This window comes from Bubalus kerabau, chromosome 6 (genome assembly GCF_029407905.1).
Source record: "Bubalus kerabau isolate K-KA32 ecotype Philippines breed swamp buffalo chromosome 6, PCC_UOA_SB_1v2, whole genome shotgun sequence".
Taxonomy (NCBI): Eukaryota; Metazoa; Chordata; class Mammalia; order Artiodactyla; family Bovidae; genus Bubalus; species Bubalus kerabau.
Window position 1 is genome coordinate 92,322,143 of NC_073629.1, and position 282,068 is coordinate 92,604,210.

General features: G+C 51.2%; 5 protein-coding genes across 9 annotated transcripts; 3 read left to right on the forward strand and 2 right to left on the reverse strand.

Moving 5' to 3' along the window:
- Nucleotides 1–12,377: 12,377 nt before the first annotated feature.
- Nucleotides 12,378–179,077, forward strand: SSBP3 (single stranded DNA binding protein 3). Of its 2 annotated transcripts, XM_055585790.1 has the most exons (18): nucleotides 12,378–12,539; nucleotides 13,540–13,612; nucleotides 13,836–13,897; nucleotides 16,664–16,748; nucleotides 129,651–129,740; nucleotides 151,787–151,867; nucleotides 152,746–152,805; nucleotides 156,874–156,940; nucleotides 157,057–157,133; nucleotides 165,854–165,918; nucleotides 166,578–166,626; nucleotides 167,240–167,275; nucleotides 167,794–167,848; nucleotides 169,172–169,242; nucleotides 175,930–176,008; nucleotides 176,226–176,254; nucleotides 176,374–176,475; nucleotides 177,321–179,077. In XM_055585790.1, the coding sequence occupies exons 1-18, from the start codon at nucleotides 12,484–12,486 to the stop codon at nucleotides 177,348–177,350; spliced, it is 1,167 nt and encodes a 388-aa protein (XP_055441765.1). In that variant the 5' UTR covers nucleotides 12,378–12,483; the 3' UTR covers nucleotides 177,351–179,077. The 2 variants fall into 2 exon arrangements, with proteins under 2 accessions (XP_055441765.1, XP_055441767.1); XM_055585792.1 differs by lacking the exon at nucleotides 151,787–151,867 and having other exon boundaries at nucleotides 12,379–12,539.
- An 8,495-nt stretch (nucleotides 179,078–187,572) lies between these two features.
- On the reverse strand, nucleotides 187,573–205,565 carry MRPL37 (mitochondrial ribosomal protein L37). Its single transcript, XM_055585789.1, has 7 exons — nucleotides 205,139–205,565; nucleotides 201,425–201,608; nucleotides 201,222–201,337; nucleotides 195,243–195,428; nucleotides 193,017–193,174; nucleotides 189,534–189,737; nucleotides 187,573–187,785 (listed from the first exon to the last, which is right to left on the reverse strand). The coding sequence occupies exons 1-7, from the start codon at nucleotides 205,482–205,484 to the stop codon at nucleotides 187,708–187,710; spliced, it is 1,272 nt and encodes a 423-aa protein (XP_055441764.1). The 5' UTR covers nucleotides 205,485–205,565; the 3' UTR covers nucleotides 187,573–187,707.
- A 115-nt stretch (nucleotides 205,566–205,680) lies between these two features.
- Nucleotides 205,681–231,763, forward strand: LOC129655420 (NADH-cytochrome b5 reductase-like). 4 transcript variants are annotated; one of them, XM_055585794.1, is made up of 7 exons: nucleotides 205,681–205,740; nucleotides 210,965–211,219; nucleotides 212,138–212,286; nucleotides 215,281–215,368; nucleotides 221,904–222,008; nucleotides 225,836–226,039; nucleotides 229,700–231,763. In XM_055585794.1, exons 2-7 carry the CDS (start codon nucleotides 211,025–211,027, stop codon nucleotides 229,901–229,903), a joined length of 945 nt encoding a protein of 314 aa, XP_055441769.1. In that variant the 5' UTR covers nucleotides 205,681–205,740; nucleotides 210,965–211,024; the 3' UTR covers nucleotides 229,904–231,763. The 4 variants fall into 4 exon arrangements, with proteins under 4 accessions (XP_055441769.1, XP_055441770.1, XP_055441768.1 ...); XM_055585795.1 differs by having other exon boundaries at nucleotides 205,683–205,736; XM_055585793.1 differs by lacking the exon at nucleotides 205,681–205,740 and adding an exon at nucleotides 208,533–208,639.
- A 5,921-nt stretch (nucleotides 231,764–237,684) lies between these two features.
- Nucleotides 237,685–243,626, reverse strand: LOC129656479 (dynein light chain Tctex-type 4-like). Its single transcript, XM_055587116.1, has 4 exons — nucleotides 243,559–243,626; nucleotides 241,757–241,872; nucleotides 240,037–240,191; nucleotides 237,685–238,032 (listed from the first exon to the last, which is right to left on the reverse strand). Exons 1-4 carry the CDS (start codon nucleotides 243,624–243,626, stop codon nucleotides 237,685–237,687), a joined length of 687 nt encoding a protein of 228 aa, XP_055443091.1.
- A 4,572-nt stretch (nucleotides 243,627–248,198) lies between these two features.
- Nucleotides 248,199–268,316, forward strand: CDCP2 (CUB domain containing protein 2). Its single transcript, XM_055586951.1, has 6 exons — nucleotides 248,199–248,277; nucleotides 256,360–256,707; nucleotides 259,266–259,601; nucleotides 261,022–261,375; nucleotides 264,294–264,472; nucleotides 267,990–268,316. Exons 1-6 carry the CDS (start codon nucleotides 248,199–248,201, stop codon nucleotides 268,314–268,316), a joined length of 1,623 nt encoding a protein of 540 aa, XP_055442926.1.
- Nucleotides 268,317–282,068: the final 13,752 nt, after the last annotated feature.

The following is a 282,068-nucleotide window of genomic DNA, read 5'->3' on the forward strand; positions in this document are numbered from 1 at the left end:
TTGTCCCTGCTGGGTTGCCTAGCAAACTCCTGCTCAACCTGCAAAGCCCCAGCTCCAGGCTTATCTCCTTGGCAAAGGTCCCCGCCCCCCGCTCACCCCTGTAGACAGTGAGTACCTCGAGGGCGCAGACCCAGTCTCCTTGTCTTATTCCCAAAGAGGTTCTCATTGGTGTTGGCTCCTACCTTCTCACCTTCTTAGGCACTTTGCTGTTACATCGTGTTGCACATCTACTTAGGACCTCCAGCCTCTTCCTCACTACTCCCTCCTTCTAATGAGCATTTACACAGATCTAGTCTCTCCTGTCTTCAACCCAAACAAAGCAAAGTTCCTTACCCCAGGGGGCTGGTCTGTCTCTTACTTGCTCACAGCCAAACTTCTTTTTATTTTACTTTTTTTAACACCAAAGATATTTATTTCAAATCCTGAAAGATGATGCTGTGAAAGTGCTGCACTCAAGATGCCAGCAAATCTGGAAAACTCAGCAGTGGCCACAGGACTGGAAAAGGTCAATTTTCATTCCAATCCCAAAGAAAGACAATGCCAAAGAATGCTCAAACTACTGCACAATTGCACTCATCTCACGTGCTAGTAAAGTAATGCTCAAAATTCTCCAAGCCAGGCTTCAGCAATATGTGAACTGTGAACTTCCTGATGTTCAAGCTGGTTTTAGAAAAAGGCAGAGGAACTACAGATCAAATTGCCAACATCCGCTGGATCTTGGAAAAAGCAAGAGCGTTCCAGAAAAACATCTATTTCTGCTTTATTGACTATGCCAAAGCCTTTGACTGTGTGGATCACAATAAACTGTGGAAAATTCTGAAAGAGATGGGAATACCAGACCACCTGACCTGCCTCTTGAGAAACCTTTATGCTGGTCAGGAAGCAACAGTTAGAACTGGACATGGAACAACAGACGGGTTCCAAATAGGAAAAGGAGTACGTCAAGGCTGTATATTGTCACCCTGCTTATTTAACTTATATGCAGAGTACATCATGAGAAATGCTGGACTGGAAGAAACACAAGCTGGAATCAAGATTGCCGGGAGAAATATCAATCACCTCAGATATGCAGATGACACCACCCTTATGGCAGAAAGTGAAGAGGAACTCAAAAGCCTCTTGATGAAAATGAAAGTGGAGAGTGAAAAAGTTGGCTTAAAGCTCAACATTCAGAAAACTAAGATCATGACATCCGGTCCCATCACTTCATGGCAGATAGATGGGGAAACAGTGGAAACAGTGTCAGACTTTATTTTGGGGGGCTCCAAAATCACTGCAGATGGTGACTGCAGCCATGAAATTAAAAAGATGCTTACTCCTTGGAAGGAAAGTTATGACCGACCTAGATAGCATATTCAAAAGCAGAGACATTACTTTGCCAACAAAGGTTCATCTAGTCAAGGCTATGGTTTTTCCTGTAGTCATGTATGGATGTGAGAGTTGGACTGTGAAGAAGGCTGAGCGCCGAAGAATTGATGCTTTTGAACTGTGGTGTTGGAGAAGACTCTTGAGAGTCCCTTGGACTGCAAGGAGATCCAACCAGTCCATTCTGAAGGAGATCAGCCCTGGGATTTCTTTGGAAGGAATGATGCTAAAGCTGAAACTCCAGTACTTTGGCCACCTCATGTGAAGAGCTGACTCATTGGAAAAGACTCTGATGCTGGGAGGGATTGGGGGCAGGAGGAGAAGTGGATGACAGAAGATGAAATGGCTGGATGGCATCACTGACTTGATGGACGTGAGTCTGAGTGAACTCCGGGAGTTGGTGATGGACAGGGAGGCCTGGCATGCTGCGATTCATGGAGTCGCAAAGAGTCGGACACGACTGAGCAGCTGAACTGAACTGATAGCCGATTAACAATGTTGGGACAGTTTCACGTGAACATGGAAGGGACTCAGCCATACATATACATGTAACCATTCTCCCCCACAACCCCTCCTGTCCAGGCTTCAGCCAAACTTCTACTTTTTTTTTTTTTTTTTCAAACTTCTACTTTTTAAAAAAATTTTACCTATTTATTGTTGGCTGTGCTGAGTCTTAGTTGCTGTGTGGGCGTTTCTCTACTAGCGGAGAATGCAACTCTAAAGTTGCAATGCACAGGCTTCTCATTGCAGTGGCTTCTCTAGCTGTGGAGCACTGGAGCTAAGGCACAGGCTTCAGTTGCAGTTCCCCGGCTCTAGAGCGCAGGTTCAATAGTTGTGGTGCACAGGCTTCCTTACTGCACAGCATGTGGGATCTTCCCGGATCAGGGATCAATTCCATGTCTCCTGTGTTGGCAGGCGGATTCTTGACCTCTGAGCCACCAGGAAAGCCCCTCAGCCAAACTTCTTGAAAGAGTAGGCTTCACGGACTGTCTCCATATGGCTCTCCTACCACATGTCCAAGCCACCAGGAAAGCCCCTCAGCCAAACTTCTTGAAAGAGTAGGCTTCACGGACTGTCTCTATATGGCTCCCCTACCACATGTCCATCACCACAATCAGCCTCCGTCCCCATCACTCCCCTAAAACTGCTCTCACCAGCTATCTGAAGGCCTTGTTTGTGCACGCTGCTGCTCAGCCACCACTGGGCATTCAGCATCCTCCTTGCAGCCCTGTCTTCCCTGGCACCCCTCCCCAGGTTCCTCCCCACTGGCCCCTCTGGACAGTCCTCCTCGGTCTCCTTCTCTAGCTTCTCTTCCAACAGACCTGCTGGTGCTCCTCAGAGCTCCATCTTCACCTTCTTTCTGAGAAGGCCTGTCCACTCGCATTATGGTCCAAGGAAGACCACCTTCTCCAGGCCACCTTCCCTGACCTCCTGCACCAGCTTAGCACCACTGCAATATGTAAAACACCTTTATACTCCAACATGACACTTGTCACATGTATCATAAGTACCGGTGGAGTTGTCTGCTTCCTCTGTGGACTGCAAAGTCCTGGGCATCATCACATCCACCCCTGCTGCTCAGGACACTGGGGAGCAACGGGCTGCAGAGAGAGACAGAAGCCAGACTGTGAAGGACCTTGAACTTTTTTGCTGAGGACCATGAGATGCAGAGTTTTAAGAGAACCAGTTTTAAGCATTGAAGCAGGAGCATGCCATGGTCACATCTGTGCCTTAATGCATCCCTCTATCTGGCAAGGGATAGTGGGGGAGAGGCTGAAGGCAGGGAGATCCATTAGGGGTTGGAATCTAGGACTGGAATGCAGCGATGACGGTGCAGAGAGAGACTGTGGGGAATTTACTAGATCCAACTGATCAACCCTGGTGCTGGCTGGAGGTGAGGAAGAAAAGGAATGGAGATCTCTGCTCAGGTTTCTGGCCCAAGTAACTGGCTAGATGCTGATGTGGTATATAGAAATAGGGACTGAATAGGAATCAGATAGGGAGAAAGGAAGAGTGCAGTTCTGGACACTTGAGCTCTGACGTGCTCGAGGAATATCCAGATGGGACTGCCTTGTAATGACACAGATATAATGCTGAGAGAAAACTCTGGGTCAGTGGGATAGATTCAAATCATCACGAAGGTCAGGTGTGGTCTATGCCAAGTGCATGGCTTAACTTGCCCAATAAGAAAGAGAAGGTCACACACACAGCCTGAGAGATGCTCATCTGTGGTAGACTGTGTTACTGTTCAGCAAATATCCACCCCCTTCCTGTGAGAGGCATAGTCTTCTCTGCCCCACTGAGGCTGAGGTTGACTGTGTGACTTGTGAGCAGATGCAACGCTTGCATGGCTGGCTTGGCCCCTGGTGCTCTTTTCTCCCACTCTAAAAAAAACATGCCAGAGGAAAAAAAATTAAAAACATGCCAGACAGCTTCTGCCTCTCAGCCTGAGCCCCGGCAGGGGAGACCCACAGAGCAGGTTCAAACTACACTCTGAAGCAGAACTGTCCAGTTGACTGTGGACATGTGAGTGAGAAAGAAACAGCTTTTATTATAAACCACTGAAACATGGGGGCTCTTTGTTATGTAACATTGAATCAGCAATAGCCTGACTAATACAATTTTAAGAGGAGGCTGGAGAAAAAGGAATCTTCAAAAGATAACAGAAGAGTCAGAGGGAAAGGAAGGAAATCAGGCGAGAGCTGGGGTCCTGAAACTGTGGTAGGAGCGGGTTTCAGGAGCATTAGCATCGCTGATGCCCTGAGGTCCACACTGCGGGCACCAAGCCCTCATGTCTTCTTCCTCACAGGCTATGCTTGGGGCACCTAAGCTACCCTTTCTGCTTGAATCTAAATTCTAGATGTTGATGGTTCTCCAGGCTGCATCTTTGGGGCAGACTGGTCTCCTGGACTCCAGACTCATTATCTACCCGTCTCCTGGATATCTCCATCTGAACAGACGATAGGCTTTTCAAACTTATCACATGACCTCTTCACACTCCCCACCCACAGACCTGCTCCACCTCAGGGGGCTCCCAGACTGGCAGACCCGTCACCCACACCAGAAGCTGGGGAGTCCTCTTAGCGTCCTTACATCCTTTCAGCTACCGAGCCCCGGAAATTCTCACCCTTCAGCTTCTCCCCACCTAGCCAGCTCTAGCACCCTTCACTGCAGCTGCTGCTGGCCCATCACTGAACTCCACCCTTGGTTTTTCCACAATGGCCCCCTGAGTGCTCTTTCTGAAGCACCAATAGGTCATCCCCTGGTTAAAACTCCTACCGGCAGACAAAGACCAAACTTCTTATCATGACACCCAAGGCCCTGAAGGGTCCAGCCTCAGTGGAGTGAATTAATTAATTATGCTGTCCCTTCTGTCGGAAACACGTCCCACACCTGCCCCTCACCGCCTAACTCCTACTTAAACTTGGCCTCCTCCGGACAGCTTTCCCTGACCACCTCCCACTCCATTCCATCCCACCACCACTGGGTTAGTTTAAAACCTTCCCCCTTTTTCAGTGCCTCTCTGAAGCCTCATGATATCCTGCATTGTACCCCTCTTGTGACTCATCAGTCTCACCCTAGTTTTTTTTTCCTCTTTTTTTTTTATTGTGGCAAATATACATAATTTTCGGAGAAGGCAATGGCACCCCACTCCAGTACTCTTGCCTGGAAAATCCCATGCACGGAGGAGCCTGGTGGGCTGCAGTCCATGGGGTCATTAAGAGTTGGACATGACTGAGCGACTTCACTTTCATTTTTCACTTTCATGCATTGGAGAAGGAAATGACAACCCACTCCAGTGTTCTTGCCTGGAGAATCCCAGGGACGGCGGAGCCTGGTGGCCTGCCGTCTCTGGGGTCGCACAGAGTCGGACACGACTGAAGCGACTTAGCAGCAGCAGCAGCAGCATACATAATTTTTACCAATTTTAAGCGTACAGTTTAGTGGCATTAAGTGTATTCATATTGTAGTGTAACCATCAGCACCAAAACTTTTTCATCTTCCCCAAACAAAACGCTGTACCCATTAGACACTAACTCCCCATCTCTCCTCCATCAACTCTGGCAACCACTGTTCTAATTTCCATCTCTCTGAATTTGACTATTCCAGGTACCTCATATGAGCGGATTCATATGACATTTTGTGTCCTTTTGTGTTTGCTTATTTCACATAGCATAGCATAATGTCTTTAAGGTTCATCCATGTTGCAGACATGTCAGATTTTTGCATTCCTTTTTCAAGGCTGAATAATATTCCATTGGTTGGATATATCATAGTTTGTTTTTCCATTCATCTGTTGATGGACATTTGAGTTGTTTCCATCTTTTAGCTATTCGGAATAATGCTGCTATGATCATCAGTATACAAATATCTGTTTGAATCCAACTTTCAGTTTTTTGGGGTCTATACCTAGAGATGGAATTGGTGGGTTACATGGTAATTCTAGGTGCAACTTTTTGAGTAATCACCATCCTGTTTTCCATAGTGGCTGCACAGCTTTACATTCCCACCAATGGTGCCCAGGAGTTCCAATTTCTCTGTATGCTTGCCAATACTTGCTCTTTTCTTTCTTTCTTTCTTATTCCATAGCTGCCATCATGATGAGTGTGAACGTGGTCAGCCCATTTTCACTCCAGCCATTGCTACAGGCATGGCAACCCACTCCAGTTTTCTAGCCTGGAGAATCCCATGGACAGAGAAGCCTGGCGGGCTACAGTCCATAGGGTCGCAAAGAATCAGATGATGACCTAAGTGAGTTAGCTCAGACGCATTGCTATGGTAACACCCTATCTGAAGCATTACCCTGCAGTACCTCTCCTTAGCTGTGGGAAAGAGCTCTTGTTTTCTGCTCTGGGGATTCTCTGATATCATGGCAAGGGACACCTGCAGAATGGCTAGGCATTCTGCTCCTGCCATGAGGACCAGCTAGCAATAACTCCACCTGGTAGCTTCCGCCCTGCTGAAGAGACTTGCCTTCCCAGCCTGGAACATTCTCCCTTTAGGAGTTCACTCTCACACATCCTTTAGAATTCAAACATCACCTCCACAGAGAAGGCCTCCTTGACCACCACACCTTCCCCTATGGGGTCATCCTCTCCTTGGCCCAGTTCATCAGAACATGTTTACCTGTGTGCCTACAGAATTAACCTCAGCTTTCCTGCTGGGCTGTAAACTTCACACAGAAGGAGATTATCTATATTCTTAGCAACTACTGTGATGCCCAGTCCATGCCAGATGTTCAGGAAGCCTTTGCTAAGTGAATTATTTTATTCAACATTTAACACATTTTTATTGAGTACCAGCTCTAAAAGTGAGGATAAAACTCCCACCCACAGTGCTTAAATTCTAATGAGGGAAATAGGTAAGAAAAAAATAAACAAACATATGTCAGGTGGTAATGGTTGCTATGGAGAAAAATAGAACAGGATAAGGGGGGAGCAGGTGCCATTCCATAGAGGTCCATTAGGGAGGGTTCTGGTGATGTCTGATCAGAGACCTGGGGGGAGTGAAGCAATAAGGGGAAGCCTTTATTTGGAATAAAGTGTTTCAGGCAAAGGGAATAGCAGGAGCAAAGATGTGGCAGGTGAATGAAAACAGAGGCATGTTGGCCCAAGGCAGGATGGAGGAGGCAAGAGGGGAACACTCTCCTGGGACTGGACACAGCAGAAAGCTTTATGGAGCCTTCGCCTTGAGTTCACGGGACTGAACTCCAGGCCAGGCACTCTGGACAGGAGGTGGGGTAGGTGCAGCAGGAACTGAGGAAGGACCAGAATGTCACCATCCTGGCCCCAGCCCGCCCTGGCATGACCTTGCTTTGTATATTCTTGTACTTCCAAGTGTCCCTGGCTAAAGGCTCAAGGCTCAGCACATAGTAGGTACTTTCCAGACAGAACTAAACCTATCCAAAAAATTGCCTAAAACCCATTTTGCTACAGGTTGACTCAGGACAAGTTTATGTCCTTCAGAAGATGTTGTAAAAACACATTTGATTTTTAAACTTAAATCCTTTTCCTTCTTCCTGAGCACCTCTTTGTTTGCTGGCTCTGCTAGGCTAATAACATCAGGAGTAATCATCATTTTCCATTTACAAAATGTTTCCCCAATTACTGTCTCTGAGGAGCCTCCACACAACCATCAGAGTAGTGGCTCTCCATTGTCCAAAGGTGTCAGAACTGTGGGCTCTGCCAATGTTGACTGACAGCCCAGCAAGTGACTCCCCATCAGTTCCCTCATTTAACATCCTCATTTCACATACAGATTCAGAGAGGGGACAATCACCTGCCCAAAGTCTATCAGCAAAGCCCTGAGCCAGGTCCCTTGGACCTGGAGTTTGCACTGCTCCAATGGAGGCCCCCAAAGCCCTTGGGGAAACTTCTGCTAAAAACTTGGGGTGGATCAGTCTGGGCAGCAGCCTCACTGGGCAGAGTAGTCCAAGGAATAGACCAGAGGTGCCTCCTCGAAATTCCAGGACCCAGTGAGCAGGAGGGGGATGGGCTGCATGCCCAGCATCCGTTTAAACATCCCTGAGTAGCGGGGGTTGGAGGAACAGCGGGGCAGCCCCCAGCCTCTCAGCAGTTGTGGGGAACACAGATATAGAGCTGCAAACCTCTGGCATCTTTGGCAAGCACAACCACCAGGGTTGAGCCCACGGGCCTGAAGTCTCTTTCCTTTAAGTGCCAACTTCTGGAGGCCTGGCTCCCACCAACCTGATCCTAGAGCCCAGAATTTCTGCCCTCTAGTTTCTGGCAGCTGAGTAAAGGAGTGGCCATCCTAGCCTAAGCTGGGAATCCACCTCTCCTTCCCCTCTTCCACCCCACCTGCTTGTTCTTCCACATTCTGGTCACTCAGCTACTCACTTGTCCCATTCTTTTCACCACTGTGGCTGGGTACTGGAGGTCCACAGGGGAATGAAGATCATTCTCTGACCGTGAGGAGAGGTAATCACTTTCCTGTGGGGCCAATGCACATTGACCACACTCATGCACAGTGGCCAACCAAAGGTCATGGTCAGAGAGAAGCAGAGGGGCGGCCAACCAAAGGTCATGGTTAAGGAGAGGCAGAGGGGCTTCCAGGGGACCTCTGGCCCAGACCAGGAGCTCCTAGAGGGCATCCTGGGAAGGCTTTCCAAGGCGGAATTTTAGAATATTAGGAGTCTGTAACAGGAAGATGCTTGGGGGCAGAGGATTTCACAGCACTGTAAGCTCCATGGAATTTTGCCTGGTTTATTACCCACTGCCTAGAACAGTGCTCAGTACATAGTAGATGCTCAATAAATATGTCCTAAATGAAAAGAAAGAAGGGAAAGAAAGAGGGAAGAAAGGAGGGAGGGAGGAATAGAGAGCGAGGAAGAAAGAACAAGCCTAGGGTGAATGTGTAAAATAGCTCAGTGTATTCTGGGAACCGAAAGTACAGTACTTCCAAGCTGTTGTAGTTTAGGTGGTGGGGCGAAGCTGGAGGTGTGGTCCTATCTAATCTTACCGTTGGTGGCGTCCATTTCTTACTTCCTTACCTACCCCGGAGTGACTTTGGGGAATGGGATCACTTTTTCATCTCTTGCTCCCTGTAGCCCCTGGTGTGTGCACGGAGTGTTAACTGCACACAGGTATGCACCTGGGCTGGGTGCTGGAGCCACAGATGACTCAGAGTTGGTTCCTTCCCACTCCCCCACCACCACCTCCGGCTGGGGAGACAGACAGCAAACAAAAGGCTACAACAATGGGCAGAATGAACAGAGAGCTACTGGAGGTTAAGCAAAAAACTAGACCAAGCAGAGGGTTAAAGGGATGGGTTTTACTCTGGGAGTGAAAAACAGGGAAGTTTTCATGGAGGAGGCACTGGAGGGGATGTAAGCCTTAAAGAATGATCAAAGAAGAGGGGTGGGGTCGGAGACACTCCAGGCAGAGAGACCAGGCCAGAGGAGGTGGTGGAAGATGGTGGTGGGGAAGGTCCATTGGGAGATATTAGGAGATCCAACAGAGAAAAGTAGCCTGGGGGAATGGGATGGAGGACCTAAGTGAAGAGAGCCATTGCTTCCAAATTTCCAAGTTCTGCCCACCTGTCATGTTAGTCCCTCAGCTGCTCTACAGAGACAGTGCCATTCCTGGGTAGAGTGTTTGCTTCTGATCTGACTGCATTCTGGGTCATTGTGCTGGGTCTGCTGAGTGGTCCTGCTTCCTGCAAACCCATCAGTTCCCCTCTCTCCAGCAGGCTGGGAGGCTATGGCACCCGCCTTTCTCTATTTGCCTGGGCCCACCTACTATCTCTTTTAGCTTCACCACCAACCTACCAACATTCTCTGTCAAGTTCCAGGGAAGGGCAGACCACAGGGACAGAGAGCCTGGCACAGGTTCCTCAAACGCATGCCGCACTTGTTCTGGAAGGAGGTACTCGTCCTTTTTTTCAGCGTGGGGTGTGAGGAAAGAAAACTATAGAAAGGAAATTTTAGCGTCATAGAACATCAGACTCTAAAGAGATATTAAAGATCCCCCTTTCCCATTTTTGACAGATGAGGAAAATGATACACAGATATACCTGTGTTGCAACCCTGACTCTGACGAAGCATGGCCAACTTGATAGAGACAGGGCCAAAGAAGGGCAGTATTTTCCTTGAGCCAGGACCTAACCCACACTCATGATACTCATAATTTGTGGGCCTTGCAGACCCAAGATGAGTCAGGCTTCTTGTGAGTCAGTCTGTTGACAAGCCATTCCTGGCCATTCCTAGCCCATCAAAAATAGAAGTTCAGGGGAAGGGTATGAGCAGGACAATTTAATTAGTGTGGGCTCTAAGGTACCTTAAGTTAGCCCTATTAAATTAAACCGCCTGGGGGAAAAATAACTGTAATTATTTCCTTCTCTCCCCTATCGTTGTATTTCAACTCCCTCCCAACCTCCATGCTTCCCTCATTCACAAAACAACCTTTAAACTAGGACCTAGCACGCAAACAACCAGAGACTAGGAGTGTTTCCCTTTTTCTACCTCCTTTTCCTGCAAGCTCTATGTCCCAGCAGAGAACAGAGTGCGTCCAGAGGCATTGGTAGGGCCTGGCTGTATTCTAATTTAAGGAAGCTGTTACACTGAGTAGAACATTATTCCAAAAATGCACCCAGAGTCTCCTTCCTGAACCAATGCCGTCTGTTTGCTGCAGGGGCATTTCTTTTTAAAGCCCCTTCTTCTCTCGTCGACAAATCAAAATAAGCAAACTTTAATGGTAGTGAATTATCCCTTATTTTGTTGAATCTAGTTCTGAGTTTTCCTACTTGAAACGTGTTTTCCCCAGGACACTGACCTATCCTTTAATTGTTTGGTGCGAGGCATGTTAGGGGGAGGGGCGTTACTTGTTTATTGGAACAGCGCAGTTAAAAAAAAAAAAAAATCAACCTAGGCTAACAGTTTCAAGGCTCCCCTAAAGATGTATCCAAACAGGCAGCCAATCAGCGCTTACACAGCTTTTTCTGCTTGACTCTTTTAAAGAGACAGTGTTTTATCACATTTAAAGAGAACCGCGCTCTAAAAACAGTCTGAAAATGGGGGAGTCTTGCCCTGTTTGGTTGGTTTCTCGTCATAAGAGTGTCTAATGAGGGACACTCAGTGTGTCCTCGGGTTCTCGGCGTGGGCAAAAAGGAGTCAGGAGCAAATAGCTGGGTCACTCTGCCAGCCCCCCTCAATTTCCCATTGTACACCTGGGTCACTGACAATGGAAGCTTCCCCTCCCCCCACGCCTGGCTCTCGTACCCGACTCCCCAATTTAGCTCCATTTATTTGAAGTTTGCAGATTTCTGTGGCGCGCATTCCGCGCAGCGGGGCGCCCAGGTGACAACCCCATCTACCCTGGAATGGCACCATCTCTCCCGGAGAAGCCGAGGGGCTAACTTGCTAGGGCGGGCAGACCTTGGAAATTTGGGGGCAATCACTCTCCCTTCTCTTAGCCCAAGTCCTCAGTCCCTTCCCAGGTTCCCCAAAGCAGGACAAGGGCCATTTTCGCGCAACTCCACTTTGGGGTTTTCCAAAGTATTTTAATGATCTAGTAAAGGAGCAGCCGCGCGCCTCGGCGCCGGCTCCAGCCGCCCAGCTCTCAGCGTGGAGCCCCGGGCTCGGCGCTCCGAAGCCAGACTAGGCGAGAGGGAGGACCACGGGCGGGGCGGCCAAGGGTGGGGGCGAGTGGGAGTCTGGGGAGGGGGTAGGGGTCGGAGCCCACGGGAAGGGCAGGCGAGGGGGAGGGGGAGATCAGGGCTGGGCTGGCGCGGGCTGAGGCAGGGGGAGGTGAGGGGCAGATAAGGGAGAGAAACGTGGCGGGAGGGAGCCGGCGGTGCTCGGCTCAGGGGTCCGCGCCCCCTCCCCTCCGACTATGCCGCAGCGCCCCCCGCCCCCCACCCGCTCCCCAGCGGTCCACGCCGCGGAGACCGCGGGTCGGACCCCCTCTTCGCGGGTGCCAGGAGACTAGAGCTCCCCCGTCTCGATTCGCGTCCTCTCCCTACATCTAGAGAAAACAGAGGCTCGCGCCCCCGGACACCCCCAGTTCGCCCGCAGGAGCAGGGACAGCGGCTCCTCGGTGGCGGCCTCAGCGGGGACTGCCGCGGCCGAGCGCTGACAGGGCGTCCCTCCCGGGCCGCCCTGGGCCCGCCTCCGCGCGCAGATTGGCCGAGGCGCCAATCAATCGCGGGACGTTGACGCCCGCCTCGATCCCTCGCCGGGGTAGCCACGTTCGGTTGAGCTCCAAGTAGACCAGCGGCAGCGGCGGCGGCGGCGGCAGCGGTGCAGGAGGCGCAGAGGGCGGCGCAGGCGGAGCCGGGCGGGCGGGCGCGCGAGCGAGCCAGCGGGCAGCCGGGCCGGCGGGCGAGCGGCGGCGGCGGCGGCACCGGCACTCCAGGCCGAGCCGGCGCGGGAGGAGTTCCAGGGCAATGGGGCCGCGGCCGGGGCTGACGCTTTGACAGCTGGAAAGAGCGCGGAGCCAGCGCCTGGGGGGGAGGGAGGGGAGCGCGGCGAGGAGAGCGCGAGCGAGTGTGCGAGCGAGCGCCTGGGAGGGGGCCGGGAGCGAGGGGGCAGCTCGGGAGCAGCCGGAGCGGTAGCGGCGGCGGCGGCGGTGAGGAGGCTCGGCGTCCTCTTCTCTGCAAACCATGTTTGCCAAAGGCAAAGGCTCGGCGGTGCCCTCGGACGGGCAGGCTCGGGAAAAGTAAGCCCTATTTTCCAAGTGGCGGCCGCGCTGCCGCCGGGCTGCGGGCGGGTGGTGGGAGGCAGGTGGGCGGGCGGGGGCTGCTGCGCTCCGGGCCCCGGCGCCGCCAGCCTGGCCCCTTCCCGAGGCCGCGGCGGGCGGCGTGGGAGAGCCCATTGTTGGGAGCCGGCTGAGGTTGGGGCGTCGGGGGGCGCCGCCGGGGAGGGGACACTTGGTGGCCCCGGGGCGTGCCGGGCGCGGGGGCCCGCAGAGAGGGGTGGGCGAGGTCCTGCGAGCCGGCCGGGGCATCCGCCCCGGCCGGGGAGCTCGCGGTGGTGACCGCACTTTGCCCACCGGGCGCGAGCAGGGGGCGCGTGGCTTCTGCAGCCCCGAAGGCTCCTTTTGTCCGCCCGCGGCTTGAGGAGTGCGTGCCGGGGGCTTTGTTCAGCCGGGAGTGCTCTGCCTTCCCTGCCCTCGGCCTCACCGCCGGCCCCGCGCCCTCCGGGGCGCCGGGCTGGGCAGGGACGGCGGCGCCGGCTTGGCCCTAGCTTGGGGGACAGTTGTTTTTGGGGGAGGTGGTGAGGGCGGCCCTTTGGTGCCCTCGCCAGAGGGCGCGGAGCACCCCAGAGTCCAGGACTGAGTCTCCCCGGACCCTCAAAACTGGGGAGAGGGTGAGTCGGTGGCAAGGAGTAGGTCGGGAAAAGAAGCGAGGCTCTGGGGTCGGGCGGTTTGCGAGTTTGAGAGACCTAGGTGGGTTTGGTCCCGACGCTACTTGGAAGTTCAAGTTCGGGGGCTGCTCTGCAGCCCCCGCGGCTTAAAGTAAACGCGTCTCCTGGTACCCACCCCCTAACTGCTCGCACCCTTGGCCCCAGGCAGGACCGAGCTAGCTGCTCACCTCTGGTCGGGGCCACAATGGGACAGCACGGACAGGGTTGGAAGCCGGCTGGCACGGTCCAGGAGCGAGCACCCAGTGTGATCTGACGCCTTCCCTCTCTCTCTGTGCCCCCTGCCCACTTTCCAGGTTAGCTTTATATGTCTACGAATATTTACTGCATGTAGGAGCACAGAAATCTGCACAGACCTTCTTATCGGAGGTGAGTGGAACTCCCCCAATCATCCAGTTTCTTGACACCCCCTCCTCCCCATCGTTCTTAAAGCCTTTGTTTTCTGGAGCAGCCACTGTGGCCACCATTTTGAATTTTTATCACCTTTTGGCATTTATTGTTAGTTGGTCTTCACAGCCTTTTGGCTCCGGGAAGCCCCCAGCCCACCCCTTCCTTCTGCTGCCCTGAGCTGTCTCTGTTCCCTCTATTCTAGATTCGATGGGAAAAAAACATCACGTTGGGAGAACCGCCTGGGTTTTTGCACTCGTGGTGGTGGTAAGTTTGTGGTAGTTTTGTGTGTGTGTTTGTTTTCTTCTGAGCCCCCCGGGGTCCAAGTGAACAAAGACCAGGGGGGTCTGGAACAGGCTCCCTGTGCTTTAGTCCTCAGCATTGTAGAGAGCAGGACGCCTCTGGGCCCTCAGACCAGGACTGGCAAGGAAGGGAAAGGGCAGAAGAGGTCGATGCCTAAAGTTTCTGCCTCCTCTTTTCCCACTGGTGAGAACCTACTAATCATGCCTAGTGTTGCAATAGAACTGCCTTACTTTTACATCTCACTCTGAAGCAGTAAGCATGGACTTGGAAAAAACCTGGAAGGATTTTTGTCAATTCTGCATGCTGCTTTAATTAGAGGGAGTGGGGGTGGGGCAGGACCCGTGGCGGGGATACCAGGTCTGTTTTACAACTGGCCTGTCCCTTCCTTTTTGTCCTATAAGCTCGAAACTTTGAGAGAAAGATCCCTGGGGACCTTTTCCAGGCACCCTGAGAAAGAGCAAGACGAGGCTGCCACTTCCTTTAAAGATACTGATTCAGACTGACTGAATGTTCCCGCCCCCAAACCCCCACCCCTCTAAATAGCCCTAAAACCTCCAGGTTTCATTTTATTGCGACCTGGCAAATGCCTGTCCTTGGTAGTTGGGGGCTGTTTCTGTGACCCTCTCCCAGGCCCCTGGGTCTGCCTGCCTGGGACCACCAGAGATCTGCTCCTGGTTTGCAGTCCCCCAGGAGGGAGGCTTAGGTTTAGCTGGAGCAGTTGCTTTGAGTGTAAGACTTGGGTGTTTTGTGGGACCGATTCGTGGAGTCTTTGACATCTTTTTCAAAAGGAAAAGAGAGCAGAGTGGCTTTTGATATTTTGCTGGAGTTCAGTGCCCCATCTTGGGATCTTAGCACATTTACCTGACCGCCAGCTCGGGTTACTGTTTCAAGTGTCTTTGAGATGCAGGGGGATGAAGTGTCTGTTCTAACTTGCTGCAGAGAAGATGAGTTTTTAATTACTTCTGCCAACCTCGCAACTGCAGAGTTGGAGGCGTTTGGTATGGTGTAAGGATTCTACCTGTAGGAGTAGGTGGCCGGTCTTCTGTGCTTTTGTTTTCCGAGAGGAGTTGTGTGGTTGGGACTGGCCGGTCCGGCCACCACGGACTTTACAGAAACTTAGGCTTATGAATAAAAATTACTCAGAAGGGGCCAGGGAGTTTGTCGTGTTAGAAATGTAGCATGTAGAGGAAGTTAATCAAATGTGTGCAGCCTCAAAGCACAGAAAGGAATGTTCTGCTGTTAGTAGGAGTAGAATGTCCTCCCTCTGCAGTTAGTAAAAGTTCCCGATTATCCTGTTCTGTGCTTAATCACTGCCTCCCCCCCTCAGCCCCCCCCACCCCCACCCCACACACATACACAACTTCTCCAGCCTTATCTCTGCCCTGGGAAGTAGAGTGTGTCGTGCAGGGCTCCGGCAGCGGGGACTCTGTGATTTGACACCGAGCAGATGACCGCGGCCTTTGGAGTGGGAGGAAGCGGTGGAGCGGATCTGAAGAGGGCCAGGCTGCGTTCCTCGCGCACCTGGAGTGAGATGCTTGTCCGCTGACAGACAAAACTGGCAGTTGAGATGGTTTCTTCTGGGCTGGCTGTTTGTGATGACGACAGGAGCGCTGGTCCCGGAGTCAGACCTCTGCTCTGGTGCACACTTTACCCTTCAAGCGGGTTCCCATCCCTGGGCCTCGGGCTCTTGACCTGGGAGGGTTTCTAAGGCTGCTTGTTGATACCACTGACGACCTCATGTTTGTATAGGGTTTTATTGGTTGACAAAGGATTTGTCTGTCTGTTTTCACATAATGCAAAGCGTTGGGGTGACCATACAGAAATCACAGAGGGGAGTTAGGCAGGGAAATCTCCCCCCAACCCTGCTTTTGCTGGACAAGTGGCTGTCTGGGGTGGGGGGTGGGCTTTATATCAATGTGGAAAAACAAGATACTTGGTCATCCATAACCTCACCTTTGGGTGATGGATTTGTGTTCTTTGATGTGCAGGGGAACAATGGTTTTTATATAGGAATGCCTTGGGGGAGGGCCTAGGTGAGAGTGCCGGTGAGCTGGCAGGGGTCCGTGGTGGCCAGACCGGCCAGCCCCAACCACACAACTCCTCTCAGAAAACAAGCTCAGAAGACCCACCACCCACTCCTACAGGTAGAATCCTTACACCACACCAAACGCCTCCAGGGTATGGGCTCTGGGTTAAGAACCTGGAGGTTCTTTTTATTCCCAGAGTCACCCAGGCTTCTGTGTATATGAATCATAGTCGTGACTTTGACAATTTAATCTTTTAATGAAATGCAGCCATTTTGGGTGGAGGTGGGGGTGTTAATAGGAGCACAGATGAGACGGGCATGGATTTTCATCCGGATCCCTCCCTGTCCTCCCTGGGCATCCGTGGGTGTGTTGCACTAATGGGCTTGAGCCTTTGTTGCCCTGTGTATAAAGTGGGAATAAAATCACCCACTTTACAGCTCTTGGGGGTTACAAGCAGTGTCATGGGCATGCACATAGTAGGTGCCTGAAGGGTGAGAACTATTGCTCTTACTACAAATGCCAGGCTGTCAGAAGAGGTTGGGTCCATTTTGTTTTGTAGACTGAGTTTGCCCAATGAAGGCTGAAAAGGTGGGACTGAGCCTTGGGGAGACCTGGTGCTGTTAGTACCATGCATTGAACACTTGCCATTGGGCACCCAAGTAATAATTAGTAACTTGATCTTATTTTATTTTTCGACTTGCAGCGTATTTTGGGACCTTTACTGTGCAGCTCCTGAAAGGCGAGACACTTGTGAACATTCAAGTGAAGCAAAAGCCTTTCATGATTACGTGAGTAACAAATTTTTAATCCTGGCAATAATTACAGGGTTGGATAGCTTGAACTTCTTTAGTACCAAAAGCAAATACACAGCCGGTTGGCAGTGGTCTTTGTTTTCTCCTTGCCTTTCTTTCTGTCCTGCCCACCTCCCTGCTGCCCTCGCCCCGTACCCTCCTCCAGCAGCTGTCTAACTTGGTAAACGGTATTTCATAATGTTGTAATTATGCAAAAGAGCATAGACACCTATCTGGAGCATTAAATGGCCTTGTGCAGGGCTCAGCCCTGTGTGGTTTATGTTCTGATTGAGCAGTCTGCTGGGGGATGGGGGTGACCAACCCTCTTTGGTGCGGGTTTGTGAAAAAGTTGACCACAGTCAAGAAAAATAAAAAGCAGATATGAAACTTGTGTTTTGGAGTAGAAGGTGTGTTTTGAGTGAGATTTTGGTGAAATAGATTCTTAGGTTACTTTCCACAGAGTGATCTTTCAGATTATGTTTTTGGGGGAGTGGTGTGTGTGTGTGTGTACATTCAGAGATGCAATGCAACCCACTCCAGTGTTCTTGCCCAGAGAATCCCAGGGATGGGGGAACCTGGTGGGCTGCTGTCTATGGGGTCGCACAGAGTTGAACACAACTTAGCAGCAGCAGTGTGTGCACGTTGTGTGTGTGTGAGTGGGGGCCTTGTGTTGTGTCCACCAAGACATATACTTTGAGGTCCTTGGCCGGTGCGTAATACTGTGTTCAAAATGTTCTCGTGAAGAAAATTTGATCACATTGTATAGTGCTTTCTACTCTATCAATCCCTCTCCCTGGGTAAGTTTCTTAAGAGTTATGCATATAAGAGAGAGATCTACTGCCTGTCCATTTCCCACTGAGCCCCCCCTTAAAAAAAATTGGACTCCAATTGGGGTGGAGTCAGATTTTCGACTGTTTGAGGTGAAGCAGGTTAGGATCTTCTGGAGGTGGGTGGGATGGAAGGGGAAGGGTCTGAAGATCTTCCCAGCCTCCTTTGCTTCTTGTTGGTCTTGTAGAAAGTTAAGTGTTTGTGTGTGTGTGTGTGTGTCTAATGTGTGTGCACACATGTGCACTCAAGAGGTGGGTTATTTGATTTTCCACTTGTGCTTGAGGTGGGGAGGAATGATCCCTTGAGCTCCAGGACACAGAAGTTGGTTTTTTGAATGTCATCAGGGACCACCCACTTGGCCAGGCCATGTTCATTCCCTGCGTGCAGTTTGAAACTGGCCTGGGAGGCCAGAACCCGTTTGGTTGAGTTTCACAAGTGGTTAAGTCCCATGCCCTGAGTATCTTTGTGGTGAAAATGTCTCCGTGTAGTATGAGGACTTAGAGACGCCGCTGGAGGCTCCCTGATTTTGAGAATATTCAATGTGATGAAATTTTGCTGACTGTGAAGTTAATACTCCTGGGTGTGGGATGTTGAGGAGATTGACCAGTTCTTGTGCCCTCCTCAGGGCTGAAGGAGAGAAGCTGGCAAATGGTACTTATGGCCTGGTGAACCTTTAGTAATAAAAGGTGAGAGGGCTGGTTCACTTGTGATGTGGTTCTTCTGGGAAAATTGGTGGTGGTGATCATAGGGTTTCCTGAGCTGGAGGCTGGAGGATGGGGGCGGAGGCCAAGAGTTACATTAGCCATATAAAAATACTTGGGGAATTTGACCTTTCTACTTAGTAAAAATCGTGTGTGTGTGTGTGTGGTGTGTGTTTAAACCTTTGGACAGCCAGTTTCTCTGTGGCCTGTATTTAACTGCTATGCAGATGGTTCCATCTTAGAGTAGGGATTGGTGGAGATTCCTATTTCAAGTTACTCTCTTGATGTAGGATGTCTGTGCTGTCTTTTAGAGAAGTTAGTGATTTTTAACTAAGTTTAGCTCCCTAGTAAATAACGTAAGATCCTTTAGCAGTTTGTGGTTTGTCTGCTGTCTTAAAACTGTATGGTGGCAGTGAAAGTTTGCATGGGTAATTTGTTGAGGGAGGGCAGCAGAATTGTGTAGAGATTGCTGAAGTTGGTGTAGACCTTTAGAAAATGCTAGCAAGAACTAAAGTCACAGGGGTTGAGGCCCAGCATTCACAGATCTTGGGATCCTTTCTTCTGGATTGGGATCCACTTGGTGTGATGTGACCTGAGAGTCAGGTCATGTGAGAGGAGGGCTGGAGTGATGAATGGGAACGGACGGACCATCTTTATTGTGAAAGAGTTAAGGGAGGGTGGGCATTGAGTTGCAGAGATGGCAGAGAAGCAATGGGAATTTTAAAAAATATTTAAGAAACTGATGAAAAGGAACCCTCCCTCTTTTCTGTGTCCTTCTCAGATCTTCATGTGGTCTCTCCAGTCCCGCAGCTACCATCTTCTTTGCCATAACTCCTTCCAGCTAGAGTTACTGCTGTAAACTCTTCCTGGGCTCCCTTCCTCTTAGCTGGAGTGAGTGCCTCTCTTATCCATCATATCACTTTTTAGCTTCTTTGTGGAGGTCTTCGGTGGTAGTTTGCTGCATGCACACTCTGATCACTTCTTTGTCTCAGTGTCTGTACAAACCACCTGTCCAAAGCCTTTGTTGATGGCTTTCGACATGCTGGCCCCCTGTGCTGAGTGCTCTAGGTTCAAGCTCTCGTTTCAAGCTGCCAGTGGCCCTGGGAGAGAAGGCATGTTGTTAACTCTGTTTTGCAGATAAAGAAACTGAGGCACAGAATGGTTATTATAGCTGTAACAGTTAGGATCCAAACACAGGTCATAAGTGACTCCAGAAGCTGTGTTCCTAATGCTGCCAAGACTTGGCCCCAAAGGTCCACAGCAGATGTATTTGCACCTATTCCGGCCAACTTCCCATTCAGGTTTGTCTTTCTAACCACAGCTTATTAATTTTTTCCATGCTAGAGCCTATTTCTACAGTACTATTCATTTCTATAGCTCCCACAATACCTTGCACATAGTAGGCATGCATACTAAATAGATGAAGGGATTAAGGAACTGGGGGTAAGAAAAAACACCCATTTTGGGGTATTTTGGTAATCTGGGGTCAGTGAGTAACCTGGTTTGGAATAGCTGGTAGAATATTGGAAGATGGTCTTTCAATGACTGGTTTTTGGTGGGTCATCTTGAATTAGGTGATTTTAATGTGTTAATGTGTGTTATCTTAAATCCTTTTTAGAAGATAAAGTAAATAAGAGTGTGTGGTAACTGGCCTTCTTGTTTTCAACCAAGGAAATTCAGAGGTTTTCATGGTTTGTCCGTGAGGCTCAGGTACCTGCCTGGGCCTCAGAGGTAGTGAGTATGTGTGGGGCGCGGGTGAGAAGGGACTCCCATGGGACTGGGAAGGACCTCATCGCGGAAGATCCTGCTCTTGGCTCTCCTAGGGAAGTGAATCTGTGTTCCTGGCAGGTGGTCTCTGCTTCCTGGTGGTGGGTTAGGGTGTGGTGACTTCAAAGGTACATCTCTCTGGTCCAAGCCAGGCTACAGGGCTGGGAATGAACCAGGTGACTCAGTGGAGAGGAGATTGAAATTTTCTTTGAACTGGTGAGTTTTTATTTGAGTCATAGTCTGTTTCCGCCCCTCCACACCTGGCAGCTTCAGTTTGCTTGCCTCATTGTGTATAAGCCAGAGTGCCCTGACGTTGACCACACATAACTCAGAGGGATGCGGGTTCAGTCCCTGGAATGGACTTTTCTGAGATATTGGTTTACCTGAAGTCAGCAGAGCCCTGAGGCCACGGGAGGAGTCTCGCAGGGACCCAGCCTGCGGTTTCTTTGCTGTTCCCCTCTGGCCAGAGCAGAGGTTCTCAGATGCTGATGAAGCCTTTGGGTTCTCTTAGACACCAATGTCTGTCTGGTCCTGGCCTTTCTTGGAGTGGACACTCCCACCCACCAGCTCAGTGTTGTCTGAGTTGAAGGTGTTGGAGAGCAGTGACACTCAGGTTGGTCTACTTTACATAACTCTTTATCATTGTATGGTTGTAGTTTGACTTCATAGCTGCCAGGTGATCAGGTTTTATTATTAAATCTGACCCCCACTTTACAGATGAAGAAACTGAGGCCTGGAGTTGAGATGGCTTGTCTCAGGGCATACAGCCAGGAGGTGGCAGAGCTGGGACCAGTTCCCAGTTTTTCAGATTCTACCTTCTAGCTTTTGACAACCTTCATTTGATACAGAATTCCTACAAAACAGAGGGAAGGTATTTGCATTTGACCCAAAGCGTGCCTGTGTATAGTCACTGAAGAAATAATTCAGGGGAGAATTAAAGTAAAGCCCCTGTGAGGTGAATTGCAGAGTCACTGGCAGAGATGGGACCCAGGCTCTGGGAAGGGAGTTTGTTATGTTGCAGTGGCTGTCTTGGCAGGAAAAATCTGAGAAAAGCTATGGCCTTCCCTTCCAGAAAACGCATGTATCCCCACAGAGGAGACTTTGTGCATGATTTCAGTAGGCTCGTGGTTGCTGTCCCAAGCCCCATCCATCATCCCCAATGAAGAACGTAGGGTTCAGAGTGGATATGGAGTCCATGACCTTGGCAGGTATTGAGCCTCGGTTTCCCTTTTCTGAAGACTTTTGACCCCTTTCAGGTCAGCCTCGGTGGAGCTGGCTCTCCTACCCTTATGCACACCCCAGCAGGACTCAGCTGACCCCCACACCCTGCACCCCCCGCTGTGAGCCTGTCTCTCCAGGTGGGTTGGTTAAAGTCAAAAAGCGCCCCAGAATCCTAGGTGTGGACGGGAGCTAAGGTATTTGTGGCTCTGTGGCAGGGGTCCAGTGTCCTTGGTGGGTTTGAAATAGCAAAGTGATATTTGAGAGGGCTCTCCTTGAATGTGCTGAGCTGAGGTTCCTGCCAGGCGAGGAGTGTCCACGCCTGCCAGAACCCTTTAGGAGCAGGGGCGTGAGAGGGTGGCGTAGTGGCAGGGGCAGCTCCGAGGAGCTGGGGGCGTGCTCTCCCCCGCGATAAGCCAGCCTAGCTATCTGCCCAGAAGTCCTGGCAAGTTCACGGCCTTGCGTTTGGCTCTGACCCTTGGCACCCTTGTGTGGCAGATTATAAAAACAAAACATACACACAGTTGTTTCTCTCCCTGCTCCGCTTGGAGCTCAGACCGTGTTGTGGCCTTTCTTCGGGCTCCCGCCCTGTTTGTTGCAGCTCCTCTTAACCCCAGAGGCTGCCAGACTCCTCCATCGGTAGCTAATTAAACACTAAATGAGTAACTGGAATGCTTTTTGCCAGAATCCGGGCAGTGTGGCCACCTTAATGGGTTTCAAGTGGCAGCAAGACCCCAAATTGCAAATCCTTGCCCTTTATTTCAAGGCGGGAGGTGGGGCGGGGGGAGTGGTGGGGACCCAAACAAAGTTTTTGGCAGTGGTCACTTCATTTGAACTCCAAGACCAGCCATGCGCTCCAGTCTGTGCATAATGCCATCTTTGTTAGCTAAGCCTTTGCAGACTTGGACCAAGAGTTAACTGAGTGCCAGCCACCGCTCCAAGGGAGCTGGGAGACACCCAGCTCTCCCTGCTGCATCCCTTAGGCCATTTAGATTTTCCAAGGGAAGCGGGTTCTCCAGTAGGGACCTCTGGCCAAAGCTGCCTTGCCCCTTCCCTCGACCTTCCCACCTCTGTGGGTGAGTGTGTGTGTGTGTGTGTGAGCGTGAGCTTAAGCCAGAGCGCCAAAGGGGAGGCGTGTGTGTTTGAGGGCCTGTCAGCCAAGATAACAGAAATGTTACACTAGCTGTAGCCTTTAAAATAGTGTCTAGGGTTTAGAGTATTTAGAAAAATTAATCTTTTTTAGCTTGGTAATAATTCTGACCACGGCACAACTGCATTAGACGATTCACATAAACTTCTTTAATACATGTTGCTGGAAGCTTACAGCAAATAGACAATAATGATTGTTTTTGATTTGCCAGGGTAATGGGGTTTTCTGTAGTCTTGCTGAGATGAGTTTTAGCAATGTTTCTCTCCGGTGTTAGGATTCCTGCGCCCCGCCCCCGCCCCCCTGCTCCCCGACCTTGGACCCTGAATCCTCTGGATTTTGAAGGGTTTGGGTTCTGACTGGTGGCTGGGATGGACACCTGAGTTCTCATTCCTACTTTGTCATTTCCTGGCAGGGCGGACTTTTGAAGCCTTGGTGTCCCCATCTGTAGAATGGGGAAATGGTGATTCCTGGATGGGTTCGTTTGAGGGTTCAGTATGATTGTATATGTAAAATGGTTGTCTCTCAGTGGCCAGTGCTTGATGAGTTAGTTTCCTTTCTCTTTAAAGCCCTAAAGTTTTCCCCCAGAACCTTTTAATACGATGGTGATAGCAGCATATTTTTCTGGGAGAGCAAGTTGACGCTAGTGAACTGGACGCTTAAACTACCCGCTGATGCCCTCTGGTGCCCGGGCTCCTCTGGTGTGTCTTGGAGCCCTCCCTTCAATACCAGTGTCTTGTCTTCCCCCAACACCCCTGTCGGGGGCAGAACAGGCGGTCCTGGCATGGGCTGGCACTGATAAATGGTCCCCTGAGGCATCTGTGCCCCTTATCTGTGTTGGACAGAGCGGTCTTGTTCCACTCCCGTGTGTGGCTGCTGAGTTGTTAGATGGGAAAAGCTTGCAACTTGACAGGAACAGAAACCTGAATGGAAATTTGTTTCACACGCCTTGTTAGCTGGAGGGGTCTTTACTTTTCAAAGTCCATTCTCTTGATTGTGAGGTGGGTACATGGGTCATCCTTGCTCAGGCCGCCATGAGGGTGGCTGTGAAAAGGCATGGAAAACCATCCAGAAAAGGTTAACTGCGGGGGTGGTGCTGGTGGTGGTTTTGTCGCTAAGTCGTGTCCGACTCTTGCAACCCCATGGACTGTAGTCTGCCAGGCTCCTCTGTCCATGGGATTTTCCAGGCAAGAATAGTGGATTGGGTTGCCATTTCCTTCTCCAGGGGATCTACCCCACCCAGCGATCAAACCCACATCTCCTGCATTGCAGACAGTCTTTTCTGCTGAGCCACCAGGGACGCCCAGCTGTAAGGGGCCTGCTTGTAAATGCTTGTGAGGGTGACCAGACTCGAAAGCCCAGCAGTCTTTGTCCTCTTTGGTATGTATGTTGCTCTGGCCAGCCTCGGGCCTCACTTGACTTTTGGATTGAGTGAGGAGTCCCTACGAAGGGCCTTAGGGAGAAGGCGAGGAAGGCATGTGTCAGCCTTTGTAGGTCCACCGGAACCTAGTTCTGGGCACGTGGACTGCCATCTCTGTCAACTTCCTGGGAGGAGCCTGAGGTCTTGGTCAGCTGGCCCCCAGACCAGGAGCAGAAGACACATGCCAAGTTTTGAGGTGTTGAGTCAGTCCAATTACTGAGTGCCTGATGTGCTCAGTGTCTAGTGGAAGAGACATGCTGCTCAGGATGCGATAAGTGCTTAAAAAGACTTGCCCTTTGGAGAGAGCAGAGGCAAAGCATCCGGACTGGTAGTGGGAGTAGGAAAACGGTCCCATTTCTGTATGGTGGTCAGGAAGCATACTTCATGTGATGTGTGTAGATAGGAGGGTTGCAGGTGGGAGGACTGGGGGTCCCATCTTACAAGGAGGTATCCTGAGGCCCAGAGAGGAAGGATGCCCCACCTGAAGTCACCAGTAGGACTCAAACCTGTGAACTGTATCAGATTCCGTGACTCTTTGCTCTGCCCTGTGCTGCCTTGCTGCACTTCCAAGCGGTGTGAACCTGGGCACCTTAATTAACCTCTCTGTGCTTCAGTTTCCCAAGTGTGAAACGGGGTTAATAAAGTCGTACCTACCTCATGAAGTTGTTCCGAGGATTGGATGAGCTTGTGCATGCGCACACATTAAACACACACACACGCATACATGATGTGTATAGTGCCTGGCACCGAGTAAGTGCCACACAAGCGTGTACAGTCATTCTTTTTTTAAATTTTGGCCATGCCATGCAGCTTCCGGGGTCTCAGTTCCCGCAGCCGGGACTGAGCCTGGGCCGTGGCCGGTGGAAGCATCAGGCCCTGACCAGGCAGCTCCTGGTGCCGTCACTCTTATTATCTCACTGAGGCCTGGCACGAGTTCTGGCTTTCCGATGGCCTAAAGGGAGGCAGCAGCAGGATGACGCTCGTGTGAGAGGGGTGCTCCTGGCATGCACGAACTACCTGTTGGTTGATTAGCACTCTGGGTCCCTAGGTTGGAATCCACCTTCTTCAAGCAACCACAAGGGACTGGGAGAGGGGGTTCACACATGCAGCCTCCAGACCAGCCCTGCTGCTTGTGTGGATGAACTGCTGACTCGACGCTCCTGGCCAGCACTGGCCTGGGATGTGTAGTCAGTGCCTGTTTCTTCCTCTTGTAGCTGCTTTCCTTGCTAGACCTATCTGGAACTTCCCCTGCCCGCTCTGATCCAGGCCTGGTTTTTCTATTTGGTACCTGAGATGGGATTTTTGCCCCCCCTGCCAACCAGCCCTGCCATAGAGCAGATGCCAGCCTGGAATGTGGCTGCCTTCCCCAGCCTGCCAAGACCACCCCCAGGGGAACACTTACCTCCCCCACCCCCTGGAATTCTGTGAGTTTTACTCATTTGCTATTTGTTGTCTGGAAATAGAGTGACGGGGTCCCTATTTTAGATGGAAAGCTCCTGAGGCCAGGAGCCCTTATCTTCATCCCCTTTCTGCTGCCCCTGCTCTTGGGGCCTATGGCAGTTTTGAGTAAATCCTGAGGGTGGTGAGCTAGGTTCCAGGCCTTGAGAAGAGAGAAGGGTTTATCCCTTTCGTAGGGATCAAGCGTGTTAAATAAATATGCACTTTAATGGAGATGGACAAGTAGTGAATGTTAACTGTGAGTCGTGACCCATTAGTGCCTGGTGAAATCAACTTAGTAGGTCATGAACCTGCAATTAAAAGAAAAGACACTGGAGCTTCCCTGGCAGTCTGGTGGTTAAGACTCCGTGCTTCTGCTGCAGGGGGCAGAGGGGGAACAGGCTTGATCCCTCGTTGGGGAACTAAGATCCTGCACGCTGCAGCAGTGCAGAAAAACAAAACACTGAAACAAAAAATGAAACTCCATGTCGCGAAGAGTTACCATAAGCATTGTTTCAGGAAGCTTCTCTTTTTCAGCAGTTTATGGATGCCTGTAAATAAACAGGTGCCCTGGATTTTCCATGTAAAATTTGCCTTATTGTGAGTCTCAGTCTAAACTTTGAAAAGTTGAACCTTGGGTGCTGTAGGTTGTGTGACTTTGGCCAAGTGGCAAGTGATGGCCGACCTCAGTGTCCTGATGGGTGATAAAGAGAGTCATTCCCGCCTCCGAGGGTCCCTGGGCAAACTGATTGCCTGCCTTGCTTCTCCCTGCCAGGAGAGGTGCCTGGTGGTTCCTGGGGACCTCTGCCTTTGGTATCTGCTGCTGTGTTCTTAGTGCCTGGAGCCTGTGAGAGGTGACCAGCAGATACCTGCAGAGTGCTGAATAAGCAGTGATTCCTACTTGAAGTCTGTCACTTGTCCCTGCCGAGTGGCAGCTCCTCCTGCCTGTCTGCGGTTGAGGTGGGGGGGGGGGCTGATGGTCCCTGGCCCCCTGTGGAGGGTGTTGTCTGAACATCTGCGGGGCTCAGGCTCTGGTCGCAGCAAGAATCTGGAGAATAGGTCTCAGGGCATCCTGTCTGACCCAGGTTGGCCCAGCCTTCCAAATTCCCCGTCCCCTCCCGGTGACAGCTGTTTGCACAGCTCCGAGGCGGGCTTTGTGTCCCCTGTTCTTTGTGTATTTGGGTGAATCGCCTGACATTTCACTTCTGTTTTACAGTCCTCTGACCTTAAGAAGCGCAGCTGCTCCCTGAGGCCCCTGTCTGAGGCTTTCCTCTGATCCTTCTCTCCCAGTCACAAAAGGCTGTTTGGAGAGCAGACTCTGGTGTGGCAAACCTCTCCCCAGCCCAGGATGCTGGCTTCAGCTTCATGAGTTCTTGGAATGGACAGAGTGTGGCTTTAGCCACGCTGGCCGAGGGTCGCAGTTGGCTGGTGGGCGATTATTCCTGTATGCCTGCTGCATGCCTGGCCCCGTGCTGGTTGGTGATGGGACTAAAGCAGTGTCATGATAGCACACAGGATTTGGACTTCGGTAACCAGGGATCAGTTTCTGATCAGGTTCTTTCAGGTGGCCTTGGCTAAGTCATTTGGCCTCTGTGAGCCTTGGTTTATTTGTGATAAGAAATGATGTGAAATGAGGCTTGTCTTTTTTTCTGCCTCTCAAGGTTTTTCTTTTTTTTGAAGCCATGTGAGAGTGAAAGTCACTCATTCGTGTCCAGCTCTTTGTGGTCCCATGGACTGTATAGTCCGTGGAGTTCTCTAGGCCAGAATACTGGAGTGGGTAGCCTTTCCCTTCTCCAGAGGATCTTCTCAACCCAGGGATCAATCCCAGGTCTCCCGCATTGCAGGCGGATTCTTTATCAGCTGAGCCGCAAGGGAAGCCCAGGAATACTGGAGTGGGTAGCCCATCCCTTCTCCAGCAGATCTTCCTGACCCAGGAATCGAACCAGATTCTCCTGCATTGCAGGCGGATTCTTTATCAACTGAGCTATCAGGGAAGCTCGGAAGCCAGGTGAGACTATATATTAATAAAAATAGTTTCTAAATTGTGGTCTATTTTAGATGTAAACAAATCATCAAATCATAGAATGTATGTCAAGAAAGAACCTCTCAATTTACAGAGAGGGAACTGAGACCTGGGATAAGGTGGTTGGTCAAAAGTCTGTGGCCGGATGAGCCCCTGATTCCCGTGGCTGCCCCTGACTTTAGAAACCTCCACTGGGGAGGTTGGCACCCGCGTCTGCGTCTGTGCCATTCAGTAGGAGTTCACAAGCCGCCTCTGGAAGATGCTGTGGGCTTGCCTTGGCTTTGGCCGTGCGGCCTGTGCTGAGGGGGCAGACAGCCCAGTGGGCAGGCCTGGTGCCGGGCGTGCGCAGGCGGCCGCTCTTTTCTGCTGTCTTTTAGAAGGCTTCCAGGAGAAAATGTTATCCTCTCTCTGGAGGCTCTTCCTTTTGGCAGCGCCCACTGGTGTTAAACGAGGTGGTTCTGGCCACAGCTCTGGGCGCAAGTTTCCCTGCGGGTCTCGGGGCTGCCGAGCCGCTTCAAAAGGGGATTTTACAGCATGACAGGGAATTTCAGCTACCGGGTTATCTCCGAATTGGCCAATTGATGGTTTCAGCAGAGCATTTCAGCGTCGGGGAAGCCAATACAATTTGAGTTAGTCGTGATGGCTGCCACTTTAAATACCGCGGTGAGTGTCCGTCAGCGACTAATGTGCCGCACAGGGCCTCGCAGAAAACCTGATCACCCCAGCGCTTCAGTCGATTCTGACCCCGAGCTACGGAAAATAAACTTAAATCTAGTGGGCTGTCGCCATGTACTTTCTTTGGCATTATTTTGCTAGCAGCATCTTTGTCAGAGGGAACTGGAAGAGAAGAGAGCCGGCACAGGTCACAGTGTGTGGCTGTGCACCTCCCCCGCCCACATTTCTTGGGGGTAGGGGTCTTCCATGGGGAGTGAGCTGCTGGGGCCTGGGGTTCTTGGTGAGGGATGTGCTACTGATCTGTAGCGTTGTAGTTTAATAATGACGACTCTCTAACGAAGGAAACTAGTGTTTATTGAGCACTTACTATGTGCCCCCCCCCCTTTTTTTTAAATGTTCTTATTCAGTTCCCACCTTGTTCAGGCTGGGTAAGGGGCAGGATATTCTTCCCATTTCATGAAGGAGGAACTCATAACAGCAAGCAATGATTGCGTGCTAACTGTGTGGTCAGGCACCTTTCTAAGTGCTTTGGGTCTTCCTCAAGGCAGCCCCCCGGGCTAAGTTCTGTTTTTATTCCTCTTTTGTAGAAGAGGAAACTGAGGCACTTGGTTTCAGGAATGCTGAAAGTGAAAGTCTCTCAGTCGTGTCCGACTCTTTGTGAGCCCGTGGACTATGCAGTCCATGGACTTCTCCAGGGGCCAGAATACCGGAGTGGGTAGCCTTTCCCTTCTCCAGGGGATCTTCCTAACGCAGGGATCGAACCCAGGTCTCCTGCGTTGCGGGTGGATTCTACCAGCTGAGCCACCAGGTTGGTTTGGTTGAAGGGAGGACTTAAACTGCAGTGCTCTTCACCACTGTACCACAGTGTCGCCCTGAGAATTAACACCAGGTTTGGCTTCTTTGCTGTGTAAGTGGTTAGTGACCCATTGCCTAGCTGTGGTGGGTCCAGGTGGCAGGACTAGGTGGTCCCACAGGGGCAGCCCAGCTGAAGCGCTATTGCTGGGTCGCACAGTTCCTCACCAGTGCTGTGTATCCCAGCGACAAAGGGGCTGGGCTGGTTTTCAGTTTCACCCAGGAAGGAGACATCTTGCTTCAGGCTCATATACCTTACGGAGGAGTTGCCCCATCTCTTCACTTCTGGTCCCCTTTTTATTAATCCCCTACCACCTGATGTGGACTCTATGGTTGAAAATGTCTTATTTACAAATAGGTTGCATACATTGAGTCACCATTAATTTTCCTATGAAGAAATAGGAAAAACGAGAACTGTATAGTTACTGATTAGAGCTTCTCATCAGCTCAGAAAGCATTGGGAATGTGGGGTTTGTTTCAGTTGGGGCAGACCTGATGGTGGTGGTGAGTTAGAAAAAATTAGCAGCAATGCTCTAGAGCCCCTGAAGTTTTCCAGAGACCTGGTGAGAGCCGTTAGGCTCGGGGACCTCTGACTTAACCTCTTTGCTTCCCCCACCTACTTAGCAATGTAGATGGCTTCTTTGAGCTGTGTTCTGGCATGGCCAGAGTTGGGCTCTGGTGGAAGAAAGGCCCTCACGTTCTCCTGGAAGTCAGGAGGGTCAGAGGTCAGAGTTTGCTCTACGTCATCTACCAAAGTTCAGGCAAGGCTTGCTTGTGAGGGAAAATGCTGGCTGGAGAATGGACACCTCAGCTGTAAGTTCCTGGTTGGAGAGCTCCCATCTCTGGAGGATGCTGCAGGGCCCTCATCCCAACACCTGCAAGAACTGTCTTCCCTGTACTCCTGAGCTGACATTCCGGGAAGGAGCTGGATCACTGGACAGAAAGCATCTTTCTCAGAAACCAATCTTCCACACTTACTTGGTATAACCTTCAACTGGCCATTATCTTCTTTCTGGGTCTTGGTTTTCCCATTTGTTGCGTGGGGAAAGTGTTAGTCACTCAGTCATGTCTGACTCTTTGCGACCCTATGGACTGTAGCCTGCCAGGCTATGGTCTAATCCATGGAATTCTCCAGGCAAGAATACTGGAATGGGTAGCCATTCCCTTCTCCAGGGGATCTTCTTGACTCATGGATTGAACCCAGGTCTCCTGCATTGCAGGCTGATTCTCTGTTGTCTGAACCACCAGGTAAGCCAGGGGAGGATACAAAAGTGATTTCTGAAGCAGCCTTTATTGCACGCTTATCCCAAGTACCAGGCAGAGGCTGTTTTTATCTCACTCCTTGGGTGAAGAAACTCAAGGCTTCATGAAGTGAAGTCATTAGCCTTGGTTATGACATCATTAAATAATGGAGCAAGATTTGAACCCAGGGCCCCCCTTCCTAGCCTTTGAACCACATTATTATTTTAGTAAAACTTTAAGCTGACTTTGACAGTGAGGGACCCTGGGAGAGAAAAAAAAAGCTCTTTGAAAGAATTGGATCATTTTCATAGAAACCTGTAAACGTGTGTCTTTAAAAAAAAAAAAAAAAAGATGTTAGTGACAGTTTGCTTCCCAGTGAGATGAATGCAGATAAACCTATTTTGACTGTTAACTTATTTTGTTGCTTAAAAGCCAGTGACATGTAGCATTGAATTTATTTTTCTTCACAGCGTTTAAGTGTTTGCCACTTCTTGAGTGACGTGTGTGAATTTGGGAATTGCCTGTACTTTCGGGATCGAGGCCACTGCTCGCACTTCAGGATTTTGCCTTAAGAGGGGCGACTCCTGGGAGGGTTTGTGCAGGCACAGGATGGAGCCGAGAAATGGCTTGAGAGCTGCGTGTGTACCTGAGCCTCAGGATGCTGTTGGAGCCAGAGCTTGCTCTGAAGTTGGGGTCATGGTGGAGAGCTTGATCACAGGAGTCTCTGTGACTGGAAGCCTAAATATTTATTCTGTTCTGTCCCTAATGAAAACAAATTGTCAACAGTTGTTCAGTAACTGACTAAATTAAAATCTGTAATTAGTCAATTAGATTAAAGAGTTGGCACAACCTGATTGTATCATGCTGGTTAGGTTATTAAGAGAAAGGGTGTGATTTTTAATTACTGAATGCTAATTTTGACAGTTTCAAATAGAAACAGACGTGTTTTTCCCCCCCTTTTCCTAATTCTGAATGGTTTGAAAAGTAAAGACATGCAATGTGTAAATTGTGTTTTTTTGAAGGAAAATAATCCGAGAAAGCCCTTCTGTGGAGTGGAGGGATTTTAGTTAAGAGGCCACACTGGCTTTGGTTGAAAGGGTTGGTTGGAAACCTTTCCTGTCTTGAAGGAAGGATGGCCCAGCGTTTGGCAGCTTTGCTTTTGCTGTAAATGAGAAGTTGGATTTCAAGCAATTCAGTCATTGAGTTAAAGTTCTTTCTAGGGTCTCTCCCAGTCTCTCACCTCCAGGGGGTTTTCTGACCAAGGTGAGATGCAATAGAAGGCAGGATCTGGTGAGGACACGACTGTGTGGTTGCAGCAGGGTGGGACCGCAGAGACACCAGCACTTGTGAATAATGTCAGAGTTTTTATAAAGTGTTTTTTTATATACTGAGCAACCCAATGGGAGGAGACAGGAGGAATGAAAGTTCTTTCTCCTCTACTTTAGAGCCAAGGCCGGAGGTGCCACATGTAGAGGATCCAGCTGAGAATGGGCTGGGGACTGCGAGGAGAAGAGATGCCGGCAGGCAGGAAGGGGACTCTGTTAGGTAGTGGTTGGGGACAGATTGAGGCCAGAGAGGAGAGGGGCTTCTTGCTGGGGAGGAAGGTGGAATTAGAATAGTAGGGCCCGATTGGGGGTCTAGAGGTATGGAAAGCCAGCCAGAGAGTTTGGGACCAGTTGGGTAGGCCAGTTTGAAAACAGAGCAAGTCCTTCCCGGTTTGTTTCTCTGGGGGATGCTGTGTCATTGCCTCCCCTGCAGAGGTTGGATATCGGTTGTAAGCAGCCTCAGAACTGAAAGTGAGATCTGAACTGCTTCCAGCCACAGACCCCAATGGATAGCCTGGATCTCCCTCATCTGCAGAGAGCCCCTCCTCTCTCCCTCTCCCCCTCCAGCTCCTGGGAGTTCATGAAGTGGTCTGCTTTAGGTGCTAAAAGGGGCTAGGCATGTGGGTTGTTTTAATTGGAGAACCCCAAGCCACAGGAAGGATCCAGGGGCCACTTCAGGAAGACCACCCATTGTTTGCTTCTCTTTCCCCAAGTTATGGGGGCAGCGGGAGGTTAACCTCAATCACTAGTGTGCCAGTTCCATGTAGCACCTTGGGCATCCTCCCTGAATGGGGGAAGGCTGCCGCAGACCCTGTGCCTCCAGAACCACGTGGGTGGGATCACTGGTGTTGAAGCACAGGTTCGACTTTGTGCTGGCTGGGTTTTCTATGATCCTTTTTGGAAGCTCCAGTTAAAATGGCCTTTTTCAAGCACTAGTTTTCAACATTTAATATTAGAGCTGCTGGTGATCTAAAATGAGTCATCTTTTCTTTTTGTTTTTAAAGGAAGCAATTTTGCTTTTTGTGTCTGGCTCTAGGGGAGGGATGCTGGGAACCAGGGTGCAGAGAATTGGGTGAAGTAACCTGGGTTTGAATCCCCCACTAGAGCCGTTACCACAGTGTAACCTGTGCCCATTGCTTCACCTCTGAACCTCAGGATCCTCATTGTAAAATGCAGATTGCACTCAACTTGCAGGACTGCTTTGAGGCAGTGGTGCAGAGCGCCCTAGAAGATGCCCACTGAATATTTCTGGAATGCTGGAATGAGAGGTTGAAAGGTAGCTAGGTACCTGTTCTTGAGCAGGTATCCCTGCTTAGGGAACTGGGTACATTTAGACATAGGAGTAAATGAGAAGAAGAGAATAAAAAGCAGGAAGTATTTATAAGTGGTGGATTGGTGTGTGTTCTGAATTTAGAGTTTCAAACTCAGGATCCACAGCCAAGGTTAAAGAGGTGGTGTGTGTGTGTGTGTGTGTGTGTGTGTGTGTGTGGTGGCAAACAGAAGAAAGGAAGTAACAGTGCTGGAAGAGAGTTTATTTTAAAAGCTTCCCCAGTGATAGATTTGTAGCTCTGGGTAAATAGAGAAGCTTGTAAAACTTGATTAATTTTCTTCCTGAAGTCTGTTTTTGGTGGGGACTGGGGGTGAGGACAGAGCTTCCAAATGCTTTTAAGTTAGAAGTCTTTGTGTCCTGGGTTCGATCCCTGGGGTTGGGAAGATCCCCTGGAGAAGGGAAAGGCTACTTACTCCAGTATTCTGGCGTGGAGAATTCCACGGAGTGTATAGTCCATGGGGTCGCAAAGAGTTGTACATGAATGAGTGACTTTCACTTCACATTGTGTCCCCAGCACACACCATGTTCAGGGCCAGGGCCGAGTTCTCACCCCCTCTCCCTGGCCCTGATCATCGCTCCCATCGTTCTCTTCCCGGAACGGAGTGCCTGTTGCTGCGCTGTGCTCTGGTCTCACCTAGGGATGAGCAAGGGCTTTCTGCACTTGCGATGACTTCCTACTTCGTTCCTGGCCTATGCCTCGGTCCAGAGTGGATCCGATTTGCTCTTTCTTTGGATTAGGAAGCCCCCACCCCCACCCCCCAGCCTGCCCCTACCCCTATCCCTATCCCTGCCTAGGTCTGCTCTGGAGACTTGGACGGGCAGCTGGCGTGACCACTGGCCAGTGAGGAGCTAAGGTTTGTCCTGATCTGTAGGTCCATGTGAGCTGTTCGGTAATGAGAGGTTCCTGTTCCCAGGAAGCCACTGCAGAAATGGAAAGGTGGACAGCAGGGAGGGCTGAAGAGATGGTGGACCTTGTATGTTGGGAAAGAAAAAAATTGAGTAAGTTTTGGAATGCTTTTATGTTTGGAAATAAAGTTTATGACTGTGTATTTCTGTCATTAGGGTGGCGTGTGAACCCTGAGACTTAGATACCACATGTTGCCAGGCAGTGCCAGGCTTCGTACCTCAGGGCCTTTGCACAGACATTCTCCCTGCTTGGAGCACCTCCCTTTGTTCTTTCTCTCTATGGGGAATCCCTAATCATTGCTCGTGTCTTGTTTTTGTCTATTTCATGCCCCTGACCGTCATTCCTTTCCCAGAATGGAGTGCCTATTGCTGGGCTGTGCTTCAGTCTCATCTAGGGATGAGCGAGAACTTTGTGCACTTGTGATGACTTCCTCCTTTCTTCCTGGCCTACTGGGCTGGCATTCGGGATCTTAGTTCCTTGACTAGGGATGAAACCCATGACTCCTGCAGTGGAGGTGAGGAGTCTTAACCACTGGACCACCGGGAAAGTCCCATGTCTCAATTTTAGATGTCATCTAATTATAAGAAAAGTCTCACAATCATCTTTGAGGCCATAGGATAGGGCCCATAAACTTGGGGGCTTGACACCTAGTTCAGATCTGTGGACAGAGTGATCAAGGACCCCCACCTCCTAGGGCTCTGTTCTCTGTGAACGGCTCCCTAAAGCCTCAGTGTCCTCAGGACATGTCCACGTGTGGCTACCTGTTTTGAGCCCTGGTTTTGGTGTTTGCCTTTCTTTTGTGAAATAGGTTTCTGATGTTGATGGAGCCTCAGACCTGAAGTGTCCTCAGAGATGTGTACAAAAATGTCCAGTACTCAATTAGTCCAGCTTACGTCTACTGCTGAGGCCTCTAGGCTGGGTGCCCTGTGACTCTTCTCTTGCCAGGTTTTTCTGTTTTGTGACAGGGATTGAGAAGTGGGTGTGCAAGGTCGGGAGTCCTGCAGTGTCACTCAGCTGGAGTCTTGTTTAGTTGCTAAGTTGTGTCTGACTTTTGTGATCCCATGGACTATAGCCCACCAGGCTCCTGTGTCCATGGGATTTCCCATTCAAGAGTACAGGACTGTTGCCATTTCCTTCTCCAGGGGATCTTCCCGAGCCAGGGATTGAACCCGCATCTCCTGCTCAGCAGACGGAATTCTTCACCGCTGAGCCACCTGGGAAGCCCAGGGGATGTTAACCTAGGATGATGGGAAGCAGCTGGTTCTGATTCCTCTAACTCTCCCTGCTTATCCGTGCAGGAATATTTTATGATGTGACCCCCTGTAATTCAGAGTTGGTGGCGATTTTATCAGCTCACACAAATCTACAGTTGACCTTTGCATTATCTGAGAAGACTTGTGTTTGCTTAGCCGCGGAGGATAAACAGGATTCCAGGGGGGTGGTTCAGGACTCTGGGCTGTGGATTTTTGTGCAGCAGCCGTGGCTTCTCATTGTGAGTGGCTCTTATCTGTGCTTCCTGGAAGATCTGGCCACACCTGGCGGCAGTGGTGGGGGGTTTCTTTGGTTCCAAGCTGGCCATTCAGGGTTTTCCTGGGACTTGAAATGCTCACTCCCTTTAAATCACCACTTTCTAGTCAGGCTGTCCTAATGCTATCAGCTCAGGAGAATACTCCAGAATCCGCTGAGGAGTCAGAGCAGATACTTGTTTTTCACCCTGATAGTCAGTCTAGTCTTTTCTTCTTCAAATAGTTGATGCCCCTGAGGTGTGGCTCCTGACAAAAGGACATGGGCAAATGCTTTGTCCTCACAGAACTTACAGACATTCTTTCCCTGTATCGGGGGCTTGTGTGTTTTAAGATGCTAACCGCACATATTTAAATAGAAGGCACATCCTACAGGTTCAGATGGGCTTTTCCTCCAAGAAGTTACCTGAATGTATTATTCTAGGCTCTCCTTGGCTCCCCTTGACCGGAAAATAGCTAGGTCACGCTTGCCTCCGCCTCAGTCCTCTGGCCGTCATGCTGGCTGGGTCTGTGATTTTTGGACTTAGTCACTTGAAGATAACGGAGTGTTTGCTCCTTTGTCTGTAAAGCGATGGTAAAGGATACATCTGTGGTCCCAGCGTCTGGTGTGCAGCTTCACGGAGCCGAGCCATCCCGCACCCTGTCAAGGTATGACTGAGAGTTTGGAGAAAGTGATGATTTGATTGTACCTTGGAGACAAGAGAAGAGTTGGAACAAAAAAGTCCTTGTACAGCTGTTATTCTAGTGAAAAATTTTTAAGAATTGGTTACTGGAAGCACAGATCCACAAGGACAGAAAAGAGTGAGGGGAACGCTGATTTTAAGGAAGCTTTCAGCCAACCTGAGTTAAGTTTCCTAGGCTTTACCAGAAACACAATCCCCCTCCTTGGGGGCCCCCCTTGGGGGCTGGGCATGCAGTCGGGCCCAGGCCACCTCGGAGAGGCGCAGGTGCCCGCCATAACACCACCCTTTCCGGTGAGTCAGCGAGTTTGTCCTGGAATATCCTGCCCCGGGGGTGGGCCAGGGTCACGGGCTGGGGGCCACTCTGGCCCGCTGCTTCTCAGGAAGCCCCATCCAGACATGGCTTTTTTCCTGCTCCCTATTCTTTTCAAAAATGTTTTTAACATAGATGTGTCACCATGGAGTTCTTTTCATGAGGACAAAAGCTGGTTCTGATCCAGAACCCATTGTGGCCTGATCCTTGGTCTTCATTATTTGGTGGGGCAGTTGCTGGGGCCTGACCAGGGCTGGTGGGTGGGGTGAGGTGAGGAGGAACCATGAGGAGGAGCTGCCCTGATAATGAAGGGAAGAGGTGGGGGGGAGGTGTGATTTCACTGTCCCGGCCACAGACAGGACCACGCCCCTCTGAAACAGCAGCATCTGTGCTCTGGGGGAGGGTCTGCCCCTGACCTGGTGCGGGAGCCATGGCCACCACCAGCTTGGCCATCCAGCCCGGCCCAGCCCACACAGGAGGGAGGAGCCTGAAACAGCTCTCCCAGCCTCTCTCTGGCCGATTGGCCCTGATCCCTTCTCCCTCTTTTGAGTGCAGGCTCTCCCCACTCCTCAAACCCGCCTTGTCCCCACTGCCCGGGTATGTGTGAGCCCCCAGTGCCTGCCGCGCTGTTGGTGCTCGTAACAGTCTAGATTTTAAAACTGTGGGCATGAAGGACTTGACGGGCTGTGAGGGATGCTGTTGTGGGAGTGCAGGGGCCATACTGCCCTGTGTCGTGCTTGGCACGTTGTAGGTCTTCTGCCCTTTGGGTGAATGGAGCAGTGCCCAGAGAAGCAGGACTCTGGCATGGGCGGCAGCCCCCAGAGGGAAGGAGCTGAGGTGGTTTTGCGTAGGAGGGCTGTGGTCTATGCAGGAGGGCTACTCCTGTGGCTCCTGCCTTCTCCTGCTGTCCCTCCTGCTTTCCCAGGAGACAGACAGCCTCCTGGCCTTTCCCTTAAACTGCCCCTTGGTTGGTTTGGCCTCCATGGGGACGGCTGGCTTGCCTTTTTAATGCAAGGCATCCTGTCTCTCCCTTACTAAAATCAAAATCAAACCCAAATTGAAGTAAATCACGAGCTGCAATGAAGACAACCCAAAGGTTCCCTTGACTGTGGGACTGAGAGCCAGATATTGAGGGTCTTTTGGGTCTGACCTTGCCCACGTTTCAGATTTTGCCATCTTTATAGCAGACCTCATCCCAGTGTTTGGCATGCTCCACTTCACTGTAGATTAATCATTACAGCCTCCTGCTGAGATAGACAGTGGTCTTAAGGGGAAAACCCCAAAGGGCCACCAGGTCTGTGGGATATTAGAGAGCGGCTGAGGGTGCAGAGGGGACCCGGGGAGGGAGGGGGTAGTGTGTTGCTGGCGAAAGCCCCCGAGGACTAGAAAACCCAGCACCTTGCACCTGCTGCCTCGCTCCTGTAGAGAGGGTGTCATGTCTGTCACTGGCTGACACTTGCAGGGTTTTTCTTTTCTCCAAATAAATAATTCTTTGTCTCTCTTCAGGGTGGCAGATCAGGGCTGGAGAGAGGCAGCCGATCAAAGGCAGCCTCGCTGACTTTGAACAAGTGGGCTGAGGAGGCGTCCTGGACAGGCGTGGGGTGGGGGAAGGAGAGGGGACCGAGGAAAACCAGAGCGCTGCAGAGACAGGCGGGGTGACACCTGAAGCCACCACCTCCTAAAACCGGTGATCCTGCGTTTCTTGCCTGGGAATGTGTGAGTGAAATATTAGGCTCGGTGGAGAGTTCCTTCCTCAGAGGAGAAAGCGGGCTCCCTTTTCCTGTCCCTTTGTCTCTGGTCCCCTTTGTCCCAGCCCTCCAGCTCTGCGGCCTCCCCTCCCCCCACGGTTCCTTCCTTTGTCCCCCGCCACTCACCAGCGAAACTCACCAGCGAAACTTAACTCGAGCCTCCAGCCGCCCGAGGCCCCCGTCTCCTCTGCTCCCCATGAAACAAAAGTAGCTGGTAGGTCCTGGCCTGGCTGTCAGCACACGGACTCAAAGGAGCCAGACAGGGCCCCGGCCCCCAAAGGTGGTGGCTGATTAGTTTTGAAGTTAGGTGCTCGCTGTTGGCAGCCTCCTCAGAGGGAGCTGTGTTAATTGAGGGGACCTGCTGCCCTAGTTACAGAGGTCTGGGGCTGCAAATGTAGCTGGGGGACTCTTTTCTCTGGTGAAGCCCCTCTTTCTCCTGCTCTAAGTGGTCCTGGGTCTTCTTACTCATGAGTTCTGTGTGCAGAACTTATCCCTAAAAATAAGGATGTGCCAAACTCTAAAAGAGCCAAACCCACACTTCTGGGTACTGAAACACCTACTTTTGTTTTAAGATTGTCTTAATCATCTTTAAGCAAGCGTTAGCAGTCACCTGGGGGATTAAGCAAAGATCAGGGGAGAAAAACTGAAAGTTGAAAAAATCTGTCTGTTAACTTAGTTTGTTAAGAGTGTGGGAAAGGATGGACTTGATTCCGTTTTTTCATGGTGAAAATGGGAACTCCAGTGCCTGAGTTCTAACCTGAGGGCTTCCTGGGTGTGTGGCCCAGGGCGCTGGAGAGAGAGAGGGACCTGAGGCCCACAGAGAGGGTCACAGGAGCCTGTGTGCGTCTGTGAGGCAGAGCAGAACTGTGGTTGTTTGGAGAGGCTTCATCATTGCTGGAGTGGGTTTCCCTACTGAAAATGTTTAAGTTCCTAATTTAATTACTTGCGTTTAGAAGATAACATGTAAATTTTGAAATATTGTATTCAAAATGCACAAAAAAATGCTATTATAGGTTTTCCCATGCGTTTTTGGCATCAGTGTTCTAAATGCTGTCGCCAGAGCCACTTTTAATCTTCTGACCCACCTTTCGTACACGTGTCACCCGTACTCCATCTCAGTTGTTTGAGATACGGTTTTTCAAACTTACGTATGATTCTGTCTCTAAGAATGTTATCCGAAGCCACAGGGACCCATGATAACGTTAAGACAGTTGAATACGTAAGATTTGTCTCCTAAGTTTCTCTTGCTAGAAATGCTGCAGCAGATAGCAGACCCCGGTTCTGATGCTAGAGAGTGGGGAGGGCACCCTTCCTGAGTGTCCCTGCATGACCCTGATGTTTCTCTGAGCCTCAGAGTCTTCATCTGTCAAAATCAGAGGATAACAGTGCCTAAGGGTTGCTTCTCAGGGTTAAGTATGTGAGGAACGCAGGACCGTGCCCTGTATACAGCAAGCACTCAGCAAATGCAGCGTTGGAGGTTGGACTGGTTGGAGCACTCTGGCCATTCTGGTTTGTAGAGTGACTTTGAGGGCTTGTCAGATGACACCTGGGGGCAGCCCTTGTGGGGAAAGACAAGACCCTCGTGCGCTTTGGGATTGGGGGAACTTTCCAGAGGAAAAGGAAAGAGGTTGCAGTTTTAGCTGTTGAGAACACAGTAATGGGGTGAGGTGAGGTCTGTGAAACCCCCCCAACCCTCCCAGTAGTCGCTGTGGTCCATCCGCTGGCATTCCCAGAGCGGAATGTTTTAAAAGTCCTTGGTTTAGGGCCCCTGTACCCAGCTGGTAAGGGTAACCAGTCCATAGATAGGACTCAGAAAACATTGAGGTTTTGTCTTTTAATGATCTTTATTTCAAAGCTGGCAAAAGCTTAACTGGAGATGTAGCAGGTGCTGGGTTCTGTGTGTGCCCACAGATGTCTGTTGTCATCGTGGTCATTGTTTGCCATCCCAGAGCTGCGGGTGACAGATGACACTCACATCCCCTGCTTCTTGGTTCGGCTGGAAGCTCCTGGGGTGGACAGTGGCCTTGGTGTATGTGTCATATGTGCACAGGTTTACGGGACAGATTTGCATCGCCGTTTGTCAATAAGTCCTGCTTTGAATATCCACCTCTGGTGTGCCGGTGGTGGGGGAGCTGGGATTCCCAATTTAGACGCTGACGATAATCTGAAACTGAAACAATCAGAAGAGTGTGTCTCATGAAAAAGAGAGCAGGGGGGATAACAGCTCGGCCGGAAGTTCTCACCTGGCTGCAGGGGTCCAGACTGACCTCGTGTGGAGGGCGCCACCTTGAAGCCAGTTTTTCCTCTTCAGATGACTGTAGTCCATTTGGGAGAATTAGCGAAACAAAATGGAAACGGGCGGTGTGTTCAGTTACTTTGTGAGGCTTTGAGTGGTGGATCCCTTCTTGCACTTGTGAACTCTGTCCCAAGTTAGGTGTCCCTGGCCCCAAAGTGAGAAAGTCTGATGGAGAAAGAGGTTGGCGGGGGTAAAACCAGGTAAAATTAATTTCGAAAGACTAAAGGTCTTAACCCGAGTGAGTAGAGGGCAGGGGTCAGGGGCATGTTTCTTTTCTGAATAGGTAAGGCCTCAAAGCTCCCCGCCGCATGCATGCGCACATGTGCGTGTGTGAGTGTGTCAGTCACAGCAGAAACAAAACAGAGAACTGCCCCACCCCCGCCCCCCCCCCCTCCGTGTGTGTGTGTGTGTGTGTGTGTGTGTGTGTGTGTGAGTCACACAGTGGAGGCAAACCTACTCTGTGTGTGTGTGTAACTTGTGTGTGTTTAGAGACCCAGAGGGAGGGGGCAGGGCCTAGGAGCGGTGGAAGGCTCAGGCTGGGGGAGGGGTTACTATTTGCATAACTGATTGTTGCCCTTGGGGATTGTGGTGGAGGATGGGAGGCTAGCACAAAGGCTCTTTCCTCCCCCTCTCCTTCCTGACCCCTCCTCCTTTCTCCTTTCTTCCCCTTCCCTCCCCCTTCCCATGCCAGGGCCCTGAGTCTGGTCCGCACCACCTGTGCCCCCTCTAATGGCCCAGGGGTGGCCTTGCTCTTGGTGCCCTGTGGATGAGGTTTTTACCGCCTGGTCCCCAACTGCAGGCAGGGCCACCGCAGCCGTCTGTCAAGTCAAGATAAAGTCCAAAAGGAAGGGCTGTGTGTCTCTCTTTAAAAGCTGGTACTTAATAAAAAACGGTTTCTGCCTGAGCTCTCAAGTTCTTGCCTTCACCATCTTTTCCGTCTAGAGACTGGAGGTTTCTGGAGGGAGACCATGGCTGGTGTCCCCTCACATAAGCTGGTTTTCCGGGGCCTATTTCCTGTGACCCACAGCTTGACACTTGCTGGAAAGCAGAAGCGACTGGTAGCTGGGCTGTCCCATAACAGTTTCAACCAAGCCTTTGGGAATCCCACAGAGAGAAGGCCGAGGCCCGTGTTCTGGCATGGGCTTGAGACTCACTCTTGCAGACCCTAAACAGTAATACCTGGTGGGTCTACCATGTGTCTTTGCTAAACCAGTAAATGAATGAGTACGTGTGCTGTGACCCCAAACCAAAGTAAATGCCACCCAGAGGTCTGTCATCCACTTCTGGGCTTTTCTGTCTAGCATGTCTGTGTATTGAGTGCCCCCCAGGAGGCCTGTCTCCCTGCCTGAGCCTCAGTTTCCCCATCAGGAAAATGGTGGTAACAGTTCTTGGTCAGGCTGTCGTGAGACTCAAGTGAAGTTCCCCAGAGGGTGCTGCCCATCATTGGGGAACTTGGGGACAGAGCAGGCCTTGAACAAGTGGAGAACCACCTGTCAGAAGGCTCCTGGGCCATGTGAAATGACCTGAAGGGGCAGGCCTGGTCAGCATCGTCTGCCCCTCTGTTTGTTTTGCCACAGAACAAGGTTATCTGTGACGTTAGACTCCTAGGTTGTGCTGAGGAGGTAGGGTACCAAATTGCTATTGACATCTCCCTGGGGGGGGGGGTCCCTCCCCCACCCCACCCTGCATACCCAAGGTTGATCTTTGTATTTAAGATCAGGCTACGGTTCTTTCACAAAATGAAGACTGAAAACGTTTTTAAAGCAAGTTCATGCCCTGGAGGCCAGTTAGCTCCCTGGCACTCTGAATTGGGTTGGGCGGGGTCAGTATTTGAGCCATCAGCTGCAAATCCCTCTGGGTTCCTGAGGGGCTGGAGTTGTGTGCTTGCTATTCCTGGCAGGTCCCCTGCGGGGAGTGTGGGGTTGTTCTGGTAGGCTAGAGGATGGAGGAGAGGGATGCAGAAGCTTGCTTCACTTGGTACAGCTTCACTGACTGCTTGGTTTCTCTGAGCCACGGATTCTTCCCCTGTGAAATGTGGGCATCCATCACACGATGGGTAAGGGTGCTTGGTGACCAGATCTTATTTTGGAAAATGTTAGGTATTGGGCATGGATAAGGGCTTCCCTAGTGGTTCAGCGGTAAAGAATCTGCCTGCAGTGTAGGACATGTGGATTCGATCCCTGGGTTGGGAAGATTCCCTGGAGAAGACAATGGCTACTTACTCCAGTATTCTTGCAGGGAGAATTCCATGGACAGAGGAGCCTGGTGGGCTATAATCCATGGGGTCGCAAAGAGTTGGACAGGATTTAGTGACTAAACAACAACAATCCCGGAAAGGCTTGGACAGTTCAAGAACTGGGGGGTGGGAGGGACCCGACCAGAGGTGCCTGGAAGGATCGATGACTCTGCCCTTTGTGGCTTGCCGAGGGGATTAATAACAAAGGTCAGTGGGATGAGGCAGCTTTCCCAGGGTGTTTGCCCAGAGGGACCATCGTCTTGGAGCCCATGGTTCCTGGTGAGTAGCCATAGGAGTGAGAGCTCAGGCGTGCCAGCCACCTGGCTACTCTGGCCTCGGACTCCAGACACCACTGGACGCCTGCACACATTCCTGTTCCCCTGCCTCTTAGCTGCTTCCAGAAGGCTGCTCGGATGGCCTGGCACCCCCCCAAAGGTGGGCTCACAGCCCCGTGCCCATTGCCTTTTTGAGCCCTTCAGGCAGCTTTTCTTGGAAACTTCCTGAGTGCTCTTAGGGGAGGCATCAGTAGTAGCCTGTCTTTCCTGTTGAGGACGCTTATAGTTGGGCTTCCCTGGTGGCTCAGACAGTAGAGAATATGCTTGCAATACAGGAGACCTGAGTTTGATCCCTGAGTCGGGAAGATCCCCTGGAGAAGGGAATGGCTACCCACTCCAGTATTCTTGCCTGGAGAATTCCATGGACAGAGGAGCCTGGCAGGCTACAGTTCGTGGGGTTGTAAGAGTTGGACGCAACTGAGCAACGTTCACACGCAGGCTTACGGTCTAGTAGAGATGACATCTCTAGTGGAGATGAAAATAATTAGTGGTCACTCCAGCTCCAGTTGGAGAAGGAAATGGCAGCCCACTCCAGTATTCCTGCCTGAAGAATCCCGTGGACAGAGGAGCCGCTTTCCCTGTCTCCAGCTCCAGCGGTCTTCCCTGGAACAGGCTCAGCCCATGGTACTCAGCTTAGACACCTAGATGTGCAGCCTCTGGGTATAAGTAGGCTGGTGGAGGAGGGTCTGCTGTGTTTTTTTTTTTTTTTTTGCTGCACCAGGTCTTAGCTGTGGCATGTGGGATATAATTCTCTGACCAGAGATCAAACCCAGGTCTCCTGCATTGGGAGCACAGGGACTTAGCCAGTGGACCACCAGGGAAGTCCCTCTTGTTTTTTTAAAAACACTTGCTGAAAACAAAAACCCCAAACACTTGCCGGCCCGTCTAAACCATCCAGACCACCCCAGAGGCCTGATTGACTGGATTCCTGTAACCCCCCAGCTCTGTAACCAGAGTCAGGGAGAGTAGCATCTGCTTTTTATAGAAGTGGAAACTGAGGCCCAGGCAGGGAAGAGGCTGCCTTGATTGATGGAAAGGGGCCCCAGAGGCTGTTAAAAATTTCCCTCCAGCCCTTAAAAGTGGGCTGGTAGGTCTCATCTTGCTCCCTAGGCCGTTGCCATTGGCAACCAACTTCCCCTATTGGTTCTGGGGGCCCTTGAGGGGAAGAGGGAAGAAGGTGGAAGCCAGGCTGTCGGTCAGTCAGGTGGCATTTGGGTGTCAGTGTCGGGGGTTAGTGCCGGTGACACTCGGAGGAGGGCCGGGGCCCCTCAGAGTCATCCGGTGCACAGGCCCAGATCTTGCTACGAATTGTTCCCAGTACTGGGGAAATTCTATGCAGGGATGCCTCACTTTGTGCAAAAAGATGCCTTCCTACCCCTCCTCCCTCCACCTTATACACACAAAGGAAATTTGAAGAGAAGCAAAGACCGCGTAGAGACAGACTAGGCTAACGTTAAGGTCTGCTTGGTTCAGGTAGCCTTAGCTCCTGTCCCGGCCCAGCTGTTCTCCAGCCCTGTGGCCTTCTGCTAATTGCTTAGCCCTGCTGAACCTCAGTTTACTCATCTATAAAACAGGGGTCAAGGCCCTGGTGTCCACTGGCAGTGCAGGGGAGCGGTGCTTAGCCTGACACCCCTGAGCCCTCAGTAAGGGGTTGCTGTTGTAAGAAGAATTGGAACGCTGCGGTGGGTTGGTTACTGTTTATTGAGTGTCATCCTCGGTCCTGCCAGAGGCTTGGCACCCAGGGGAGGCAGAGCTGGGTGAGGATCACATTGGTTGTCGTCCAGAAGGGCGGACAGATCAATTGACGATCGAGTGGGCAGGTCACAGTCAGTGCTGGGAGGAGGACACAGGCAGAGTCTGACATCCGGAAAGGGGTGTTGCCTGCTGCGTCAGGGGCTGGGAGGGCTTCCTGGAAAGGGGGTGTGGCAGCGGAGCCTCAAAGAAGACAAGAGAGAGAAAGTGGACGGAGGGCATCCCAGGCAGATGCAGAGTTTCATGCTGGAAGATGTGGACAGTGGATGTTGATGACAATTGACCTTTCTTGGGCTCTTAGTCTGTGCCGGGCCCTGGAGTGCTTTAATTCCCATAACCAACCCTGGGAAGTGGGTATGATCCCATTTTGTAGTTCCAAAACTGGGCCATAGGGAAGTTAGAAAACTTTTCCAGGCTCACACAGCGTGGAAGACGAGTGTTCAGCCTCTGAGACCCAGACTTTGGAGACCACACACACTGGCGGCTGCTTGAGCCGCTGCCTTGCCCGATGGGACCCAGGACTAGTTGTTGGCAGATAGATGCTTGTTAACTAATGGGACGGCCCACTAGTTGGGCAGGTTGAGGAGTCCCCCTGCCCACCTGAGTTTCTTCATCTGTAAAATGAGAATAACCCATGTCCATGAAATAAGATGAGGTCTTTGGGCAGAGTGTGCACTGTGGGTGTATTCAGAGAGTGTCTACCCCAGTTCCTTGACCAGGCCGTGGTTGTTGGGTAGACGATATTCAGTCTTAAGGCAGCCCCCTCCACAGCCCCTGCCAACTGTCCTTGTTCAAGAGTCCGTGGGACTTGAGCTGGATTAGATAGAATGTGGGCAGAGTGCCCAGCACAGCACGGGGAGGCGCATAGCTCCTGTACACAGTAGTCGTTTTCATGATGCTGTCTTATCTCTTGATATTAGTAATTATTACTGATGGTCCTCTCATCAGTCCAGTGGGGGTGATTTTAGCCGCACTTTATAGAAAACGGCTTGGTGGGTGAATAATGCCTCCAAAGTCACAGTGCTTGACGAGACACTGAGATTCTGAATTGGGTATGTTGCACCCCTGACCCTGTGCTACGTCATGGGAAGGCTCTGGCAAAACAGGCCTTCTTGGGATTTCCCTAGTGGTCCAGTGGTTAAGACTCCATGCTTCCAGGGTAAGCGGTGCAGGTTCGATCCCTGGTCGAGGACTAAGATTCCATATGCCCTGTGGTATGGCCAAAAAAAAAAAAAAAACCCAACAAACCCAAGGCTTTCTCAGAGACATCCTTCTAAAGCACACCCATTGTGTAAGGTGCAGCATGCTCGCGGCACATGGTGTGCACACACACTTTCTCTCACTTGGACACTTCAGCTCGTGATAGCTTCTCTGCTCCACCAGCAGGGCATGTACCCTGGGTGCGTGAGCATGCCCTAAACCTAGTCCAGACCCTGGGCTACTCTGTCTTCCAAGAACACAACAGCTCCAGCCCAGAGAAAGCAGTGTTACCCGCAGCTCGACCCAGTGCGGTTATAACAACAACACAGTGGGAGAAATGTCCATAGCTTTGGGGTCGCCTGCTACCCAACCCCGCTCCCTGGGGCACCCCTGCAGGGGTAGTCTTCTGGCAGACACATCACTGCTGTTGTCCCTCTCAGCCCTGCTGAGAGGAGGTGGTTGGCTCCCTCAATTGGTAAACTGGGCCCTGTGGCCTTGAGTGTTTCGGTCTCTGGGCCGTATGTGCCCATGGCCCTGTGCCAAGCACCACTGGGAATAATCAGCGAGGACACAGGGATCCCAGCGGCGCTCTGTCCCCTGGGGCGTGGGAGCAGAGAGCCAGGCCCTGAGCATGTCCCCAGTTGAGATTGGAGGCTCGTCTCCTGGAGGGCTGGCCCCACTTGCAGCCACCACGCTCGTGCTAATTCTTTGTTGATTTAGAAGCCTCTTCAGGATCGTGTAGTGCCTTAGGGCCACTCTTGTGGAGAGGAACTGTAATCCCTTAAATATAATAATCCCCCTCGCTGGACACGTTAAAGAACAGCTTCCTGTACATGAGCCCATTGGCACCCTCCAGCAGTCCTGCGGGGGCGAAGGCCCAGGCTTATCATCCCCGGTTGTTCATGAAAAGCAGGTAGGTGGCTTTTGTGACTTTCCAGAGTCCCATGTCCAGTACCTTATGAAGCTAAGAGTCAGAATCCAACTTGAAGGCTAGTCCTGGTGTCTGGGACAGACGGCAGATGCTTGGCATACATGTGGGTGCTCCCCACTCATGTCAGGCATTACAAGTAGGTCACGGTAACTCTTTCCTCCTGACCCAGGTTCAGAGTTTCTTTTCGATACAGCATTTTAGTCATTGTCAGTCAAACGACATTGGCATGTGAGATGAGTTCCTTGTTATTGGTGTCGCACTTCAGACTGGAAGTCGGCCAGTGATGTTGTGTGAGTTTCCTGGCTCTTTGGATTTCCAGGTAAGTGAAAGTTGGAGCCATGGCGTCACTGTATTCCAGTTGGAAGCCCTGTACCTGTCTGACGGAGCCAAGCGCCAGCTTCCAGGAGGGCCCTGGCACATCTCATCGGGTGTGTGGTGTCTGCCTGAAGAAGAGCCGCTTGAATCGGAGTGCCTACTGGCCAGCCAGAAGGGGATGGACGGCGGGGACCAGCCAACTGCCGAAATGTGATTGAACCCGCCTCGTTGGAAGACGCGCGAGCAGCCTTCTCTTCCAGATGCTGTGAATTCCACTCCACATGTTGATTTCTCTTCGGAGGTCCCCAGGATGACCTTTTGCACCATGCACGACCCTCCTAGGATGTGGGGATGCTGAGCGGTGGAGGGATGAGGAAGTTGGGGGGTGTGTGTGTGTGTGTGGCTGGCATGGCATTGCAGGCACCATCCTTGGAAATCCTGTCTTGGTCAAAATGACACGGTCAGGTACTCAGACTGCTGGGCGAGTCTGAGTTCTAATCCCATCCTGAGCGTCCTCATGTACCAGGTTTGAGCTGAAGGTTGAGTTGGAAGTCCTCGTTCAAGCTGAACCTTGGATTCTGCAGCTGCCCTCATAGAGCTGGACGGTGAGCGCAGGGGACCGCAGAGCCTGTCCTGCTCAGCCCTTCTTCCACGCTGAGCCACAGAATCCGAGCGCCGCAGTCACCTAACGAGGGGCTCTCTTGTTTTGATCGCGTAACTCTTCAAACATCAGCCGATTTCTTGCTGTCAGCCACCACGTGGATGTTCTTGACCTTGGTTTTCAAGATGCCTTTTCATCCGTCCACTTAGTTGCACAGTCCGTCTCATCTCCCCTAGCAGCGTCACCCCTGCCCCCCGCCTTCCTGCCCACAGGCAGGCTCCCTGGTTCATCCCCAACCCTAAACCCGCAGAGCCTTTTTTTCAGTAAGTTCAGCTCAAACCCTCGCCTTTTCCTGACTCTACTCGGCCCCTCCGTTTGAGAGGACTTTTTCCCACATGAAATACAGATTTAAAGAAAGTCAGCTGTAATGGTTAGAGGGACCTTACAGGACATAGACTTCAGTGGGTTTTTTTTAACTTACTTTTTTTTTTTCCCCCTTTTTAGCAGGAGATCCCTTTCTTTAAATGAAGTCTTAGGTGGAAGGCCAAATAGTGTAACAGAAAGACAGAGCCATCTACCAGTTTAAGGGGTGTGGGATGCCCAAGGTCACACCTGCTAAGCTTCCGACCGTTAGGCCTCCTCCTGTGGCCCCCATGGTCACTCTCTGGTTTAGTCCAACTCCCGGATGGAGAGGTTGTGCCCAGGATAAGGAGATGACTTGGCTGAAGATTCTTCAGGAAGTTAGAGGCACGGGGGTCCCCAGGTCCCCCAGCCACATCCTGGGTGCTGTCAAGCGATCAGGCTTCACCAGCTCTTCAGTGAGATGTTTGGACATGTTTCAGTAAAGGATCTGCTGGATCCTTGTGGGAAATGCAGGGTTCAGCAGTTTCTCTAGAGTAGGACTTCTCAAGAGTTTCCAGTGCATTAAGATGCATTGCAGATCTTAGAAGTGGGATAACATATATGAGGTGGATAAACAGTGTGAAATGCAGCGTGTCTGACATTTATTTGACCACGGGACCTCATCTGGTTGAGGAATCCTAAAACTTTAATCAAAAGTACAGGCTAGGAGATGACTGGGTTGTCTGTTGGTCCCCAGTTTTTTTGAGATACGGACAGCTGTGGGTCCAGGTGGCACTCACCGTTTCCTGGGCTGTATCTCCATCCTTTGGAGCCGTCTGTCTTTCTTCACTAAGCATCTGTTTTGTTGCGTAACGGGCTCCTGTAAGCCTCTGCCCTTCCGTGTCATTAGATAGTATCCATCTTTTTCAGTGATCACAAAGTATTCTGCTTCTTGGATGTGACAATTTATCAGTCCCTCGCTGTGGAGCATTAAGATTCTTTCCAGTTTTCTCATACTGTAAACAAACTCTGATGAGCATGTTGTTGTTATTGTTTAGTTGCTAAAAGTTGTGTCCGACTCTGTGATCCCATGGCCTTTAGCCTACCGGGCTCCTCTGCTTATGGGATCTCTCAGGCAAGAATACTGGAGTGGGTTGCTATTTCTTTTTCCAGAGGATCATCCCGACCCAGGGATTGAACCCACGTCTCTTGCATTGCAGGCAGATCCTTTACCACTGAGCCACCAGGCAAACTGTGATGAACATCTTCGTGGCAAAATGTTTGTGCACGTGTACTTGATGATATTCTTAGATGTGGAATGCTTGGGGCGTATGGTATACACAACACTCTAAAAACAAAAGGCTGTCAGAACTGCCAGCACATTGCTTCACAAGCTGGGTGCTGCTTCCCAACTTTGTCCCTGGCACAGCTACTCACGAGTGCCTTTGGAAGGGGCTGACTGTCAAAGCGCCTTAGGCCCTTGAGAAGTCAGAACTGGCCTCGTGTCCTTGGCTGTGCCACCTCTCTGGCCTGTCTGGCCCTGGAGGGCTCCTTGTTCTTTGTGCTCTCACCCTCCTGATGTTCGTCTCCAGGGGAGGGCTCTGTGGGGACCTTCCCCATGTTAATCGATTTAGATGCTTTTCCTTGTGTAAGAGCTTGGTAGTGGAGACGCATTTATCTGGATGCTTTTTACATCCCAGAAACCTTGCGTGAGAGGCACAGATTGGACTACAGAGACAATGGGGCATCGGGGACCTTGCCCACAAGGTTTCTGTCGCCACTTTTATTGCCTGGCTCTTGCCTGACTCCTCAATGATGACTGGTGTTCTCAGAAGGGGAGTCTCAGGGGTGGGGCTTTATAGGCAGAAGTGTTTGGTAGCATTCTTTTGTTTTTTCCTCTTTCTTTTGCCCAGGTAGATCATTTTGGAGAGGGAGTGCCTCATGGATGTAGATTAGGGTAGATTGGGATTAAGGCTTCACAGTCAGGAGGAGGCAGCCATACTCCTGTGTGCCCAGCACCTGATCAGGAGGACTTCAAGTGGAGCCTTGTGGGAACCTCAGGGTGAATTGAATCAGGCTCCCTTCGCCACAAGGGATCAAAGCTCCGAGAGGTTTAGAAACCTGAACAAGGTTTCTCCACCGTAAGGCACGTGTGTGCGCTGAGTCACTTCAGTTGTGTTTGACTCTTTGCGACCCCGTGGACTGTAGCCAGCCAGGCTCCTCTGTCCATGGGGATTCTCCAGGCAAGAATACTGGAGTGGGCTTCTGTGCCGTCCTCCAGGAGAGCTTCCTGACCCAGGGATTGAACCCATGTCTCCTACGTCGCCTGCATTGCCAGGCAGGTTCCTTACCACTCGTGCCACCTGGGAAGCCCTCACTGTAAGGGGAGCCATGGTGTTGGGACTGGAAGCCAAGTTTGTCTGAATCCAAGTTTCTGGTTCTTTTTTTAAATTTTTTTGGAGTGGGGGGTACACTGCGTGGCTTACGGGATCCTAGCTCCCTAATTCCCTGACCAGGGGTCGAACCTGGGCCCTCAGCAGTGAAAGTTCAGAGTCCTCAACACCAGGCCTCTAGGAAATTCCCCAAAGCTGGTTCTTACCTGCTTTCTGTCTGGAAAAACTGAACACCTCTCAAGTTTTCTTAGAGTTTAATGTGAGTGGTTTCAAGGTCTTTTGTGGGAGGTGAGTTTAACATGACTCTTGTTATTTTTAATTACATAAGTAATATCCAAGTACTTCTTGTGTTAATTATTGCTAAATTATAGAGGTCTATGAAATAAGAAGTAAAGAGAACCCCCTACTCTCTTGCCCCTTGCTGTCCTCTTCCTTCTGGTAATCAGGTTTAACCAGTTGGAGGGCCTCCTTCTAGACCTTTTTCTGTGTATTTGCATGCATTAATATCTGTCTTGATGGAGCCCTAAAAACCATTCAGTTCTGACTGGAGGCCCCATTATTTACCTGCTCGATTTCTTTAATTTCAGCAAACCTGAATTGAATAGTAGCCTACTAACTAACTGTAACTTGGGTTAACTCACCCATCCTGGGAGATGAAGCATGAGTTTCATCTGTGTACTTAGGATAACAGCCCGGAGTATCGCAGCATTGTTGGCAGGATTATAAGAAAACCATGTAGCAGTCCAGTGTAAGGTATGAATGAGAAGGTTCCAGAAAGTTACCTGAGTTTGTGCTCCATGTTGCAGGATATGAGAATGGATATAGTTAGTACTCTAACTCAGAGTTGTGTGGACAACAACTATATAAATATCCATGAATACGAAATTAGCTGTAAATAAGCTATACATGCCATCAGAAAGATGTTAGCGACAGTTGGAGCTCCAGGCTCCAGGAAAGAACAGTTAGCCCACAGAGGGATTTAGAGAAGGCCTTTTTGGAGGAAGTACCCTTCAAGAAGTGGGGTGGGGGCATTAGCAGTGTTATTTAACTCTTGCTTTGTTCCATGCAGTGTTCTAAGTTCTCTACGTAAACTAACTCACCTAAACCTATACCATAACTATGAGGTCAGAGTTAGAATTAATTTTATAGATGAGAAAACTGAGGCAGAGAGAGGTTAAGTAACCTGCCCAAGGTTACACAACAGTATATGTCTGAGCCAGGATTTGAGCACTGGCGTTCCATGCTCCTAGACCCTGGCTGGAGCAGTGCAGGAACAGTGGGAACATGGCTGGGGTGGGAGACAGCTGTTGGCAGATCTGGGAAACAGCAGGGTGTGCAGGCGAATGGGGGGTGGTGGTTCATGATGTGGTTGGATGGGGTGATCGCAGGCAGATCAGGGAGCCTAATACCAGAGTCCCTAATACCTGTGATTGATCACTGGGCCTCATCCCACCCTAGCTCTGGCACTTGTGTGGAGGGCGCCTGGCCTCCCTGGCATCCTCCATGAGAGTGGCCGCTCCCGATGCCTGGCTTCCTCCCCCAGGCCACTTGGGGAGCTCGTAGGCAAGCTTTGGGCTGTGCAGTTCCTTAGCTGTTGTTTTCACTCTAAGTTCTCAGATAGAGTAGTTATGATCGGCATTTTGGTTATTGGTTTTTTGAAAGTAATTTAAGAAAATCTTAACTCCAGACCTCACTCCAGACCTCCAGACCTCCAGACCTCCACTCACCATTGTGCGTGCGCACGCATACACACACATGTACAAAAGCATGCCTGCATTCACTTAGGGCACCATGTCGCTGACACGACAGAGCGTGTCCTCACCTCTTGTACCCTGGCTGCCAGGTGCCTCTCGACATGTGTGTGCGATGCCCTTTGATTGCCTCACTGTGCGGCACAATGGAGCCTCTGTTGACATGCCAGCTAATTAATTTTAACTTTGCAATGTTGCTCCGTCTACTTGTGCTGTCCAGGTTGTCCAGTGTTTTCTGGGTGCGGATTCGAAGAAAGGTCTGGAAACGGATGGAGGATATGGATTCTGACCCTCCCTCTGGGCCCCTCCTCCCTCCTGCCCCTTCTGTGAGCTGGAGGGGACCCAGGCGGACCCTTTTCCTCTTTGCCTGATTTTTCCACAGCTGTTCAGGGGGGAAATGCTGGGCTCTCCTTTTGAGAGAGGTCTTAATTACTAGGGTGTTAAAATTGAGCACAAACCTCACTAACACGGTCTCCTCCAGGGCTGAGTTGTGTGAGAACCAGAAAAAACTGAAATTGCAGACAACTGGTTAAAAAAAACAAAACTGTTGGGGTTTGGCACTGCCGAGTTCACTCTGCAGAGAGGAGGGGTGCCTGGACAGGATCTGTAATTAGCACGTGTGCTTTGGATGTGTAGACGGGGTATTTCTAAAAGTCTTAGAATAGTCTGTCCTTTTGGATATTAATTTGCTTAGTGCATCCCATGTCGTCCTCTGCCCCTCCCCATTTTTCACATTTCTGATGTTAAGCTTGGCTCAGGCATTAATATTTGTTTGTAAGGTTTGATTTTCTATTTATATTTTCCCCTGCTGCTGGTGTTGCGTTGTGAGAAGCCTCATCCCTTACTTTGTGTTTGGTGGAGTCTGGTTGAAGGACAGGGGGGACCTCAGTCTTTCCAGCCGTTGGACCCTGGCAAGTACCTCCCTCTCTCCAGGCCTCAGTTTCCCCATCTATAAAGTGGGGATGCTGGATTAGCTGTCTTCATGCTTGGAAGCCTGTCTGTTATCACATCCTTTATAATGGAGTAGGGTTCAGCAAACTGTTTCTATAAACGGCCAGATAGTAGATATTGTTGGCTTTGTAGGTTGTATGGTCTCTGGCACCACTCCTCAGCTCAGCGTTGTAGCACAAAAGTAGGCACAGTCACTGCAGAAGTGAATGGGTTGTGGCTGTGTTCCAGTAAAACTTTATTTACAGATATAGGTGGGGGGCCAGGTTTGGCTCATGGATCTTAACTTGCCTTCCACAGCTCTAACACATTCTCTTCTCACACACCAGGCTAGTCTGAAGGAAAGAAGTATTTGAATTAAGGACCAACTGCCGAGCCTTCCCGAGGGCTTACCTTGCCAGGACCCTGGTCCGTCCCCTGTGTTCCACCTCTGGTAGCTGGGGAGGTTGCCCATCCAGACACCTGTAAAGAGAGGTGTGCCTGCCTCTGTGCAAATCACCATTTCCTGAAAAACTGTAAGATTTGGTAAATCCCGGGTTAAGTCTGATTAAGGGAACTCTACCAAAAAATAATCTGCCTTTTCCTGTGATACACCTTTCCAGTGGGAGAAAAAAAATCAAACTTTGCTTTTTGCTCTTGTCAGTGTAGTGGTTTTATTGACATTAAAAAAAATTCTTGGTATACAAGGTAGTTTCCTGGACAATTGTATTGTGCTTCTCTCACCCCCTGACACAAAACTTCTTGGTTTTTTAAGAGGCTGTTTCTCGGAGAGCCAGAGAAGACTGGCTAGTGGGGGTAAAGTCGTCTGAATAAGGGTTATCCCTCTTCTTTGTAACTGTCCAATGTAATATCACATGGCAGATTTGGTAGCAGAATTTCCTCGCATTTTCTTGAGTTGTGCTAAATACTTTTCTTCCAGGTGAAGACGCATTATTTACATTATTGCTGAAGGCTCTGTGTGTCCTCCTTTGTGCTGGGGAGAAGGAACACTTATCCCCATTTCCCAGATTGGTAAAACAAGGCAGCAGACAGTTCAGAGGTTTGCAGTTCGGGATTGAAAATCTCATTGTGATAAGTCAGGTGTCTTTATCATTCACCCTGTGAAAACAGAATTGTGACTCAGCAAACAGTATCTGGGCATTCAGGGGTGCTGTGCTTTTGGGGGCTTCTTAAGGCCTGGTGCCTCCCTTCCCAGGAATGCCCTCCAGAGAGTGGTGATCCTGAAGGTGGAGGCTGGGAGGGTTATGCCAAGTTCCTCTTTCCAACCCATGTAAATAAGCAGTCTAAGGAGAACAATAGTATGCTCTGCAAACCCACTTTGAGATAATTCCCTCCATCGCACCAACCCCATCCAATAAGATTAAGACCCCTGGGAAGTGCACTGCTTGTAAATGCAGGCTTTGCTGTTATCTAGGGGAGAGAATGAAGGAAAAAAAATTCACCACTAAAAGCAGAACTAACCCTGGGGGCAGCCTAGCTTGTGGCTGAGATGCTCTGACAAATGTTTGGACAGCTTAAGAAGATAAACTAGAACTTAAATAAATAAAACCAACTACCTGGTCTATGAAAAATTAGATTTGAGGCCCTGTTGTTTTCTGAAGCTTTCAAGACCAGGAGCTTATGGGGTAGGAAACATACCATTCCTGATGGAATAACTTCTTCCCCGGGTCTCGGGAACCCTTTGCCTGGGCAGGGGCCTCCTGGAGGAGCAGGGGTGGGGTGGAGCATCCACTTGTTGCATCCTCACTCACCAGTGGACTGCCACTGTGATCGGAGAGGGGGCGGTAAGTCTGAGCCCAGATGCCCCTCTACCACTCATTAGCTAAGTCACTCTTTGCACAGAGCAACCCCTGGTGACCCCCACTCTTTGCCAGATTATTTTGGGGATGTGAGGACTGTTGATGTAGTTGAGTCTGCACTCCCTGGGCTCTTCATCGAGCACCTACTTGGTGCTGGGATTGTTCAGTCTGTGCAGTGCTGGCAGCAAACCCTCAGTGTGCTCCAGGGGCTTCCTGGTGCAGAGTGAGGGAATGAGTGATGAGCGACAGTGGGAGGTTTTTTCCTCGCTAGGGTGTTTTTGTGGCTGTGTGTATTTGTGGTCTCCTCTGCTTGTCCTTACCATGGAGGTGAAGACCTGCATGTGGATGATTAAATAAGATGCCCACCTGTGAATGAAAAGATGTGAAATTCTAAAGTTTGCTTTAAGCCACCCAGGAAACCTTTGCCAGGCCTTGAACCCCTTGCTTTTGTGAACTCTTTAAGGTATTTCCCCCATTTCCCTAAGTCTGTATCCAGGAGAACTTCTGGTTGCACCCTCTTTCAAGTGTGAAAGGCAGGACTGAAGCCACGGGGTGGGGGAAGATGGTAACACCTCCCACTCAGGGAGAGTTAAAAATGAGGCCTTTCGCCTTTTAACGATAACGCACATTGCCCGGCAGCATCACTGCGGCGTGGGGGGCCTGAAGGCATCCGGTGTGTCCAGAAGGGTCACTTATCTTGATTTTGGCTGTCACTTCTGTTGCTCATAGATGCTGTGTTGATATATACCACTGATTAGGGCCTGGCTTGTTTTGCTGGCTGCTGGGCCATGAGGAGGAGGGTGGGGCGGCCCCTGCTCCGTGAGAATAGGTTCTGTGTCTCCTCTCTGAGGCCCTGCTGGGACTAGCTATCCCAGAGGCTCTTCCTAAATGCCGTGCCTCCGGGGAGGGCCCAGCTCTACCAGGGGCAGCCACCAGTCTCTGCTTATGCCTTGTCGGCCACCAGTGTGGGTTGACTTGCAGCTTCAGAAGGTCTCTTGTCTTCTTTTTAGGGGTGTTCAGTTTTCCAAATATTTCCTCTTCTCTGCTTTAAACTTCTTTCCAGTCTTCTGAGAAGGGAGCAGAAAGCTTGAGATGAACTGTTACGTAGAATGTATGTCTTCGTTGTTAGGGCAGGTCAAGTTACAGATCACCAGTCTTTCAGTAATGTTGTTTTGTGGACTGTTTCTGATCATCCTTTGACCCCAATTGGCTTCTCCAATTGAGGGTAGAAGTAATTGTAAAGTTTAGAGCTGGACGTGACATGGGCGCCTCTTTTCAGGAGGGTTTGTAGAGCCTGGCTCTCTGCTAACCTTAAGCCTTGCAAAGTGCTTTTATGAACATTATCATCTTGTAATCCAGGCTGAGCCTCTGTAGAGATAGGTAGGTGTGGCTCTTGTTTCGCAGAGGTGGAAGTTGAGGCTCAGGGAAGTTCATTGGCATCCCTAAGATCCTGCATCCCAGACTGAGCTGGGACTTGAAATGCCTGTGCTGAAAAGCCTGTGCCTTTTCTGTGGCACCACACTGCCTCCTAGCTTCCTCCCTTGTGGAAACACCTGGGGGGACCCAGGCAGGCTTTCTCGGATCCAAGCCATCCCTAGGCCAGCTCACCTGGATCACAGGCTTCCAAGCACATTACACCCGGCTGGGGATCCCCAAACCCCTCCAGTGCTTTTATGGTTGAGAAGAGATGGCCTGGAGAGAAAGTGAGTTGCCAGGATCATACAGTGGATGTATCTGTTGATTCTTTTGGAGACTTGTTGAGCATACCGAGCGCCAGTGTTGTGCCACATCCTTGAGGATAAAACAGTAAACAAAAGGCAAAATTTCCTACTCTTGTGGAGCTCAAGACTGAGGGTCTCATACTCCCACAACTTTTCTCCCTAAGTTTCTAAAGGATAAACCCTTTATCCCACCATGGGCTCGGGGAAGGCAAAGTAATTTTAGTGTAATATTTTGAGCTGAATGCAAGGAGATGGGTGAATCAGCTGGAGAGAAAAAGTTATATAATTGATTTCTCAAGAGAAGAAGAGGCACTGGGATTGCCTCTTCAAGTACAGGGCACAGGTTGTGTGCTGGGCCCTGTTCTGGTTCCTGAGAACTCAGCAAGTGAACAAAACTCTGAAGGAGTTGGCATTTATGATGACATACTTACTTCTCTCGGAAACCTGGTAGTGGCTGGACGTCCCGCTTTGCCCGCGTGGTGATCACTGATTTGTGATCTGAACATTTCCCCAGGGTAGGTGGTGAGTGCCTGCTGTGGTCTGCCGCCCCGTGTCAGCAGGCCGGGCCGGGCTGGGATGAGAGGACTAGAGGGCAGCTCGTCCTTCTAAGATGATGAATGCTGACCCGCGACGTTTCTTACGCAGGGTCCACTCCCCAAACTTGTTTTCTGATCTGATTCTCTGCTCCACAGAAATGCTGTAAACATTGGAGTTTTTACATAATAGAGCTTTTCTTATTTCTCCAGCATGTCCGTCACCACCTGCAGCTTTTGCCACAAGAACACAGTGACCTCTGCAGCCAGGAAGGAGGGTGGGTGGAGTTTGACCAAGGATATCGGGAAACCTTCTGTTTATAAAAAGCCCTCCTGCAGGTTGGTGAGAGGCAGGCAGAACATTCCATATCCCCTTAGGAGTTCTGTACCTTTTTTTTTTTTTTTTAAAGGAAAAGCTACTTTAAAATATGAGGGACTTGAATGATCTCCTTTGTGTTTTTCTCCCATCAGCATTTTATCAGTTGATAACCTCTAGAGTCGCTTTTTCATTTTATCACTTGATAACCTCTAGAGTTCCTTTGGCTCATTTCCTCTACAGTCTTTGCTTCACCTCCAGTGACGGGGAGCTCATTACCTGACAGGACAGCACATTTCAGTTTTAGACAGTTAAGAGTGGTTAGAAGTCTGTGTTCTTGGTATTATCGCCATCAGATGGAAAGACTTCCTCTTCCTTATGACAGCCTTTTTTTTTGGGGGGGGTGGGGGTTAATTTTAGCAACTCATTCATGTTCTCTGTTCTTCTCATAAAACTCCTCCGCCTCCACCAGTGGGTTTCCATTTAAAATAGCTCCTGTTCTGTTTTGGAAGGCATCTCGCTGGCTTCTGCTGTGCCAATGTTCTGAAAGTGTAGCTTCCAAAACTGACCTCGAGCCCCCACGCTTTGGCTCGGCACCCTCCAAGTGTCTGGAGTTGGCAGGAGGGAGACACGTGGAGGGGCCGAAGACGCTCTTGAGTCGGGAACTGGCTGTGATCCGCTTTACTCTGTGGTAGGTATTAAGTACGTTCCAAGGCCTGTTTCCTGCTCCCAAATGCCAACATCCCTGCCTCTTATGTGAGGTTTAGTTTAATCCCCAACCTTACCTAAATGTTACTTCTATTATTATTCCAAGCCGTGGGTAGAATTTCCCCATGTCGTTGAGCGCGTGGGTGGGGACACAGCAACGGGATGCCGGCTCTGCCTGGAACCCTGCTCCTGCATGCTTTGTTCTCAGAGTTTTGTCCAGCTGGGATGGTATTGCTCATCTTAGGATGTCTTTGGAGATCAGACTGGACGAGCTCCTCAGTTTACCGGCAGGGGAAAATGAGACCCAGAGAGGTGAAATCCACCTGTTCCCCTTCTTTCACACAGCAGGTTGGCCTTCGTGGCTGGAAGCCAGGCTTGTATTCTGCCCTGGAGTGAGGCCCCAGCAGGACTCCCTGAAAATGAGAGGTTTTTGTTTAGCAGCTGTGGAACTGCTTAGGAAGCTTCTGGTTGGTTAGCTGCAGTCTTGGGGTTTACACCGAAGCACTAAACCTGCCCTTGCTCTTCTCTCCACCGGTGCTGGGTGTGCTGCCTCTAAGGGGACACACCGGATGAAAATCCAAGAGTTCAGTGTAGCCATTACATACTAAGTGCACGGCAGGCATGGAGGGCTGTCAGAGCACAGCTGTGAGCTGCTGGATGCGAGGGCCGACTGGTGTGTGAGTCTTCATTTTCGAATGCACCGTGCCAGCACATAGTAAGTGCTCAATAAGGATTTATTGAATGAACCAAAGGATTTGGATAAACAAGACCAAACAATGGATAAGCTTGGTGGCAGCCTGTCCATCTGGTGGGTTAAATGGAAAAACCGGATTCCTTTTTATCTTGCAAATATTCTTAGAGCTCCCGGCTCTTCCTTAATGCTATAGCGGGTTATAAAGGTGCTGTCACAGGTTAGGAAAGGAGACCCTAAGATAAGGACACTTGCGTGCACAGATGGTATAGGAGGTCTGCTTTAAGCGCTGGCTGCCCACTTGCCTTGGCCATGGGGTGGTCCTCCTTTGAGGGGTCTCTCCCCATTCGCTTCTATCAATATTGCTCAATGGTGCTCAGGTGCTTGTTAAGTGTGCAGCCTGGTTTCACTCCAGTTGAAGCCGCGCCCTCCTTCTCCCCAGGGGCCGGGCCTGCCCTCACCATCACCCCATGGCCTTGCCTCAGTGCCTCTTTAACCCGGCTGACCCCTCGGCACTCAGAGGGGCTGGGTGACCGGTGAACATGCTAATAAAAGTCATCACCCCTCTGCAGGCGCCGGGCCGTTTGTGGTACGTCTCATTAATTACTTGGCAGAGAGAACATTAGGACTTGTAATTCGCTGGACTGGCCTTCCTCTCAGGTGTCCCCCTACATGGGTGACAGGTGGAGATGGCCAGGCTGGCCGGCAGTGGAGGGCTGAGGTGGTCGGGGGTGGGGGTGGGGGTGGGCAGTGGTATGCAGGGTTGAATTTTCTCCTTTTTCTCTGCTAATAGTGTCAGCAGTCCCCCTGCCCCCCTCCCCCAGCCTAACAGCAGCATTGCCCATCCACATTATACATCCTGCCCTGTGTCCCCAGCCCCACCCTCTGTGAACCGGAGCCTTCTGTTGAGAGGGGGGCTATGGCCTGTGTGCAGTCCTTTAGCCTCATTTATCAAGGGCCTGCTGGGGGTGGGGGGCTGCTGGGCACCCTGGTGAGACGCTGGCAGGCTGCCCCCCTGCCACCATGGCCAGGGCTTTCCTTACAGTCCCCATTGCCTGTGAACCTTCCTGGCTCCCTGGCTGCTGCCTCCCTTTCCTCCTCTCCTGCCCTCTTCTGACTCCTCTTTCCTCTGAGCGGGCTCAGTCCCCTCTCCTCTCCTCTCCTTTCCTCTCCTTCCTTCCCAGGGGTCTTTTCTTGGTCCTCCGCTAGCGGTGCAGACCTCCCGCTGGTCTGTCCCTAGGCCAGTCAGTCAGGAGTCTCTGTTCCCACAGGGAGGCCCATTCACTACCCCCGCCAACACCCCCTGCCCATCACGAAGATGAGATGTGAGGTGGGAGGCTTCACCCCTGTTTTTCCGCCTCTGGGTAGGGTTATCAAGTCTCCTTGTCAAATCCGAGAGGCCGAGGAAAGTCGTTTTAAAGATTTATTCTTGAAAGACCCCAAGAACTCTGAGCACAAAGAGAGCTGAGTGGTTGGGGTGGGAGGAGGAAGACTTCGTGTGAGAAATGGAGAGGGGGCACAGGACAGTTCAGGGGTGGGCCCCGCCGGGAGGTACCAACCAGGGCTTTCAAATGTGGGTCGGCAGATTAGGGTGGGAGAAGCCGGCTCCCCGGAACCCCGGTGTTTGGCCTGGTGTCCCTGTCCATCAGAGCCAGCCCCGCATCCCAGAGCCGTGTGTGGGATTGAGGGGCTGGGGGTTGGGGCTTGTTTGGCAGCAGGCGCCTATCAGACAACTGGAAAGTGCCAGCGCTTGCCCGGCCATCTGTCCCCGTCCGCCTGGCTCCTGGCCGCCTTCTGCCTACCCCAGAAGGCCTGCAGCGTCTGCAGTGAGGCCGCGGAGCCTGGCCAGAAGGGGCAGGCGGAGGCCCGTCTTGCCTTTGTTTATTCCCATCTCATTTTCGGCTCTTGCGCTTTGGACGAGTTGCCAGGTGCATGAAGTTTGCTGTGCAGCCTCGTTGCGGTGGTTTTGTGGTGTGGCGGTGGGCAGGAAAGGTGCATGTGTGTGGCGCTTCCTTTCCACGGTTAGTCTGTTTGCTTCACTGGGGACCTTGGTCCCCCCACCCTCTCCCTTTCCACTCCCACCGCTGTTTTTCTTCCTTTTCTTGCTTTAATTTGTAAAAGCGCCACCAGAGCGAGCCAACTCTCCCGCAGTTTGGGTTCATCCGCGCACCACCTTCTCCAAGCTAGTTAAAGGGTTAAAAATTATGGGGAAGTTCAGCCGGCACTTGCAAGATATGGTTGCCGTAGCAACAGGCCTTCTAATCTGGTAGGTGACCTGAGAGACTGGAGAAGATGTAGGGGTTGGTTTGGCATTTCATTATTTCATGAGGCTGCCTCTCCAGCTGGTTTCTCTACTGAGCTTAAAGCTTGCTGTTCCTGCCGCTAGAATTACTGGCACATTCCAAAACAACAGTGTTGATGGCACGAGCAGTGCGCTAATGGGGGTCTGGCCAGGCAGGGTGGGTAGAGGAGAGGGAGCTGGGCTCCAGGAGCCCTAACGTGGGTCTGTGTCCCTCGCATAAAGAGGGGGGCGCGGGTAGAAGGGTGTGCACTCAGGTTTGCTTTCCGCACACAATAGCTGCCTTCTTAAAACACCACCATGTAAACTGAATCCTGTTTTTTAGTGAACTAAGAGGGACAGACTTTTTAGGCGGATTTAAGGAGAACTTCTTTAGTTTGCCAGGAATCTTCCTTAGATTTGAGTAAGGGGTGGAGAAACTCTGTTGCAGTATCTACACTTGATGCCCTCTTCTTCTATTTACCTTCAGCTGGATGTTGTCCAGAAATTTGCTTTAGTTCAGCACATTAGCTGCATGTCTGCTGTGGACTCAGCTCCATACCTGCAGCAGAAAGGCGCAGGACGAATACCTACTTTCATTCATTCACTTGGCAAACGTTGATCGGATGCTGCACGTGCCAGGCCCTGCAGAGAAGGGGAGGCTCAGATCACTCTCCTGGCCTGAGGGCTCCCCGTGTGTGAGGGCCCATTGCCTACCTCTCCCCTTACTTTTAGAGGCACCTTGTATGGAGGACAGGAAGGGTTTTTTTTGGCTTGGAAAGGCAGAGACAGTCGCATTCCTCAGCCCACCTTTCTCACAGGGGTCCTCTCTGTTTGTCCTTCTTTCCTCTTGGCTGTAATTACCTGGAAATCTATGGGCTCAGTAATTGGAACGTGTAGATGGTGTGTTCAGAAGTCCAAACCTTTCTAAACATGGTTCCCTATGCAGTGTTCTGTGTTAGCTCATGCCCAGGTTCACAGGGATTGGCAGTTGGTGGCTCCCTGGGTGTCTTACTTTTCCGGATTTCTTCCCTCTGGAGAGATTGAGGGTTCCTGGAATTGGTGAGGGAATTTTGTATGGCTCACTCTCTTTCCTTGTCACAGTCGTGGGCTCTCCGAAGAGACGTCTGTGGGTTAAAGGCCCAGTGGGTAGTTTGAAGAACCACTGCTTCTCCTTCATAGATGCAGAAGCAGAGGACCAGAGAGGCAGGAGTGTCTTTCTGCAGGGCTCTGGGGCCCCAGGTGAGGCCTTGCCCCACTGTACCATCCCATTCAGTGGGCTGTCCACTCCAGCGTGTGGCAGGTGCATGGGAAAGGTTGGGCCGGAATGTGGTTCTTGATGGGTGGGAGTGTGGGGAATTAGGAGGTGCATCTTCACTGCAGATGGCAAAGGGACATGCCTCCTTTTCAGACCAGAGTGTCGACGCACAGCAAGACACGCTGACTGCAGGCTTCAGCTTTCTGGGTTCAGAGGATGGGGTTGGGGGCAGTGGGATAGGAGACTTGCCCCTTGCTGGTCAGCTCTTCCTGGTGTTGTGACACATGAGTGTTCTTGGGATGGCACGTGGTCTGCCACCTGCAGCCAAGGGACAGGGTCCAGCCCAGCTCTGGTCCCCTTTGCACCACAGTCTCCCATCTGTAAAACACAGGAATCAACCTCATCATCCTCAGCACCTCAGGTCCCCTGGCCCATGGCCATGGATAGAAGAAGCATCTTGGCCAAGTCTTTCTGCTCTGCTGAGCCTCAGACTGGCTTCTCAGTACAGAATGTGGCTTCTCAGTATAGAATGTGGCTTCAGAGTTTTGCCTAGTCGTTGTCTGTAGTTTTGTGTGATTTCATGCATTTCAGCGAGGGTGTGTTGAGCGCTACCTCCTTTGTCTTTGAACTGCAGCTTTGAGGAGACAGGGGTCCAGCCACACCCTGGGGGCAGCCTTGGGACCCTGCCTGTTTTTGTTGACTTTCATGGAACCTGAGAAAGTGGTTGTAATTGGGTTGTTACTCTGCATGTAATTTACTTGGGTACTCCAAACTCTAATTTTCCTATCGAGAGAGATCCTGACTTAGGGGTGAGTTTGAACATAGTGAGTGCAGAGGGCCTTTGCAAGTGAAAGCATCTCAGAACCAGCTAAAAGGAAAGGTCTTCAAGATCAGAGCTGCTGGGGTTGGGCTAACTGTGTGTGTGTGTGTGTGTAGTGGTGAAGTGAGGAGAGGCGGGTTGAACTGAAGATTTCTGAGACCTTTAGGATGTAAAACAGTAGGGGTGCTCAGTACTTTATGCCAAGCTGATTTTGAGGCCCATAAGATTCTCAGGGAGTCTGGGTATGCTGGGAAAACCAGCCAAATGCCTGTGATCTTGACACCTTTACATTTTGATTGGGACCCACTTCAAAAGTAGCCTTCATGCCAGAGATCTGTGGTTATTCGAACTGTTATTACTAGTGATTTCATGACTGGTGTATCTGCAGCCCCTGGCCATGAGATCCCTGTAGAGGTGATGTTAAAGATGGTGTCTAGGGTTAAGAAGATATCTGGTATTTCTTGATCATGTATGACTTAACATCAAAGCCCCCAGAAACTACTGAGTGGGAATAATAAACTTCTTGTTCTACTTTAAAAAAAAAAAAAAAAAATTAGAGGTGACCATCTTTCCCACTTTGGCTTAGATTTTGGCCCAGAGGTCTTCCTCTCAACAATAGGCCTAAAAAAAAAAACAAACAATAGGCCTGATTTTGATAGAAAGAATGGATCGTCCCTATTCCAATTAGAGAGCCGAGGCCTCATTAGATGCAAAATAGATAAAACAAACTGTGTTCATCTCCAAAGTTGGCCGAGGCCCTCAGAGAACTGCATTTCCCATTGCGGGGGTGTGGAGGGATCCTTAGTGGATTCTTTACAGGTGAAGAAACCCAGGGCTGCACGGGATGGTTGACCACCTGGGGGCACATTACCTGCAGGGCTGCCACCAAAACCTGGAGCTCCTGAGGGTCGGCTCATCCCCCCTCCCCTAAAGTTTCCCCTGCATTCTAGGGTTCACCATTCAAGGAGTACCCCACAGAGCCTGCTTATGTGTTTTGGGGGTGGATGGATTTTCTGTTCTACTGTGGTGCCTCCTGGTTGAGTTTCATGGACCTTGTTGAGGTTCTTCGATTAGTCATCCTCTGTTTTAGAGTAGGAAAAATCAACAAAGAATTTACCACCATACAGCGATTTCAGAGCAGTTGCACTGTCCACACATTTCTGCTCACAATAATAATAATAATAATACAGTGCTGAGTACAGTGCTGATCATGGTAGAGGATCGAATGGTGAAAAAGATGAGTGAGATGCAGCTGCTTCCTGCTGCAGATCCCGGCGCAGGGAGACTCATCAGATGGTAGCCACCCACCCACATTTATGTTTGCCTTGTTGTGTTAACGTTGCCATAGTAAGACACGACACGGGTGACTTTATGCTCTGAAAAGTGGGAGGTGAGGGGAAAGGAGGAAGGGGTTTGGAGATGAGATGAAGCCTCATAGGAAGCTGGGGAGACCTGGTAGAACAGTTTTTGACAAAGGTTCCCTTGGTATGTTTTGTGGAAGTTTGACGTTTTTTCACGATGTCAGTTGAAGAAGCCACCTTACTTACCAGCCAAGAAACTTGGATCCATTTGGGTTTTCTGGAGAAGGTCACTTCCTAGGGTAACACGTTAATTCCTCGCTAGGGGAAGTAGGGCTTGAATCAGTTTCCTTCAGGCTTCCTAAGGTGTCCTGCTCTAGTTCTGAAGCTTTGCTCTGATGAGCAGAGTCAGGTCTGTAGGCCTTCGGTCCTTTTATGTACCTTGAGCCCTGTCTAGCCCAAGGCTGTGTAGACTGAGGCTACTTGATGTGTTTTGTCTTTCCTAATAAGGAAGACTGTTGAATTGCTGAGTTCCTACTGCTTCTTGGCTCACCCAGGAGTTCCTTATGGAGAATAAACTTGATGTTCAGATGGATAGATAGGTTGGGTGGGTGAACAGATGAATGGATGGATGGGTGGGCATCTGGCTGGCTAGGTAGAGGAGAGCGCTCTTTCAGGCTCGGTTGAGTCAGGAGTCCTTCCAAAATGCCTTGTGTTGTTTGAGGACTTTTCTACAGCTGGGTGTACAGGCGGCAAACAGGTCCGGGATCCCGTGATGGTCAAGTGCCATCTTTGATCATTTCTGTAGACTATCTGCTGGAGGCTCCTTCCTAGTACTGCCTTGGCCCATTGAGGAATCCTGTCTTATGGTGAATATCCCACATGCCAAAGGAGTATGGAACGATGAAGGAAGACTGTTTTTAAAGCTTAATTTATATTTAAATTATTACAGCATTACTCTTGAGATCTGTGAATTTCAGCATTTGTAGCTTCAACAATTCACAGGTGACAGGAGTAATTTATAACCTCCCTGAGCATAACTTTGATTTTTGGCCTGAGAGTGGCTGACGGGAAAGCCTGGTGCTCTGTCTGGAGCCCGCAGCTCGTGGGTTCTGGTTGTTTCATTCATGATCTGATTTCATCCTTATAGTAACCCTGGGAATTGGGCATAATTGCCATGGCTTTACACCTGAGAAAACAAGAAATTATGTGTGCCATACATGGTCATTTTGAAAAGGAGAAAGAAGAAAAAGTCACTCCTTCTTTCCACCATGAAGACTAACTCTGTGCTGACTAATGTGGGGGGGGACTACTTCTTTTCAGGGTGTTTTCCTCCTCTTTTACTTTCCATTTTTGCACAATCATGTTCCAGTCAGAAAATTCTCATTACAAACAGTCACATTTCAGAAGCTGTGTAGGCTCTGTTTCTAGTCTCTGAGTTGCTTTCGGTGTTGGTTGCGGTTTTTAGAGGGTCTCTGTGTGTAGGGCTGTCTCCGCACCCCTGGGCTGAGCTAACTGGGAGCTGGAGTGTTTCTTTCAGCTCAGCGTCCTGCGCTCAGGCATTTGAGACCTAAGCAAGGCCCTTGTGTCTACAGTGGTAGTTGATTGGAGTGCTAATGAATCAATTAGAAAATTACTTGCTGCTGAGATCCTTAGCCAAAGGAGGGTTGTGCACAGTCTTAGAAAACCATCCGAAGGCCATACGCTTATAAATCTCTCTTGGCTGTGGCCCTCGTAAATCGCACCCCAGCCTTTCTTGGACCTGTTAATCACTTGAGAAAAACGGGAGCACTTCTGCTTTGCAGGACTGTTTGTGCTTGGCACGGTTTTCTAGCTTGTACTTCTGTCCATTCTTCCACGGGCGAGAAAGAGAAGACTAAGAGTTTCTAGGAATAGCGTTTGTACCACGCTTAAAATAAAAAAAAAAAGAAACCGTTTTGGGGCCGTTCTTGTGTTCTTACCTGGAGTCCCCTACTCCAGCCGCATTGGGAGGTACTGTTGCTATAACATATATGCCCATTTTTAGGAATGGCAGAACCAGAGCTCGGAGAGGCTAAAGCCCCTGATCCCCCAGTCACACACTGGGGAAGGCAGTGGCTCAGCCTGTAAGCTGCCCCTCTGTCACAAAGCCTTTTCACATGGCCGCCCCCTGAGTCCTACATCTGAGTGGGTCTTAATCGTCCCAGGGTAGGAGTGGCAGCTGGGGCACAGCGAGGAGGGATGGAAATGGTAAAGGCCTTCTCAGTGAAGTACCCTGGGTTGGGGTTTGGTGAAGTTTAATCTTGGGCAGAAGAGTTGGCGTGACAGCCAGCAGCTTCGGTGGAAGAGCCCCTGGGGGGATGGGATACTGGGGGGCGGGGCTCCAGACGGCAGCTGATTGTGTTCTGCGGTCCAGGGTGTTCTCCAGGTATGTTTGAACCTGACGCGGAAATGGGTAGAGGAGAGAGAAGTTAAAGTGGGTGACAAATCCTCAGTGAACTGAGAGCCATCTCTTGAAAAGATAGCTGCAAAGTAATGCTGATGTGTTTTTCTGGCCCTTCCACACCTGGTTCCTCGTGCACCTTCTTAGCCCTCATTTTATGAATACGATGAGGACCCCACTGGTCTTTACCTGGTTTCTCTGAGAGGAGCCGGTTTGCTTCTCCAGAAGCAGATCACTGCTCGGCTCCCCTTTGAACTTGGCTTCACTGGGAGGGAACCAGTGGGCACTCGGGCCTTGTATTCCTGGCTGGGCGGGCAGGACTGTTTGTTTATAATCTCGTCTTCTGTCCTTTCATCCCCAGGATGTTTTATGTGTCATGGCAGTTTTGATGCATCCACTGTTGGGTGCCTTGGATATCCAGCAGTTTTTCATTCATATCACAAACATCTGAGCACCTGCCCTGAGCCAGGCACTGTTGTAAATGCCACGAGTACAGGGGGGAGCAGTGCAGACGATAACCCTGCCTGTCCTCATGGGGCTGACATTCTCGTGACTGATGGGGAATCCGCTGTTGACCTTAAGCTGATTTGGAAAATAGGACCATAATAATTCTGATCTCTCCTTTGTAGCGGCTATTTTTAAAAATACCCACTGTTGGCTAAGCATCTTAGGTTTGCCATCATGTCCCTTCCTCTGATGAGCTGTGTTAAGGTAGGTGTGGTCACCCCGTTTTACAGACAAGGGCTCTAGAGCACATTGCAGGTGCTCAGTAAATCTTTGTTGGCCAGCTCAGTGGCATACAGTTTGCAGGGAGTGGAGCTGGGTCTCTGGCCCAGCCCAGGTTCTCAACAAGATACCAGGCTGCCTCTCCAGTGCTGCACTTGTCCCTTGAAGCTGGCTTTATTTTGTGGACTTGCTTTGAGTGTGAGTGTCAGAGCCCAAGAAGATTGTGGTACGAGGGCTTGGTGTGGTCTCTGACCAACTGTAATAGATCAGTATTAACCATCATCGCTGCCACTGCTGGAGGCTGCTTTGTTTCTGATGGTTTTCTGGAAGTGGAGGTGAGATTTAGAGGCCACTTGCTTCCCCAGTGACTGCTGTCAGTCTCCCGGCCTCCCACCATCTGAGCTGTGAGTGTAGTAGGGGAGTGAGGCTGGGATGTGCCCACCCTGATGCCCCAGGACCCCAGGTGACTCTGCCCCTTAAGCTGCCACAGGTGAAGCAGCGTGGGGAACCTCAAGCGGCATCCATCCACCAGCCAGCTTGTTGACCATCTGATGTTGACTCGGCCCCCTCAAGTTCCAGGTAGTGAAAACCCAAAACAAATAAAGTACAGCCTCTGGATGGAAGTGGGTTGGCTTTCTCTTTGCAGAAGCTCAAAGTGCAACAGCTGTGTGGGTAGACTGCTCTCTGGGTGTTAACCTGCTTGGCAGGCTGTTGGAGTAAAAAGTTCCAGCAGGCATCAAGCGAGTGGGGGAGGGAGTGAGAAGTGTGTGGCTGGCCATGGGGGGCAGGGGGACGGGCTGCTTTCTTTGCCTCTTGTCTTTGCCCTTGGCCTTCAGGCTCTGTTCTGAACTTTCTCCTTCTCTCTCCCCCTTTCTGCTGACTCTCCTTATTTCCACCCACTTTCCACTCCCTCCTCACCTCTTCTTTGTATTTTGTAACATCTCGTGCACTGTCTCACACTGTCCTTGGCGGTTAGTTGGTAGGGAAAGGGGCAGAACCCACCACCCAGTAAAGGTCACCTGTGTCGCTGTGACACAGACGGGGAATGGGGACTCTAACGTGTCCCACACGGTATTGGTGGGAGGTCAAGGGTGGCTGCACAAATGTCAAGGTGGGTCACAGAACCCTGAGTTGGGAGCAGTGCAGAGGAGGAGGAGAGGGGTGGGGCAGGGTGTAGGTGGAGGTTGGCGAGTTGGAAATAATTCAGGCTGTATCCGTTTCCTAGGCTGCAGTAACAGGCTGTCACAAATGGGGTGGCTTTAAACAACAAATGTATCCCCTCGCAGGTCTGGAGGCTAGAAGTCAGGAATTAAGGTGTTGGCAGGGCCATGTTGCCTCTCAACAATGGAGTATTACTCAGCCATTAAAAAGAATACATTTGAATCAGTTCTAATGAGGTGGATGAAACTGGAGCCTATTATACCGAGTGAAGTAAGCCAGAAGAAAAAACACCAATACAGTATACTAACACATATATATGGAATTTAGAAAGATGGTAACAATACCCCTGGGTACGAGACAGCAAAAGAGACACTGATGTATAGAACAGTCTTATGGACTCTGTGGGAGAGGGAGAGGGTGGGAAGATTTGGGAGAATGGCATTGAAACATGTAAAATATCATGTATGAAATGAGATGCCAATCCAGGTTCGATGCACGATACTGGATGCTTGGGGCTGGTGCACTGGGATGACCCAGAGGGATGGTATGGGGAGGGAGGAGAGAGGAGGGTTCAGGATGGGGAACACATGTATACCTGTGGTGGATTCATTTTGATATTTGGCAAAACTAATACAATTATGTAAAGTAAAAATAAAAATTAAAAAAATAAATAAAAATAAAAAGCGGGAAAAAAAAAAAAAAAGTCCCCGGGGAGGAGCCTGTTCCATACCTTTCTCTTATTTTTTGGTGTTGCTGGCACTCCTCAGCGTTTCTTGGCTCGCGTCTCTCCAGTCTCTGCCTCTGTCATCCCATGACCTCCCCGTGTGTCTGTGTGCCTAAATTTCCCTTATTTTATAAGGATCCCCGTCATTGGATTAGGGTCCATCCTAACCCAGGATGATCTTGTCCTAACTTGACTACACGTACAAAGGATTTACAGACTTGACAGACTGGTTGCTGGTTTGACTTACAATTTTTTTTTGACTTTACGACTTTGGGAAAGTAATATGAAATAAGTGAAAACCCGTACTTTAGATGTTGAATTTTGAACTTTTCCCCGGACTAGTGACACGAGGTAGATCTTCTCTTGTGATGCTGGGTTAGCGGCAGTGGCTGCAGCCCGCAGCCAGCCTGACAGTCACAAGGGTGAGCAAGGTACACAGACCACCACTGTGTTTTTCGCTTTCAATAGTGTTGACTATGTTACACGAATTAGCTTTTCAACCCTTCATTATAAACTAGGCTTTGTGTGCAATGATTTTGCCCAGCTGTGGGCTCATGTAGGTGTTCTGAACACGTTTAAGATAGATGGGGAGGTTACGCTCTGATGTTCATGAGGTTTGGTGTACTAAGTGTATTTTCTTAATATGATCTTTAATTATATTTTCATAACCCCATCGTAAGTCAGGGAAGATCTGTACTTCCAAATAGGGTCACGTTCATAGATAGAGACTGGGGGTGATGACTTGTACAGATTCTTCATATGGACACAATTTAACCCACAATACAGGGTGACAAAGCCAGCCCCGAATCCAGAGGGCGTGTCCAAATTCCTATTATAAGGGGCCATAAAGATCCTAATCGACTGGGTAATTTCAGCCAGTCTAGTAAACTGTGTAAGGAATCCGCTCTCTGCCAGGTTCCGGTCTTGGCTTTGCACAGAGGTGAGATGCCTCCTGGCTTTTATGGTGAGAAGCTACTCCTGTGGAAACCAAGGTTTTAAAAAGAAAGCTTAAAGGAAACATTCACGCAGGTGCTTCGGGGATGACCTTAGAAGCACCGACAAGCTTTTCCTTCCTGCCCTATTAATTTTGAAGCCAACTTGATCAAGCCAGGACTTACTCTCCCTGTCCTCTGGCAGAAGGAGATGGGGCCAGGTGGCTGGGAACCCCTGGATCTGGAGGCTGTTTTGGTGCTTCTTCCCTGTCAGGGTGGGTGGGACTTACAAGGTCTTTGAAGTGTGCTTCTTGGCGTTGTCTGTGCAGGCAGCCTTGGGAGCTAGAACCGTTTCATTGAAAGGGCAAATCCTGGGTGGGGTCAGTAAGGAAGTTTTTTACTGGGGCTCCTGTGTTTCTGCTCTGGATGCACATGGGTCAGCATCTGATGGCTTGGCCCAGCACCCTGTCTTCCCTCACAGAAGTTTCCCAATCAAGAAGGATCTGACCCTGAGTCTGAGCATTCTTCCCATGACTTTACAGTCTCCCTGGTCTGAGAAGCATTTCCACACGGGGACAGAAGTGGAGCAGAAAGCATTTGTAGCTATTGTGTTGGTAAAAACCAATGTAATATAATTAGGAAGTCTGGATCACACGTATCCCTAAGATGCAGGGACTGAAAACCACATGCCCGAAGGAAATTTACAGACATTCACATTTCAGAGAGCTGTTTACCACTGAGGGCTTCAGTGCTGGGGCACTTCTGTTCTCCATCTCTCTCTTCCTTGTCCTGCCGCCCCCCACAAAAGAGACAAAAATTAATTAGGCATTGCCCTCAATTCTTTCCCTGATGACTTAGACAGTAAAGAATATGTCTGCAGTGCGAGAGACCTGGGTTTGATCCCTGGGTTAGGAAGATCCCCTGGAGAAGGGAATGGCAACCCACTCTAGTATTGTTGCCTGGAGAATTCCATGGATAGAGGAGTCTGATGGGCTACAGTCCATGGGGTCGCAAAGAGCTGGACATGACTGAGTGACTAACTTTCACTCTTTCCAAATTTGGGGGGCTCTTTCCACGACCTTAACTGCTCAGAACATGTGAGGTCAACTGGGTCTGCCATTCTTTCTGTCCATCATCACAGGAGGCAGAGCTCTTTCTGCATCCCACCTCAGAGGACCCAAGGAACTGTCTGAAGTGTGCTTTGGTTTCCTCAGAACGATACCTTCCCTGAGATGGAAGACTTTCCATTCCCAGAAGGGTCCTCCAGGAATCTGCCCTGGGCAACAGCATAAGTATTCATGATATTACGCCAAGTTGATTGTGTGCTTTACCTAGGTAGCTTTGTAAGTAGATTAGTTCCAGGTCTTATTTCCCAAAAACTCCATGGATGTGTTCATTGTGAAGGGAATTAGACAGTAAACATAAAACTCTGGCACTTCTCTTCTGCAAAGATTAAAGTTAATGCCCTGACTTATGTCTTGTTGTTGTGGCTTATTTCCTAAACATGTCCCTGCCCCCAGGAGGTCAAGTCGAGGAGAGTAATATCTGTTCACTTGGCTGACTCAGCCCATCACCTGACCAAAGATACCTACTCCTGAGGTTCTAGATGGTCCATCTTGAGATCTTCGGGCCTGTGTGGCCTGTAGCTTCCCTTCCAGGAGGCTTGTTCACACATCTGCCTGCCTGTGGTTCTCTGACTCTTTCCTCTAGTTGGGAGCTCTTGTAACTGCTTTTGCCAAGAACTACTTTCTTTCCCTTGGGGAGAGGGAAATGGGGTGTAATCCTTACTCCAAATGCTAGAGTCTAGGATGGCACTGCCAGGGGAACCGGGCGTGTGTGGAGCAGACAAGTGTGTGTAGAGCTATGGTTTTTAACCTTTATGGGCCTGTAGAGCCCCCTGAGGCTGATAAAATCTGGTGCCCTTGCCAGCCCTGCACATTCACACGTATGGACAGCTGTGCGTGATAAGCCCAGGGGTTTGCAGACCCTTTGAAGCCCATCCCTGAGGCCCTTCAGAGGCAGGCGTGTGCCCTGCCCTTCCCTCTGCCGCCGCACGCTGCTGCGGCCCTGCCGAGTCCATTTTCCCTTCTGTAGGACAGCCACAGCGGTAGTGACCTGACACTCAGGCTGTCATGACCAGGACCGTGGTGGTTCTAGTTGCCCACGTACGGTTGTTTCCGGAGTCCTCACCCTGACCTAGTGAGGGACGTCCTGCCAGCCCCATTTCAGAGGTGAGAAAACTGAGGCTTAGAGAAGTGAAGCTCGTGCCCAGGGCCATAGAGTGAGGGTCAGCGTTGGAACCCAGGCTCTGTGACTTTAGAACAAGTGCCAAGTGGCTGATTCGCGTCCAGGTACGTAGTAGTAGGTGCTCAATAAATGGTAGTAAGAGTGTTAAAAACAACCGAGGGTAAGGGCACAGGGCATGGCCAACCTGTTGGTTGTGGGGGATTCCCCTCCCTCACAGCCCCCATGTGTCCTGAGTATCCTCTCGGTGCAGGATCCCAAGCTCCGGGGTTTACAGGTGGGCGGGCAGCGGAGGCGAGCGCAGATCCGCCAATCCTGGGAAACGTGTAAAATCCTGTTCCTGAAAACCGGCCGGGTTCTCCGAGTGTCCCGGCTGGCATGTTTTGCTAGTCACGAAACATGATCCATACGCTGTATTTTAGGACTCTCCATCTGTCGGCATTGTGGCGGGGGGGTGGGGGGTTCACTTGAGAGAGCTCAAAGCCTGCCACTCAGCTGGGGTCGAGGGTTGGTGGGGAGAGATGGGCAAGAAGGATCTGTGACAGCAAGTAGATCTGCTCCTCCACAGAGGGTGCTGTCTACTGGGTTGGGGGGCCAGGAGCCCAAGAAATGGGGTAGATGCTGATGTGTTATTGGTCAGCAGCATCACAGATCCCTTTTCTCATCACATCACTCCTTTTTCAGACAGATCTCCACCTGTTACTTAAGCAGACTGGGGTACAGGGAGGTTAAGTCTCTTGTTCAAGCGTTTAAAGCTGCTAAGAGGCTAAGCTGAGATTTGAACTTAAGGCTTTAGGCTCTGTCTGATGCTCTATCTGACCTGAGCCTGTCTTCCTGTGTCCTGGGCTCTCCCGCTGGAGATGGTGCGGGGCGGGTCGGAGATGCTGCCTGGGAGTGGGAGGCGGTGAAAGGAGGGAGGGGGTGAGCCTTGCTCTCAGACCCACTTTGCAGGGCACGCCCCAGGCTGGCCCCGGTGCCCCCACCGCTCTGGTCTGCTGGTGGGAGAGGAAGACCACTAAGAGAGCTATTGATCCACCCTCTCCTCTCAGCGAGGGCCACGGCACATTCAAGCTCTCTTTTTAAAAATGCATTAACCTGACCGTAAGCAGGCCCCAGTTTAAAAATAAATAAAAATCAGACAAGAAGCAAAACAAGTGGGAGTGAAGGCAGGGCTGGGGCAAATCCTTAGAAAAACAAAAAGACTGTTGGAGGGGGTTCCTTTTCCCCATTGGTGCCGGGTCCAGACCAGGATGCCATGCCTGTTTGGAACTCCGTCCGCATTGTCTCGCTTTGCCATGCGGTGGGCCATCTGCATCTCTCCTGGGGCAGTCTGTGCAGAGGAAAGTTACCCAAATCCAGAGGTTCCCCTTGCGGGGGTTTCCCCAGGAAACCCCTTGTGGGGTGGGGGCAGAGGTGGGTTAGAACATGGTAGCAGTCTGCCTTGCCAGCCCCAACCTGGGCAGTCTGGTTTCTGCTTTTGCCCTTGGGCCACACCGGCTTTCCTTTGGTTTCTCAGAAGTGCCTCTGCATGTGCTGTTCCCACTGCCTGCTGCATGGAAGGGGCGTCCATCCCTTCCGTAACCCCTGCCCTCATCTTTCAGATCTCAGCCTAAAGGGCTCTTCCTGACCCTGGTGGGTCAGGGCTCCTGTGATATACCCCTGAGTCTCCCAGTACTTCTTCTTGTAGCTCTTACCCACAAGCATCATAAAAGATTAGCTCTCATTTTACAGCATTTAGTAATGAAGCTTGGGGAAAGCAGGGACTGGTCTATCCTGTTTGCTAAATATTCACTGCCCAGCTTGGCCCCATGAAGGGATAGTAAATCCTCATGGGTTGGGTGGATGGTGGATCAGGGTCTATTCCGTTTGGCCTGTCGATACGGTTTGGGTGAGAGTGTGGGGGATAACCATTGTAATCAGAATTCATTGTGATTTTCTAATGTTCCTCGAGGTGTGGGCCCACTTTGAGGTCAGGATATGGTTTCAGAGAGGGGCCCCCAACCCTCCAAAAGACGGAGACTTCTGCTGATAGAGCAGTAGGTTAGGGTACGGCGTCCCAGAGCTGGTGTCCCTCAAAAGTTGCCCATTGGTGAGTGGAAAGACATAGAGCCAGAGAACAGAAGGCACCTGGCCAGGATCACACAGCAGACAGAGCCTGTGAAGGCTTTTACTTGGGTCCCAGTTTAATTGTTAAACGGTGATTAATTAGGCCCCAGGTACCTACTGGGCGGCATCCTTTTGCTGCCCCGGTGGTGGTGCCAGTTCGTGGAGGAGGAAATGGAGGCTCAATGAACTTTGGTACCTGCTGTAGAACATGGCAGAGGAGGCGCGGGAACTCAGAAATCTCTCATTCCATAGCCCAGTGTGCCTCCGAGTGAGGGGGCGTTGGTGACAGCCTTGGGTCTCGGACTGGCCCTGGTGGGGAGCCCCTGCCTCCTCCTAGCCACGGGAGTTGTTGCCACTTGTAGGAGCCTCTGTTGCTTCCAGCCATCCGGGCTTGGGGGACCCATGACTCCCAGAGAACCCCCTCTGTCCCCCACCCGGCTCACCTCCTTTTTCTGTGTCCTCTTCTCTCTCCTTCCCAATCGCTATTTTCCTGGGGATCCTGGGAAGGTTCTGAGGGTGATGAAGCAGAATTTGCTCCATTCTGGGAGTAACTTTCCATCATCTGTGGCTAAAAATAAAGCGTGTCCTTGCTCCTCACTGCCTGTAGGCTTTCTTTTTGGGGTTTCGGTGGGAGCCCCTTTTCCACTTGGCCCCTCTCCCCATTGACTCTCAGCAGGTGTGGGGATTCCCACAGCTGGGGGACATGGGTGGGCTGGATGCTACTCATCTCCCCCTGAGAGCACAGCTCCCCTGGGGCCTTTCCAAGGAAGTGCTCTGCTTCTCTGTAGCAGCAGACAGCCACGTGGTCGGCCAGCCGCTCTGGCAAGTGGGCTGCCCAGGGAGGCTGACTCCCTTTGCAAATATTACCGTAGCTGAAGAGACAAGCCACCTTTAGAGGACTTTCTTTATGCAGCCTGCTTCTTTTTGATATCTGGAATGCACAGCAGCAGGAGAGATAAATTAATTTGTTCAATTAATTTTGTAAATATTGACCGAGTGGAAGTTTTATGCCAGTCACATGTCAGGGAGCTGAGGGCTTCCCAACAAGCAACATGACACAGTCCTTTACTTGAAGGCACTTACCTTCAGAGTAGGGGGAAGAAAGATGTGAACTTTCAGACAGAACTAGAGCAGGGGGGCCACAGAGTCCTGCTCCCCACACCACCCTTCCTTCTAGAATTCACTGACAATGTCTGTCCAAGCGTGGGGAGCTAAGAGCTGAACCCTACACTGTGCCTTTCCCTTTAAGGCACTTGCAATTCTCTTCTCTCCCGGTAAATATATACATATATGTACAGTGCTTGCTGTGCGCTTGGGCTGAGCATCCTGCTAGAGCTTCACTTGTTTTTATTTCCTGGGACTCAGTGTACCTCTGTAACTGCTGTTCTTGTCCTTATTCTTCAGTTGGTGAAACTAAGGCCCAGAAAGGTTAATTAACTTGCCTAGGATCCCACAGCTAAAATGTTGCGGAGCCCGGATTCAAATGTAAGCAGATTAATTCTAGAGCTCACTCTCTTAACCGCTAACTATATAGACCTGTCCACACTGAGAATATGGATCTGTTAAGCATCCACTATCTGCCCAGCATGAATTACCCTAAAGAGATGCTTTCTCTTTAAAAATCTTCACCATGTCTTCCACTTGGTGTTTAATACTCCTAGTAACCCTGTGGGATTGAAAAAGCCCACCCTCACCCCAATCTGTATTCCCCCCGCCCTCGCCCACCTCCCCGCTTTAATGCAAGGTCTCTGTGGAGGGCAGTGTACTGCAGAGGCTGGAATCCATGTTGTCTTAATCCAGAGCCTCTTGGGGAGAAAGGGATCCTGAAAGCACTCTGCAAACTGTAAAGTGCCCCTGAATCGAAGGGCGCAGGAGATAAAGGGCCCGCGCAGAGCACCAACTTATAGCCCCGAGCTCATGCATCATGCCTGAGGATTTCTTGCACGGGTGTCACAGTCTGGTTTCAGGTACCTGTGAAAAATTATGGTAATTAAAATGTAATTTGGAATCCCCTGTTGGTTCTCAGCAGCTGGCCCAGATGCAGGAGGCTGGGGCTGTCCACGCTGGAACAGGCTGAAGCTTGTTAGGGGTGTCGCTTCGTTCTGCCCTTTGTGTTGCTGGGTGGGGGCACGAGATACAGGAGCTATTTTTACATCATTCACGTCATGTTCAGCATTACTGGATGTTTGTGGTTGGGTCCCTGTTTAGCCTCAGCTGGGAAGCGAGAACTCCCTTGGCTGCCTGAGTCTGTATGGAAACTCAAGCTCATGCCCCTTGGGTGTATATGTGTGTGTGTGTGTGTGTGTGTGTGTCTAAAGGCGGGGGGATCCAGTGGATGTGCCGTCTCCCAGAGTTGTTTAGATTTGTTTTTTTAAGGCCTAGGTTTTCTAGGACTCCTCAGGTTCCTTCCTGGGGTGGAGGGGGCAGCGTAGGTGAGAGGCCGTGGATTCATCCATCCCCTTATTAATTCAACAGATGGTTTTCCAGTTTGAGATATGTGCTAGGTCTGTTCCAGGTACTTGCAAAGTGAAGTCGAATAAAGTATTATCCCTCAAGGGTTTTATAGTCTAGTTGGGGAAACGGAAAATAAACGTTTGCTTTAGCATATGCAAGCCAGGCTTCTGTGCCAGGCTCTGTTGGTGGTATTGGGGATCCAGTACTGTCGTAGTAAGGGGCTTAGGAACATAGTAAGGGGCTGTGGGAACACAGAAGAGGGGCGCCTGGATCACGCGCGTGGCCAGACGAGGCTTCCTGGAGGAGGTAGTGAGTTGCAGGAGTGGACCTAGTGAAATGGGGGATAAGAGGTTTCAAGTATGTACTTTGGGTTTATTTGCTGTTGAGCTTTTTTTTCTTTTTTAAAAGATTTAATTAATTAATTATTTTTTAGCTGTGCTGCATCTCCGCTGCTGCATACAGGCTTTCTCTAGTTGCGGTAAACAGGGGCTAGTCTTTGTCGCAGTGGGTGAGCTTCTCATTGCAGTAGCTTCTCTTGTTTCGAAGCACAGCCTCCAGGCATGGGAGCTTCAGTAATTGTGGCTCTTGCGCCCTAGAGCACGGGCTTAGTAGTGGTGGCACGTGGGCTTAGTTGCTCCACAGCATGTGGATCTTCCCTGACCAGGGATCAGACCTATGTCCCCTGCATTGCCAGGTGAACTCTTAACCACTGGACCACCAGGGACACCCCTGCTGTTGAGCTTTATTTGTACAGTCATCCCTGTGTATCTGCGAGGATAGGTTGCAGGACTCCCCTGTGGATACCAGCATCCACAAATGCTCAAGTTCCTTATATAAAAGGGCCTAGTGCAGTTGGCCTTTCCTTATCCGCAGATTCAGCCAACCTGCGTACTGCAAGGATGAGGATCCTGTGGCTCTGGAGGGCCAAGTATATACATATGTGACATTATGGGTGGTGATAGACATTATACCTTACTCAGTGGAGGTCCTGGGATTTTGTTTTTATACCCAAATGCTCACTGTTTTTGAAAAGTTTGAGAAAAAACACTGTATGTCAGCTAAGCCTTTGTTGCTTCAGAGGTTGGAGACTGGCGGCCAGTCTCGGCCACGCAGAGCCTGCCCTTGAAACCTCTGCCTCCTCTGGCCTCTTGGCACTTCCTGCCCTCTTCCTCTTAAGGCAGGCCAGAGTGAGGATTGCACAGCAGGGGTCAAGGCACCCAGGTCCCCAAACCCGGGGTCATGACCTGGCTGATGTACAGGGCCTTGAGTGTGTGTGCCAGGGATGGGCATGGGGTCCTACCTGCAAATCCTCCTGACGGGTGTGTGGCCCTGGGGGAGGAGGGTGGTTGTCAGAGCCTCTGTTCAGACCAGCTGTGGGGTCTGTTGCGAAGTGGAAGTATAGAGAAGCAGAGTGCTCACCTGAGGCTGCTTCAGAGCAGGGCTCACACCTGGTGTTTGGCAGAATCATCCTGATTCAGTGTGCTTTCCTCTTCGCTCTTTGTAGGCGTTCGTTCATCCAGCATAGGTTCATCCCACCTTGCATCTCTCCTCTGCCACGCCCAGGGTGGGGTGTTGAGGAAGCCAGTGAATTGGGTACAGCCCTGCCCCTAGGGTAGCTCCCAGTTCTGGGTGGTCCTTGCCCAGGTGGCCACGGGCCTAACCTGACATGTGCCTTCTGGGACCTTCTGCAAATAGCCGTTATGTCTGGAGCATCCCCACCATCCTTGTGAGCCACATGCCGACACTGCAGCACGCCAGGCCCTGTCCTTGGCGCGGGATTATTTGCAGTTAGTATTCCAAATGTCAAGTTCCCCTTGACTTGAGCTGAGCAGACGAAACAAAATGGCAGGCAGATTAGAAGGGACTTGAGAAGCCTTTCAGGATTTGAAAACCTTTCTTTGTTGATTTTGAAAAGCTGCTGCACCCGGCTGCTCTTTAGAGGCAGGGGCATCTGTTAGGTGCCCACTGGCTTCCTGGGCCTGGGAGCGCCTAGCCAGTGCTGCAGGTACTTGGGAGCTTAGGGAGTCCACTGAGCTTGCTCAGGAATTGAATCCAGTCCCTTCTCCTGGGGCGCTAGTAGTAAAGAACCTGCCTGCCAATGCAGGAGACATGGGTTTGATCTCTGGGTCGGGAAGATCCCGTAAAGGAGGGCATGGCAAACCACTCCAGTATTCTTGCCTGGAGAATCCCCATGGACAGAGGAGCCTGGCGGGCTACAGTCCATGGGATTGCAAAGAGTTGGACACAACTGAAACGACTTAGCACGCATGCACCCTGCTCCTTGGAGCAGAGGGAAGGTATGTGGGGGCCGAGGAGCTGAAGTCTCTGGGGTTTCAGGAGGGGTTTGAGTGGGTCACCCAAGGTAGGGGAATGCCATGTCAATCAGTATCTGTTTAATCTCAACTCATGTTTGCCTTGCCTGCTGCTAAGACTGGTAGGTAAAAGGAAGGTAGATGGCCTACCATATTATAGTCCCTCTGATTGAATGGTGAGAGGTTTAAAAAGCTAGTCCTCACAGAGGTGTGGAAGTACCTGGCTAGAACCAGGAGTGTCATTGCCTTCTTTCTACCGCATGTGGTAGCTGAAGCTCAGAGAGGTTAAGTGGTCTGTGCAGAGCCACACAGGAAGTGGTAAAGCTGGAATTTGAGTAGTTTCTGTGGCTCCAGTGCCCGTGCTTGTCTCATGACATCACATTGGCTGCTGCTTGGGGTCCTCCCTTCTGGTGAGACTCATTTTGCCTAACCCTTCCCCCAACTGCTTCCTTTTCCTGCCTGCATTCTCCAGGAATCCCTCTGTGGGTGCTGCCTCATCCAGCCTGGGAGAAGAAGTAAGAGCTGAGAGTCTGAGACAGAACCCAGCCCCCATTTGCTTCTCTGTTACTTTCCAGGGGGCAGAGTGCATGTCTCACTGGATCTTACATGCAGACTTGTTTCCTGGAGCAGGCAGAGGTGGGACTAATGCCTCGCTGGGCCGCTCAGGGTCCCAGTTTGTGAGTTGTTGTGTCTGAAATCAGGGGAAATAGACTTTTAAATGGCATGAAGCTCTGCAGTCTGCATGGGCAAAAACTTGGGTGGGCAAGTTTTAAGGCTGGCCTTGAACCCCAATTTTTTTGAACCTGCATTTTAAATTGGCCTCTGTCTCCCACAGCCCCTGCAGGATGATTGCATAAAGGTTCTTGTGTGGCTCACAGTCACCTGGCCCCAGAGTCTGAAAGGTGGTTTTTGCCTTTTGTCTCCTTTCTCTTTGCACACTTATGGGCAAGTGTCTTTTATTCCCGGGGAACGTTGCTTTCTCAGTCCCCATCCTGGAAATATTGCTGGAATGTAATAAATCTGATTGTGTTTATGTTGAAGAAATGAAACACATTACTGTGTGGGGAGGAATGCAGGAGAGGCTTTGCGAGGGGGCTGTGTTTATGACAACAGTTTGCACATGTGGCTTTATTTTTGAAATCATGATCTCCTCCCCGCCCACTTCCTTGATGGAGCTCTGGTAATAAATGCTGTCTCTTGCATCCGGGTGTTAGACAAACAGAGGGCAGAACTGGCCAAAGTCCTCTCAGCTGTGGCCGGCACATTCTTAGTTCTGAGAGCCTGGCTTCTCTGGACTCTGCCATTTCTCAGGGTTTGTAGCTCTTCTGGGGACAGCGCCTCTGTGCTGGTTGAGTCAGAACTGATTAGTGAATCCTTCTGCTCCCATTCAGGTTGGAAACAACAGGATGAAATTTAATAGGCATCAATGTAAAGTCCCATATGTGGGTTCAAAAAAAAAAAAGCCCCAACTTCACAAGCACAGGATGAGGAAGCTTTGTTTGAAACAGTGAGCAAGAAACTGACCCTCAAATGTACCCGACAGTCGGTTCTGTGTGCCAGTGGTTGGCCATCAGTGAAAGAAAGTGATGCAGGCTCGCTGAACGAGGAGTGTGTCCATAAGGAGAGAGGGATGATGTTGTTCTTGTTAATAATTCATAATAACAGCTAGGTGCTTTACATGCATTATCATTCTATCTTTAAGTTCATCCTTTGAGGTAAGTCAGAGGATCTTCTTTTTTTTTTCGAAGAGGAAACCCAGGCGTGAGAGGTTAAGTTACTTGCCCAGCATTTTCACTGCAAGAGGATGGCAGAACCAACTGGAACCCAGAGCACGTGCTGTTTGGAGTGAAGGGAGGGTCAGTAGAGGGTGGAGGTTTCAGTGAAGGAACGTTGAAGGAAATGATGGCATTTATCTTGAAAGCAGTTTTAATAATGTCTGACTTTTATATGATCCTCGCTGTGTGGCAGGCATCATTCTAAGCTGTCATATATATATATTTATATATACACACACACATATATATATATACACATATATATTATATATATGTATCTCAACTTCATTATTATTTCTGCTTTATGGATTAGGAAACTGAGACACGAGAAGTTAAATGAGTTGTCCAAGATGATTCAGCTTCTCAGTGGCTGGGAATCACACCCCAGTAGCATGGCTTAGTGTTCTTACTTTTAGCCCATTGCAGCCTTGGGGAGATGGGTGGGGATAGTGGTAGAGGGGAGAGCTGACTGTGCTCTTTGGGGCAGACTGTCTGCAGGACGCTGGCTGCTGTGTTTGGATCCAGGGCAGAACCTGGGCCTGCGAGTGGGTGTGTGCATGGGAGAGGGTCAGCTCTCCTAAATCTGGACACCAGGTGCCTGTGGAGGAGCCCTTTAAGGGGAGGCAGGGAGCTCCCTGCTGCTGGGTGACAGCTCACCCACCAGGACTGCCTGTAGAGGCGAGGATGCAGGAGACCACCTGTGTGGGGTATGAGAGGACCCCGCCCCCACGAACCACCCGTGTAGCTGGCCGGCTCCCAGCCTTTTGTTGAGGACAAGCCCAGCTTTCCGGGCACATCCCCCACCCCAGGCAGCCGTATGTCCCCGTGGACCGCTGGAGGGGAAGTGACCGAGTGTCCACCAGGTCCAGCCTGCCCTGTTTAGGAAGCCCTGGCTGTCAAGCCCACAGAACTGCTGACGGAAGCACCAGGAGCAATGCTGCGGGGGAGGAGGCGTGTGCATGCGTTTGCTCCCCCCCTGGCCTGAGTGCCAGCAGCAGTACACTTTTATTTTTCTCCTTGGGTCGCCTGCGGGCACCCAGAATCACTTTCTGATCCTTTTGACTACCACTTGGGCCCTTCATCCAGCCGCGCTTTGGCTGCAGGCAGGGGAGTCAGTCAACTGGCTCTGGTCCCTCCTGATGCCAGGGCGAGTTGGGGGCATCCTTGTGGCTTACACGGCCCCCAGAGCACTTGCCATGCATCCCCAGGAGCCTGGCACCTCCTCGTCTCAGGTCAGGAAATTGAGGCACGGAGAGGTGATACGGGACCTACTGCAGGCCACGTAACCAGCGAGTATGGCTGAAGCTGTAATCAGGTCCTGGTGACTTGAAACAGTGATCATCTTGTCCAGCCCTTTGATTTTACTGATGAGGAAATAAGGCCCAGATTTGCAGCTTGACATGGCCAAGGCACTGGCAGAGCAAGAGCTAGAACCCAGCTCTCCTGGCTCCAGATACTGTGTCCTCCCCTCCTCTGCAGCCCGCTCCTCCACTTGGTTTCCTGGCCTCTCATTTCTGCTGCTGCCTCTCTTGCAGGGCTGGTGCAGTGACTGTGCCTGTCACACAGGCTTCCTTTCCCCCTGCTGCTCCCACCAGCCTCCTTGACCACCTGTGTCTGATTATCCCAGTTGTCACTTCCTTTGCCAGGACTGGTAGCCACAGCTGGCTTAAAGGAATTTAGATGAGTGGAAGGAGCGTAGTCTTAACCAGGCAGCTTTGGGATCCAATCCCAACCCTTCTACTTGTGAGCTGTGTGACCTTAGGCAAGTTGCTTAACCTTTCTGAGCCCCCTGGTTTCGCATCTGGGAGATAAGATGATTTGGACAAGATAACCTCCAGTCGCCTTCCAGTCCTGTAGGTCTTTGACTAGTGGTTTTCATGACACTGAGTGTGACCCACATGGATGTGTAGTTAGAAGCTCTTGGGAGGGGCAGGTGACATGGACCAGCAGGATAAGGCCCGTGATGACAGGTGCAGGGCTTGTATCTGTTTAAAGTTTTGGCTTCGCTGAAGGAGGGCTGTTGCCCTTGGCTTTAGGTGCTGATGGGTGATTGAAGCAAGGACCCTGCCAATTTTCACCCCTTCTCTACCACTTCTTCCTCCGCACCCGTGCTGTGGGTGTGGACACTGTTTGTTCTTGGTGGTGACCACTCAGGGTAGAGAGGTTGCTGGAGCTGCTGATTTGCTTGGCCTTGGGTCAGCCAGGCACAGGTGGGTGTCACATAGCCTTTCACCTGGATGGGATGCCACTTGACTTTTGTCATGGGGGGAACTCGGGCCCTGTTATTAGGCCTGAGGGATAGCTCCTCTGCGTTGGCTCACAGGTGTGAGGTGCAGGGGAGGTGTGTCAGAGTAAAACCAGAAGCCTTTGGCTTTTTGTCTCTGTATTCAGTCTTGCAATTGTGTTGGCTGTGTACATGGTTTTCATTCTTTGGTTTTTGCCTTGGCTGTGAAGTTGTACTATTTTCTGAAGTAATCCTGTTTCATGTAACCTGAACCCAAGTATCTGGCCATGAAGGGCAAGCTTTTTTTCTCTTCTTCCTTAACAAAGGATATCCTAGACTGCAGCATCTGGAAATGATTTGGCATCTGGTTTAAGTTTGTGTGCGTGCCTGCACACACTTCTGTAACATAACATGTCCCTACCCAGATGAGATGCCTTTGTCTCTCCGTATACCTGTGTTTCTTTCTATATAGAGGACTTTACATAGGGAGGTTATTATATCGGGACATATGCTTATGGGTGTATAAGCCTTTATTTCCAGTTAGAATGAGGAAGTGTTCAAGGGCTTGATGTATAGAAAAAGCACTTGCATTGATGGATGTATTTTTCTTTGCAAAGTTTAATAAACCATTTAACAGTGCCTTCAGAGACTGTAATGAGCTGTTTCCTCATTATTCCCAGGCTCTGCCTTAACAGGCATTCCAAGACCCCTGTCCCCACCGTAGCTTGGTGGCCCCCCACCCAGAGTTGGGTGCTCTAGAGCAGGGGTCTCCAACCACCGGACTGCAGACCAGTACCTCCTGTCAGGTCAACAGCAGCATTAGTTTAGAAATCAAGTGCACAATGAATGTATTGCACTTGAATCATCCCAAAACCATCCTCCCTGTACCCGGTCCAGGAAAAATTGTCTTCCATGAAACCAGTCCCTGGTGTCAAAAGACTGGGGACCGCTGCTCTCAAGAGATGGCATGGTTCGAGTTGCCCTTTGTTGGCCATCTTTTAATGGTGTCTCTTCTCTGCCTGGTGTTGGTGTGAATGGGGGCCTGTCCTGAGGGATTTCTGGGCCCGTGTTTCCTTCAGATTTGGGCTCTGGGAAGGAATGTTTTGACCGCACAGGGTTGGCACTCTTGGTTGTATTGAGATTGGGCTGCGTCAGCAGGTAGAGTTCGTGTCCTCACCTTGAGGGTGCTAGGCCTGGTGGAGGATGGCCAGTGAAGGTGAGTGAGATGACCCATGATGGTGGGATGGTAGGAAAAGAGGACACCACACATCCCCTCCATGAACCAGGGTTTGCCCTTGCTCCCCTTTGCCCAAGGGACTGCTGGTAGGCTGATTTATAGTAATATCTGAGACTCAGTGCCAGGAAGATTTTGGTAACCACAAGGATGAGTAAAACAAGAACGGGCCTTGGAGAAGCGGCGCGTGGAGCTGAGCAAGGCTGGGCAGAGGACTCCTGGGGCGTGTTATTAACTCCTCTGATCTGCAGGTTAAGGTGGGGATGAAAGGTAAGTGGGGGATGGGTAACATTCCCTCGTGGTCACCTCTAATCCTCACTCACCTGGCACCAGTGCCCCCCTGGGGTAGCTTCCCTCCATGGTGGCAGCAGTTATATTTATTGATTTTTCTTTTTTTCTGTTGACAGTGGAGTTTGGCTCACGTCTTCCTCTGGCTCAGGTCTGATGAGGGCTCTTGAGAGCACTTTCTCATAGTCTTTTCAGCCTGCCCTCTCTGCTTTGGGGACTGCCTGAGAGGGGGATGATTCCGGCCCTCTTCCTCCTCTGGCTCAAGGCTCTGGGGGTGGGGGCTGGGGTGTTAGGGACCAAATGATGATGCTTAAGCCAGGATACTTTTATAACCAGACCGTGCCCTCCATCAGTATGTCAGGGCAGCAGGTGTCAACCCGGGTAGTTTGGGATGTACAGCCCTTTAGTGTATGTCGAAGCCTGTCCCCCCAGTTTGTAGAACATTTGACCAAAATCCACCTGAAAAGCAATCCACGGTTTCTCTCCCCTGCTCACCCCAGCCTGAGCGGCCTAATGGGGACTGCAAGGTGAGGAGGACAGTCCACTAGGGCCATCCTCCCCCAGGTCCCAGGGAGAGGGGCTGCTGTTTTGTGGAGTGTCTGCTCCAGATTCTTAGAAGCAGGGGGCTCTCTGCTTGGGCTTGGGCCTTGGAACAATCAACAGGGGGCTGGGTGCCTGCAGTGGGTTGAGAAAATATCCATTTCTGGTATACTCTCAGAGCTGTGGTTTCCTTGAGGCTTTGTTCAGCTCCCCTGTAGTGTGGGGCCTGGGCTGAGCCTTGGGGCCCCCGGTGAGGTAGAGGCCCTTGACAATGTGGATGTAGGCCCCAGCTTGGCCGGCTGGCCTGCCACCTCCAAAACATAATTCAGTATTGATTGTGCGGGAAGCCCAGCCTCGGTCACATGCAGTGATCCTCACTCCTTTAAGGGAGAAAGAAAACGGATTTGTCCCTGGTACAACATGCCTTGAAAAATGCATCTTGATTTAAGATTCAGCTTTTTGCAGCATATTTTAAAATGTCAGAGAGATAAATATGCAGCCTTCCTAATACATCTGCCTTGAACAGCCTTTAAAAAAAGTCTGTTGTTCATCCTCAGGGTCACAGGTGTGTTCAAACCGCCCCCCGCCCCAACCCTCCTGCCTTTGATGATGTGGTGTATCTGTCTCTCTTCCGCAAGCAGAGTTTTGTTGGAAACTCAAAAGCCCTCTCCTCCAGAAGTCCGGCAGGTACATTTGTTTCCCTAGTTTTGAGGCTGGTAAAGATGTACAGAGAGTTTCCAAACAATTTTTTGGAACTTTCTGTTGGACTTGGGAAGCAGGCACTGGCTTCTAGCTGCTTCGATCAGGGGACCCTTTTCACTTCTCGCCAAAGGAGCAAAAGAGGGAAAACACATGCTCCGGCCACAGCCCTCTGAGACGGGCGTGCATGCGCTCCTGAGGGTGTAGAGCTGAGGAAGCTGGGCCTGGGGTGAGGGGAGCCCTGTTCTTGTGGGGGTGCCTTGGGCCAGCACTTCACTTCCATGATCGGGGTAATGGCGCCTTTCTAAGCTCAGTTCAGGTTTGGAAGGGGGCCAGAACACAGCTGAGGGAGAAGCTTCTGAAGGGTTAAATGGTCTGTGGGGTTTGTAGCCCGCTGTCATTGTGTGGGGCTTTTATCAAATACCCGGGCAACCCAGCTGGTGAAGGGATTGGAAGAACTCTAGGGTTTTTCAAGATGTGACTGAGGATGTCAAGACATTGTTATGCCGGTTGAGAAATTTAGACACCTCAGTGGCCAAAGCAACCGTCTGCCTGGGAGAGAGCTGCCAGGGGAACTTCTGGTTAGATGGGTAGTTGTGCAGGGTTAGGCCTGGAAGGGACCTGGAGGCGTCCCTCTACCCTGGCTTCTGCCATTTTGTAGATGAGGAAATGGAGGCCCAGAGAGGGAAAGTGACTTGGCCAGGGTCACACAGAAGATCAGCGGCCATGCCAGCACTAGAGTCTCCCCCCACCCCCGCCCCCCGCCAACCTGGCCTGATGCATTTCACCGCCTAGATCTGCTGTCTCAGGTGGGCTGTGCTGGTGACTCAGAGGTCCTGACCATGCCCAGTGAGCGGGGCTCTGCCAGACGCTGGGCTTCTGCAGGGCCACCTGCCCTGTTCTGGGCCAGTGGGTTAGAGCTCTGGGGACCGTCCCTTTGGCATTGGGGACCTTGGCTGTGCTCATTGTTCCTCTGCTGGGTCTCCAGCATGTTGCTGTCAGGATGCAGAGAGAGGATGGGAGGGCGGGAGGCCTCTCCCCGCATGGAATCTGCCTGGGTCTGAGGTCTGGGATGTTATGTGCCTGTGGAGCAGAAGGGGGAGACCCCGGGGTGAAAGCCCCCATTCTTCTCTCAGCCCCTCTGGTTGCTCTTCCTCTTCCCCTAAAAACCATTTTGAGGATCACAACATTCATCATGAGCTTTATTATGGGAGACTCTTCTTCATGTTTAAAAATAAATGCTGGCATCCAGAACTATATTTGGTATATGGAAGTCTTTTGCATATAAATGTGCTTAAAGGACAACTGCTTTATTGAAGAAGCAGAGTGAGCCCCAGCTAAAGGGACAAGATGGGGTGGGTTTCGAAGGGACCCTGCGGTCTGCCTTGCTCAGGACAGTTGAGTAGTAGCCTTCAGTCCTGTTGAATTGGCCATCCTTTCCCCGGGGACAATTGTAAAACAAGATAACTGGTACTTAAAAATTCATAGAAAATGTTCTTATCACAACGTCATAATTGTTATGACTCAGAAAAGTAGAATTGCCATTCCTCTGTGCCTGTCTGCCCTCACTTTTGCTGCCTACCGAGTCCCCGGCAGCAGCTGCAGAATCATAAAGAGAGAGGAGAGAGGGAGAGAAAGGAAGAGAGAGAGAAAGGGAGAGAGAGAGAAATCCAGGGCAATGCTTTATTTATGTTAACGGCTACATTTGACTTGAAAATTCTGTCCCCAGAGCCTTGAGGTCAGCACATTACAGAGTGATTGATGGCTGTCAGGGGCGGGCAGGGCGGCAGATTGCGGAGGGGAAGTGGACAGATGATGTCGTAGCTTTCGAGGGCTTAGCAGAACCCGGGCCTTGAAAGGAACTTGGTGGAAAACAAAGCAGATGGAGAACTGCTGGGGCCCCTGCCTTTCTCTTTATTCTCTTCTTCCTTCTCCTTTCCCTTTTCTGCTGAACGTAGGAAGTGGGGATGGGGGACACTCCACTCCCATCAGCATGCCCCAGCAAGTATGGCTTTTGGATGGGACGCTGGGTAAAATCCTAGAGAGGCCAGACTCCAGAGGGTGCCTCCATCACAGGTGTCTGCTTAGAAAACATCATGTCACCTGTTGGTAAAAGCCCCATAGTCACCCCCATCTTCTCCTTGGGCCCTGTCTCCTGAATCTGAAACCAAACAGGGAGGACCAACTCTTGGGGCAAACCATTCCCACCATCCGACCTGGGCTACTTCGGATTACATTTCCAGAGGGCTTCCCAGCTAACTCTTGTGTATTTTCGCTGGTGGGAACAAATGGTATCGGACTCCCAGGCTTGTTTACAGATGGGGAGACACGGGAGTGATGGAGGAGCTTTGAATTTTAAACATTAGCTAATGAAATCGCAGACGGGGGCACTGGGTGGAACGGCCTGGGTATTCCCATGAAACACTTTGCCGTCAGCTGTGAGGGAGAAGCCGGCCGGGCTCACTCATGTGCTCCACAAACATTTATGGAGCCCCATCCCTGTGCCAAGAGCTGCGTGAAGTCAGAGGTCTCGGAGTCCTGCCCCCGGGTGTCCCAGCCCCGTTAAATAGAGAGTTCGACCTCTGTGATGCCAGCTGCGGGAGCACTGACGGAGCCGGATGGCGGGGACATTGTGCAGGGAGCAGGGCTCGGCTGACACTTCACTGAGGAGGGCAGAGAGCCTGACCTGGCTAAAAAAGGGAAGGCGCTGGGGAGGGGGGGCATTCCGGGCAGATCCTGGGGTGGGGCAGGGCGCTGGGAGGCCGGAGGTGGGCCTGGAGCTCTGTGTCTCCCGCTCCAGAGGCTCGAGCAGGATGGCATGGCGGGAGGCTGGAGTTCGTCATTTCCCCTGCCTCTGCCTCCCCCTCTCATGGCTGCTCCTGTGCAGTTGTGTCAGAGACAGGACTGGCTGTTCATTCATCCGCTAATTGTTTTGATAAGAGACTCTAATTATCCACTGCGATCATCAGATTACCCTGAGCTCCAGGAGGGAGATTTGAGTTTGAGCTGCTGTGGCAGCCAGCAGCAGCACTCTCTCCGCCGAAAGGGACCCAGCGGTAGTGCCTGGCCCACTGTACCTGGTTCCCAGTCGGTGCTCACAAAGCCTTCTCATGAAGGAGTCACAGGGGCCCCACCCGAAAGTGCAGCCCCTGATGTCAAGCAGGAATTTCCCTTGGATCATCTTTGCCACTGTGTTGAGTCCACAGATGAGAGGTTTGGTTCGGGGAATTTCAAAGCAAGATGAGGAGTGTGGAGAAAACCAGAGAAGAAGCAGTAAATGTCTCTAATGAATTGACATCAGCAGTCAAGACAAAGTCAAATACCTTTTTGGACCGTTTGATTAAGTTCTACTTATATGTGATTTTGGTGTAAAGAGAGCAATAGGCAAAAAACAACCAGGAAGGCAGATTATAAATTAATCCAATCATCCAATCCTCCAGCAAAGGTAATGGGGGATGATGGCATCATAATTGATCTGATACGGGCTTTTACAGCATTGGGAGCCTCACAGTAAGGGAGCTTTGAGTCTCTCGGGAGGAGTGACTGTGGCCAGCCCGTAGAAAGATTTGATATGTTGTGTGTGACCTTGCCCCGAAGGGCTTGTCAGAGGAGAGGACCCACCCTCAGCTCCTGTGTTCAGGCAATGTCTATAGATCCGATGGAGCAGGAAAGCCTGTGATACTTCATCTAGAAAAACATGTTTCCGTCCTGCCTTCTCTCCATGGGATCAGAAACTCTCCGGGAAAAGGGCAGGCTGGGCTGTGGGGTCTGGCTGGGATTTGGAGGGGTGGGCAGGGTGCCATTGCCCGCATAACATCAGGTCCTGGTCGAGACACTGGCTGCCACGTGTACTGATGTCTGAGGCGCTGTCTTCCCGCTGATTCAGTGGAGACTCAGTAGTGATCTCTCAGTTTCCTTTGGCCCTACACTCTGAAGCTCCTTTATTCTTTTTTTTTTTACTTTATTTTTTAATTGAAATATAATTGCTTTATAATGTTGAGTTAGTTTCTGCTGTACAATAGCGTGAATCAGCTATAAGTATACATATATCCCCTCCCTCTGGTGCCTCCTTCCTGTCACACCCTCCATCCCTGAAGCTCCTTTATTCTTGAACCGTTTCTCCCACCTAAGCAGAAAGCCAAGAGAGCCTCAGCCCAGTTCTGCCTGGTTCCCCAGTGCCGCCTGCTCCACCGTACTCTCCTCCCTCTCTGAGGAGTGGGGCCGACTTCCCGCCTGGCGTGCTCCTTTGTCTTCACATTTGGGGCTCAGCTAGCTGGGAAGTTTGGCAACATGTCAGGCCATATATCTTGAAAACCGCCCTCCAGAAACGACCTCGTTTAGCAGATTTACTGACGTATCGGGCCTGCCTGTTCTCAGGGGCCGCCATCCTAAATCACAGCAGGTCCACTGGACTTGGACGCCTCAACGCAGAACTTTTCAAAAAATTTCAGGCAGGATATATCACTGCCCCATTAACTCCCTACCATTAATCTACTCCTCCTAAAAACCTGGAGTTTTCCCAAAAGGACTGGAACGTGGTGAAAAACGGACCCATTTGGTAAATTCTGTAAATCAGGCCGGTTTTCTCCTCTCCACGCAGAGGGCCTGCCTCCATCGCCGTGGTGATAGGATGCCTGCGTGCCATGTGAGCAGGTGCGGTCTTTCAGGGTTTCTGGGAAGCGTCCTGGGGATGGACAGTACTCTGCAGGGATGGCTGCCTACCCCAACCCGTGGGATCCCTGGGTGAAGTGTTCTCTGGATGAGGGTTGGGGCCCACATCAGGAGCAGTTAGAGACCTTGCAGCAGAAACCTAGCAGGGGAGTAGAGGCTGAGCTGGGCTCCAGTCTTGCTGAGCTGATGGGACCCTGCCAAGGACTGTCTGGGGGGACACATTCCTTCCTTGATTCTTCCCTGATCGCTGAAGAGGCTCTTTGTTGTGATGAGGCTTATCCACAGCCCCAGAGACTAGTGAGAGTCCACCTACACTTCTTTTTTTAAGCCTATACACGTGCTATTCTTTTTCAGGTTCTTTTCCCATTTGGATTATTACAGAATACTGAGCAGAGTTCCCTGTGCTATACAGTAGATCCTTGTTGGTCCAGCCATACTTCTGGTTCCTACGACTAGAGACTTCTTCGTTTTGGAAGAAGATGATATCCATGAGCTGGGGACTTTGGAGCCCATAGACCTGGGTTTGAACTCCAGTTTTCTTGGTTGGTAACCTCAGGAATTCAGGGGCATTTGAAAAAGGAAAGATACATGATTTGGAAGAGAGGGGCCCTGGGTTGAGCAAAAGGAAGACGAGAAGGAACAACAATGGTCCCCAAGTCCCCAGTCTCTCTGTCCTCCACTCTGTATCTGTATGGGGATGAAGATCATTCTGCAGGCATGCTTGAGGATGAAATGAGTTAATTCTTGTAAAATGTTTAAGATAGTCCCTGGTACAACACTGACTTTCTGTGAATGGTGCTCCATAAATCTGGTGGGGACACATTGCATACCTACTGCACCCCACTTGCTTATCCTGCTCGGATGGGCCCATGCCAGCCTGAAGGAGGAGCTCCTCTTTTTCACTGAATCCCCACTGCCCTCCCCCTAGGCTTTGCAGCCTCACTGGTAGAAGCCTCAGAGCTGGAAACTCTGTGTAGGTCAGGGCCTTCCCCTGCTCCTTCCAGAGTCCATCCTTTCCCACTCAAGAACAGGTGAGAATTCTGTTAATTCAGTGCACGTCCCCACTGTCCCTGGAATCCTGGCTTCTGGAATCTAAGATGAGCTTTCCCCGTGCAAGCACCTACCGCCTCTGCAGGCCTTTACCCTTCCCTCTGCTTGCCTGAAGGCAGAAAGCACGGCTGTAAGGCCAGGAGCAGTCCTCTCCTGCCTGTTGGGACAGGGTCTGGAAAGCAGGCCGAGACAGGAGACTGGAGCACCCCCTTCTGCAGGGAAGAGAGGGAGCCTGGTTCCAGCAGCACACCTTGGCATCCCGCCCTGCTGGAGGAACTGGTTTCCAGGGCCTGACTCCCAGCCCCACCTGCTGGAGGGGTTCTGGGGGCTGGGCCCGAGGATCTGGTCTGTGTTTCTTGGAGTAGTTTACTTTTTCCTCCGCCTTTGGCGTAAGTACCTATTATCTGTGCATCTCCTGGCCTTTTACAAAGCTAATTAAGCCCTGGAGGCAGAGTTTTGGGGCCTAGATTTCTTTCCCAACCAAAGAGTTGTTTTTAGGTGCTCTGGGAGCTTAATTGACTTGCTCGAGGGGTGCCCATTGGTTCTGGGGGCTGAGGTGAGGGAGCGTGAAGGACCCTGAACCTCTTCCCTCTTGCAGCTACCCTCCCACCTCCTAAATGTCCTAATAATTCAAAGATCCTTGCCATCTCTTGGTTCTAGAAGCCTGAAATCTCCTCCTGAGTTTCTTGAAATTCATAGGTGAGGGTTCAACGAACAGACTGTGGAGTGTAAGTCCTTATTTATCAGTATTGTCCCAGAAGGCAGAGATGTTATGTTTTTATTCCTAGCGCCCCAGTAGCATATCTGGTATAGTTCTGGAGGAACCCAGTGATTGTATGGGGTGCCTGCCCTTAGGTGCTGTGTTGGACTTTCAGAGCTACGAGATAATGCCAGTTGATCTGGAGGTATAAGTGGATTGTTGGAACTTGGCAGAGTTGATTGGGATGGAGTATGGTTGCTGACTTCCTCCTTGGAGCCTGTCGACTTTAAAAGATAGTCGCAATGAAAAAGTTGAGAGTTATGTTTTATTCAGGGGAAATTTCTAGGACTTAAGCTTGGGAAGCAGCATCTCAAGTAATCCTGAGAGAACTGCTTGAGGAGGTGGGGGGAAGAGGCAGATTATATAGAAGTTTGCAACAGAGGGCAGGTGGTCTGAACATCAAAAGTATTTTTGTGAATTAAAACCAAATATCTCACATTGAAGAATTTAGTGCTTTTCTACCTGTGGGAAGATTCAAGAGTCTGGGCTCACTGAGGTCATTCCTTTCCTGTGCTTCTCAGCTATCTGGGGCGAGTATCCTGAAGAACACATCCCGAGTTCTTTGGGGCTCCCTGTAGGGAGTGGCTGCAACCTGATGGCTGCACAGGTATTCTCCTTCCTGAGTGCCCTGGAGGGCTGGGATTGCTGATGACTGTGGCATCCTTGGTTATTGATATGGCAGGAAATACTCCTTTTCTCAAGTCCAAAGCTTTTTCCTTCTGTCCTTCCTAGGAGAAAGGGCCTTCGTCTTCTGCATCTGTTCAGTGGACACCTAACTTGACTTGGCCTGGCTGTTAGTTTGGTATTAGGTCGGTATCTTACATTTATGTGCCAGATACATTATTAGGTGGTAGTGATAAGACCAAATTACTTTGTGGGCCCTTGAGGGCCCCGCCTCCTGGCCCAGGGAGGTGGGGGCGGGCAGTGCCTTAGTGTAGGCCTGGATCAGAGTGGGGTGTCCCCTGTCTACGCTGGTGAGTGCGTGCACGTCCACCTCAACCCACTGATGCATTCCACTTGCCTCGTGCCACATGAAACCTCAAGTCCACGAGATTCTTTAGTCCTTGTCAGTTCTGTTAACCACCTGTTAGTGTCAGAACTGTATGTTAACTCTTTCTTGCCTGGTCAACCTGTCCTGACAGCCAGGGGCAGGGGTAGAGCAGAGACATGTGACCAGACCAGAGCCTTCCTGTGCAGTGATCTTAAAAACCGCCCCTTGGGAAGGCTGCAGCGAGGACCACACCTATGGATCTGTGCCCTCTCTCTTCCCCACCTGCAGCCTTGGATGTCAGGTAGACCTGCTAAGTTTTGAGTCCCAGGGCTTTGGAAGGGGCACAGTAGAGCAGTTGGCATTCCATTTTTCCAGCCTCTTTCCCAGCCAGCTTTCTGTTTTTATGTCTTAAGCCATCAAGCAATGCAGAAAACTTTATGGTTTTACTCTCTTCCTTGCTTACCTGTCTCCCTCACTGTATAAATCAAAGGACTCAGATTCCCCCCTTCTTCCAGTCCTTTACTGTGAGGGCCAGTCTTTCTATTTGTACCTTGATGGACTCCAGCTCCCTTTAATTTGTCCTCCCCTGACTGATTAGAACAGCGCATCGTGGACACTCAAGGATGTTTGAATGAATGAAGGCATCTTGTCTGCTCTCCTCGTAGGAGCTCATTGTGTGTAAGCACGTCATCTTGCTGAGTGATACACATCCTTCATTTGATGTGCTAAGCACCTCTCGAGGGTCGACATCAATGCCCCTACTTTTCACAGGAGGAAGAGTCTGGGGCCCAGGCACGTGAAGACCCTCGCAGGCCCCTAGCCGTCGGGCTACCCTGCAGCATCTGTGGGATACTTAGGTAATGTGGTGAGAGCTTTCAGGATGGGAGCCCTGGGACAGAAGCCAGGGATGGACACCATCCAGTCACTTGACCTCAGGCAAGAGATTGCCCAACTTGAGTCCTCAGTTTCCTCATCTGGAAACAGGGTATGTGTGTCGGGGGGCGGGGGTGCTGGGATGCATAGAAACTGCCAGGTGCTGCCAGAGTTTCCTCTGAAATGCTCATAGGGCCCTACTGCACCCATGTCTGTGTATCTCAAGGAGTCTGTTTCTTCTCTGCTTCAGGATGAAGCAGACTGTCCTTTGCCCACAGCCTCCTCATCCCTCAGGCATGACCAGAAGGGCTCCTTCTGGTCATGCCACATTCCCTTGTACCACCGTGCCTTTGCACATGCTGTCCCCTCTGCCCAGAATGTGGACGCTCCTTTTGCTTGCTTGGAGGTCAGGTGTCCCTTGACGACTGGGCTTTCAGTTCTTTTCCCAGCATATCTTCCCTGACCCCCTGCAAGGCAGAATAAACTGCTCCTCCTTCCTGCTTTCCCTCCCTCCCCCCACCTCCTCCCTCCCTTTCCCAAATTCACTGGTTGAATGCCTCCTACATGCCAGGCATCCAACAGGTTGCTTTGGTTCCCGAGACAGCCTCTGGAGCTTACCTCTGTGGATTGAAGATATTTATCTGCTTGTCTCCCCCGCCCAGTCTCTGCCCCAGCTTCCTAGCACCTGGATGATGCTCAGGATCCTGACTGACTGCCCAGCAGCTTGGGTATTAACTGTAAAACCTGTTTGGTGTTGTCTTTGACTTCTTTAAAGTTGGGCCTCTCCCCTCCTTGGTTTTTGTGGGGTTTTTTTGGCGGTGTCAGCATTTCTCATCTCAGAAATTGTCTTTTCTTCCACATAACTTTTATTTGGTGCTTTCCAACCCCTCCGGAAGTCACCTATATTTGTGTTGAATCTCCTTTCCCTTGGACTGGAAGCCCCTGGAGAGAGCTTGAAGTCCTATTCTCTCCCACCTGCCTGGAATGAGTCAGGTTCCCGTATGGGAGTGGGTGGCAGGAGGCAGGGGTCGTTGCATTTCAGAGGTCTGGGAACTGACGGAGCCCCTCTTCTATGAAAGCCTGAAAAATAGTGAGGTCTGTCCAGACTGTGAGTTTGAGACTAGTCTCCTCAGCACTAATCTTTGTGGTTGGCTCTTTCCTTGGACGTCCCAGACCACCTGCCTTCTTCAAAGAGAAGGGCCAACAAAAGAACAATAAAAATACCGGAAACACCATGTCTTAGCTGTCCCCGCTTTCTTCAGGACCCTGTTTTACAGCCTAATAAATTGATGCAGAACCTGCTTTGGGCCATTTTTCCTGGAGGTGGTCATTGTCCCTTTGGAAAGCTGGCGCCTGCCTGGAGGATTGATCATTAACAAACTCAGGCATGGTCTGGGAACCCAGGGAGTTAAAGGCAAGTAACCCAAGGAGTGGGCTTGCACTGGGACGTTAAGGGCCTTTCCAGTAGTTGGACTAAGGGTGGGTTCTGTAGCAGGAAGCTGAGCTATGAGGCAGTGCCCTCCTTTCCAGGAGAATTCCTGTTATGGGGGAGTCCTCAAGGGTTCCCCTTCCCTGGTTTTTGTCTCCCTTTCTTTCCAACAAAAGCACGTCTGAGTACCTACATGGTGGCTGGTGCAGCCTGGCTGGGAGCTACACAGGGGTTTACAGTCCCATTCCTGGGATTTAATTTTGACAATTAAACAGTTGCCACTCATGGGGACGTGGGCCTTGGTTCTGATTTAGTCCCATGACCTGGACTCAAGTCCTGCTCATTACTTGAAAGCTGTGTGAGATTTAAGTTGGCTCATCTCTGAGCCTGTGTCCCCTTCCAGAGGTTGGCGATGAGGAGGTAGTCTCTGCTTCTGCTTGTTATAAGGATTAGAAGGAGTGCATATAGAAGCACTTGATACTTACTTGGTGCTTATAGTGGTCGGTCCCCAGCTCTTTCCATTGAGCATGATCTGCAGCAACCAGTGTGGCGCTGAAAACCTAGAATTTGGCCACAGAATTGCCGTGTTTGCGAGCCTCGGTTTGCTCATCTATAAAATGGGCATACTCACTCATCAGGTTGCTGAGTGTAGAAAATGAAATCATAGGAGGGAGGTGCTGGGTATATCCTGGGACAGGATATACTTATTTCCCATCACTCACTCAATAAGCTTTAAGGAGATATTAACTGGTATAGATCAGGTTAGTGCACGTAGTATAATAATCTAGAAATTTTTTACAGTGGGAGAGCAGAGGAGTGGGGAAGATTCCACACTTGGGTTTGGGGATCTGGAGAGGTTTCTGGGAGGCAGTGTCATCTGCTTCATCAGAAGGAGACCTGGGGGGTGGGGGAAGGCTGGAGACGTGGTCCTTCCCCAGCATCCTGTTCCTTTAAGCCTGGGCTTCCAGCTTCTCCACCAGGAGGTGAGACTCTGCAGAGAGCTGCTTGGAAAGCTTCATCTTCCCCCTCCCCCAAACTCTGGGGGTGTGAAGATGAACTGGTGTAACTATAGCTTGGTGTTTTGGTGTCTGTGAGAAAAGCAGAATTGGCTCAAGCTGCTTTCTCAGTTAAGGGGATTTAAGAAGGAAAAAAAAAAATTAATCCAACCCTGGTGATCAATCTGACACCTTCCCTTTGAGCCCCAGATGGCTGATTGGGGTGGAAAGTTGGCCACTGCTGCTGTTGGAGAATGGAATGGTGTCTCTGTCTCTCTCTCTACTGAAAATGATGGCTTTCTGTACACGCATGCACACTATTTATAAAGCCTGCCTGCCTGGTTTGGTTTTTTGGAGGATATTTCAATATTCCCAGAAGGTTCCTGTTGGTTAAATGTCATTCTTGGAGGTGTCGTGTTAACAGGGCTGGAAACCAGGTCTGTCTGCCGTGGTTCCGTCTTCCCTTCCTCTTCTCCCCTTGCTGAAGTCCCTGGCCTGGAGACTTTGAGGTAGACATCTCAAAGCAGGTTGGAGACCCAGGTTTTTGTCTCCGCCTGCCTTGAGTCTGGTGCCCTTTGTCTTTTAAAGACAACTTAAGGGGAAGTTTGGAAAGTGAAAGGAAAACATTCACTCTACCATTATCTTATCACAACTTCTAGACTTGGACAAAATGCTGTCCGGGTCTGAGCATGTGTTTGTGGTCTGCCGCTTTTTCTTTTGATAAGCGTGTTTCCACTTACTCCTAATTATCCTCTAATGGCTGGCTTTATTTAACTATTCTTCTATTACTGGATATTCCTTCCTGCCCTCCCCATCCGCACCCCGCCATCGTATATAACACTGCAGCGAACATCTTTGCATTTCATTTTGGATGGTTTCCTTGGAATAAATTCCCAGAAGTGAAATTACTAGGTCAGAAAGTATGAACCTCTCCTTTCAAGATCCTTGTGTCCCTTTGCCAAATTATTTTCCAAAGGATCATCTTGATGTGTACTGATGCTCGAATAGACATGGCTATTGTAACTGCATTTTAACTTGGACTAGGGATTATAAAACAAGTATGTAAAGGGAGTTCTTTCTTTGCCCTAGATGAAAAATTTTATAACTCAGACTTTCCTACTTTTTGTACTAACTACCAAGTCCAACTGCGATGTGCTTGCTCGCCAAGGGGAGCGTGGTGAGTCCTTTCTGTCCCCTGACTGCCAGGGACTCTCAGCTGCCCAGGAGAGAGGAGAGACCAGGAGAGAGGAGAGACGGGGGCTGGAGGGAACAGAAGTAGAGCGGGCGCACCCTTGTGTTGCTGCCTGAGTTGCCCATGCTCTCGGAGATGGAGGAAGACCAGGAGAGCTGCGACGCCGAGAGTGGGCACAGCCAGTGCTTCCTCTGTACAAGAAGGCTCTGGGAGTGCCCTGGTTCATCTTTCTGTTCAACAGTGTGTATGGGGCCTCCTGGGCACCAGGCTCAGTGGGGATAGGGAGATGGATGGGAGCCAGCAGTCTCTCCAGGCAGACAGAATCACACAGGGAGTTTCTATATGATGTGACAGATGGCTGGAGACGGTGCCATGGATGATCAGGGCTGGAGTGACAAGCTCTGCCGTTCTTTTGTTCTTCGGATTTTCGACTCCCTTCTCCCTTCCCTGTGCGATGGGGGCTTCCCTTACCAAGCAGGAAGGTTGGTCAAATCAACAAGTATCCCTGCCTTGCCCAGTGTTTGTTCTCAGCCGGCTTGTGACTGCATGGAATTTCCATGCTGGGAAGGGATGTTGGAAGCCAGCACCCCAGTCCCTACTGGGATACAGCCAGTGACGGGGTGCTCACTACCTAATGAGGCGCTACTACTCCAGAGTAGCCTCTACTACTCCAGAGACTTTCTCTCTAGAGCCTTTGGAGGTCCTTTTTATGAAGGATCTAAAGAAAAATGTAAGGTTATAGAATATTTGTCCAGGGAAGCAGGCTTAGAGGTTTCAGGCCCCAAGTCCCATCGATTTAACAATCTGCTTAACAAATCTTTTAGTTTTTTGAGGACCTCAGCTCTTGGTCACACTGTGACATATATAGAAGGGTTCTTACACCCGTGGGTCTGCAAAGTGGAAAGTCCTTTTTATTCACTGCTTCTCCTCAGAGTTTGTGCTACATGGTATGTCCTCAGAAAAGCTTTTTTGGGTGTGTCACACACATTGGGTTGGTGTGGTTTGTCATGGTGTGGTCACCTACCCCCACCCCCACCAGAGAACCAAGTGATCCTGTCGCCCCTTGGAGACTGGGTCTAGGGTTACATGTTGGGCTGGGTGCTCTTTCCCTTCTATTTGAGAACTGGGAAGAGCCCTCAAATAGGAGGGGAAATTTGGGTGCTGGCCCTAACTCTGCTCCTTATTAACTGGCTGGCAGGGCCCCTCCCAGCCCCTATATTCCATCTTGGCCCCTCTGGTACCTTCCAGGCCTAGAAAGTGAAAATCCCAGAGTTCATGCTTGCTTGCTGCCCTGAGGTTCAGGGAAACTTAGTTATCTCGACCCTAAGGAGCATCCGCTTAAGACCTCTGCACAGAGGCAGTGGGCAGCCTGCAGCCATTGGGGAAGGGGGCAATCTGGGCCTTCGCACTTTGGCACAGGACCCCAGGGGACTTGACTTTGGCGGTCAGAAACCAGCACACAGCAGGCTTTGGTGTGGTCATCTCCCCCACCCCCAACCTCTTCCTGGCTGTGGAGCAGAGAAGCCCTGAGTCAGGAGAGAACTGTGCAACCTGTAGACCGTGCAGGCAGGAGGGAGGGTCACAGGACCCTGCTCCCAGCTGCCTTCCATTGTCTGATCCGCAGTGACCGCAGCCCCCACCCCCAAGTCGTCTTTTTGAGAATAAACATATCAACAGGATTGATTACCCGATCGGCCCCTGGGCAGCTGGCTCTGGCCTGCATCTGGAGCCGATTTCTCTGCAGTCACACACCCATTGTCTTGGATTGTTCACTTCCACAAATCAGAGGTTGGCTTCACCGCCCTAACCCTACCACGACCCCCAGATGCTTGTTTGTCGGTCGAATGAACACTTCCTGCTCAATGAAGGGAAAAAAAAAAAAGAGCCTGAAGCACACGTGGGCAGCCCTCAGTCCCTACTCTGCTCTGTTGTAGACAGGATGTTCCCATCCCAGCCCCTCCCTGGCCTCCGCCCGCCCTGGGCCTGCCTTTCCAAAGTGGATTCAGAGTGGAGGAGATGTTTCCAGGAAGCTGGACTGTCACCCCCTCTCCTCCCAATGGAAGGGACACCCAGGGGCTTCAGCTGTACACTGTCCCCAAGTGGGACCAGCAGGTTGTGAGCCCTGGCACCCCGGGCATGGGGATTGGTCTGGTCTGAACGCTGGGCTCAGGATCTGTGATGTCCTGATGGGACAGCCTTAGGGGCACAGGGACGGTCGACTCTTGCTTTGCTTGGGGTGGGGGCTGTGAAGGAGTGAATGGAAAGGGTTCTCAGTTTCTGTATGAAATCCTGCCTGTTCTTCCAGGTGCACTGTGAGCTTCACCCTCCTTGGAAAAAGAAGCCCCCTCTGACCACTTGCCCCAGACACTCTCCCTTTCCTTTGAAATACTGCAAAGTTCAGAGCTGGCGGTGTGTGCTGAAGCCCTTTTTCCTGTGGGCTGCCGCTTTGTTGCACAAGAATGAGGAAGGCCGATTGGCCAGTGAGAGCTGGAGAGAAGCAGTTGGGTTTAGGCTAAGACAGATGTGTCCCAGAGCCTCCACCAGCTGCAGGGGGAGGCCTGGCTGCTGTAGGTGTGAGGCTGCAGAACATGGGCTGTGGGAGAATGACACCGGGACTCTGTGCTGTCTTATTGCTTTTTCCTAGTGACAGTAACTTGGCCCGTCCTCTAGCTGCAGACCTGTGTATGCACCAGACATGGGAGTAGGGGTGGAGGTGGCTGGTGGAAGGGTTCAGGGTAGTTGGGCTGCTTTGCATAGCCCACTGATTTGTAGCTCCCTCCCTGAGCAGTTGTGGTGATGGTGGGCATGACACGGCAGTCTTGTCTTACCCTTGTGGCTATGTGTCTGGCTTGTGTGTTCCTGATGAGAGTTCTTCAGAATAGCCTCAATTTGGGGCTCGTGTTGGTACAGTCCTTTTAGTTTTCCAAGCCCTTGGCCTCTCCTGTCCTTCATGAGCCCTACAACAGCCCCACAGATTAGGCAGGGTGCTTATCTTCCTTCACTTGGCCCCTATGCCCTCCAGGTTCTCCACACCACCTTGCTGCTTTCTGGCTTTTGTTCATAAACAGAGCGTGTTCCCAGCTCAGCCCTTCCCACCCCTTCGCGTGAATATTTCCAGCCTCAGAGGACCTTGGTTCTCATTCAGAGCTGTTGGTGGGTTTCTGCCTTGAGGCCGGGCTGCCCAGGGCCAGGCTGTCCCTCTGCTGCCCCCTTCTGGGGTGGCCCGTTCTCTCCCCGTGCCTGTCCCCTCCTTGCTTTCCCGGCAGTCTCGGCCTTGGTGTTGTCACTAGTGGTCGTCGGGGGAAGTAGACCCTAGCACATGTGACTTGGGAGACCTGTGAAGCTGCTCGAGGGCCTGGAGAGATGAGGGTGGGGACCTGGCTCCTTCTAGCTGCCACCAGCCCTCAGTGCAGAGACCCAGTCTCACAGGCAGACAGGCTCACCTTGCCCTGCCTGTCACACGTTATAGGCATTTCAGTTGTCTGGCGGAGCAGCCAGTGAAAATACCGTAAGCGGGGGAATGCTCCTCTTCCCAGGAGTGGAACAGGCAGGACCCGGTACCCGGCCTTCCTTCCGACTCCCATCAGGGATGCTGCCCGCCCCAGCCCCGCTTTTCCACTTAGCTCTTGTTCTCCCCAAGGTCTGGACTAGTACTTTGTAGATGGCATCAGGGAACCACTTACCCCAATTAAAAGAGCCAGAGCGGGGTGGGAGGAAATGGGCTGGGGTGTACTGGGACTGTGTTAGCTAATGCAAGGAGTGCTTTTTAAAAGGCAGGTAGAAAACTTTTTTTTCTCTTTGTAGATTAATTAAAGCCCCTTCTTCAAATGAACCTCTGGAAGGTGTGTCAATGGGCCCTGTTTCCCTGTGGATACCCAACTCTGTGCAAACTAACCCCCCTCCACCAGAAAAAAAACCTCCATACTCTCAATGCCTTTCGAAATTACTGTGAAAGGTGACCAAGTGTTTTTTAAAAGAGCTCCCCCTCTGTGATAAATGCCAGGTAGTGACTGAGCCTGCCTGCAGCCCCCCAGGGAGCGTGAAGAAAGCCGGGCTAAGCATTGAAGAATGGGCGGAGAGAGGGTAGGAGGCTGGCTGTACCTCCCCGAAGTCCCCGCGGCATGCTGGCACAGAGCTGGGCATCTCGTCAGAGCCGGGCAGATGGCGTTCACCTGCTCGGGACGCGCTCCCTCGTGCTGGGGCCCTTGGAGTTGCAGGGATAATAACAGACAGCTGCCAGCTCCGGGCCGAGGTCTGCGGGCATTCAAAGGCTTGGAAGTGTGCGGGGAGAAGAAGCCTCCCTTGCTAGCTCGCTCAGGGCCTCCCCTCTCGCCTCGCCTCGCCTTTTGTTTTGAGATTTGTGCCCCCCTCCCTCACGCACCAACATCCGAGCAACAAGAGCATTTTAATAGAGGACAGTTCTGTTTTGGAAACGACAAGAAAGCGCCTCATCGAGTGTGACCTGGCCTCTCCTTTGTCCGGCCTACCCTGCTTTGTGTGCGCCTGCAATGGGTTTTGTTCCAAGGGGCAAAGGAGTTGGACATGGATTTGGTGTGTTCCTGGGGTTTTCTTTCTTTTTCCTTTTCTTGGCAGCGGCTAAAGCTTTGGGTTATTTCTGAGCACAGGGCATTTGGGGATCTGGGGATTTTCGGGACCACTCCAGGGTCTTTGAGTGACCGTGTGGTGTCAGAAACAGTGAGCAGCAGAGAAGGCAACTTTCCATCTGCCTGGCGTTTTCTCAGCCCATTGTGTACATGTGGAAGGGACAGATAATTTCTCAGAGTGCGATGGGCCTCGCATCGTAGTAGGAACGTTTCCCAAGGTATCAATGAAACTCAAGGCTGACTGTTTTGAGAACCAGCTTCATTTCCTTTCTCTATCTGTAGCAAAAGGGTGCTGGTGCTTCCTTGGTTATCTGGTTACCACATCGTGGCTAAAGTCTGTGCAGGCCAGTGTTGAGTCCCCCTGGCCTGTCTCAGCAGCAGAATCTGCTCTCATTAGGCTACTTGCAAAAAAATGTATCTTGTTTGGAGGCAGCTCAGTTTGATGGGGTCTGGTAGAAATTTTATAACCTCCCTCCATAGAGAACTCATGCCTCACTCGTTCAGGCCAAGCTTGGGAGGCAGGTTTGCCCAGCAAAGTAGAGTGTCAATAAGATGAGGAAGTCTATTTGATGATCTACGCTGCTGGAAGTTGGCATGCTTCATGGGCTCACATGCACTGTGTGTGCCTCGTACAGCCCATCAGAGGGTGGTATAACTTTGTTACAGTGGTAATCAGACTAGCTTTTTATCTCTTATCCCTAATCATTCCAAACCAGTGGGATTTTTCTATACAGCCACCCACAGAGATTGCCTTTTCCTTAGGGGGAATGGCCATTTTTCGGCTGTGCCACACAGCTTGTGGGATCTTAGTTCCTCCACCAGGGATTGAACCTGGGCCCCGTGAATGAAAGCATGGAGTGCAAACCACTGGACTGCCAGGAAATTTGCTTTCTTTGGTATTCTTAATTTTCAGAGCAGACCTAACAGTGAATTCCTGCCCTTCTGATCAGTGACCTGTCCTGCTCTTCTGTTGTTTTAACTACTGATGAGCAGCTCTGGGGAGGGAGATGTGCTTTAAAACATTGCTTAGCTCATTCTATGAACACTAGAGATTCAGAGATAAACGAAGGCAGGGTCTCTGTCCTCGAGGAGCCCACCAAGGAGACAAATGGCCCTGAGCACAGTACAGTGGGGTGGGTCCCAGGCAGGGTCCAGCCAGGCTGCATCAGGCGTGGAGGACGGGGAAGACTGGTTGGTTCCGCAGGGCCGAGGAGATGCAGGGTGAGTATAAAAATTGGTCGAAGAGGTGATGACTTAGGAGTGGAGAGTGGGTATTTGCTGCAAAGCCAGGAGGGTGGGGAAGCGATTATCCTCAAAGGAGGCCGTGTGCCCTCGGGTTCTAGGGCCGAAAAAGCAGAAGGAGAAGGATGTGATGGGGGCGTAGGGTACCCCAAGTTAGCGGGGCCAGTATGGCCTCTTGAAACCTGAATTTCTCTCGTCCTGGGGGCTGTGGGGACAGGGAGCGACTGGAATCCTATCTGAGTCTTTCACCATTAGAGTCCTCAGGTTGAGTGTCAAGGTCAGTAACGGTGGTGGGCCGCAGTGGAAGAGCCTGTGGGTGTCAGGTAGATACCAGCTCTGCCAGCTACTGCTGTGTGACCCTCGGTAAGCTAAGCCTCAGTTTCCCGCACTGTGAAATGGATCTTCTAAAGTATTTACGTCTTGGGGTTGGTGTGAGACGTGATCATAGTAAGTGCTTGGCACGTGGAAGCACCCAATAACAGTGCACCGTGGTTATCATCTATGTAACGATACTCCCAGCAACAGTTCTTAAGCAATGTCAGGGGGCTGGTCTCACTCTGCCCTGCCCCTGTCTTTCCCATTCATCTCAGGGATCACCCAGGTTAGGGGTGAAGCTGGTCAGTGAGGTCTCACTGTGGCCATGGCACTTTCCCTCTGTTACACAGCCTGGTTTCAAATAACCCGATGTTTGCCGATAATGAGCTTGGTGTCTTGGCCTGAAACTCTATGCCTGTTTGGACCTGTAGCTTTCCCCGGGTCCTCCAGTGGATTCGTCTGTGACACACGGCCGGCACCAGGCTAGAGCTTATCACACACCCGGGTGTGCTTTATCGTGTTCCTCCCATTCTCTCCCTGAGCTCTGCCTCCCTGGGGAGGCTCCTGGGGTTCCGTGCAGGCAAGACTTGGTCCAGCCCTGGGAGGGCGTCCCATCCAGAAGAAGGAATAAGAAAGGAACCCAGGAGCTGCCAGCCTGGATAGTAGGGGGCGTCTGGGAAGGGCTCCTGAGGAACATGGCATTTCCGTGGGACCCTGAGGTTAGGGAGTTTGCACACATGAGAAGGATGCAAGGGTGTCTTGGTGGAAGATGAGATATAAATAGATGACAGAGAGGAAACAGCTAGCAGGCAAGAGTGACTGGCCTTGGGACAAAACCGGGAGAGAAGGGTCTTCCTGGGCAGTTCATGGGTTAAGATTTCAGTGCAGGAGGCGCAGGTTCGATCCCTGGTTAGGGAACTAAGGTCTCACATGCCACATGGTGCAGGCCAAAAAGGATAAAGCTGGGAGAGAAAAGTCCGCTGGATGGAAAACCAGATAGTAATGACCCTCTTTGAACCTTGAAACCAAGAGAGAATTTCCTTCTGCCTATGGCCCATCCTTCATAAAAACATCCAAACTTGAGGCCTCTTGCTGCTTCTCTGTGACTCCCAGTTGCCCAGCCTGCAAAGGAAGCCAGTGGCTTCCAGCTTGAAGCTTTTTTTATGTGTCTAGGAACATTCCATGGGCCCGTGACTGCTCACCAAAGTAACTTTCTGCTCTCCTAACTGGATCTAATTTGCCGTTCCTCGGCCGTGACATCTGATAATAGGAAATTTACTATTTATTAAATGCTTATAGTGTGCTGCCTGCCGTGTTAGGCAGGTGCTGTGACCCCATTGACTAGGGAAGGGAGGCACTGGGGGACCAGTGACATTGCCAAGGGGAGGGCTTGGGTCTGCACCGGGTAGTTCACATCTCCTGAATCTCTTGATTCCTTATAAGGACCCTGGGGAGTAAGGTAGCAGTTTCCTTCTTACCCAGTTGACAGCCTGATGTCTTTCAGCGTGCGGATGTAATCAGAACTGGGATTTGTTACCTCTAGCCGTGCGCCCCCTGCTGCACCTCCCGCTAGACGTGGTTGGCCCAGACTTTCTCCTGTCTCTTGTGGCACATGTACTGGCCCGCGAGTGCTCCTCGGAGAGTGGCACCAGGTCCCAGGCATCCTCGCCCCTCCATGGGGGTGGCGGTATGGGTTTTCTGTATCACCTTCTCTGCAGTTATAGCGGATCAAGGCTCACCTCAGCCTTCAGTCCAGGGCCAGGGCTTGTTCTGATGCGTGAGGACCAGTCTTTTCTCTGAGAGCGTCCCCAAAGCTCAGCTTTCAACGTTGTATCAACAGTGTTCTCTGTGTAGAACATCCTGGGGCCTGGCTCCGGCGACCCCTCTGGGACTCTGCTCTTCCGCCTCTGCCTCTGGCTGCCTGCTATTCACATGGCCTCTGCACACACTGGCCTTCCGCGTGGAATGACCTGGCTTTCTGGAGCACCCACCCCCCACCCCCCACACCTGCTGAACCCTTTTCCCACCCTGCTTCCTAAGCCCTCATTCAGCCCTTTTCCTTGGAAAGGCCTCTTCAGCTCCTCTATGTGAGAGTAGCTAGCCCTGGGCCCCTGTGTCTGGTGCCCATTTGGAATGTGTGTTTCCTGCTTCTCAGAGGAAACCTACTCTAGAACTCTCTAATTCCTCAAACTCAGGAAATTGAGGCACTGCTTCTGGTTTCTGGAAGGCAGGTGGGTGGGGGTGACTGGTTCAAGGTCCCTGAAGTCGCCTGGAGTCATTGTTCCTGGCTCCCAGCCCCACACAGCAGTTTTACTGCCTGTTCTTCTTACCAGAAGCTGCAGGTCAGAGCCCTGCCCGCTTTCCATGCCTTCTGTCACCTGGCTCCCGCACACCTGACCACGCCCTCGCCTGGTTATATTCAGATCTCAGCCCTGCCTGGGCATCCTGTACAGGCTCAGGGCTGCCCCCTCCCTCCCTCAGCTGCCCTTTCCGGGCTTCCCCTTGCCTGAGATGCCATCTTCTTTCTCCTTTGCTCTTGTCAACATCGTCATTCATGGAGCAAACGTCTTGGAGGCAGTGCTGTCTGATAGGAATACAATGGGAACCAGACATGTCATCTTAAATGTTCTGATAGGCACATGAAAAAGGTATAAATAAACAGGTGAAATTAATTTTAAGAATATACTTTATTTAGTCATACGAATGTATGTCTGAAATACTGTCATTTTAAGACGTAATCAGCGTAAAAATCATTACAGTTATTTAACGTTCTTACTTCTCATACCAAGTCTGTGAGATCTAGTCCGTATTTTACGCATCTCAGTTTGAATTGCCTGTGCTTCAAGTACTCAGCACCCTTTGCAGCTGGGGCTTCCATGTTAGACCTGTGGGTGTGGGGAGTTAAGAGCATGAGGTCTGTAGAGGGGTGGGCTTGTCTTATGTTGTCTCTTGACTGTGCCATTTTATTAGCATGGGCCTTGGGGAGGGTGATGTCCCCTGTCTGAGCTGGTTATCTGCAAAAGCGTGCATCCTCACTTCATGGGGGTTGTCAGAAGAACTGAATGAAGGGCTCATGTAGGGACTCAGCACAGCATCCAGCACATAGCATCCGTCATTGTTTATATTGAAACAGTGACTCCTTGAGTGACTACCAGGGGCCGGCTTGGTGCCAGGACCTACCCCCCGGCCCCTGGGCTGACCTTCAAGGTAGTCCACCTCGTAGGCCCTGCCTACACAAGGGCTGTGAGGGACAGGGAGATGGGCCCGCTCAGGACAGGGGCTCTGGCAGGAGCACAGAGGAGGGGGTGGTAATCAGGAGAGGCTTCCTGGTGGAGTCACCCCCCCCCCGCCCCACCCACCGCCTCAAGCTCACCTTGGGTCCCTCGGCCTCCAGAGCCCTCTGTGACAACCCTGGCGCCCCTGTGACTCCCGTTTGCTAGCTCTTTGTCCTGTGTAATTAGTGTGGTGTGCCTCCCTCTTTTCTCTAATTGTGTTGTACAGCATGTACTTTATTATATCAGGGTATAATACCGTGAGGCTGGCAGTTATCTTGCTCACTAATTGTTTCGTGTGTCTGTCTCGTCTGCCCCGCCAGATTACCCACTCCTTCTGAGCAGCCAGCGCTGTCTCCGTAGCTTTCTGTTCCCCCAGCCAGGGAGGGCTGGGCATCAGGGCCCCGGTTCGAGTCCTGCATTCCCTACACTGATTTGGTCTGGCTGCAGACAAGTCACTCTCCTTCCTCTTGTGAACAAGCAGAGTGACCCAGGGACATTTAAGCCCCATTCTGCCCTAACATCCTCTGAAGTAGTGGATTTCTCTCCATAGGTTGAGCTTCAGTGTGCCCAAGGGGGTGCACGGTCCTTCTTGGCCTACCAAGTAAACATGGAGCATCCATGAAGTGCCAGCTGTTGGGAAGATCCTGGTGAAGGAGAAGATTTCTACCCTCAGGGTGCTTACAGTTTAGAGAAGGGAACGGATTTAAAGGAGTAAAACTGTCAATATTGTATTTAATCAGACTTGTGATCTGCATTCATTTAGTGGGTCTGAATACGTCGTGTGCAGCCTTGCCTTGTACTGAGCAGTAGAGGGGTGCCCTCACGCTTAGCAGGTGGAGGACACAGACCCACAGACACCCTCACAGGAAGACGTTGTCATGCCCGTGGGGAGGGTTGGGGGCCCTCCAGGGGGGTGTTTTACACCTCCTGCCCAGAGTCCTCTCAGAATCCAGAGAGCAAAGTACAGAGTTGGAACCCCCTTCCCTCCCGCGCTGCCTGGTAAGGCTGGGGTGTTTGTGCTGCTGCCTGGCACATGATTTGGGGGAGGACACTAAACACAAGCCAGATGAAGGCGCTGCCCGCGGGTGCCTGGGAGCAGGGGGCGGCCCTGGGAGCGTGCGGCTGGGGCACCCTTTATAATCACAACACTGCGGCAAAGGCTCCGGATCCCGGGGTGGCGACGGGCGGGGAGGCCGGCTTCCCATCTGCTCGGCCTCCTTTGGCTCTGAATGGATTAGTTCTGTTTGGGTTGGAGCTTACCGTTGTGTGTGTTTTTCATCCCCCTCCCGTTTGTTCTCTCTCCCTGGCCTGAGCGCCCGCTCAGAGCGGCGAGGGTCCCGGCGCAGGCAGGGAGAATTGTGAAGTGGCCATTATTCAAGCAAGAAAGGGAATAATTGGAGTTTGCGTTCTTCTGGGCTTCTATGGAAACTCGGCTGGGCCTGGGGGTGGGTGGGGGTGAGGCCTCGGGAGAGCGAGAAGGTGGGTGTCATTTTAGAAACTGAGGTATAGCGTGGTGTGTGTGTGCGTGACCCCACCTGGTGTGGGGTGCCCCTTAGCTGAGTTGGTGCTGGGAAACCACAGTTGATCTGGTGGTGGTGGTGGCGGTTCTCACAGATGGGGCGTCTGAGCGGCTCCGATTCATACCAGAGGATTCTGGTGAGGCTTCTGTCGCAAGCCACTGTTGGCAGGGAATGGGTATTACGGGCTGTGTGATGTGGGAAAGGACTCCGTGTGGGCCTGCCGCTGACCTCACCAAGGGCCCTCTGTCTGAGCCTGTTTTCCCAGTCTATCAAGTGGGGGTGGTGATTGCTATCATGCAGGCTTGCCGAGGGGGCAGAAGGTACGTGTGTAGGAGAGCTGGTGCCACCCAGCAGACACGGGAAGTGTACAGTAGAGCCTAGGAGGACCCAGGTCTTCATGACACTCTGGGGACTCTGGGTACGTGGGGCGTTGGCAATGCCCGTGGACCCTGCTGGATTTCTTGTTGGGCTCAGGGAGCTTTTGCAGGTAAAGCAGACTTACGGGGACCCAGCACTGGTTTTATACCTCCTCTTTGAAACAGAAGGTCTGTCCCTCCCATCGGTGGTCCCTCAGTCTCCACTGGGAGCCCTGCTGTGGAATGGATGTTTGGGGAGAGAGGGGTCAGGGGAGGCAGGGGAAGCGACCACAGTCTTGGCCTTTCAGAGTCCACATTCTAGCTTAGAATCAGAATTTCACACATGTGGAACAATTAGAGAAAAATAACAGATGGTGTCTGATCAGATGTCAGCGCCCCAGACGGCCCCACCCCCCAGCAGAAATAATCCTCCTTTCTCTGGGATCCCGGAGCCGGGCGCAGACTTGTGTGCTCCCCTGCGTGCATTGGTGTGTAATTGGTCGTTAGTGCCATTAGTTGTGCAATAGCGCATGTGGTTGAGTGCCCCACACGCTGGGTCCTCTCCTCAGTCCGTCCTTCTGTGTTGGTCCAGCCGTCTCCCCTCGGGGCCTCCAGGCTGGCCTGTGCGTCCCCTGCTGCTGCGCTCTGGAGCCCTCGAGCAGCTCTTCTTGTGCTGCCTCTAGACCTCTGTGACTCCCCACTTTCTTGGATGCTTGGTCCTGGTGGCCGTCTCCTGAGTTGGGTCTTGCTGTAGGAGCTTTTGGCTGACCTAGAGGATGAAGATGAAGAGCCTAGCCAGCCACAGGTCCAGTGCTGCTAACCAGTGGTGTGATGTCGACACTCCCCTATCCTTCCTGAGCCTCCCTTTTCTTGACTTTAAAAAGCTGGGATTGGAGTAAGCAGTGTTTCTGGTGTTGGTTCTGAGATTTCAGGTTTCTTTTGGAGGTTGTGTTGGCCTGAAAATGCCTTTGGTTTGCTGGACCTTTAGCTGGGCCTGGAGATGCCTCATAGACCATTTGCCTTCTAGAATCTGACGGTCTAGTGAGAAAAACGGACGTAAGCAGATGCTCATGGTGCTGCAAAGGGTCCCGTCACTGGATGTCCCAAGAGAAGGCCCTCCTGGCTCGACCCAGAGGGCTTCCTGCATGCAGTGGCTTTTTTGTGGTGGTCCCCAAGAGAAAAAAAGAGGCAGAAGATGGTGACTGAAAGGGAAGAGTGTGACAAGAGCATTGCAGGGTAGGGGCTCCCTGGCGATACAGTGGTAAGTCTCCATACTTCCAGTGCAGGGGGCACAGGTTTGAACCTGGTCGAAGAACTAAGATCCCATGTGCTGCGTGACACCACCGCGCCCCCCCGCCCCAACACACACACACACAAAAGAGAGAGAGCATTCCAGGGAAAGGGAAGAGCCTGTATAAACACTTGGAAGCTTAAAAGACTTGCCATGTTCAGGAAGGAGGGCCTATGGGGGTGGAGCTGAGACTGAAGGGCCCAGGGCAGCATGCAGCCTGGAGCAAAGTCCTCTTGGGTTGTGAGTCTGCCCATGAGATCTGCCTGGGGACAGGAAGGAGGACAAGAGGACGAGTAGTCAGATCCATGAACAAAGGAGGCTGGTGCACTGGTCCAGGAGCGAGTCCAGTGGAATGATGGGGAAGACATGGTGTGGGGTGTTGTATGGAAGCTGGGAATCAGCCTGGCCTATGGAGACCTGGCACAATTGGGAGGATTGCCCAGACCCCCTTGACTGTCACACATTTTCCTAGTAATTTGGTGCCCTTGTACCCAAGAGGGTGGGCTTAGGGGTGATTTGCCTCAGCCTGGATTTGCTGAGGACATTGCAGGGGAAAAAAACCAACCTCCATCCAAATTATCCAAAGAGTGAAAGCATGGTGGCATGTGGAGCACCCCGGCCTGGTCCTGGGCGTGTCTGTCTCTTGCTGTGAGCCTGCGTTTCCCTTTGGTGAAGATGGCAGGGGCGGGGGTGGCAGGACTGGTGCCTGCGGTGTGCTAGCCCGCCCCCATGACTGCCGCCTTTGTTTCAGGGGTTGGAGGATCACGCAGGGCAGGGTGGCTCATTCTTGGCAAGTGGAGTGGAAAATGCCAGTGTCTTAAAGCGAGTCCCAGAGGGGTGGGGATGGGTGTGTGTGTACTTGGCTGGGTGTGCCCCCGAGCATCTCCCTTGGACAGGGCATCTGTGCTCGCCCAGCCTGGAAACTGCATGGAGCTCCTTCCCTTCTAAGATCTCATCTCATCTTCCTATTAAACATTAATAATAACTGATGACTAACCCTCAGCAGGACCGAACCCCCAATACACATTGGGCAGATATTGCCTGTGTGTGTGGTCTCCGTGCATGTCCTTGACCCAGCGTGGCACCTACAACAGAGCAAAGTGTGTGTGTGTGTGTGTGTGTGTGTGTGTGTGTGTGTTTTGTTGTTGCTACTTTGGAGCCACTGCAGAATTTCTCATCACTGCCAAGTTACTTCCTCGGGATATATTTAGATAGTGCGAGATGAGCGAGAAGTGGGCGACGTGTATTTGCACAGGGATGTTTGCACACGTTGACCGTGGTGTTTTTGGAGCCGATGTCCAAGAGCTGGCTCCTTGCTCAGCCCTTGTCACACTCTTGTCGGGGAAGGGCTGTGAGTAGCTCCTCTCGGGGATGGGGTGGGTGGGAAAGCATGGTGGCAGGACAAGTCTTCTGCTGCCCTCTGCCTTCTCCCTCCCATTGAGAATGAAGTCAGGGTCGGGGGCTTCAGGAAGAGTTCAAGGAGGCAGCTGGGAAGCCCACACTCTGCCCATAGGGGCTGCTGTCTCCTGCTGTGGGGTGGACACTGTTATTGCACCCTGATAAGATGAATATAATTACTTGGTTGTTTATCTTTATTGGAAGTCATGGAGACTGTGTTGGCTCCCCAGGGTGGGGTAGGCAGGTCTGGCCCTGCACCCCTGCTCTAAGCACTTTCTCCCACTTCCTTCCTTCCTGCCCTCTGTTTTAGTGTGCCCCTCTCCTCTGTTTGAGTGTGTGTCATCCATATGGCAGCGTGGTGTGATAGGGTCCAGAGTGGTCTGACTGCAGCCAGGGGGCCTCGGGTCCAGAGCGGTCTTCTGTGGCCTCCCCAGACCTAATCAGCTTACAGTGGGGCAGGGCAATGCTCTTCTGTTATTAAATTCAGAGCCCTGGTCTGCATGATGGAGGCAGCTTTAATGAGATTAGAAAGCTTAACCGAGAGGCCAATTAAATCTGGGCCCGTACCTGTTTGGGCGGCTGTCTAAGCCCCGACCTGCATCCGGAGGCTTTCTACAGGCCTCCTGGGAGCTTGGCTGGGGAGGGTGAGGGGTAAAAGATGCCTGCCCATCTAACCACCCCTGGACCTGGGGCTGCTCAGGGCAGAGGCAGAACCCAGGAGGAGTTTTCTGGGACATCTGATCCTGGAGTTCCCCAAAACTGGATCCCTAGAGGCTTCCTGCAGCCTGGGGAGGGTGGTGACTGGGTGGCTGGCAGAGCCCCCAGGTGATTCTGATGTGCAGCGAGGTTTGGGAACCAAGAATTGAATCCACCCCTGTTTTTCTTTAATAGACGAGGGAAAGGGACTCATGGGGGGCAGCCTGCCAGGGCCTGGCACCCAGCCCCATGCCTTTATCACTGTAGTGCCCTCCTTCCTTCCCAGCCCCTTGGGTTGTCATGAGACAGGGGATGCAGTTGCTCTTCTGTTCACACCCAGTTTTCTATTTGTTTCTTCAAACTCCTGTGTAAGGTAGGCCAGGCAAAGAATAGTGACTTCCCATTTCACAGATGGGCAAGTTAAGGTTGAAGAGATCTGCCTCACACTGGTACCATCACTGGAAGGCCTGTTTGTAAGATTAAAGTCTTTCCCTTCCATGACTGGAGTCTTCCTTTTGGTTCCCACTGGAGGGGATGCAGTGTGTTGGTGTGTGATGAATGGACCCAGCCAGGAAGAACTGTGACCTTGTAAAGACACTTAACCATCGTGGTCTTCGTTGGCAAGGTAGGTCAGGTACAAAACAAAGGAGCAGGCTATTGAGAGGGCTAAGTGAGATCAGCTTCCTTTCCATGTCTGCATGATGTGTTATTTCTGTTCCTGGAATGCGGAACCAGCCAGCTTTGGGGGACAGTGATGGGAGTGCTGAGAGGCTCTACAGGTGACCGGTGCCCCACCACCCCACCTAGCCCACACAGGGCACGGAACTTCCTTGGTGGATAAAAAGTGGAGAGAAGGGTATAGAAGAAATGTCTATTCAACAAAGTAATTATTGTCCACCTGATGGTAGGCTGAGCACTGTTTCTGGGGGAAGCAGAAACCTTACTTTCATAAACTCTGGGAAGCAAGGCAAATCATTGCCATTTTCTAGATAAGACTGCCAAGGCACGATGTCTTGGAGGACTCGGGTCTCAGACCTTTCCTGCCCTCCCACTAGGATTGTGAGGCTGCGGCTAGGTCTGTTAGCAGAGAAGCTGGGGGACTCCTTCGTGTTCTAAGGTTCTAGGTTCAGGTTTTCTGGAGGCCTGTGGATTAAAAAACTCCTATCTGCAGTGGAGAAAACCAGGCCACAGCCTCAAATGCAATTAGACAAAAATAAAAGAAAACCAGAGTGCTTTAGACCAGATTTGCAGCAGAGTGGGGAGTTTGGTCATCATCCTTCAAGAATGGTCCTGTGATGTCTATGTGGCTTACACGTTTCAAGCTAGGAATAGAACTAAGATTCAAATTCAGGTCTTTTCCAAGGTTTCCATGTTTCTCTTCTCCAATGATTGCTTGAGAAGAGGAACATGGAGACTTTGGGAAGATAAGGCCTCTCTTTGTCCCTTTTGACATTTGGATTTATGAGAGTATGTTCTGTTCTTTAAAGTTACATCTATAAAGAAGAAAAATAAAAGACATTTCCCAGAAGAGCCGGGCCTAGCTTTGTGCAAAAGCTCTCTCACAGCCCCCAGTCATTCAGTGGTTACTGATTTTATTGGACATATTTGGATACTACTATTGAATATTTGGATTCTACTTTTTGGAACCAGTAGTCCTGCAGGGAGATAGCTTTGTCCATATGATAAGGCCAGGTAGAAAGTCTTGTAGGGGTTACAGAGTTTTATGTTGACTTGGAAGAGGAAAAAAATCATCCTGCCCAGTGCCCAGGGCAACCTGAGGAATGGATGGGTAGATGGACTAGAATGGCAAAAGCCAGCAGGGAGGTGGGCATTCTGGGTGGAGGGATGGCATGTGCAGAGGCTGGGGACCAGCATGTGCTTCTCAAGGCTGAAGCTTGATGTCCATGAGAAGAGGGAGGTGAGAATGGGAGGAGGAGAGAGGCTGAGATGAGATCCCAGCCCTCCCGTTATCTCCTTGTTTGCATTAACTCATGCCAGCTCCAGGAACGTGTTGTCTTATATTGGTCGGGGCATGGGGCAGGGGAGCATCTCAAGATAGAGTGAATTGCCTGCCTCTGAATTAGCCAGGGAGCTGGGGAGTCGAAGCTCCTCCCCTCGGTCCAGTGCTCTGTCTGCTTTACCATGGCAGCCCTTGGTTAGGAGTTTATTGGAACTCCTAACGTTCCATCTCAGCCATCTCAGCCCTTGTTGAGAGGGTTACGGGTAGAAGCAGTTATCTTCTAAAATTGAGTTCTAGCTCATGAACCTACTCAGGGCCTTCCATGCTTGTTCTGTGCTGGGAAGCAGGGACATAGAGGTGAGCGTAGGTGGAGGACTAGGAGTTCTATAGGTAGATAAAGGGAAGGTGGCAGGGGAGCTTGTTGAGCAGAGAGAGTAAAAGTAGCATGAACAGTGTCCTGGGGGGCCTGAGACTTGCTTGCTGAAGGGCTGGAGCTGTCCTCGCCACGTGGTAGACAGAACAGGGGTGTGGCCAGAGGTTCCTGCAGGCTCAGAGAGCCTGTTCATTGCCCACCCTCCCCCTTTTCTCAGCATCTTATCTTTCTCTTCTCTCTGCCTCTCTCATGTTCTTTCAAGTCAAGTGAGGAGTTGAATCAGGGAGGAAGAGTAGGATGCATTCTGACTGAGTGAGCTCAAGGCTTGCTCTGTGCCATGTCTCTTGATTCCAAGAACCATGTCTTTTTTTTAATCTATGATTTGGAGGGTCCAGCTGCAAAGGGCAGTTGTCAGATTGGCAGTGGATTCCTCCATCTATGGGGCACATTTTCTGGGGTGCAGGAAGGCATCTTAGGGGGAGACCTCTGCCTTGATGTCTTTGTCAGCTTCTGCCCAGGCTCAGGAGCACCACCCCCCCCCCCACCTCTGCCTGTCCCCAAGCCCTGGAGGTAGTAGGCATGTTCTCTGGCCCCTCTAAAAAGTGTATGGAAAAAGTTGCTCCTTGGGCCAGCGGAGCAGACATCTACCTGCAGGGAGGCTGAGAACCAGAGCATTCAACCTGTCTTGAGAGTGAACAGCAGGCTCTGCTTTGGAAATGGAAGGGAGGCTTGACCACCAGGGCTGGGAGAGGCAGCTAGGTCTTAGCATCTCATAAAGACTCCTCAACTCATACATGATCCTTTCACTGCACCCAGCCCCCTGGCCCTAGGCTTGACTTCCATCCAGTTGGGAGTGAGACACAGTAGCAGTTTAACTCTAGAGACCACCCTACTCCCTTGCATTTTTTTGTCTTTCTTGGAACTAAAGATGCTTTGTCTAGGTGTTAGCTTAAGCTGTCTCCACAGCTGTCTTGGGAAAGGAGGTGTAACCATGATCTCATTTTGCTGACCTGACCATTGACTCCAGAAGAGGCCACCCAAGTCATCTGCCAGGAGGGCGGAGCCGCATCAGTGCCTAGGTTTTCTGAACACCCAAAGCTTGGGTTTCACAGGCAGAGGAAACAGCCTGTTCTAAGACGTGTGTGGGCATAGTGGGGTGTGCGTGCATGTGTGTGTGGCGGAGGTGCTGTTTTTCGAGGGGAGAGGGTAATTGTATGAGTTAGCTAGTCTTGCAATTTGACCTTGTAGACATGGTGACTATTCTTGATAAGCAGAATTTCTGCAAGAACTTTATTCATCCAAAAAATATTTACTGAGCCAGCACCTTCTCTATGCTGTGCACACTATTCCTGCCCCCATCCCTGTGAAGGCAGCTGGCTAATTTAATAAGAAATTAACAGTCAGATGTGACAAGTGCTGTGATGAGGAACACATGGAAGATGAAGAGGTTTTGCCCGGGAGGAGAAAGTGAATGAGAAGTTCCAGAGAGATGGACCAGCCTCCGCAGAAGCGTAGTTGGGCATGTTCATCAAGTAAATTTGGGTGAAAGAAAGGCCTTGTAAGCCAGAGAGTACTGCTGCTGCTGCTAAGTCGCTTCAGTCATGTCTGACTCTCTGCGACCCCATAGACGGCAGCCCACCAGGCTCCCCCGTCCCTGGGATTCTCCAGGCAAGAACACTGGAGTGGGTTGCCATTTCCTTCTCCAATGCATGAAAGTGAAAAGTGAAAGTGAAGTTACTCAGTCGTGTCCGACTCTTGGCGACCCCATGGACTACAGCGCACCAGGCCTTCCATCCATGGGATTTTCCAGGCAAGAGTACTGGAGTGGGGTGCCATTGCCTTCTCCGCAGAGAGTACTAAACAATAATAATAGGTTATTCCTTTTCTGATAGACTTAAAGAATCTAATTTGTTGAACCCTGATGAAGGTCTCTAGAAAAGACCTTCCTTTGTGCTTTCAATACCATATGGATTGATGGGGAGAGTAGGGGTGGACCACTGAGAAGTCCCGTGTATGGGTCAGAAGTCTCAGCAGATAGGTCCTCTGGTCCCTCGGAAGGCTTTGACCAGTCAGGTCATCTCTGGTTCTTCCAGGCTGGGCTCCTGACCCCATCCCCCAGCAAGTTTCTCACTAGGATCCTAAAGGCCGAGTGTGTCCTTGGGTGCTCTGGAACCATTGTGGCAGGATGCTAACAAGAAAGCCCTGCTTGTGTGCCTGGCAGACCCCCAGCAAGCATCTGTGGCCTCCCTGTGATGACCTCCAAAGGGCAGCCCTGCCTCGCCCTGCAGTGGCTCTGGCAAGACCTCAACAGGCTGTGGAACGAGCGTGCAGACTGGGCTGTGTCAAGGACGGAAGCAGCCTGGGTCTTAGTCCATGCCTGACCTACATCTTCAGCCCCTCCGCATCACTCTTGGAGCAAACTGAAGAGCCTGCCACCCTGAGAGGGCCTCCTGCATGCCTGCAGGGTGGGCCCTGTTCTAGAATGGTGCCAGGCAGCGAGGGGTGTGGTGTGTCTTTGAGGGGCTGATTGCTGTGATCACAGAATTTGAGTCAACCAGACTGGCTGGGTTGGGTTCCTTAGGGACCCTGGGTACCAGAGCTGTTATCGTTCCCGCCTCAGAGACATAGATATGTGCGCACACAGACTTGCCCAGAATCTGTGACCTCGTGAATCCTCTTGTCGAGGGTGTTAATGTTTCTTTAAAATGACTGCCCTAGTCCCCTCACGTCAACATCGCTCAGAGTCTGCTCAGCGCCCCAGGGCCTGGGAGCAGGGTGAGGCCTGGGAACTTTTCTACAGTCCCACCGAGTCTGCTCAGCGCCCCAGGGCCTGGGAGCAGGGTGAGACCTGGGAACTTTTCTACAGTCCCACCAAGTCTGCTCAGCGCCCCAGAGCCCGGGAGCAGGGTGAGGCCTGGGAACTTTTCTGCAGTCCCATCCAGCGCAGCAGGCCTTTGTTGTGCACCTACTGGGTGCCTGATCTAGTTCTGGGAAGGCTTCCTGCACCTGCTGCATTTAGGCTTGAAGGACAGGTCGGGCAGCAGGGGAGGCCTCAGGGAGGGCTCGCCCCCAGCAACTGGGGTCTTCCCAAGAGGAAGGATCCCTGGTAGGCAGCATCATCTCAGGGGGTCAGGGCACTGGGTGGGGCAGAAGGGACTGAATTCCGCCCACCCTGGACCCTGCTGTTTTGTAAATGAGGCACCCAGGCAGGGAGGGGATCGTCCTGTTCTCGTCACCTAGTTAGTTTTTTGGAGGTTGTCACCGAGGCTGAGCTGCAGTGCCCCTTCGTGTTACCTGAAGAATTTGGTCGAGGGGAAGGAATGTGGACTGGGAAGTCAGGTAGACCTGGGTTCAGGTCCCAGGGTGCTGCTTCCCGGCCTGTGGAACTGTGGGCAGATCAGCTCTCTGAGCTTCAGTTTTCTGTAATGTAGAGATGCTAATGCCACCCGCCGCCCTGGGGCTTTTTGAGGGGATCAGAGATAAGTAAGAAAGGGCCAGCATTAGGAGGCACCTGTCTTGTCATCTGTTGCTGTCCTGTCATTTCTGTGGGCAGCACAGGCAGAGGGGGAGGTGTGGCCAGAGCGTGCCATCTCCCCTAGCCGGAACCCTCTGCCTGATGTCATGCCTCTTCCCTGTGTCCTGGAGGGCCCAGCCGTGGGCCCAGCCACTGGTGACCTCACCTGGCAGATGCCCAGGAGCCCTCAAGACGAGCTTCTCCACCTTCTGAATGCATCTTGGGCAGCACGACGCGTGCGCTGGAGGCAGGCTGACGCCTGGGCTTCAGGCAGGAGCCAGCGGTGCAGCCCCCCGGCTGGCAGCTGGGCGTGGAGGGCTGTCCGAGTGGACAGCCGTGGATTCTAAGCCCCCGGCTGCTCATGGCGTTGTTTGGTTCAGTTTCCTTTGCGTTGTGACCTACATCATTCCTTATTTGCTAAACCCTCTGAGCAGGCAGCAGTAATAAATCAATTAATGACTCCGATGAATCGTTTAATGGCCGACAAAATAACAGTAAGGCCAACAGCTTGCATCTCTCCAGTGGTACCCAAGGACCCTGGTCGACCAGGGTGGGGGACGAAACAGAGACTGTTAGCTAAATGAGCGCAATTAATATGCGCTTTAAAGGCTTAGGCGGCATCTGTTCGTGCAGCCCATGCGCCTGCATTCCCTGCTTCTTCGTTTGCACCCCCTCCCCAGCCTAGTGTAAACTTCCCCGCTTGGATGTCAGGGGACCCAGATGAGATTTTCAGGCTGTGCACCTCATCCCGTCATGACGGGGGCTGAGCTGAGGGAAGGTGACTCTGTACCCCCTGAATCTGGTGCTGGTAAGCAAAGTGTGTGCCCCCTTTCTTGAAAGGTGTTCTGGGGGCCATCCCTTTAATGATTTCTCTTAAACTTAAAAAAACGGAAGTTTCTAAAGCGGGTGGGTTTTTTGTTCTGTGCACACCTCAGTCCTGGCAGGATTAAGTTGTCATTGGAACTGAGTGTGTGTGCAGGCCCATGCCAGGGAATTTTCCACTTTGCAGAAGCAACTGCCAGTGTTCTTGTTAAGGAACTGTCACTGGCCTACTATGACATGTTTGCGGTTGTAAGAGGCTCCTTTAAGACAGTGGGGGGTGTGTGTGTGTGTGTGTGTGTGTGTGTGTGTGTGTTGCTAATGGTGTAAACCAGGGTCTGAAGCTCATCTCTCTTTAAGAAGAAAATCAGCGTTGTACAAACAGCATGCTGTTGATCCACTCCACACTGTTCATTTGCAGGGGGGACCTCTCGCCTTTAATCTCCCTTGTCTCACGTGTACATGCCTAGGACCCGTGCCCTCTGCTGTGCAGCTCTGCTGGGGAGATGTTTGCACACAGGGAAGGGCACCCTGCCTGGCATCTACAGTATAACCAGGTATTAATTACATGGGGCTCCACCTCTTACCCAGATGATGCCCTTTGATCCAGTTCCCAGAAGAAGCGAGTGCTTCCTGGGTTGGATGGGCAGGGCCTGGTGGGATGGTGGCCGTGACCGTCTCAGCACAGCCAGTTCCTCTTCTTCTTGAAAATGATTTGAGTGGGGTGACTTTCTTTGATTGTTTTTTAAAAATGAGAGAGGCCGCTCCTCAGAAGACTGGGTTCTGCCCCACCAGGGATGCTGTCTTCTGCTGGCCCCCACCCTTCCCACGCCCTGGCCTGCCCTGTGTTCACAGAATCATAGAAAGCAAACGCGCATGTCTTCCACCTGGTGCTGTGTTGCTGGCTCAGGAGTTTGAGTCCCTTATCTGAGGAGTCATATTTGGGTTCCCCATACCCGTGTTGAGGGTAGAGGCCTCCCCGTAATAGACGATGATGAAGGGCTGAGGAAGGTAAAGTGAGGTGCCCTTGTACTCCAGCTGCTGGAGAACAGAGGGGCTGGGCATAGAGCCAGGACCTCTTTACCCTCCGGCAGCATCTTTAAACGTCAGTTTCAAAGCTTTGACCGGAGAAGCCAGAACACAGCCAGAAGGTCTGGGCTTGACTTCCAGTTCTGCCTGTTCTGAGCTGAATGACCTTGGACAAGTCCCTGAGCCCCTGTTTTCTCATCTATAGTCCCTGCCCAGTCATCCAGGAGGATGGGGAGAGAAGCTGGTTGAGCTGCCCTAGGTTAGCTGGTGAGCTGGGTGGGCAGCCTCCTCCCCCTTCTAGGGGAGGGGACGTGGGTAAGCCCCATGCCCACCCCGTCAGTGAGATGGAGTGGCTGGGGAGGGCAGAGGCCTGACAGGATTTATGCTCTGAAGGAGAAGCTGTCAGAAGGCCTGGTTCCAGGGGAGGGCTAAGATGACAGCAGTAATCTCTCACCTCCCTATCACCTCCTGCATCTCCGAGGCTCGCTGTCCTTTAAGGCCCTGGCTTGAGTGCCACCTCTTCCATAAAGCCTCCCTGATCCCTCTAATCCCCACCTCACGGCGCCCGCCTGGAGCACCTTCCCACATCCCTCAGTTCTCCTGTGGAGACTTCATTTCATCCCCTGGACCTCATGGGCAGAGCTGAGCCTCTGTCGTCTCCCACCCCAGTGGGCACAGCACAGCATCCCTGGCGGCCTAGGAGCCAGCATTTGCTGAACACATGGCCGTGTCAAAAGTGCTCCTAACCTTTTTAAGCTCCTCGCCTGCCTTGTTTCTCCTTCTCTTCCCAGGGTAATTTACCAGTTAGATCCAACAGACTCTTTAGTGAGATCTTACATTCCCACACACAGGCACACACAAGCATGCACGCACCCTAAGTGGAGACCAACTCAGTGAAATACTTGCCGGAAGGAGCAGTTAGAAGGCCAGTCTACTCTGGGAAGAGAAAAACATGTGGATGATCTCAGATGTAGAGAATGCCTTGTGCTTACCTTATGTTACTATGAGCTGTTGTTTCTTTTCATAAGCAACAAAAAGCACCCAGAACTCTCTTTTGTAGGGACTGGTGGCAGGATGGAGAGGGGTGCATTATTTAGGTTTCTTGGACCGAAATCAGAGGTGGAGGGACAGAGAGACTGAAGTTAGAACACTTAGGATAATGCACTTCTCTGGGCCTGATTTCTTACCAGTAAACAGCAGTGACACCTTCGCAGGGATGTTGAGAAGTAAATTGTACCCCCTTCCCCAGGGGTTTGGGATCAGGTTGAAAAGGCATTTGCTACTCTCTGCCTGCTCTCTCTGCATTCCTGCATCCATCTCACTTTTCAGGAGATAGAAATGAGACGGGGATGTTAGGGAAGAAGCTCTGGTGTCAAGACAGCCCTCTCCTGGGTCTGACGGCCTGACCGTGCGAGCTGGGGCTTTTGTCACCCTTTCTCAATTTGTGTGGCCGAGAGCTCGGTGTGATGCCCACTTGGTTCACTGTAGCAGCAGGATCTCAGCCACCTCACTTGGAATTGAGCAGAGGCCTGGGGGGCAAGAAGCTCACCCGAGTCATACAGCAGGTGGTTTATAGCCAGACCTGGAACCCTGATCCCAGGACCCTCCATCGGGGTCTCTTCTGTCTCCTAATAATCCTCAGGAAATGCCAGGTGGTGCTGGATAACATAGCTCCGCCCTTTTCAGAGGGGAGACTGAGGCAGTCCCCATGGCTCTGTTGTGGCCAAGCAGAGACGAAACTCACACCCTCTGATCCTGAGTGCGCTCGCACCCTGTCCGCCTGAGCCACCCTGAGGTGACGTGGCCCACCGCTCCCAGAGGCTCTCCACTCTAATGCTCGGATCTGGAGAAGCTTTTGGCGGCTCAGAGCATCTGCCCCTGGACCCAGGGCCATCCCTCAGCAGCGACGAGCGAGCACGTCCTTTCCTCCCCGCACGTGATGGCCCCCTGGCCGTTTGGAGGCAGGGATCCTGTGTTGCTCACTCCCCTGTGTCATCCAAACCTATTTTTAACGCCAGCCAGTTCTGTCTCTTCACGTAGCAACAGCTCTGTGTGTTTTTCCAAGCTGGAGAATTAGAACCTCTGTTCTCCAAATGGATTCTCTTCTGTGGTCTGCACATAAAACCGAGAGGCCTCTTCCAGTACCTTCCACTTTTGCCACCCCGCTTCTCTGTCTTGGCCTTTCTGTTTGGGTGATGAGATTCTCTCCATTCCCTTAGCTATATCTTCAGTCTATTGATGCTGCTAAAATTCCCTCTAGGAAACTTGGGGGGAGAAAGCAGCGACATTACATTGCCAACAAAGGTCCATCTAGGCAAAGCTATGGTTTTTCCAGTGGTTATGCATGGATGTGAGAGTTGGACTATAAAGAAAGCTGAGTGCCAAAAAATTGATGCTTTTGAACTGTGGTGTTGGAGAAGACTCTTGAGAGTCCCTTGGACTGCAAGGAGATCCAACCAGTCCATCCTAAAGGAAATCAGTCCTGAATATTCATTGGAAGGACTGAAGCTGAAGCTGAAACTCCAATACTTTGGCCACCTGATGGGAAGAGCTGACTCATTGGAAAAGACCCTGATGCTGGGAAAGATTGAAGGCAGTAGGAGAAGGGGACGACAGAGGATGAGATGGTTGGATGGCATCACCGACTCAATGGACAGGGAAGCCCGGTGTGCTGCAGTCCATGGGGTCGCAAAGAGTTGGACATGACTGAGCAACTGAACTGAACTGAGGAAGCTTGGCCCAGAGGGTCCCAGGTCACTCCTATATTTTGCAGAGCATGTTGTATTTTGAATTGTGAATTCTGTATTTTGCACAGAATGCTGAACCCTCTGACCTGGTGACACCTGTGTAAACATACCTCCCTCCCTGGAATATGAACTTCTCTCACAGGCCTTCATTTCTCAGAGCTGGAGTGCCCCTGTCTCCCCCTTCCCCAACCCCCCAAGTGTCCTCTGCTGCCGAGCTGTGAGCACACCGCCATACACCACGTACCCCTAGTGTCCTGGGTGCTTGGCCACATGGCCTGTGTTGAGTTTCAGTCAAGGAAGGCTGTACTTGGTGGTTTCACATGTGGGCCCCGTGCTGCTACACGCCTGAGTATTGGGGTGGGGCAAGGAAGGAGGGGATTTGCAGAACAAAGTTCCATTTTGCAGCCTTGTAAATCAGTCAGGAGGGGTTGGGTGACCTGGCAGGAGTCCCGCCGTTCACTCTGAGCGTGTTTTTATTCTGTTTTCCAGGAGCTTCCTGTGCACAGAATAATTTTTTTTAAAGAGAGTAAAAAATGGGTGGGGGATTCCATGCTAGTTTGTGGGTGAGGCTAACTGGGGGTCTCAGGGTAAGGCTGGAAGGTCCTGTCTTGTAGGGAACACATACCCCACCCCGCCCTCACCAGGCTCTGCTTCTTGAAGGAAGCATGAATGTCACCTACCACAGGATATACAAGATGTGAAGTGGCAAGCTCCGGGGAGCTTGTCTCTTGGTCCCTCTTGACTGACCCTGTTCCTTGAGTCGCATGGGACTCCTTGCTATGGATTGAGGAAAGGGCCCAAATCCAGAACTTGCCAAGTCTGTTCATCTGTGGAGCCTTGGGTACTCTGGTGGTGTTGGGTGAGTTTGTCAGGCGTGCACTGGGATGTCTGGCACGGGCTAAGAGGTGTCAGATAGGATTCTCAACTGTCCTGAGCTACTTGCTCTTCTGCTGAGATCTCTTCCCTGTTGCCTTGAGTGGCAAGCCCAGGTTCCCTCACACGGCTTTCAAGGCTTCTCGCTGTGGCTCAGATCCCAAGGCTGCAGGTTTGAACCCTGCATCTCTACCAGGGGTAAGAGTGGGGGGTAGAATGTGCTTACTCTGGGACAGGGGTAGTGTCCCGGTCTCTCCTCGCTGTTGACAGCGGGGTTTGGTGGAGTGGCATCCAGAACACACGAACAGAGCTGAGGGGCTGCAGTGAGCCCCTAAGCCCCGGTGGCTGTGTAGCCATTCTGGGGTCATAAAGAAACCCTACTCTTGAGGGTGAACGTTGTAGAATGAGCCCTCCTTGGAAGGCTCCCTGGCTGTGAACAAAAATAAAATACTTTGCAGGGAGGGAAACTTTTACAGCTTCAGGCAGATGTCTGAAGGCACCTCAGGCTGTCCAAGTGGACTAGATCCCGGAGGCTTGGAGGAGGCAGCTGGCTGCAGTGGGCCACACCACTCAGTGCAAGGCCTGTTTTCTATTTGGAAAAGAATTTTTAGTTAGTTTAAAAAAAAAAAAAAAGCATGAGTTGCCAAACTGCATGCCCAATTTGATTCTGCCTTTTTTAGTCCATGTGTGCATGTATGCGTATATGGATAAAGGTTGCTGAAGAGGGGCTGTTGGGGGTTGCGGTTGGTACAGGGGAGAGCCCAGATGTCATGAGCTAGCTGTTATCTCCAGGCTTTGATAATCAATAGGTTTGTAGGTGGTGGTTAAGTTTTGACCTCTTAAGGGTTCTTTTTTTGATCTGATTCTTTGTTTTTAAATACTTATTTAGTCTTAGGTGGGTCTTCTTCGTCGCGCACAGGCTTTCTCTAGTTGCAGCGAGTGGAGGCTGCTCTCCAGTTGCTTCTCGTTGTGATGGCTTCTCTTGTTGAGGAGCACAGGCTTAGAGCTTGGACTTGGATGCTTGGGGCACAGGCTTCGTTGCCCGCGGCTCGTGGTATCTTCCCAGACCAGGGATGAAACCCGTGCTCCCAGCGTTGGCAGGCGGATGCTTAACCACTGTACCACCACTGCCCTGCAAGCCCTAAGAATTCTGTAATGAATGGGAAAAGGTAAAATCTGGGCTCTGCCTTCCTAAAATTTAGGAGCTGCTGTTTCTAATCCCTGCTCCTGCTAGGTGTATGGACTGGGTTGGGAGAGTACGTTGGAAGAAGAGCTCCAGAAGTCATCTTCTCTTAACTCCATCATTTGACACTTGGCGCAACAGAGGCCCAGGGCAGGCAGGGCCTTACCCAAGCCCATGCGGGAGGTCTCTGGCTCCTGACTCCTTCCTCCCCTACTCCGGTGGAAGAGTTCCTGGGCACCTACTATAGCCCCAACGTGCTGTAGGCCTCTATGAATGTCAGAGGGTTTTGGTTTTGGTTTTGTGTTTTTAGAGAAAACTCACATGAGACACTTTGCTGAGTGCTTTAATGGAGTTCTAACTCCAAGTTGGAAACCACAGGGAGAGGCCGATTCCTAGCAGTCCGGAAAGGCCTGGCTCCAGATGGCCAGATTTGAGCCGGTCTTTGAACAATAAAAGTTGTAATTGTTTACTGAACGCCTGTTGTATGCCTCTCATTGTGCTGGGTCTTAGGGATGGTAAAGGTGCTGTTGAGGTGTGGGGGTGAGGGCAGCGTCACGTCGATAGATGTGGGGTGAGGTCCCTTGGATTGGGTTTCATGTGTAAGAATGATTTCTTAACCCTCTTGTCTCCCTGTGACACTGGTTGCTGCTTTCATTTTATTTTTTGTCCTTTTCTGCCCTTTTGAAAGTTTTGTATTATAAGTTCATGTTTGCCTCAAAATCAAAGAACGGCAGTAACTGTCATACTTTAAGACACAGAGTTAAACACTGCAGAGCTACTTAATGTTGCAGCTGAAAGAGCCTATAAAGGATAAGTTATCACCCCAGCTTCCTGACACCTGAGCCACTACTAACATGGCCTTCCTTTCACTGGAGGGTAGCAAATGTCCATTTCCACCCAGATGTCAAAGAATTATACCATCCCCCTACTAGAACTGTGGATTTTCCATCCCTAACATTCAAAGGACCGTGGATTCCTGATCTTGTAGGAAAAAGAGATTTTGGTGTCAGGGGAGCCTTGTAAGTCATGCACCTGGTTCAAGTTTTCATTTAAAAGTTTTTTTTTTTTTTTTTTTTTTCTTTTAAATGATAAGATATCCATATGTTACATCCTTAATGTTTAAAGAGCTCATGTATATTACTAAGGAAAGACGTCAAATACCTAAATAGCTAACGACATGAATGATTTGTCATTTCTTTTACTAAATGGCCAGTGTAAACCATTTTAAATGGTTAGTGATCCAAAAGATTAAGTTAAAATACCAAAGAAATCAAAGAGATACCATTTTGTAGCTACTAAGTTAGCAAACACTGATGTAATGCCCTGTTAATTAAATTAGTTGAATAATGATATTAGTCTCATTAAAAAACCATGTTTTCTTTGACCATTTAATGAGAGGAGAAGTGCTTGTGATATTATTTAACAAAAAACAGTGACTAATTTTCTTTTTACTCTGCTGTGTCCTATAATAAGAAAGTGTTTTATATTAAATGAATAATGCTAATTTAAAGAACCAAGTTGCTGAAGCTTTCCAGATCTTTCTTTAAAAGCCACGTGTTGTTTCTGAGCTGAAGGCTGAGGAAGAGTAGATCTGGACTCTCTGAGGATAAGTAGGAAAAGGCACCTTCAGTCTGCTCTCCACACAGACACTTGTTTTCTCATCTGTAATGTAAGGGTGCTTGTGTCTGCCTTGGAAGGCCACCTGGGGGTTCAGGGAGAGACGGTGTGAAAGTACCTGGCTGGTTCTGAGCATCAGGCCAGACAGCCCCTGCCCTCCACCCTGCCCAGGGCTGGGCCATCGACTCAGTCTTTCTCACACTGCTGTCAGGAGCGCCATCGTTTCCATCTTAACCCTGAGAACAAGTCAGTGTCACATTTGTTGAATAAAACATTTAATCAGGGCAAGAGAGGGTTTTGGTTTTCCCAAATGTATCACCTGCCCTTGCCCGCCTTTCTGATCAGCATCGTTGACCCACCCTCCTTGCTTGACTGGTGGACTTGAATGAAAATATGAGTAATTTGAGAAAGATCACCTCCTAAGAGGGTACCTCTGTTTTGGAAAGGTGTCAGTTTTCCTCCAAATTATATAAGAATTTTTTTATTTTGGTAGGAAGATGACTTGTATAAACGATAGAAGTTTGGTAGGATAAGCAGATAAAAACAAATAAGAAAACTTCCACTAAAGAATTGAAGATAATAACATTGTAAAACTCTGATCATTAGAATGGACAGAATTAGGACAGAATTTCTTAAAAGCTCAGAAACCATCCGATGCCTTTGTAAGAATTTTTGTCCCTGATTTCAAATGAGTGGAAAACTTGTATCAAGCCGGTCGACCATTTTGAGGAGTAAAATCTATGTTCTTTACCAAAATAAGTTGCTGAACGATTAAAGAGTTAAGTGTAAAACCAGTCTGTGGAAGAACTTGAAGACAGCATAGGAGGGTGTTTACCTCACTCCATTTAAAATTTAAAAAAAAAAAAAAAAAAAAAATTTTTTTTTTTTTCTGCTGCTGCTGCGGAGTAATTGTTGGCTGTAAATCATGAAAAGTTGCATTTTTGCAGAACAACCAACCGCAAACAAAGAGTGCAGCTGATGGATAACCGGGCATATTCCCCCAGGCAGCCCTCATCCTAGATGATACCGGGGCGGGGGGCTCAACCAGGGCTGGCTGCTCCTCCAACCTAAGGAGGTAGAAAGGGGAGAGCCTGGTATTTTGGGGTTTTTTTAACACATTGCAGGATAGTTGGCAGACTCTCTTTACACCGAATCATTGTGGAATGTTGGGCCAGAGAAGCCAGCTCCATCCCATGCTATTCCCTTTTACCTGGGGTCTGTTGAAACAGCTACTGTGGGCCTCCCGAGTCCTCCTTACTTCCAGATTACCAGCTTCCCTGGGTTACAAAACACAGCCCATCCCATTGCTTAATCCTCCCCAACGCTTAGGAGCAGCTAGGCCCACCGCAACCGGAACCTAGTGCAGAAAGCTGAGTGGCTTGCCATGGCCACCCCTCACTAGTCCAGGCAAACAGTGTTTGAACCCCAATGTACTGGTTCCCAGGGCTGTCTGTTTTCTTGCTGCATGTGGTGTGTTTGGGGAATTCATACAGTCCCTCATTCTCTTCCCTGGGAGTTAGGAGTTCTGGGTCCTGTTTTGTGGCTGAGGAAAGGGCAGGAGAAGTGACTTAGAAGTGGTGACATCAGGCTGCAATCGTAACAGAAGAGCGTTCTGTTTCTTGACCCTGAGGGGCTCAGTGTCGTCCCAGAGGACCCATCAGAGCCCCCAGGAGGACAGTTGGCGATTGTGTCTCAGAGGCTCAGTCCTGGTGGGGTTTGGGGACCTTCGAGGTTGGGTCTGGGCTTCCTGCGGGAGCAGCCCTGGGAGCTGTAGAGTGTGGTGGGGAGCAGAGCACCGGCCCAGGTGGGCGGTCAGGCCCGGGGGCTTCTCTCTCAGCTTCACCCGCCCATGTGAGCACGGGGCCAGGCACAGACATGCCGGCCATGTGAACAGGTGGGACACAGATTGTCTGGAAGGAGGCCAGGCTGGGGAAAGCAACGTCTGTTCACCCCTGGGACGCATTTGTTGAGGCAGATGTACCAGGTAAATGCCGGAAGAGCAGCATTGGAAAGAAAAAGTAATGACAATGCAGCCCACCTCCTCTGTGGCCCCCAGGACCCTGACGGGGCCAGCGACATGCCTGCCTGCCTCTCACATTTCCCAGCTGGTCTGTCTGTAGATTCACTAAGCTGTCGACGTTCATTGATCTTCTGCTCTGTACAGCATGCCAGCGTCTTGGCGAGGGCACCCCCATTCATGAGGCACCTCGCCTGCCCTGCGGAGGCTTCTTCAGAACTAAAGCGACTGAGTGGGGAGGCGGGGCTCACTAACGGCTACTGCTGCTTGGAAGGGTGTGTGCATGCCAAGGGTGGGCATTGTCCTCCCGTTCTGGTGGTGGTGGTGGTGGTGGTCGTGGTTTAGTTGCTCAGTCATGTCCGATTCTGCAACCCTATGGACTGTAGCCACGAGGCTCCTCTGTCTGTGGGATTTAGTGATGAGGAAGCATAAGCTCAGAGAGCTCATCTCTTACCCACTGAGTGACAGTTCTGGGAAGGTGCTGGTGTTTTGGGTGGATGGGGGGGTCTTTGGAGGACGTGGGTGGAGAGGGTGGAGGGGGCTGGGAGTGAGAACTCCCGTCTGTCTACATGGGTGCAGCCTCTTACTTTCCACCCTCCTGTCTCCGCAGAGTGCAGCAGCCGCCCCGAGCCCCGTGCTTGGCAACATTCCCCCCAATGATGGCATGCCGGGAGGCCCCATCCCTCCGGGTTTCTTTCAGGTACGTGCTGGGCCCTAGGCCCTGTGCTTCTTTCCCTCCAGGCCAAGCCCCGGGCAGGCGGGAGGGAGGGAGAGAGAGAGAAGTCAGTAGCAGCTCAGTTTGCCATGGTCTAAATACAGTTGCTTCATGCTGGTTCAAACCCTTCCCTTCCCATCCCTCTCGCCACCTCTTCCAAAAACCAAGGAGGGGAGCAGAGAAAGCTGGAGAGCAGACACCTCCGGCGCGTGCCGTCACTTCTGCCGGAGTTTGTTTTCTTCACGCCAGCTTTGCGCTCGCGACACAGCCCGCCCCTGGTCGGGAGGCGGTGGGGCTGCTTCCAAGGCCGGTGCAGGGCTGTCTTTTAACAAAAGGCCTTTTTTTTTTTTTTTTTTTAAACAAAACAAGTAAACTGTTCTTTGTTTCTGTTTTGTTGGTGCTGTCATTGTCACTGTGTACTTTGCCTGTCCAAACTACAAACCTTAGGCGTAATCTAAAAAACCAAAAAACCCCACCATCCTGGCAGGTCTGGGAGTCCTTTCCCTCTGGTTAACCACGTGATTTTTTCCGAGTGTGATCACAGAAGGCATCCCACAAGCATCTGTGCCCATGCTCTGCCCGCCAAAGGCAGGAGCTGCTCGTGGGTTGAGAGCCGGGTCTTCTCCAAAAGACACCTTGTTGGGCTCTCGGGTGTGGGGTGTGGGGTGTTGGGGGACAGCTTTCTGGTTTGCTGGGTGAGTACACTCGCCACGCCCTCTGCACCACCTCTTGCATCTCTGTTATCCCCTCTGGGGACTCATTTGATTGAAACCATATTGAGACTGGAACAGGCCATTGGAGAGGGATTGGCCTGTGGGGGCTGGAAGGAACTTTTATGATGGAGCTCTTGGGGGTGACATGCTTTCAAACCTCTCCTCAGTCGGGTTTGAGAATCTGCCTGAGGTATGCACACTTTTTGAAAGGTTGGCTGTTGTTGTTTAGTCACCATGTCCTGTCCAACTCTTTGTGACCCCAGGGACCGCAGCTCACCAGGCTTCCCCGTCCTTCCCTGTCTCCTGGAGTTCGCTCAAACTCATGTTCATTGAGTCAGTGATGCCAGCCTTTGAAAGGTTAGCTCTTCCAGATTAAGAATCTAGAAAGAGCTGTTATATAGAAAAGAAGGTGGATATTTTTCTGTGAAGCCCAAGAATTCAAAACTGGGGCCAGGGAGACACAGTCTGAAGAGACTGTGGCTTGGTGACAGCCAGAATTTCACACCGCATGCTTCCAGCAGTGGGACAGCGGTCACAGGAAGCTCCCTGGCACTGGAGGAATCTGAGCAAAAACGGGGCAGGTGCCTCTTGGGGTATTAAGGGGTTTTTCTCCCTGGGTGGAAGATGACCTAGAAGACATGTCTGCTTTGCAGTGTTTCACATTATAGTTGATGTTCACTCTTAGGAGAGGAGGGTTAGGACATGCTGCTTACCAGCCAAGAAGGGAAATCAGTGAAATTTGGCTGTTCTTCAACAGAAAACTGCAGGTTGCCCACCAAGGTGGCAGTGAGCAAAGTGATAGGGATTTGGGGATGGAAGCTTAGGGTATTGGATGGCCACACATGTGTCTTGTCTGTGTTCCTAGCATATGGTCCAAACTGGGGCCTTGTCTCAGGAATGGAAGTGGGTGTATAGGCTCCAGGTTAGACCAGACCAAGCACTGCCTGGGGTGAGGCTTGGCACAAGGCCACAGGCACTGGGAAGAGGGGCCAGACTTACGAGAAAGAGTGAGATGTTCAAAACCTTGGAAATCCGTGGACCCAAGAAAGACAGGAGCTTGAAGGACCACTGCCTGACGGGGTCGTCCATGCCAAGGGGCAGCCACCTTCCCAGCCGCCCGTGGTGTTCTCTCCAGTTGGAACTTCTCTCCCAGGCTCATGTCCTCCCCAGAGATACCGTGGCTGCCCTTCCTACAGTGCAGAAATGGCTTTCCCGTCTGGTAGACAGAGACCACCCAGATATACGCTCCATCTGTGTGCATCCCTGTTGAGGTTGCTTGCTGGCATCCGGGTGCCCAGTATAGGCCACGGTGGCAAAGAGAAGGGGACAGTAGCCGGCTGGATTTTTTTAAATAGGCCACTGACTTCTTTTTTGGCCTGAGTCTGGGGCAAGGAGAAGTCTGTTTGATATGTGGGCAGCTCCCAACTTCCTGCTTTGATACAGTGGTCCATGGTTAAGGCCTAATTCCAGACATATATATTTCTTATGCCCTCCCCTGTGACGTTTCAGGGGTGTGTGGTCAGAAAGCCCAGACCTACTCCTGTCCTTATTTAGCCACTGCCAGGTACCATCCAGCAGAGGTAGCTATGGACCCCCTACCCCCTACCCTTGACTTGAGGTCTTCTCTGATCCTTAATCGGGGTGAACCATCAAGAGCTTGCTGGATTGTTGAGCAGGGGGCTGTGTGCCCCGACCTCCTTGCTTCTTTGCTGACTTTGGCTACACCCCCACCCCCACCCTCACCCGAAGGGGCATGCTTTCTCCATCAGTCAGTTGAAGGCTGATGAAGTCCTTCCTGGTCAGGATGCTGAACCACTTGGGCTGAGTCACTGCTGTGGGGAAAAGGTATCTCTCTGTAAGCAGGTAGTGACTGCTCATTTCCAGAATAGGCCAACTCACAGCAGGAGTATTAGCTATTGATTGCTGGCCCTGCCCCTCGCTCATCTTGCAGGCGGTCACTCTGATATTAGAAGGGAAATAGAGATGGTATTGAAGGTTTTATCTGCTGCCAACAATTGAACTTCTTCCCCTACTTGACCACAGCCTGGCAGACAGCTCAGTGGCAGGAGGGTCTTTGCACCGAGGAGCCAGCCTAGTCTGGCTGATCATCTTCGGTCAAACCCTGTCCCACGGTGGCCAGCCCCATTTTTTGGTCAGAATTCCAACCCTAGTTGGTGCTCAGTTTAGTTGGGGCCTCCAGGGTGGATGGAAGAGACCAGCTTTCCACCCCTATCCCTGGCCTCTTAGAAAGCAACATAAGGAACTTTCTTCCTTGGGCCTTTGACTGCTAGGCTGCAAAGCCACTCTTGGGATCAGAAGGTTTAGCCATCATCACATGAGGTCCCATCTGTTTGCTCTCCCTTACTCCGTGTTGGGGTTTCTGAGATGGACAGTTCCTATGGTCCTGGGCATGAGAGGTGTTTGGTACCAAGCTGAGGGCTGACTGGGAGATGTTTGAGACCTGACCTGACCATACCTCACTGTTCCACTACTGGGGAATATTGTGGGGTTCTCTAGGTCATGGGAGAACTTAGCAAGGATATTTTCAGTCATTGTGTTCCTTATAAAAAAAGACCTCCTTCGTCTTGGCATCCCAGCACCTCGCGTGCACTGAGGACCCGGGAAATGTTTAAAGTGAGTTTGTGTCACTCTTATTTCCAGGAGTGGAGCCCAACCAGCCCCCAGCTGTAGATGCAGCAATCTAACCAGACCAGGGGGTGGTCCAGGGATGGTGGTATGGAGTGCGGAGGACACGAAAGACTGGAGTCTTAGGACACCTGTGCTCGCCCCTGCTTGTCCATGTACTTGCTGAGTGACCTCGGCCAAGTTGCTTTCCGTCTCTGGACTGCAGTTTGCTCAGCAGTAGATGAAGCAGGGGGTGGACCAGATGGTCTCTGAGGGCCCTTCTTACTGAATTTTCTGCTTTGAATCCAGATGGATTTTACATAATCAAGCAGTGGCTTTTTTTTTTCCCCCTCCACGCAGCTTAAGTCAGTTGGGCTGCACATCTGGCAAACTCAGCTTGGCTTTGGCCAGGCCCACTGGTTTGGGTGGGTCCCCAGCTCCTTGGCCCTAAGGTGGTTTGAAGGGAGGCACTGTCCAATGAGGGTTTCTAGGTCCAGAGCTGGGGAATTGCAGGAGGGCAGAGGGGTCATGGAGAAGGGAGCATTGGGTACAGACTGTTTTTGTTCTTGTTTTGTTTTAAATTCCAATAATTGTTTTCAGTTATGTAGTGTTTTTGGCCATGAAGCTTACTTTCATTTTAATCACAGTGTTTCTACAGAGGAGGCGTGGCTGGTTGGGAAAGTGAGACTCAGAAAGGTGAATGACCTGCCCAGAGTTAACAACTGAGGGCTGTAACCAGAGCCTGAACTCAGCTTCCTGGTTCCTGATCCTCAAGTTCTTCCATAGCAGTCAGGGTCCTAACGTGGATACAAATCTGATTATCTAGAAGAAAGAATAGAGAACAAGAGAAAAGCGGGGAAAATAATGGAAGGAGTAAGAGAAACTCTAGCCATCTTCTCTCAGAAATAGCCAGTGTCTCCATTCAAATGCCAGCAGAGGCCACAGGCCTAAAAACTGTGCCTTCTCTGAAAAAGACAGCCCTGGCGGACCCTTTACCAAAGTCTCAGCCTGACCTGCTCTGAACACCCCCAGATACTTCCCACCACGATGGGGGGACATGTAGGTACTGAGATGTCCCCTGTTCCAGTGAGGCCTCATTTGTTCCTGCCGAGCCCAACCACCTTGGAAGGAGGTTAAGGTCTGTTCCAGAGAACCTTCCCCATGAGTTACAGGAGGAGAGAGGAGAAGCAGCACTTGATGTGTATAGCTCAGGAACCAGAGACATGATCCAGAAATAAGAGGGAGAGAGGCACACACAGCCTTGGTCCTTTCCTATCGAGAGTATCAGATACACATCTCTGCTTATCTGCCATGGGGGTAGCTGGGGTTTCTCTGGGAAACACACAGCCTCTGGAGGGCTCTGACTTGAAGTACCTGAAGCTCTGCCATGTAGAATATACTCAGCCCCGCCTCTGTGAGGTCAGCCTATAGATCTCAGATCCTCCTCAGAAAAGAAGAGGGAGGCCACTTGATGTCTCTGCAGGAAAGGCATTGCTACCACCTGCTGATTTTACAGTGAGGTAGCGAGTTCCTTGACGTTGGCTGTAACCAAGTAGAGACTAGATACCCAGCAGAGAGCCTGGGAGACTGTGAGCCTTGGGGTGGGGTGGTGTGTTTCCCGGGAAGATCAGCGTCCAGCAGATGAGAACATTGTCGGTGGCAGCAGCCCGAGCGGTTCCCTAGTTTTCAGGCTTCCTTTCCAGCAGGGAGCAGACAGCACAGAGTGAGCCGAGTCTCCTCCTGCTGGAAAGCTGCTGCCACAGGAAGGGCCACTCTGGCGAGTCGGGGACTAGGGGAGACTTGGGGGAAAATTAAACCACCTTGTTTTTAAGGTTTTCAAAGCCCACTGCTAGGGAGGAAGACTTGGTGGCTGGGGGCCCGGATCCCCATTAGACAGCTGGTGAAACTGAGGCTAGGACCACGTGAGCGTTGGTCCGGGCTCGTTGATCAACCCTTAACTCATCGACCAGACGTGGTCCCTCAGGGCACAGCGATCTCCCAGTCATTCAGCCATGAGCACTGCAAACCAAAGAGGGCACGGACCCTGCCCTCAGTGGGCTCACACGGCCTGCCTGGTGCAGGAGGCAGGACTGATTACATGGAGGGGCCAGTGTGCCTGGGCGTGATGTGAAAGGGCAAGTTTGGGATGGCAGGAGGCCTGGATGGACACACGAACTTAGAGACAAAGGGGAGACATGGAAGGTTCCTAAGAAGGGGAGTGAGGTGGTCCGAGGAAGAGCCCCAGTGGCCTGGAGGGGGTGGCCAGGTGGGGTTGGAGCCCAGGCTGTGGTCATCTCAGGAGGTGGCTAGGCCTGAGCTGGAGTGGTGACTAAATGCTGTGGTTGGTGCCCCCTCTCGACCGGGTGGCCCCTCGCTGGGTGTTGGAGCTGGGGGGTTGGAGAGCAGAGCAGGAAGAGGCGGGTGAGGGCCGAGGTCCAACTTTTCGCTGAGTCTCCCATGCCTCCTGCCCTGTGGGAGCCTCCCGTCAACAAGGGAGGGCCCCCGCACGTGGTCCCACGGCTGTCCAGACTGGCCCTGCCTGGCCTCTCCAGCTGTGCTCAGAGACCCTAAAGTGAAACTGGGTGAACCCTTCTCATGGCTGCTGGTAGAACATTCTGCAGGTTAGAGAAGGTTCTCCCTTTATGCTCATGTTTGCCTGTTAGGTAGGCCTGAGAGCTGACAGTGTTCCCACTTCTGGATGAGGAAACTGAGGCTCAGATTGGCCGCATTGTTGCTCAGGGAAGAGAGGCTCTGGACAGGGCGAGGGGGATTCAGAGCTTCTTGATGAGCCCTCTGTCTGCTGGCGGATTCCTCCCCTCCCTGGGCCTGCCCTCCAACCCCAGCCCCTCGCCCCTGTCTGCTCCCTGGTGAGCAGAGGGGGTCGGTGCGGGAGGACAGAGGTGCTGCGTCAGGGCTGGGAGTGCCAGGCCCTCCAGGGGACAGAAGCACTCCTCCTCCCCATCCCTTGCCCGGCTGTCTGCCTCCAGACTGACAGAAGGCAGGGTCACCCCTGCTGAGAAGGATTAGAGAGGAGGCGGGGCATCCCAAATGCTGGGCCCTGGGCCATGCTGGGAGGTGGGGCGCTGCTGCTGTTCCCACCCCCAGCTCCCACCTGTTCCAAGCCTTGGCTCCAACACCAGCAGCATCTCTTGGTTACTGAAATGAAGCCAGGGGTGCCCTTTAAGCCTGAAGAGCCCTGCCCTGGGAGTTGGACACCCTGGTTTGAGTCCAGCCCTACTTCCAAACTGCCATGTGTCCTTGGGGGGCCATCCTCCCCTCTCTGGGCCTTAGTTTGCTCATCAGTCCGGTGAGGGGTGCCCAAGAGGGCACTCTAAAGTGCTGTGGACTGGCCTGTTCCTCCCTTCCCTGCTGTGAACCCACACGCAGGCTCCCCTCACATTCACCTGGCCCATGCAGAAAGGCTAGGACAGGAGAAGTGGTGGGGGAAGACTTCTTTTCAGGCCAGTACCACCTTCTCAAAGGTCGGGCTGCTCTCCCACCCTGCCCGGCAGCCAGCCTGGTGCCTAATGTCTGCCCCGGGGCAGATGACCGACCCGGGGCTCCTAGCAACAGTGGACAGGAGGTTACTCGTGATAAGTCAGGCAGCATTGCCCCCGTCACCTTCTCTTCTATACAGAAAAAAAAAAAAGTTGTGGCCGTGACCATCACGTGTGCCTGTATGCACCCGTGGGCATGTGCGTGCATTTGCACACTCGATCTGCCCCCCTCCCCGCAAATGTGAACTCCACACGGTCACACCGTAAACTCTCTCTGATGAAATGGAAAGTTGAACATAAATCAGTGTCTGCTGCCCTGTTAGCTATGCATCAGTAGTCAGTGCCTGGGTGGTTTGCTCGGTAACAAAGCACCCGGCAGCTCCACAGGCCTCGACCGCCCCCTGTCGTGGAGCCGGCCCCACACCCCAGAGCCCTTGGGCTGCGGCCAGTCCTGCTGCGTGCCCGAGCCGCCCCGAACCCTCCTGGCTTCAATGCCTCTGCAGGGAGAGGCAGGGGAGTGGCTCCGGAAGGACCCTAGGGTGGAGGAGACCAGGCTGTGCTCAGCTACTGTTCCTCCCATCCCAGGAGACCCCAGTGGCCATGACTGCCTCCCCCCGACCTTCTCTTGAGCTCTGAACCAACTGCTTGAATCTCTGACTTTTACAGATCTGATGCTCAAGGATAGGTGTTAGCGCATTCTCACCTCTGGTTTATTAAGACCTTGGGCTGGTTTATCCTTTTTCTCTTTGGACCTGGGTTTCTCTTAAAACTGAGTTTCTCCCCCTGTGCTGGAGAGCTGCTCTGCCATGAGTGTTCTCACAGCACTAGGGCCACATCTGTCCCCCAGATGATGTCCTCACCTCTCGTGGGCCGGGGGCAGGATAGACCCTCCTCCGCTCATGCCCCGTTCTCTACAGATCATGCTGAGCTTTTTTTCCTTTAAAGGAAAAAAAAAAAAGGTCAGATTCCACAGCCTAGTAGCAGAAGAGGTTTGAGGAAGGGAATTCCAGTGGAATCCTGTAATAACATGCCTTGGCATCATGTGGGTTGAGATAGACCCCCTGAGTATGAGCATGTTGCCCTGAAAGGAAGCTGCCTTTTGAGGAGTCTGGGCTGGGCCTGGGGCTCTGGGGGCAGACTAGGTGGTCACAGGGCTTTCTAGCATCTTGCTGAGGTTCTGAGAGCTGGGGAACACAGCAGGAGACAACACAGTGTGGGCTGTGAGTTCATGTTCAGTTTCTGCCTAGATTAACCCTCCAGCTGACCTTTCCCTGACAAGCTCCTTCCTTCAAATGAAGGCCTTGGAATCAATGACATCCCAGGCCCAGGCCCACCCTTGGGTTCCAGAAAGCCCCATCTCTTTCTACGACCAAAAGGGCGGGGTTAGACTTGGTAAGAGCATGAGTGGGGAGGCCACAGCCTCCATGAGGTGTCGGCTCTGTGCTGGGTGCTGGTCTCCCCAGAGTTCTCCCTGACCCGGGAGATGCCACTTCAGCTCTGGGCACAGTGTGGGGGAAGGGGAGCAGAGGGCACCCAGCTGTGGCAGAGGCCTCCAAAGAGGATTGGCACAGCATGCAGTGGCTGTGAGCAGGAGCAGGACAGCCCCCTGCTGCTCCTGGTGACATGTTCTGGGGAGGTTGTCCAAACTCTCTAGGCAAATTGTAATGCTTCCTTTGTGGAGCTCTGTTGAGGATTGACTATACATATACATGTATGATATGGGTTCGATCCCTGGGTCGGGAAGATCCCCTGGAGGAGGCCATGGCAACCTACTCCAGTATTCTTGCCTGGAGAATCCCATGGACAGGGGAGCCTGGGGGGCTATAGTCCATGGGGTTGCAAGGAGTTGGACCTGATTGAAGCAACTTTAACGTGTGTGCGTGCACACACACACACACACACACACACACACACACACACACTCTTGTTCGGTGATGGTTGATTACTGCCTTGGAAATATGACCCGTTCAGGATCCAGGATGAGCAATGGTCAGAAGGCCCAGTGGCTGGGCCCCTGGAGCTCCCGTGAGCCTTTAGCTCACCTGCCCCCAGCGTGTCCCATCCCTCCCACACCCTCTCTAAACGTGCTTCCTGGTGGCCCTGGGTCATGGAGCCTGGGTTGGCACATCGGTTGCCTTGGGAAAGTCCATTCAACTGTCTGAACCTCAGCTGCTTCACCTGACAGTTGGGGGTGAATATACCCCCTGCCTCCTGGGGTGGTGGTGGGGACACCATGAAATAATGCCTGTGAAGCCCTGCCAGGCACCTGGTGTAGGTAAGCACTCTGGGTCCTGTGTTACGGACACAAGCAGGAGTGTTCTGGGCTGTTCTTCAAGCTAGAGGCCAGGGTGGAGGTAGGTCTTCCAGCTCAACCGAGAGCAAGGGCCCCCAGGAGTTTTCTCCTTTTTCCAGAAGTTTGTCTCAGGGGCTTAGCACAGCTGTGGTGGCAGTGATGTGTGGAAGAGATTCAGGGTATTCTCGAGGTGGATTGCCTTTTTAGGATTTAACCCTTTAGTTAGACTGGGGTTTATGGCACCTGCTAGCACTGAGTCTTATTTGGGTCTTTAACGTGTTACCTCACTTAATCCTGCCCACCTGGCTACCCCCTTGGGCCCTGGCATGGTGACTCCTTGTTCTCTTGTCTGCTGACAGGAGCTGGCAGGGGAGCAGGTTGTATGCCCAGTTCCTGCCAGGCTCATCAAGGTGAGCTCGCTGTTGTGAGTTAGCATCTGCTCTCCCGCCCAGGGGTCTGGGTCTTCACCCATACAGTCGTCCCTCGGTGTCCACCGGGGTTGGTTCCAGGACCCCTTGGACACCAGGATCTGCCGATGATGTTCAAGTCCCTTATATAAAATGGCTGAGTGCAGTCTGCCTCCGTGGGTACGGAGGGCTGACTGTACTCCAGAGTTCTGTCACTAGTGACTCACCCGGCTATCATTGGAGTTTCTGTTTCTCCACCTGTAAAATAGGAACAGCTCCACCTGCTTCACCAGCTCTGAGTGTGGGAATGTGTTCAGAATGAAAAGCGGTGGAGGTGTCCGTACAAGGGCTCCTTCCCAGGGGCTGGCGTCCGGCCGTCCGATCCTTCAGTGCACATCCGGGAGGGACACCTCTCTGCCTGGCCCTGCTGGGCTCCCAGGGCTGGGAGGTAGGCAGTCTCTGGCTCCAGGTGTTCCTGGTTCACGGGGTGGACTCCAGCCTGGGCTCCCTGCAGGTCACTGGAGGGGTTCATTCACTCCATCAAGTCGTCGTCTTGCCAGTGGTATCCCTTCGTTAGATACAATACAATACAATCCAAGCTGTTGGTGAGACACTCAGAGCTCTTTGTGGTCTAGCCCCGTTGATGGACCAGCTGTTGATCTTTGGGACAAGGGCCAGAGCTTGTGCTCTCAGACCCAGCCCTGCCCCTCCAGCTTGTCTGCATGGCCTCTTCTACAGACTGCAGAATTCTCCCCTCCCCTTCTTGAAGATTCTTCAGTTTCAGGTCACTTTTATTCAAGAAGACTTTGACAGAGTCTTGTCCTGTCCTTGCCTCCAGGTCAAAAAAGATACACCCAAAATGTGGATCTGATTAAGTGCCTCTTTCTCAGATTAATTATAGTGTCTGACTCCACGAGACTTAACTGTGTTTATGGAAAGGGTCTAAGATTTTGGAGACTTGCAGTCTGTTCTGGGGCAATGCTTTTACCATTCTGCACCTCAGTCTGCTCATCATAAAGATACAACATTAGAAGGAGTGGACATGGGAGATATAGTGGTACATTGAAGAACCTTGTCCTCTGGGGGCATCAGGGGCAGAAGAAGTAAGTAATGGAGCACTTCAAGGGCCAGATGTCTTGTGTGGAGTTGGCTGAAGAGTTCCCCACGTCAGGTGGGGTTGGTGAGAGCCACTTGTCACATTCAGACAGGTTACATGTTAATGGGCAAGGAGTCAGCTCCCTAGGAGTGGGGTAATAGGAAGGCTTAGTCAGGAAAGAGGGGCTTCCTGAAGTATCCCACAAGGCTGGAGGATCTGAGTACAGCTCTGTGTATGGGCAGCCACCCTGTGATGAGGCTGGTCCACAGCCCCAGACAGAGTACTGGAGTCTCAGGATCTGTGACTCTCTTTGGGAAGGTGGCAGCCCTCTTTTCAGGCAAAGCTGGGGAGTTCTGAAGGGGACTGCAGACCATACCCCTGGCCCATGAATCTGGGGCCCTTCCAGCAGCACCCACCACACAGCTGCCCCTCATGTGGCCACTGAGATGTGCCAGCCCACTGTGTGACCATGGGCCAGCCTCCTTCAGCCCATCTTTCCCCTGGTTTCTGGCTCTTTCCCTCACCCCATCCTATTGCTTCTTCTAGGAAGGAAGACAAGAACCTGGTTCATTCCCTAAGCTCAGGGAGACAGAAGCAGAAGAAGCCACCCAGTTATCCAGGAAACCACAAAGCTAATGGGGAAACCTTAGCTAACTCTGCTGTTCCCTCTTCTGCCCAGTGGACAGCTGGGGTTGAATTCTGGTATCTGGATTTATAGCTCCCACAGCCTTGTGTCTCCCTGTCCTGGTCATTATGATGAATCTGTACTTTTTGGATCGTCTGTCGGGGTGTAAAGGGGTAGGGCAAGAAGGCTGTGTGCATGCATGTGCCCAGAGAGCTTAAAGTAGAGCAAGAATTCTCTGGGTGGACCAGGCAGTGCCTTATTAATATGCACCTCGCCTTCACTGTGCTGCCGTGATTAACAGCAGAGCCTGAGCGTTGGCGAGAGGTGGTGTGGAGGCTGGCAGGCAGGAGCGGGATGCGTCTTTGCAGCCCTGTCTGTTTTCAGAGCAAAAGGCAGTCTTTGGGGATGGGGGTGGGGAGGTTTGGTTCTCTAGGCAAGGTGGGCATCCTCCCTGTGTTCTGCGGGATTGGCATGGTTCTGGATCCTGGGTGTGTCTCTGCCTCTCCCACTTACCAGAGAGCCAGTCTCTACCCAGTAGACACTGGGGAGAAGAGGGTGTGCTCTCTGGATGCCTGCCAGAAACCTACATGGCCAGGACTGGGTCTTGGAAACCTTCACCAACATTGATGCGAGCTGGCTGCTCAGGGCTAGAGAGTGGCTTAGTGGGGGAGCAGGCACACACTCCATGTGTAGTCAGCAGGAGATGGGAATTAGCACCCCAGACAGCTGTGAACTCACTGTTTTCCAGGGGCCATAGGTCTTTACTTCTAACTTGAAGGAGGATATAGAAGCATCTTTGGAAAGGAATGGAACAGATGTGTGCTTCCCAAGACAGGTCTGATTGCTACCCCCTTGCACAAGCTCCCAAGGGTTAATGACCCCACTCCTTAGCCCCACTTCCAGCCCCAGGGTCGCCATCTTGTGCATGAGACCCTCCAGCACCAGGCCCTCTCCTGCCCCCGCCAGGTGCCCACCTCAGGCCAGAAGCCTCTTCCATTTCTGCTCTGCCAGGGAACTCCAGACTAGCCTTCCACCTCCTGCCTACTCAGTGTGATTGCTCTGCGATTGCTGCCCCTCATTCCCTAGTGCACCTGGTGCCTGCCTCTGTTTGAAAGCTGTTATGGTCCCAGTTGTGCTTTGGTCTCTCCGCACCACCAGGAACACTTTTGGGGGAAGGCCACAGTTCCTGCTTATTTTTGTGTCTCCAATGCTTAGCACACACTTTGCCCAGGCTGCTGGGACCCACTGGCTGGGTGCACTGCCAGGGTGAACATGGGTTTTGCCCATAAGTTCTGTGTATTAATGCTTTTTCCCGAGTCCCTGGAAAGAGTGCTCAGTTCTGTGGACACAGCACATGCAAAGAATCTTTAGCAGCGAGGCCTCAAGTGTTCAGCAGCAATGGCTGGAGGCAGAGTCGCCTCTCCTAGCCCCTCCACCACTCCACCACAGCATTTGAGGTTAGAGCCCTTTCCTGAAATGACCCTAGAGAACTACTCAGAATTTACTGCACTGGAGATGGTCAAACAGCACAAACCTCCTGAAAGAACTCAGGGTTGGGATCAAGTCTTCAGAATGTTTTGTGCTGGCAAGCCAGGGAGGAGTGTGTTCCCCAGCGTTGCGGCAAGAATGAACATAGGGAAGATCGTTAGCAAGGAGATGCTCTGGAACCAACCAGCTGGACATGAAGGCTGTTTATTGTATTGTATTATAATAATGAAAGATCATTTTGTTTAAGACCAATGGCCCAGAAACCTGGGGCTCAGAGATTGGTCACATGGCATGTTGGTGGGGGAACCAGAACTCAGGTTTGCTGACCCAGGTCTGGGCACAATCTCTTATCCTCAGTGGGATAAATCCTGGCTCTGGTAAATAATACTGTAACGTCGCTGGACTTCATTTTTATCCTTTGTAAAATGGGGTTGATTTTTGCTTCATTTATCTTACTAGAGAGATGGTGAGGTTTAAGTTAGAAGGTATTGATAGATACTAGTACTGTTTTGCTTTTCCTTGAGAATTTAAAAATACCCCAATTTGGGATTTCCCTGGTGATCCAGTGGCTAAGAATCCATGCTCCCAATGCAGGGGTCCCAGGTTCAATCCCTGGTCAAGGAACTAGATCCCACATGCCACAACTAAGTAAGACCCTGCATAGCCAAATAATTTTTTTTTCCTAAAAATTGTAGTGCTGAGTTAAAAAAAAAAATCCAGTTTTTTCCCTCTTAAGTCTTGAAAACCATTACTAAGCTCAAGGATCAGCAAAGTTCTTCTGTGAAGGGCCAGATAATAAATATTTCAGGCTTTGTGGACCATCTGGTCTCTGTCCTGACTGCTCAGATATGTTCAGATGTAACATGAAAGCAGATTCAAACGGTACACAAATGAACATAGCTGTATTCTGATAAAACTTTATTTACAAAAGCAGATGACAGGCCAGCCTTGGCCCCGAGCCATAGCTTGCTGACTTTTCTGGCAGCTCAGTGTTGTGGACGTGCTCTTGGTGTCCTCAAGTGGCAGCTGACCTCCAGCCTCCACTCCAGGTGTGGTGCAGGGCGCCAAGCCTGGGCCTGGGAGCACATCCCTGGGGCTCAGCTTTCCTGTCCGTGCTCAGGGCTGGGGCAGACGGGAGCAGCACGGGGCAGGGGCGGGGGGCTCTGCATTAGGCCTTGGATGCCATGCTGCTGCCTGTACTTTCATTTACCGTGCTTCCTCCCTTTGTTTTGAAAACCGTCTCCTGCTGATTCTGCGTCTCTGTCTCCGTGGGACCTCTGGAGTACATGCTCTGAGCGCCTTCTGCGGGTGTCTGGCAGCCTGTCTCAGGAAGCCAGATTCACAAGAGAGTGGACCTCTCACCCTGGCCACCTGCCTGGCGCTGTCCTGGCTCCTCCGAGAGGCCCAGGGAGGAGGAGAGGGGAGGGGAGCCGGGGCCTTTGCTCAGCTGGAATCAGTGTGTCTGTCACTGACCTTGAACTGAGTGGACCCCGGTGGCTGTGAGGATTCCTGACGTCATGCAGAGGTGACCCGAGGGGGACGCACTGTGTACTGTCTGCCTTTCATTGATGACTTCCCACCCTGTCAGGAAGACGGGCTGCCACCACTTGCCCCCTGCTTTGCCTTGTGCCCATGGAGGATCATGATTGCTGTGGGCTCGTCTCCTAGGCAGCTGACAGCCCCCCGACTGAGCTCCCAGGGCCGAGCCGCCACCTGGTCATGGCTCCATGATTGAGTATGGCCCAGCTCAGCCCCCCGTCCCCTCGAACTGGTAATTTCAGCTCCACCTCTGACCTTTTCTGCCCATGTCCACACACGTGAAGACGTCTCTTCCTCAGAGGGGACACATAGAACCAGGATAGGACGGCAACTGTCCAAAGCCACTGCCGAGTTCGTTCCCGTGGTTTGAAATGAAGAAATAACTTTTCCTGTGATGAGCTGCATGTCAGAGGGAGGGGGCAGTTCAGAGCCCCCTCTGTCACCCCGCCAGGTGGTCAGCCTCCTGCTGCAGGGAGGCTGTGGGCGGAGGTAGACTGTGGTGACGGATGTGGATGTCAGTGGCACACGGGCACACCTTGGCCCTCTCCCCAGAATGGGCTTACGGCATTTTCCATCAGCATTCGTGTCCAAGGAGCAAAATTGGATTGTCTGTTGCACGCCTGTTGCCATGTGTATAATTAATGTAATTTTATATTCACTCAATTACAGTAACACGCCCAATAGGCGGATTACACAAGGCCACCAATAATGTGGGTTGTCTGTCTCCCCCTGCCAGTCAATGAAACCCATCCCTGCAGCCTTGCCTCTCCAGTGGCCAGTGTCCCTGCCCCCCGCCCCCAGGAGTTGGGGAGGGGGACGGGGATGTGGGGAACGTTTTGTCTCTTAGCAACCTAAAATTTCAGGTCCCTTTTCCCCGAAGGCCCTCTGACTAAAGGCAGATCTGGCCAAGGTGGTGATGATGAAGCCCTCAGTGTGTGAGAGCACTCTCAGAGCTTTTCTGCAAGGAGTGTCACCTGGACTCCTTGTGCCCTTAAGGGCCTGGCTGGGGATGCCAGGCAGAACTGCAGCCCGGGTGCCTTGGGCTTTCATGGCCGAGCTCTCCCCACTGGCCAACCTCTGTACCCAGAAAACCTGGGACTCAGTCCTAGTTCTGTTTCTCTGAGAGTCCATGATTCCTAGGCAGGTTGAAGGCAGCTTCGGGGAGTGTGGGGTGGCATTTGGTGAAGGAGCCGTGAATTTGGAAATACTAAACTTAGCACATAGCTTTCATTACCTCTCTCCTTAAAAATTAATACAGATTATTTTTTTAAAAAGCAATTTTTTTAAAGTTTTATTTTTGACTCTGCTGGGGCTTTGTTACTGTGCGAAGCTTCCTGTAGTTAGGATAAGCAGGGGCTCCTCTCTAGTTGTGATGCTTGGTTTTATTGCAGTGGCTTCTCTCGTTGTGGAGCCTGGGTTCTAGGTGCGCGGGCTTCAGTAGTTGTGACCTGCGGCCTTAGTTGTCCCATGGCATTTAGGATCTTAGTTCCTGGATCCGGGATCAAACTCACATCCTCTGCATTGGCGGGTGAGTTCTTAACCACTGTACAACCAGAGAAGTCCCTATCTGGTTTTTAATTTTAAGATGTCATCCTCCCTTACTCCCAGGAGTCTTTAGCTGAAAGGACCAACTTGGTTACCCTGTTGTTACTAATGTTTCCTCCTGGTTCCTTGAACACCAAGTGTTAGATGTGTTCCCCCCAGGGCTGGCTGACTGTGGCTGTGGGGTCTGCCTGCTGGCGGAGGCTCAGCATTCTGCTCGGGCCCTGCCCTGGACATCCACGTGGGGACTGTGTCACTGCCCTGGAGGAGCTCATGTGACATCCAGAGATAAGGCGAGACGTCCATAGAGGATGTGCCATATTTGGAGTGTGCTTGGCTAGGGTAGAGTAGGTCAAGCTTCACAAAGGAGGATGTGTGGCCTTTCAGCAGGCTCAGGAGGGTGCTCCTGCAGAGTATACGTCTAGTTCTTGCCTTCCATGTAGATGGGCTGTGAGTGGCTTTGGAGCGTGAGGCGTGGGGACTGTGGAAGCTTGGGGATCTAGGCCCGTCACTGTCAGCTGAACCACCTCTCTGAGGTATCTGTAGAATGTCCCATGTTCCATGTAAGGAAACTGGACCCACAGTGCGTCCTGAGGAGTTGGGCTGGATGCCAGGAAGTGTTCCCCACCCCCATCGTGCACAAGCACATTTCTCAAGAATGGCTTCGGGGAGATGCAGGGACTTGATCAAAACATGGCAATAGCTAGGCCCTGCTGACAGTTCTTTGGTGCTTTTCTTTTCTTTTTTATAAAGTTATTTATTTGGCCATACCTCGAGGCATGCAGTACTTCCTCAATCAGGGATTGAACCTGTGCCTCCTACAGTGAAAGAGCGGAGTCCTAACCACTGGACCACCGGGGAAGCCCCCTGAGGTGCTTTTCTACCGAGACCTCTGATCCGTTGTGCTCTGCTCCCCACCACATCAATGACGGCAAAGGCTCTTTCACTAAACCGTCTGCATCCAGAGTTGGAGTGGAATGGCCTGGCATTTGCCTCAGTCACACCCATAGCAGAGCCTCCTGAGGCCCTAGATGTTACTGGATGTTAGACCACTCAACGCTGAAGTGGCAGGAAAAGGCATAAGGAAGTGCGGGGCTTACGTGTCATTGGTCGGAGATCTCAGGAACATCTGAGAGGAATGGCAAGTCCATTAACAGGTTCTGGGGCAGATTGAGGTCCAGACAGGATGTGGGCATGTCTCTTTCCTTTTCCCAGATTCAGTGTCAAGTCTCCTTGCTGTCGCCCCGTGGAGGCACTATGGAACAGTGTGAGAGTTCTGACCCCCCAGGGGGCCTTGTTCTCATCCCTGCTCCCGTTGGCCTCCATCTGTGGCCACCCTGGGCCTCAGTTTGCCTGTCCCCTTCCCTTGGAGCCCATGGTAGTTTTAACCCGACACTGCAGCCTGTTTGTCACTGTGTCCTCGTCCTTCTCCCTAGCTAGCCTGGGAGCTTCCTGGGCCAAGACGAGACGAGTCCAGTGCACCTCTGTGACCTTTCCTTACCCCAGACATGTGGGAGGTCAGCACCCAGGCTATGTATGTGGGTGAGTGGCTGGATGTACCCCCAAGTCCTTCAGCCTCTGACTGCTCAAGGGCTTGTAGGAATAGGATGGTGGACTGGCTAGGCTCCTTGGACTCTAGAATCCGCCTGGACCCACCACTAATAGTTTGTAATCCTAGGCAAGTGGCTTTGGCTTGCTGAGCCTGTTCTCCCTTCCTGCAAGGAGTTGAGTGACATGAACTGATCCAGGTGACGCCGCTAGTGCTGTGTGGCAGGTGTGGGTTCATTATTCTTACTACAGTTACTCCCATTTCATCCTGGAGGGAAGTGCAGTCAGTGGCAGAGAGTCAGGGTTTGAATGAACCCAGTTCTTTTCAAACCCTGTTTCTTTGCAATGGATGGGGGGATGATATCATGAAGAGATCTCTTGACTGGAGTGAAGTGATGTGGCTCAGCCACCAGCTTCATCTCTGTGGCCTTGAGCAAGTCACACCTCTGTCCTGCGCCTCTCTTCTCCCCCATAAGTGAAGAACATTGGAAGAATTGATCTGTCAGAGCCACCAACAAGCAGGTGACTGCTGGGCAGGTGAGGTTCTCCCCAAGTTTCTGGTGGGACGACCCCCAGCCTGGTCCAGCCTGATACTCTGTGCACCTCAGATGTCTGCCCCTATCCACCTCCTCTCCCAGTTGACTAGGCAGCACCTGGATGGAAAGCCTCCAAGGTCCAGACCTGGATGCAGAGGCTCATCCTGGCGAAGCAGGCTTCCAGATGTACCTATTTTGGGTTCTTCTAAAGCTTTCAAGTGGAAACCAGGAAGGCCCCACTGGGGAGGGCAGTGGACCTGTGTGGGAACAACACTCACTGTTACCAACTTTAAGGCTCTTGCCCTCTCTCACCTTCTACCTCCATCCTCTCTACCTGCCTGCCAGAGCTGTGCAGGGTTTGGGGAAGAGGAAAGCCAATATCCCAACAAAGGTCAGAATCTTAAAGCAGGGTCTTTTTCTTTTTTGGTCTGCTTCCTACATAGCCTTTTGCTTGAGTGGGTAGCAAGTTGAAAAGACCAAAGGTCTGTCTTCTCTAAACTGACCTGTCAGTCTTTGGTTGAGAATGTAGACAAGAAAGAAAAGAACACTCTTTTGTGATTTAATAAAGCACAGGGCAGCAGATGCCATACAGTCTCGTGAAGATGGGCAACACAACACGTCTGTCGTCATCTACATGAGCAGACCTTTCCCCAACGTGGAGTTCCATTCTGTGCTCCTGAGAACAAGCCAAGTGTACAGTGCTGTTGCATCCAGTCTCTGGGACAGAACCTGGACATGCATGTAGAAATGGGGAGCTTTCAGGCTGAGTGGAGGTAACAGAGATGCAGAGCATGAAGATTTGGGAGGATGTTGGTTACCCATTGGGGAAGGTGGGCATCTGGCTCTGTAAAAGAGAAGCTTCCTGGCCTATAATGCTCCAGGTAGTGCTGGGGACCATGCTGGGAAGTACAGAAGCAGAGCCTGGGCAGCCTGATTGGATCTAGGAAGGTGAATGCTGAGCTGTATCTTTGCCTGTGTCCAGATTGTGGTGGCGTTTCTTTTCAGATGACCAGCTGGCCTGGGCTAGAGTTCCCATGTCCTCAGTATTCCAAACCCTGGCTCCAAGTCAGAGGAGAGACTTCAGAGCTGCTGCCTCCTCTCTGGGCTTATCAGCTGGCTTCTCATGGCTGCCCGCAGATCAGGGAAGTTGCTGGGGCCTCACTGACCAGCCACACTCCCTTACTGCTTGTCACTTGTCTTGAGGCAGCTGCATTGAGGCCAAGTTGTTCCATGTCCACTCACTGGGGTCCAGGCAGCCGAGTCCCAGAGGAAGCTTCTAGGGGGGAGGTGCAGGGGGCAGCTTGGCCCTCTGGACCTCCCAGGGCCCAGGCGGCCGGAATTCAGGGCTGAGAGGTGGCTTAGAAAGACTCGGGTTTGAGTGTTGGCTCTTACCAAAGACTGCCATTGACCAAGGCCCCCCTGGGGGTATCTGGGGAGCTTTACTTACTTTTTCTCTGATCGCTCAGAAAACCAGGCTTTCTTTACCTCCCCTGGCTGCCAGGGTGCACAGGTGTGAGAGCCCTGCCCGAGCCACACTGCTGGCCCTGAGAATTGGGATGTTACTGGAGAGGGCGGCGGAGGCTCGGGAGGGAGGAGGCACTCCTCCTGCCAAGAGCTGAGGACTGACAGAAGGCCTTTTGCTCCCTCTTGGCGACTGGACCTCACCCTTGAACCCTCCTCCTCCCTGCTTTTCATTTTCCTTTTTTGGGGGGGTTGGCTCCAAATTATCTTATTTTGTTTACATTGCACCCAAGTTTCATGGTACAAAAGACTTGCAGGTGCAAATATGTCCCGCCTTCATTAACTTCCCCTCCCTTTTTAATTTATGTGATTTCAATTTTCCTTCCCTGTGCTGTTAATTAGGGGACCCTCTAATCAGTGCCATTATCACAGTGGTATTCATGTTTAGGAAAGCCGCTAAACAAATGCTTGCAAAATTGCTAAATGGCTAATTAATGTCTGTTAATTAAGAAAATTGCTCATGGTAACAAACCATGCCGTTGCTGGCAGCCGCTAGAAAGACACACACTTGTTGAAATTAGTAGTGTGGCAGGTAGGGGAACATCTGCTCCATGGAGCTTTCCGGAAGTGAGCAGCCCCATGCTCAGGCGAGAAGCTCCAGGCCTGTCCCGGGCACAGCCCCCTCGCCCCTCTCTGCACACCTCTCTCTGTCTCCATGCCCACTGGTCTTAGCCCACCCCACGCCCACCCCTCCCCCCCCCACCCCTCCCCCCCCCCACTCCCCCCCCCACAGGCTCCACTCTCTGGGCTGTGCTTGCTGAGCCAGCAACAGGCTGAGCAGCCTGGCCTCCAGGGAGGAGACTGAGGAGAAAACCATGCCCCAAGAGTCATTTTCCTTCTCTTTTTAAATGAAACCATACTCATCCTCTCTGCATATTTTGGATTTTTCTCAACTTCCAAGGGTAGTGATATAGCCCCAAAAGAGTGAATTGGGTTGTGTTTCTCACCAGCAGGCTTTCCTGGTGGCTCAGACAGTAAAGAATCTGCCTGCAGTGCAGGAGACCTGGGTTCGATCCCTGGGTTAGAAGGATCCCCTGGAGAAGGGAATGCCACCCACTCCAGTATCCTTGCCATGGACAGAGGAGCCTGGCGGGCTACAGTCCGTGGGGTCACAAAGAGACACGACAGAAGTGACTTTCACATTCTCCTTGCCAGCACCAGCATCTTGCTCTGAATATCCGAGTTGGCAGCAAGGTGCTTCCCTGACCAGATTTTCATGTTTTTTGACTGGGACCCACAGTAGAAAATACATTTGACACAGTGACCCAGTACATACACACACACACACACACACACACACATATTTATAAATAGAGATTAATGAAGAGTATTTCCTTAAAACACACAAAGCTGTCTGATGTTTTCTACGCTATTTTTTATTCTGTTCCAGGTTTTTAAAAACAATGGTTGCAACCCACTAAATTGATTTCACCACCCACTAATGGGCTGCACCCCATGCTTTGGTCAGCTCTGTGGTTTAAGTGTGAATTCTTCTGCCCATCTCTCCTGTGGGGAGTCAAGGCCAGCATATAGCCCAGAGCTTCAGGGGTCAGCCGGGGACGAGGGTGGCTTCCCGCCAGCTGGAGTGTTTAGCCCCAGCATCTCCTCCTGTCACCCAGCCCTGACCCTGCTCCCCCACACACCCTCTCAGGCCTGGACTGCAGAGGCCAGGGTGAGCCTTGCACCCATCCGGCTTCTCCTCCTGTCCTTGCCATCTTCCGGTTGTGTGGCTGTGGCCAAGTCTCCCTATCCCTTGATACTCATTGTCGTCACTGATAGAAATGAGAAACCCGCTTCCCGGGGCCAATTCCAAGTGAAGGTGTGTTAATGAAGTGCTCTGAGCACTCACTCAGTGACACTCTCTTCCTCTTGTCCCCCATGTATTCAGTCTCTGGCACCACCTCACTCTGTCTATTCCCATCTATCCGTCAGAGCCCCCTCCCCTCAGTAGACTGGTTGCCTCATCCTTGCCTGGCCCTGGCCCAGGAAGTGGCACGTGGGCACCCTGCAGGGTAGGTCAGTTTCTGCAAGCCCTGGGGCTTCCCCGGTGGCTCAGCGGTAAAGAATCCACGTGCAGTGCAGGAGATGCAGGTTTGATCCCTGGGTTGGGAAGATCCTCGGGAGGAGGACATGGCAACCCACTCCAGTATTCTTGCCTGGAGAATCCCCGTGGACAGAGGAGCCTGGTGGGCTACAGTCTGTGGGATTGCAAAGAGTCAGACATGACTGAGCGATTAAGCACGCACACATACTGCGCGCCCTGAGCCTGTCTCAACCAATGTATTTAACATGGCAAACTCCGCTCTAACGGCAGACCATGCCGGCCTACTCCTGCGTGCTTCCACAAAGGAGCTTGATTTCATTTGTCGTGCCTGGAAATCCCCCGTGAGTGCGTTTATCAGCTTCTCTCCCTCCCGCCCGCCCTTTTACACCATTGAGCCGGTGACCCAAGCAGCAGCTCGCACCTCCCCGCCAACCAGAGCCCGCCGCCCGCACGCCGCCCGCCCTTCGTTTTTGGTTTAATTTTTGTTCTTTTAAGCTTCTCCTGCGCTTCTCCATGTGCTGTGATCTATAACCTGCCTCTACTGTCTGGCCTCACAGGGTCCTCCGGGGTCACAGCCCTCGCCGCACGCACAGCCTCCACCTCACAATCCCAGCAGCATGATGGGACCCCACAGTCAGGTAACGCACTGTGGCCCGCCCGCCGGCCAGGGGGCGCGGGGCACCAGGAGGACAGAGCCAGCAGAGGAAAAACAAAAATCAAAACGTGCTCTCGCCATTGCCTTTGAGGATTTCCTGACCAAGGAGATTCCTCCTCCTCCCAAAATACATCTTTTTTCCCCCCTAAAGATAGTCTTCATTCCTTGGACATCACACCCTTCTTGGATATGAAACCAAAAGAAAAGGAGAACTGTTTCTGTGACCTTGTCAGCGGCCTCTGCGTTTTTGTTTTGTCCTCTCTCACTTTTGGTTTGGTTTTTGAGTTTGGTTAACCATTGTTTGTAACCAAAGCTGCATCCCTCGCCTTCTCCGTGTGCACTCTTCGCTGCTGAGAAAGCTTTTCTGCCCATTCCCCTGCATCGAGTTAGGGTGCCCGCTGTCCCCTCCCTGTTGGCCTTGTGTATCTCCTCCCTTCTCCCTGCTCCCCTTCCTTACCCCCTTTGTTGGTGTTGTGTGAGTGTGTGTGAGTGCACATCCAGCTTTGTCTACACACTGGGAAATTTCCTGTACGAGTCCCTTTGGGGTTCTTCCACCTGCCCTTACCTACAGCAGAGGTCTCCGCTTCACCCTGCACTGATGTAACTGCTCCTCCGTGCCCTGTGCCAAGCCCCAGCTGCTGCCCTGGCACCCAGAGTAGAGCTTTCAGCAGATGCACGGTGTGCCTCCGTCACTCCCTCCGCCCAAAGGAAGTTTTGCCCGGAGGGACAAGGCCACCGGGAGGAAGACAGTTTAAAAGATCACTAGTTGTAACAAAACTGGACTTGTGGAGTGGTGCGCGTTTGTGTCTGTCACCGTTCAGTACTGCAGGCTGTCACTGAACTAACGCCCTGTAATTGCAGCCTTTTATGTCACCACGATATGCAGGCGGCCCCCGGCCCCCGATCAGAATGGGAAACCAGGTACTGTACCTTCTCGTGTTCTCTCCTCTCACTCGGCCACCCTTGACCCCAGCTGGACTTGGACTCGGAATCTGCAAGAAGGGTTGGGGGGTGGAGAGACAGTTTTAACTAATGTGGGAGGCAGCTTATAAGCAGGTCCCCGGAGAGGACTGTGTTTTCCATTCAATGCTCCATGCAGCCCCTCCCAGCATCATACCTGCCTCTCCCAGTGGGCTGTGGGCAGCAGGGTGTGAGTGCAGGGTTTCTGCTCTTCTAAAGAAGGTGGTAATGCCTCAGCTCCTCCCTGCCAGCCCTTTCTTGGAAAAGGGTCTTCCTCCTTAATGAAGTTAATTGACAACGTGCATTTTTTTTACCCTGGAAGCTTTTGAGAATTACCAAGGCTGGTGAATATAATCCTGCTATTAAGGGGAGAAATGGCCCGTAGGAATGCTTCGATCAGGAGCCTGGATGCAGCGAGCAGGACATTTGTGAGTTTTTAAGCAATGTCTGCCTGCTTCCCAGTTGCTTCCCAACTCAAAACAAGAAAGGATTTGTTCGTGTACTTAGACCAGTGGTCTACTTGTGGGGAGGGCTTTTCAGCCTGGGGTTATATGCCTTATGCTGCCCCATAGGGTTGGCAGTTCTAAGTGGTCTGGAGAAATTGGTCCCCAGCTGCCTTCCGTGGTTCAGCCCATCCAAGGGCAGGAGGAGAGCTGCCGAAGTGAAGATGGGTATCTTCTTTTGAGGGTGGACAGGCTTCGAAGAAACTTTAAAGAAGCATCAGGGAACTTTGATTACGTGCCCCAGTATTTCTGTATACATAATTCTTAGAGTGACCTGGCAGAAGCCCATCAGGAAGTCTGACAGCAATGCCAGGACCTCCAGCCCTTGTTGCCTTTGGAGCTGGGAGGTAGTCACCAGCTTGATTGACATTACCTGAATGGACTCCTTTCTGTCTCAAGAAAGCCCCCTTAGTGAGATATACGAGGACTTTTGAGAGATGCTCATAACCAGGGGACTCCAGTTTTAAAGTTAAATAGCCTGCCAGTTTCCACCTATTTTTTTTTTCCTCCAAAAATCTTTTCTTTCCTATTTTTTCTGACATGAAGGAGAAAAACTTAGACAAGAATTAGAGGCCCAGCTTTTTGAGCAAAGAGGGAGCCCAGGATATATCACAGATGAGGAAACAGGGTCAGAGTGGAGCAGTGACTTCCTTATGTGTCCCAGTGAGCTGGGCCCGTGTTGGTCTCCAGCTGCCCTGGTTCAGTTAGTTTTCATAGTTGTAAATGTGTTGCCCCGTCTTTGTTTTTAACGGGTCATTAAGTGGATCTTCTCTGGCCTCACATGCCAGGGCCCCAGCAGCAGCTCTTCCTTCTGCCCATCCAAGGCTCTCTTTAGCCCGAACTGTGCCCTCCTGCCCGCAGGAGAGAACAGATGCTTCCTTATCATAATTGTGGTCCTTCCTCCAGCAATTAAGGGACGCGAGAGGAAACATGTTTGTTTCTATTTATCAATTAAGCATGAGCAAGTGCCCGAGAGAGCAAATGGAGAATAAATCCATCATCTGTACCTCGCATTACAGATCAATCAGGCTAACCTCCCCACCACCCTCCATTGGAAATCTATCCAGATTTCCAGTTTCCTGTGGACTCAAGAATTTTTGTTCTCCAGGCAGGGATGTGTCCCTTTCCCAGGAATTGCCCCTGGGCATGGGGCTCCTGGTTCCACAGGAGCCTCTGTGCCCCCTCAGTTAGCTCAGCCTTGAGGAGGAAGAAGCAGCTCAGGCTTGCATGACCTCCTGGGTTAGGGTGATAGAAGGGCCCTTAGGGAGACCAGGAGCTAAGGATCATTGACTTTGGTCTGGTTTGATCCCTGGGTCAGGAAGATCCTCTGGAGAAGGAAATGGCAACTCAACCCACTCCAGTATCCTTGCCTAGGAAATTCCATGGACAGAGAGGAGCCTGGCAGGCCACAGTTCACGAGGTTGCAAAGACCACTGAGTGATTAACACTTTCTTTCTACTTAAAAGTCTTGCAAGGCCATCCTCCACCTGCCTCCCTGGCTAGGGGTTTGGTGCCTTGTACAGAGAGCATTGTTGTGTTTCAAGCAAGGATAGCTGAGTGGATGGCGAACAGTGGGTTTCAGCAGGGTTTAGGAGGAGAGGGATAGAATCGGGGGTTGTCGGGCAGCCCTGACTTCACATCCCAGTGGAGCCCCTGCCCCACCCAGCCCGCTAACTTGGGCACGCAGCCGAGTGACTAGCAGATGCTGCTGGACTTCGTCCGGCCCCTGGGCAGACACTTGCTGCACCCACCCGACTGTGCTGGAGGCGAGGCACGGGCCTATTTCCAGGAGCCCATGGAACAGCCCCAGGGCATCTCTCTGCCCAGCAGGCCTGAGGATGTGTGCACGGCAGGCGTTTGAAGTCCCGTGTACAATGAGCCGTTATTCTTCTCTCTCACACCTTGGGGCTTTGGCTGTTGCAGTGAAGACCCTTTTACCTTGGTCACTACATACCTTACTGCCCTGGTAGAGGAGGCCTAGTGCTCATCTCAGGGTCAGTCCAGTGAGAAAAGTGACTGTGGGTCCCGCCTGGGCCTCTGGGCAGCCCTGCCCTGCTCCTGAGTCCTGACACACAGCAGGGTTAGGGGAGGCCAAGGAAGAGCTTCCAGCCTGAACTGATAGTCAGCACTGGGCTACCTGGACAGGAAGCAGGTTTCTGATCCCCATGGCCACTCCACCAGAGTAGATGGGGGCTTCTCAAGACCTCCCGGCACCTCAGCACCCCAGGAGCCCCCAAACCAGACATCTTCAATGGCAGGCCTTCCTGTGTCCTCTCAGAGTCCTGTAACCAGGCTTCAGAAATATCCCAAACCCCCAAGTGGACAGACACTAGCCAGCCCAGTGATTCAGAGCTTGGGAACTCGGTGGAGGAAGCAGAGCTGGGAGAAAGCAAGAGGTCAGAACAGCTAACACCCAGTGCCAGAGAGAGACCATCCAAAGCCCCAGGCAGATGGGATGGCAGGTATGGAGTGCCACTTCCGAATAGCGAGTACCCCCAGGCTGGCGTGGCCCTCCCACACGCCTCCCTCTCCCCAGACGTGCGCGCACACACCCTATTTATTCTAAAGGTAAACTGTGAGACGTTGTCCCTTTGTTTTCCACCACCTCCTTCCCAAACTGGTTGGGAATTCCCTGTTGGGCCGATACCCCCACCAATCTCGCAACGCAGTTGAGGCTGGGGGACCCTGGGTAGTCCAGGGCCCCTGACACACGTGCCCGGCTTTCACAAAGGCTTTCCTCCCCACCCCAAGGCCTGTAACCAGTCCTAAGGCATGGGGTTCCTCCCCACTTCTTCTGTTCTTGTTTCACATTGCAGTAAAAGAACTTCAGTCTCAAATAAAGATCTTTGACGGTGTTTTCATAGCGAGTGGGCTAAGTGTTAACTCAGGAACCCCCTGGCCCTTCTCATCTCTAGAGATCACACCAGCATCCCCCACGTGCACCAGGCTTTACGGGGGATGGGTTCTCACCCAACACCCTGCTCACCCTCTCCCAGAGGCCTCCTCCACCCCCAGGGTTGGAAGGTGGCCTTTCATGTGCTGGAAGGAGTCGGGAGTCCTGGGTGTTCTTCCTGGCCCTGCCTGCAGGGCTGTCAGACCTCTGGACCTCAGCTCCCCCATCGAAATCTCAAAGGCCACCTTGTTCATCCCCTATTCCCAATTTAGTGTTGGACCTAAATTGCAGAGACTAGAGTTTGGGTGGTAGAAGGGGGGGACGGTGCTGCCTCTGAGGGGTGTGTGGTGGGCGGTAATGCTGGAGTGTCACTCGGCTCCGGCAGATATGCAGACCCGCGAAGACTGTCACAGATGGAGCCCCCGTGCTCAACTGCGCATGCTGCAGTTTTCCATAGCTCAGCTGGAGCTGCCTGCCCCCTGGGGGACCCTCCAGCCGTCGGGCAGCAGGAGTGGTCTCAGGGAGACCCTGAGTGGCCCTAATGGTCAGGTGGGGAGATGGGGCAGGCAGGTGCACCCCCCTGTGCCCCCACTGCAGGGAGCAGCGCTCAGCTGTATCTTACATCTCTTTCAGCCTCCGGGAGGAGTTCCTGGGACACAGCCACTGCTGCCCAATTCCATGGATCCCACGCGACAACAAGGTAGATGGGGCAAGGTGGGCTGCTGGGCAGATGGGGGCTGTTGGGAGAGGCCCCTCCTCCCCCATGGTCTGCCTCTCCTTCCTGCCTCTCAGGCTCACTCCACCTCTGTCACACAGGTCACCCCAACATGGGAGGATCAATGCAGAGAATGAACCCTCCTCGAGGAATGGGGCCCATGGGGCCCGGCCCACAGGTAACCAACTGCCAGTCTGTCTGTCCATCTCCCTAGCCATCTGTATGCACCCGCCTTCTCTCCTCTTTCCTAGTCTGTCTGTCTGTCCACGTTTCATAGCTCGTAAGGATAAGGGGAGAGGGCATGACTAACGCCCCAGCGGCCCTTTCTGCCCGTAGATGGGCAGCCCCCCAGCAGAGTTGAGGGGTACCCCCGTCCCATGGAGCTAGGAGGAGGGGCACCTGGGCCTTCCATGGGAAGGACTTGAGGAATTTGGAAGGCAGGGGTCTATGTGACCAGACAGCATTGTGGGTCCCCAGAGCTTCCTCCCACCCTGGGCGAGTGGACCTGAGCTGGCTCAGTGGTCACCTAAGGCAGGATATTACATTATTCTGTCTGCAGCTCACCATTTGTCTGATATTGGATGAATCACTATGACCTTGGGTGGGCCCAGCAGGCCCCAGTGTCCCCACCTGTCCAGTGTGGGAGGTGTGAGTCTGTGGCCGTGGTTCTCAGTGGTATACCTCTCAGCTGAGAGGAGGCTGGGCCGGCCAGGGCCCCAGAGTGCACTTCTACCCAGAGCTCTTGCCATGTTCATATCCCAGGCTCCTGCCTGAGCTTGCTTTTGCCCAGAGGGGTTCTGTTGCCAAGAAGGACAGTTTAGAAACCTCTGGAAGAAAGTATCTAGTGCCCTGTCTGTCCCTTCACAACACCTCAGTGGTCACTCCTTGGGACCCAGCTCCATATCCTCAGGTCCCCGGGTCCCATAGAACCATCGGGCAGGGGTCTGACAGGCCATTCCTGTTCTAGAACCTTCTCACCATTGGCTCCCACTGAGTATTTAAGTGTGGCTCTGGGTCCTGCGGAAGCTGTGGCAGAGAATTTGCTGTGTTCTGCCCTCCTTGGGAATTCTCTGGAGTCTGCCCCTCGAAAGCCAGAGTCTGAGTAAGGAGACGGGTGTTTCAGAGTGAGAGCAGGAGAGCCTGTGCTGGGGTTTTCCTTCCCTTCTGTTCTGCCCTGCCCAGAGGCCTGCTTGTCTGTCTCCCTTCTGCTCTGGGTGTTTGGATTCTCTGGACCCCTGTACAGGTTTCTGGTTCCCTGGCAGTGGGGTTGCACCCCGCTCATGCATGCCAGCATCTCTTTTGTAGGAAGAGGCTTCTGCCACACCCCACAGTCCTCCACTCTGCCCGGAATTGTATTTACAGCACACCCAGCCTCTGCTTTCTTCCCGGTGATGGCTGTAACATCTGTGGTGTTGAAAGATTTTTAGGGAGGTCCTTGTCTTTCGATGGCCCCATAATCCTGAAAGGAAGCAAGCCCACACCAGTTGCAGCTCCAGTTTTCTTGTTTTCTTTTCTTTCCTCAAATCCCCCAAAGCTTGTGTTTTCACCAGCTCCTTTTAAGCCACCAAAGTGGCCCCTTCCTGCCAGGAGGCCGGCTGGAGCTGACCTCCACAGGAACCCGTGGGACGGCAGCAGGGTCTGAAGCCCAGCATTCTTGTCCTGAGTCAGAAACTTTCAGATTCCTCAGCCGCACACACTAGATCCTCTCGGTGTGCAAATCAGCAGTGGCCTTGGACTTCCAGGATGTCCTGGGGGAGGTCTTGGGGATGCAAGAGGACAGTGTACTCCACCCCTTGCCCCGCTGATTCTTGGAGACTCAGCAGCTGCATCTGTAAAGTGGGACGGAGACCAGGACTGCCTTGTAGGGTTGCTGATAGGAGGAGGCACAAGTTCTTGGTTTGAGGCTTAGCATAGTGTGGCCTCTTAGGAAGTAGCTTGGGTTTTCCAACCAGGGGGCTTAAAACTAATGTTGAGGACTCAGTCTGCTTGGGCTGGGTGATCACTTTGTGTTTCTTTTTTATTTTTTCTGGTAAAGGCCATTAACACTTGTTAAGCCTGTAGTAATATTGAGGTTCCAGAAGCTGGGAATGGATGTTATCAGACGGCCCGAGACCAGAATGTTCCGGAAGTCTAGGACTTCCTCCTGACTCAGCAGGAGTCTCGGTGTCCCTGTCCCTGACCAGGAGTCTGGCACACTCTTGTGGCATGTTTAAAGAGGTGGGGCTCCTGCAGCCTGAGGTCTTGCTAAAAGGGGCCCTCCTGGCCTCACTGGGCAGGATACAGGGATGGAACTCTTGTGGGCTCAGAGACTGGTGCCCAGAGGGGTGGGAGAAGCAAGCTCAGGGGTGAGGCCAGCTGGCCATCGTCACCCCACCAACCTCAGGGTCTTTGAAAACATCTCTCCCGTTTTTCCCCCCCTGGTTTTATGGAGCTATAATTGACATACAGCACTGCATAAGTTCAAGGTGTACAGCATAGTGACTTGACGTACATCACAAAGTGATTACCACGATAAGTTCAGTGAGCATCCATCATCTCAAATAGATACAGAGTTAAGGAGGTTGAAAATTTTTTTTTTCTTGTGATGAGAACTTTCAGGATTTACTCTCTTAACAACACTCGTGTATGACATACAGCAGTGTTAGTCACATTTTTGATGTTGTACATTACATCCCTAGTACTCATGTATTTATCTTGGGAGTTTGTGCCTGTTGACTTTCTTCATCCAGTTCTCCCCCCTCGCAGCCTGCTGCCGCCGGTAGCCACAAGTCTGATCTTTCTTTCTGTGAGTTCATGAAGTGTAATTGACCTACAACACTATGTTAGTTCTTTTACACAACTCAGTGATTCAGTATTTTTAGACATTTCAAAACTGATCAGCACAGTAGGTGTAGATCCTGTGATGTGTCCCCACGCACAGATACTACTCAGCTACGGGCTGCGTTCCTCACCCTGGACATGGCGTTCCCATGACTCAGTTTATTTTGCAACTGGATGTCCCTACCTCTTAATCTCCTTCACCCCCACTCTCCTCGCCTCTGGCAACCACCTGTTTGTTCTCTGTATCTATAACTGTTTTCTGTTTTGTTATTTTTATTCATGTGCTTTAATTTTGAGAGTCTACATATGAGTGAAACCATAAGTATTTTTCTTTATCAGACTTATTTCATTTAGCATATTGCAATCGGTGTCCATCCATATTGTCACAGATGGCAAGGTTTCATCCTTTTTTGTGCCTGAGGGATATTTCTGTGTGTGTGTGTGTGTGTATGTGTGTGTGTGTGTGTGTGTACCACATCTTTATCCATTCATTCGTTGTTGGATACTTATGTTGCTTCCATATCTTGGGTATTGTTTTTTAAAAAATGCTGCAGTGAACATAGGGGTGCATATATCTTTCTTTTTTTAATTTATTTTTATTTTTGACTGAGCTGGGTCTTTGTTGTGGCGAGTGGGGGCTCCTCTCTGGCCGTAGTGCTTGGGCTTCTCATTGCGGTGAATTCTGTGGAGCACAGGTTCTCAGGTGTGCAGGCTTCCGTAGTTGCAGCACACGGGCTTGGAACTTGTGCCTCACTGGCTCTGGAGCTCAGGTGCACAGGCTTAGTTGCTCTGCAGCATGTGGGATCTTCCCAGACCAGGGATCAAACCTATGTCCCCTGCATTGACAGGTGGATTCTTAACTGTTGGACCACAAGGGAAGTCCACATATATCTTTTCTAGTTAGTGTTTCTGTTTCCTTCTTTTCCCATATCAGGCTTCCTTGATAGCTCCGTTGGTAAAGAATCCGCGTGCAATGCAGGAGACCCCGGTTCAATTCCTGGGTTGGGAAGATCCCCTGGAGAAAGGATAGGCTACCCACTATAGTATTCTTGTGCTTCCCTTATGGCTTAGCTGGTAAAGGATCTGCCTACAATGTGGGAGACCTGGGTTTGATCCTTGGGTTGGGAAGATCCCCTGGAGAAGGAGAATGCTACCCACTCCAGTATTCTCACCTGGAGAATTCCATGGACTGTATAGTCCATGGGGTCGCAAAGAGTTGGACACAACTGAGCGACTTTCACTTTCGCTTTTCCCATATCTCTTGTGCCCCACTGGGTAGGGTGCGGTATTAAATTCCAGAACCAAACCTCCCTCAAAGCAACACAGATGTCATCACTGACCCCTCACTGGGGGCAGAAAGGCCTGGCCTTGAGTGAGCCTGGACCTGGGCAAGATTGGGGTATAAAATGGATTGCAGGCTCTGGGGTCAGCCAAGGAGTGAGTATCATAAAGCCTAGAAGTTTTGGACCCCCAGGATGCAGTTGGGCAGAGGACAGCACCCATCTCCCAAGTCCTGTCTCTCTCTGTCCCCTGAGGGTGCTCCCCTGGTCACTCCAGAGGAGTAGACAGGAGAGGGATGAGCTCAGAGCTTAGTGTTGGAAAACATGGTCCTGGCTGCTTCTCAGACTCTTGGGGCCTCTGGTCTCTCATCTGCAAAATGGGCAGCCGGGTGAGGACCTCATGGGACTCATCATGGGGCTGTGAGACCCAGACCACAGCACGAGGCTCCACTAGGCACCCCACAGATCCCATTGCTTCCCTGGACCTGGGTTCAGAGAGGGAGCCCTGTCTTGCCATGCCTGGGCTAAGAAAGGCGACCAAGCCCCTTTAGGCAGTCTTTAGTAAGCCCCACTGCATACACTTGCTGAGACCGGACACAAAGGTGGGAAACCTTCAGCCTGTTGTTCCAAGTGGGGAATAAGATTGCTAATAGTGGAACTGCTCTAGAACTTCCTGAACAAAGAATAGGTACAGTGTGGGCTTGGGGCTACAAAACCGAACGGAGTGACATGGTACTTTTTGAGGTTGTGTTGCATTTTAGCCTAAGTGTTACAAAGGAACCAGTAAACTAGGCATCAGCCTGCCCTTTGCCCTCAGTGTCTTGGGCAGACTTTACTCTGGTTTCCTGAAACAGCCAGTGCCGAAAAGGAGGCAGTGTTTCCACTTAATTGTATTTTCTCTTCAAAGATTTATTCCTATGCCTGTGTCTGGCGAGAACTTCTGGCTGAATTTTTCAAAAGTGAATCCTGTTAGGATGAGGCTGAAACTGCCAGAGCTCTGCAGGCTCCTGCGGCAATGATGTGTGGCACCCAGACCCCACAGGGCCGCTTTCAACGCTACTGGTATTCCTGGTGAGGTGGGGTCAGCATAGCCTGGAATCAGATCGCCGTCCTAGCATTTGAGAACATTCAGATAACCTCTGATAACCCACCGTCTGGAGACAGACATCTTCCACCAGAAGCTGCATCTCCCCTCTGATCCAGGACAGTCCAAACTCAGTGCCTCTGAGCAGAGACCCCAGAAAGAGACAGGATTGTAAACCAGGCTAGAGCACCCTCAGCTGGTGAGGAGAGAGTGGAATCACTTGAGGCCCTTTCTGGGGTGGCCCCTTGGAGGCCTCCCAGTGGGGCTGGCCAGGCTCTGCGTAACTAAAGGGGCTGGAGGGCAGGTCCAAAAGCCCAGGAAATGGCCTGACAGCCTGGAGTCCACCTTGACAGGCCCGTCCTAGAGACTGTTCTCTCAGGCACCAGGCAGCACCAAGAAGAGCCTCTGTGTCGAGGAGCTGGAGGAAGCAGCAACTCCTGCCGGCTGTGGGTGCTTCCAGCGTGGCTGTGCACCCTGCCCAGAGCATGGAACTCAGACCAAAAGGCTGGGGCCTGACCTTTTATAGAGTTCCTGACAGTGGGTCCGACCCCTCTGCCCAGGGTCTGGGGTGACCTAGTTGGAACAAGAAGCCGGGTGGGAAGATAGGCGGGCAGACAGACAGACACATACCCGTGGATGTGGCCATCCCTATGGCTGCACCCCAGACTCTTCCAGGTCTCCGGCTGCCCCATCCCTGCAGAGCGGTGCTGAGGGCAGAGGAAGAGGAGTGTCCAGCGGCGACCACACCTCTGAACCCAGTGCTGAGGGCAGGCGGGCAATGGGAGAAGAGAGATTATTTCTACTGAGTCTGAAGCTATGCTTCTAAGCCTGCCCGTCCTCTGTGAAAAGGCTGGAGTCTCTGATTTGGAAACTTTCCTCCAAAACCTGCCTTTCAGCCCTGACTTACTGTATGGCCTTGGGTGGCGAGTCTTTGGCTTCCCTGGGCCTCTAGCTTGTCATCTGTGAAGTGGGACATGTGAGTGGTCCTCGGGGTCTAGGCCTCTATAGGAAGTAGGAGCTGGTGGCCTGCTCCCTCCTGGGCAGTGGTCGGGCTGGTTGCTGAGGGCTCAGCTGAGCACAGCAGCTAGAGCATCCGGAGCCTCCCCTTAGGGGCTGCGTGTCCAGACGGCTTTCAGGACCGAGTATCCACTCATCCTCTCCTCACCCCACTCTGCTGCTGCGGTGTGGGCTCCTGCCGGCCCCCAGGCCAGCTTTCTGCTCTCACCGCTCCATGCAGCCGCTCTCCTGGGTACGAGTGGGAGCAGGACACAGCTACACCCCGGAGGACGTCTCTGTCTGGGAGGCCTTTCGGATTGGCCGGGCTGGACACGGGAAGAGTGGCTACCTGGGGAGGCCATGAGCTTCCTGCTATGAAACAGCGGGAGCCAGGCTGAGTTGTGGACAGGGGCTTCAGTGATTTTACGTGGGCTAAGAAAGGGCCCTGGAAGACCTGATGCTCAGGGCAGCGTTGAGGGCTCTGGTGTTTTCTCTGCCAGTGTCCCATATCAGCACACATCTCTGAGGGCTGACGGAGCTCTTCAGAGCCATCATTTTACTTGATCTTCTCATGACCCTGTGAGGCTGGGCTCTTTGTCCCCATTTTATGGACGAGGCAGCACAGCAAGGGATTGCACACTGAAGCCATGATGATCTCTGCACAAGGGGCCGTCACTCTGCTTCTGCGCCTGAGTGTCATAATCTTTAAGGCGGGGATGGTAATGAGATGGTTGTGGGTTAAATGTAGGTGATACAAAGCCCGTAGCGCAGCCTGGCTTGGAGGAAGCCTTATTGTTACTTGGGTGCTTTGCCAAGAGTCAGGCTGAGCCGGGACAAGCGCTCCCATGTTCTGCCCTCAGATCCGAGGCTCTGCTCACCACCCGTGGCATCATCAGTAGGGATGGACTGGCCCTGCCATCCGCAGATCCTGCTACGGTGTGCTCCAGGGCAGGCACACGTTTTCTGGCCCCAGGACTCAGCTCTGAGCAGGTGCAGGGGATGCGGGGCCCTACGCGTGCCGGCTGCCTGAGAAGCCCTCCCCTGCTCCCCCATCCATCCACTCTGGGCCTTGCTCCGTGCCAGCCAGCCTGGTGCTTCTGCTGTCATTGTGCACACCCTGTCTGGACACTCACAAGCCCCTCTCTGACCAGGCCAAGGAGGTGGCCCCAAGATGCTTCCTGACTGAAGAACCCGCTACCAGCCTGAAAGCGGCTCTGTTCGTCAGCTCTGGCTCTTGAGCCCCGTGTTGTATCCCCCTCCCTCACAGATGTCTGATGTAGAGAGCAGACCCTGAGACCCCAGATCCAGGATTAAACCCCAGTGGAGGCATTAGCTGACTGTGACCTTGAGCAAATCTTTTTCTCACCAGACCCTCAGTCTTCTCTTCTATAAAATGGGAATAATACAAGCCTCACGGTGTTGTTACAAGGTCCAAACCAGATGTTGTATGTTCCGTGCTCAGTAAAAAAAAAAACAGCTAATGCTGGCTGTTCCTTTGCCATCAAAATTCCACCCAGCCAGATACTTTCAGATTCTTCTATAAAGGCGGAGCTCAGGCTGCAGTCAGCCTCATTGTACTTTCCATTCCTTTGCTTCTCCATTCCTTCACTGATGATTCAGTGCCCAGTCTGCACCAGCTGATGTGTGGAGTGATGAGGGATAGGACGATCATTAAGATAGGGTTCCCACCTTCTAAAGGGGCTCACAGTCCAGTGGGAGAGCTGCACGCGTGACCACAATCATAAGCCAGTGTGCTTCAGGCTGGGCGGGGGGGCGAGGTTACAAGGCACTATGGGAGTGACTAGGATGGAGCAGTTAATCCCATGGGATGAGCAGGGAGGGCCTCACAGAGGAGGTACTGTTTGAGCTGGGTATTGGAGGATGTCTAGGAACCTGCCAGGTAGAGAAGGGAAGCAAGATATTTATTTCCTGCAAAGAAAATAGCTCTGGAAGAGGGGAGTTGGGGAGAGTGGTGTCAGGAGATGAGCCAGGTGACAGGCCTGAGCGCCTGGTCCAGACTCCCTCTGACCCACCCCACTGCCATCATGGGTTGTGCCGAGGTGAGTTGGGACCAAGTTCTGTGCAGATTCTTTTCTTAAATGGAACAGTGATTCTCTTGAGCAGGCAGACCATTTTCTTCTTGCTCTTCCAGTCCTGTGCCTGTTGAGGGCCCCACATGCTGACAGTTGAATCAGGCGACTGCGTCGGGGGGCACCCAAGACCCAGGGCAGGCTGGGGTCTGTCCATACCAAGGCTCGGGAACAGCCACTGGACAGGCCTTGCAGATTGCGTGCCTCCCCTCCACATGCAGCCCCTGGTCTGCTGGCAGTTTGTTCTCCCTGAGTGTCTAAGGCGGCTGGTGGTCACCAGCCGGTCCTCTTGCTGAGTCTGTTCCCCTTTCCTGCCTGAGACCTGCGGGCAGGTGCCAGCCAACATCATGAGCTCCTTGCTGGACGCCCGTATGCTCTCAGGAGACCCATCCTGAAGCCCCTGAAGGTGCGCCTAAAGGCTGTGGCTATCCGCCTGTGCTGGATTGTCATTGTGATCCTGTCAGCTGGTTCCCAGCCCTTTTTTTTTTTTTTTTTTGATGAATGTATTACTTTTTCATCAGATCCTTTCACAGACTAACCCTCTCCCTTATGTTCTGTTTGTTTTTCCCTCTCCTCTCTCCGGTGCCCCTTCTTCTTCTCATAGACTGACCCTTGGTTATCGTTGCAGAATTACGGCAGCGGCATGAGACCACCACCCAACTCCCTCGGCCCCGCCATGCCCGGGATTAACATGTAAGGCCACAGCCCTGCTGGCAGCCCAGAGCCCGTGGGAGTCCCCACCCTCTGTTCCCCCTGAGAAACTCATGATCGCAGTAATCACTGACACCTGTCTGGACCTCAGTCTCCTCATCAGTAGAGCGAGGAGGTTGAGCGTACTGGTGACAAGACATCATAGACCCCCATATAGGGCTCGTCTATGCTAGGCACAGGTCTGACTTGCTTCATGGATTAACTCACCTCATCTTCATAATAACCCTGTGGAGTGCTTAGTATTATGCTCTGTTGTCAGATGGGGTGACTAAGGCACAGAGAGGTGAAGTAACTCGCCCAGGCTCACACAGCTGGAAGTGGCAGGCTCGGGTTTGGAGCCCTGTACCACCCGATGAGTGCCTCAGTGGTGTAGCGCTTTTGTGGTAGTAGATCCCTGTGAATATCTGTGTCCTTAGGAAAATGCACTTGCAGAGGAAATACTATTCTTCACAAATTTTGCATGTAATGTTTAGGGGTCTATAGATTTCTACCCATGGAAGTACATGTTTTTACCCCAGTCCTAGGACTATATAAAGGACTTCCTGTTAGTGATTTTGGCCCTCTTGTTCTGCCCCTGCTGGCACTACCATGTTGGCATTTATAGCATCTTTTTCATTGTTTTCATCTCTCTCTCCTTTCAGGGGCCCGGGAGCTGGCAGACCCTGGCCCAATCCTAACAGTGCTAACTCAGTGAGTACCCAGGTTGGGGGTGGGGGGTTCGGTTTTCTAGGGGTGGGTGAGGTTCCAGGGTGCAGGGTGGTTCCTGTCCCCAGGTTGGAGGTGTCACGGGGAGTGGGATGCAGCAGGATTCCACCTGATGCTTCCAAGGAGAAGCCTATCTGTAAGGAGAGATTTGGGAGTACCATGCTAGACCCATCAGGGGCTCTGCAGAAGCTGGGGTGTGAGCTGGAAGCCGGGCTCAGTCCTGTCCATGCAGGGACTCCTGCCGGCCTCCTCTTTCTTGGCAGGGCAGGCCTTCAGCACTCAGAGGAGGAAGCTGGGAGGGGGCTTGGCGCAGACAGTCCAGGGCAGGAAGCCAGGGGGTGGGGCTAAGCTCTCGCTTTCCTGTCCTTGAACTAGAGGGTCTCCTGTGCCCACAGTTCCCTGCCAAGACTCTGGGACCAGTTCAGTAGAGGAACAGGACTCTGCTCACATCTGTGGCCTTCCTAGAGATACCAGGTGGCTCAGTGTGTTTCCCATCGAGAGTGGGGTTGTGTCCCCAAGAGGATTTGGTAGGCAGAGCACACGTTGCCTGTCGGAGGAGGTGTCTCTGACCCATGGTTCACCCCTTTCTTGTTTCTAGATTCCATACTCCTCCTCATCACCCGGTACCTACGTGGTGAGTGTGTGCAGGTTTGGGGCATTGCATGTCTAGTCCTGTGTGACTGCGTGTGCAAGAGTATCAGGGTCGGGGGGATCCTTGTCTCTTGGTTTTCAAGACATGTTATGAGCACAGATTCCAAACTGTGCTAGAATCTACTGTCAGTATGCAGGTATTTATACCTTCTGGTGTCCCAGAACTCCCCACACAAGACCCAGAGTTGGGACCTCCATCCAGGGGACTGACCAGGAGGCCAGTCAGCTTCCACCACAGGCCTGTGGTTTCACAGGGCTCCATGTGTGCGAGCACACATGCACGCCCGCAGCTGCCCCCTGGTTTAAAGAAGGGAAGGAGGGAGTCCAGTTCCCCCAGGCCTTAAACACCTGGGTTCTGTGTGGACACTGGCAGCTGAGTGAGAGCTAAATGGGCTGGGCCCCGGGTGAGCATGGACTGCTGATGTGGCTGGAGCGCGTGGCCTCTCCCACCAGGTGTCATCACCGTGGGTTTCTGACATCAGTTTTTAATCTTGTCTCCAGGGACCCCCTGGTGGTGGCGGCCCCCCAGGAACACCCATCATGCCTAGTCCTGCAGGTAAGAAGGCTGGGGGACGGGTGCCGCTGGAGAAGTAGGAAGTCCTGGAGGGGCCTGGTACAGAGCCAGGGCTGGCTGGCCACTCTTCCTGAGCAGTGCGCCCCCCACCTGGCATCTTGGCATCAGGGATTTAGTGGGCAGGACACCCTGATGCCACCAGCCCACCCTGTGGCTTCATCTGGGGCACTCCTCACTCCAGTTGAAGGACAGGGCAGAGCAAGGAGATCCAAGAACGAGGTGTCTCACTACTCTTGACTCCCCCTGGTCAAAGAGAATCCTGTCTTGATTGTCGCTTCTCTAGATGACTGGAAAGGGGCTTGGGGGTTCTGGCCTCCTGGGCCCAGGACTCTGCAGAGTGATGCCTCTTGAGTGTCCAGAGCTCTTGGTTTCTGGTCCTCTGTATCAGAGATCCCTTTTTCCCCTTTTCTCCAGTAGAAGAGGGCACGTGTACTCACACACATACAGCATCACAATTGTGTTTCTTTCCCAGCTAAGAATAGCGTACCACCAACTAGAAGGAATTCAGCATGCCATCTTTACCCACCCCCAAAATAAAAAGTGAGAGGTAGTTGGATTTCTGCCCGAGAAGTATGGTGCCTGCTCCTGATATAAATATGTTAGCTGATTTCCTCGGGAGACTTTTCTGGCTAATTGGGGAGACAGAGGGGTCCCTCCCACCCCCTCCTCTGCTCCCCATGGCAGGAAGGCTGCTCGGCAGCAGGGGTGGGGTTGGCGGCGGCCGTGAGGCTCCCACTCCAGCTCCCTCTTTCTGCTGCTGCATTTTTATGAGTTGCATGACCTACATTCAGACTGGGTCACATTAAACCACTCCATATGTTACTGCGTCTCCAGCCCCATCTCTGCCTCTCCCTCCTGCCCCATCAGCTTGGCAGGGTGGCCCCTCGGTCATCTGTGGTGCCGCTCTTTCCCAGTGTGATTAACACTGCCGGCCGGGGGTCGGGGAGGGCACAGGTGGTGGTCGGGCTGCGCCTGGTTGTCCCAGGCAGCATCTGGGGAGCGCGTTTGGTCTGGGGTGGAGTGGAGTGAGGGGGGCGGAGACAATTTTGCTAGTCCACACTGGTCCACACTGCTGTCCAGAACCCTGGAATCCTTCCTTTCAGGGTTGAGTGGCTTTCACAGTTGAATTTTCTGTGATTAAAAACTTTGTGAATCTTCATTAAATACAAATTAGCCAGAAAATGCGGGTACTTAGAGGAAATTTTAGGTGATAAAATACAAAAGAATGAGTTCAAGTGCCATGAGTTTGTTTTAATTAAGCAATGAATTAATCACCCCGACTTGCGGGTTTCCACTGTTCTACAGATTCAACAAATTCCAGTGACAACATCTACACAATGATTAATCCGGTGCCGCCTGGAGGCAGCCGGTCCAACGTAAGTCTGCTTTCTAATAATTTACATATCAGATACCATAACAAATCATAATTAACTTCATCAGCTGAGGGGAAAGCAAGTTTAATTGATTTCAGCCATTTGTTACCAAAAATGAATAAAATAAACCATCAGAAAAGTGATTAACTCTTGGGCAGCTTGGTTCCCATTTCATAGCTGGCAGGGGGTGGCAGAGAAGGGGGTGGAGTGATCCCCACCCCTCTGGTCAGAGCAGGGTGCCCAGCTTCACTGTGGGGACCCCTACTGGTGCCCAGCCTCACTGTGGGGACCCCCACTGGCCTGAATGGGGTGTTGGTGAGGAAGAGCACAGGCTGCGGGGGCTGGGGGGTGGTGTGGGCCAGTCCCTGCTCAGCTGACTGGCTGTGCCCCTGGGTGATGATGGCTCACCCTCTCTGGTCTGTTTCCTTGGCTGTGGAGCTTGCGGCGGAGGCCTCCAGGGACCTGCCTGCCCTGTGCCTCTGGGAGCCCTCTGACTCCCACATCCTATAACCTCTCTGCCTCTCCTCATGCCCTTCCCTCATCTAGAAACCACTCCCTCCCTTCTCGGCCCCTCAGTGTTCCCACCCTGCTGGTGTTGTAGCTCGGAAACCTCCTTTCCTGGTCCCTGCTCACCACTCCCTCTTGTGTTCCCATACTGGACCATGCAGCTGTGGCCTGTCTGCCTCTCCTGGCTGGCAGCTCCCTAAGGACAGGGCTGGTCTGGCAGCTCTTCCTGGCCAGGCAGGAAAGGTGAATCCCACTGGGCTTGCCCTGGGAGAGCTCAGGGTGTGGAAAGGAGGCTGTCATGTGACCACATCAGTAGTTCGGGGACAGAGGAGCCAGAACGTGGGCTTGAGGCTCCAAGGTTGGCTCTGGCCTTTAGGATGCTCTGTCTGGTTCTGCTGGTTCCGTTCCTGGTGTAACTCCAGAATTACCCTGTGTGCTAACAGCCCTGATTGTGGGCTACTCAGTGCTGGACACTGCGTGTGTTGCAGCCTCTGGGTGGGGGTTGTAGCCCTGCCACCTGGGGATGCCAAGACGAACCTTACCTGGATCCCATGATGGAGAACTGTGGGAACCACGCTCCTCACCTGCCACTCCACCACCTTCTCTCCCTGTCTCTCCAAGGCAGCCAGTACCTCCCATACCCCTGCCTCTCCCTAGGGTGGCCAACCATTTGGGTTTTAGCACCAAAAGCCCTGTGTCCCAAGAGATGACTTCCCAGGACACAAAAGTCTTTTGAGGTTTTAGCAATGGATGTAGAAGGTTGGGAAAAAATGTACAAGACCCATTTAGCTGTCCCAAAGACAGGACTGAGCACATGAAAATGGCATAGACTCCCCTCTTCCCATAGTCGCTGTTGCCATATTTTCCCAACCACAGATGCCAACGGTCGTGGTCTGTGGCTCTCAATGATGGATCATCCATGTTGCATCACTCCGAGGGGTACCACTCAAGCGCACAGCATCCAGGCCCTGGCAGAATCCACCTTTGACTCTGCCTGCAGTTTAACTGTTAGGCCTTGTGTCAAGATAGTGCAGATGTCATTTTTCACACTGTGAGTATCGTGGTCATGTTTTCTAAGAGCTCAAATAATGAAAATGAGAACGATGAGACCACCAGCCCCAGCGTGGCCCTGACGTGTCCAAAAAAGAGAGGCTTGAATGAATGTTAACAACAGGTGTGAGGACACACGGGCCTGCATTCAGGAGGCAGATAACCAAGATGGCACGTCCTGGCAGGGCGCGGAAGAGAAGAGAGGTGGGCGGAGGAGGGGTGGGACAGTGCGTGGCCGTCTGGGACGTGACATGCACATCCCTCTAAGTCAATCACAAGTGTTGTATGTCATCCAAAGAAACACCAGTCCTCAGTGTAGAAAGGTGGCTGCCACGCTTGGCGGGGCCCTGAAATGATCACCGTCACCATGTTGGTCCCTTGATGGCTCCATGAACTGAGAAGATTACATTTCCTGATTCACAGGCTGCGACGAAGTCCTACGGGTGAAATGAGGGGGAATTTTGGTGACAAGTGTGTTGGTCCTTCGTGGTGTGTAGCTGATCCTCTTGCATCATCCTGATAGTCGGGGAGCTTTCTTCCTCAGATCAAGTGGTTCATCAGACCGTCTCAACAGAACTGTGTCCCTGGCTTTTAGGCACTTTGACTTGAAAACTGGAGCTTCACCTTGTCATCTTGATTTCTACGAAGAAGACGTTAATGAAGTGTGGAAGAGAAATAAAATATTACTGTTCTCTTGCCCAAATACAAGCCACACTTTGCTCGTTTATCTGCATATTTGGCAGACAGTGCAGTTAATTTGGCAAGTTTCATTTAGTCCATGAACTTCTTACCTGCTAATTTCCCCACCCACCTTGTCCCTAGCAGTGCTGCCAAGGGGCCTGATGTGCTTGCCTGTGATAATCCAGCTTTCATAATGAAAGGTTTGCTCACTTGTCGATTTGCTCAGAACACGCAGAAACAGATTTTTGAGTTTATAAAAAAAGAGAAGGCCTCGGACACGTGCCCACAGATGACTGGCGTTGTTGCTGGCTGTAGAGAAGATGTGAAAACGTCAGCCTGCTCTGATGCTCTTCTCTTAGAAACGCTGTGAGATGAGAATGTGGAAAGGAATTATAATAAAGTAGAAACATAGCTGCTGCTTCTCCAGAACTGTCTCATGATCTTCAGGAGCCCACCAGGAGCCTAGGTGAGGCTGAGTGGACTGCGCTTGAGCTGTTCAGAGTTGTAGAGGGGCTGTGACAAAGCCTTGGACAGCCAGAGTAATGGCTCACCTTTTGGAAGTGAGACTGCTTGAGAACTTATAAAGTGTTATAGGCAAGGGCAGCCAAGTTAGCTAAGACTTTCTCAACATTTTTATTAAAACTGTGACTTACTTAGAATCCAGCTTATATCTCACAAGTTAAAATTACCTTTGTGCTTTAAAAACCATTTTCCCTGAGAAACAGGTTTAATTGATGGTAACATCCAGTGTGCTGGGAATGTTTAGAAATGACACGCCTCGTAGGCAGGCACAGCCCATCTGATGAGCTCCTAGGTGAAAAGGGCCTGACAGATGGCCGACCTTCCAAAACACACCTGGATACAAAGTGAATGGATGTCTTCGGAGAACTAGAAGCAGATCCTACAGATCCAAAACCTGTGTACTTAAGTCCTAAGCACCGCGTACGCGGATGTTCTCGTGGAGCGAAGAGTTTGGTGTTGGTACGCTGGACTGACACCAGTGCTTGATGAGAGCAGAGTGGCAAGTCGGTGCATTTTCTGCTTGACTCTCTTCAGTTTTGTCCTGCGTGAAAGAAAGGTGTCCAAAGCCTGCAGGCAGTTCAGAGAAGCATTAGTGGAAAAGCAAGCCCCATTTGCCTTGTTGGGCGCCTGAAAGCAAGAGGAGTCCCTAGCAGCTCTTGAAGCCCCCTGGGGAAGAATCTGCCGCAGCTCTTGCTCTTGCCACATCTTCTCAACATTTAAATACCCAGTTTAAAGAGTTAAAATAATTTACTGTGTCGAAGACAAATATTATAAAAGTGTTATATTTTCCCTGTACATGTCATTTGTTCAACTAGTCATCCTGCTGTTTGCCACTGTTCACTAGTTCAGCTGTTCTTTCATAGAATTTAGCAGAAAAGTAAATAATACAGAATAAACAACTGGATAGCCACATGCAGATGAATGAAGCTGGACTACTTCCTTATAATATACACAAACAGAAATTAACTCAGAGTGGACCCTAGGCCTAAATGTCAGAGCTAAAACTGTCAAACAATTAGAAGAAAATGTAGGAATAAATCTTTGTGACTTGGGTTAGCAAAGCCTTCTTAGCTACACTAAAAGCACAAGTGACAAAAAGTAGCTGCACTGGGTTCATTAAAATGTAAAATTCATGCTTCAGAGGACACTGTCAGGAAAGTAAAAAGACAGCCCACAGGAAGTATTTGCAAGTCATATGTCTGATAAGGGTCTTGAATTGTAAACGTGTAAAGAATTCTTAGAACCCAATAATAAAAAACAAACCCAACTTTAAAATGGGCCAGGGATCTCCATAGACATTTTTCCAAACTTGTACAGAGAACCAATAAGCACATGAAAAGATAATCAATGTCATTAGTTAATAAGGGAATGCAAAAGGAAACCTCAGTGTGTTACGCTTCACACCCACTAGGATGGCTAGAATCAGAAAGACAAATAATGAGCGGTGTTGGCGAGGATGGGAGGAAATCTGAACCCTCACATGCTGCTCAAGGGAACATAAACTGGTGCAGGTGCTGTGGAGGAGTCGGGCAGTTCTTCAATAGGTTAAGCAGTTACTGTGACCCTGCATTTCCACTCATTGGCATCTACCCCAGAGAAATGAAAACATGTCCACACAACTGTACACAGATGTTCACAGGAGCCTTCGTCAAAATAGCCCCAAAGTAGAGACAACCTCAGTGTCTGCTGACTGATGAAAATGTAGTACATACATAAACTGGAATGTTGTTTGGACATAAGAAGAAATGAAGTACATGATACATGCTTACAACATGGATAAACCTTGGAAACATTTCACCAAGTGAAAGAAGCCAGCCATGGAGGTCATATACAATTTATATAAAATAACTAGAGTTGCTAAATCTATGGAGGAGGAAATGGCAGCCCACTCCAGTATTCTTGCCTGGAGAATCTCAGTGACAGAGGAGCCTGGTGGGCTGCTGTGCGTGCGGTCGCACCGAGTCGGACATGGCTGAAGCGACTTAGCAGCAGCAGCAAGAGCTACGTCTATGACACAGAGAATAAATTAATGGTTGTGTGGGCCTGGGGATTCGAGGGGGAATGGGGAGTGATGGCTCATGTGTACAGTTTCTTTTGGGGATGATGAAAGTGCTCTAAAATTGATTGTGGTGGTGATGGTACAACTTGCTAAGTACACTAACAACCACTGAATTGTATAGTTATTAAATGAGTTGGTCGTATGTGGTTAAAAATAGCATGAAAATACACATAATTTAAGATACCTGTTTTTGAAACATATTTATGCGCCCGTAATACATGTGCATAATTGTGTATATTATCAAATTTGGGGATTTAAAAAAATATGTATTTTATTGATTTGGCTGCATCAGGTCTGTAGCTGTGGCCGTCCAGATCTTGCGTTGCAGCACACGGAATCTCCAGTTGTGGCGCCAGGGCTCAGTACTTGCGGCACGCGGGCTTAGTTGCTCCGTGGCATGTAGGATCTTAGTTCCCCAACCAAGGATCGAACCTGTGTCCCCTGCATTGCAAGGTGGATTCTTAACCACTGGACCGCCAGGGAATTCCCCTGGATGTATTTGGTCTGGTAGAACTGTGTTTGGGTTTGGCTTCCTAAAAAGTAGGTCACCCTCATCTCCTATCACTTGGGTTAATTAACATGAAATGGGTTGCCAGATGGCAAAATGTGCCCCCCGGCCTACCAGCAACCCTGGGAAGCCACTGGGGAGGCGAGGACAATGTGAGTGGGTGTCAGGGTGAGGCAGCAACTGGTACCCTCACAGCAGTCTCTGTGCCAGCTGGTCCTGCTGCCACCTGCTAAGAGGGCTCTCACTTCTGCTCAGGCAGGACCCTTTCAGGAATGAAGCCATGACACATCTCTACCTGCCCAGATCCTGACCCTCAGTTATTTTTTCGCTCTGCCGCCGCCTCCTTGCAGCCTATCGTGATTTCTCTGCCTTTTTCCCAGTGCCTCTCTCTGAAACTGCAGCCATGCTTGGTCTGCAGCCGGCTCTAGATCTCAATATCCTGTGAGGTAGCTGGGTGTCCATGGCTGCGCTCTTCCTCCAGGCTGAGGCCCAGGTGTGACTCAGCGCTCAGCACAGGCCACATGCCAATCAGGCTCTGTTCTGCTACTTCCATCCCCTGTCCACCCTTGCCTCTGGTCGGTACTTAAGGCCTTGGCTCTCCAGACTGGGCTCAGCTATCCCTTGGTGGCCATGCCTTGTGACCTCTGGTCTTTGGTTGCATCTTTTCTGAGAAGGGGGTGATAGTCCCAGACAGGCCTGAGGAAGGGAGGGGAGCAGATGAAACGTCTGGCCTCTGATCTGTCTGCATCTCCAGTTCTGCTCACTAGTGAGCACCCTCACGGAGTCCCAAGGAGAGAACGCCTGCCACCAATGCCCCAGCTCCCCCACATTTCAGAGGAGGAGCCAGGAGGAGGCTCGTGTGATGGCTTCAGGGCCAGGCTGCCCGAGGTCCACTCCTCCATCTCCTACTTGGGAGATATAGGGCCAAAGCATGGTCCACTCTGTGCTTCAGTTTACTCATCTGCAAAATGGGGAGGAAAGGCATTAATAGTTTTATTCCCAGGCCTGGCTCAGTGGGTCACTCTGTCTCTGTGAGCCCCACACACTGCCTTGGGGATAGAAAGAGCCCAGGGTGGGATCCAGGAGGCCTGGTGTGAGAGTTGCCTCTGGTGCCTTGGGCCAACCCCTCCTTCTCTCCTGGTTCGTTTACTCCCGTGGTGCATAGGCCTCTGCCCTGCACAATCCGAAGGCTTGGGGGAGGCGCCACCTCTGGCCTCCTGGCGTTCAGTGCCCGAGTGTGCCTGCGAGCAGCTCCTCCAGGGTGGAAGCTCCCGGCGGCCACGCTTCTGTGCCGCTGGGTGTGGAGCCCCTCGAGGCTTGCGGCGGGCCCACTCAGGCGACACGCTCTGTGCTTCTCCCACAGTTCCCGATGGGTCCAGGCTCGGATGGCCCGATGGGGGGCATGGGCGGCATGGAGCCACACCACATGAACGGCTCGTTAGGTAAGTCAGCACCCTGCCTGACTTCCCGGGAAGCCTTCGCTGCCTCGGCTCCGGGCTCCGCTGAGCCCAGTCCCCACAGGAAGATCCGAAGAGGAAGATGTTGCCTGGGTAGAAGGTCCTCTTTGGCAAAATGTTGGGGTTTGGGTGGAAGCATTTGGAGACCCCTGCACAGAAGAATGGGCGAGACCCTGAACTGGACTTTATTTTTTCCTTCCAGGGTCAGGTGACATAGATGGACTTCCAAAAGTGAGTGTGTGTTCCCTGTCTCCTCCCTGACAGCACCCTCCAGAAAGCCTTTCCCCCATCCCGGGAGGGGTGGCAGGTTGCTGGGGGCCCAGGGCTCACCACCTCTGGTCTCTCCGCAGAATTCTCCTAACAACATAAGTGGCATTAGCAATCCTCCAGGCACCCCTCGGGACGATGGCGAGCTAGGAGGGAACTTCCTCCACTCCTTCCAGAATGACAATGTAAGTGTGCCCACCCCTGCCCTTATCTCACCCTCCGGGTCTTCACTGGGCCCTGGGACTATCGATTGAAGTTTCAGAGTCTCCTGGCCGAGACCTGTCTGCTGGGCCAGTGTCCTGGCAGCTGTGTCATGAGCCTTTCACCTCGGTTATTTTTCCACAAAATGGAGCGCCCTCACATTCCCCCCACCCCCAGCAGCCCCCGGTGCGGTGCTGAGCCCTGTCACCCGAATCCGACCTTGCCCAGGCGTCCGCATGCAGGCGCAGTGCCTCCGGCGCTGGTGAAGCTCACGTGGCTGGACGAGCCCTGGGCCCTGGCCTGCTGGGTCCTTGTCTCAGTCTGCGTCCTCCTCTCCTGGAGGGTGGGTGTGCGTGCATCTAGAGACTTCCTGGGGTCTCAGTGCGGAGGAGCTGGCTGGCTGTTTTTTCATATTAGGCTTCTTGTTTACAGTCTCATCTGAAGAACCAATGTCTTGTTTTTGTAGCTTTTGAGAACCCCAGGCCAGCTCCCACGCCAGGGTGCCCTGGCTGTGCTCCAGCTCATCAGACCCCAGTCCTCTGCAGTCCCTGGCCCTGTGAGGGGAGGGCAGGGGCTGCTGCTGGCTTCCTTAGGAAAGAAGGGGTGATTTGGAGAGGGAAGGGGGGCAGGGCAGGCAAGTGAGGGACACAGGCTGGTGCGGGGGGGATGGTTCCTGAGTCCTGCCTGCTGGCCCCTTGCCCACCCAGTGTCATCATGGGGGTCTCAGCCCAGCCCTGAGACAGGCCCCTGTCCAGCTCTATGCAGTCAGACCTCCACAAGGCTCCCACACCCGGCCCTCACAACCCCCCTTCTCTGCTTCTCCCTTCAGTATTCTCCAAGCATGACGATGAGTGTGTGATTCCCCCCCTTCTCTTCTCCGAGACGCTGAGAGAGCCGACATTGCAGGCGGGAAGATGCCAGAAATTATGCAAGAAGAAGTGAGGTGTCATTACCCAGGAGCTGGGGGAGGGGCGTCTCCTGCTCCCCCCCAACCCCCACCCTCTCCTCCACCCCATCCACCTTTCCCAGTTTTAGTTTCATGCAATAAAAAGGCCGAACTTTTTATTCCATAAAACATGAAGGACAAAACTCAAAATAAAAATATATTTCAAGTCAATGACCAGAAAAATCCCACCCTTGCCCTTTCCCAAAGGACCTTTGATGTCCTTGACACTTTTCTGTTTTTTTTTTTGTTTGTTTGTTTGGGGTTCTGCTGTTGTTGGGATTATTTTTTTTTTTTTAATTTGTTTTCAGGGGGGTTTTTTGGGGGAAACATTTTTAAAAATGGAAGCTTCTAGCAAGCCCCCCCAACCCCAGCCCAATCCACCTCTTTGCTTTCTTCTTTTAAAAAAAAAAAAAGGACAAAAAAAAAAACACCAAGCCCCATTGTCTGTACCCAAGCCCTTCCACCAGGAAAGCTAGTCTAGGTGTGAGATCTCACCTGTCTTTGTAGCCATCTAAAAATAATAATAATAATTATAATAAACTGGGCAGTTTACAATCGGTGGTTTCTTTCAAACGGCCTGTTTTGGAAAGAAAAAACAAGTCACCCTTTTCCACTTGGGGTTTTTGGTTTGTGCTGGCGAGCGAGGGAGGGGCGGGAACCTGTTTTGTTTTTGCTTGGTCTCTCCCGGCGAGGTGGACAGCAGCTGCACAGCCTGGACCCCAGACCCCCTCCCCCATGGCGTGGCCGGAGGGGCCAGGCACCCAAGCTTGCAGGACCCCGCCCCAGCGGAGCCGCGCTGTGACCCGGTTGGCATGCACTGTGTTCCCAGGACTGCTTCCTCTCTCCTGGACCTCGCCTCACCCGGGCTCCCGCCCCCTCCTCAGCCCCCGCCCCAGTCTTCCCAGTGAGGATCCTGCCAGCGGGGTGGTGGCTCGGAGCGGAGTGGGGGAGGCCGCCCCCGACAGGATGGCTATGACCTGGGACGTGGAAACCGTGACCTCTGCGTCCTCCTCCCCCGCATCGTCCATGTCGTGTGTGCGGGCAGCGCAGGGCTGGAGTTGGGTTTTCTTTTTTTTTTTTTTCTCTTGATTCTTCCTTCTTTTTCAAAGATGGGATATTGACCAGAATTGCTCTGTATATGCTTGGAACTGGATGGAAAGACTTTGGAATAGCTGTGGGGGGCGGGGGGGGACACCGACAACCAAACAGATGTGCTGTTTCTGGACCTGTTTTTATTTTCAAAAACCGACAAACGCCACAGTGGAGCCTGTCCCCTCCCAGGAGGAGTGACTCATGGCCTCCCTCACCTCACCACCCTGCATCGAAACCTCTGTGTCTTGCCCTGAGACACCTGAATTCTTTGTACATTTACACCCCTCTCCCCCCTCTCCCCTGTAGCTGGTCTTCGTTTTCTTCCCTCCTTTGATCCATGTATATCATATTATGTGAGATATCATCTGCCTGAAAAAAGACCTTGTGCGGATTATTGGGAACATTGTAGCTGTTTCTGTGTTTTTTCTTACCTTGTAGTCTGGTTCTGAATTAAGAGAGGAAAAAAAAAAAAAGTAATTATGATACATTGTAGTTTGTGTACGATATATGTTGATAACGTTTTATTAAAGGGACATCTTTTTTCCGCAGCCCTTCCTGACATGTTTGGGGGAACGTGGGTTGGAGTTTATTATACTGGTTATAAAATGCCAGGCGACTACTGGGCAGAAATTCTGTTCCTGGTGCACAACAAGATCTTGTTTTGTGTTCCAGGCGTTAGCCGCCTTTTCCTGGGCGTGTTAATTCTGCATTTTCTGTGGAGAGTTGGGGATGATGGGTTGGGAGGGAGGGCATGGTCTCATTTCAAATATTTGGGGGCATTCTGAAAGGCAGTTTCAGTTTCTCATCTTGCTAATGCATTTTGGTTTGCCAGAATGTATTTTTCTGGAAAAGCAGGAAAAGGTTCCCAGTGCGCCGTGTTTTCAGTGGCGAGGCGGTATCGGCTAGGATGGCCGCGTGGGCTGCAACCACGCCTGCTTTCTCCTTTCTGGTGAAATTTGCTTTGCAGGTCCTAGGGTGCTGGGCCACGGGAGCTTATTTTATTTTTTCACCTCCAAGGCAGCAGGGAGCCCTTGAAAGATTTGAAGAGTGGCACAGTTCGACCTGAATTTCAGAAAACAGTGCAGGTTGCATCTTGGAAGATGGTTGGGTGGGGCTAGACAGATGTGGGGAAATCCAGGGCCAGCTGCCGTCTAAGCAAGAGCTGCAGGCCGAGGAGGTCAGCAGCAGTGGACGCTGATTTGATCATTTAGAAAGTAGAACTTTCTGCATCCTTGGAGCTTCGGGGCCAGGCCTGCAGCAGGAAGTGGGCAGGAAACGCACGGTGTGTCTGAGCAAAGCGTGACCTTAGCCCCACCTTTTACCAGGTCTGAAGGGACCAGTTTCAGATCTGCCTTTGCCACTGCTCACTGTGTGGCTCTGGGCCAGTTGGTTCATACTGTCCTCAGTTGCCTCATCTGTAAAATGGGGGTAACGGTCTACCTATCATGTGGTCGTTGTGAGGATAAGTTGACATTTGTAAAGTATCTAGAACGGTGCCTTTTAAGTAGTAAGAGCAGTAGTATTAGCTGTTGGCAGTAGTGTTCCTCACTTGGGGAGTCTAAATGGGTGTGATGAGTAGCTGGGAGGCCCTAGAAAATCCCATTTGTCCGTCCTGCCTTTTCTGAGAACATGGCTTCCAAGGCTCTTCCTCATCACTGTTCGACAGATGAGATCTGGGCTGTTACTGACCTGCATCCACAGTTCTAAAGAGGCGTTTATGCACCAGCTTGAATACCTGCCATGCCCCAGCCCAGCGCTGGGCAGAGAAGGTGGAGGTGACAGCGAGCATGTTCTCAGTATCCTTGCTGCCCCTGTGCTTGAGCAGGACTCAGGCACAGTGGGAACCAGTGACCTGGGGAAGGGAGTGCAGGTCACAGGGGCCCTTGCCAAGAGGAAGGACGGACCCCCCAGCCTGTAATAAGAGCCTGCTGCACCCACATCTGCGGGAGGTGAGAACACTGGGCACCCTAACACCACCCTTCAGCCTGTGACACCTCCCCCCACCCCCCACCGAGCACCTCCAGAGTTGCCTTTGCCACACTCAAAGCTCTGGCAAGGGCTGGTTTGTGGTCTGCTTTGCAGCAGGAGAGGACAGGCTGTTTCCCGGGTTTTTTCACCACTTTGCCTGTCCAGACCTGAGTGAGAGCAGAGCCAGGCAAAGCTAGCTTCTGCAGCCAGCATGAGGGTCCCAAAATGAGAGTCAGGAGGCGGTGGGGGTCACTCCCGTCCTTTCACAGCAGAGGACTTTAGCCCATCACTGAAGCTTAGGCAGGAGTGGACAAGCCAGGTCAGAGGCCCCAGCCTGGCAGCTGCTTTCCTGGTAGTCATACTATCCACAAGGGGCTGGCCAGCCTGGGGGTCCAAGTGAAGGCCAGCCCTGCCTGAGTCAGGAAAAGCTGACCCGGCCAGAGACCCATGCCTTACCCCTCCTGGCTAGGCACCCCTGCTTGGAGCCAGAAAAGGAGAGCCTGGAGGCAAACCAGCTGTCAGCAGGGCCTGCTTGGGGGTGGGGGTGGGTGAGGGGGGATGTGTTCAGCAACTGGGCACAGTCACAGCAGGCTTCCAGCTTGGGCTCAGCTGAGGCCATTCAGCCTGACGCCCTGGGTGACCCTGAGGAATCCCCCACTCCCCACCTCTGCTGTCCCTTGATTCCAGAGGCCTGAGCCCAGAGTACGTCTCAGGCTTCTTTGAGGGCTGTGCTCTGAACTGAATGGAGCTGGGGCTCCCCTGGGCTCATTGGGTGGGAGTGCCAGAAACAAAAGACCAGACCGAGCGAGGGGGTGCTGAAAGGTCCATTCTGCCCTGTGCTGGCACTTTCCACTCCCAGGTGCCTATGGAGCTCCAGTCCTTGATATGATGTTACCTGGGCATTCAGCTACCACCTTGGTTCCCTGCCTCCATCTCAGCCCTTCCAGTACCGCAGAGATCTAACTCACTTCTGAGCATTCTTTAACTCTTGGGTCTGTCCGTTCGTGTCTTTATTGAGCACCTGTTACATGCCAGAGGCTATCCTAACACTAGGGAAACAGAGGTGCAGAAAACAGATGTGGGAGGCCGGCGATGCCCATCACGGAGGTGAGGCAGGCTGTGGGAAGAGCAGGTGGTGGTGATGCTCCAGGAGATGCTTATTAGTCTCCAGGTGAAGATGTCAAGTAGGTAGGTCTGGGCCAGAGACATTACTTAGGGAGTGGTTGGCATTCAGATGTTCTTGAAAGCCACAAGACTGAGACTGTCTGGAGTATGAATGGAGAAGGGCCCCAGGCCTGGGCCCTGGGAAATAGAACCAGTGAAGGAGGCAGAGAAATGAGAGTGAGGTGCCCTGGAGACCAAGGGAAGAAACCTGCAGAGAGGAGGGTGCTGCATGCTGCCCAGGCCCCAGTGCACACACCTCGCCTTGTTCAGGCCCCATGGGCCTCCTGCTCATCCCTGACCCTCAGCACTTCACGCTCCAGTGATGTGGAGTTCCTTTGCCCGCTGACTGCTGACCATTTTGTTCCTGCTGTTCCCTCGTGGTATGCCTTTCCTACTTGCTCTTTAGTGAAAGTCATTCAGTTGTGTCCACACCTCTTTGCGACCCCATGGACTATACAGTCCATGGAATTCTCCAGGGAAGAATACTGGAGTGGATAGCCATTCCCTTCTCCAGGGGATCATCTTAATCCAGGGATCAAACCCAGGTCTCCCGCATTGCGGGCAGATCCTTTACCAGCTGAGCCACCAGGGAAGCCCAAGAATTCTGGAGTGGGTAGCCTATCCCTTCTCCAACGGATCTTCCCGACCCAGGAATCAAACCGGGGTCTCCTGCGTTGCAGGCCGATTATCAGCTGAGCTATCAGGGAAGTCCAATTCAAATTGGCCTTTCATCAAGGTAGAGGCTTTCTCTGGGCCCCCATGGTGTCTATGCTGTAATGGACCAACATGTGCCTCTGCCATCAGACTGGGAGCTCCTCGAAGCCTGGGATCTGGCCTGAGTGTGTGGTCCCCAATCACGCAGCACAAGGCCTGGCACCCAGTAGGTGCTCAGTGAGTACTCGTGAAGTGGGTGTTTGTTGAGTACAGCACCCCTACACCCCGCCCCCCACTACTGCATGCTGTCACCTATGGGTAGGTGCTCAGATGCAGGCAAAGAGGTGGCCTTTATGGCTTTAGCAGACCCAGAGGAGGCTGGCTGCTCTGTCACTGCCCACCCACCAACTGGGAGCTCCTGGAGAAACCACTGTGTCTTCCTGTATCTCTGGCTCTTGGCACAAGCCTAGCACACAGTAGGCCCTTACAAAGGGAACTGAATTGTTGGACCCCCTAGAGATCTGTAGTGGGGAACCTCAGCGCTCAGTCCCTGATCCCATCAGCTCAACTGAAGATGAGACATGTATGTTTCGTGGGGGTAAGTAACAAAGCTAAGTAGAGTTATGCTGCTCTCAACAGGCTAGAACCCTGGCCCTGGGCAACAAGCCTACACCCTGGCTAGTTTGGGGGGATGAGCAAATAGGGCTAGGGTGTCTGGCATGGCAGAGACAGAATCTCAGGTGGCAATAAACAAAGTAGGGGAGAGTGGGCCTCACTGCACCCTGCCATCCTCAGCCCAGCTGAAGTGCTGGGTCCCCAGGCCCTGCTCTGTCACACAGCCTGGAGCAGGCGGCCGAGGTAAGCTGTGGATTGAGCAATGGGTGAGAGTTCAGTGGGAGGCAGACACAGGGCTATTTGGCTTTGAGGCCTATAATTCTTGGCTTCAAATCTCTACAGGGCAGCCCCCTGGCTAAGAGAATGCATAGGATGTGGGGCCCCAGAGGGCAGAGCTGGGGCCCTGGAGTTAAAGCTGCTGGAAGACTTCTGCAGTGTGAACACACAGCAGCCAGAGGTGTCAAAGAATGGAAGAAGCTGCATTGAGAGGTAGTAAGTTCCCCATCACTAGACCAGTGTAAGCCAGCTGGGGGAAGGACAGATGGTGTATGTGTTGGATGAGGGTGTGCTGGTTCCTGGGCTCTCAGGTTGAGGGCAGAGCTGAAGATAAACCCCTTCTCAGGAGCTGAACTCGGGTTAGAACTAGCTCACTCTGACCTCTAAGTCACCTCTAAGAGACCTCTCTGTAGACTGCGGCTCTGTGACTCAACTTCCATCTGCCAAAGACCACGCCAGACCTAGTTCTGTGAACTCTGCAGAGAAGGGCAGGCTGGCAGCTGCAGGCTGGGTGGAGTTCTAGTGATGGAGCCGTCGTTCCAGCAGGGCCTCCCCCGCCTCCTGGCTATTCCACAAACACACCAAGCCCACACCCATCTCAGAGCCATCACACGCACTTTCCCGGGCACCTTCCTGGCCTGCCCCCACGGCTGGTTCAGTCTCATATGCCACCTTCTCAGAGAGGCCACACCCGTCCCCAGCTGCTGGTGGCTCACGTGTCCCTTCCTGGGTGCTGCCTGGGCCCCTGGGAACAGCCACACCCAAGGTTTCACCTCCCAGGCTGTGGCCTGTGGCAAATGGCTGATGTGGGACCTCAAGGTCCCATACCCGGCCGCAATTTGGGACTCTGAAAGGCCACCCAGCACCAAAAGCCCTACAGGACCATGGGGGCCTCATCTACTCTGCCCAGTCGTGCCCCACGCCCTTGCTCACAGGTCTCTGGGGAGTGTGCCCCAAGAAGCCTCCTGCCACAACCTTCCAAGTCTGTTCCAGGAACGCTTTCCTTCAGATCCTCTGACATGCCTTTCTTTCTTTATCATCTCTCCACGTTGGAATGTAAACTTCATGACAGTAGAGACTTTGTTTTGCTCACCGCTCTCGAACTGGGAACTTGCTGCATGCCTGACACATACCAGATGCTCCAGGACACCCTGTGGCTGACAGCTATCACCCGGAGTTGAGGAGTGGGGATGGGGATTCTCTGCAGGTCCCCAGACATGTCTGGGGAGAGGGTCCCTAGAACAGTGTGGGCTTCCAGCAGCCAAGCAGGTAGGCCCCACGAGTCGTGATTTGTGGATTTGTCAGAGGGAAGACAGTATGACACACTCAGGTCACATACACACTTTAAGGGACTTTGTCCTGCCGCAAAAGAGGAAGCAGGGAGATGCTGTCTAAAGCCTGAGGTGACCTTGACCTGCTCTTTCAAAGCCTTGGGCCTACTGCTAAGGACAGCCCAGCCTCTGGTGAGGACCCGCCCTAGGTCCAGCCTGAGCCAGCCTTGGGAGGGGACAAAACAGCCTAAAGGGCTGCCCAAAGCAATCTCACCTTTTCACGGGGCTTCTGAAAACCTCCAGACCCCTCTACTTCATGCATCCTGGTCAAATGTGGCCTGTTAATCCCCGAGGAGGCAAAGCCTGAAAGGGAGGCAGATGCTTTATTCCCACTTTGCAGATGAGGAAACTCAGGATCTGAGAGGAAGCTGGGATATAGGAGACTCTGGGAAATGGCGTTCCCCAGTCCACTGAAGCCTGCTGGAAGTGAACCGAGGAGCTTTCTCATGGATACGCAAGACACTTAAATACATGACAAAATGAGAGTACGTTCACATGTGCTCACAGAGTCATTGACAGAATTTTGGTTCCAAACATCTGTTGCTTAAAAGTCCAAGTCCCTAAAGTGTGATTTTTATACCAATAATAGGATACCCCCATCCACCTTCCTCCTGCTTCCTTCTCCCAGACTGGGTCTGACTGAGTGAGGTGTCTGTTCTCAGGCCTGAGGCCAAACAGGGTCTGAAGATCACCTGTATTCCTCCATCCCAGTGTTGAACGAGGAACGGAAGGTAAGAGGTGGGGAGGCTGAGGCAGGTGGGCATTTGGGATTTGGGGAAGCGGGCACATCTTTGTGGAAGGGGCAGGTGTCGTCACATACGAACTTTCTGGCTCTTCACACTGCACCATGTGGTCTCTGAGCCTCAACTGCATGGGGAGGATAGACATGCCAGTCCTGCCAGCCTCACCTCGCAGACTGGCTTCAAGGGGCCTGAAGGGAGACAGCAGTGGGCACCAGCCTCCACAGCTTAGCTCCAAGGTCTGAGGTGACAGACCAAGGCTAGCCACAGGCTGTCCTCACCCCAGGGGCTGGGATGAGTGCCCAGGCCTGCCCTGCAACCCTGGCCCCTTTCCAGGGCTGTCCTCAAGCCACAAGGTCACCTGCTGACAGCCCGCCTGCTTGCAGCCTCTGTCCCACACGCTCAAGACCCAGGCAGACTTGGCCCTCTCGCTTCCCATTCTACCAGCCACCGGGGGGTGGGGTGGTGGTGGTTCTGCCCCCTCAGCCTGGCTTCAGGCCACCACCGTCACTCACCCAGGAGTGACCGAAATGGCCTCCAGCTGGACTCTGCACAGTCACCCTGCCAACTTGTCCTCCATTTGCCCATAGAATGTTCTTATAAAAAAAAATCCCTTTGACTCAGCAATTCTGCTTCGGAATTTACCCAGTAGCTGCGCTGGCAGAAGTACTCTAAGATGCGTGAACAAGGGTGCTCACTGCAGCATTATCTGTAACGGCTAACGCTAGAAACACCTCGAACGTCCGATAGATATTAATGCCGCTGCTCAGAAGAACAAGGTAGCTCATATGTGCTGATGTGGCAAGATCTGCGATCCCAAGGTATTAGGTGAAGGAAGGAAGGTGTAGAACGGTCTATAGATAGGGTAACACTAAGTACTGCACATAGATGCATCCCCATTCTACACACACTATGCATACCAAGGTGCCACAGTAAATGACCCCAAGCTGTGGCCACCCCAGGGGAGAACCGGGGCTGCCTCGGGTGGGTGACAACTCGTACCTGGGGAAACCTGAGGTGCCAGCACTCCAGGCCCTTGAGAGCTGGCCCTCCAGCCTCACCCCCACCCTCCCCATCTGCAACCACTCCCTGCAGTTTTGGCACACATGCTGCCTTCCCAAGTAACCCCTTCGCGTGCATCCACCTCCAGCCCAATCTGTCCTTTTCCTGGTAAACCCTCCTGCTGCCCCTGTCCCAACCCAGCTGAGCCTAAAAGGTACTTTGTAAAGTGCAAGGAGCACAACCTGGGAGTCAGAGACACACGGGGCTGGAAACAGCACTGTCGTGTACAGAGCCGACGTGGGCCCCAGGACTTCCTCCTGTAGCAGGAAGTGTCCCGGCTGCCTGCTCTCAGCAAAGCCACTCAGGAGTCACACTCGGCCCCAACAAAGCCACCTCACGAGGTCCCTCCTGCGTCGGGAGCAGTGTATCCGCTGACTGGTGACGCGCCACTGGTGTTCATGCAAAGGCGCAGCACCTCAGCTTCACAGGGGTGCCCACGGAGCTCGGAATCAGCCAAGGCCTCAGGTACAAAGCCATCGAGCCCAGTCCCTCTTCCACCTGATGCCACTACTGTCTCTCCCCATGGGGGCCGATCCCCAAGGCCCTCCCACGCTTCCCCCAGGAAATCTCCACCTCAGAGTTTCCTGAGGCAGCGGACCTAAAATATCAGCTGTGTGACCTTCAGTGATTCCTTACGCTACCTGTGCCTCCTCAACGACGGGGCCCAAAAAGGAGCCCAGCACACAGCAGGCACTCTCAACACTTTTCTTGTATGTGGAAATGACACTTACCTTAAAAGGGTTGTGTGAGGGCTGAACAAGATGCTGTGTATAAGCTGCCTGGACCAGCGCAGGGCCTGATGTTATCTGAACAGAGTTCAGCTGAACCAGGGGTGTGCTCAGTCCTTTAACCAAGATACTAGCAGGAAATCTACAATGAATATTCTATTCAGATTTCCTGCAGTCACTGTGGAATGTGTCCACAATTTAAATAATTCCCACAGAACCTAGTGACCATTCCAGAGCACCTAATAGGAAGCAAACGATACATACACGTAATCTATAGTCTATAAAACAATGTAAGTCACATTAGCCACAAGTTTTCAGATGATGAAATTGAAACTCAGAGAGAGGAAGATTCTTATGTAAAGTCACAAGATGGGTCACAGACAAAGCTGGGGCAGGTGAGGCTCCAGGGCTGGCCCTTGCAACAGAGGTAGACTCAGGGGCAGGGCCTGTGCGTAGCTCTGGGTGCTCCACCTGAAAGCTCCCTGACAATAAACACAGGCTCCGGTGCACCAGAAGGGCTCTTTTATTATCGGTGAGACCAGCAGCCAAAGGAGCACTGCAGCTTCAGGCACCATCCAGGCTCCAGGATCCTCAGGAAGAGAGGGGCGCAGGCTGCTCCGGCCTCAGAAGAGTCCTTGGCTTACACAGCACCGTGCAAATACAGAGCTAAAAACTTCCTGAATGTCTCTGGCTGGAAACCAGTCGGCCCAACAGGTTCCTGAAAAGAACACAGCCCATTAGGATCTTGCTACTAGGTTTAATGGCAGCAATTAAAACAAAGGTCGGTTTTATGTAAATCCTAAGCGCCTGGATAATAACTGTTTCTTTCTCCTGCAATCAAGGAGTGCTGGGGAGCTGGTGCCAAGCGATGCCAGGCAGGGGCTGGGCTTGGGAGAAGGACATGAGGCATCTCTGCGCCTCCAGGCCAACTTATCTGCCGACCTTGCCCTGGTCCCTAGTCCCCGTCAACTCAACCACCACGAAAAACTGTTTCATTTGCTCCTCTTAACTCCCAGGGACGAGAATCCCTCTCTCATCCCACACACCCTTATCAGGCGCCTTCTCTGTATGAGAGCTGTGCCCAGCGCTGGAAACCCAATAGTAACTTGAATCTGGCTCCCGCCCTCACGGAGCTTCCAGCCAGGGGTGCAAAGAGTGGTGACGAAGGGTGACAGGCCTCAGCATGAAGCAGGAAAAAGACGCTAAGAAAGCAGGAGAGGAAACGACTCACCGACTTCCATACAAGAAGAGAACATGTATGAAGGAGCGCTAAAGGGCGTCCACAAAGGCCAAGAAGAAAGAGAGAGGGTGAGGCTGGTGGAGGTGGGGTGGTGAGAGGAAGAGATGGGTAAGGAGGAGCCACGTGAGCACACCAGGACAGGCCTGGCACTAAGTCACGCTCATGGAAGGAAAAGGCTGAAAGAAAAGGACCTGAAGCCACGAAGGGGACAGAGAGAGAGGGCAGCTAAGAGCAAAGATGCGCAGAAGACGGCTGATGTGGCCGCACAGGCGAGGGACAGAGAACAGGGCCTGGGGCCAGAGAGAAGGCTCACACCAGCAGGCATTTCAAGGGCACAGCAACATTAACTAACACACAGATGATGCTCAAAGACTCAACAACCCTACATTAAGCAAAGTCTACTCAAGCCCTGCGTGAGACACGGCTGGTGAGCCACAGACCCAGCACTATACCCGCGCTGCTCTCTCTCACCCCCCAGTCCCGTTCTGTCTTTTACAGGCTTTATCACTGCCTGATATTATGAATCCGTTAAGATATTGTCACTGCCCAGCGCACAGAACACAGGCCTGGTCTCAGCCAGCTGAGCACTGGAGGTGCGGCAGTGAGGGATTCCCTATCCGTGGAGTGAAATGAATGAACGCGTCATTCAGACTCGGCCTTCCAGGAGCTCAGGGCGCAGTTTAACGGAGGAGCAGAACAGTGAATAGACAACCGCAGGACAGCAGTGTGACTGCGCCGTGATGGGGGCCCCCAGGCTATATGGCGACCTACCCGAGGAGCTTAAGCAAGGCTGGGACTGGGATGCTGGTCTTAAAGCTAAACCTGGAATGACAAGTAAGGACAACCAGATGCAAGAGAAATGGGGGAGGGCGAGTGGAGGAAGAGGGAATGGGGTGTAAGAAGGAAGGCACCTCCTCTATAAAAAGAGCAGCACTTACTAGGATCCTGAGCTGCTCAGGCAACTGGAGACAGAGCCGAGAGGAGAGGGGCGTGGTGGGGGCGCAGAGGGGAGCGCGAAGAGCTGGGCGGGGCCCAGAGTGGAAGGTGCTATTTTAGCTGGCGGGCTGGGCTGAAGCAGCCCTCCAGGCAGACAGAGGTCCTGAACATGAGGTTCCTGAGCCGGTGCTCCACGCACAAGCACGCCCTCCACCCCAAGCCAGGCTCTCTCTGGGGAGGACGAGCCACGGGCCCGGTCCAGTCACCAAGCCAGAGATGGCTGGACTTACCACAACCACCTTCTTTTTGATCACTGGGAGACACCAGAAGTGCTGATAGAGGAGCTGATCGGAGTCCACCCAGACTAGATTCTTGACGCCCTCCTCGGAGGCCAGATCTGTGGTGTTCAGCTGCAGCACCAGGAACTGGAAGACACGCCCATCGGTGCCCACACTCTGCACGACTACTGGCTGCTCCAAAACCTTAGGGTCGTTCTGAGAGGAAAAGAGGACAAGTAAATGCAATCAGAAATGGCGAGGTATAAGAACAGCACAAACCAGGCAATTTCTAGCTCTGGCCTTTTAAATAACCCCCTACCCCACTGAGTGGTTTTCCTACAATGAAAGATGAAAACAGAAGGTGGAGCTAAGGGCACTGTCCACGGTAGGCCTTCTCGCACATACCCAGCCTGGCTCTCCCTGGGCTCAGACCAATCGTGGCCCCGGCATACCTGCTCTTCAACTTGAGCACACTAAAGTACGAATTCCTGCCACTGAGAGGCGACTGCCAGGCAAGCTGCACAGTGAGGGAAGATGAGCTGGGAGGTTAACAACGGGAAACCCCCCAAACCCACGGTGTAACCTGACGGGGACAATGACGCTTATCAAATGCTGACCTGGAGCGTCCGTGCATCTGATAGACACGATCTCATTCAGTTCTCACTCCATCTGACGGTTGAGGAGACAGACCAGCTGAGGTAGTGACTTGTCTGAGGTCACAATGACATGTGACATCGGCACCCACAGGGGCTAGTCCTCAGTCAGATACACCTTCTCTCTGCCTTTCTTTACCCCTCAGGGCCGGGCTTCTTGGAACGTCCTAAGCCTGCAGGCAGGCATCGCACCTGGGCTTTGGGCTCTCGAAATGCAACTCAGTGCGTCAGATTCCTGAGTGTCCACTCCAGCTGTGTCAGCCCCAGGCTTTCGCCAGTCGACACATCTGCTAATTATCTCTTTCAATCAGTGCCACTGGTAACAGTAACATACTAGCAACCGTTTACTAAGGGCCTCTCATGTCCTGGGCATCACAGCAGTTTTACACAGTCACCTCTAATCTCATAAATCCAGTGGTATATACCCACTTAGGTCTCTTCCCCAGTGGCTCAGCAGTAAAGAATCCGCTGCTCTGCAGGGGCCACAGGAGACGTGTTCGATCTCTGGGTCGGGAAGATCCCCTGGAGGAGAGCACGGCAACCCACTCTAGTACTCTTGCCTGGAAAATTCCATGGACAGAGGAGCCTGGCAGGCTACAGTCCTTGGGGTCACAAAGAGTCAGACACAACTAAAGCGACTTAGCAGGGTACGACACGGCATACACATTTAACAGATGAGGAAACAGATCCAGAGAGGCGGTGTAACTTGCTCAAGGTTATCCAGGACGAGACCCAGGCTGTTAAATCTCTTAAAATCTTACTGTCCTGGTTCACACCTAGTGTCCCACCGTATCTGACAGTAGCACCTGTCCCTCTCAACAGTATTCCAGTTTCGATGACAAGTCATATGTTCACCCTACTGAGTCTGCAGGAATCCAGTCTGATGACTACTACCCACTGGACAAAGCTTCAACAGGCAGGCCCGTGAAGCAAAGCATCCTTGACTCAAAGATACTGCCTACTGCATTCACCGCTCTAGGGCTGAATCCGACACGAGGAATAGCTGATGGCAGACCTCAGTGAGGGCCACCCTGGGACTGCTGGCCTTAGAAATACCTGTTCTTAGCTGCATGAGAAATAAATAAAAAGAAAAGTACCTCTAAGTGTTAGCTGAGAATTCTGTATTGACTCTTATCTCCCTCTACAGATCAATAAAACCGCAGGTAGTACATAAATTTCTCAGCAATTTTACCTTTTACACAGAGGCTCTTCCCATAATTGCTCAACTTCACATCCCCAGGAATAATTTGTACCTGGAGGGGCTGGGGGAGGCCTCCTCTCCTACCCAACTGGGTGGCAATTAGTGAGCATTGCTACCATGTTCTGCTGGCACAGGAGCGACAGTGAGCCTGCAGGCCTGGGGCCCGACATGTGACTCTCTGTGCCTCCCTCTCCTGCCCCACAGTCAGGAGGCAGCATGTCCCCTGAGGCTGGAGAGATCAGCGTTCCAATGCCTGCCTCCCTACTCTTCAGCTGTAGGGTCCTGGGCAAGTTACCTGACCTTCCAGAGCCTTCAAAAAATATGTCCGAGAATAGGAATTAAGATAACCTCCCAAGGACTGGAAAGACACAAAAACGTCACATAAAGATGCAACAGCTGCTAATCTCTTAGCTGTGTTACCCTGGGGAAGTTACTGAGCCTCTCTGAACCTCAGTTTCTTCATCTGTAAAATGAAGCTCCTAGTATCTGCCACAAGGGGGCTGCTGTAAGGATTAAATACTGCGGTAGTTCTCAAATTTTAGTGTTGTGGTTTTCAAACTTGTGCTTGTACCAGCATCACCTGGAGGGCTTGTTGAGACTGCCTGCCAGGCTCCACTCCCAGAGCTTCTGATGCAGGATGTCAGGTGGTCTGAGAATTCACATGTCCAGCAAGTCCCTTGATGGTGTTCATGCTGCTAACAATCCAGGGTTATATTTTGAGAACCACCGCTATAAGGAGCCCTAGTTAAATGTTTGGCATGTAGCAGATGCTCAATACAGAAGGTCCATTCTCTCCCTGTCTCATCAGGCTAACCACACTGTACCAACCCCACCTAGTTCCTAAACCAACGAGGATGAGAAACAGAACATTCCGAGTTCACTGCTCCTCCAGGAGGGCGTTGGGTTCTAATCAAGACCTGGGAGCCTGACAGCAGCTCTCAAAAACATTCTTCCCCTCCCACCTTCCAACACACACACACAACCAGGGGTCTGGCGTCCCAGGCCTATGTGGGGACTTCGATACTGCTATCCCCTGCCTGGAGGCCTTTGCTCCCCGGCCAGGCTTTCCTCCAATCGTGGGACAGCATTGTGTAACAACCACTCAGCTTGCGTTCTATAACATCTAGGTCCCTGAGACCTGCTCTTAGAATCAAGGGGCGACCATCCAGGTGGTATGTTGGGTCTTCAGAACCTGTCCTGAGAGGGCAGGCAGGCCTGGACCATCCCCTGCCTTCCTGATAAAGCCCTGTGCTCGGGCTCCGTTAGTGCAGTTTAAGGCCGTGTGCTGGAGGACATATAACTGAAGCCTCCGGAGTTGAGACCATCTGGTCCCAATCCTCTCTCCACCACTTACTGTGTGTAATGCTGGACAAGCTGCTTATTAGCTTTCCTGGGACTCAGAAGTATAATCTGAAAAATGGGGATCACAATGAAACCTTGTGGGCCATCGTGATGAGGCATCTTATGTAAAGACAGACACACTGTAGGTCCCCAACAGACGGCAGGGTGAGTGGAAGTGCCTCTCCCTGAAACTCTTCAGTCAAGCAAAAGAATTCCTCCACGCTTCCTTTCCTTTGAGCAGGGTAAGGCAGGAAACCGACACAACGTAAGGCAGCTCGGTGGTCTTCCCCACATACATACCCCATACAGGAGCCGGGCCTGAGCCAGCGCATTGCCGAAGGCAAACAGGATCATCTTGGCCCGCAGCTGATCTGGCTGAAAGCGGTGTGCTCGTAAGTTGGCTGACTCCAGCAAATACAAGGTATGGGGACAGGGGTAAGGATAGCCCTCTCGGAATCCTGTAAGACACGTCATCATGTGGAGGGACAGGTTAATTGGCCCACCCAAAGCCTCAGGAAAGTCACCCCACCTTAGCTTAGTGCCAGACACTACATATTTTGGGTTTTGTTTTTTTTTAAGATTTTGTTGTTGTTGTGGACTGTTTTTAAGTCTTCATTGACTTTGTTACAATATTGCTTCTGTTTTAGGTTTTGGTTTTTTGGCTAGAAGGCATATGGGGTCTTAGCTCTCTGACCAGGGAGAGAACCTGCCTCGGAAGCTGAGGTCCTAACCACTGGACCGCCAGGGAGTCCCTAATCTGGCCCGCTTTTGAAAACAAAACTTTTACCAGAGCGCAACCACACCCACTCATTTACAGATCTATTAAATAGCGGTGACAGAGACTATATGTGGCCTACAAAACCTAAAATACCATTTGGTTCTTTATAGAAAATGTTCGCTTACCTGTTCCAGGTAATTCTTGCTGGCTAGCTCTAACCCCACCCCTTTCTCATTCAATCAAGCACACAGATGACAGTGATATTAGAAAGATAACCTGAAACCTATAGTAATTATTTTTTTAAAAAGCAAATCACTTGCCAAATACTTCATTATTAGTAACAAATGGGGTCTCATAGAATCAAAGTTCAGCACTCATTCATCTCAGCCACAACCCTGCCAGGTCACCGTTTCTTCCCTTGCATGGCCATGGGCAAACCCTCAGAGGCTGGAGGCTTCTACAGTGAAGGACTGGGATTGGCAAAAGTGGACAAAATAAAGGAAGAAAGAGGCTGGGAAAGTGTGGGCTCTGAAAATCCCAGGGGAGGGCATCACTTAAGGGAGACCCGACTCTCCTGTCTGCCTCAGTTCCTCCGCACGTGTGAATATGCATCACTCAGCACTCACTCTGTGCCAAGCTCTAAGACAGGTACCAGGGACAGAGCCCACACGGTGCCTGCCACTGCCTTTGAGGAGCTCACCAAGTCTAGAGGGGACACAGACGGGAAAACTGATCACATCCATGCAGAGGGACATGTTAAGACACGAGGGGAGCCAGGGGGCTGGGTGAGGACAGATTAAAGAGCCCTGACCAGACTGCGAGGTTGTAGAGCATTTCTGAGAAGAAGTGAGTCCGAAGGCGAACATGACAGATGAGTAGTTATTTAGCTGAAGAGAAAGAGGGGTGAATGGTCAGAGTGCAGGCACAGAAAGGCAAAAGAAAGTGCCAGAGCACGGTGGTGAGAAAAGGACCGTGGGAATAAAGGGAGCCCGTGGGGGAGGAGACAAAGATGGTGCTGGAGAGAGGGGCAGAAGGCTGATGTGAAGGCCCTTGTGTGATAAGCCAAGGAGTTCAAACTTCGACAGGCAGTGGGGAGATGGGCATGAAGAGTGACGGGATTAAATCTGCATTCTAGAGAGATGACTCTGGAGCCATGAACTAGAGGGACGAGAGAGGAAACAGCCCGGGTCACATTAGCCCATTAAGAGACTGGGGTAACGGGCTGGTGAGACACAGTGGGGACTGACTGAGGCATAGCTGGAAAGGAAGAGAGGCTGAGGGGGAAAACACTGCAGTTCATAATGACTGTGTGGACGGCAGGAGCTGCAGGCCCGTCCAGGCCGACTCCTTAGTTTCTGTCGTGTCTCAGTGGAGAAGTGGTGGTGCTTTGTTCAATGGAGGCGGGATGAATAGCCCGTTTAAAGGACTGTGAGCTTCCTCCATCCTAGCAGAAGGTTGGCCAGAGTTTATAGGGTGCACACAGAGCGGGTATCTTTCAAGAGAACTATAAATAAAGGAAACATTTGATGCCTGGTCAAAAGCCCCTCAAGCCACCCATTAAAACTGATGCAACAAAATGACTTCTTAGGGGTAAAAGTAAAGTCACCCTCTGAATCAATCACAATCAGCAGAGTCTTAGTTTCCTTAGGGTTAACACCACCTATCTCACAGGGCTGCTACACGGCTCTGAGGAGAAAATGCACATGAGATCCTAATACATAGTAAGTACTCGATGTTTCCTTTCTCTCAGAAAAAGCCTGTCCCTCATCTGCATGCTGCCTAAAAGTCAAAGGCTTTTTGATACTTACCCGTGTCGTCATTCACATCATAAATATGGCATTCCTGAAGGCTGATAGTGGGAGATATGGGATAGAAAGTCTCGAGAACATGATTCTTAGTAGCTTCAACTTCCTCTCGGGAGGCAATGGGAGGCAGAGGATCCTTGGCATTCAGCTGGGTTCCACTGGAACCATGGACTTGAATCAGAGTAGACTCTAAATGGGGAGAAAAGCAGTTAGTCTAACCTGGTCTAAAGCCTTAGCTGGGCAAAGTCAAAAGCTTTCATCCTGCTATGCTCCTCAAGCCTTTTACAGCTTCACTATCTGATCTGCCTCATCACAGAAAACACAACTTTGGAGATTCATCCTTGTGCTTATCATATAAGCCTCCTCTTTATGTCTGGGTGCCATCCTCTGCCTCTGCTACACCTTGGAGTAGACAAGTAACATCAGATCCAAAAGACCAAGTGGCCAGGCTGAAGTCACAGAAAAAGCACTTAACAGGACTAGAGTTCAATCTAGTGATCTTCATTCTATAGACTAGAAGAAAAGATGGTGCAGGAAGGACCTGAGCTCACCTCCCCTCACAAAAATCACAAAAACACCGGAACAACTAACTGCAGAACAACTATCATCAAAAAGGACTGGAAGCTACCAAAGAAGATATTCTATTTACCAAGACAAAGACAAGATGGTAGGAGTGTTACATTTGTGACATAATCAAATCCCATACCCGCCAAGTGAGTGAGACACAAACTGGAAAATAATCGTTTTTTTCCTCAAGTTCTGAGCCCTACAAAAGGTTCCTCCAACTGGGGGTCTGGCATCAGGAGGAGGAAGCCCCAGGGCATCTGGCTTTCAAGGCCAGCAGGGCTTGACTGCAGAATCTCAAGAGGGATGGAATAGAAACAAATGCCACTCCTGGAAGGTGGATGCAGGGTCTTCTAAGAGCACCAGGACCCACGGGAAAAAGCACTGAGTTCACAGGATCCTAGGCCAGACCTACTGCTGACCTTAAAGGGTCTCCTGGGGGGGAGGGGGTTGGGGGGCAGGGGCAGCTGTGGTCACACTGGGGTCAAGGAAACCCATGGTGGAGAGGTACTGGGGAGTACTCATTTGGTGTCAGCTGTCCTGGAGGCTGCCATTTTGATGCCAAGTCCCGGCCCCACCCAAAAGCCCATATGGGACCCTCCAGTCAAACAACCACAGAGCAGGAACACAGTCCCACTCATCAGCAGACAGGCTGCTTAAAGTCTCCCTGAGCCCACAGCCACCTCTAAACACACCCCTGGGCACAGCCCTGCCCACCAGAGGACACACCCAGCTCTACCCACCAACGGGCAAGTGCCAGTCCTTCCCACCAGAAAGACTGCACAAGCCTGAAGGCAAGACCAGATACTATAAAACTCAGAGGAAAACATAGGTATTAGGTTGGTCAAAAGGTTTGTTCAGGTTTATTACAGAAAAATCTGAACAAACTTTTTGGCCAACCCAATAGGACACTCTGTCATGAAATGCAATAATACATTTTCCTATCCACTTCCTAATGAAAACAAACCAGAACCTATTCAAATTTAAAAGGTTTTGCAAGGCAAAGGAAACCATAAAAAAAAAAAAAAAAGACAACCCACAAAATGGGAGAAAACATTTGCAAACAATGCAACTGACAAGGGATTAATCTCCAAAATATACAAATAGCTCATGCACCTCAATATAAAAAAAAAAAAAAACAATGAAAAAATGGGCAGAAGATCTAAATAAACGTTTCTCTGCAGAAGACATACAGATGGCCAGAAAGCACACAAAAAGATACTTAATATCAGAGAGCTCAGTAGGTAAAGAATCTGCCTGCAATGCAGGAGACCTGGGTTTGATTCCTGAGTCAGAAAGATCCCCTGGAGAAGAAAATGGCAACCCACTCCAATATTCTTGCCTGGAAAACCCCATGGACAGAGGAGCCTGGCAGAATACAGTCCATGGGGTCCCAAAAAAGTCAGACACGACTTACTGACCAAACAATCACTAATTATTAGAGAAATGCAAATCAAAACTACTATGAGGTATCACCTCACACCAGGCAGAATGGCCATCATCAAAAAGCCCAAAAACAATAAATGCTGGAGAATGTGTGGAGAAAAGGGAACCCGCCTACGTTGTTGATGGAGATGTAAATTGGTATAGCCTCTGTGAAGAATGGTATGCAGGTTCCTTAAAAAATTAAAAATAGAGCTACCATATGATCGAGCAATCCCACTCCTGGGCATATATCCAAAGAAAGCCATACGTTGAAAAGACATATGCACCTGATGTTCACTGCAGCACTATTTACAATAGCCAAGATAAGGGAACAACCTGAATGTCCATCGACCCGGATTCTTTACCACTGAGCCACCAGGGAAGCCCTACAATGGAATGTTACTCGCCATAAAAAAGAATGAAATAATGCCGTTTGCAGCAACACAAATGGACCTAGAGATTATCATACTAGCTGACGTCAGACAGAAAAAGACAAGTATCATACGACATCACTTATATGTGGAATCTAAAAAATGAGCTCATTTACAAAATGGAAACAGACTCACAGAGTTAGAAACAAATGAATGGTTACCGAAGGGGAATGGTGGGGGGAGAGATAATTAGGCAGTTGGGATTAACATATACGCCATGAAATTAAAAGACGCTTACTCCTTGGAAGGAAAGTTATGACCAACCTAGAGAGCATATTCAAAAGCAGAGACATTACTTTGCCAACAAAGGTTCGTCTGGTCAAGGCTATGGTTTTTCCTGTGGTCATGTATGGATGTGAGAGTTGGACTGTGAAGAAGGCTGAGCACTGAAGAATTGATGCATTTGAACTGTGGTGTTGGAGAAGACTCTTGAGAGTCCCTTGGACTGCAAGGAGATCCAACCAGTCCATTCTGAAGGAGATCAGCCCTGGGATTTCTTTGGAAGGAATGATGCTAAAGCTGAAACTCCAGTACTTTGGCCACCTCATGCGAAGAGTTGACTCATTGGAAAAGACTCTGATGCTGGGAGGGATTGGGGGCAGGAGGAGAAGGGGACGACAGAGGATGAGATGGCTGGATGGTATCACTGACTCGATGGACGTGAGTCTCAGTGAACTCCAGGAGTCGGTGATGGACAGGGAGGCCTGGCGTGCTGCAATTCATGGGGTCACAAAGAGTCGGACACGACTGAGCGACTGAACTGATCTGATCTGATCTGATATATGTAAAATAGATAGTCAGCAAGGACTCACTGTAAAAGCATATATGGGGAAAAAATCTGAAAAGAAAATATGTATACATATAACTAAACCATTTTGTTATACACCTGAAACACAATATTTTAAAATTAACTATCCTTCAATAAATAAATTTAAAAAAAAGATTAGTTAAAAATAAAGCTTTTATCCTAAAAAATAGAAAAGAAAAAACCTGAGAACTTTGGTTAAGGTGTTACTCCTGGGTTTCTTGAGAGGGACTGACCAGTGCACTCTTTGACCTGTGTTCTTTCCAATGAACCGAGAGGCCTAGTGATCTCTGTGGGCTCAGAGGCTGCGGGTTCAGATCTTCCCAAGCACCTGCTCTGCACTGGGGACCAGTTTTAACTCCCTTGAACAGAGAGTCCCTCTCAAGGGCTGACGAGGGAGTAAGTGCTCCAACAGTGGGAGACAGCAGAGGTGGGGAAACCGACCTCCTCTGGGAGGCCTGGGAAGCTGCCTGAAACGCCTTCAAACTTGCTTCAGAAAGATGGATAAGAGCAGAGCTTCTCAACTTGGGTGCTGTCCACATTTCGGGTAGGTCTTTGGTGAGGGAGGCTGTGCTATGCACTGTAGGTATCCGGCAGCACCCCTGGCCTCTGCCCACTAGATGCCAACAGAACATTCACTGCCAGCCCCGGCTCTGCTTCAAGTCAGGACAAACAGAAATGTCTTCAGACAAAGCAAAATCTCCCCTAGAGGATTAAACCACCCTTGGTTGACTACTACTGGGTCAGAGTTTGCCAGGCAAAGAAAAGGGAGGAAGGTGTTCTAGTGAGGGAGCAGTCATATGTTCCACGGTACAGAAGCCTGCTGCTGCATGGCAGAGCTCAGGGGAAGTCAGTGCAGATAACTGGAGCACGATACGGTAGGAAGGATGGAGAGAGAAGTACTGAGACTACAGGCTAAGCCGAAAGGCTGCTAAACCCAGGAAAAGGGTTCAACTGACCTCAGTAACTCGGGGTTAAAAAAATGAGCCAGTCAGAAAGCCTCACTTAAGTCAGATGAGCATACTTGCCACAAGGAGACACAGGTGTATGAGGAAGCGAACGCACATCTGCCTAAGCAGCAAGCCTGCCGCTGTGGACGTGAGCAGATCCCCTTCACGGAGGTGCCCACAGGAAGAGGAACGCCATCTAGAAAGCCTCCTGGACAACGGCCTGCTACGGACTCTCCACAGGGGCAAATTTTTCTCTGAAGATCCTTGAGTTTTCAGAAATACAAATTAAATACTACAATCACAATGTGATGGGAATGGACCAAGGCTGATGATGCTATATGTCTAAAAACTGTTCTGACCAACAGCACTGTCATTTAATTAACATGTGTCCTCCCTTACTGGCTGTGCAAAAGGGGATACTACATCTGCGGATGGATAAACTCTGACCCACCTGGTAAAACACCTCATACCCACACTTCAGGAACAGTTTTCTCAAGTACTTCCTGTTTCTTCGCATATAATCTGCAAGGAAGATAAATGTGCCTGGACCTCTCGTAACCTTGGGTTTTAGATTCTCCCCACAGAATACTCTACTGTGGTTTCCAATTCAATTCCCTCCACATCCCTTCTCCAGTGACAGCTCCAAATGGGGCAGTTTAATTAGAGGTAATTCTTGATAATGGGCCAACAAGCACTCCTCTATTAATGAGGTTCACTAATTTCCTTAGTGGTGCCATTACCTCTGCAAAGCTGACTCTTTGCCAGGAAGTCCATACTCACAGGGGCAAACTGGTGAAGCCTAACCAAGTTGATGTCCTAAAAACCCAAACTGTTCCACAGCTGGTTTCCCTGCTCCAGGGTTCCACCCAGGACAACCCTTGTGTTCGGAACATCCCTACCTAAAACATCTGGGACTTGGTATTGATTCGCCCGTCCCTTTAGTCAGCGCTTGTTGTGTGGCACTGTTAGATACTGTGGACAAATAAGACACAGTCTCTATCATCAGAAGTTCACAGTTTAGTGGGGCAGATAGAAAAGATACTAGATAATCACAAAACATAATATAGTATAATGTGTGCTACGACAAAAGTAGGCCTATGGACAAAAGGAGCAGAGAGCTGATCTGTGGATTTGCATGAGATGTGTGCTTGAGCTAAGTCATGCGGACAAGTAGAAATTAGTCAAATGAGGAAAATAGAAAAGAACATTCCCTGCAGAATGTACAGCACGTGCATACGCAAAGCTTGATGCCAAAAAGTGGCAAGTGGGCAAGTGTCAACAGGGGAATGGAGGTGGGGACGGCAGAGCAGAGATAAGACTGGAAAGACCAGCTGGTGGCTAAAGCCCAGAAGACCTGGATACCACCACGAACTGTTCAGCTATTAGGAGACAATAAAAGATTTGACCCAGGGGAGGGACAGAGAGAACCTGCACTTTAGAAAGATCACTCTAGCAGCTCTGCAGAAAGTGGATCTGGAAAAGGAAAAAAGCATGAGAGTAAGAAGGCTCTTGCAGTAGAATATGAGCTTTGTGAGTGCAGACTGTGTTGTAACTTATGGTCAACATTTAGGCACTTGGAGGCACTCAACTGATATGGTGTGAATTAAGTCTTGGAAAGAAATGAATAAAAGAAAAAAAGGCTGGGCAAAAACTAATGACACTGAGGATGTGTCTGAGCCACAAATTGGACCATGAAGGATGGCAGTGAGAGTAAGTATGGCAGCAAGGATGGGAATATAAGCTGGAGGTGGGGCTGAGAGTAGAAAGACAAGGAACAGACAGGGCCTTTCTGGTGTACAGGACTAACCTCGTTTCCAGGTGGTGGATAACATGTTGTTTTGGGCACAGATCCGCCTGGCCAGAGAAGGATGCTTGAGAATCTGGGATTTACACAGCTGGATCAGGCTGTCCACAATGACTGGGCTTGGAGAAAAGAAGAGACAGTTGGAGGTATAAAGCTGGCTCCAAGATTCATCAGTAGGTAATCTTACTGACTTGGGGGAAACTTACCAGTAGGTCTCTCTCTTGGGGATGTCTTCAGTAGAGTGCCAGAGACGAGCATGAGAGATCACATTCAGAACACGTTCATCTTGGTTCTCTATGTGGTTCCTCGGATTGTCAGCAAGGCTAAGCACTTTCTCAGGAAGGCCTTCTATTAACTTGGTCTTGGTAAGCCAGAGGGCCTGCTTTACACCTTTAGGGTCATCAATCATAAAAAACAAACACTAAAAAAAGATGATTCAGGAAAAGATGCTTATGCCTGCCCGGTAGCATTTTGGGGAAAGAGCAGCCTTGAGAGGGAGATGGGATTTGTTCTGACATCTGAGGGGACAGAACTAAAAATAAAGAGCAGAAGCCAGGAGAACCAGATTTCAACTCAGCTCCAGGAATGACCATCTGCTTAAAAACAGTTAACAGTTGAGTGACGTAGAGTACTCGCCACAGGAAGAATTCAAACAGCTATTAAAATGGCTGAGATCATGAGACTGAACCTCGCAGGCAAGGGTCGTTTGTATTCTGTCTGTAGGTATAGAGGATTCAGACCCTAGCATACAAGCCTAGATCAAGAGATGCCAACCTTCCAAAACCTAGATCCCTTCTATTAACCCATACCCTAGCCCCGACTGGAAAAGCTCATGTCTGCCAAATATACTTCATTCAATAGATATGGGCCAAGCATTAAGCACATGCTGCTTTATCAAGGGAAAGAAGCTTTCAGAAATAAAGGAAATATCTTCTGGATCATGAATAACTTGAGGAGTGCTGAGTTTGGGAGCACCAGATAATTTTTCACATCTACCTCTGAGATTCTATAACGAGCCATATTATAAGCAGAATTTTGTATGAAGAGGCCATATGAACTGTACTGCTGTATTTGTCAAAAGAATCCTCAAGATGTTTTTCAATTTATTATACTGGGTCCTCCGAGGCCTTCTGAACTTCTCTTTGGCCTCCATACAAGAAGGGTGGGCTTTACCCGGGTAGAATACTATTTTGTCTTTTGGACACGGTGAACTACGTTAACTCAAAATGTTTCTCTATATCCGGGGCCAAATTTTTTCTTAAAGGGCCAGACAGTAAATATTTTCAGCTTCTGGGCCATATAGTCTCTGTCACAACTACTCAGCTCTGCCACTCTAGCACAAAAGCAGCCAAGTAAACAGGTGTGCTTGGTTTATAGAAAAAAGCAACAGGCCTGGTCAGCTGACCCCATCTCTGTACCATCTGTTGACTGCCAGCAAGCTGACAGCCAATACTGGTGCTCCCCTATATAAGTACAACCTCACAGAATGGATTTTTTGTACTCACCTCACTGTTTCTATGCTCATCTCCTCACCTATTTTTAATTTACTCTGGCTGTACTATAAAATTTCTATAAGATGCCCAAAACGCTTCTCAGGAAAAGGAGTAAGAACAAAGATTTGATCCAGAGTGCTTAGTCTTTAAAAACTAATTTAACCACCCTACTCTTAGCAGGATGGGGCTGCAGTGCCAGGCAAACTCCCTTGCTTCATTTTCCCCAAAACCTACTTCCCTAAAAGAGGAAGAGGCATAGACATAGGGACCTAAATTCTGCACTGGGTCCACATACCAGTCCTCTAACTCTCAAAGTTAACACTGCGTTCTTTTTAACGACTGTGTCCATCAGTTGGCAGAGCTCTGGTGACTTCTGTGATTGGCAGGCTACTCATTCCAGTTGAAAAAACATCACCTGACTCAGGAACACGTCTTCATTTGAAAAACTATGGGATTAAAGCAAACCCAGAACACTTTGAAGGAAAACACCTTCAATTTCTCTTGTGACAAACGAAAGGCATTGAAGCTTCTCACTGTAAGGTTCATAATACATCAGAAACACAAATATTTAGAAATTTAACTTCCTGATTGTGTGGTACAGCAGAAAGAACCCTGGACTGGGGGTCTGGTAACCCAAGTTTTAGTCCCAACCCTGCAACTGTTCCTAGAACTTTAAAATGGATAAAATATTAAGAATTTATGATTCACTAGTATATGAATCAGAGAAGGCAATGGCACCCCACTCCAGTACGCTTGCCTGGAAAATCCCATGGATGGAGGAGCCTGGTGGGCTGCAGTCCATGGGGTCGAGAAGAGTCGGACTGAGCGACTTCACTCTCACTTTTCACTTTCATGCATTGGACAAGGAAATGGTAACCCACTCCAGTGTTCTTGCCTGGAGGATCCCAGGGATGGGGGAGCCTGGTAGGCTGCCGTCTATGGGGTCGCACAGAGTCAGACACGACTGAAGCGACTTAGCAACAGCAGCAGCAGCAGCAGCAGTATATGAATTATACCATCTACTCTGTGCCAGGAGCTTTATCTACAAGTTGGATGGGATTTCATGAAATGGAGGATGAAACTCAAGAGAGATGAAGGGCTTTGTTTCAAGTCTCAAACCTCGTAAGCGATGGGACTGGGAGGGGAACCTTTACATTAAAGCCCAGGATCTCTCCATTACCCCAATCTGCTTCTCTAGCTCTGTATCTTACAGAATTTTATTATAGACTTTACAGAACCTCTCTGCATACGGTGAAAGCATAGGGTATGTTTTCAGCCTAGTCAAACAAGTTATCTTTAACTTGTATAATACATCTAATGCAATTCATCTACATAGTAATGTTACCGGGATCACGCAAGGGTGACAAGTCTTGTGAGGTCCTTCACAGCACCTTGCGAGGACACTGGAAGTGTTTAAAGGCTGAAACAAAACAGCTTTCAGCTATCAGGAATGGGTTTGAGCAGCTTAAGAGGCTGGCCAGTTGACTTCTCCCCAAACCTAGGATTTTTTTCTCTGGCTTAGTCCCCAGATCCTGCCAAGTCTCTTTCTTCCCTAATTACTTATTGGAAAATTCTGTTCCCACTTACCTGGACCATTTTGTGTTTTCAGGACCTGTCCTAACCCCAGCATGATTTAGGGACTAAGGAAGAATGAGTTGGAAACAATGGGTAGGAGAACTCAATAGAGACCACCCTCCATGGGACTCTGGAACATAATTTCTAGTACTGCCCCAGACATACAGATGGTTTTGGCTAAAGTCATTCTGACCTGTCCTTTGTGAGAGTGAAAGGGTGCAGAGGGACGAGATGGTTTTTAGGTCCAGATCTTTTCCCTCAAAACATCTCAGCTCTGACCTCTGACAAAGGTCACTGATCTGGGAAACCAGGGGTGTAGCCCTGGCTTCACTAGATACCCACAGCGCACCTATGAGCAAATCACTGCCAAATCACTCCCCTCCGTCACAGTTACCAATCTTGTGAAAAGACGCAATAGGCCCACAGGTTAAGCACTGTTTCTGCCATCTCTATGCATTATAATCCTCCATCTAATTCTTAAACAGTTACATCTCCAGGGTGCAAGAGTTGGGTCACTGTGAATCACCTGGTCAAAACCACTCCATAGGAGACAGAGGCTCAAGAAGCTTCAGTCACTTACCCCAAATCACACACACAGAGAGAAGCAGGGCTAGGCCTAGAAACCATGTCTCTTTACTTGGCCACGAAAACTCTAAAACTCCCTCACACATGCTAGTCTTTACATCCCACTTAATCCTGACAATTCTCAGAAATGAGACTCAATACCGGGCCCATTTCTCAGACGAAGAAACCGAGACACACAGTTTCAAAATCTTGCCCAACCCCACAGAAGGTCGGGGTTAGTGCTGGGTAGAGGAACAAGGTCCCCTCCCGGCCGTCCTGGGACCTCACCCTCGAGGAGGCGGCAACGCTGGTGGAAGATGTAGCAGACCTCATCCTTGTATAGGGGATGCTCCTGCAGGGGGGGCAAGCGGCGGAACTTCGGGTGCGTCCAGCCGGGGTCCCAGGGCGGGAAGACTGGTCGTGCTAGCCCGGGCATAAAGTGCATCTTCCCCGCGAAGGTGATGGGCTCCAGTCCAGGAATCTCATACACCCTGTCCAGGGGAGGAGGCTCCGGCTTTCTCGTGGATCGCACGCCCCACTCGTACGCCCCGCGTCTCGGGACCCCGCAGCCCTCAAGGCCGAGCCCCCAAGGGCGAGCCAGCACCCGCCTCGCTGGCCCCGACGCCAACGCCATGCCAATCTGCTCTCAAGACCTCCACCTGGACGCCGCCATCTTCCCGCGCGCAAGGCCTGCTGGGAACGAAAGGGGCCGACCGACAAGGCTGTTTATACGAGTGGCAGATCCTTTAACCAATCACCGCCAGGTAACTCTTGCCTTGCCCCACCCCGCAGGCTGTCCACATTTTTTCACAGGTGGAACCCTGCCCACCTCCCCCGGGTGGGAGTGAAACCTGCAAGATCTTTACCTGAGGGAAAGCGCAGGAGGGTAGGTGAGTGGTTGTGGTGAGAGTTGTAACGAGCTAGGAGAGCTTCGGGACTTAAAACTTGAACTCATGACAGCCTTGCGAGCAATTGGAGCTTGGACAGAGTACTTCTTCTGAGCCTTAAAGTCACTCGGTGTAAAAATAGGGATGTGTCTGTGTGCTCAGTCGAGTCTAACTCTTTGCGACCCCATGGACTGTAGCTGGCCAGGTTCCTCTGTCCATGTAATTTTCCAGGCAAGAATGCTGGAGTGGGTTGCTTCCCTCCGCCTGGGGATCTTCCTGACCGAGGGATCTGCCTCCTGCATTGGCAGGGGGATTCTTTACCACTCCGCCAACTTGGAAGCCTCAAAATAGGGATGGAAATGCCTAAACTAGCTCAGTTGCGCAGCGCACAGAACGTGGTGGGTATCCCCTAAGTTTCCTTCCCTCTCCACCACTTCTGACGTGGAGCCTGAGCGTGGCCTTTGCACCACGCTGGGGCCGCTCTGACCTCGCACACTGCATGCCTCCTCCCCAGCGCCCAAAATGAGTTAATTTCCTCTTTCCTCAAAATGTCCCTTTTCGCCTCCTAGGAGCGGGGCCAGAGCGGCAGAGGGGTACCTTGCTCCTTGCTCAGTAGGTATTTATCAAATGCCTACTGTGTGTCAGGCACTGTTCAGTAGCGGGTTTACACTGGTGAATAAAATGGATGTGCGATGTAGAGCTTACAGTTTAAGTGGGAGATACAGACAGAAAGCAAGTAAACCAAATAGCAATTGCAACACACACACTTATATCCCTTTCCCCCAGTTGTTTGCCTCTTTAGTATTTAACACTGAACATAGCCTATTTTTCATTTTGATCTTAATGACATTCCCACTGGAATGTAAGCTCCATGACTGCAAGGAGCTCCATGAATGCAAGAGTTTTTGTTTCTTCATTGTTGTAAAGTCTGCCTCTAGATCAGTGCTGAGCACATAGTAAATATACATTTAAGGACTCAATACATACTAATGTAATGAATAAGCAAATAGGGTACCTGCTAACGCAGGGGTCCTCAACCCCCAGGATAGTCACTCCCCATGAACTTGCATCACTGCCTGAGCTCTGCCTGCTGTCAGTTCAGCAGCTGGCATTAGATTCTCATAGGAACATAAACCCTAACCCTAAAGTAAAGGCGGAATATCCTGATTGCCACAAAATAGAAATAAAGAGCGCAATAAATCTAATGTGCTCAAATCATCCTGAAACCATCCCCTTTCCCACCCCAGTCTGAGGAAAAATTGACCTCCAGGAAACTGGTCCAAGACAGCCGTGCTAGAAAATGAGAAGGGTGTGGTAAGGGGGTGGCTCTGAGAGGAGGTGACCTTGAAGCAGGGTCTGAGGGTGTGGAGAGTCATCCAGGCAGAAGCAGCATGTGTCAAGGTCTGGCTTCTTAGACTCCAAAAGTAGAGGCTGAGAGGAGATGTGAAACTGATCTTTAAAATTCATAACTGACATGGCCAACTTCTCTACTCACTTCCAAAATAGCAGGGAAAATGGGATTAGTAAAATCTAGAAAGCAAATTTAAGGCAAAGATAGATAAATAACTCTCACACTGTACAGGAGTTTATAGTTAATAGAGCTCCTTCTGTTAACTTAGCTCACTTTATTTCTCCCAAACCTCTTGGGAGTAAGAAATCAGCATATAGAGGAAACCAGCTCTCATTCACTTTTAATACAAACCTGGTACATAACATGTAAGAAGAATGGGTTGAACTGATGTGGCACCATTCTTGTCTGGAAGCTCTGTGAAGGTAGAGCCCATGTTTTATTAACCCCTGCTGTATCCCAGCCCCAAGCTGTATGCCTGGCTCCAAGATCTTGGTGAACTGAGCACTCACCACTTGCCTGAGCCTTCCGTCTGCCAGGCTTGTGCTTGGTGGTAGAATGCAGAAAGAATAAGACACCACACTTGCCCTCAAGAGGGTCTTAGCCTGCTGAACCTTCCTGAAATCACTGAACCAGCAGTAGAAGGTTTTCTTTCCTCTAAAGAGAAACCTTTCCTTTACAAGAGAGATTTGTGGCACACACAGGAACTGCCCTTCTAAAATCGATGATAGTAAGTGGTAAGAGAATTGGGGCAAGTTCTGACCAGGAAGAATGTTGGGCACCAGGCAGGAAGGCTGGATTGCATGTAGTAGGCAGTGGGGGGCTGTTGAAGGTCGTGAAGCAGGGGACAGGTGTGGTCAGAGCTGGTGGCAGGTGTGCTGATGGATAGTGTTGGGGGAAACTGGAAGCACATCGTTTGGGCCCATAGAAAACTCTAGTGTAAATGGATGTGGGAAGCAGAAAAAATGGGAAAGATCATAAACGTTAAGACTCCTGGGAAGTGATTGGTAACCAAGAAACAGGATTTCCATGTCCTCTGGCAGGCTTAGTGGTTTGCTCCTCGCTTTTCCACAGACTTGGCCCACACCTTGATTCTAGCATTTTATGCACCCATGAAGCTACTGCCCTAGGGAGGCTCCAGGGGGCCCATAAAATTCAATGGCAGTTTGGCAAGGTGGGTGTGCCAGCCCAGCCCACTGGGAATTGGAAATGAAGACACTCCTCTGCCCTACAGAGGCATGAAATCTAGGGAGAAAGAGTATCCTGGAGTCTTAAGAGACCAGGTATATGCACTAACCTTGCCACTTCTGGCTTCCTGGCCGCAGTTTTCTCCATTGTGAAATAAGGAAGGCATAGCCTCCTTACCTATGGCTGCCGGGAGCAGAGTGAGACAGTGCAAAGTGCTTGGGACAGACTGGCCCAGTAAGTGACCTCTGTTCTTTTCCCAGGTATTATCTGTTTAGTGTCTGACTCCTCCAGGCTAGGAGCTCCTCCAGGACATAGACGAGTGTCACTCATCTCTGTCCCAGCACCTCATTCAGCAGCCCCTGCCCAGTAAGTGTCGAATGAATGGGAGGATAGCAAAAACTGGAGCTTTTAGTCGTAATTGCATTTTAAGTAATGTTCTGTGACATCAGATTTCCCCTAAGTTCTGTTCTCAGACAAGAGGGGGAGAAGACCCCCCCCTTTACTTTGATTTGCCCGTGGGATTTTAAATGAATAGTTTCCTTGCAAGTGAGACGACAGCTCTATTTCTATATGAACTGTTGAGTTCCACATATAAATACAGAAAACCTTGATAAATCCCAAACTGCCCTCACAGAAATATCTCAAAATAAATCATAAACATTTAAATTTTCCTCCCTGGTCTGTCTTTCAAAATTTACCTAATGGCCCTGAAACCAAGTTCCTTTCCTTCCTTTCTTCCTTTCATATAACATGCATATTTTAAAATATACATTGTGCCGCTTCATAAATGAATAAAAAGCAGGTCTCTGCCCTCAAGCAGTTCACAGTCTCAGAAGAGAAAGACATGTAAACTTATAATTTCTGAACAGTGTGAAATGCTATAGGGTGGAGATTCATTCACTGGAAGAGCATTTATTGAGCACCTACCATGACCAGGGCTGGACCAAGTGCTACGAGTGCTGCAGGAAGCCAGGCAGGCCTCCGCAGAGGCTCCAGCCTGCTCTCTTACCAGCCCATCCCCTCCTTGCTGTCCATTGCCCGGAGCTCCATCTCTAGATTCAGGTTCCTAGACCTGCTTAATCCAAATGGAGCTAGATTTTGCCCTTGGGTGCCCCACAGGCATTCAGCGTACCTCTCAGTGAACTTACCATTTCCCTCCCTTCCTCTTTCCTCTAAAACTCAACTCCTTTTGGACCCACTATCCACCCAAGGATCCAAGCCACACACCTGGATGTCCCTTCAGCCTTCTCTCCCCCTCACCTGCTCACCTCACATCCGTCAGTCTCTGTGTTCTGTTAATTCCTGCTTCAGGATTTCCCTAATTGTCCCCTCTCCTCTCATCTTCTCTGAAACTGTCCTGGTCCAGATCAGCTCTCACCTGGACCATCATGACCTCCTTCTCCTGTTTTCCTGTTATTGAAGAACAATATGTTCTGAGACCAGGCAGAGCAGAGTTCAAGTCCCAGTGCCATCATTTATGGGAATTTGTGACACGGGTAGGGCTTCCCAGGTGGCGCTAGTGGTAAAGAACCTGCCTGCCAATGCAGAGGGCGCAAGAGATGCAGGTTCGATCCCTGGGTCAGGATGATCCCCTGGAGGAGGGCACAGCAACCCATTCCAGTATTCTTGCCTGGAGAATCCCATGGACAGAGGAGCCTGGCGGGCTACAGTCCATAGGGTTACAAAGAGTTGGACATGACTGAAGCGACTTAGCACGCTCGTGTGTGACCCTGGGTAAGTTATTAAACCTCTTCAGACTCCAGTTTGCCCATCCATAAAATGGCACCTCCAGGACTGGCCTTGTTGTAAAGATTAAATAAAATGCAGCAATTTGGTAGATGACTCGCCAACAATACTGAGTGAAGGAATCTAGGCACAGAAGAATACATTTCATACGATACTGTTGTTATGGTTTAGTTGCTAAGTCATGACTGACTTTTTTGTGACCCCATGGACTGTAGCCCACCAGGCTCCTCTGTCCCTGGGATTCTCCAGGCAAGAATACTGGAGTGGGTTGCCATTTCTTTTTCTTCTTGATGCAGGGATTCAACCCGAGTCTCCTGCTTGGCAGGCAGATTCTTTACCACTGAGCCACCTGAGAAGCTGTTCATATAAAGGTAAAAACTAAGCAAATCTGATAAATTGTGGATAGAATTGCAAACAAAGGTGGCACAAGTATAGAAAAGCAAGGGAACCGATAGTGGTTATGGGGGACAGAGGTGTGATCAGAAAGGACACAAATGCATGACTTCTGGGATGCCAGCAAGGTTCTTTTTACTTGAGTGAGTGGTGGTTACAAAATGGCTCTTTTATAACAATTATTAAATTGTACATAAATGTTTTACTTCATCATTTAAAATATTTTAAAAGTTCAGTGAAATTTTCTATGTAATCTTTTTTTAACTTTTGCTTTTATGTTGGAGTATAGCTGATGAACAATGTTGCGAGATTTTCTTTGTAATCTTGATCCAGCACTCAGAGCGTGGGAAGAGGTCAAGAAACTGTGGTTGCCTGTTGGGATTGTGGTTGCCTGTTGGGATTATTGTGCCTGTCTGCCTCCCTCCCCGCAGACAGCAGACCCCAGGACTGATTCATCCTTGTGCTCACACGGAGCTTGGCACCTGCCGGCCTCAGGGAGAACCAGTGGAACAGAGGTGCCCAGAGAGTAACCACACGTGTTCCCTCCTCCAGGCTGGCAAGGGAGCAGGGCCTGGGCCTGCTCTGGGAAGAGTATCTGATCAAGCCCCACGGATGATGGGCCAGGGGGAGGAAGATGACGAAGAGGAAGCCTGGCTGCAGCTTCGCCCGGTGGAGCCTTTGCCCTCGCAGTGCTGCGGCAGTGGCTGCTCGCCCTGTGTGTTCGACGTCTACCAGCGAGAGCTGGCAAGGTGGGAGGCTGCCCGAGCCAGCAAGGACAGGAGCCTGCTGAGTAGGGAAGAGACACAGGTAAGGGGAGGTGCTCCTCAGACACGAGGGCCGGGTGTCGGCATCTTCCTGACCTCAGCCCTGTATGGTGTACCTGCTCAAGGGAGCTTCCTCTGACTCTGCAGCAGAGAGAAAAGAGTGGGCCTGATGAAGCAGACTGACCCAGGTTCAAAGCCTGGCCTTGAGTTGGTGAGTGGGGGATGGGGTAGTATAGTGAGGGAAGGTCCCAGGAATGAATTGGGTGGGTGCATTTTCAGGGGAACAGGATCTGTGAGTTGGGGCAGTCAGAGAAGACTTCCTGGAAGAGGTCTGCGGGGTGGATGGAATATTAAGGGCAATGGGCTGAGACTTAGAAGACGTGAATTTGAACCCCTGCTCATGGTGGTGACTTTATACAAACAAGTCACTACCACTTGAGCCTCAGTTTCCCCACATGTAAAATAAGGGTATTGGATTAGGTCATCTTTAAGGTCCCATCAGTTTCTAAATCTGCATACTGGGTTTTATCAGGTTTCAAGGATAGGTGGGTTTTCCGTACATTGGAAATGAGTGTTCTGGATGGAGGACACAGCTTGAGCAAATAAAGACTTACAGGTTGGAATCCACAAGGTGTTCTTGTGGGGAACACAGAAAGGTCTGACACTGGATGCTTGGGAGGTAAAATGAGACTCAGGACCCATCCACAGGCACTAGAGTGTCCAACTAAGGACCTTGTGCTTTATCCTGGGGCTGAGAGGAACCGTGCCAGGCTTCAGAGCAGGGTGCCCTTGACGTAAAGTGCTCTAGCCTTAGAGCCTGAAAGGGAAGGAAGGTGGGACTGCACGATTATACAGAAAACTTGTCAACCACGGTAGCCTCTCCTTGCAGGGAGGATGCTCATGGAGGCTTGCCTGTCTCTTGAGTTTCAGATTCTAGCTGGTGAATCTTTTCCTGTTGCAGAGCTGCCCTTCCAAGCTGAGCCCAGAGACCTTCCTGGCCTTCCTGATCAGTGCTGTGGACAGGCTCACCAAGGACACCTACCTTGTCCGGTTTTCACTACCCGGGAACAGCCAGCTTGGCCTGCGGCCTGGCCAGCACCTCATTCTACGGTACACTCAGGTAGTGGGAGGACCTCATCCTACGGTACGCTCAGGTGGTGGGAGCACCTCATCCTATGGTACACTCAGGTGGTGGGAGCACCTCATCCTACGGTACACACAGGTAGCGGGAGGACCTTATCCCATGGTACACTCAGGTAGTGGGAGGACCTCATCCTACAGTACACTTAGGTAGTGGGAGGACCTCATCCTATGGTACACTCAGGTGGTGGGAGGACCTCATCCTATGGTATACTCAGGTAGTGGGAGCACCTCATCCTACAGTACACTCAGGTGGCGGGAGCACCTCATCCTATGGTACACACAGGTAGTGGGAGGACCTCATCCCATGGTACACTCAGGTGGTGGGAGGACCTCATCTTATGGTATACTCAGGTAGTGGGAGCACCTAATCCTATGGTATACTCAGGTGATGGGAGGACCCCATCCTACAGTACACTTAGGTAGTGGGAGCACCTCATCCTACAGTACACTCAGGTGATGGGAGGACCCCATCCTATGGTACACTCAGGTAGTGAGAGGACCCAGGCTTTGCAGCCCTACTCTGCCATTTGTTAGCAGTGTGGCCCAGGGCAACTTGCTTAACCTTCCTAAAGCCTCCATTTGTCATCTTCAGAGTAAACACTGATACATGACTTAGAGGGCTCTTGGAATTGGCCTAGATAATATATTTTCATGATAAATAATAACAACAAACACTTTTTTCATACAGTTTATGCTCATATATATGAGCTTATTTATTGTTCACAAAATCCTTTGTGGTAGGCACCGTTATCATACCAGAGGGGAAACTGAAGTCAGAGAGGTTTAATAACTTCCCCAAGATCACACAGTTGGCAGATGTTGGAGCTAGGGTTCGAAAGCAAACAGTGTGGCTCCAGAGCTTGTGCGTTAACCTCATGCAATTAGCACCAGTTGATAGAAAGGAGACTGACATTGAAAATAAGAGACTTGCCCAGTATCACACAGCTAATAAGGATTCAAGCCCAGACAGCCTGTCTCCTGAATTACACCCTTCACTCCTCTGCACTTCCTTCTTCCTCCCAGCTTAATTTTGTCCTCTCATCCCACCTCGATCCCCACCTCCACCTACCCAGAGACAAGACTCTTTGGGACCTCCAGGTGGAGGCATCTAGCAGGCAGTCAGCTCTCTAGGCCTGACGCTCAGCAGAGAGATCTGAGCTGCAGGCGTGGATCTGGGAAGCATCCAGGTATATCGTTATATCTGGATGGCATTTGGGAGCATGTGGGACATGGAAAAAAGGAAGGAGTTAGGACTGAACCCTGGCAACTCCACCATTTACAGCGTTGGCAAGAGGAGGTAAAGCCAGCAAAGGAGACAGAAGGTGTAGCCAGAAAGGAAACCAGGAGAGAGCTTATTACTCATCACACTCTGGTCACTTGCCTCACACGGACCCCTGGTGTTTGTATACAGCTCATTCTGGCCTGTGGCCTGGCTGGCCAGTCCTTAAAAGTCACTGTTCCTTTAGGAGCCACAGGACAGGTCAGAGCCCAAGAAACCCTCCATCCATAAGTCAAGGATGCCAGAACTGCCTGCTTCTTGTCTGGTCCCTCTCCACTGTCTCTGTCACTCTCAGGATACCCATGTCCCTCCTCATTCAGACCCCTTCTGGTGCTCCACAGCACCTCCCCAGCAACATGCCAACCCACAGCCCCAGCTCCCTTTCCCACCAAGTTCTCTGCTGCCCACCCCCATGCTTGCCCCTCTTACCAGTTCCTGGCTTGCCCTACATTAACCTACCTCTAAGCTTTTGCCCCTGGAGGAGGGCATGGCAACCCACTCTCATATTCTTGCCTGGAGAATCCCCATGGACAGAGGAGCCTGGCAGGCTACCGTCCATGGGGTGGCAAAGAGTTGGATACGCCTGAGTGCCTAAGCACAGCACAGCACAGCACAGGCTTTTGCCTAGGTTCTTCCCTTTACTTCCTGTCCCCATTTTCATGTGTTAGTGGCTGGCTCATCCTTTAACACCCAGCTCAGGGAGGCCTTCTGAGGCTCCCCAGATGAGAGTGCCTGTGACTTACCTCTGTCATAGCAAATGTCACAGTGCCCTTTGCATCTGAGCCAGACCATATGTTCCTTGTTCTGTAAGCATTTGTTGAATGTTTCTGCCCAACTTTTGATACATTAGGATGAGCTTTTTTAATCTTTGCATACCTTGGAGGAGAAAATTTTGTACATGGTAGGGTTCAAGAAAGGGGAGCTTGGGTGTTCCCGGGAAGCTCTGAGGAGTAGTGGTAAGGAACCTGCCTCTGAGGCAGACGGAGCTACAGTTGATTCTAGCTGTGTGACCTCAGGCAGGTGACATCCCTTCTCTAAGCCTTGGTTTCTTCATTTTGGTTATTGTTTGCAATAAATGAGGTACTGCCTGTAATATACTTGGTGCATCATAGGCATTTAATACAACATGTCTGCTTGATTATCCTTCTGGCCCCCTTGTTGATAATATTGGAGTGGATTCATGCATCAGGTCAAACTTTGGATGAGGGTACCTTTGAGGATCCTTTCTAATTCCAATGCTCCTGGCATGTGGTAGTATTTGCTAAATGTTAAACACTTGTTAAACATAGCTGTTTTTATCTTGATCATGCTATGGTCGGGGAGAGGTCAGGAAAAACCTCAATGATGTCCTAAAACAGCTCCCATCATCAGTGTGCTTTTTGAAGCACCTTTCCATCTGTAATCCCAATGGAACCACATAGCAGGAGCATGGGTGATTGTCCCCACTTTACAGAAGGAGCAACTGAAGGTTTAAGTGACCTGCCCAGGGTCTCACAGCCAGCACGCAGTCGTGGGGGAGCCCAGTACACTTGTCTTCTGCTCCACCATGCCTGCCCCTCAGTGAGGACTGCTGGGATGACTGGGCCCCTAGCTTCACTTTCACCAGCCTGGCACAGGTTAGGTACTCTAAGGATTTGTTGAGTGACTGGCTGACTGCCTGACCAAGTGCATCTCTTTCCCAGAGGGACAGTAGATGACTTAGAAATTCAGAGAGCCTATACGCCCATCAGCCCCGCCAATGCAGAAGGATACTTTGAAGTTTTAATCAAGGTAAGTCAACTCACACGGTTGCTCTTAAGAGCCAAGGACTAGACCTCCATTTGCCAACTTGGTCGGGGCTGGGCACTTCCCTTTGACGTGGGAAAAGCCAGGATTCACATGGGAGGAGGCTGGCTGGAGGGAAGAGCAAGGACAATGAGGGTGGCCTTTTCTCATCTCCTTTCCTAGGGAAAAGGGGCTGCTGCATCACCAACAGAGGGCATGTTCCTGATAGATTTTATGGACAAAAGGCTTGGACTGAGAATAGTAAAGCTCTTCCTCCTCACCTTCTTACTACTGATGGAGCGTGAGCACTGAGCCAGGGAAAGGGGAACAAAGTCATGGGCTCCTTCTGTATGCTGGGCACAGGCATCCAGGGGGAGTCAGACCCAGTGCCCACCCTCAGATGGGGCCAAATTGGGACACTGCAAGGTGGTATATGCAGCAGGCCCCAGCCCAGCTCAGGGCACCTGGGGCCGCAGGGAAAGCGGGCTGCGCTTCCTCGAGGAAGCTGTGTGTGTGAGCTCTGTGTTAAGCTCAGGAGTGGGAAGGAAGCTCTGAGTGATGAGCAGTGTGTATATACAGCAGCCAAGGGGGCATGATTTGGGGAACTTTCAGTCATTTGTCTTGGAACAGAGTGGGTGTGCAGGCAAAAGACGGGACATGGAGTACCTTGGGGACCAAGCTAACTGAAATTACCTTATAGAAGGAGTTGGCAAGGGCCCGGGCATTTGAGTTGGGTCTTGAAGAAGGAGTACAGATTAGAGGTGGCGTTCCAGGGCTGGATAACCAAAGGCGGGGAGAGGTGAAATAGAGCAGGGTCTGGTGGGATCTATACTCAGTCTGAGTGGTGGAGGGAGACGTGCTTGTAGGGGCAGCCAAGGTGGGCTGGGCAGTTGGTAGAGATGAGATGAACAAAATGGGCTGGATGCAAAATGCCCCAGAGACCCAACGAGTAGGCAATAAATGTATAAGAAGTCATGGGCAGGTCATGGTGGAGTGATCTGACAGAATGTGGTCCACTGGAGAAGGGAATGGCAAACCACTTCAGTATTCTTGCCTTGAGAACCCCATGAACAGTATGAAAAGGCAAAATGGTAGGATACTGAAAGAGAAACTCCCCAGGTCAGTAGGTGCCCAATATGCTACTGGAGATCAGTGGAGAAATAACTCCAGAAAGAATGAAGGGATGGAGCCAAAGCAAAAACAATACCCAGCTGTGGATGTGACTGGTGATAGAAGCAAGGTCCGATGCTGTAAAGAGCAATATTGCATAGGAACCTGGAATGTCAGGTCCATGAATCAAGGCAAATTGGAAGTGGTCAAACAAGAGATGGCAAGAGTGAATGTCGACATTCTAGGAATCAGCGAACTGAAATGGACTGGAATGGGTGAATTTAACTCAGATGACCATTATATCTACTACTGCGGGCAGGAATCCCTCAGAAAAAATGGAGTAGCCATCCTGGTCAACAAAAGAGTCTGAAATGCAGTACTTGGATGCAATCTCAAAAATGACAGAATGATCTCTGTTCATTTCCAAGGCAAACCATTCAATATCACAGTAATCCAAGTCTATGCCCCAACCAGTAACGCTGAAGAAGCTGAAGTTGAACAGTTCTATGAAGACCTACAAGACCTTTTAGAACTAACACCCAAAAAAGATGTCCTGTTCATTATAGGGGACTGGAATGCAGAAGTAGGAAGTCAAGAAACATCTGGAGTAACAGGCAAATTTGGCCTTGGAATACGGAATGAAGCAGGGCAAAGACTAATAGAGTTTTGCCAAGAAAATGCACTGATCATAACAAACACCCTCTTCCAACAACACAAGAGAAGACTCTATACATGGACATCACCAGATGGTCAACACCAAAATCAGATTGATTGTATTCTTTGCAGCCAAAGATGGAGAAGCTCTATACAGTCAACAAAAACAAGACCAGGAGCTGACTGTGGCTCAGACCATGAACTCCTTATTGCCAAATTCAGACTGAAATCGAAGAAAGTAGGGAAAACCACTAGACCATTCAGGTATGACCTAAATCAAATCCCTTATGATTATACAGTGGAAGTGAGAAATAGATTTAAGGGCCTAGATCTGATAGATAGAGTGCCTGATGAGCTATGGAATGAGGTTCGTGACATGGTACAGGAGACAGGGATCAAGACCATCCCCATGGAAAAGAAATGCAAAAAAGCAAAATGGCTGTCTGGGGAGGCCTTACAAATAGCTGTGAAAAGAAGAGAAGCGAAAAGCAAAGGAGAAAAGGAAAGATATAAACATCTGAATGCAGAGTTCCGAAGAATACAAGAAGAGATAAGAAAGCCTTCTTCAGCGATCAATGCAAAGAAATAGAGGAAAAAAACAGAATGGGAAAGACTAGAGATCTCTTCAAGAAAATCAGAGATACCAAGGGAACATTTCATGCAAAGATGGGCTCGATAAAGGACAGAATGGTATGGACCTAACAGAAGCAGAAGATATTAAGAAGAGATGGCAAGAATACACAGAAGAACTGTACAAAAAAGATCTTCACGACCCAGATAATCACGATGGTGTGATCACTGACCTAGAGCCGACATCCTGGAATGTGAAGTCAAGTGGGCCTTAGAAAGCATCACTACGAACAAAGCTAGTGGAGGTGATAGAATTCCAGTTGAGCTATTCCAAATCCTGAAAGATGATGCTGTGAAAGTGCTTTACTCAATATGCCAGCAAATTTGGAAAACTCAGCAGTGGCCACAGGACTGGAAAAGGTCAGTTTTCATTCCAATCCCAAAGAAAGGCAATGCCAAAGAATGCTCAAACTACCTCACAATTGCACTCATCTCACACGCTAGTCAAGTAACGCTCAAGGTTCTCCAAGCTAGGCTTCAGCAATATGTGAACCGTGAACTTCCTGATGTTCAAGGTTTTAGAAAAGGCAGAGGAACCAGAGATCAAATTGCCAACATCTGCTGGATCATGGAAAAAGCAAGAGAATTCCAGAAAAACATCTATTTCTGCTTTATTGACTATGCCAAAGCCTTTGACTGTGTGGATCACAATAAACTGTGGAAAATTCTGAAAGAGATGGGAATACCAGACCACCTGACCTGCCTCTTGAGAAACCTATATGCAGGTCAGGAAGCAACAGTTAGAACTGGACATGGAACAACAGACTGGTTCCAAATAGGAAAAGGAGTACATCAAGGCTGTATATTGTCACCCTGTTTATTTAACTTATACGCAGAGTACATCATGAGAAACGCTGGACTGGAAGAAACACAAACTGGAATCAAGATTGCCGGGAGAAATATCAATAACCTCAGATATGCAGATGACACCACCCTTATGGCAGAAAGTGAAGAGGAACTCAAAAGCCTCTTGATGAAAGTGAAAGTGGAGAGTGAAAAAGTTGGCTTAAAGCTCAACATTCAGAAAACAAAGATCATGGCATCCGGTCCCATCACTTCATGGGAAATAGATGGGGAAAGGGTGGAAACAGTGTCAGACTTTATTTTTCTGGGCTCCAAAATCACTACAGATGGTGACTGCAGCCATGAAATTAAAAGACGCTTACTCCTTGGAAGGAAAGTTATGACCAACCTAGATAGCATATTCAAAAGCAGAGACATTACTTTGCCAACAGAGATTCGTCTAGTCAAGGCTATGGTTTTTCCTGTGGTCATGTATGGATGTGAGAATTGGACCGTGAAGAAGGCTGAGCACCGAAGAATTGATGCTTTTGAACTGTGGTGTTGGAGAAAACTCTTGAGAGTCCCTTGGACTGCAAGGAGATCCAACCAGTCCATTCTGAAGGAGATCAGCCCTGGGATTTCTTTGGAAGGAATGATGCTCAAGCTGAAACTCCAGTACTTTGGCCACCTCATGCGAAGAGTTGACTCACTGGAAAAGACTCTGATGCTGGGAGGGATTGGGGGCAGGAGGAGAAGGGGACGACAGAGGATGAGATGGCTGGATGGCATCACTGACTCGATGGATGTGAGTCTGAGTGAACTCCGGGAGTTGGTGATGGACAGGGAGGCCTGGCGTGCTGTGATTCATGGGGTCGCAAAGAGTCGGACACGACTGAGTGACTGATCTGATCTGATCTGATATGAAATTGCTGGCACGCTAACGTTTTTGACTTATGGAACCAGCAGTTTCACATGAGTCGGCGTAATACATAGCTCTAGATCTTTTCCCAAACAGAATCCTAAAGATAGGTGTTCACATCCTTTGTCTCCCTTATAGGACAGAAATTATCCCTCTTTCATTGACAAGTAAACTGAGACCCCAGGAGAGCCTGAGGCTCCCCAGGTAGTAAGAAGTGCAAGTGGTGGGTAAGCCCTGGCCTCCTGATTCCAAGTCCCCAGCACCATCTATGGCTCCCGCCTTCCCCGCCTGCCTTCAGAGCTCGAGTATTTATTCCCTCAAACATAAGCTTGGATGGGATCCCTTCTCCATGCAACTGTTTGTCTGGGAGATTCCACAAATCCTCTCCAAATGGCCCACTTCCCCAGGCTGCTTGTCTGGGTGTGTTTCTATTGAAAGGATAAGCCTAGAGACAGTACTTCAGGGCAGCTGGATCACTCCCAGCTGCAAGGCTGATTTTCTCCTTCGTTTACCGGAAAGCCTCTCTTCAGAGAGATGCTTAATTATCCCTAAGCCGCTGGCTGGGAAGAACTGGAAATGTCTTGGCAAATTGGGAAGGCAGGCGGGTTTTCTAAGGTTTACGCTCCCTTGTAGACAGGAAGGGGGAACTCCCATTTCTCAGGCACCTTCTGGGCTCCAGGTACTGCCTCTAGCTCTTTAATTACCTCATTTCAACCTTGTAACCACCCTGCAGAGTAGATCATATTCTCCCCACTTTGCAGATGAAGAAACTAAAGCTCAGAGAGATGATATTGTCCCAAGGCCCCTTGGGTAATATGATCCCAAATGGAAGAACAAGTCCAGTGTCAGTTCTGTTTAACAAATGTGTTTTGAGAATTTACCCTGTGCCAGGCTCTGTGTGAGTGCCAGAATCACAGAAAAATCCTTCCTTTCTCCTTGAGTTCTCTCTGTGCCATAGGGCTTCTAAGGCCACCCCTGGGGCTGTGCCTCCCTAGGACCGGGGCACAAAACAAGGGATAGGCTGAAATGTATCTTTCAGCAAGTTAGAAAAATTGTAGCCTCCTCCCCAGACCTCTTCCAGGTCAGCCAAGGACGTTCTTTGCTTTATGCATTTGGTGCCCAAGGAAGGCAGCGGTGGTACCAGAAGTGGCTGCGAGTACTTAAAAGCAAGTCTGGTGACCAAAGCCCAGTCTCTCCTTCAGGCCTGGTTATAATTTCTCCAAACACTCTTCCAGTCCTCTCTCCCAGTGCTCCCCGCTGACCCCTACTCTATCATGTCCACTTGCTGTTCCTAGAACATGACCTGGGCTGTCCTACCCCTGAGCATATCACACCTGATGCCCAGAATTCTCTGTGCCCATCTGCTCCCATCTCCAGTGAGTCTGATCCTACCCAGTCTTCAAGGTCCAGCCCCACTGCTTCCTTCTCCAGGAAGCTCTCCTCAGTCCCGCTCCACTGGAAGTGACTGCACCTCCTCAGGCATTAGGTAGTCTCTACCTTGTGTATGTCTGAGACTTAGGTCCCTCTTAGACTGTGAGCTCCTTAAACTTAGGAGGGCCTGATCTGGGTTACTGATTTGTTCATTCAAATGTTAAAGTCCTTTCCATGATTCAGGCACTGGCTGCTTTCATGGAGCTTAAGGTCCAGCTGTCTTCCCTGCAGCCCCAGCATAGTGCCCAGCACAGAGTGGGTGGGCACCCAGCAAGTGCATACTGCCCTTCTCCCGCGGAGGAATCCCCTCCACAACCTTCATTTTTTCCTCCAGCCAGGAGACAGTGTAGGGATATGCAGAGATTGCAAGTGAGTGGCTCACAGACTGCCTCTAGCCTCCAGATATATTTCATTTTGGCCTGTATAGTGTTTTAAAATTTTGAATTAATTGCTAACATTTCAAGAATGGGAAAATTTTCTTAAAAATATGGATTTCCTGCCCCTCGTAGAAAGTCAGAAGATCTGGCCTCACTGGCCCTGTGGACTGTGTACTGGAATTTGCAAAGTGGCTTCTTCCTTTAGAAAGAGTATTCGCTCACCAATTTACCTTAGTCCCCACCACTCACCCTTGTCTGCCTGATGCTGAGACTGTTAGGTGCCATTAATTGTCTCTTCCCTGATTCTTCACTCAGTTGTGTTACCTGTGTGGCCCCTGGTTATTTGGTTTAAGACCTCTGTAGTTAAGGCCGATAGTCATACAGATTCTCATCCTGGTCTTACCATTTACCTTCTGTGTAAGGTTCTGGGCCTCATCTGAAAACGGGGGCTGACAGTACTAACTTCATGGATGATTAGAAGGATTAAATGAGACAACACGTGTAAAGTACTGAGCTTGAGGCTGCCGTGGCGTGTATTGGCGGCGAGGCTGCCGTGGCGTGTATTGGCGGCACGGCTGCTGTGGTTTTATTGGCAGTGTGTGCCCGTCCACTGAGGTCTCCCTTTGTTTGCTTCCAGTGCTACCAGACTGGGCTGATGTCCCGGTATGTCAAGTCCTGGAAAGCAGGAGACACAGCTTTCTGGAGAGGACCCTTTGGAGGCTTCTTCTATAAACCAAACCAGGTCAGTGCCCACACTGTGTCCTCAGGAGACCCCTGCAGCTTAGCCTCCAGGACTGCGGTTCTCATGTTTCAAGCCGTATAATCTCGCTGTGCCATTCTTCTTGAGCCCAGACCTAATGCCAAGAGTATACTTGGGGTTGGACATGGGAGGAGATGGGATAGGTACTAAGAGACAAAACTGCCCATGTCCCAGAACCATCCATGCCTGAACATTGCTTGGAAAAATTCAGACTAAGTTTGGCATGTAGGGCCCGTACGCCAGCTGACTCTCAGATCTCGTTCCAGTTTCACGGGCCGTTTACAAGACTATGGAGACCACTCCCTAAGTACACCTTGTGACTTGCTGCTGGGAAGTCCCCTGCCTCCCAGGCCAAGGGTTCTTCCCCTCATCTTCATGGCATGTTCAAGTCCTCCCCTGACATTCCTAGGAAAAAGCAGTCGTTTCTCATCAATTGGTGCATATAAGAAAACAGTTTGACAGTGTGTGCTGGGGACTTGGGACTTCCTTGTGTCTTAGTTTGCAAAGAATCTGCCTGCAATACAAGAGACCACCTGCAATGCAGGAGACCTGGGTTCGATCCTTGGATCGGGAAGATCCCTTGGAGAAGGAAACAGCAAACCACTCCAGTATTCCTGCCTGGGAAGTCCCATGGACAAAAGAGCCTGGTGGGCCACAGTCCATGGGGTTGCAAAGAGGTGGACTCGACTGAACAACTAAACCACCACTGGGAGTCTTAGGAATCTTCACATCCTTGACCCAGTGCTTCCACTTCTGAAGTCTGTCCTATGGCAAGAATCCAAATGCTGCCTCGTGCACAGGTTCATTGCAGCGTATTTATAATAGTGAGAAATTGGAGACAGCTGAACATCCAACAACAGAGCAATTAGGTACACTGGGTTACAGATACTTGATAGACTACTATCCTGGATTTTAAAATTATGTTTATAAATGATGTTGATGCTTATGCTGTAAGGTCATGACCAATACTAAGTAAAATACTGAATACACGACAAGCTAGGAAACTTAAGTTAGATTATACAGAAAAAGTATTTTTTTTAAAAAAAGCAATAAAATGTTAGCAGCTCTGGGTGGTAGAATTATGGGTGATTTTTATTTTCTTCATTATATTTTCCAAATTACCCACAATGAGTACCTATTACCTTTATAATGAGGAAAACAAAGCAAAACAAATGGAAGAGAATGAATCATTCTTCCTCTCTCTTCTTTTATTTTTAATTGAAGTATAATTGATTTACAATGTTGTGATAGCTTCAGGTATACAGCAGAGTGATTCAGTTATACACACACACACACACACACACATTCTTTTTCAGATTCTTTTCCCTTATAGGTTATTACAAAATATTGAGTGTAGTTTCCTGTGCTATACAGTAGGTCGCTGTTGGTTATCTAGTTTATATATGGCTGCTGCTACATCGCTTCAGTGTCCGACTCTGTGCGACCCCATGGACTGCAGCCTACCAGGCTCCTCCGTCCATGGGATTTTCCAGGCAAGAGTACTGGAGTGGGTTGCCATTGCCTTCTCCTTTATATATGGCAGTGTATATGTTAATTCCAAACTCCTACTTCATCCCTTGTCTCTTTTCCTCCTTGGTAACCATAAGTTTGTTTTCCTTTTTGGCCATGCCATGTGGCATGCGGATCCCAGTTCCCCCACCAGGGATCAAACTTGTGTCCCTGCATTTGAAGTGCAGACTCTTAACCACTGGACCCCCAGGGAAGTCCCCACGGGTTTGTTTGCTATGTCTGTGTGTCCATTCTTTTTGTGTAATTTAAAAATAGCTTTTACTGGTATTCTCCTTATTGCAAATGTAGTATCTGTTCATTACCCCCCAAAATCTGCAGATATAAAGAAGCTAAAAGAAGAAATAAAGAATACCTTCAGGCCATCTTCCCAGACATAACAGTCTTGGCATCCACAGACCCCTCGGGAAAGCCCCACACTTGCTATCTGGGAGGGCACAGGGCCTGGCTGTGAAGGAAAGGACATGGCGTCTCACGCACCAACGTTTGGCCGCTGAGACTGTGGTTGAGACTTCGCTCTGCTCCTGTGCGGGTGCCAGGGTGCAGGCCAGTCTTGCCACTCTGCAGCCAGCTTCATGGCAGGTGGCTCACGTCAGCCCTGAGACGGGCATGTTAACATCTGTCTCGGATTTGTTCCAGAGATTCATAGGGGTTCACCCAGGGCCAGGTCAGTGCTGGACCCTGGAGGCCCGGAGATGGGTCAGATGAGCCCTGTCCTCCAGACGCTCCCAGTCTGATGGGAGACGGGCGCACAGATTGATGATAACAACACAGGGTGAGGAGGGTGTGCAGAAGGCTGTGGGAACACCTGCCCGTGGCTCAGGGGAGGCTCCCCAGAGGAGAGCCTGAGCAGTGAGGGGAGAAAGAGGTGACACACGGCAGCCTCCGTGACTGGAGGCTGGGGGAATCGGAGCACAGGCCAGCATGGCGGGCCAGCAGTAGGGCTCAGTGAGGGGCAGGAATCTAACCGCATTGGGTCCCAGGCTCTGTACCAGGCCCTTGTCATCTCTTTAATCCTCATGCCAGTTCTGAGATAGGTGCTCTTCTGCAGAGGTCTATTTTTTTTTTTTAAACCAGTGAAAAAACCAAGGCTCTAAGAAGTGAAAGAACTTGCCCAGATCATAGGGCTGAGGGTTTACCCTGAGATCTGCATGGCTCCTGGTAATCCAAGAAGCATTCCACGCAGTAGTGTGGTGTGCGGTGCCTGTCGCTAAAGCTAGAGGAAACTCGGACTGCACTCACAGAGACCTACAAAGCATAGAGGTGAACACCTCACCGTGCGGGTCAGGCACTAACCTGCACAGCACTGATCTTAAAGAGACCTAGAGCCAGGAAACAGGTTTGGAGATGGGGAGTTGATGGAACAGGGGCCCCTTGGGAGCTCACTTTTATTGCTGGCTCTCTGGGCCAGCACTGTGCCAGGCACTGAGGTATAGTATCTCATTTAGTCTAGAGAAGAGCAGGCTCAGGGTCCAAGCCAGGGCCCTCAGATCTCTGCAAGGTGGCCCTGGGGCAGAGGAAGCAGCCCAGAGGGCTGGGCTGGGATAGAGGTGGTGGGCAAATCTTTGGTTGCAGCAAGTTTCAGGTCATTGAGATGAGAAGCCCTCCCTGGCAAGGGGAGTCAGCTTGTAATACAGTAGACTTCTTGGGAAGTAGTGGGCTTGTTGCTCAGTCGCCAAGTCGTGTCTGACTTTTTGCGACCCCACGGACTGCAGCCAGGCTTCCCTGAGCCTCACCATCTCCCAGAGTTTGCCAAAATTCATGTCCATTGAATCAGTGATGCCATCCAACCATCTCATCCTTTGTCACCCTCTTCTCCTTCTGCCTTTAATCTTTCCCAGCATCAGGGTCTTTTCCAATGAGTCAGCTCTTCGCATCAGGTGGCTGAAGGATTAGAGCTTCAGCATCCGTCCTTCCAATGAGTATTCAGAGTTGATTTCCTTCAAGATTGATCCAGTGGGCTGCCTATCAGCAGAAGTGTGTAAGCAGAATCCCTTGGGGATGCTTTAGAAGGCAGCCAGCCATTTGTAGGATGGCTGCACCACTGCTTTTCCTTGCAGCCTCCGGATTCCATGATTTCTGTTCCATAGGCCTCACAAGCTGTAGCTCACAGGCACGGAGGGTTCCCTGGAGGGGGTAGAGAGGGAAACTCAGATAGGCAGTACACCCCGGAAGGACAGTACCGTCCAGTTCAAGCACGCCCAGGAAAAGGCCCCATAGTTGGTAGGTGGGGTAAGACCCCTTCCCAACCCAGCCCTGTCATGTACCGTCTTGTTCCCCAGTACGGGGAGCTCCTCATGCTGGCTGCTGGCACCGGCCTGGCCCCCATGGTGCCCATCCTCCAGAGCATCACAGACAATGCAGAGGACGAGACCTTCATCACCCTGGTCGGCTGCTTCAAGACCTTTGAGGGCATCTACCTGAAAACCTTCCTCCAGGAGCAGGCCCGTTTCTGGAATGTCCGCACCTTCTTTGTCCTCAGCCAGGTGAGCCCAGGGGATGACTTCCGCCCCGATGGAGACTCTGCTGCCCCCTTGCACCCCACCCGAGGGCCCGCTGTGGGCTCTCTCACCCGTGCCGTAATAATCATTCTCGCCACTGGTGGCACCCACAGCGTGCGCCTGTGTTATCATGTTCGTCATGCAGATGAGGAAGCTGACGCTCAGAGGTGAAGGCACCAGCTTGTGTCACGCTGCCAGACGGGGTGAGGCCAGGATCTGAGCCCAAGGCTGTCTGCTTCCAGAGCACCAGCTCTCACCCAGCATGCTTTGCTGCCTGCCATCCACCCTCCAGCATCCTGCGTTGTGTGGGCAAGGGGCCTGGTGATGGAAGCAGTGGGCCAGGCACAGACATCCTCTGGCTGTCATAGCTGATTGAGGCAGGGACATATTTCTAGGTTACCAGTCTCTCAGTGCTCCACCCAGTGCCAGGCACGGAGGAGGCACTCACCCTGTCAACAGCTGGTGGAGTAAACTGGATCCGAGTTCATGGCATTTGTTAGGGTCTTTGCCACATCCCTTTTCTGTGCAAGCCCCAGCCACTCTAGCTAGAAATGGCTTTGCTTCCTGAGCCCTCTTCCCTTTGGTTCCCTGTCCCGCCGTTCATTCAAGGCACCCCTCCGGGCCCTCCCTTCAGGGCCACGGCATGGGGGTGGGGGCTGTCTTGCCTCTTACCTCAAGCTAGGCCTTCAGCTGTCTTTGTTCGTGTGCCTTCCACTAGTCTGTAGCTTCGTTTCTTTTTCCCACACACCCTGGGTTGGGGTCCCCTGCTGGTGTCTCCCCTCCGTTCTCTTGCTCAGGGTCAGCCTCGTTGCCCTGTACTTTGGAGCACCCTTCTTATCAGTTAACTCTGGAGGCAGCTTTAGAGTGTCCCTAAAGACTTCCGTGATCCTTGACATTGTGGGTGGGAGGCTGTCAGGAAACCAGAGATCCTGAGGTCCCCAGGAGCCAGAGTCCACAGGCCTGTCTATCAGGAGGAATGCTCAGTGGCCTGATGACCCAGGATGTCATGCTTGGTGAGCGTGAGCAGCAACAGCCATGCCCAAGGTCAGAGATGGAGCAAAGGGCTAGTGGACAGCCAAGGGGAAAGGGGTGAGGGAAGGGCCAGTCCTGCTTAAAAATGAAGATGCCCTGTTCCTGGCCTCCAGGGGCTCACATGTATATGTGGAGGCAAACACAGAGACGGCTGACAAGGGCTTCCCTTCATCGAGCACTTTCTCTGCCTGGCACTGTTATAAGCACTCTATGTGTATTAACTCATATAGCCCCCACCAAAATCTTTGGAGGCTTGTACTGCCATCGTGGCCTTTTAATGAAAGTGAAAACTGAGGCACAGAGAGGTTAAGAACCTTGCCCAAGGTAACACAGCAAGTTGGTGGAGAGGCCGTGGTTTTATTGCTTGCTGGTATAAAACAGCACAGGGATAGGTGCTGTGGAGTGTGTTCAGGGTGCTGGCAGCAAGCAGAGAGGGCTTCACAGAGCAGATGGCATTTGAGCCTGGGCTTGAGGGCAGAGTTAAAGTTCACCAGCAATACGGGACCTCCTACCTTGGGCCAGGGTTTTGATGATGCCGGTGCTCTGGGGTTGGGCAGGCGAGTGGGCTGGCTGTCAATAGCAAGGGCAGGTGGGGGAGGATGGAGTGAGAGACACCTCCTCCCTGTCCGTGCTCCCTCCACTCCAGTTGCTGCCTGGGCCCTAGTGACAGCATCGTCAAGGGTCTCCCTGTTCAGGCCACTTCTTGCCTGTTTGTCCTTCATACTGTCTCTGGAAGGTCAGCTCTGACCACATCGCTGCCCTGCTTCCTGCCCTTCCCTGGCTCCCCACGGCTCTCAGAACTGTGTGCCAGCCCTCTGCAGCCTCGCACCCTGGCCCTCCTCCATCCACTGCACGCTGCATTTGGCGTCACTGGTCTGCCTGTGGTCGCGAGTGCTCCATGCTTTTCTGCCTTTGCTCATGCTGTTCCCCCACAGGGAGCACTTTTTCCCACTTCTTAAGCTAACACCCACTCATCCATCACATCTCTCTGCAGAGGTGTAATTCCATCCTGGGAGCTTCCCTGAGCCTCCCGGCTGGTGTAGGTGTTTCTGCTGTCACGGCCCAGGCTCTCCTTCACCCACCCCACTGCATCCTCATTGTTGAGGGTCCCCCTCCCGACTTGAGCAGCAACCAGACCCCATGCATCTCTTGGTATACAGTCAGGGTGAGCCGCACTGCATGAACTGGTCAGGGAGGAAGGGGGGATTGGGCAGGGGGAAGGAGGGGCAAGGCCAGTGGGCCCTGCTGGTTCCTGCCCTCGAGGGGACCCGTTGGGCAGGTCAGAGCACAAAGGGCACACGAGAAGATGCAGATCCTCAGAGAGGATCTGCTGTGAGCAGCACAGCACTGTCCTCAGAGGCCCTTGGGGTCTGATGGGCTCTGAGTGCACCTGGGATTCTAGGCCTGCTCTCATGGAGCCTCTTTCAGGGTTTCTCAATCACCCCGCGCTCATCACTCATCACGGTAGCTCAGAGAGGTCATGGTCACTCACCAGAAATTGGTGGCAAAGCTTGCATTCCAACCCCAACAGCGCTCTCTCCATCCTGTCTCACAGCTTGGCTCTAGGAATGAGAGGTTCACCTCAATAGCATCTGCAGAGGTGACAGCCCTATTCTGCTGGGGTTTTATCTGTTTTGGATGCTGGTTACATGGCTTCTTCTCTTTTGTCAAAATTCTCCAAACTGTCAATACATATACAATATATGACATATGTATACATATGTTATACTTCAAGAAAATGTTTACTTAAAAGAAATTTTTCCAAGTCAGCTGGTAGTGAAGATTTTCTTTTGTAACCTTGGGGATGAAAGTCACAAGCTAAGGCTAGAGGAGCAGAACGAGAAAGAGCCTGGGGCCTCATACACCCCCAGAATACTTCTCTAGCCTTCCCATGTGAGAGAAATAAACCCCTCTCTTGGTTAAGGCAGCCTGGGATCACTGATACACAGCCAGATGAGGCCAGGAGCCCTGTCTGCCTGGAGCAGCTGTTCTGTCCCCATTGCCTAGCACAGGGCCGGGCACAGTCCACTCAGTCAGTGAATTCAGTTGCTCAGTCGTGTCTGACTCTTTGTGACCCCATGGACTGCAGCACCCCAGGCTTCCCTGTCCATCACCAACCCCCAGAGCTTGCTCAAACTCATGTCCATCGAGTCCACTCAGTAGACATTGCTTAACTCAACAAGTGAATTGAAAACTTAAATGCACAAAAGTTATGCTCTGAGAGTGATGGTGATAAATAACCTTGTAAGGATGCTGGGAGACCCGCAGTCACGGTGAGAAAACATTCCCCCCAGAGTGTCAGGGACAGCAGCCCCTTGGAGGCTGTGGAAATGATGGGACCCACGGTCTGATCCCACCGCTGCCCCACCTCATCATGTGTCCCAGGGACATCCCTCCTCCTCCCTGTGCCTCACCTGTGCCTACTGGCCCACAGGCTTCTGTGAGGGTGACCTGAGTCCCTGTGGAAGGAAGTACCTGGCCTGTGGTGGGACTGAGTGAAGCTTGCTTCCCCCCATCCCCTCTGGCTCAGGTTCCTCATTTGGCAGAGAGGAGCTGACTGTGTAAACTCTGAGGACGCCCAGGAGTCACCCCCACTGTCTCTCATCCACCCAGGAGAACTCCCTGGAGCAGCTTCCCTGGAGTTACCGGGACAGGACCCACTTTGGCCGCCTGGACCGGGACCTGCTTGAAGAGCTGGTCGGCTCCTGTCGGAGAAAACCATTCGCCCTTGTCTGTGGATCAGCTGAGTTTACCAAGGACATGACTAGGTACTTGCTGCACGCAGGCCTGGCCGAGGACTCCTACTTCCTCTTCTAGGCCGGGCCTCGCTTCTAAAGCTCAGGCCTGGGGCCCAGCACTGGGAAGCAGGAAGGAGCACAGTCTGGAATCCGAAGACATGAATGGGAGACTGCTGTTGGTGCTCCAGGTGACCTGGGACAAATATCTTTGCCTCTGCAGACCTCCATTTCTCATCCATCCCACGAGGTCACTGACGCTCCGACAGGCATCCTGCTGGGAGGATAGAGGATGGGGCTGTAGGAGTCCTGAACAGGAAAGTATACAGTGGGCAGTCAGGGAGGACTTCCTGGAAGGAGCCAGGTCCTGGCTGAGTAGGAATTGGCAGGAGGAGGACTGGGAGGGGCTTTCCTGATTCTTCAGCCAAAGCCTGCTTTCCCTGGAGTCTGTGTATCTCTTGTGGCCTCCGGGCCGTCTCAGAGGAGGTGCTCACCAACTGTTTAGGGATTGACCGCAGGGGAGGCTGGAGGAAGAACTTGCTGTCTGGGCCTCTAGTGCTGTGAGCCTGACACAATGAAGGTCGAGGCTTCTTTGACCTGACCACATCTCAGAGCAAGGTGGGGCCCTAGTCTACCTTTCTTTTGGCCCCAGGCCTTTCCTGCTACAAAGGGCTTCCCTCTCAGTCTCCCTTTCCTGGCTCAAGAGCCCAGCCCAGAGTCCTTTCCCTGGCAAAAGAGGTACGGAAGGAAGCTAATGCCCCTCCCTCCTGCAGGCAGCCAGCTCAGGCAGCCAGCTCAGCCCGCGCCTGCAGCTCAGCACCCTGGTGACGGTTGCTATGGAGATCTAAAGATAGAGCAGGAGTCGGGAGACCTGGGTCCCTCTCCCTGCTCTGCCCATTGAGCTGCTGCTGTTCCCACCCCTCCACACGCCACCGGCTCCATCCTGCACAGGGAATGCCCTCCCCAGGGAACCCAGTGCTCCTGGGCAGCACGCTGCAGTTAATGAGTTCTGCTTTTTTGCAGCCTGTGCTCCTGTCTGCTGCACCAGCTCCGGCTGGCTACAGGCAGTCCCAGAACTGGAATATTCAGCCATGGAATCTCGGAATCAAAGGACCATAAAATCGTAGAGTTAGAATTTTGCAGTCATAAAATCACAGTCCTCATCACATGAGTGTGTGCGTGCTAAGTCACTTCAGTCTTGTCTGACTCTTTGCCCGCCAGGCTCCTCTATCCCTGGAATTCTCTGGGCAAGAATAGTAGAATGGGTTGCCATACCCTCCTCCAGGGGATCTTCCCGACCCAGGGCTTGAACCCACCCATGCCACCTACATTGGCAGGCAAATTCTTTACCACTAGCACCACCTCAGAAGCCCAGTCCTCATCATATCAGAGGTTAAAGCTCAGGACTCCACAAAGTATCTCATCTATCAGACTCATTGTATCAATGCAGAAACCAGGGCCCAGAGAGGCCATGTGATCTGCCCAATATAAAACAGTTCACGGCAGGGCCAGTGTCAGAAGCCAGATTTATAATGTCAGCCCTGTCCACAGATTCTGTACCAGTGATTTTTTAGACTAGACTCTTTAGGATAGCATAGTTCCTGGCATGGCAGCCGTGAAGGAATGGCAGCTGGGTGGAATCCCCAGGACCCCCTCCAACCAGAGCAGTTCTGTTTTTATCCCATTTATATCTTGGTGCTTGGAGTCATTTTCATTTGTGAAATAGAGTTTTCCTGCACTGCCCAAAAAGTTGCAACAAAACTCCGTGCTGTGCCATGTTCAATAAATAAGGACAGGCCATCGGGGGGTGGTCCCAAAGGTTTCAAACCCAGTTTCACAGACAGCATTCCATGGTCAAATAGATGTGGGGGATACAGCCTGTGGCCTTTGCCAGCAATTATGTGCATGTAACATGTGATCATAATAAAGGTTCTGAAAAGTCCAGTGGTGAAGAAAGATTTTTCATTTTAACCAGGGTTTCCCAGGCTTCTTAAACTAGAGAACATTTTGAGACCAGCCTTCCATGGACTGAGCTTCAAGGAATCCTGGTCTGTTGCAAAGCCTCTTTTCAGCCTAGGGTAAGGAGAAGGCCCTTCTCTGAACAGCCGAGGTCCCCGACAGGAACTGTGACCTCATTCCGCCTCTGCTGTGCCTCGAGCGAGGCACTTTTCCTTTTTCAGGGTCTCTCAGTCCGGGCATCTTCGTCCACCTTTTCCTTTCCCTCAGTTGGTATGTCCTATTGAGTCTACTCACAAATACTCCTGGAGGGCCAGTTGGGAGCCAGACTCTGAGGCACTGAGGGGAGAGCAGTGAGCAAGGTGAGGGCAGTTCTGGGAAGCTCCATCATGGAGCTTACAGTATGACAAGGAAGACAGGAATTAAAGCTGTAATTCTCAAAGAGATGAGTGTGCTCAAATGGAAAGTATGGAGCGCAGAGAGAATGGCTGGCTCTAGGCTAGCCTCGGGGCGGGGTGCTAAGACACACCAGTGTGCTGAGGGTGGAGGCCGCTCACCATTGTTACAGATGGCCGGGGGTCCCCACCTAAGGAGTGAGGGGTCTGGGGCAGTTCTTGCAGGTCTGTCTTTGTCCCATGTTAGGTATTTGATGTGTAGATATTACCACCCAGTGATAGCCAACGGCCCCTCTTGTCTTAGGATGTGTCACCCCTTCCCCTCCTTCCATGTGGGATCTGTGTGGTCTGGATGCTGGTGGGGCTTCTTATCCTGGGACACTGGTGAGGACCCAGCCACGTCCTTGCTGCCATGATACTGAAGGGCTCATATCATCCAGAAGTTGAGAGCTGGTGGCTGGGTCCTGTGCCTCGAAAGCTGATAAGTGAGCCCAAGATAAAGACTCACTGGGGTGTGTGAGCACAGACCTCTTTGAATCACGATGAGGTGCCCATCGGCCGGCCCCCTCCTCCCGTCTATCCTGGTAATGCTGTCACAGGGTGATGTGACAAAATCAGTGGCTGCCTTGGTTCTGCCCTCGTCGTGTTTTACTGCACCCCTGCAGCATTCCCATCCTCGGTCTTCAGCCTCTTGCCTCTCCCCCATACCCCTTCCACACTGCAACCAGACCCTTTTTTAATTTTTAAAAAATTTTGCCCACACTGCACAGCATGTGGGATCTTAGTTCCCTGACCAAGGATCAAACCCACGCGCCCTGTATTAGAAGCATGGTATCTTAACCCTCTGGACTACCAGAGAGGACCTCCTGAAGTGTAGGAGACATCGTTGAGTGGAGGTACAGTGATGTACAGTGGCTGTCCAGAGCTTACCTAGACTGTTTCTAACACACAGAATCTATCACTCCCTTGCTTAAAATCCATCAGTGGCTCCCTATTACTCAGGGTGTGGTGTCTAGGCTCTGCTTACCTCTCCGGGCTTCCCTGATAGCTCGGTGAAGAATCCACCTGCAATGCAGGAGACCCCGGTTTGATTCCTGGGTTGTGAAGGTCTGCTGGCGAAGGGATAGGCTACCCACTTCAGTATTCTTGGGTTTCCTTTGTGGCTCAGCTGGTAAAGAATCCACCTGCAATTCGGGAGACTTGGGTTTGATCCCTGGGTTGGGAAGATCCCCTGGAGGAGGGAAAGATGACCCACTGCACTATTCTAGCCTGGAGAATTTAGAGTCAGACACAACTGAGCAACTTTCACTTACTTATTTACTTACCTGTCTGGGCTTATTTGATCTTGCTGCCACTCCCCCACCCCCAACTCTTATGTTCCCTTACGCCCTTCAGTCCCTTCGCATCTACTGCTCCTTCTGCCCAAGCCAGCCTTCCATCCGCCCATCTTCCGTTCACTTTGCCTCCCTGTCTTTAGAGGGCCGAGTTTAGCGTCACACCCTCTCTGAAGCCGTACCTGCCTCTGCACCCTGGGCTAGCTTACTGAGCAGAGTCTTGCGCGTTCTTCTCTTGCTGCACTCATCAAACTGTCTCTTCTGCATGTGAGCACGTTGGGAGCCTGTGTCCCCAGATGGAAGGGTACTCAGTACATCCTGGATATCAAACATGCAAATAATAAACAGCTAACACTCATGGAGTCCTCTGTTGTTGTTCAGTCACTAAGTCATGTCTGACTCTTTGTGATCCCATGGACTACAGCACGCCAGGCTTCTCTGTCCTTCACTCTCTCCTGGAGTTTGCTCAAACTCATGTCCATTGAGTTGGTGATGCCATCCAACCGTCTCATCCTCTGTTGCCCCCTTCTCCTCCTGCCCTTGATCTTTCCCAGCATCAAGGTCTTTTCCAATGAGTTGGCTCTTCACATCAGGTGGCCAAAGGCTTGAAGCTTCATCCTCAGCATCAGTCTTTCCAGGGTTGATTTCCTATAGGATTAGCTGGTTTGATCTTCTTGAAGTCCAAGTGACTCTTAAGAGTCTTCTCCAGCACCACAATTCAAAAGCATCAATTCTTTGGTGCTCAGCCTTCTTTGTGGTCCAGTTCTTAACGTGCATATATGACTACCGGAAAAACCATAGCTTTGTCTATACAGACCTTTGTCGGCACCATGACATCTCTGCTTTTTAGCATGCTGTCTAGGTTTGTCATAGCTTTTCTTCCAAGGAGTAAGTGTCTTAATTTTGTGGCTGCAGTCACCATCTGCAGTGATTTTGGAGCCCAAGAAAATAAAATTTGTCACCATTTCCACTTTTTCTCCATTTGCCATTAAGTGATGGGACCAGATGCCATGATCTTAGTTTTTTGAATGTTAATTTTTAAGCTAGTTTTTCATGCTCCTCTTTCACCCTCATCCAGAGGCTCTTTAGTTCTTCACTTTCTGCCATTAGAGTGGTATCATCTGCATATCTGAGATTGTTGGTATTTCTCCTGGCAGTCTTGATTCCAGCTTGTGATTCATCCAGCCCTGCATTTCTTATGATGTACTCTGCATATAAGTTAAATAAGCAGGGTGACAATATAAAGCCTTGACGTACTCCTTTGACAATTTTGAATCAGTCCGTTGTTCCATGTCTGGTTCCAGCTGTTGTTTCTTGACTAGCATATTGATTTCTCAAGAGGCAGGTAAGGTGGTCTGGTATTCCCTTCTCTTTAAGAATTTTCCACAGTTTGTTGTGATCCACGCAGTCAAAGGCTGTCGTGTAGTCAATGAAGCAGAAGTAGATGTTTTTCTGGAATTCCCTTACTTTTTCTATGATCCATGGATATTGGCAATTTGATCTCTGGTTCCTCCTGCCTTTTCTAAATCCAGCTTGTACATCTGGAAGTTCTTGGTTTACGTACTGTTGGAGCCTGGCTTGAAGGATTTTGAGCATTACCTTACTAACATGTGGAGTCCTGTAGGGGTTGCAGAATGCTTTTCACCTACACTGAAGCATGCAGTCATCACCAAATGTGTGCTATTTTATTACCCCAGGATACTGATGAGGAAACTAGGCTTCTGAGACATTAAACAATCCTCCAAGGTCATGCAGGGGTACGTGCTGCAGTTGTTATACAGGTTGTATGTGATGTGGGTGCACAGGAGATGTGTATAAAGATATCCACTGCTGCACTGCTTGAAACCTCAAGAATGAAAATATGTTCATCAGTAAGAAAATGGAGAAATGAAGTGTTCTTTGTAGATACACACACTGGAAAACCATACAGCAGCTAAAGTGAGGGAACTAGATTTATGTGTATCAACATAGACTAAATTCTAAAAACAGAGTGAAAAGCAAATTGTACAAGGAAAGGTAGAATAAGATACCCATATTTTAACAGTTTAAAAACACAAAATAGGGACTTCCCTGTGATCCAGTGGCTAAGGCTGTGAACTCCCAATGCAGGGGGCCCGGGTTCGTTGATCAGGGAACTAGATCCCACAAGCCACAACTAAAGATCCTGCACGCACAACTAAAAAGATCTCCCATGCTGCAGCGGAGATCGAAGATCCTGTGTGTGGCAACCAGGACCCAGTGCAGCCAAATAACTTTTTTTTTTTAATTAAAGCACAAAATAATACCAAATGCTCAGGAAGGAGATTCACCAATTTCAAGGCTAGTGGTGACCTCTTGACAGAAAGAAGAGAAAGAGGTGGGATGAAGTGGGGACTTTTATCTCTATCACTTCACTAGAAAAATACTTGAAATGAATACAGCAAAGTGTTCATCTGGTAAATCTAGGTGATGGGTTCACCGTTGTCTGCTTTATTAATGTTCTACCTTTTTCTGTGTTTGAAATATTTCTATAATTAGAGAACTTTTAAAAATAAGATTAAATATGCCGTCAAAGTGCTTCAGAAACTAGAGGCTTGAAAACATTCACCGCTTCTCTCCCACCTCAGGGTAAGCTGGGCCCTTCTATGCCTTCAAGCTTTCCATTCTTTCATTTGAAACTATCGTGAGCACCTACCCTGTGCCCTGGTCTAGTTGTTGTCATTGTTCGGTCACTCAGTTGTGTCCAACTCTTTTGCAACCCCACGAACTATAGCCCACTAGGCTCCTCTTTCCATGGGATTTGCCAGGCAAGAATTCTAGAGTGAGTTGCCATTTCCTTCTCGAGAGAATATTCTTAACCCAGGGAAAGTGAAGTAAAAGTGAAAGTCACTCAGTCGTGTCCAACTCTTTGTGACCCCATGGACTATACAGTCCATGGAATTCTCAGGCCAGAATACTGGAGTGGGTAGCCTTTCCCTTCTCCAAGGGATCTTCCCAACCCAGGGATCAAACCCAGGTCTCTGGCATTGCAGGCCGATTCTTTACCAGCTGAGCCACAGGGAAGCCCTGGTCTAGACAACAGTAAATAGTGTAACCAGCGCCCAGCACCCACTTACGTGCCCCTCCACTTGTCCCTCCTTTCCTCGTAAACCCAAACCAGGGTGACTTTCCAGGCATCACAGTTTTGGACTCTCTCCCTGCCCACCCCCCACCTCCGCTTTTTTTCTTTTTTTTTTTTTTACTGTATTTTGTTTTCCTTTTTAAGTGAGGCAGACCAAGGTTCAGATCTCTTACTGATTCTGCAAGTATCCAGGGCAAGTAACTTGTCCTGTCTGGGCCTCAGTCTACTCACCTGTAAAGTGGGGGTGGTACCATGGTCTCCCAGGGCCGTGTGAAGATGAGGGAAACACACGTGATGCCCAAGCACAGCTCGTGGCCTGGAGCAGGTGTAAGAACCAGTCCCCTGCCTTTCCTCTTCCCAGAGGCCCTCCCCCACAGTGCCTGGCTCATGCTGGCCTCTGCACAACAGCACTTATTCTCAAACTTTTCAGTTTCAGGAACTCCCCTTTTTATTATTTTCCCCATGCTTTGGAAGATTTTGATCCCAAATTGCATGTATTAAGTCATTATTAATTTATTTCCCATTTTTTATTAATCAAAGACATAGATAGCTGCCCCTCAGAGCTTCTGATCTGTACAGCCCTCCGGGAGCTGCACATGGCTAACATAATTCCAGCCAGAGGCAAAGGAATCAGCAGTGTGTGTGGTCTGGGTGGCCTGAGGAGGGCCCATGTAGTGGCACGGTGTTCATTTCCTTTTAGCTAAGAGCTGTGGAAGCAGCCTGCCTTGCGTGGGTCGATCTGCTTTCCCAGGTCACTGACCGATGGGCTGGGGGCTGAGTCTTCCCTGTGAGGCTTGAGTCCAGGGCCCCACACAAGTCCCGGACCTTTCATCTGTTTGACTCACTCCAAATAGATGGCGTGCACCAGCGCCACCCAGAAGAGAGTGGGGTTCGTGTAGTGTGTGTGTGTGTGTGTGTGTGTTAGTCACTCAGTCGTGTCCGACTCTTTGCGACCCCACAAACTGTAACCCACCAGGCTCCTCTGTCCATGGGACTCTCCAGGCAAGAATACTGAAGTGGATTGCCATTCCCTTCTCCAGAAGACCTTCCCAACCTAGGAATCGAACCCTGGTTTGACTCACTCCAAATAAATACCGTGTACCAGCGCCATGCAGAAGAGCATGGGGTTCACATAGTGGGAGGTGGCAAAGCTGTCTGCATGTGGGTCCCACAGGCACCTGCTGGAGACCCCCACGCTGACCTGCCCCTTGCCCCCAGTGCTGACGGAGCACCCCAGCCTGTAGTGGGGTGGGGTGACAGCCCTGACCAGGTCCCGGATCTCGGCACTCAGCTCGGCGGCCAGGTGGGCACACGGGGCCGGATGGTAGGCCACACCAGCCAGCTTGCAGGGCAGATGAGCCTGCATCAGCTCCTGCGCCCGGACCCAGGGGAACTTCACCTGCAACCTGGCTGCCCCCAGGGGAACCTGGAGGGAGGGGAGGAGGGGGGTGACGGTGGGGAGTGTTTGCAACAGGGAACACGTAGAGTTGGGGCTCAAAGCCTAATATGTTGAGCATAGACCCTGAGTCAGAACAGAGGGATGGACAGACCATGGAACATAAGGACACAGGAAGATAACTTACAACTCTGTAGTCCTGAGCTTCCAAGGGGCTCAGCCTCTGATAGGTGGCCTAACGCCCAGGGTCCCGACTCCCCTCCAGCTCCTCGCGTCCCCAAGGCCCTGGCCCACACCTGCTCCTGGACGGTGCTGACAGGCCAGTGGCGGTTTGACTGGAGCCATGACTGTGTTCTTGAAGACGTCCGATTCTGGAAAAGTGAGAATGAGCCTGGAGGTAAGCAACGCTTGCTGAAGGTCTCCTGAGCACCAAGTTGAGTCATCTGTTTCGGGCTGCGTTTGCCCCAAAGCAGACTCTGAACGAGGATGTGGATGCAAGAAGTTTACATGGGAGGGGACTTAGGGAAGTGTGGCGAGGGAGGGCGAGGAGAGCCAGCACACGTGTTAACGGGCAGGCTTCCTCCTGCACAGCTGGGGCCCATCCTCGGAGGTCCCACCATCAACTGTGGAAGGCACTCAGCACTGCTCCTGGGGGCGAGGGAACTGGGTGCTTATCTACAGCACCCAGTGTCTCTCCAAGGGCTGAGGCTTGTTCCCAGGGCACCAGCTCCCAGCGCTTGTGGCCTCCCGGGTGTGGGCTCAGCCCGGCAGCCAGAGAAGCCCTCAGGCAGGGAGAGGCAGGAAGCCCAGTGTGTGTCCCTCCAGCTGGGCCGGGTGACAGAAGTGGCAATCAACTGTGTCCACCAGGCTATCTCACTTAATTCTCACAATCTTGAGAGCTGTAGCTTTCCTGTTTTATAGGCAAAAGAATGGATGCTCTCGGGGTGGAACAGCTGGCAGAGAAAGTGATGTGGCCTGAGGGCAGCCTCTGTAGTGTGCCCTCCCCCACCACCCCACCACCCCACCAGCACAGCACCTAGACAGGGAGTGTTGAAGTGACATTTGTTGGATGAGCTGGTGGATGCCACACGACCTTGGGCTAGCCACTGCTCTTCTGTAAAATGAAGATGGGATCTTGTTTCCTCCCGGGGCTGCTTTGAGAAGTAAAGGAATTGCCCCAGTGCCCAGCACTGGGCTTGGCCCACCGTCAGGTCTCTGAGCCTTACTTTCTTTTCTCCTCTGAGGGCAGGAGGGGTCTCTAATAAGAGATGAATCTTCATGCCCTGCTCAGTGGTTCCAGAAAAATCTCCAGAACATCCCTACTGGCTCCACCCAACCAGACCTGAAGCCTGTCCAAGTCCCCCGCCCCCTACCACCACACCCATGTTAATAAAGCAGTAGCCTGCTTCGCCTCCCTGTTAGTCCAGAGAATACCCTCTCCCTCGAGCTCTCAGTCTCTGTCTCTGTCTCTCTGACTCACATTTTCAGCCTCTCCTTAACCTTCCTCATCTACCATCACTCCCCAGTCTGCTGCCATCTGGTACCTGCCCCACCTGCACCCTATGGGCTCTACAAGGTCCCTGGCATCCAGAGATCATTTTTCAGCTGCATTTGAGGCTGTTGTCAATTCCCCTCTTTCTGACCCTCAATTTCCTCAATGGCAAAATGCGTCCTACTTGGCTAATTAACTCCTTCATTTGTGTGTTCAGCAAACATTCCTGGACACCCACCTGTGTGCAGGCTGGGTCCTTGAGGACCCTGACTTTGGGGGTGTCCACAATCTCTGGGCTAGGGGGTTGGGGAGCAGATGCCATTATAACAAATGTGAAAGAGCTTGGCACACTGCCTGGTATAGAGTGAACACTCAGCAAGTGCTGGGCTCTATCTTGTCTTTCTGTCTTTCGGGCCTCAGTTTCCACAGCCAAAAAATGGGTATGAGGAGGTTGAACTTGCTCTTTGAAGTCCCCTCCCCAGCTCTGATGGCCCAAGGCCCTGCTCCCACCCCCTCCTCCAGTTGGAGCCCTTCCCTCTCACCTTGAGCTCCTGAGTTAGCCTGCGAACAGCCAGGAGGTCTTGGAAGCTGAGCCTGGCAGCTCCTGCGCTGGATTTTCTGAAGCTTGGCTGGCCGCCTTTCTTGATGGAGGACCTGATGAGTGAGTGCTGCTCCCCTGACCAGGAAGGCCAGGGACCTGAAACACAGGTGGGCAGAGGAGGCAGGAGGGACCAGGGCTCCCAGTAAAGAAGGCAAGAGCAGCTTTGGCCCCCAGCTCTGCCATTCCAGGCATCTACAGCCCTGTGTCCCCAGTCTGCATTGAGCTCAGACCTCTTCTTCCCCCCTACAAGTGGCCTTTCTTGTGGGTAGAATAAGTGTCACGGTAAGAACAGCCTTTTGAACTAATCAGGTGTAAGCCCAAGTCTCAGCACTACCATTTCTTGGCTGAGTCATCTTGGGCAAATCTCTCGTCTCTGAACTTTAGTCTCCTCATGTGTGAACTAGCAGTGCTTGCTTTCCTTGTCTCAGCTTACATTTATGTGCACATGTGCTCAGTCAGTTCAGCCGTGTCGACTCTTTGTGACTTTATGGACTGTAGCCCACCAGGCTCCTCCGTCCGGGATTTCCCAGGCAAGAATACTGGAGTGGGTTGCCATGTTCTTCTCTAGGGGCTCTTCCCGACCCAGGGATCAAACCCGCATTTCCTGCATTACAAGCAGATTCTTTACTGACTGAGCCACAGGGAAGCCCTTCAACTGATGTTTACTGAGCACTTAATCTGTGCAATGGACTGAAAACACAGATCTCTGCCACTCCCGCTGGTCGTGTGCTGGCGGGAAGACAGTAAACAGAAATACTGCCCCACTAAGGGGTGTTTGGAAATGGGGCACTAATACCTCCTCACTGAACTGTGAGAATTGAGTGGGATGAAGCGCACAAAGTAGGGTGCCTGGGCCTGGCACCTGGTAGGTGCTCAATAAACGCTTGTTGAATAAGTGAACAAATACAAGTAATTCTCTCTGAGCCCTGATTACTAAGTGGTAAAAAGGAGCTGGTCATCCATACTTTGTGAGGTTGTTATAAAGATTTTTAACTTTGTTGAAATGAGTGGATTTACATGAATAAAATAGAATAGACCCATGTAAAGTGCTCAACCCAGTGCCCAGCTCAAGGCCTGGTGGCTCCAGTTATCACTCATCTACGCGGAAACAGCTGCCCGTGCTGTGCACAGCGCTTCACAGTTTACAAAGCCCTCTGGCATCTTACGTGTGGGCTTCACAGCAGCCCAGGGAGGTCGGGCAGGATTAGAACCCCCGTGGCACATGTGGAAACTGAGGCTCGGTGATGGGGGTGGGGAAGTGAGTGACTTGCCCAAAGTTACACAGGTTGTCAGATGTGAAACATGGGTCCAAACCCAGGGAGTTTCAAACCCAAACCTGTCACTCTTTCCACTAAACCAAGCATAACAGCAGTGATCCAGCACCACTGAGGGCGAGCAGCCCCCAGAGTGGGGGGGCATTTTCTGCCTGATCCCCCAGACCTCTGGGTGTCCCAGGATTGGGGGTGCCCACACTGCACAGTCCCAGCTCCAGGCAGGCCCCTTCCAGGCTGGGCCCTGGCTTCCTGTCTATGATGTGGGTCAGTATCCATCCCAGGCAGGAAGAGCCCAGAGCTGGGTGGGGCCTACAAAGGGCGGTGATCTAGGCCCCCTCCGCACTTTCCTCCCAGAATCCACGGAGTCAGAGGCTGAGAAGGTCACACCCTTGTCCAGGGTCTCCCTAGAAACCTCATCTTTGGTGCATCTGGTCTTCTGCATTGTCATTCCCGGGCTGTGGCCCTTGCACTTAGCCTTTGGGAACAAGGACAGGGCAGCAAGACTATGAGAGAAAACAGAGACACAGGGAGAGGAGGCAGGGCTGTGTCTTCCTCCTCTGGGCAAAGTCCCAGCCCTGGGCTGGTGTGTGGCTCCCAGGGGCGTGGGAAGCCAGCAAGTTTCCAGGGGTCCCCTTCTGCTATCCCGGGACCCCATTCCAGCTCCCCACCAGCCCCAGCTCTGCAGGGGCCTGCCTCCTCGTGCCTCCCTGCTTTCAGCTTTCCACCTTCCTCCTGAGTTCTCTGTCTGCATTCCAGCCCCTTTCTCATTCCCCTCTGGCATCTTACACACTTGCTCACACTGTGCTGACCTGTGGCTTTCAGTCAGACCCAGCAGAGGAAGTCTGGGGTGTGAGGAGTAAAGGTGTGGGTGTGCCCCGAACGTCCTTACCTCCCGACTCCTGCCCCCCGGGAACCCAGACTCCTGGGAAGCTCCCCTGAGTCCTCAGGGTCCTGGTCAAGAGAGAGATGTGGCTCCCCAGGGCCCAGTCAGGAATCCCAGGGCGGGCACAGCCTCTCTGCCCTCTGCCGCACCCTCCTTTGTCGGCCCAGACCTCTGGGAAAGGGAGGCATAAGGCAGTACTCTTGCTATCCCGTGGGCTCCGTCCCTGTACCCGGGGTGGAGGGGCAGACTCAGGCTTGAAAACAAAACAGGCTTAGGGAGGAGCCCCAGACATGGACAGGCACACCAGATCCGTGGGAGCAAAGGTACTCAGAGCTGTGTGCACACCTAGAGGGACAGGTTTACACCAACACACTCACCCGTGCACTAGCAGACAGCTGTGTACCCACGAAAATAGGCGTGCACTTATAAAGTGTGTGTCTGTGAAGAGGTGTGTGTCCCCTGGGAGTGTCACACACACCCACGGCTGTGACATTTGCACTCAAGACACACGTACACACCCAGGGAGGGGCATTCCCTCGGAAATGTGTAACATCCAGGGAGAGAGCTGGGTACACGCAGGTCTAGGTGGATAACCACAGTCATAGCGAGGGACTCGTGCCTACACAGGTGTGTGCGGTTCAAGTGTACACAGAGAGGTGTGCAAAGGAACAGGTGTGAGTGCACAGCACTGGGTGTCGTCACAAAGGGCATTTTCACACTCAGCAACGGACAGTCACCCAGAGAGAGACCAACATACGTGGTGCCCAATGCCCAGACATTAAGGTGAGTTCGTGAGCCCAAGGAAGCGGTCTGAGCAGATGGCGACACCCCGAGATGGACACGTGTGCGGTGATAGAAGCAGCACGGCAGCGCCCCCTACTGGACATACAGAGACCCTCAGGGACAGCTCCGCGTCCACTGGCTCCAAGGGGCTGCAGGGCCGGTGACAGAAAGGAGCATCCTCTCCACGCCAAGACACCCCCTGGAAGTTTGAGTGGGTCCTCAGGGTTCTGCCATGGGAATCTTCCCAGCGAGGTGCTGCAAGGCCTCGGGTACCCAGGGTGACAGTCCCGTGGGAGGTATAGCACTCCCCAGTGACCTCGGCAGGGTGGCAGCGGGCAGCCTTTGTTCCGTCCCCATCTTCTCCCCTGGGGACTGGGATAGTGCAGAGGCCAGGCTGCTGACTGGAGGGAGGGGCAGCCAGGCGGGGGAGGCCCCACTCAGAGGTAACCTCAGGAGGGAAGGGTTAGAAAGGCGTCGGTGTGCCCTGGGAGCTGTGCAGCCTTTGGCACTCACACAGACCTACGGGAAGACGTGCATTCCCAGCTCACTGAGTGCTGGCATGCTCCCCGCCCCCAGCAGGTCCCCGCCCATCCACCCTCACAACGCCTGGCAGGGAGATGCCATTCTCACGTCACAGACGAGGAAGCGACTCCTGGAGAAGTGGTAGCTAGTCCAAGGTCACACAGCTGGTAATTGCCAGAGCTATCTGAACCTGTATGGCTGGGGTTCTAGGGGCGCCAGGCTGAACCACCACACTAGACCATCCAGTCACTCCACTGGGATGAAGAGGAACATGGGCTCAAATCCACAAGGACACTTCCTAGCTGTGTGTCCTTGAGCAGTTGAATCCATGACTGGCTGCTGAGCACTTAGCATCTGCTAGGGAGGACACGCAGCAGGATGGAGACCATGAGAGGACATGCTCTGGGCAAAGCTCATGCTGGGCACTGGGATGAAAACCCAAGAAGACAGAGGATATTCACAGAAAAACATGGCAGTCAGAGCATGGGTGATCCTCTCTGTGCTAGGGGGTACATCCAGGGAGGGGCAGACTCCCAGCTTGGGGTATGGTCAGGAAGACTGCCTGGAGGAGGTGACAATGTTCTGAAGGATGAGCAAGAGTCTGTCAAGGGAAGCTAGAGCAGAAAGAAAGGCAGTCCAGGCTCAGGGCACAGCATGTAGAAGTGAGAGAGGTGCTGATGGCTGGGCTGTGATGCTCAGGATGGGGACAAGGTCTGAGACGTTCTCTGTGTGTGTGTGAGTGGGGGGCAGGGGAGGAGTCCTAAAGAGGCATGAGCACCAAGCAGAAGAGTTTAGATTTTATCCTGAGCAGAAGGCTGACGTGGTCAGGTCAGCATTTTAAAAAAATCAGAGCAGAGTGGTTGGGGTGGGTAGGGGGCAGGCAAGAGTGGAGGCGCACAGGTGGGTGAGATGAGGAGCCTACTGTAGAGATGCAGAGAGAGACGGGGAGGGGTAGGGGTGTCTTCAGAAGCTGCCTCAGAGCCGAGAGCCGGGACTAGGCTCAAGCGTGGCCGCCGATGTGGGGATGAGGGGAGGGAAGCCCAGGCAGCTCCGGCACTCTTCCTGGCGGGCTGGTTGTGGTGCCCCTTGAAGAGGAAATGCCAGAGGAGCAGCAAGTTTGGGGGAGGGGCGGCGACGAGTTCAGCTGGGAGCTGTGGATTTCGAGGGGCCTGAGGCGCGCTGTGGTGGTTACAGTTGGCTGCCAGACTAGCAGCCGTCTTTGCTCCTGCCATCCAGACTCTGGTGTGTTGTGGAAGTGATATGCCTGGTCTTCCGAGGTGAGCTGTGCTAAGCCCATCAGGATAAACTTCTCCTCTCACCAGTGATGTTCTAAGAGTGGGCATGCATCTGAGTTTGGGCTCTCCCAAAAGCAGACCTTGAGACAGGATGTGAAAGCATGTGGTTTATTTAGGAGAAAGAGGGAACCCTGATGAGACTTAGTGACCAGGACACGGATAATTTGACTGCAGGGAGGCAGTGCACCCAGCAGAACTTGGAAGAGGGAGGGGAGGGGAGAAACTGAAGATGAGTATAGACGTTGCTCTCAAGAAGCCTGGCTGTGAAAGCCAGTAGACGGGTAAAGGTGAGAGCTGGAGGGAAGTACAGGCTTACAGAGAGTGTATCCCGTGATGGGGAGACCCGCATGCACTTGACTATGGATGGAGAATGCCAGGAGCTGCTGGAGAGCTAGGTGCCTGAGGCAGGGAGAGGATGGGCTCGGGCAGGAGGTGGAACCACCTTCCCCTGAGGCTCGGGGGAGGGGTGGGTGAGCACAGGGTGAGGTACGGAAGGCGAAGGGGTTTTCCTGTTTGCCTGTCTCCCTCTGCAGGAAGGGATGGGGTCACCCACAGGAGCGGTGGGGATGCACTGTCTCAGGGAGGCTGCTGACTGCCTGGGATGGTGTCTGCGGAGTTACAGGGAGAGAGCCACCATGGGAGCCAAGGCGAGGCTGGGGCCGGAGCTGAGATCCTAGGCGAGGCTGGAGACCACGAACAATGGGTGCTGGCTCTGACCACACAGGGACGGCACTCCGCCTAGCAGCACCCAGAGTCTAGACACCCAGGGATAAAGCGGCCAGCTGGACTTGTCCAGCAGATGGCATGAAAGGAGAGTAGGATGACCCTGACCCTGTGGTCTAAGCCTGAGGGGCAAGGGGGTGAGGGATATGCAAGGTGACGGGGAGATGAGCAGGGACGGGAGAGGAGTGTGGCAAAAGTGCTGGGAGAGATGCGGTTGCTGCAGGGGTGGGACGAACACTTCACAGGTGAGGGGTTCAGGGGGTAACACGTGGACGCTGTCACGGCCCCGCCCACATCCTGCGGTCTTCACCATTCCCAGGCTTCTGCTGTGACACCTGGACACTGGGGCTTCACAGGCAGGTTACAGACGCCTGGGAGAGGATGGTCTCAAGCAGTGGTCACCCAGGGGCAGCTGGCAGTCAGTGGACAAATGCGCTGCCTCCTTGCCCCTCAGTGGAACGCTGTTTCCCGGAGGTGCCCATGGGGGTGGAGGCTCGGTTGCCCACAGTGGTCAGCTGCAGGTTAACACACCCTGAATCAGCTTCTTGTCACCCCTCATCTCCCTGTCCCATCCTCCGATCTGTGCTTCCTGGGATCACTTTTCAGATACACTCCTTGTCTTCGACTCCCTGCCACAGGGTCTTCTTGTGAAGCAACTCAACCCACAACAGTGGCTCAAACCCTCTGCGCTTCAGTTTCCCCCTCTGCAAGACGGGGAGGCCAATCTGTGCCTCTGAAACTGGGAGGGCACGCACACAGGTCTGCGAAGCTCAGCGCCATGCCCAGGACTCAGCAGACATTGGGTTAGCGCCCTCTCTCAGACATGCATGTGTGTGTGTGTGTGCACCCACGCATGTGCTCAGTCGATTCAGTCCTGTCCAACTCTTTGCGACCCCATGGGCTGTAGCCCACCAGGCCCCTCTGTCCATGGGATTTCCCAGACAAGAATACTGGACTGGGTTGCTATTCCTTTCTCCAGGAGATCTTCCTGACCCAGGGATCAAACCCGCATCTCCTGCATCTCCTTCGTTACAGGAGGATTCTTTACCACTGAGCCACTGGGGAAACCCTCTTATACATGCAGTAGGTATTAGCTCCATTTCCCTCAGACTGTCCAGGACATGGCACCTTTCTTTTCCTGCCAATCAGGCCCCACACATAAGCCAGTCCCTCAGGCCTGACCATTCCTAATGCTCTTGGCTGAATACTTTCCAGGCGGCCTCCCTCCCCTGCTGGCAGCAAAGGGCCCCCTGGGGACCTCCCGACAAAAGGATGATTCTGAGGCAACACGTGGTCTGGCAGATGGAAGTCTGAGCTCCTCAGAGGTCAGCAGAATCCTCCTCGCTCCTGTGCGCTGAGCCAGGCACTGGCTATCATCTCATCTAATCCTCTCCCTGCAGGCACTGTAAGCTCTCCTTTGTGGTCCAGGACGCCCAGCTTCAGAGGGGCCCCACAGCCCAGCAGTGAGGGGTAGAGCGGGGATTCAGACCTTGTCTGTCAAGGCAGAGCCCAGGCTCCTCACTGGGAGGCAGGCATGGGCTTGTTTACCTCAGATGCCCTGGGCTTGGCACAGGCTCTGCACAGAGCAGGAGCTTAGGGAATGAGCCTGGGGCCTGGCTGAACCAAATAGTCTCCTGGAGTAAATTGAAAGATCCTGCTCCCTGTAGGACATGGAAGCCCTGAGGGCATTGCCGCAGCCCAGATCCTAGCACAGGGCCTGGCACGTGGTGCTGTTTGAGCCAGGTTTGTGGATCAATAGCAAGGTGACCACTTAATAGTCTTGGCCAAGCAGTCCATGATTGCACTGTGCATGCTACGTGCATGCTATCCCTTCAATCTGTGCGACCCTATGAACTGAAGTCTGCCAGGCTTCTCTGTCCATGGGATTCTCCAGGCAGGAATACTGCAGTGGATTCCCATGCCCTCCGCCAGGGGACCTTCCCGACCCAAGGATCGAACCCCCGCCTCTTGTCTCCTGCATTGCAGGCAGGTTCTTTACTCCCAGTGCCACTGGGATTGTCCTGTAGTGTTTTCCCATTCTGTTATTCCTGCTACGTTCTTCCCTTCGCTCTCCCTCTGAGCTCATCTATGCATGTCTCAGGGGTCCTTGTTCCCTCCCACATGGATAGGCGATGGGGAAACCTGTAACAAGCGCCGACTGTGTTTTTTAGCATGTGTTACCACATTTCATTTCCACAATAGCCCTATAGGCAGGGCTGAGTGGCCCCACCAGATAGAGGAGTCCGATCTAGACCTAGAGGGGTTGGATGACTTTGTTCAAGGTCACCTGGCAAGTTGGAGGCCGACCGAGGACGATCCCAGATCTGCCTAGCCCCCAAACCCGTGCTCTTTCTCCACCACCAGATTCTCTCCCAGCCCTCTCCCCACCCAGTGTGGCCAGCGCAGATCTCAGAAGTGTCAACCCGGTGACACTAGATCCGTCACCTTAGGGTGGAGTGAAGGAAGCTCAGGGGATCAGCTTACTAATTCGAGGGCCCAATGAATTATTCACACCACCATTAACTTGGAGGCCCTTGCAGCCTCACCTCTCTTTCCCCCGCTTCAGACCCTCAAGTTCTGGCCTGCCCTGAGCTCTGCAGACCTGCGGGGACCTGATGAGGAGATGCTGGTGGAGCTGGTATTCTGTCTGCTGCTGGCAGTGGCATTGCTGGGCCCAGACCTCAGAGCCCAAGCCATGAAAGGTAGGAGCTGCTGCGGACAGGCAGGACCTGGGAGGGAGGCGGGAGGGAGGGAGGTGGCGGTGGGGTCTCAGGAGGTTTCTATGTGAGAGGCCAGAAAGTGGAAGGCCTTTTTGGGGAGGGTTGGCTGAATTGAGTTGTACAGCTTCTGAGATGGTGAAAGACAGTGTTTGTTGAGTGCCTACTATGTGCTGGGTACTTTCCATGCATTATGCATGAATGCATTTAATCTTCACAAGAAACTTCAAGATAGGTATCAGTCTCCCACGGATGAGGAAACTGAGAGAGAGAGAAGTTAGGTAACCTGCCCAAGACTGCATGCTTACCAAAGGTGAGGGGAATGGCTCAGAGAACAAGTAAAGATTTGTTGCTGGAAAGGGTCCTTATTTTCCTCCTGAGAGCCTGCTGTACTTTCCCATCACCAGCCAAGTGACATCAAAGTTCTCTATAAAGCCAACCGCCCCCTCACCCAGGTCTGGCTCCAATCTCTATATAACATCCAGCCTTGGTTACCAGCATCCCTTGGGCATCCCATGCGCTGGCAAAGGATCACATTCCCTTCAGGAGATTTTCACCCTCAGGGCTTTCACCCCCTGTGCCCTCTGCCTGGAAGGTCCCTTTTCTCTTTTTCCACCTGAAAACACCTGGCTTATCCTTCAGGCTCAGCTCAAGCACCAGCTTCTCCAGGAAGACTTCCACATCCCTTCATCAGCCTCAGATGCCCCTCCTTGGCACTCTTTGAACCCTCTTCTGGCACCCTGGTCCCAGGTCCTTTGTGGGGCTCCAGTCCTCTGTGAGTCTGTCTGGGAAGCCAGGGCAGTATCACTCACCTGTCTTCAAGGGGCTCATGTGGAGTGGGGCTCAGCCAGCAGCTATCTGTGCCTTGTCTTCCTGCAGGCTCAAGGGGGTCTCAGGAAGGAAACCTACTTGGTGGCAGAGATGGGCAAGGCACCCAGGCATCTTACTCCATGCCGGGGTGATCAGAGAGACTAACTGTTCCCATTTTTAGCCACTGGGACTTCAGAGGCTTTGGAGTGGCCCTGGGGGTCAGGGTGCCTGAAGGACAAAGCTTTTACCTGTGCTTGCCCCTGGGGCCTCCTGGGCCACAAGAGTTTTTCTCCAACCTTCTCATGGCCTTTCCCGTCCAGTGGGAAGGTCTGGGGGAACAACAATGACAGTCACTGGACAGGTTGTCCCTCTATCCTCTTGACATAAAGGCATGGATCAGACACCACTCCCGCCCTGACCTGCCCCCGGGGCCAGATGACCTGCTGTGAACTGGGTGTGCATCTTGTAGCCCTTGCACGGCTTTCTCTTATCTGTGCTCCCAGCTACCCAGCAAGGTCATTATCCCCATTTCACAGATGCCCGACTGAGGCTCAGGGAGGCTAAGTGACTGTGAGTCTGAGCCTTTAGTTGCTGTTTCCTCCCTCCGAATCTTCCCCAACTTATGAAGCCTTTGTTCCTCCTAGCCAAACACCCCCTTCTCCCGTGTCCCTCCTCTTACAGGGCTGGCTCCAGCAAGACTGGCCTCCCTTCCTCTGGACCCCAGAGTCCCCTGTGTGGCCCCAGCACATTCATACCACGTGGCTTTGTCTCATTTGCCTAACTCCCCCCATCTTACCCCCTAGCTGTGAACACCCCAGGGAGGGACCCATTCTGAATCAGCACAGGCATGTATAGTGCACATGCTTGACAAACGTGCCTCTCTTACAGGAACTTTGGTGAAGCATCTTCAAGATGCTTTCGGTTGCAAGGGACAGAAACCCAGCCTGGATGAGTTGAAGCAAGAAGAGAAATGCACTGGCTCTGTCACCAGGGAGGCAAGAGTGTAGCTGAGCTGGGCTGCTCGGGTTCCCGGCCATTTCTGCTTGTCACGTGGTTGTTGCCATCCACTGACATGCTTTCTCAATGGGTCCTGAGCATGGTCCCACCCAGAGCTCTAACTCCCGGCCTAGGGACCAGGGAATAAAAGGTTCTCATCTGGGCATTCTGCAGCAGGATTCTGGTGGCACAGGCCCACCCCCCAGGCCAGTCACTGTGGCAGTGGTGGAGGCCTCAGGATTTCCCAGCTAGGCTCACGTGTCCTCCCTGGGTCAGGGAAAGATGTGGGAGGGTTACCATATGGAGGCAAGGGAAGTGAACAGTGTCTAAAATCAGGGGCTTGTTCTTGCAAGAGATAGAGGAATGGGTGCTGCGTGCACCCAAACAGGATGTCAGCTACAGTGGTAACTTCCCTTTCTGGGCCTCAATTTTCTTATCTGTTAAATGGAGTCAGTAACACCTGTGCTGCCTATTTTATGGGGATATTATGAAGATGATACTAGATCATTCACTCGTTCATTCATTCAGCAAATATATACTGAGCACCTGCTTTATGCCAGGAGCTCTTCCAGATGCCTGAGATATAGCAGAGAACAAAGTAGATGAAAATCCCTGCTTTTATAGAGTTTACAGTTTTGTGGAGAGAGACTGACAGTGAACTGAACAAATGAGGAAGTAAATAGTACATTCAGTGGTGGTGGGTGCTATGGAGAAAGCATAGCCGAAAAGGGAGAGACGGGCAGAGGGATGGGGAAAGAGTTTCAATTGCAAATAGGGTGATTGAGGGACGCTTCACTGACAAGGTGACTAAGAATGTGTTGATCATTTTTTTTTCAACTTTTAACTATGAACATTTTCAAACACTAAGTAGAGAAAATAGTATAATAAATCCTGATGTCTCCATCAACCATCTTCAACAATTGTCAACATTCTGCCTTTCTTGGTTCTTCTAAAGAAAGTGAAAGTGTTAGTCATTCAGTGGTGTCCGACTCTTGGTGACCCCATGGGCTGTAGCCCGCCAGACTCCTCTGTCCATGGAATTCTCCAGGCAAGAATATTGAAGTGGGTTGCCACTCCCTTCTCCAGGGAATCTTCCCCACCCAGGGATCGAACCTGGGTCTTCTGCATTGCAGGCAGATTCATTATCATCTGAGCCACCAGGGAAGCTCTCTGGTTCTTCTATCCTACCCCCATCTCCATTTTAGCAGGGTGTGGGGCAGGGGAGGGTCAGAGAAATTTAAAGACCATCTCAAATATACTATTTTACTCATAAATATTTCAGAGTATATACAACAGATATATATTCAGTAGATAGATATTCCCAATAGTATTACAATTATATAACAATTCCTTAATTTTATCTCATACTCAGTTTATGTTCCGTTTTCCCCAACTATTGCAAAGACAAAAAAATCCTATTGCAATTGGTTTGTTCAAATCAGAATCTGAACAAGGTTCACACAGTGCTTTTGGTTGGTATTTGACTCTTGAGTCTTTCTCTCTCTCTTTTTTTAATTGACTTCTCTGACAACCACTTTTCTGCTGTTTCTATGAATCTGACAGTTTAGATTTCACATATAAGTGATACCATGCAGTATCCGTCTTTCTCTGTCTCGCTTATTTCACTTAGCACGATGCCCTCAATGTCTATGTTGCTGCAAATATCAGGATGAATGCCTTTTTCAAGGCTGAGTACCATCCTATGTCATAATGTCTCCATTCATCTGTTGGTGGACGTTTAGGTTGTTTCCATATCTTGGTTATTGTGAATAACTGTGCAATGAACATGAGAATGCAGATAACTCTCTGATATGCTGTTTTCATTTCCTTTGAAATATGCCCAAAGTGGAACTGGTGGATCATATGGAGTCCTATTTTTTTTTTTTTTTTTTGAGAAGCCTCCATATTGTTTGTCATAGAGGATGCACCAGCTTCCATTCCCACCAACAGTGCACAAAGATTCCTTTTTGTCCACTCATCCTTGCCAACACTTGTTGTTTCTTGTCTTTTAAATAATAACCATCCTAACAGATGGGAGACGGTATCTCATTGTGGTTTTGACTTGCATTTCCTTGATGATCAGTGATGTTGAGCACCTTTTCATGCACCTGTTGGTCATCTGTATGACTTCTTTGGAAAAATTCCTATGCAATTTCTCTATTCATTTTAAAGCAGACTTTGTTTTCTTTTTGGTCTTCATTTGTATGAATTCTTTATATATTTTGGATATTTACCCCTAATCAGATGTATGATTTGCAAATATTTTCTTCATTCCATAGACTTTTCTTTTCCCATTTTATTAACAGTTTCCTCTGTTGTGTGGAGGTTTTAGTTCAATGTAGTCCCACCTGTTTATTTTTGCTTTTGTTGTCAAATCCAAAAAATTGTTGCTGAGACCAAAGTCAAGGAACTTACCGTGTATATTTTCTTCTGGTTGAGCCTTTTTAAAAATATGTTAGTTGTGTCTCCCCCTGCCACCTTGTTTACTTTGAAGCACCTGGGTCATTAGAATTTCCCATATTCTGGACTGGGCTGAATGTGTCCTCAAGGGGTCATTTAGACTGTTCCTCTAGCTTCCATATTCCTCTAAATTGTAGATAGATCCAGAGATTTCATTAGCTTCAGGTTCCTTTTTTTTCCCCTATAAGAAGATATTATAGGTGTTTCATCAGGTCACCTATTATCCAGTGTTCCATTTTGATGTTAAGATTGACCAGTCGGTTCAGTTAGCCTCATCCATCCACCATAAAGTTTCTTATAAATGTAACTTTTGGGGTATTTTTAAAATGATTTTTAAAAATAATTTTTAAAATTTATTTATTTTTGGCTGTGTTGGGTCTTTGTTGTTGTTGGGCTTTTCTCTAAGTTGTGGCAAGCAGGGGCTACTCTCTAGTTGCAGTGAAGGGCGTCTCACTGCAGTGGCTTCTCTCGTTGCAGAGCACGGGCTCTAGGCACGCGGGCTTCATTAGTTGTGGCGCATGGGCTCAATAGTCGCAGCTCCCCTGGTCTGGAGCACAGGCTCAATAGTTGTGGCCCATAGGTTTAGCCCCTCTGCAGCATGTGGGATCTTCCCATACCAGGGATTGAACTAGCATCTCCTGCGTTGGCAGGTGGATTCTTTACCACTGCACCACCAGAGAAGCCTGGTATCTTTTAATTATAAAAATTTTCAAACCGTAGCAAAGTTGCAATAATTTTACGGAGAATATTTATCTGCTTAAGGAGGTTTTACCTCTCCTCATTTACCTTTTTCCTTCATGATTAGGATAGATGATGATGATGATGATGATTTCATTAAGGTTTGCAAACTTATGTCTTCTAATGTTGTTGTTCTTTTTAAAAAAATTTTGTTTATTTGGCTATTCTGGATCTTAGTTGTGGCATGTGGGATCTTTGATCTTTGTTGTAGCATGAGGGATCTTGAGCTGCAGCGTGTGAACCCATTTGCAGCATGTGGGATCTAGTTCCTTGACCAGGGATCAAATCCAGGCCCCCTGCACTGGGAGCGTGGAGTCCGGGGGACCACCAAGGAAGTCCCTAAAGTTGTTATTCTTTCTGTAGTCTTCTTTAAATAATACTTTTTCTTCATCAACTATTCAGTTATCCTGAAATGCATATAGTTTATAACAAGAAAGGCAAATTAAATGCTTAATTCTTTCTCTATGTAGCAAGAAGAAAATGACTTCATGCCCCAGAAATCTCTAAAAGAAATCAATAAGTTCCATTTTAATTTCTTTTAATTTTTTTAGTTCATTATGAATTCATAAATGTTTATATATTTGATGGGTTTCAACTCACTGCAATAAATCTTTTTTGAAGCTCCAATTATACCTTCTAGCGGGTTTCTGTGTCTTTTGACACAATCCCAGCAGTTGTGATAGCTTCTTTACTTTGTAGCTTGACAAGATGTCCCAAGTGTATTTTGTAGGTTTTCTGCCCCTGACTATTTCTCTAAGGAGTCCTGGTTCATCTTAGTTGGACATAACAATCTTAACCTAATTTAGTTGGACTTAAATTCCTAATTTAAGTTGAAGGGGTACAAAGTACTACTGGAATATTATTGCCTTTAGGCTTTTTAGTGAACAAAGCTGATAAATTAATATTTTTAGAAATAAAAATAAATCTTAAGTTCATAGTGATGTTCTCAATTCAAATGAAGGATCTCACGAGTTCTACTTAGTTTTTTTAGTTTTAATTTGTATCTCTCTCCTCTTATACTGCAAATCTTAGTTTCTATTGACACTGGCACACTTCCTTTGTTCCAATTATCAGTTCAGTTCAGTCACTCAGTCGTGTCCGACTCTTTGCAACCCATGGATTGCAGCACGCCAGGCTTCGCTGTTCACCAACTCCCGGAGCCTACTCAAACTCATGTCCATTGTGTCAGTGATGCCATCCAACCATCTCATCCTCTGTCATCCCCTTTTCCTGACTTTCATCTTTCCCAGTATCAGGGTCTTTTCCAATGAGTCAGTTCTTCATATCAGGTGGCCAAAGTATTGGAGTTTCAGCTTCAGCATCAGTCCTTGCAATGAATATTCAGGACTGATTTCTTTTAGGATGGACTGGTTGAATCTCCTTGTGGTCCAAGCGACTCTCCAACACCCTAGTTCTTCTCCAACACCCTAGTTCAAAAGCATCAATTCTTTCGCACTCAGCTTCCTTCCTTTATAGTCCAACTCTCACATCCATACGTGACTACTATAAAAACCATAGCTTTGGCTAGATGGATCTTTGTTGGCAAAGAAATGTCTTTACTTTTTAATATGCTCTCTAGGCTGGTCCTAGCTTTTCTTCCAAGGAGCAAGCGTCTTTTAATTTCACGGCTGTAGTCACCATGTGCAGTGATTTGGGAGCCCACAAAAATAAAGTTTCTCACTGTCTCCACTGTTTCTCCATCTATTTGCCAAGAAGTGATGGGACCGGATGCCATGATCTTAGTTTTCTTTATGTTGAGTTTTTTTAAAATTAATTAATTTATTTTAATTGGAGGGTAATTACTTTACAATATTATAGTGGTGTTTGCCATACATTGACATGAATCAGCCTTCAGTGTACATGTGTCCCCCATCCTGAACTTCCCTGCACCTCCCTCCTCATCCCATCCCTCAGGGTCGTCCCAGTGCACCGGCCCTGAGGGCCCTTTCTCATGCATGGAACCTGGACTGGCGATCTATTTCACATATGGTAATATACATGTTTCAACGCTACTCTCTCAAATCATCCCATTCTAGGCTTCTCCTACAGAGTCCAAAAGTCTGTTCTTTATATCTGTGTCTCTTTTGCTGTCTCGCATATAGGGTCATCGTTACCATCTTTCTAAATTCCATATATATGCATTAATATACTGTACTGGTGTTTTTCTTTCTGACTTACTTCACTCTGTATAATAGGCTCCATATGTTGAGTTTTAAGCCAACTTTTTCACTCTCCTCTTTCACTTTCTATGGCATTGGGGTTACTTAATCTTTTGATATTTTAAAAATTATATTAAAATTATTCATGATTAAAAAGTCAAAATTATAAAATAACTTGCATTTAAAGATGTCTAACAGTCACACCTGTTTCCTCCCGCTGCTTACTTCTTCCTGTGATAGAGAACCATTTTTATTAGTTTCCTCCCATTGTTTTCTTTTTCAAAATATAAACAAATACATACATATAAGAATGTACTTTAAACTTTGTAATAGACTGCACATTTTCACTCAGGATGGGGGTGGGTAATATTACTTTTAATTTTTGAATTCCCCAACGGACATCTTTAGTGCCTAGTATATTTTATTTAAAAGCACAGGCCCATGGGATTTCCCTGGCAGTCCAGTGGTTAAGACTCCACGCTTCCACTGCAGAGGGTACAGTTTCAATCCCTCTACCTATAAAATTACAGGCCTACCTGACACTTCCTATCTCCTTCCCCTGCTTTATTTTTCTCCAGAGCACTTATCACTAGTTAATACACTTCATATTTTCCTTATTATGTTTACTATCTTCCCCACCAGAATTTTTGTCTATTTGTTCCTGCTATAACCCCAGCACCTACAACAATGCCCCACACTCAAACAATATTTATTGAATGCATAAAAGAATGTTTGGTAGTATTTAAAGACTAAGTAAATGAATGAACAAATAAATGAATAAATGAATTGATTGAGGGCCATGGCCTCTTGCTCTCTCATTCCATCCCAAAGACCCTGCTTTGAAGCTGGGCCATGATCCGAGACCCCAGCACCGACTCTAGGTCATTCTTCCCTCTCGCCACAGGTGTCAAATGTGGGGGTGTGCTCTCAGCACCTTCTGGAAACTTCTCCAGCCCCAACTTCCCCAGCCTCTACCCCTACAACACAGAGTGCAGCTGGCTGATCGTGGTGGCCGAGGGCTCCTCCGTGCTGCTCACCTTCCACGCCTTTGACTTGGAGTACCACGACACCTGCAGCTTCGACTTCCTGGAGATCTACAACGGCGCCTCCGGGGACCAGGGCAACCTGCTGGGGAGGTTCTGCGGCAGGGTGCCCCCGCCACCCTTCACCTCCTCCTGGCACGTCATGTCTGTGGTCTTCCACTCAGACAAGCACGTGGCCAGCCGCGGCTTCTCTGCGGGCTACCAGAAAGGCAAGGGGGACTTGGCAGTGGAGAGTGTGGCCTTGGGTGGGATGCGGGAGGGTGGTGGGGGCAGATAAGACAGGCCGGGTCTGGGCATCTTAGCGTGTGGGCCGCCCTGTTACCTGGATGCCCCTGCTCTCGTAGCTCATGGGGCAGAATTGGCCTCTGTTGGTAGTCTTGGTGGTTGTGTGTTCCCACCTTCATGGCAGCACTCCCCTCCTCTCCCTCCATTATCCTGGGAGCCCCCGGAGGGTCTTACTGTGCTCAGGAATGAGGCCTCTTGTCCTCGCCTATCCTTGTCCTCTCACCCCTGAGTGGCCTTGGGACACAGGAGGGGACATTGTGCTGCCCCTGCTCCTCAGCACTCTGTGGCATCTTATTATGTGATGGGCACTTGAGTTCCCCCTACCCGTCACGTCCTCAGCAGTGGAAGGGGCACAGGGTCTGTGTGGAGCTGGTGATTCTCTCCTTTGCAAAGCCTTTCCTGAGCTCGCCCCTTACATCATGGTCCCTAACCCCAGCCGGGCTTGGCGCCTGCCCTCAGGCTAGTCAGGGGAGCACAGGCCTTGCTCTCAGTGCATGTCTGCTAGACTCCTTCCTCCTTCCTCAGGCTTCTCTGCTCACCCTCAAAGCTCCTTCGTCCTCCCTTCTCCCAAGGCCAAAACCAAAGGCCTTCCTCATGTCAGCTCAAACAATGGGTGCCACAGAGGCTCCTGGTGCACAGCATCCACCAACAGCAATCAGGGCCAGGGTGTGGGCGGGGGCGGGTGTGTGTGTGTGTGCGCACGTGCACAAGCTGATGGACATCAGTCCCCGCTGGCTTTGGAGGCATAGATTTGTAGAATGCTGAAACAGGAGAACTGCAGACAGATCTAATGGTAGTGGTGGAATTTTAGATCCCTAGATTTTTAGATTATTAAGATATCAAAGTTATAGTACCATGTGCAATGTTTTCCAATATTTTAAAAAAGCAGGGGTACCCTTACATCAGGTGGAGCTTTATGTTAATCTCTGATATATAAAAGAGGTAAAGGCAGCATTTTGTTGTAAGCATTTAGTTTATAAGTTCGTATTCTTAACATGTACTTATTTTAAGCCAATCATTGAAAACATCAGTAAATATTGATGGTCTCCAATTAGTGATATATTTACATTTGAGATATGTGACTGTGGATTCTATCTTTCATTGAGTCAAAAAAAAGTTTGAATACAGTGTAAGAATGACATTTACACCAGATGTCTGCAGATTGATGCCCCAGGGCCACTGTGAAGGCCTGGAACACAGTTTGAAAGTCCCTGCTAAGTTTGAAAGCCCTTGCTAACACTGGTTGAAAGCTAAGGGTATTGAGGTTGGAAGGATCTCACAGACTGTCAAACCTGTCCTCTCTTTTCACAAACAATACATCTCAGACCAGAGAAGGAATGTGCCTTCCCATGGTCACACATCTGGGAAGGGCAAACTCTGGGACAAGAATTCAAGTCCTTAGCTGCCTGGCACAGCGCTCCATTCATACAGCCTTGCCAGGGGATGAGATTCTGCAGTCTCAGGAGACACAACCTCGTGTGCCCCTTCCTGCTGGTGGCCTCCAGTTGGCCACAGCGTTCACCATCACACAGCTCCTGGTTACACTGGCCGCATCAGGTTCCAAAGGACTTTCACCAGAAACTTCTCAAACTCTGCATGAGTCTGAGCCTGGTGGGTCTGACTGAACAAGTCTTATGAGTTCTAATATTCCCATGGGGCTCAGAGAGGCTGAGTTACTTGTCCAGGGTCACAGAGCAATAGAAGGCAGAGCTGAGAACACAGTTATCTTCAGACTTCAAGTCTATCTCTACTTCTTCAGATCCTCCCTCTAAGCCTCAGTTTCCGCATCTGTTATGGAGGTTTAATAATATTCCTGGTCTGAGGTGTCTCAGCCTCTGTGCCCCACTGGCCTTGGTAGGAGGGACAGTGAGACTCACAATGTCAAGTGTACAGACTCAGTAGTTAGTCACATCTCACCCTCCCTGATACCAGCGGGGTGACCCGCTGTCAGGGCCCTGCTCTGTCCCTTGGGCCTTGTCAATGGCACCCGCTGGCCTCCATGTCTCTTTGTTTGAGAGCTTTTACCAAAGCTGTGGCAGCCTACCTCTCAGCCTACATTCTGAGGGGCTGGTGGGTGAATGCCCCCACTCTCCCACCCTGTCTCCCTCAGTGCCCACCTGTGGTCCCCTGTCTCTCCCAGATAAACTCTTTGGGCTCAGATCCTTCTCTTGGGCTCTGTCTGGGTGAATGCAAACTCACACAGGTAAGTTACTTAACTTCTCTCTGCCTCCAGTTTTCCAACTGTAAAATGGGGAAACCGCCCTGCTTTCCTCATGGGGTTACTTTTCTGTTGTCATCGTTTAGTCGTTGTCACGTCTGACACTTAGGGTGATGGCTAAAAAGATGGCTTGTTCCCGCCACTTAACAAGTGCTCAGTGGGTGGTGCCAAGGGTCCTGGTGAACACTTGTGGGAGTGGCATTTCCCAAGGGAGGAGAAGGGGGTGCCAGGGGAGGGTGCCAGTTCAAGTGGGCTCCCTTGCAGATGTGTGTGGTGGTGTCCTGACTGGCCTTTCAGGGGTCCTCATCAGCCCCGAGTACCCCAACAACTACCCCAACAACGTGGAGTGCCACTGGGTGATCCGGGCCGCTGGCCCCGCCACCGTCAAGCTGGTGTTCGTGGACTTCCAGGTGGAGGGCAGTGAGCAGTGCACGTACGACTACGTGGCTGTGCTTGGGGGGCCCGGCCCCGCCCAGGAGCACCACTACTGCGGAGGTGCCAGGCCCCCCACACTTGTGTCCCTGGGCCACGAGCTGCAGGTGGTCTTCAAGTCTGACTTCAACATTGGAGGCCGCGGCTTCAAGGCCTACTACTTCTCAGGTGGGAGGACTGCAGCGAAACCCCCAGGGCTCTGTGCATGCTGGGGGGTAGGGGAGGAGTTCTACTTTTCTGCCTCTGGGTTTGGCGCTTCCTGCTCTTTCTCTGCCTGAAATGTTCTAGCACACTCTTTCCTGCCTGGCTGATGCCAAGGCACAAGCATGTCACCTCCTCTGTGAAGACTTCCTGATACCCTCTGATTTATTCTCTTCCTTCAGCTCCTTCGAGAAGTGTTTTCATAGCAGTGATCTAACGCTTGTCACTTCTGTATGTGGTTTGCATGTTGATCTCCTCTGCCTGACTGCGAGTTCCTATGGATTTATCTTTATACCTGATACATAGAAGACACTCAATTAATGTTTGTATAAATGAATGAATGGACTCTTTGGAATTAAACTCTGGTGGAGGAGATGGAGAAGAAAACAGTGAATACTCACTGTGATCTGTGATATCTAATAGTAAGAATGATGGATGACTTCCTGGAGGAGGAGAGAATTGAACAATGCTTTGAAGGAGTTAAAGCTTCCCTGGTGGCTCAGAGGTTAAAGTGTCTGCCTGGAATTCAGGAGACCCGGGTTCGATCCCTGGATCAGGAAGATCCCCTGGAGAAGGAAATGGCAACCCACTCCAATACTCTTCTCTGGAGAATCCCATGGAGGGAGAAGCCTGGTAGGCTACAGTCCATGGGGTCACAAAGAGTCGGACACAACTGAGCAACTTCACTTTTCACTTTGAAGGAGTTAAACAGTGGCAGAAGGAAGGGAAGGGTGTTCAAGAAGTGAGTGGTTTGGCGCTTCAGTTGTAGCCGACTCTTTGCAAACCTAGGGACTGTAGCCTGCCAGGCTCCTCTGTCCATGGGATTCTCCAGACAAGAATACTGGAGTGGGTTGCAGTGCCCTCCACCAGGGGATCTTCCCCACTCAGGGATCAAACTCATGTCTCTTACATCTCCTGCATTGGCAGGTGGGTTCTTTACCACTGGGCCACCAAGAAAGTCCAAGCAGAGGGATCAGCATATGGCATGGAGGACAGAGAGGGTTTGTGTGCCCATAGTACTAGGAGATGTTTGGTGAGGCTGGAGGTGGGGCTCAATGAAAAGGGGCAAGGTCATGAACCATCTTGCCTGTCAAGTCCAAGTTTGGACTCAACTCCGAGGACAGGTATTAGACATTTTTATTGAATTCCTAGCAGGGTCAACACTCAGGCAATGGATTGCCCATTGGAGTGAGAGTCCCAGTTTTCAGCTAGCTACAGTTTAAAGCAGGCTTTGGGATTAATTGTCTGGCTTTCTGCATGGTGCCCACAACCTGCCGGGGTGGTTTTAGGATCCCTATGGTGCCTGCTGCCCAAGCTGTGGTTGCAGAAGATGACAGTCTCCACCCTTCTCACCGTTGCTCCTTTGGACTTGCTCTCCCCAATCCAGGAGAATGCCAGGAGGTGTACACGGCAGTGCGGGGCAACTTCTCCAGCCCGCAGTACCCCAGCTCCTACCCCAACAACATCCGGTGCCACTGGACCATCCGCCTGCCTCCTGGCTACCGGGTCAAGGTGTTCTTCTTAGACCTGGAACTGGAGGAGCCCAACAGCCTGACGAGGACCTGCGACTTTGACCATCTAGCAGCCTTTGATGGGGCCAGTGAGGAGGCGCCTCTGCTGGGGAATTGGTGTGGCCACCACCTGCCACCCCCAGTCACCTCAAGCCACAACCAGCTCCTGATTGTGCTGCACACGGACCGTAGCACCACCCGCAGGGGCTTCTCTGTGGCCTACATTGGAGGTCAGCTGGGGTAGAGGGTGAGGGTGTGCTTGTGGGGGAAGGCGAGGCTGGGGTCCCAGGACTTTGCAGTCTCCTTCCTCCATCCCTCTTTCCTCTATTGCACCAATTTCTCTGGTGGCTACATCACTGCCGACTCCTGCCCTGGGACCTCTGAGGCTGCCCCAGTGTGACTGCTTATTTTCACTATTATAGTGCCCTATTTTTCTAGCTTCCAAATCTACGATTCCCAATTCCTCTCTATCTGTCTCTTTCCTCCATGGGCCCCTGGCTTGTCTTGTGGTATGGTTGATTCTCTGTATCCAGGGGCAATGCACAAAATATGGTAATACGATTTATGTTCATAATGCTGAACAACCTTGCTTGTACAGTCATAAGTCCTGACTGACAGTGGTTTGAAAAACTACTGATCTTTCAAGACCTTTGATTTCCTTTTATAACAAGAAGTCTAGAGCTAGTCAGCTGCTGTATTGGTTCAGGGACTCAACAATATCCAAGTTTGCATGTCTGAGATTCTCTCAGCCTCATGACCACAATATGGCTGCCGCAACTCCAGGCAATATGTCCGTGTTCAAGTCTGGAAGAGGGTAGGGGAAGTGCCAGCCACAAAAGTCCTTTTATCAGGAAAGTAAAAGCATTTTTGGAAGCACTCAAATTTCTTCTTCTTGATCTTATTATTTCAAGCTTGATCATATGGCTGTGCCTAGCTGCAGAGTTGGCTAGGGAACTTGGCACTCAGCTTTTCCATCCTCCATAGTGCCAGTTAGATTTGCCAGCTGACAGCATCTACCATCTATCCCCTCCTCTCACCACCCGTCCCAGGGCCATGGGCCCAGAAAAGCCTGTCCTCTGGACCCACTTTGCCCTCTACCTGACCAGGCTAGAGCCTCTTATGCAGGTGTAGAAACGGAGATGCAAAGAAAGGACCTTGATGTCACGCAGGCAGCAGTGGCACAGGCAAGGCTAGAACTCACACTCCTGCTTTTTGTGTGGCTGAGCAGGGCCTGGGGGGAGGCTCGTGGCTGAGCTCAGACAGACTAGGACCACATTCAAATGCTGCTGGGCCTTCCTGGTGGCTCAAACAGTAAAGAATATACCTGTAATGCAGGAGACCTGGGTTCGATTCCTGGGTTGGGAACATCCTCTGGAGAAGGGAATGGCAACCCACTCCCGTATTCTTGCCTGGAGAATTCCATGGACAGAGGAGCCTGGTGGGCTACAGTCTATGGGGTTGTAAAGAGTTGGACACGACTAAGTGACTAATGCACACACACACATTGATCATCCAGTGGGGCTGACCGGTAGGGGAAGGAACCAGGAGAGCTGCAGCAAGCTAGCGGCAGCGAAGTGACCTGAGCAGACCCTCCCTCTGTCTGCTTCAGTCACCTCCACCCAGAAACATGCAGGAGGACTCTTCCTCTGTTAGAGTGCCCTCTTCCTGGATGGCACTTGGAGATCCAGGTGCCATGAGCTCTGCCACAGCTGGCTGACAGGTCTCAGTAAACTGAAGATACCAGCTGAAGGAGCTGCAAAGTCCCCTTTGTTCAGATGGGCTTATTTCCAGGCCTGGGTTCTCTCCCAGCTGTGTGTGATCTTGGACAAGCCCCTTCTCCTTTTGGTCCCTCCAGAGACAGAGGGTGGGCCTCTCCTTTCCTGGCTCCTGTTTCAGATGCAAGGGCCCCACTCCCGCCCACCCCCTTTCTCCCTGATGCCCTTGGGAGCCTGGGGTCAGACAGGGCATTCGTGCTGGGCCAGGATCCAGATGCGGCCCAGGCTGTCGGCGGCCTCCCGGCTGGAGGACAGCCTCAGCATCAATCAGGGGTGACACACAGTTCAGCGCCACCAAGATCATCGTGGGAGACGGCAGGCCCATAAATCCCCGCCTGCCCAGACACCAGAGGCTGAAATATGTCTGAGGCGTTTCCCGGAGAGGGGTTGAGAGTTCCTGGCCTCTGCCTGCCAGCTCCTTCCTTTTCCTCCCTCCCGCTCCCCACCCCCACGTCCTTCCTCCTAACCTCACCCCTGCCCCAGCAAACACCGCCCCCTACACACCCGCATGCACACACACATGCACACACAGTCTCCCACAGACCCAGACTCTTGGAGTCAGACCGTCCTGCTGGGAGGGGGTGCGGGGGCTCCCACACAGGGTGGAGAGAGCAGGAACCGTGGAATCTTTACAGGTTAAAATGCCAGCTTGGACACTGCAGACAGTGTCACCTCTCAGAGCTCGGAGCTCTAAAACTGTAAAACGGACTTAGACGTGTCTGCCTCATGGGGTTGGTATGAGGAGGGAGAATAAGGCTTTCTTCACCACTCTTTTCAAACTGCAGTCCCTCCCGCCCCTACACCAACTCCACCCATGCATACATGCTGCTCTCCTCGTCTCCATCTTTTTCTTTCCTTGATTTTCCTACTCTGACACTTAGGTGTATTTTACATATTTATTGCTCCCTCATCCAACTAGAATGTAAGCTTCAAGAAGGTAGGCATGTGAGGCTGGTTTTTTTCTTTTCATTTCTATATCTGGCATTCAGGATAGTGCCTGGACATCGTAGGCTGTAAACACTTGTTAAATGATTGAATGAATTGCCTGGTATATGGCAAACATGATCAGCAAATAGTAGCTTCTATTATGATTAACAAAATTCATTCATTCAATCGTATATTCACCTTTCAAGCTCTGGGCTTAGAGGACTCTGAGAAGTAGGAATGGTCCCTGCCCTGAGCTCATAGCCTAATGGAGTTAAGTGGAGAAAGACATGTAAATATGTCCTTGTAGGACTGCATATGAACCATTCACTCTCTGGGCCTCGGTTTTCCACCCACCACCCTTTGGCCAGGGGCTTGAAGAAGGTGGGGGGGGGGGTCAGACTGCCTGCCCGCAGGGCCTCCAGCTCCCCTCTCCCATCCATCCCCAGTGGTGCCCATGAACGTGAGCTGCACCCGCACCGACTTCCAGATCCTGATCTCTGCACAGGCGCTGGCCCCACTAGAACGGACCAAAGTCTACCTGGGAAGCCAGAGCTGTGCCGCCCAGGAGATGGGCAGCAACTTCCGGATCCAGGCCCGCTTTGACACCTGCGGCACTGAGTCTCAGGTAGGGGGATGAGGGCTGGCACGAGGCTGGGGCCCTGATCCCTGGGGAGAGGCACCTGCCAGACTGGAGAATTCAGCTTCTCTTCCTGGCTCTGGTCATCACACCTGCTGGATATGGAACTCAGCCTCTCCTTCTCCTCATCACACTTGTTCAATGTAGACACAACAAGGAGCTCAAGTAGGGGAGATGGAGAAGGGTGATCCTGCTGCACGACCTGCTGACGACCAACAGCCCCTACTGGAGGCCCCTCTGTCAAGGTCCTGACTGTTTCTGGCGGCTTTCCTGCTCTCCCCTGTCCTCCCTGGAGCTCCCCAGGGCCACACAGTCCCCACCTCTAACATACAGAGGTGTTTGAGTGCTACTGCCTCCTGCCTGCCCACCCCCTCCCTGGGAGGGGGTCCTTTGGACTACCTTGTGATCCAAATCCTTTTCTGGTTTCCACAAAACAAAAGAGCCCTTCAAGAGACAGGATTCACCTCCCTCCAAAGGCAGCGAGGTATGCAAATGAAGATTTTCTACTGTCCTTGTATTTTGGAAGCCTGGAACCCAGGTTTGGGGCCTTTAGTATCACTGGGTGGCTGCCCAAGCACCCTGGGTGTTTGTATTCTTAGGGGCAGGTTGGAAAGGGGAAAGGCCATGGTATCTGAGGATTCGTGATTTGGCAGAATCACATGATTTCCAACAAACCATGTTTCCCCCACACCCAGCATTAACCAAGTGTGTACCTCTGGCTCTTCCAGTTCACCTTCCGCTCCCCCAGCCTCCTGGCAACCACCATCTTTTTGACCTGAGTAGAGAAGAAGTGGGAGTCAGTCTTGGCTGCCAAGATAATCTGCCCTCACCTCTACTCTATGCCCTAAATCCCCGAGCGGTTTTCTTTAGGGGCAGAACCACATTCCATAGAATCATAAGATGATGGGGACAGAGAGCCCCAGAAGCAGGGAATCATGACATCTAGAACCAAGAACTCCTAGACACTCAGGCTCTCAGAGTTGCAGAACCTCTGCTAGAACTTAGAGCCTCATAATCATAGAAGCTTGGCATCAATACTATGGAAACATAAAAGCCGGGAACCTTAGACTCATGGGTTCTTAGTGTAACACATATAAGTCGTAGACCCATGAGGACCAGTCTCTGCATTGAGTTGCTTTCAAAGATGCACAGTTCAGGTGGCCAAAGGCAGGACAAGCTTTCTGTGCGTGCGTGCTTTGTTGCTTAATCATCTCTGACTCTTCGCTACCCTAGGGACTGTAGGCTGCCAGGCTCCTCTGTCCATGGGGTTTCCCAGGCAAGAATACTAGAGTGGGTTGCCATTTCCTTCTCCAGGGGATCTTCCCGACCCAGGGATTGAACTTGTATCTCTTGTGTCTTCTTCATTGGCAGGAGGATTCTTTACCCCTGTGCCACTTGGGAAGCCCCTAACCTTTCTGTACTTTTCTTAAAAACCACAGAGACTTGATCTCATAACCATAACACCACGTATGTGTGGACTCTCTTTCCTCAAGTTTCACTCATTAAAAACCCCTGAAACTTTCCCCCACACCCGTTTTACGTGGTTTTCCCTCCATTCTTTATTATGTAGATTTGCTTTGGCCCTTTCACTGGGTCCACTTTCACTCTCAGGTCCTGTCTCTCCCACCCTCTCAATTCTTTGTCACAAAACTTCAGGACTCTGGTCCTCCTCAGAGAGTCCGGTGGCAAGACAGGCTGAGGGCACGAGGCAGAAGACTCCTCTGGGGTCACGGTCTCAGAGCCTTTTGGAAGCCCAGAGTTGGGAGAGACCTACAAGGTCGCCTGGTCCACAGAAGTCCAGATCTGTAGCTCCCCTTCAGTCTCTTCCCGAAAGGGCTGCCCAGCATCCCGTGATGGCAGATTCCTCCTGTGCACTTGCACTTTCTAGGCAGCTTTGATTTTTAGAAGAGCCTCAGCTCATAAGTCGGAGAAGGCAATAGCGACCTACTCCAGTACTCCATGGAAAATCCCATGGATGGAGGAGCCTGGAAGGCTGCAGTCCATGGGGTCACAAAGAGTCAGATACGACTGAGTGACTTCACTTTCACTTTTCACTTTCATGCATTGGAGAAGGAAATGGCAACCCACTCCAGTGTTCTTGCCTGGAGAATCTCAGGGACAGGGGAGCCTGGTGGGCTGCTGTCTATGGGGTCGCACAAAGTCAGACATGACTGAAGCGACTCAGCAGCAGCAGCAGCAGTTCATAACTAGGACTTCCCAGGTGGTGCTAGAGGTAAAGAACCCGCCTGCCACTGCAGGAGACTTAAGAAATGTGGGTTCAGTTCCTGGGTCGGGAAGATCCTCTGGAGGAGAGTATGGCAACCCACTCCAGTATTCTTGCCTGGAGAATTCGATGGACAGAGGAGCCTGGCAGGCTATATAGTCCATGGGGTTGCAAAGAGTGGGACACTACTGAAGTGATTTAGCACACATGCACTGCTCAACAGTAACGGAACCAGACAGGGCAGTTGGGGAGGTCTGAGAAGTGTAATGGCTGCTCGAGATTTGGGGAGAGTATCCCAGCATAACTGCAGTCTCCAGTCAAGACCACAACAGACTATCTGTCAAAACATTGTCCCTCAGTCCCCAGGCCCAAAGCCCCACCATCTCAGGGCATCTGGACTCCTGTCTCCTTCATCCATGCAGGTGGGGAGGGCAGCAGTGTGACAGGCTCCCCACATCTCACTCCTCAGTGGCTCTTCCCAACCCCTGGGTGATGAAGCTGGACTGACCTGGACTCAACCACAGGGATACAGAATCACTGCAGACACAACTGGGCCAAAAGATTCCAGAAGGAAAGTCACATCACACCAGGGAGATGGCATCTCACAGGGAGGCAGGAGACTGGCTTCTGGCCCTAGCTCTGGGCAAATTATGGCTTTGCTGGGCCTCAGTGGCCACATCTGTGAATTGCCAAGGAAGGGAGATTAAACATCTCCCAAGGAAGGGAGATGCCCTGAAAGTCCCCTTTGGTTCTACATTCTTTGGTTTGAGTGAGGTGTGGTAGTTAACAGCACAGTTAAGAATCGAGCAGCTCTGGGGAGAATATATTCCCTGTCACTTGGGTGCTGTGTGGCCTCAGACAAGGGATTTAACCTCTGGGCCTCACTTTCCTCATTCGGCAAATGGCGATATTAATGGTACCAATTAGAGAAGGTTGTCATGAGCATTAAATGAGATAATGCACTTAAAGGCAGAGCCTGGAACATGGCAAATGTCCCTGTTGTTACAGTTGCTATCTTTCATAGATTCCACCTCCCTGAAGCCAGAGCAAATACTGACCCATCGAATCTGATACTGTCCTTCCAGATATCCTGGTAGTGCCCCTTTTACAGGTTGGGGAAGGGGCCTGAAGCTGTGAGTGGGAAGGAGTCAGTGGCCAAGCTGGGACTGGAACCCCGACTCTGGAGTTCTGCCCCCTTGGCACTGAGTCCCCACATCGCTAGGGCAGCAGGGGCAGTCCTGGCCCCCTTAGGTGTGAGCAAGTGCCTCTTGACCCCCACAGAGAAGAAATAACACCTCAGTGATCGTCAGCGTGCTGTACATCGACTTCTCAGCCGGTGGGCGGGAGGACACCCATGAGTACGAGGTCCGCTGCGAGCCGCGCCGCAAGGAGGCCTCTGCGCACCTGCTGTCCGGCTCCCACTGGCTCAGGCCCTATGCTGCCACGGCCGAGCACCTTCAGGAGGCACCCCCCAGGGACCAGGCGGAGTCGCTAGAGGGCCCCGTGGCCATGGTGGCCCAGGACACCAGTGACATCGTCTTCCTGGGCCTTTGCATCCTGGCCGGAGTCCTCATGGTGATTGCCATCGTGGTCCTCATGCTGCTGTAGGTGGGGAGGGTAGGACCTGGCATCTGACACCCCTGGGACCCCACAGTAGGGATGAGAGCAGGTCTTATTGACTTGTTAGTGACCATGGACAAGTCACTACCTTCTCTCTGAGCCTCAGTTTCCCGGAGCCCTTGACTCTGCCCTACTTCTCTTGGTACAGAGCTGGCATGAGGCTCAGAGAAGAGCATAAATGGATAAGAGCTATGTAAACTATAGCCTGCCATGCACATGTGTGCAATTGTTTTCGTTGTTATTAATTTTAAAGATTTTCTGCTATAGAAAGAACCCTCCTGTGTGTGTTATTTGTCAGTGTATACAGTTGTGGTCACTGGCGACAGAGGTGATAAAATTGACTTGTAACTTGTATGAGAACTTCACCATCTCAGGATACAAATAAGTCACCTCCTAATTTTCCAACTAATTGCTCATCCTAAGCCTTCATTAGTGGGAAATTCAGTATCCATCCAGGGGCCTCCACTCTCCTGAACTGATCCAGGAACCCCGAGGACTTTGTCTAAAGCACGCCAGTCCTGCCTCCAAACTCCAGGAAGAGAGAGGATTGTGGAAGGTGGGCTGTGTGCATCCTGACAGACGCCAGTCCACCCAGGTGGGCAGAGCCCTGCCTGTGGACACCCACCCTGGACTCAGTAATGGGACTGGAGACTGAGGACTGGCAGCTCTTCCATGCTGGTGTTTTTCCTTAAATATTTAGTGATCTTTGGGGCTTACCAGGTGGCGCTAGTGGTAAAGAAACTGCCTGCCAATGCAGGAGATGTAACAGATTGGGGGGTGGGGCTCAATCCCTGGGTCGGGAAGATCCCCTGGAGATGGGGATGGCAACCCACTCCAGTATTCTTGCCTGGAGAATCCCATGGACAGAGGAGCCTGATGGGCTACAGTCCATAGCATCACGCAGAGTCAGACATGACTGAGGCGACTTAGCAGGCACGCATGCATAGTGATCCTGGCCTGAAACGCTGATTGAAATCCCGTTTGTCTCTGCCCTCATCCTTAATGTCAAGTTTAGCTCACCAGCCCATCCCTTTCCTCCAGATGACTTTTCTTTGGATCCCTCTGACCTTTCCCTGTTATTGGACTTCACTAAGAGATACTCCAGTCTACTGAGAGCTACTCCAGTCCACCCACGTTTTTCCAGGTTTACACCACAGTGAGCGGGGGTTGGATTCCCAGTGCTTTCCTGTGAGAATATCTCTGGCATCCTTATGATAATTCTCTTGCCCTCCCCAGAGCACTATATATCAAGAAGTGGAGCAATCTTGTTAACGAATAATAAACAAAAAATACATTTATAATACATCACTTTCCCTTGTTCACCTTTATATTTGCATAATGAATCACTCAAGTGAGTCCTTTCATGACACCAGAAATTGACTGTGCTGACCACTGGCATCAGTGTGAAAACGTGTAGTCCCACCCACTGATTTCTAGCCCTGTGACTATTACAGTCTTAGGTGCCAGGCACACAGGGAAGAGCAGGTCAGAGGAGATTCCTAACTTCTAGATGCTTACAGTCGAGCGTAGCCAAATCCGGGAGAGGGAGGCCAGACGAGTTGGTAACTTGCAGAGGAAAGAACTAGAGAGAAAAGAGCTGATAAAGTAAGACATGAATTAAAGAAGGGAAAAAGAGTAGTCTGGACATTGGGAGAACTCGGTTCAAGTCCACACTTCTTTCTAACTGAGTGAGCCTGAGCAAGGTACTTTGACTCTATGGACCTTGATATCCCCACCTGCAGAATGGGACCACAGTTCCTGGCTTGCCCTGAGGGTGTGGCAACATGATGAACTAGAGGTCTGTCAGGGTCATGTGCCAGCAGGAGACTCTGGGGTGTTTGGAGAAGAGGCCCCAGGCTCTTTCTCTCCCACCGACCTTCTTACTCTCAGACTCCTCAAGCCACTGAGCCAGGCTTCCTTCACCAGCCTGAGTTGTGAACACCTCACAAACTTCCCAGGTCTCAATTTCCCTGAATGGGCAAGACTGGACACACAGCATGCCCTTTTTGAGGACACCTTTGGGGTTCTGTCCTCCAAGCACTATGGGGCTAGATTTTAGGGTGGCATCTGGACCCAAGCTCACCTTGTCTTTATCAGCTCATCAGAGTGGGGGAGATGATAGCCCAGCCTGTGACTGGGCTCAAGATGGGATGGTGTGTGTGCACCAATCTGGGAGTCTCAATCTCTACCCTCAGCTGCCAATCTTCAAGCGCTCCAGCACGGAGGCCAGAGCTACGGCTTTGCAGACAGACCATCCCCAATTGAACTTCGGCTCCACTACTTGCTAGCTGTGTGACCTTGGGCAGGTCACCCCATCTCTTTTAGCTCAATATTGTCACCTGCAAAGTGACGCCAACTTCATCAGTCCTGGGGGGATTAAGTGAGATAATGCATGACAAAGCCCAAGTCAACAAAACTCTCACTTAATACCATTGACTTATGAATGTGACCTTGGGGGAGCCCGTTTCCTTCTCTGGCCTCAGTTTCCCTATTTCCAAAATGTGACGTGCATCACTATCACCCCCAGTACCGTCACTATCATCGCTACTATTCTTAAGCACCCTACATGGCAGGGATTTAAGACATGTCATCCCACTTAAGCCAACTTCTGAGGTAGACACAGTTGTCTCCATTTTACGGATGAAGAAACTGAGGCTTGGGGAGGGAAAGTGCTGTGCCTAAAGTCACATGGCTATGTTACGTTGAAACTAGGCTAAGAGAGACAGCACATTCCTGAGCTGGGGGCCTACGTAGCGAGCTGCAGCCTCTTGAGACCTCAGGCGAACGGTCTCAAACACGAGGGCTGTGCCCACTTGGGAAAGGACTGGACTAGCAGAGAAAGAGAGGATGGTTTTGTCTTCACAAACGTGCCCAGATACTGCCATTCCCAGCCCTCTGGGCAGCCAGCACACTGATTATCCTGCGTGAGCCACAGGAAATGACAGTCTTTATGACAGTGCAGTGTCTCCAGAAATGAAAGGGCTGAAATGATACCTATTAGCCAGTGCACCCCGGCCCTGGAAGTGTCGGCATGGGAAACATGGTGCAGCTTTCCTGCTCACCGACTATTTCCCCTTTTCAGAGGGCAAGGGTCTGCGGAGAAAGCCGGGCTTAGACCCCAGGTCCCTCCCTATTGGCATGTGGCCTTGAAATGTGCCTTCCCCAGCCCAGAGCTTGGGCTCCTCCAGACAGCCTGGGTCAGCAGGGCCCTGCAATCGATGAGGGAGCCCTTGCAAATGGCTGTGCTGATCCTCGAAACACCTCTTCTGGCCTGTAGGTCAGGCAGACCGGGGTTCATTTCCAGTTCTTTCTCTGACTCTATGCAACCTTGGGCAGGTTGTTTAACTTCTCTGAACCTCAGTTTCTTTATTTGCAGAATGGGGAAAGAAAGACCTTACTTATGAGGTCACTGTGAGGACTGCAAGAGCAAGGGAGCGCACCCCACATGGGGCCTCCTCCTGGGTCATTCAGGAGGTGGTTGCTGGCAGCTGCTTCTCTCAGGACAGTGCTGGAAGCAGTCCCTGTGTCCTTGGCTTCAGAATGAAGCCCACCGGACCAAGAGGGCCATGGGGTCACTCTTGGCAGTTGATGCCTTCTCCTGGGACACAGCCCACCATGTAGAAAGGCTCTTGAACTGTTGGTTCCATGCACACTGCTGGGGAGTAAGCCAGCTGGGCACAGTGAGCTCATGAGCCAAGTTCATGTCTGTTTCTGCCACTACCTGGCCAAGTAACCTTGGTCTGTCGACCCATTGGTTCTCTGGGTCTCCTTAAGAGACACTACTCCAGCACCCACCATAAGCCCGGAACTGGGCCAAGGCACTGGGATCCAGAGAGAAGTGAGGCAGAGACGGTGTCACAAGTTGGACTTAGAAGTAGGGTTCTCAGCTTGGCTCTGCCATAACCTCTCCAGATCTCAATTTCTTCATCTGTAAATTGGGAATAATAGTAGAAGGATTTTTTTGAAGTTTATGCCAGGCCTTTTTTTAGATTTTTTTGGTATTTACTTTCTCCTTTAAATCTCTAAACGATAACTATGATTATTCTTTATTCAAAGAAACAGTGGAGGCAGGATTCAAACCCAGGCACTAGATCTGTCTGCAGATCCAGACCTAACAGGAGGACAGATGAGGAGAGTCAATAAGAAAAACAGGTAACAACCAAAACTCACATTTGTAGCTGTAACAAAAAATATTTTATTATTTTTAAATGTTTTTTTCTTTCTTTTTCTTTTTTTAATGGGCAGAAAGGAACTTAAAAAAAATATTTGTTTGGCTGCGTCGAGTCTTAATTGCAGCACATGGAATCTTCACTGCATCGTGCAGGATCTTTTGTACAGATTCTCTCTCCTTGTGGTTCACGGGCTCTGGAGCTCACGAGGCTCAGTAGCTGCAGCACACAGGGCTTAGTTATTCCAAAGCACGTGGGATCTTCCCAGATCAGGGATCGAACCCATGCCCCCTGCATTGCAAGGCAGATTCTTATCCATTGGACCACCAGGGAGGTCCCCAAAGTATATTTCAGATATTAATATTAAACACTTTGTGCCTCGTGTTCTAAGAACCTGAGCACTTCCCATAAGCTAGTTCCTTTAATCCTCATAATAATGCTGTGAAGCAAGAGTACTGTTATGAGGCCCATTTCACAGATGAGGAAACTGAGGTGCTGAGAAGTTGAGTAACTTGCTTGAAGTCACAGCTTATAGCTCCCATTAAAAAAAGGCTGATGCTGATAGCATGAATTGTTCTACACATGCTTGTTTAGGCCTCACAGGAGACGAGCTTGGGCAGAGAAGGTGGTGTCCCACCTACAGTCGTATCACTAGTTAGCGGTGGAGCCAGGCTTCCAATCAGGGGTCTGATTTCAGAGTCTGGCAGTGCCAGCACTTCGGGGCACAGTGCCCAGTGTGGAGCATGACTGCGGTAAGTATTGACCAGTCCCAGCCTGAAGCTGCAAAATGATTTGGGATTCCCAAGGCCCCAGAGAGGCCCTGACAAACTGCTGCCCCATCATGGGTGCCTGGTCAAAGGCGGCTCCCAGTGGAGCCTTCCAGAAACCCATGGCCACCCTGGCCTGCTGTTTCGTCCCTGAAGGCCTGGAATGCATGGTGCCCAAAGCCAGGCCCAGCTGCCCTAGACACTGAGCCTAGGGCCTCCCAGGGCTACTCCACATTCCCCTCTGAAGTCAGCAAGGCTCTAGACTGGCTCCTTCCCAGAAAATCAGTGGGCTCACTGCCCTCTGCTGGCTTCCTCCAAGCCCACCCAGGCTCTAGGAAGGCTGCTCCAGCCATCTTAGCACCCTGGCTCCACCTGAGCATGCCTGGCCAGCTCTGGGGGCTATGCTGCAAAGAGCCTGGACACCATCTCTTTTGGTCTTGCCGCAGAAATGGAAATATAACAGTAATTGCTCCTGCTCACTGAGTCCCCAGGCATGCAGGTGCCCCACCCCCTCTAATCTGCACAACCACCCCATTTTACATATGAGGAAGCTGAGGCTCAGCCAGGCTGAGGAGTTTACCAAAGACCACCTGCTGGTAAGTGGTTGAGAGGGAACTTGAATTCAACTCTTTCTAGGGGCTCTTTCCACAAAATCAAAACCACATGGAATCTCCCAGATGGTCTTTCTGATGTTTATGCCAAGAATATCCCCTTCAGGATATTCATCCATGCCTTTGAGTACCTGATCCTGAACTTACGGGTGCTGGGGAAACAAGGCGATATGAATGGTGTGGGTAACCTGCTCCTAAACCAACAGGGACACAAGGCGGGTGAGCACTAGGACCAGCAGAGGAGCCTCAGCACCGCCTGGAAGCAGGGAGGGTCCCCTGGAGGTGGTGGCGCCTGGGCAGGGTCCTGGGGAATGCGGAGGCCCTGAACAGGGGAAGGGAAAGAGAGGGCGGGGAGGAAGGGCTCTTCAGGCAGGACGTGGCTAGAGATTAAAGACTGGGGATCCCCAAGTCCACCAGGTGGGAGTGGAGGTGGAGGTGACAGAGAGTGGAGGTGATAGGCCAGAAGCGCAGGTGGGGACAAAGCCTGGCTGTCGAGATTCTTCCCACACAGCAGGGCCAAGGCCTGGGGGATCTGGGATGGCCACGTCAGGCTCCCCGAATCATAAATCCTGTGCACTGGCTTTATAGCTGAAGCCTGGACAGAAGGCAATTGGCCTATGGTTACCCAGTAGAGTGGGAATCACACCCAAGTTGCCTGACTTCAAGGGACATTCTGTCCCTGCAGTACAATCTCATGGCCCTTCCTGCTTCCTGGGGGGTGAGTTTCTACCTGATCACCATGGGTAGCCATCAGGGACCCCAACCCCTGGGATTCCCCTGGCAACTCTGTTGACAAGGCCCCACCCGCATCACCTGGACGAGGGAGTTTCCCTGTCTTTGAATTCAAACACAAACAAACCCCAAACAGAAACTGCCCCACACCTGAGCTCCAGGAATTCACAGCCCAAGCCTGTGGGGTGTACACACCTTTTGGCTCACACGCAGGAGAGGGAAGGAAGCTGTTTGAATATAAAAACTCCTCTGGATGAGTGCCCAGCATTTTACAGTTTGCAAACTGCTTTCCCCAAACATTCTGTTCTTTGATCCTCACACCTGTCCTGAGAAGGAGGTGTTGCCCATTTTGCAGAGGGGGAACCTGAGGCCTGAGAAGTAAAGTGATGTGCTCAAGGTCACCCTGAGAGCTACTGATGGAGCTAAGGTTAGAAACAAGCAACTTCAGGAGGCTGTGCGTGCTGAACCTACATCAACCAGGCAGCTCGATCCTGATGAGTGTGGGGGGTAAAGCCAGGAGCCCTTCGGTCTGGGTGGGACACAGGAGGTGCCACTGGGGCTGGGTCCTTCAAAGATGCACCGCAGTCACCAGGCAGAATGGGAGGAGGGCTTTCTGGGCAGAGGGAACAGCGTGAGCAAAGGCCTGGAGATAGGAAACCTGGAGGATGGTCCCAGACAGGGAGTATTCCAAAAGGGCCGGTGTACAGGGGCTGTGGGGCCAAGAAGGTGGCTCTCCTCCATCCCAGGGGCCCTTTTCTCCCTTCCTCTGTCTCCCAGCTGCCTCTGTCAACATCTGCTTTTCTGTCATTGTCAGCGTTCAGATCTGTCTCCTCCATCATTCTGGAAGCTTCTGGAGGTCAAGGACCCTATCCAGTTCATCTCTGTGTCCTTGTCCTCTAGCACAAGCCTGGGCTGGCACAGAGATATAGTCTGTGAATGAATAAGAATGAATAAATGAATGAGCCCACAGTGCTGGTTGCATATGAAATAGCAGCCAACAGCGTTTTGAATGTCAACTGTGTGCTACCAGGTGCTTGGCTAACTGCTTTCTACATGTATCCTCTCTTTAATCCATTGATTTTATTATTCTCATAATCTCTGTTTTATACGTGAGGAGCCAGAGGCACAGAGAGGTGAAGTAACCAGAGCAAAATCACAAAGCCCAGAAGTGTCTCTGGACTTCAAACCTAAGCCACAGGCTCATCTGAGACAGTTTGCACATGTTCTCTGGTGGCTCAGATGGTAAAGAATCTGCCTGTAATGCAGGAGACCCAGGTTTGATTCCTGGGTTGGGAAGATTCCATGGAGAAGGGAATGGCTATCCTCTCCAGTATTCTTGTTTGGAGAATTCCATGGATAAAGGAGCCTGGTGGGCTACAGTCCAGGGGGTCACAAAGAGTCTGACTCAACTGAGTGACTAACACTTCTACTTTCACAGGCACATGGAGCGATGTCCTCCTGCACACGCACACGTACACACACATGTATGAACACACATGTACACAGATGCACACAGCGTGGATATCCAGGCCACAGGCCCGTGCTCTTGGGCACCCACTCCTCCCTGGGTTCACTTATGCCTGGCGGAGCCTGGTGCCAGGCCTAGGGAAGGCGGCTGGGAAGGAGTCAGGGGGACTCTGAGCCTCTCACTCCCTTCTCCTCCATTGCAGCTCCCTGTCCTTAGGCACCTCCAGTTCTGTCAGGGTTGTGGAAATGCTTTCTCTACAATTGACCCTGTCCATACAATCCCCAACATAAAATGTTGGTTCCCCATCATGAAGGAAGTGAAGGCTTCCGGTCTGCCTGTGGTGTAGCAGGCCCTGTGCCAGATCCCTTACTAACCGTGTCACTCCTGGAGAGGTTCCTCAGGATGCCCACGGTCACCCAGAGTCAGGGGTGGAAAGGGAGTTCCGATTTATGTGGGTGGGACCCTCCAGACCAGCATGTCCCTCACTGCTCAAGTTTCTCACTGGGACCCCCAAGCCTCTTTGAGGTCTGACAGAGGACAATCCAGCTACAGGGAGCAGAGTGAGGACCACAGAGGGAAAGGCCTTGCCTGAGGCCACGCAGCCAATGGAGAGGAGCCAGAACTAGGGCTAGCTGTGGGGACAGGTCACAAGAGCACATGTCCATCCAGCTGAAATTGAGGCTGGCTGGGGGCTAGTCTGAAGGTTTGGGGAAACCCTGCCTGGACACCTGTCGTCTTTGCCGGCTCCATCTCAAAGCTGAAGGGGCCCGCTGGGTGTAGGGTGTCCAGACCAGGCCTGCAGTTCTGAACAGCAGGTGACTAGGTGTGTGTGCATCCGTGTACTGGCTTTTACATGCGCAGCCGCACAGGAGCTCCGCTGAGCGTGGCTGGGGGCACAGGTGCGAGGCGCTGCGTGTGGCTGCATGTGCGGGTGCGTTTGGAAACATACGTGCGGGTCTAACATTATGCCCACTGCACTCTTACATGTGCCCGGCCTGCTTGGCTCTGTGAAACCCCTTCCCTTCCAGTGTCTCCTTTGATCCCCACCAAAGGGCTGTGAGGGGGTCGTGGAGAAAGGGAGGTTGAGAGGAAAGCAAGGGAGGGGTGTTTGACTGCAGGAGGTGGCTATGTGCGTGTGCTCACGTAAAGGGGTGCTCCTATGCATGTGTGTGCATGTGTGTGTACTCTGTCTGGAGGGGAGTGGGAGTGGTGATCCCTGAGGTCCCTCCTGGTTCTACTGAGCCTGTTCCCCCAGAGATGTCGGGTTTGGGGTTTTGGGGCCCTGTGTGGGCAGGAGAGTGTGTACATGCCTGGTGAGAGAGAGCCCTTGTGTGCACTGTGGGTGTCTTCCTCCACCAGACAGTTCCTAAGGACCTGAGGCCTGAGGAGGGTAGGGGAGCCAGCCCAGAGGGTTGGACAGATGCTTTGGAGGCCACTCTACCCACTCACCTGGCAGAGGGCTGGGTTGGCGTTGGGCACAGCGCCACCTTGTGGGGCCGCAAGGTGGGCTCTGCGGCATCCCAGGGAAGCTGATGACCTCCCTGGGGAGGATGGAATGTGACAGGGAAACATGGTCTGAGGGATCTGGCAGGTCAAACCACCGAGGAGCCGGCCTGAGCCACTGCATCCTGGTTGTGCCAATTTCCCAGTAGAAAAAAGACTTTAAACGCCTCCTGGAAGGTTTTCTCCAACATCCCAGACGTGGCCCTGAATCCTCCTGGCACCCTTTGCCTCGCTTTTAATCTTAAGTCCTATTACCGTTGCTGAGAAAGACAGACACTGACCAAATCCTTAAAACTGGTATGTGTGAAAGGTGATCAATTGTCCCAGCTTGCCTTGGCTTGCCAGGACTGAGGGGCTCCCCAGGACATGAGACTTTCAGTCCTAAAATCAGGGAAGCCTTGGGCGTATTGGACTTAGTCCCCCAGATGGGTGAGTGTGTCAAAAGGGCAACACCCAGTGCAGTGGAGACAATCTCCACTAGCTTAGTCTGAAGGATCTAAGGAGGCTTCTGCGCCCTCACCCAGCAGGGTCTTGGGCAATCTTGTCTGTCCTGGGAGTTTTGTTACCATCTCCATGGTATTTGGTGACGCCCAGTCTGGGTCTCCACCCAGACCTCTCTCTTAGTTTCAGTCCTTGTCCCCTGCTCCAGATGACAGCTCCATGCTGCCCCACAGGACAAGTACCACACAAGCTGCCAAGGGAGTCACTGTGTTCCCTGAGCCTCTTCCCCTCCTGTGTTACTGTCTCAGTGAGTCACTCTGACAGATACCTGGGCTCATCTTTGATCCCTTCCCCTCCCTCCCTTCCCACATCCAGCCAGTCAATTGCACATGTCCCCATCTTTCCAGTGTGCTCCTGTCTCTCTCATCCCCACTGCCACCACACTGTCATTGGTAACCTCTCCTGGCCTCCCTGCCTCCAGCCATTGCCCTGAGTTCATCTGGACCGTGGACAGACCACAGAGTCTGGGCATGACTTAAAAATGAGTAAGAATGTTGGTTTGGACTTGGTTTCAGTTTCTAGGTCCTGAGAATTCTTGCCATTCTGGTCTGGGGACACTCCTTACCTACCCTGCACAGGAGGGATGGTGTAGGTCCCCTTTATGTCCGTCAGGGTCTGTCTGGGCCCTGACTGGAGGCCCCTCTATTTCACCTGGGGATCTTCCTGCCCAGGCCACTCCAATGCTCCCCATTGTCCTCAGGATGAAGCTGGAGCTCCTCAACCTTGCCCACAAGGCTCTGATGACCAGCTGCCATCATCCTCAGAGTGATACTTACATCCATTGCTCTACCTGTACCCACTGTGCTGCTGGTTTTCTAACACTGTTCTGTAGAGAAAGATGATATGTGTATAATGGGATGTGTGTGTGTGTGTGTGTGTGTGAATGCTGTGTGTATGGTGGTATTTGTGTATGTGATAGTTGTGATGATGGTGTGTGGTGGGGTGATGTGTGTGGTGGTGAGGATGGTGTGTGTGGTGGTTGAGGTAATGGTGTGTGTGGTGGTGGTGTGATGTGTGTGGTGGTGGTTGAGGTGATGGTGTGTGTGGTGGTGAGGGTGATATGTATGGTGGTGGTGATGGTGTGTGTGGTGGTTGAGGTAATGGTGTGTATGGTGGTGGGGATGGTGTGTGTGGTGGTTGAGGTAATGGTGTGTGTGGTGGTGGAGGTGATGTGTGTGGTGGTTGAGGTAATGGTGTGTGTGGTGGTGGAGGTGATGTGTGTGGTGGTGAGGATGGTGTGTGTGGTGGTTGAGGTGATGATGTGTGTGGTGGTGAGGATGGTGTGTATGGTGGTTGAGGTAATGGTGTGTATGCTGGTGGGGATGATGTGTGGGCTGGTTGAAGTAATGGTGTCTGTGGTGGTGGTGATGGTGTGTGTGGTGGTTGAGGTAATGGTGTATGTGGTGGTGGAGGTGATATGTGTGGTGGTGAGGATGGTGTGTATGGTGGTTGAGGCAATGGTGTGTATGGTGGTGGGGATAGTGTGTGGGCTGGTTGAGGTAATGGTGTGTATGGTGGTGGGGATGGTGTGTGGGCTGGTTGAGGTAACGGTGTGTGTGGTGGTGGGCTGATGTGTGTGGTGGTTGAGGTGATGGTGTGTGTGGTGGTGAGGATGGTGTGTGTGGTGATTGAGGTAATGGTGTGTGTGCTAGTGAGGGTGGTATGTGTAATGGTTGAGGTAATATGGTGTATTGGTGATGGGGGTGATGTGTGTGGTGGCTGAGAAGATGATGTGCTGTGGTTGGGACACAATTGGGCTTTCAGACCACTCAAGTCTACTTCAACCAGACCATATCTACTTGTATGTTTTGTGAGTTGGGTCCTCACAAAACTTCATTTGTAAGGCTTCTGCGGCTCTGAAAGTTTTATGAGTAATTACTGCCCTAATATGACTGGCTGTTCTCCGTTCCTTGTCCATGCCAAGCAGGTTCCCATCTCCATGCTTATCCATGCTCCTTGGAGGCCTCCATCTCTGTAGAAATTCTGCCTTCTCAAATGCCCATGCCTCCAAGTAGCTTCCGGGACTCAGTGTCAGAGCAGGACCACTCCTTCCTCTGTATACACTGCCCTTCATCTCTACTTCCTGTGTTCTTGTCTGACTCACATACCTAGGCTGAGAGCTTACCACTTCAGTCATCTCCACGCTAATATTCTCCTTTCTTCTCTGCTGACTCATACACAGAGCTACATAGAACCTCGTAAAGATTTGCCTGCAGCACAAAGTCTGGGAGGCAGGGGAAGACAGACACATAAATGGATGATACTGTGACATGAGCATCATATGATGGAGGGGAGCCCAGAGGCCCTGGACCAGGGATGGGGGAGGGGGAAAAAAAGCTTCTTAGAGACAAGACTCCTCAACATGGTTTAAAGGATGAAGTGTGAGCCTAGAGAAGTGGGAGAAAGTGTCCAGGCAGAAGGAACAGTGTATGCAGGGGGCCCAGAGCACTGGAGATCATGGTTAGCTGGTGTGACAAACTGTAACTAGTGCGTGGAATAGAGTGTATGTGGGGAGGAGAAGGACACGAGGCCTGGGAAGTAGGTGGGGAGCCGGATCACAGACGGCCTTGGGTACCAGACTGTGGAGCTGGAACTTAATCCTAAGAACAATGGGGCCTTTACAGGGAATTGAAAAGATACTGACAAGGTCAGATTTACTTAAAAAAAATTTTTTTATTGTGGTAAAATACACATAACATAAAACTTAGCATCTTAGTCATTTTTAAGTGTGCAGGTCAGTGGTATTAAATACATTCACATTGTTGTGGACTTTCTGTGGTGGTCCAGTGGCTGAGACTCTGTGCTCCCAGTGCAGGGTCCTGGGGTTTGATTCCTGGTCAGGGAGCTAGATCCCACATGCCACAACTAAGAGTTTTCGTACCGCAACTAAGACCTTGTACAGCCAAATAAATAATTTTAAAAGCCTATAAAATAAAGCATTTTTAAAAATATCCACAGGGAGCTCAGCTCTGTGCTCGCTGATGACCTAGAGGCCTGGAATGGAGGGTTAGGGTAGGAAGGAGGTTCAAGATGGAGGGGATATACATACACATAGCTGATTCACATTGTTGTATAGCAGAAACTAACACAACATTTTAAAGCAACTATACTTGGATTAAAAAATAAACAAATGAATACATTCACACTGTTGTGTAGCCAACACCACCATCCATTGCCCTCTCTCCTTTCATCTTTTAAATCTGAAACTCCACCCATTCACCAAGACCTCCCCATTCTCCCCTCCCCACCAGCTCCTGGAAACCACCATTCTGCTTCTTGTCTGTATGGTTTTGACCACTCTAAGTACCTCATACACATGGAATCATACAGTGTTTGCTTATTTCAATCAATGTCCTCAAGGCTCACCCATGTAGCATATGTAGAATTTCCATCTTTCTTTGCTGCTGCTGCTGCTAAGTCGCTTCAGTCGTGTCCGACTCTGTGCAACCCCATAGATGGCAGCCCACCAGGCTCCCCTGTCCCTGGGATTCTCCAGGCAAGAACACTGGAGTGGGTTGCCATTTCCTTCTCCAATGCATGAAAGTGAAAAGTGAAAGTGAAGTCGCTCAGTCATGTCCGACTCTTAGCGACCCCATGGACTGCAGCCCACCAGGCTCCTCCATCCATGGGATTTTCTAGGCAAGAGTACTGGAGTGGGTTGCCATTGCCATCTTTCTTCAAGGTTGAATAATATTCTATTATTCAGTATCGGCCACACTTTGTTTATTTATTCACCGTCTATGAACATGTGGGTTGCTCCTACCTTTTGGCTATTGTGAATCATGCTGCTTTGAATGTGGGTGTGCAAATCTCTCTTGGAGACCCTGCTTCCGATTCTTTTGGCTGTATGCCCAGATGTAAACTTGCTGGGTTATAAGGTGATGCAAGTTTTAATTTTTTAAGAGACCACCATACTGTTTTCCACAGCAGCTGTGCTGTCTTGTACCCCCACTGACAATGCACAAGTTTCTAATTTATCTATACTCTTG

Bases quoted from the DNA above. Each gene is read 5' to 3' on its own strand.
- LOC129656479 (XM_055587116.1), bottom strand. From the start codon at position 243,626: ATGGGCGGGGACCTGCTGGGGGCGGGGAGCATGCCAGCACTCAGTGAG. The intron at 240,192-241,756 runs GTGTGACCTTCT...CCTGTGTTTCAG, and splicing joins TAGGGAGACCCTGGACAAGG to GTCCCTGGCCTTCCTGGTCA. The intron at 238,033-240,036 runs GTGAGAGGGAAG...CCCTCCCTCCAG, and splicing joins GGCTAACTCAGGAGCTCAAG to GTTCCCCTGGGGGCAGCCAG.
- SSBP3 (XM_055585790.1), top strand. From the start codon at position 12,484: ATGTTTGCCAAAGGCAAAGGCTCGGCGGTGCCCTCGGACGGGCAGGCT. The intron at 151,868-152,745 runs GTAACGCACTGT...CTGTAATTGCAG, and splicing joins TGATGGGACCCCACAGTCAG to CCTTTTATGTCACCACGATA. The intron at 157,134-165,853 runs GTAACCAACTGC...TTATCGTTGCAG, and splicing joins CCATGGGGCCCGGCCCACAG to AATTACGGCAGCGGCATGAG.
- MRPL37 (XM_055585789.1), bottom strand. From the start codon at position 205,484: ATGGCGTTGGCGTCGGGGCCAGCGAGGCGGGTGCTGGCTCGCCCTTGG. The intron at 201,338-201,424 runs GTAAGTTTCCCC...CTTTTCTCCAAG, and splicing joins CCCAAGAGAGAGACCTACTG to CCCAGTCATTGTGGACAGCC. The intron at 189,738-193,016 runs GTATGTATGTGG...TTTTCCTCTCAG, and splicing joins AGGCCCGGCTCCTGTATGGG to AACGACCCTAAGGTTTTGGA.
- LOC129655420 (XM_055585794.1), top strand. From the start codon at position 211,025: ATGATGGGCCAGGGGGAGGAAGATGACGAAGAGGAAGCCTGGCTGCAG. The intron at 211,220-212,137 runs GTAAGGGGAGGT...TTCCTGTTGCAG, and splicing joins TGAGTAGGGAAGAGACACAG to AGCTGCCCTTCCAAGCTGAG. The intron at 215,369-221,903 runs GTAAGTCAACTC...GTTTGCTTCCAG, and splicing joins ACTTTGAAGTTTTAATCAAG to TGCTACCAGACTGGGCTGAT.
- CDCP2 (XM_055586951.1), top strand. From the start codon at position 248,199: ATGCTGGTGGAGCTGGTATTCTGTCTGCTGCTGGCAGTGGCATTGCTG. The intron at 248,278-256,359 runs GTAGGAGCTGCT...CTCTCGCCACAG, and splicing joins CAGAGCCCAAGCCATGAAAG to GTGTCAAATGTGGGGGTGTG. The intron at 261,376-264,293 runs GTCAGCTGGGGT...ATCCATCCCCAG, and splicing joins CTCTGTGGCCTACATTGGAG to TGGTGCCCATGAACGTGAGC.